Source organism: Ischnura elegans, chromosome 5, assembly GCF_921293095.1.
Source record: "Ischnura elegans chromosome 5, ioIscEleg1.1, whole genome shotgun sequence".
NCBI classification, from domain to species: Eukaryota; Metazoa; Arthropoda; class Insecta; order Odonata; family Coenagrionidae; genus Ischnura; species Ischnura elegans.
The window spans coordinates 5,229,903-5,432,687 of NC_060250.1; the positions used below are offsets into that span (position 1 = coordinate 5,229,903).

The following is a 202,785-nucleotide window of genomic DNA, read 5'->3' on the forward strand; positions in this document are numbered from 1 at the left end:
AAGTTGACGGGTTTCAGTGAAAGCTTGGAAAATGCTAAGTCAGTGTTTTGTAATTAATTTTTATAATAAATCATAAATGCTAATATGTAGTAACAAAATTCCTCTATTTTACATCCGTCATCATCTATTACAAATATCCTGCCGGAAGCCTTCCTCTGACATTCTTGCCTTCCACCTGTCCTCCTCAGGGGTTTCAAAAACTTCTCTCGTAAATTACTATAGCCATCAATCCATTTGATCTTAATCATTCTTGTCTAGCGCCACATTTCAAAAACTTTCAATCTCTGCTAACTATAATCATTCATGCTACACCGTCATAAAGAAACTTGCTCTTGATGTAAATCCTGCTGAAATGTTTCCATATTTCATTTCTATTCCCAGTTTCATCCATGGCTGAGAGATCACTAATGTAATACCATAAGACTGAAGGCCAGGAAACAGAACGTGAAAACATAGTGAGGGCACACAATGGTTCAAAAGTTGGACCATCAGAATGAGCGATGAGAAAAAAATAGAGTACTTCCAGACCAAGAGCTGGAGGAGGATGGATGTTGAAGACGAAATGGACGGATGGGGTGAGAAAGGAGGTGGTTCATATGTATATAGAAGAATAGAGTGGGAAAGGAAGCCACGTATCATAGTATGCCAAAGAGGAACACAGTGGCTTGGTCACTAAATAAGAGAGAGGTGGTGCTTGGGAAACATAATGCACGGTGAAATTCCCATAGGAAGTCCAAAGGACAAGTATTTAGGACAGACGAAGAAGCATATGCTGAGGTAAAAGAACTAGCTTAGAATAGGAGAAATGGGAGGACTGAGGTCTTATACCTATCTTAGGATTGCAATACATACTATGCATGTGTTCCTCACTTTGACCCTTTTAACCAGAACCGTCACACCAACCAATTCCCTTTTTTGTCCATTGCTGGTTACTCGACTATCCAGACAGCAGAACTCCTAACCTCTTCAAGATATTAGTTTCCTAGTTATATGCCGATATTAGCCTCTTCCCTATTTGTAATTGATATTTTAGGTTCTCGTGCATAAAATTGCTATTGTACTCTCCATATTTACAAGTACATATTTATTCACTACATAAATTCACTTCTTGTATTTCTCATTGATTATATTGATAGCTTTTTCAATGAAAACTGAGAATTTAACTGGAGACAAAATACTACTCCCCACAAGTAATTTTCCCCTATCCCATAAAACGGTTACAATTCAGCTGCAATTATAAGGGGAGAAAACAAGAGAAAAATCAACATATTTATTACTTGTAGAAGCCATTTTTACAGAAGAACACCACCAGAACCAGAGCTTTTTCTGCTTTCACAGAGGTTTCTGCGTAGCCACAGAAGAGCTCCCAACTCGACTGGCACTTGCAAATGTCGAAAAGACTTGAAGGAAGAATTTCATTGAGAATGTATGCTCACAATTCTCTCTCAATCCTTAAAATTCTCTGACTTAAAGGCCAGGGATTTTCTCTTAACTTTAGCATGTTTCTGAGGGGACTTTGTGCTATCCACACTCACTGGTGAGGTCATGTTGGATTTGCCGATAGCTTCGTTGCCCACCTTCAGCTGAGGCAATCTGTTGGAAGTTTTGGAAGACACCGACGATGGCACAACATTCGCCCCACCCCAACTGACATCAGGAGAGAGTACCTTCACGGCAGACTCTATGTCCACACGCTCCTTCTTGACGGCCACCAACGGACTGCCCTCTGCCTTTCTCTTCTTGCCCCGAGGCGTTGTCTCTTCGGATACTCCAAGCAGCTCTCTCTTGCTCATCTCCAGCAGACGGTCGATTATACTTCCTGAACTGTCTTCCTCCACTGAATTGTCAGCCTTCTTCCGCTGCCTGGGGGCCTTGGCCAGTTGGGGAGAGGGAGAGTGCTGGGGTCCCACTGAAGCCCTTGCCTTTTGCTTCTTGCTCGGCTGAGGGCCCTCCTCTCCCAGGGACATTTCCACCGTCTTAAGCAGTTGGCTGATGAGAGAATCGCGGCCCCCATCTCCTCCATGCTTCGTTTCCCCATCTCGTTTCTGCCCCCAAGGGCTGCCATCTCCTTGAACCGCCACTGGGGGCCTGCTCACCACTTGAGGCTCCTCCGGGGGCCTGCTCACAACTTGAATCTTGACTGGGGTCTTGCTCACCACTCCACCTCCTTCAACTTCGCCTGGGGACCTTCTCACTACTGTGTCAATGGCCCTGAAAAACATCAAATAATCAGTTGGCAAATAACTCTTTGGCAATTCACTTTCATTACTGCAAGGAAAAGATTGCACTAGGCAAGGTTAAACAAAAATTTTCTCCTCGTTACTCCAATTCAGAAGGGAAAATAAAATGACAAACGACCCTTTCCTTCTTCCATTTGATTAATAGTTGTCAATTCATAGGTAACAAAACAACCAAGTTCGTAACCCTTCTATGCATTGGGGAATCTAGGCTAGGGCCACAACGGCAATAGAGGGAGAAAAACAGCATCAAGTGAAGACCCTTCCCAGAAAATGTTGGATTTTCAACACCCAAAACCAGTAGTTATAGGCTAACCTTTGATATGAAGGCCATGATATGAAAAAAATACCTTACATATGTGGACTGTTTCATTAGCTAAAGGCTTAAGGATACAGTGTTATTGGTATAGAAAGCAATCTTAGTAATATTAATGATAACAAGTTTTGATTTATCTCTGAATAATTAATTCCTTTCCTTATAAATCTCTATTTACTCATCCACCAACTGAATGTAAGAATTAAATTGCAAATTTCAGTAAACAACCGCACAAACCCTCAGCTAGCAAGGGGGACCATGAGTATGCAGTACAAGATATGCCGCAGTTACTTTACATATACAGACAACTAAATAAAATTTTGCTTTCTCCAGGAGTTTTAATGCTTAACATTCGACAATACCCAGTTCTCTTTATCTTTGTGGTCGGGGCTAACTCAAGTGGAAGGAAGGTGCTTTTCATGCGAATGCACATTCTGCCATCTTACATAGCCTCTATCATTAGTATTAATCTCACCACTGGTCAACAATCCTAGGATTGGTTTGACGCAGCTCTCCACTCAGTTCTCCTATCAGCTAATCTTTTCACTCCTACGTATTTCTTCTCTTTCACATCTCTCTTGTTAATCTAATGATGGAAAAGAGGTTGATTATAACTAGAATAAATAATTTCATCACATGAGTTGCATGGGAATGACAATGTATGAAAACTTAAAAAATTCATTCAGAAGTTTGAAACATAAATATTGACTATTCCACATCCTGCGCATCCTTCAACACAAAAACATGATATATGTAATCTACTCAAGTAATACATATCACTACTTCAGGATACGTGGGAAATTTATTTTTCTCCCAAGTAATTGTTCTATTGTGATGGAATATCTCCATGATGAACAAAGTAAATGGGGAGAGAGAAACGATTGGGCTGTCATAAAAAGAGGGAAAAATGTTGTACGTACTACATTTCCTTTGTCCACGATGCAGGGTCAAACAAGTATACACCTTGAATAACATGTACTGCACATGAACTCAGGAATGTGAAGGTGATGGAGTAGACCATTGCATACTTAATTTAGACGTATGGGTGAGTGTCAATGTGTTTTGAGCCCGAGACAAAATGGACAGGAGGAGCCACCACATACCTTTCAGTGCCATCCATGTTCATCTGACCCAGAATGTAAGGTAGGGGACCAGAGGTTAAGTCCAATTTCACGACGGTGAACTTAATATCCTGGCCAATGGAAAAATCCCACCCACAAGCATCATCTTCCAAGGGAATGGAAACGTTGAAGCCTTTGAGAACCAAACAGCCCAGGTGGCGACCGCTCTGCTTGCACACTACTCCTGCAATAGAAATCACATCATTCAAAACACAGAAGTGTAAATTACTACGATTGGAGAACTCATTCGTGGTTACGTGAATAGCTCCAGTTAACATCTCATAAAAATTGCATACTTGCACATACGTGATAGCTCACTCTCAGAACTATCGAAGTTTCGAATAACTCGAGTAAATGGAATTTCATGTAAAATTAAAATATGAACCTACTGTGATATGAAAAGGCAATGATATTCTACTGAAAACCAAACTTATGCTTGATATACCACCAGAAAACTTTACCTTGAAGCATACTTCCGACACTTGGCTTGAAGAGGTAGAAACTGGCTTCGATTCTCAGCGCAATTTTGCTATAGCCGTAACAAATCGAGCCATATTTACTCAATATCTTAATTTTTTCATATCCTATGATGATTGCTTTGGTCCTGCCAAAAAGGAATTTATTTGATAAATAGAAAGGAACGATTATGACTTACGAACGAACATAGTATTGAGGCTCAAAGAATACTCACTCGTAGTCGTACTTCAAGAGATGGGAATCTAGGTTTTCCTTAATGCCAGACTTAATGTCTAGCAATTGCGATGGCAGCAGAAATACTACTCTTGTCTTCTTCTCCAGCGTCACGCATGTCCCTTTTGTTTTTACTAACGTATTCAGTTCACTTTTAGAGAACTTTATGTCCACTATATCCTGCATCGTTGAGTGAGAATCGATAACACTGAACTAGCAAATTGTTTCACGATAGAAACGGTAGCGGTGGCATGCGAGTTTCTCTCACCAACAGCGTGCACTAAATGGGTGGCGTTTCGCTGAGTCGTAATATTAGGCTAAAAAACTGCCATTGTGAGATTAAATATGCCTCTAATGGATTCTAAGCACTTGCAGCTGATATCTAATGTGTCACTTTCAATCAATTTCTACATCCACATCACATTACACCACTCCAAACACCGGGCAAGCCCAAAAACAACACCTACGGTCCCAACACAATTCCAGCGACTCCAGAAACTAAGAACCCGCTTCCCCGCTTCCTCGCGCTTCCTTTTCGGTCCCCGACCCCCCCGAACAGCGCACTCCCCTACCACCCTCCCCGACCCTCCCTCCATCTGTGCTTCTGCACGCTACCTGTGGCAGGAAGTGAAAGTTGTTGATGAAGATGACGAACGCAATGCAAATGTTGTAAATAAAGCTTCGGAAATCTTTGCAAGCGATCGTTCGGTGAAAGTTTTAGTAAACTCTATGGATAATTCACTAGAATAAACTTCAGGAAGTTTGGCTAGTCCTACAGGGACGAGTTAGGATCGCGAATCCTTTGCTTCTCAAATACACTCAATAATATCACGAGAAATCTCCACCAGTATATTCTGTTTGTAAGTGTTGATTGATTTTCAATTTTGCTAACGAACTGTCACCTCATTGGCAGCGTTTTGATTATTGTAGCGTTTTTTAATCCTAAGGATAAACCCCTTCAGTTGCTCTGTTTGTAAATTTGTGATCTGGGTCATTTTGTGGAGACGCAATGACCCGTCATGCAAGAAATTGTACTGCTGGTGCAGTGTACACCTACCATGAAAAGAAGAAGGATGCACAGGCTTCAGGCTACGGAACACAGAGCCAGAGGGTTGGGAAAGATTCGGTGAAAGATTTCGACTGTTGCTGTTTATCCCTCCAGCCATGCCGTAATCCAGTTATTACGTAAGTATTGTTGATTGTGTTAACATATATTAACTGATCACGGTGTAACGTCGGTATTCTTCCTTTTTTCAGTTCTGAGGGATATCTTTTCGATAAGGAATCGATATTGGAGTATATCATTACGAAGAAAAATGAAATAAGCAGGAAACTGAAGGAATACGAAAAGCAAAAGAAAAAAAAGGAGGTAATTTTTCCTGTACGACAGTTCCTTTGATGCCATTTTTAATATTGCAATTTTTATAAAAGCAGATTGTTCAAGGGTATCCAAGGGTGTGACAGCGTGCGGTATGAATTGTGAACTATTTTGTACTATAAATTTCATTAGGATAAGGTGTAAATGGCAGGCAACCTTCATGGTACATGGTTTTTTCACTTTCTTTCTTTTTCACTATAGTTTTTGCATACACAGTTCTAATCTTATTGCAGTGTACTGCAGTAATTTGGTATGCATTTTCTTTTAAAGTTAATACTTAAGTATGTACAGTAGCACATAACTTATTTTATAAACGAAGTCCGTTACAAGTCTGAGGTGTTGTTAAACGGGTGGTCGTTGAGTGAGGACTTACTGTACACATAAAACTCTGGTGTGGAATTGCAGAATTCCATGATAGGTCAAAAGCAACACTTCTGCTGCGTATGATATATCATAGCGTAGATACTGATACAGTGGCCAAGCAAAGATAAAATTTTGTATGAGTAAACAAAGTTCCTTTTCATTCAAGAAGTACCATCGCATAATTTTCTCAGAAAAAGTATTAAAAATTTAGGTGAAAATGAAAAAAGCAAATTTTGACACCTGCCCCACTGTGTTAAGCAGTGTTCAATGAGTAGGTGGAGGAAAAGAAAATATGGCATTGACGTGTGTATATTTGAAAAAGTTATTGGATGTTCATGTTGTGATGGAATGAGAGTTTAAACGTGTCTGTTGAATTGTTGGCAGAATGAGCTTGCTGAAATAGCTGTGGCTGAGAAGCAGTCTCGCGTGAACTCGTTTTGCAAGACGGAGCGGAGCATTGTGAGCAGCAGTCCAGTCAAAGCCTTCCTTTCAGGTTTGTTGAATTATTAGTAAACTGATAAGATATATTTGTCAAATTCAGAAAAGACTCAATGATACAAAACTCGGTGAGGTGTGCTTGTTTAATCTCCTCACAGCTCCTCCTTTGACCATGTCTCTTGCGTTGTTCTGATTCATTTCCCTGTTGAAATGGATGGGCCAAGAATTTGTTACAATGCCAATGCAGCTTGGATATCCTTGTTTCAAATGATGGTATGAGCCCTTTACATTGTAGATATTAGAGGTTGTGTCAAATTTTGTTCTTTGGTTTAGGGCTTTTCTTTGGCTTTCTACTGTATGTTATTTTTAATGCTGCCAACATTTTTAAAGGTGATATGACACAGCAGAGAAAGAATTTCTTTCGAAACGATTGCTGAATTAGACGTAATCACCTGTTAGAGACCCATGAAATACATGTGAGAGATTATACATGGGGAAAAACCTTCATTTTTTGTTATTTTTATTTAGTTGCATGTAATATCAATGGGTTTGGGCATGGTGCCACCAAAGGTATGCATAATGAAAGCACTTTCAGCTTTTCTACTAAGCGCTATGTATTAGTTTCAGCTCAGGGAGCAACACAATTATTTCAGCTTGAGCACTGATGTGTAGAAATCGAGGTCAGGTGAAGGAGGCGAGGAAGATCCAGGGGTTTCCAAACTCGGTTGAGGATCATATCTTTTAAGAAAATGAAAACAGATCATTTGTGAAGGTTTGGGTGTTGTGAAAAGGAATAGTGGAGAAATAGAAGAGTTTCCGTGGCCTGAATTGTTGAACGAGAGAAGAGCTGTTAAGAAGGTGTGAATAGTGAGAGGGAAGAAGGAAGAGGCAGGGTCAGTGAAGGTGGGGCACGGGAGGGGTGAGTGGCTAGCCATGGTGTGGTAGATGCATGTGCATTTGGTGCAGGGGAAGGGCCCTAAGGGTTTATCTCTTGAGTATCTTTAGGAGAGGAAGAGAGATTTATTAAATGCTCTGGGTATGTACCCCAAAAAGCAACAGATGCATGACATACATGATATTTTGAGTAGTTATGAAATAAAGCCAAAATGAAAATGTATTACAAAATTTTTATAGAAACTGATGTTAAATACCTGCTATCTAATAGCTTAAACAATGGATGTAAAATTTGAAGTAAAAAATGGATGATTTTATTACTGGTGATTAACTACATATTACATTTCTACTTGGGTTCCACAGTCCAGCTCCAAGCAGCAAAAGTGTATTAACATGGTATTTAAATTTATATTAAGTAAAAACAAGTATAACATAACAATAATAAGTCATTTTCAATGTGTGAATGTTGTTAGGTTCAAAAATAATTGTTAGCTGCCTGTCATCGTCCTGTTTATTTGTGAGCAGTTATATGGGATCTATAAGAAATACTGAAAAGTGTTCTGATATTTAAGGAGAAAAAGTAATATAAGTTTAGTAACATATGTCCTACATCAGGGGCGCCGACTTATGAAAAATATTGGGGGGGCCCATATCGGAGGTCTTGCCCCGGGAAGAGGTTAAATCCAAAGTGTGTCGCAGCACCGAAACACTACCATGATTCACACCACTTGATTCAGTTAACCCTTTATAGCCCAGAGCTGCTTAAGGTAGAAATCAAATTTCAAGATTTTTTATTCTGAATGGATGAAAATTTTGCACTCGATCATAATTGTCGAGGCAGATAAATATTTCGTCATCAAAATTTACACCCCAAAATAATACGTAGTTTAGATATTTCCTAAATAGAGCTGAAAATTTATACATTTTTGACGTTGCTTTGAAGCAACAGTGGGTTATAATGGGTTAACCTGCTTAACCTTATAATTGTTTGTTTCAGCACACGTTGTTGAATTTATTTTAAAAGGTAACTATTGTCAAACATGGGAAATAAAAATCACCAATGTATTTTTGTGATTTCACAAAGCATTATATTACTTAATTATTTTCTTGAATTATTGAGGGGGCTCCGCCCCCCAAACGAATCTTTGAGGGGGCTCGGGCCCCCTCAGGCCCCATGGAGTCGGCGCCACTGTCCTACATAGTTTGAATGTGGTACAGAGCCAAGTCATTCACATGCCTACGTGATAGTTTTATGATCACAGGCAATGCCTAGTATGTCAGTTATCCAACAGCATTTAGTCCTTTGCCAATCTACATTGCTACGCTTTTATTTCAGATGGGGGTGAGGGTACAAGCAGGTCGGTGTCAAACATGGCAAATGGACGTGACAAGCAGTTGCCTAGCTTCTGGATCCCTTCGATGACTCCAGAAGCAAAGGATGTGCCGCTCAAGAAACCGGTAAGACAACCAGGGAGGTGGTTTGTCTAATAATTGTCTAGTGGTTTCTAAATAATTTATGAAAGGACTATGTGTCCGCTTGCTGGATAGCCATTGAGTTGTGCAGTTGCAGGCAGTTCAATCATGAGGTAACATTCGTTGTAAGTGGTATATCAAGGTGTTGCTTTCTGTGTCTAGTGCATTGCAAAATTAACATCATACACTCATATTTCTGTGTAATCATTAATTTTGACATAATCCATAAATAGTATGACCTCAATAATTTTGAAGTTAATTAGTTGTGCACTATACTGAAGACAAATACTGTGATGCATACAGAAAAAACTCAAGGGGAGGTGCAAAAGATCTCTTGATCTACGTTTAATTTTATCGTAATTAAAAAGTAATCAAACCTCATGCTAAGTTTAAGAAAATTTTATTGAAACTAATTATACACATGTACAAGATAGTGCCATCTTATGATATAAAAAAGTTAACTATTGTGATTCTGCAATCTTCAGCAGTGCAGGTGGCCCCGCAAGGGGTGGGTGCACTCCTGTTCCATCTGTCCGCCTCTGACTAAAGAGATATATGTACCTGGTTAAATGGAGTGTCTACCATGCCAGAGACTTTTTGGCCCCTCTGTTTTCTGTAGATTTGAGTCATAATCAATGAAATGGGACTATGCAGTAGCCTTACTTTATGAAGTCATCCGCAAGTGTACAAAATGTGAGAGACTTCTTAAAGGAAAACTCCTGGCCCAAATTTGCAAGTTCTGATTTTGAATCCCGGTCAATGCTAGTGGAAGGATTATTCTTCAGTAGAATTTTTGCAAATTGTGTGCACTTGCGGAGATGACTCCTCTTAGTCCGCTGGCTCCTTTGTGGTTATTTGCGTGGCTTATGTGCTGTTGTACAACATCTTGGTTGCATTAACGGATAGAGGCAATGTTTCATGGAATTTCTGTTCATTGGCTCATCTCCCTTGAAAATGACACATTGGTGTTGAAATCGACCGGGGCATTTGTAAAGCTGTGTGGAAAATATTAGCTGAGCAACTAAGTTATTGCTGTTTTGTGAATGAAAATACAGCTTTGTTGTAAAAAAATGGTTGTAAATAAATCATACAAAGTATTTTTCGTTGCTAGCTACAACTTTTCCCCATCATTACGGTAGAGCTTGAATAATGTTACGGTAAAAGTGTTCATCTTTTGAGGCTATCCATGAATCAAGCCATTTTTTGATCTGTTCATATGAATGGAACTGCTGATCGGCCAGACCATGTGCCATCGAATGGAGCAAGCAATAATCAAACAGCGCAATATATGGGGAATATAACGGGTGGGTTAGAACTTCCCATTTGAGAGTTTCCAGGTATGATTTAACAGATTTGGCAACCTGAGGTCAAGTGTTGTCATGCTGAATCACTTTGTTGAATCATAAGTATCACAAGTGCTTTGCTTTTGCATCATTCCCAAGCATGCAATCACTTGGTAATGGCGTGGTGGGTAACTCTTTATGCATAAGCAAGCTGCTCTTGTGTTTGGCATGAAAATTCATCGAGCATTGCCTAAAATTCAGTGTCTTTGAAGGTTTTTGGTATTCCTTCATGCGGACGATTGTCATCATTGAAATGACCATCTTTGAAGCAACAGAAACAATCACAGCACGTTGTTTCACTTAGAGCAACATCTCTGTAAACTTTTTGGAGCTCTGGATGCACTTCAGTTGCCGTTTTCTTCAAGTTAAAGAAGAAAATGAACGCTTCCTGCAAATGACGGCTACTTGGCACCAACTTAGACATTTTCACACAACAATGAGGATATGATGCCAAAAGAAACTCTCCATTGTCATAGAGGTGTTTGTTTACTAAATGTCTAAGCTTGGTTAATGACGTTTCCGATGATAAGTCGAAATCAACCTGCAGTCACTGCTAGAGCCATCTATTGACAAACAGCGGGAACTTAGTTGCACACCTAATATGTATAAATTACTTTTGACTCAGCATGTTTTACCTTGTGGTTTATTGGTAGTGTATTAATTGAGGGCCTTATTTTGTGTATTATTTGTATTCATTGATGCCTTCTCATGTTGACAGGACAAGACGGTGTACTGCCCAATGAGTGGGCGCCCTTTACTTGCCAAAGACCTTATCCCGGTGAAGTTCCACGAGGTCACGGACCCAGACGAGAAGGCCAAAGCTGTGATCTCGCGAGAGTGCCGCTATGTGTGCGCTGTCACTCGGGATGTGCTCTCTAATTCTGTGCCATGTGCCGTCTTGCGACCAACGTGAGTAGTTGAACGGGCCTTCACTGAAGCACTCAGTATGTCTCATTTGTGAAGGAAAATGGGTGGATTTGATCCCGGGGCATGTTTGAATTAATGAAGGGTAAGCAGTTGCAAGAATGCTGGGGTGTTGAATAGCTTACGAAGCGGACAGCTTTTCTCTAACACATAAATATGTTGATGCTGTGCATCTAGGGAAGTTTAAATCACAATAAACAGATTTATTTGTCACTTTTTAATTGTCATAGTAAAATGTTTATAGCTCTATCAAATGGAACATCATAATAAGAAGTAATTACAAAATGCTATAAAATTGGTTACTTCTGGAGTAACTTCATGGAAATGTTGAGCATTCATGATGGAATGATCAAACTTTGTACTTTTTACCGAAAAATTATTTTAAAATGGCCTAATGTTTTTCATCACACTGTGGCATATTGTTAAAATTAAAGTGGAAATTACAGAATTTAATTATCTCAGCAGAATGGAATACAGTACAATCTGGCCTTGCAGTAATCTGTCGACTTAGTGTGATAAATCGGATGTGCAGGGCTGCTGAGTGTGGAGAATCGGAAAAATCAATTTTTCCATAATCATAGAACATTAACTTTGGGTGATAAAACAATAATAATAAAGAAGCTCAATACGGGTCGAAAACTAACTAATTTGGCAAAATACTATGGCGTTGGACATGCTACAATGTGTGACATCTGGAAAAAAACAGACAATATTAAGTATTTTGTGAGAAGTACTGACTGTGCTACCAATAACAGTCAGACTCTAAAATCTGGTGAGTACCCTAAATTTGAAGATGCTCTTTACTCATGGTTTCTGCAAGAACGTAACAGACTCGCTCCTATATTCAGTAAAATCTTTAAAGAGAAGGCCAGATATCTATACAACCAAATTATGAAAAAAGATGATTTCAGAGTAAGTGATGAATGACTGGATTAATTCGAATAGCGTCTGTTTTCTACCTGTAGTAGGAGAGATGTTGTCTTGTGATATCTCTGCTGTTGATCCTTTCATGAAAAAATTTCAAGAAAAAATTGAAGAGCTATGTCTTGGAGTAGATTAAGTTTACAACGCAGATGAGAGTGGCTTATTTTAGAGGCCTCTGCCTCAAAAAACATTTGTTCATCGAGATGAAGACGTGTACGAGACAAAGATGTGTGTACGACCACAAAATTTAAATGACAGAATTACGATCATGCCGTGTGGTACTCAAATTCTAGTGGTACCCACAAACTTGATTTATTGGTTCTAGTCACGTACAAAAACCAAACCTGAGGATGGGGTTACTCAAGAAGTGTTTGCTGAATGGTTTCACGAGCACTTCATACAAGTGGCAAAGATATGTGTATGTATCTTAGAAATATTAAATTACCAACAAAGGGTCTGCTAATTTTGGATAATGCCCCTAGCTACCCAAATGAGGAAATATTAAAATCAAGAGATGACTGTGTACAGGTTAGAGAGAGTGGCGCCAACTCCATGGGGCCTGAGCCCCCTCAAAAATTTGTTATAGATGTGAGGAAAAAATGTGTCAGGCTTGTTGATTTTCCCCGGAGTGTCCAGATGTCAAGATTCTAATTATCAGGGTTCTAATGTTGATCATATGACTCTTCTAAAATTCTTAAAAAACTTAAAACTCGCTACTTATAAAATTTCCCGGGGCAAAAACCCAGTTTGGGCCCCCCAATATTTTTTGTAAGTCGGCGTCCCTGGTTACAGATCCAGTGTACAGTAGGGTGGATCGCAAAAATAGATTTTTTTCAAATCCATCTGGCCCAATGAAAAAAAGTTGTGGGAGCAATCAAAAATAAGGCCTGAAAAATTTGAGACCTCTAGGTGAACCCCTGACCCTCGCTCAAATGCAATTTAGGGGGGGAAGGTCGAAATTCAAAAAATATAATATATAATGGTCATTCCGTATAGATTTTTAGAGAAGTGATGAAATATATTTAGATCTGCGAACGCAGGAGAGGAGACTACGCTCTGTGAAGACGCCTCTAAAGTGGCTATGAAGGTGTGGGAACTTAGGATATGCACTTCTATTCCGGTATTGTCCGACAGCTGTGACTAAATGGATTTTGGGTGAAGGCCGCCGGCGTACCCTCCCCGCTCGCCTCTCTAACGCCCCAAATGCACCAAAATTCGACCAAGAGCGTCTTTCTTCGTTAGTCTTACTAATGTTAACTTCGATAGTCTTACTTGATGTTTCAGCATCATCCGGTGAGGAACAATCACGAAAGAATTACTCAATTATCTGCTTTCCAGTCTGTATTTCTTATGTCAGGGTCATTCCTCGTCTTTCGCTGCTGTCAACAAAGTTTTGGTAAATTCTTTCGCGAATCTCTCGTCTGCATGTATAATAAAAGGAATATTTTAATTCAAATTTGAACGTTCATCAATAGATTTTTAATTTCCACAGCGCTAAGCTCAGATATATCCGAAGGAACTGGAGTCTCTCTCCAATATATCATTAGCGGGTAGTCCTTTACGTCGATATTAAAACCCAGCAATTAAAAAAATCTCGGATTGGTCGCCAAACGCATCCTTGCAGCAACGCAAATTGGGTCCCTAGATTACCCTCCCAATGTTTATGTAGCAAATCTAAGTCAACGTAGTGCAATTAGCAAATAGACCACTGTAAGGAATGAAATACGATTTGATGCTTTCCCGACGAATGATGTGGGTAAACTCTTTTCAAGGTTCAACAAAATTTATCCCTTAGTATGAGCCCCGAGTCGGAGCTTGAAATGTTGGCCATTATGGAAAAATGAACCCAGTGGGAATCCTGAGAAGAGTTTACCCACACCGCAAGGGATGTTGGAATTATGCTTATATCAAAGGGATGATGCCTCCTTTTTGGGCGGTATTCACTTGGTACCATCCCATTCAAATCCTTTTTAATTTTGTGTATCTACTTTTCACTTGGAAAGGAATGGAGAACGGGAGATTTTATAACTTTTCCTGATCGTCCGACGGGGGAGGCAAACCTCCAAAAGTGGGACCCTGTTTCTTCAACTAACACCACCCATTCCCCTCTAAACTTGTATTGATAAGTCCTCTTCCCTTTTTTCATCATACAAGATTATAGTCTTTCATTCCAATAAAATGGAGACCTTTGATGACACCTATCTTTTCTTATTCACAGTAATTAGCATCTTTTTCTGTCTACGTAAGTAATGCTGGTACACTAGCTTTGATGTATCTTACGAAGTTATGACTTTTGCGTCAGCTAAAGTTGCGGGAACGATCATTGCTGTTGCTTGGTTCTTGCATATACCTCTATCACAGTTGGCAGACGCATTTTCCCCAAAGAAGTTCCAATTTGAGTTTATAGTCCTTAATGTTTATTTTATGAGGGAAGTAGAGATACAAATCGGCTAATTTCTCGCCAGTTTAATTTTCTTTGGATGGAAGAAAAATTTTGATACTATATTCCCGTACAAGATTTGATGATGTTGACTCAACGCTCTCCGATGATACCCTTTTTTTCCTCAGTTGTCGAGTTTCTTTAGGATTCAATCCAGCAGCCATCATCTTTCTTTTCGTCAGCTTGTCTCTCAAAATACTTCTTCATTGGGGGAAACTTATGCTCCTCCATGCATTTACACGCAAAAATATCGCATAATTTAAAAGGTTTCTTTAAAATTGTTTTGAGTTTTATACTTCAATAAAACCCTACTTTTGGCCTATTCTGATTTTCCCTAAGTTTTAGTACTTCCTGTGGTACCGCTAAATCCATTTAATCACATTCATAATGGAAGAGAAGCACGTCACCATAGTTCGCACACCTTACAGCCACTCGATAGGTGTCTTCACAGAGCATAGTCTCCTTTCCTGCGTTCGCAGATCTAAATATATTTCATCACTTCTCTAAAAGTTGGTAACATCGATTTGTTTAACGCCGACGAGGCGCCAAATAAGGGACAAGTCGTCTCACTACGCATCGTTTTTTACCTTCTACCATCTTCTGATTTATATTATCAAAGATAAACGACCTCCTAGCAGCATGCGCGGAATGAATTTTGCTGTATTAGAGGCGTGGGAGGGGGAGAAGCGAGCGTGGAGGGGAAGGGATCGGCCTGCGGCTCTGGTATCCGCGACGCTGCGTGGGCGTTGGAATATTTTCTTTGCGGGCGCGGACTCAAATTAGGCATTTTGTGGCTAAATGGTGGCAGATACATCAAAATGCACCAACTTTTTGCCCTAATAGGGCAGTAACTCGGCAAAATCTATACGGAATGACCATTAAATATTATATTTTTCGAATTTTGACCCTCCCCCCCTAAATTGCATTTGAGCAAGGGTCAGGGGTTCACCTAGAGGTCTCAAATTTTTCAGGCCTTATTTTTGATCGCTCCCACAACTTTTTTTCATTGAGCCAGATTGATTTGAAAAAAATCGATTTTCGCGATCCGCCCTAGTGTACAGGTCTTGCCACCTAATTGCACTACACTTTTAGAACAAATGGAACAAAATGTGATGCAATGTATAAAATGGCTCAATAGAAAGAAACTTGTATGCAGTGTGATAGTAAAAAAGGGATGATACATATTAAGAAATGTCTGAATCAAATGGACCTCAAAGACGTGATTTTTAATCTTGCTTATGCATGGTAAAATGTGACGACAAAAGTGTTGATTTTACCTTGGAAAAAACTGTGGCCTCTGAACCCTTAAGTTTCCATAGACAATGTAAATAAGGCAATAGAAGAATCTGAAAATGGTGGTAGTGATGCAGTCTTCAATGCTGACCATCAAGAAGCTACAGTAACTTCAGTAATAAGTAGGAAAAATTAACATTCATGACGGATGGTGAGATAATCAGCAATGTGCAAAAAGATTATGTCCAAGAAGAGCTAGAGTTAAATACACTGCTGAGTTTAACCACAGCACAACACCATGGCTGCTATTATGGATGGAATAGCATTATGCTATTCTTCATTATTGCAACCGATGTTGCTATAATATAGCGTATTGCAACGCCTATGCTATTTGGTATTACGAACGGTTGCAATTCGTGTTTTTACTACACCGGAAGACGTAATTCTCAGAATAGCATAGGCCCGTTGCTATTTACTATTATGAACGGCGAATTGCAACCGGTAGGCTTGCAATAATATTACGCGGTCTTCGAGGCCGAGCTATTCGGTATTGCAACCCAGAAAACGTGCGCATTGCGATGTCGAATTGTTTTTCTGAGGTTAAAGTAACCTAATCAAGCATTGAAAAATGGAATAATAGCAAAAAATAAAATGATATCAGCTTTATTTTAATTAAATAATAGTAGCATAAGTGATGAATATTTAACTAGTTAAGTGATTTGGTTAGGAATTAACATTCGAGCTTAATATATGAAGCACAAGCTTGCTTCATCGACAGTACGAAAACAATAACAATTAATGCAAAGAATTACTACCATTAGCCCAAATTTTACGTGTTTTATTCATATTTACAATTCATAATTTTATTTCATCACTTGACTTGCTACTAAAAATATCCTCAATGTAGGCTATCAGGTCGATTCTTGAAAAATTTCAAGCTTGTGTTAACATACTAACTCGCCAAATATATTAATAGTTATAGCTTTCAATGAAAACCATATATTACCATAATAATACCATATACTTTGATCAGCCGTTCATTTCCTCAATTGGACAGTATATACAAATACATGCAACGAGTCGAAATTGTTTTCCCCACTATTCGCTGCCTTCTACAATTAAAACTTAAAATTTACAAACTTATAACACGGGCAGTCGACTTGAATTACTTGCTTGAAAACAAAGGATTTCTCCGAACACCAATAAAGTTTCCGAACAAATATGATTCGCCACAAACGTTTAATGGAATATCCATGTACATCATTAATGCAATATATATCATGTGGAATTCAATACAAATTGTTTCCTCTATAGGCAAGTAAGTTATTCACACAATTAAGTTTCAGTATATCGGCACAGTTCAGGGTCTATCAAAAATTTCAGTGAGCATATTAAAATCAGCTGATACGAAAACAATAATAAGTGACACAAAAGCACTTTCCACACGATTCACTTTTTCACAGTTGTTCCATCCATCCTCAAATTCACCATCACATCCCTCTGCTTTTTCCAAATCTGCAGCTGAAATATTGATACTATTCCATCATATTACATGAAAGCACAGCGGTGACGTTGCCACCTACTTCATTTCCTAAACAGAGAATGAATACTGAAATTAGGGAGTCATATAATATAAAGCTAGTATTAGAAACGAAAGCTTCTAGTTCATACAGTAAAGCTATATCGTCACGATCAAAGCAATAAAAGTTGGTACATATTTATTTTGACATGCAACGAACAGACAGACTTCGAAGCCTACTGACAATTACGAAGAAAATCAAACATATTTAGCTTTCAATGATTATTTCGCATAACATATATCTCACGCTAAAGGACCGATCGGATATAGGTAAATGATTCAATATTTATGCCCGATAAATCATCATTATAACAGTAAAATTATGACCTAACCCACCTGTCTGAAGCCATTGTGATATTATCAAAACAACAACAATCAGCTGATTTCCTAAACGAGATTTTCAAAGCGTATTATATAAATCCACGGTTTAATATAATTTTTAAATGCAAATGAAGCAATTATTTGTAATTGCAAGTCAATATTCCATAAAATACAGAAAAATATATAAAATATCTTCTCCCTCATTGGTTGCGCAAACTGTTCAGAAAGTTTTTCATACGGGAAGGGGCGGAGCTTCCAAATAGCTCGCGCAAGAAATAGCATGCTGCTATTCCGAACAAAATTATTACTACGCTTCATTCTGAATACGGGGTCGTTGCAATAATGACCCGCAGAATAGCATATGCTATTTTTTGCAACGCTTATCCAGAATAGCAGCCCATGATGCCATAACAGCTTTCAATACATTTCTTTATTGGGCAAAGGGAAACAATGTTACAGATGTTTATATTTTAACAATTAAAGGACTACAAGAAAGAGTTTAACATGAGTCATTTGTATCAGAAAGACAAAAAACAATGGACAGTTGTCTTGTAAAATTTTATTCAAATTAAAATGCTCCATTTCTTTTTTCTTTTTATTTCTTGTTCCTCTCAGTTCCTTTCCAATCCCCTTTACTGCCTCTGCTTCCCTGTGATAATTCTAGGGCTTATGTTGGTTGGTATTTTCTGAGAGAATCAAACTCCGTACGCAAATAATCAAGTACCCTTTTTCCTTAAAACTTCCCTGTTATGGATGCAAGTAAGGTGTAATTGTTCTTTGCAGATTCACAGTGGTATCCTGGGTTTATTCTGCTTTTATCGACCACAGTCCTTATTTTTAATTTGGATGTCTACCTTGACCCTCAGCAGTAGGTTTCATGACTGGTGTGTTTTTCAGAGACAATTGTGTGTGTGTACAGTGTGGTAGTTATTAAAGTATGATTATTTTAATTCTGGTTGATATACTCCAGCATCTGGAGCACATCCTTCTTCAAATGAATGTGAATCTGTCATGTTGCTCAGTGTGTGTGTTTCCTTTTTCTGGCAGTGGCGATGTGGTGACCATGGAGTGCGTTGAGAAGGTGATCAAGAAGGACTGGATGCATCCGCTGACAGGCGAGAAGTTGCAGGAGAGTGACATCATCCCACTGCAGAGGGTGAGTTGCATTGCTTCTCATTTGTCTTCTCTCGTCCCCACCGTCCACTATTCCTTTTCAATGCGTTTGCCGTGGAGATGCGCGTAAGGGAGGCATTGGAAGAACTGAAAGTGAGCCTCCCTTCAATCTGAGAGAGTTGATAAGTCAGAGGGCTGAAGGCTCTATTGGATCCGTTTGACAAGCATTGCTAAGAGAATATGTACCTTGAAATTAATAATATAATTTAATTGTCAAGAGATCAAGCTGTTTTACATGTTATTTTTTTATATGTAGATTTAAAGTATCTGAGCTGAAGGCAGTGAATAGCCACCATGTTTTTATGCATCTTAAGCTCCACTTTTATGCAGTTGAAGACCCTTGTAATGTGGATCAGCATCTGTACTTCTTGCGTGAGACCCTGTGATATGGAGATGATCATTTTGCCTGCATATTAGTATATTTGTTCACCTCAATGTTTCTTTATTAAAGTTCTTTTGACTTTTACAAGTACATAGAAATAATATTAGTATGTGCACAGGTGGTACTGGCAATAGGTACATATTTCCAATTTTTCAAAAAGCAGACTGCAAGGTAAAGTATGTTTATTAGTCAAATGACTATTTGTTGGTCTGTGAATGAGGTGTAATAGTGTCCTAGGATATGGACCCCCTTGATGGATATCTTGGGCCAAGTGGAAATGGAGTTCCCCTTGCCATGTAATATTGCACATAGAATGTCAATGGAAACTGTGGATCCAATGGACCTTATGAAGAAGCAAGTCGCGCTCATTTTACCTTAGTATTCATGTGTTCAACCGAAGAGAATGGAAAATTAATTTTGAAACATAATAAGTTAGTATGTTTCTATATATATATAGGATCACCTTCCCATATGATATTTATATCATATGCATGTAACACTGGGGTAGCACAAGTTACACGTTGAAAAGTATTAACCATAATTCATGTGAAAAAGAAATTACACAGGTCTGAGAATCAAGTCTGGAGGAACGTCTTGAGTTGGGACGTCAATAGGGGAGACAAAATGAGTACCATTTACAGAAATAATCATATGCTTTTATCGGTCTAGTTAGTAAGATTTAATCCAGTCATTATGTATGCCATGAATACCCATCCAACTGGTTTCATGAAAAGTATTTGTTAGTCAAATGAATCAAACTCTTTTAAGGAGTCAAGAAACATTGCTGTGACTTCCACTTTTTGTCTAGGGCATATTATGTCTCAGTTGTTTACTCAAAGGTGGCAGAAGATTTAGATTTCTGTTCCCTAAAATTGCAATGGATCTAATCACTTGCTATGAGGCCAAAGATTTACTGTTTTTAAAGCACTGTCAGTGAAGAAGGTGAGGCTCTAGGTGAAATTAGGTGATGCCAAACGTGGTTTGGTGGGGCAGTTCAGCTGTCTGGGCAGCACTCTCTAGGAAAAGGGTTGCAGTAGCAAGGGCATTAGGGAGAGAATTGTGTGTCAGAAAAGGAGGCATTCACGAATAAGAAATAAATGGTGAAAGGATAGTTAATTAATAGTTTTAAGGGAAGATTAGTGAAGAGTTTAATGTGGAGTGTAGTGCTTTGCAGTGCGGGAACATGGACACTCAGTGAGGAGGACGACAAAAGACGGTAGGCGTTTGAGATGTGGGTCTGGAGAAGATTGGAGAAGGTGAAGTGGGCGGAGAGGAGGAGGAGTGCTGAAGTGAGAGGAGACAGAAGGTATGGATGGAGTGATGGGTGGAGCAGGGAGGGATGCTGAAAATATTTGATGCTACAGTCCAGCCACCGAGAGTTGTCCAATAACTGTTAGAAGGGTCTAGTTTGGAGTAGGGTGCAAGGTTGCTAGGTAAGAGAGGGAAAAGCCCCCGTCACATGTAATCAAAAGGGTTCCGTGAAGAATGGAGCCAGAAGGGATGCGTTCCAAGACCTTGGTCATAAGTTGATGAACCTACAAGATGTGAGGGCTCAGGGGAGGCCCTGGGAGTATACAACGCACTGGGATGGGGACCCAGCAATCGTGCTGATTCCCGCGATCACCCGGGGAGGGCGTTGGAAGGGAAGGAAAAAGGAAAGAGGCGCTGCCGCGATAGGAGCCCAACGGCGCCTCTGAGATAGGGATAGGGTTGGAAGGGATGGGACGGGGAAAAACACCTCAAACGCTATAGAAGCGAAAAGGGCCCAACTAATTAGCGAAACCAGGCAAAGCCATTAACGTGCCAGCGATTTTGGAGGATTTTCCTATGTAAGAGAAATATCCATCAATCAAATCATTGGATAAACCTACAAGGCGAAGGCGTGAGGGGCGTTTGCGGGACAATGATTGGCTGCAAACCGTGCTGGCGCAGGGTTTTCTGCCCTTCTTCTTGTGTTGTCATTGGACAACCCTCGCCGGTTAGACTGTATGCAAGGCATCGAGGAGTATGGTTATCCTGAAGAATGCAACACTGCATCACTATTGTGCGCTAACTCACTGTTTTGACGAACTGATCTAGCTGGGCGTGCGATGCAGCTGGAGCCAAAAACATCATTCTCCACGGTAAGGAAGAACGGGTGAAACGCTGGACAGTTCCCAACGTCACACAGGATTCAATCATACTTTGCTCAGATTATGCATAAAGTGTGAGTTCTTCCACGCCGCACCGCGTAGCAATGGCCAAATCGAGAAGTGCCAAATTCGAATTTTGAAATTTTTGAATGCTCATATCTCTGAAAGTTTGTAAATCGATTGTGCATAGGAGGAGGACTAACTGTACGTCCAATTTACGAGCCATTATGAGTGGGTAATCATGATTCCACCGGAATGGAGCTTATTATATGATGTTTCGTGTATATTTAAGAAAGAACTATAATTGATGCTCTTGGGCATAGTACATGAGGAGAACTTAAACGTGGTGCAGTTATTAAAACTTGGCATAGTGTATATTCACCTGAATGCAGTTGCTTATCCATTGAACTTCGTCATAAGTTCATTTTGTAACTGCCGGAACTCGGACTAGAGTTCATAATAATGAAAATTTCGTAATAACGTTTCTTTTACTATAGATTGGATAGGCCTTTTCGTCGGGACTAACGATTTGCTTCGTAATAATGAGAACTTCGTAATAACGATGTTCGTGTTAACGAGTCTACTGGATGTTCATGCCTGTGGCTTAGCCATGGGTGAGCTCTAGCCTCACATCATTTTGGTCTTTAGGGCAAATTGCTCCTTATCCTTTTTGGGATCTCGTCCTGCAGAGTGATCTCCCCTTACCACATGCTCACTTAATTTGCCTGCCATGGAACGTTCTACTTGTGTCCTTCCAGGGTGGCACAGGCTATGCTTTCACCAATGACAACCTTGAAGGTCAACACCAGCGACCTGTGCTCCAGGCATGAATGCTCTTATTGGCCAGCATTATTCCATCTTTCAACCTTTCCTATGGCTGCAGAGAAGCTGATGTGAACAGCTAATCAAAGGACTGTGGAAAATAAATGTATCTTGGTGTTAGCAAAGCAGTGGTCCTCATCTTGTGTTCAACTATTTGTATTTTGCTTTGTGGCAGCCATTATCATGTCTTCTATGTACAGGTACTTTTTTTTTTAGGTGTTCATGTGCTCTTTCATTTCATAGTTGGCAAAGATGACGTCAACTTTGTATCTCTGTTAAGGAAATTTTTATAATTAACGCTTATGTTCTTCTTGAATGCTGGTTGCAGATAAGATTCTTGTCAACTTAACAGATGACCTATGTTATTCATGCTCTTGGTTTTTACGCAGTGGAAGGTATGGAATAAATAATTTTTTGTGCATATTTTTGTCTGTAATGGATGTGTGAGTACAAGAAGAAACAAGAGTTCTTGGAGCAGTAGTGGAGTGGGGTCTGCAGCAAGTTGTCATTATTCATCTCTGAACACGCTGCTGTCTGCAGAGGGAATGTGTGCAGTTTTCATTGCAAATTATACATCAACACCACCTTGCAAATGCCAAATCAGTGATATGTTTACTCAGAGTTTGATGGAAATTTTTGTCATCTCTTTAGTTTTAACAGTTACTCCTTCATAGTTAATCACAAATACAAAGTGGTAATACTTTAAGTGTTACAGTGTTGATAATTTGATCTCAGTGTTTTTTTAGGTGTCATTCCAATATAAAATTAATTTTTCTTCCATCAAGAAAAGTAAAAACATGAGAACTGTTGGCATTGTTAAGATGTCTACCCTTGCTCGAGTCCAGGAATTTTGTTATCTTTTTTGTGAACATTTTTTAAGGATAAATCCAAAACCTCTGAAAGCCTCCCGCCATCCCTATCCCCACTACAATACCTCTCGGTGGCCAAGAGTCGAAAGATGGCAGCACTATTCAGCAGATTCTCGAGGGAAGAATGTCCTCCTTGTTGTAGAAGAAATTCAGTGTTTGTCTTACATGAGATAAAAGAAGGAACTGCTGTTCTTGAATTTGACCCTTGAGGGCTTAAAAATGAATCTTCCATTGATTGATTTGTGAGATGACTATAGGAGACATTATGAAAAAGAAGAAACTTTGTGCTTTCACATGAAATATTTATTCACACATTTACATGACCATGGTTGCAACGTAAGACGTCATCGTCAGGTGAACTCTACAGAGGCCCATCACATCAATTTATATGTTCCAGGCTTGGTATACCAGGATTTATACCAGGCCTTCCTCCCTCCCCCTTCAACCATGAAACCGTGGTCGTGTAAATGTGTGAATAAATATTTCATGTGAAAGCACGAAGTTTCTTCTTTTTCATTTTTCTTTATGTCTCCTATAGTCATCTCATGAATCAATTGCATAAAACATTTGAAACTAGTGTCGCTTTTCTGCTTACAAGTTTTTCACAACATAAGCACCCACCAATGATACTGTACAAATGCTCATTCAAGGATGCAATTTGAAAGCCATTGATGCCATCGCAGCACAACAGAAAGTGTGTTCCCACAAAATGTGTCTTTCATTGTTGCGAAATGGCCAAAATTCACGAGGAGCAGGTCGGGTAAGTATGAGGTGTACAACTCCCAAGTTGTTTCCACGAAGAGTTCACGTCGCCACACTCACCCGCTATGATGGTGTATATTTCGGCCAGGTTTCCTCACAATATTGTGGGAGCTTGTTCCACTATTCATAATGGTCAAAGCCATTATGGCACCATAATGGTTTTGACCCCCGGCCAAAGTGTGGCTGGCCATAATGTGGCGTTACTGTGGATAGCCACACAATGGCCACATTTTGGTTTGCCACAATGCTCCACCGCTAATATATTAATACTTATACATATAATGATTCCTTTTTACTAGTATTATTATACCTCCTTCCATCCTAACTATGCCCATCAATGCAAAAATAATGATTTTTTGGAAAATTAACTGCGAACCAAAAATTTTAATTATACATTAAAAATTTTAATTTACCATCAATTTAAATAATAAATAGGGTAAAATGCCCTCTGGTTGGCACCCCATACCCCTAAGTAGCACTTTGCGATATGGAGTATCAGAAAGGTAAATGCAAAGAAAAGTACCTTTACTTAGTAAATGATGTTTGTAAGTACCTACTTTATTATTGCAGTAAATGCACCATAAATAATGTAATATAACCATTAATGATCGTGTAGGTTAGTTATTCAAAAAAACAAAATAACACTGCAGATAAGCTAGTATTTAGTGGCGCTGACTCCATGGGGTCTGAGGGGGCCCGAACCCCCTCAAAAATTCGTTATGGGTGTGAGGAAAAAATGTGTCAGGCTTGTCGATTTTCCCTAGAGTGTCCAGATATCGAGTTTCGAGTTATCAGGGTTCTTATGTTGGTCATATGACTCTTCTAAAATGCTTAAAAAACTTAAAACTCACTACTAATAAAATTTCCCGGTGCAAGATTCCCAGTTTGGGCCCCCCCAATATTTTTTGTAAGTCGGCATCCCTGCTAGTATTACAATATTGCCTTGGATTTGAGACAGGAACATGTTACACATCCACCTCCAGATATTTTAACTAGGCCTATGGACCAATCTGTAACAGGTAAAATCACATATTTAGTCATTACAACTTTTATGGTAGCCTATCAAATCTTCCCCACATTTCAACATCACAGTAAACTCACGGAAAGACGCCGAAATAGAATAAATCAATAAATAATGTGGAAGCCTTTTCTCTGGAAATAAATACATATTCTTCTTTCTTTAACACACCTTCTTTATATATATGAAATCAACCAACTCTCATTTTGATAACTCATCAACAAGTCTGTATCTATAGCAACTGTAAACAAACTTTATCACCTGTGGCAGCTGTGGCTTTCCAAAGTGTGGCTATAGTTGCATATGTGTTTGGCAAGCCAGACTATGGCTTGCCACATGGCAACCACAGTCAGGCCATAGTATGGCAAGCTGTGGCTAGCCATTGCCATAGTTGCCACAGGTAAACCACAGTTCGGCCACACTGGGTGCTTTCCATTCATCGACACAAGTTGACTTGCGTCGCGGTTTTCGTTTTCCATTCTATGTGTGTCGCCGACTGTTGTGACACAGGTCAGCAAACGATAACGCGCAGGAATTGGAGAGTTATAAACTTACAATGTGTTGTATATATTTTAAACAATATTTTGTTTTTCAAATACCCAAATCAAAGGTATTATGGATTTGAAATACATTAGGTGCATTATTTTGCATTTCAAATACATTTGGTGCATTATTTTGTATTTCAATACTCCTCAGCCTGCAATTTGCCCAACCTTGTATTATCTCTGGACCCAGGCTGTGACCCCTCACCAAAATTTGATGCTGAATCCACCAGTGGATGGGTAAGTAATAAATTGTCTTATTTTGTCAGTTTTACTTACTCGTGCAGTAATTCATTGAATTTACGTTTCTATATTACTCACTTCCATTCTTATCATTGTGGAAAAAAATAAATCCTAATTTTTTTATATTCTGTTTAAGTGGGTACCAGTTACTATTTTGAAATGAAGTAGCCTCTGACGCTGATACCTCCCTGAATCTTGGCAACGCTCTTATGGCTATTCCGCTATCAATCATTTTAATGGGAATCAGTGCAACACCGTCATAACCAGAGACGTCGTGGCAAAATTAGCTGTGCCGGAACGCACTTTCCTTAACTTTTTTTTAGAGGTCAAATATTATTCTGTGTTTCTTCATTGAAAGTCATTATTTACATTTTACCACTATTTTTTGTTTTTGATTACGAATGTATAAATTGGAAATTTTGAGGCATCAAAATCGATGAAAGTGTTATTTGACTATTACGTGACACCTCGACTGGTGATTCCAATAAATTAATAATGAATGAACGTCTCACGGGTTTTTTGCGCGAGTCAGAAAAAATAATATTTTCATGGAAAATCATCATCTTGTTCGCAAACACGAGAAAATTTCATTCATTGTATTTACCGGGAAAGTGCCAAATAACACGTAATTAATTAATAGCGGATTCCCTCCTTATTCCATCTTTCACTACATTCAAACACCGAGCTCCCGGTTGCTCATAACTAATACAGTCCTGTGGTTGGTGGGATGGCCGTGCGCTGTTGGCCAATGGGGCTTCAGAAGGCCAAGATGTCCGTCCTCCACCTCCTTTTCACACTTGTTGCGTTGGTTACGTTTGTATCATGTCACGCTGCGCTCCAGTCTTCCGTCGCGTTCGTCGGTCGACCGTGGTGGATGGTAGTTGAGAAGTTGCATGGGCCTAGGCATGTGCGTGCAAATGGAAAGGACTTCTTGTTGTGATTCATAGTGGTGCAAATCCTTCGTTTGTTGTCTCCTGACGAATGTATGGTGAAGTGGTTGTTGAAGGAGAAGTGTACACTGTGCTATTTTCTCATTCCTTACTCCTCGGATTGTTATGTTTAACAAAGAGGGAATTTGTGCAATACTGAGGATATTCGTGCACGCTGGGCGCTTGTCACCGGAGTCGCTGTCCTGAGCTCCTGCCCGAGGTAAAATATGGTTTCATATATTCGGTATAAGTTGCAAAACACAGTGGTGTGTGGGGAAGCCCTTGTTATACGGTCGATGACTTATGGCTGTGATATCATTTCAGAGAATTCGATCCTTTATTTATGCTTGTCTTCGTTTGTGTTGCAATAATAGCATGAAAACTTTCGCTGACTGATTCAATTACACTTCCCCTCTGCAGTGCAGTGCGTTGTTTTGCCTAGTGTGGTTCCAACTCTCTCTCAACCAACCGTGTCTAGTTACTAGGAGTGAGTTTATGTGGTAAGAAGTGCCCCATGGTACACGGACCAACTTTTAACCTCTTTACGGATGCCATATTTTACGATTGTGCATACATTAACGGACTTCAATATAGAAAATACAAATCCGTTCGTAATCAGTCAATAATTTCAGTGATCATGAGGAATGTCTGCTCTCATATATTTATTTAGCACATGAAAGCATTGACTATTCAAACTGCATCGTCAATAATACCAGATTTGAAAAATGTATACCCATTCTGTTTAAACCAGAGGTTGCCCAGTAAATTGCTCTCGCTCAAGTTAATTCTTGGCCACAAACACATGCTAGATTGTTTATTGTAATCACCTCAGCGTGAGCAAATGTGAGAAAAAAATCCAAGAACCCTACATTTCAAAAACCCTGTAGGGTTCTTACAAAAATCGTAGCATTATCCCCCCTTCTAGATCCGTCCATTTGTTTCTATATTAGCTCATGCGTGCAACTTGCCGAGTGCTTGCGTATCTTTAGCACGGCCGAAGAGTTCTCCTCTCTGGCACGGCTTAGGCCATAGCTAGGCCGTTCGGTTTGGTGCAATCATTTTTTTTCACTCACATTCATTACATTACACACAATAAGTTTTTTTTTTGTACCATCTGGAAGTATCTATGGGAAATTTTCCTCTCATGTGATTTAGATAAAATGTGTTCGCCCTTATTTTTAAGGCTTTCTGCATAGCCATCGCCAAATAAGACGGGATAATTTGGTTACTTGGTATGCTAGAGAAGTGTGCCTCTCTCGAAAGTAAAACCCTTTGCCCTTCGCATTTTGGATGATATATCCGCGGGTTTGATACCCGTGCTAATGGAAATCGACGGCTCTAGGTTCATATGTTCAATTCCGGGTATATCCCAAGTTTTTCTCGGTGTAAGTACATATATATGTGCAAATCGAGAAGATTTTTACACTTCCAGCTCTGCGAGAAAGCAAGGTCTCTTCCTTTCGCTTTCGTTGAACAGAAATTACTTGGCAGGTCACCTGTTCTATTAATCTTAGGATTAAATGTGATGTTTAAAGTTTCGCATTGATTGCTATTTTGTTATAGGTCCGTATTTTTTTATCCATATGGATATCTAATTACAGCGATTTGCGTGCGTATCTTCAATAATCGGTGCCTTGAAAGCAGGGATAAAATCCTTACGGCCTTGAGTTATTACAATGCAAAGCTGTAACGAATGACGTATATATATATATGCGTCATTCGTCGCAGCTTTTTTGTATACTAATTGGTGGAAATTTATGCTGATATTATATAGGCCAGCGATTTGGAAAAATATCGTAATCATGACCCCACAGTTCAAACAACAGACAGGCTACCTCTACTATCAAGTTACTCTTATTTGAGTATTTCCTATACCTTTCCGTCTTCTAATTTTATAATAAAAATTGGTGAGAACGTTTATTGTATTTTAAATATAACATTACAGAGAAAGAGCTTTAAAAAATAAGAATTTCTACTTCTATAAAAATAACAATAACTTAAAAAATAATAGGAATAAAGAATGTTTTCCACAAAATTTACATGTGTATCCAGTTTTTATAGAAAGTCTTCGATCCTTATTCTCAATGTTTAATTTCTAAGCTTCTTCTAACACAAACAAACGAACTTCTTCTCACAGTAGCAGTGACGCGATGGCAAAATTAGCCCTGTCGGATCGCACTTCCCTTAACTTTGTTTTAGAAGTGAAATATTAATCGGTGTATTTTTTATTACAAGTTATTATTTACATTTTATTACAACATTTTTTGTATTGGTTTGGAATGTTTTATTTACGAGAAATTTTGAGGCAACAATATTGTCACAAGTGCTATTTGACTATTATGACTTTTGTCGTATATCCCGACGTTCCGGCACTATGACACCACTGCACATTACACAGATAGTTGCGCACCAAATCATTGCATTGTCAACTGGCTGGTTGGGGTGAACTTACCTTATGAGCGCGGCGCGGTAGATAATGGAAAAGGAGATATCTTCTACTCGCTGGTTCCGCTGCCGGAAAACTGGAAAAGTGGACTGAAATAAAGTCTGTTGGGTTTCTTCTCCAATTCATGCTGCGCCGGATAAAGAGAGTGGGGGGGTCGCCACCCGTAATGCTTGGAAAATTTGTGGAAAGATTTTATTATTGAGCGGGAAAGATTTTGTCATTTTTAAGCTGGCACTTCATAGTAAGTTTTATTTTCACCACCTTAAAGAAAACAGTGTTTAAAAAATGATTGATCAATTTGGCTACTAAAATCAAGGGTTGACCTTTTAGCCTCGCATGTCAGACCTCAGTTGCATTACCACTGGCAGGAGGTGTTGCATACCACCAAGGCGCCGTGGTTTATAATGATTCGCATCCGAAGCGGGGACCTAAGGCCGCCCCTTGACCTCTTGAAGTTGCAGGTTATTCGTGCGCAGGAAAAGTGAAACAGTATAGTGCCATATGGGTCAGCAATAAGTCTGGTGCCTTTCTTTGAAGGATTTTTTTACTTGACGCAAATTAGCAAGAGGAAAATGGGTTAATAAATATTAATCAATCGGGTTGAAATTATTGTTGCGTGCTTGTCTCATGGAAGAATTGAAACATTAGATGTGAGGTTTCCTCCATAAACTCATCCATATTTTCATTTTGTCTTCATTTTCATTCAGAAGATAGCTATTCTTGCTCTGTTTTCAAATTTCATGAGGAACTACTTTGGTTAGATCTGGGAAAGATGCATTTGCTGCTACATGGCAGCCAATGCATCTTTCACATGTCGCGAGTTTAAACTCGTTTAACAGTGATTTGGATTGACGCTTTGATTTGTGGTTTCACTCACTGCTGTCGCAATTGCAAGGCAACGATTCTTTTATTGGCTTTCCCCTCGCTTGTGGTCCATGCAGTTGTGTGGTACGGGTGGGTTATAATGGTATTTAATGTTTCAATAAAGACGAGAGCGATATTTGGCTTACTCTGAGCTTGCCTTCGCATTTGCACGTATAATTCAAAACAGTTACCCTTCATGCACTTCATCGTCGAGGCAGCTTGCCCTCCTGAGCTGGCACACCCAGCACTAACTCACACTGTTTACATCGACCCATCGAGGATTCATTCATAATCTGGTTTAGAGCTACGCTTTTGTCTCGGATTGCGCATGCGACTCTGTGCTTGTTTTGTCACTGCACCTGGAGGGCCAATGTTTGCATTTGGTCGGAGCGAAGGCCTTTGTACTCCTCACCGTGCGGCGGCTGCTGGTGAAATGGCGATTTTTTCGGAGATCCCAGCTCGAGGGATTTGTGGAGGGCATTTTAAGTTCAGCACTCCGTCCGTCGGGTGGGACGTTAAGCCGTGGTCCCCGTGGCGCCTATCTTTAATAGTGGGCGAACGCTGACGCCACACGGTTTCCTTCCACCCTTGCTGGCCTGTTGCACAAATCGCTCAAGATGTTGGTGGTCGCCTGCCTCTTCTGCCTAGGAACGACATTTCGGAAACGAGCGGATGGGTGAGGAAGAAAGAGTCGTGGATAGATAGCATGCTGCTCTCACTTCCTCCGGGCCCGACTCGCCTCTCCTTCCAGCGTGCGATGGCCGGGCCAGCAACCACGGAATCCCTCCCTTTGTGTCCTTGGGGGCGGGGGAGGAAGGGGGGAGGGAAGCAGAACCAAAGTTGAACCCAAGCGGGGCACCGACGAGCCGCCATAACGGTCTCTCCCTCCCTCCTCCCTATGGAAGACGGCTTATCGCAAATGACCACAGGGTCCTCGCTCCTCTTTTGCGATAGAAAGTGGGGTACTTTCTACATGGTGGCCTGCAGTGAGCCACCAGTAGGATGTTCGGCAGGGGGTGACCGATCACCAGTACTTATGCAGCAGCATAACCACATGCATGCTCTCCACATGGTCATTAAAGCACACTCTGTTACAAAAATAATATGTGCGCATCCATGCAGGGGGTCTGAGCTCCCATCGGCCGTGCATTACTCCATGCAACCCTATACCGCAAAACAAATTTGCTCACTTAGAAAGCCAAAACTTGCCGACTGCTATAAATTAATGCATTATTTCCATGCACGGTTGAAACAATGCGAAAGTCCTTCCCGCGATGAAATCCAGGTCGAACAATTCTCGGAAGTGGCCACAGGTGGGTAGGGAAAACTGCAGTAAGAGCAAAACATTTGGAAATGTAAGCAATGAGTGGTGGTTCTTACGTCAGATCCTTAGTAATAATTCATCGAAAGATTTCGGAGAATAGCAATGAAATTAAAGTAAAAGTTATTACGAAAAGAAGACTCGTGGCACCCAAAACACACTCCTCACACACATGTGGAATTGTGATCCATCAATTCCAACAACATACAAACTGCCTCAACAAATAACTCGTCTATGAGTCTTTCCTCTATCTTCCCTTCTTGTAGAATTAGTACATTTTCACTGCATTATTTGTTTAAATTTTGTAAATTATATTTTTAAACGATCATAATAATAATATTTAAAAAATATAAAACTGCTACTTGCAATGCAAAAGATGTATATGTATAAGAAATCAGAGGGTAAAAATGCAGTCTGACTGGTACTCGAACCCAGAACCTCCCGGTTGCTGGCCGGGTGCTCTACCAGTTTCGCTACCAGGACGCTTAGATTTACCATGATTTAGGCGGGGGTTTATACATAGAAAACTCCCTGTACCATTGTACACAAGAATAACCAATATATGGCACTGGGGACAGCTCACCACTCACCAACAAAAGAAATGGACAAAGACACAAGAATGAAAGGAAAGATACACTCAGAGACCAGAGAATAAAAATGTCGTCAATGTATCTAAGCCAAAGAAGAGGTTTTATAAGGTAATTGGTTAGGAAATATTCTTCGAATAGGCCGAGGAAAAGATTGGCATAAGAAGAGCTAAACCTATTTCCCATTGCACAGCCGGACATTTGCGGATAGAAGTTGTTGTTAAAAGAGAAGGCATTGTGGGTGAGAAGAGAAAGATCAAGAAGAAAGACAGTGCTAGGGTATGTAGACCAATGCACCACCCCCTCAACCTTGGAATAAATAATCATCGCGCCTCCTGCTTTCCATCATCCCCCCACGCATCCCTCCCACTCCCCACACATTCTTTCTCTCACGACTCGCTCTTCAACGAATGCTTCAGAATTCTAAGTTTCAGTTATTGCCACCACCCCCCACTGACTCCGCCCTCAATCTCCACACCCTCGAATTGGCGTGCATTCGGCATTTGTGAGCCTATGGCTTCTCTGGGTTGAACACCAATTTCACGACGAATATATCAACGCCTTTACGTCGAATAGACCAAAAATAAATGCCGTACATCTGTATTTCAAGTAGTGGTTTATAAAAACCACTCTGGTATATTAATTCCAAGAAATCTGCAGACACTAACTTCATTACAGATCGGGTATGCAGCATCAACATCAGAGATGGCGCCTTACTTGAAGAGTGTTTGAAAAATCCTTAACATAACATTGTCCATAAAGATTGAAATGACGCGAACATCATGCCTGTTAATTACATGCACATTTCACTTCCATTTCTTGCAAAATTTGAGAGCATTTTATTGTCAGTTCAATAATAGGCCATCGAAATAGCCAAAATATGTGTCCAAAAGAACAGCACGTATTTAGAAAAAAGAGAACGTGAGGTTCCGTAATAAAAGCTGATTCAAAAGCTGGAAGCATACAATATAGATAACGTCGTAATTGGTTGGATCAAGGATTTCTTAAGCGATTGCGACGAAGGTTTTTTTTTTTGATTGAGTTGGCTCGGATACTACACTAGTTATCTCAGGTGTACTCCAAGAAAGTGTTATGGGTCCTCTTTTGTTCCTTCTTTACATTAATGTCCTTACCACCACGGTCACGTGCCAATACCGCCTCTTCGCAGATGATGTAGGTGGCTGTGTGCAGAGAAATCGATGACCATTGCGATGGATTTGGATTAAAAAATACCTACTTAGATGGCATAGAAGAATGGTGCAGTAATTCGGAGTTGGAATTAAATTTTGCAAAGTGCATGGTGATGAATTTTTGGGAAAAGGATAACTTTTCAAGGAGGAGTCACAGCGCTTTTGAATGCAGTGTTCGTAAAATACTTGTCGGTAACATTTGCTTGGAATGTCTCATAGGATATATGAAAAGAGTTCTTGGTAGATAGGAGAAAGAGATAAGTTACGACTCCAGTAAGGCCTCACAGTAAGACAAGGTGTTGTGGGACTCTTATGGAGTTAGACTCACAGTTGAAATCAATGGAGTACAGCGCAGAGTGATGTTACCATAGAAGCGAAGGTTTGAATCGCTGATATAAACTAAATGTTTCTCAGATTTCTTTTAATCCCGTTGACTAGATAGTTATCCAAAAAAGAACGTAATAAAATCAATGTTTGAATAACGGCTCTAGTGAATACCTTATCCAAAAGCTATTAGCCTCGAAAGCGCGCGAAAGGGCACCCCTCTGCCAATCTATTCCCAAAGCACAGCCCAACCATTGGAGCCAATCAGCATCCCTAGGATACTTTCCCTACAGGTTCTGTAATCTCCTTCCGAAAGACTAAGACCTAGGGTTGTCTCCAGAAACCTCACTACTGCTAGATACGTCATCAGATGGTGACGTAGCGGCCGAGCTCTGCTACAATCACCCGTTGCGAAGTCCATGCCGTGCTACTCGCTACTAGTAATATGGCCACCGGATCTCGTCTGCTCATCATCTCGCATTTATAATTAATAATTATTGATGTTTAAAGGGCTATAAGCTCTTGATAAGCATATCTTATTATATAAAAATACGAGCGTGCTGCGCCCGCTCCCAGCGGGCTTCCCCCGCTCTTTTCAATGCAGGTCCACAGAGGGATAGGCGCGTTTCTAATTTAAAAATGTAGAAAAAATGGCAGGGTCTTATGTACACATTTAATTGGAATGTTCATGTATAAAATTGAGGTCAGAGGACCTTTTTAAACATTGGAAGTAATTACACTATCCTCTGTTAAACGCGCACGATAAGTCATACTTACGTATCAACAGGAGACTTGAATGTGCAATCAGCCGCATTTTGATAATAGTTATTTAAAGAATGCGAGATATTGTTGCAAATGAACAAATGCGTAAGTTTGTGCGCCGTTAACGTCAGGAATATTTACAGTTTTTTTTATTATTTAAAAACTAATTTTAGGAAACAATAGCAATATTTAGGAAGTAAAATATGCCGTCGCATGTTCTCTGATAAATTCTGCACATTTTGGTACCTCATTTGTAGAGTTTGGTTGCGTATAAGTTGAGAAAAAGGTATTTATACAGTAGAAATAATATAGAAGATAGTAGAAATGATACCCTCGGGCCGCATCCAGAAACCGCGCTGAGCTTACCGTGAAGCAGAATGCTATCGTCATCGGGGCTAGATTGTTACTAGGACCTCGATGCCCGGATGACGATGGACAACTCGTTCATCGAAACGTCTCACAGTGGACTATCATAAAAAATAGCTGGCCAAAACCTCAAAAAAAAAATTTTGGGCTTGGAAGTTGAAATTTCGCATGCATATTCTCAAATAAATTTTGCATAACTTGTTAGGTTATTTCTTTCCTGTTACGTTAGCAATATATTTGAGGTCAAATTTGAACAAATTCAGCGAAAAACGACCACCCTCGGTTTTTTCTGAAAATTATTTTTTTTTCAAGTTACCTCTTTTCATGGAATGGCCCATTTACCAATTTTTTCTCTTCCACGCCCCAAAAAGCCAAGCCTATGCAATTCGTTTGGGGCTTTCCCTCGCCCTTCTCCCCCTCCACCTGTCCTCCGACGATTGCTTTCATTAGGCCTTTATGCCTCATTACGTAGCCATCGAAGCTGTCACCTTTACGTTTGTATAAGATTCATCCCTCCGGCTCATTGAGGCACTTACCTAAACGCACTCGATTCTTCGCCTCATCATTCTACAGCAGCGCCACATTTCGATCGCTTCCACTCGCGACTCCTCTGCTGCCCTCTATTTCCAAGCCGTGCGCCACATGTAGCATCGCATGAATTGTTTGATCATTTCTACGCTAATATGTTGGCTATAGTGAGTACTGATTTTTTATTATTATTTAGGAATGCTCTCTTCGCCTGTGCTATTAAATTGTGGAAATTTTTCTTTCTCCGTAGTATACCGTTAGTTATTGAGCTTCCCAAGTTACACTTTTTTGTTAGCCTTCCTAGTTAGACCCTGTCTCCTCACTTTCGTTGCTCTCATGTCTTACATTTGATGGTTTTCCGCTCATATCTGCCAATTTTCCTTTCCCAATCCATCACTTTTCTACAATTCATTCGAGTCCTTTATTTCAACTATTTTATTGCGAACACGAGGAGGATTCGTGTACGCCAGGGTCTCTTCCGAGACGCATTTCGCCACCGATACCATTTGTTTGAGCATGGCCAGGCAGGAGAGCGGCTGCTCTTTGTCCGATGCGGCGGCCAGACCGGAAGAAACCCAAGCAGAGTGGGGCGCGCACCTGCCGAAACGGAAAACAAACACCACAGCCATCTGTTGGCGGAGAGGCGCCGCGGCGGAGAGGACGCCCACTGTCTGCAGCGGACAATACTGCCCGCGGATCACGTACTGACGTTTTAAAAAGCATGTAGACACCCAGGAGTGCCAATTAACTGACGGGGGCGGGTCGGTGAAAACTTGTGAGGTTGGCACGTAAAGCGACCTGCATCCCTCAATCGTATGCCACCAAGAGCCAACGAGGACGGAAGCTGACAGGACCGATCTACCGAAGTCGGAGTCAAACTCCGGGAGCATAATACCAATCGGAATTAAGATTAGCGGATGGAATAAACCTAGTAACTCACGTCCACACACGCGTCGGAGTGTTTTCCTTCGGCGTTTCCGTGGCGAAGTCTTTCCTCTCTTTAGTTTCGTATTTGGACTCACCGTTTATCTCTTACCAATACGTGGTTCCGTGGCCGAGTAGGTCTATACTGTGGCCGCCGGTGCGGTTAAGTTCTGGGAGGGTTCGAATCCGAATTTATTTTACTTTTTTCGCTTTTTAAAAGAGACATCCTGAAAATCAACATAAATTATGCACATGACTCAAGGAAATGTTAGTACAGTTTTTTTAACGACTAAAGTTATTATTAAAATGATGACTTTATCTACGTTAACCCATTTCTGAACAAATTCATTCACGGAGGAGAAATAATCAGGGGAAGATAGAGTTGTTGTATCTTCGTGTCTTTTCGACTAATTAATTTCAAATCTCCGTTCAGGGTAATTCCAAACATAATAATTAAAGGTCTCGCAAAATAATCAGATGCACTCATAGTTGAAATCAATTTGATGACCCTAGAGTATTAAAAATAATTGTAATTTGATCGATCATCCTTGTTTTAAAATATATAGTTCTTGTCACAAAAAATGTGGGAAATAACGTGATTAAAATCACAGACGCTTTCCTTTCAGTTCGTGTGCGAACTACAATTGCTATAGTTACCAGGTGGAAATAAATTGATTACTTATCATTTTACCCCTGGCAACTTAAGAAAAACATCATAGTCGGCTCATTCACCGCGCAGATATATCACAGCAAAATCCGGGGTGAGCACGATTTATAAGTTTGAAGATGTGGATGATAACAATTGCGGTCATATGTGTAAAATTATTTGTGGCCCTGGGTCTTAGTCTTTCGGAGGGAGATTACAGAACCTGTAGGGAAAGTATCCTAGGGATGCTGATTGGCTCCAATGGTTGGGCTGTGCTTTGGGAATAGATTGGCAGAGGGGTGCCCTTTCGCGCGCTTTCGAGGCTAATAGCTTTTGGATAAGGTATTCACTAGAGCCGTTATTCAAACATTGATTTTATTACGTTCTTTTTTGGATAACTATCTAGTCAACGGGATTAAAAGAAATCTGAGAAACATTTAGTTTATATCAGCGATTCAAACCTTCGCTTCTATGGTAACATCACTCTGCGCTGTACTCCATTGATTTCAACTGTGAGTCTGACTCCATAAGAGTCCCACAGCACCATACTCTAAGTGAGGCCTTAAGGAAGCATGCTCATTTGAGTCGACTTATTTTTCGAGGTGTCAGACCTCCACAATCATATGAGAACATTGTGATGTGATCCACTATTCATGAGAAGATATTACTTCGGTATCAGTTTTGTTTTCAATGACTCCTCATCCAGAATCATCCTGAGATTATTCGGCAGCTTCCTCCAGAATATCAACCGTCCCTGTGCTTCGTGCATAAATAGTTTGTTTCCTCTGCAGTCACTCCCCTCCGCATGCCATCACTGCTGTCAGTGGTTTAGTTTAGTTGTTATTGGCAGGTATTTTGTCCTTTTCGGCTAATTTCACTTACCTTAACTTTGACCTGAGAGAGAAGTTAAAACAGAATTTTTCTTTTTTTCTTTTAAATAAACCTTTTTCTGTTAGAAGCTAATGGTCTTCATATATTTGCTCCTAGTCAATCATCCCAAAATGAAAAATGGGGGAGAGAACTTGAAGACTATCTTCAAATACCGAGATCCCCTAGTGATGTAAATATATACATATATATGTACATGGAGGAAGGCAAATGAGGGAATTTTTCCAGTGCAATAAAAAATGGCGTGTGACTTCCTCAGTATTCCTCTTACATTTTCTCCAGCGGCAAGTTCCTGTTCTCAAGAGAAGCCTTGACAATAAGGAAGCACAGATACCGCTTGGATCAAGAATCAGAAAGAAATTTACTCTGTGTGAACTTGTGGGTGACGTGCAATTTGCCAGTCAAATAAAAAACTTATGTTTAATTAAACTTTTTTCAAAATTTTTAAAAACAAATTTCAACTACTTTATTAAAGAGAAAATTATCTCTTTTACCTTTCACTTATTTTCTTAAACATTTTGTGAATTTCTCTTTAGTAAATTTGTGCCTCAATACGCTTTTCAGAAATTTTCTGTTTTTTTTTACTAATTTACTCATTTAATATCAGTGAAATCAATCAATTTATTAGCAGTTTTACGTATTTGGTGTCCAGATGAATAAATATTTAACATTCAAAATTATGGCTTTCCTATTTCAGCGATTAAGTACGCAAAGGAAAAAGCTTTTTTGGGTGATGAATTTATTTTGGGGGAACCGAGGGGAGTGTCGTCCGAGACGAGACTCGTGTGGATACCGAGTTCAGAAAACGAAACTGAGACGAGACTGGCTCAAGTCTCATCTCGTCTCGCGACAGCACTAGTTATGAAGGAGATCGACCACACCATGAGACGTGGTTTCCTCATGAAAACAATCGTAGAAGGACGGGTGGAAGGGATCAAGGGCGGCCCCGAATGAGTTACAAGGGACTGCTAATATAGTATGTAATATAGATTAAATACGTCATATAAAATAATTGGACCTAAAAACATTTTTTTACGGTTGAAAACTCAAATAGGCCAACAACGAAATGCATTAAGTTTTTACTTCATTACCTGCTTTGTAACACCGTAATGTATAAAATTTAAAGTTACCACGTAAAAATTAGAAAATTTATTGAAAAAAATACGCGTGTAGTGCCCTACCCTATGTAGATTTAATAGAGAAAATTTCTTTCTATCAAGTCATTGCTATTCGTTATTGTGGTTTTATTGATTTTTTTCTCATTGTATTAAGTCAAAAATCATTCAAATCGGTACAACCGCTCTTGATTTATAAGTTGTGTTACAAAACTGTTCCCTGATTATTAAGCGGTACGAAGTTCACAGGGTCGGCTAGTATATGCATAAAAGATGGTGTATGTTTGTCCGACCGCCAGGGGACAAATACTACTCTAATAACAGATATTTGGGATGACAGTCCATGTATCCCAACTACATATATACTTCCTCATTAAGTTACTCTACCATGAGTCTTTTCTACATTTTTCCCTCCATCTAATCAAAGGCTATTATATAATTATTGTTCAATTCATTATTCATAAAAATAATAAAAAATGGAAAAAGAAAAAAGATTATATATTACAAACTGTAGATAATTCTCATATAACTTGAATACAAAAATTGTTAAGAAAATAAAAAAAAATACTTTTTTTTACCTAACTGGTAATTTAAAAAATAAAAAAAACTTTATGCTTCACGACCCCTTATTATATATATATATATATTTTAAATCACGAGATGTGGGTCAATTGTAAATATTATTTAATTTTTTCCAAACTTTGCCAACGTTTCGGACATTTTATTTGTCCATCCTCAGGGCTATAAAAATGATAATTTATGATACAAAATTAGTTACATACAGGCAATTTTACAGTTGTTATACATTAAAAAACATGGAAATACATATTCAAAATTTACCTTTAAGTCTGATGTTGTTTTTATTTATTTACAATTTGGTTGCTTGGATTTCTTTCTTTGTTGGTTATGTCATTTATTAAATTATGATAAATTTTGCTAAGGTAAGTAATGTCTGTTCTTTTATTGCAGCTTTTTTTATTTCTGGATATGTGGTACATTTCTTTGAATAATCTTTTTGATAAAACTGGTTCTGTATCTAAAATGTTGGCCTCTTCGAAACGAAATGAGTGACTGTTTGTAATTGCATGATCTGCTAATGCACAAATTTGAATTTTGGTCTTAATTGATGTTTTATGTTGTGAGATCCTATTTTTTAAATATTGACATGTTTGGCCTATATAATTTTTATCACAGTCTTTACATGGAATTGAATAAATGATATTGCTTCTAAGCTGCATAGGGGTATTTGACTTAAGTTTAGAATATATGAGTTTATGTTGGGTTTTATAGTTTTTATGTGCTATTTTAAAATTTGTTTTTTTGAATACTTTGGTAATTTGTTCTGATAATCCATTTATATAAATCATTCCTCGATATTGGTCTGTATTTGTGTTTGATATATTTGTTGTAGTTATTGTATTGTGAGTCTGTGAAGATGATTTTTTATTTGAATACAGTATGTTATTGATTAATTTTTTTGGAAAGTGGTTTTTTTCTAAAATATTACCAATTATTTTCAAATTTTTTTTATGGAAAATCTTATCACTTAAACTGAGTGCTCTAAATTTGAGTGCCATGGCCGTATTTATTTTGTGCTTTAATTAGAGGGTGGTGGGAAAGAAAATTTAGATATCTATCTGCTTTATGCGGTTTCCTGTACCAATCTATTATTATGGAACCATCAGAGTTTCTTTTAGTGATCATATCCAGAAAAGGAAGTTCATTATTTTTTTACATTCATTATTTTTTTATTTTTCTTGTATATTATTTAGCAATACCAAATAATATACAAGATAACACTATTTTACAACATTTCAATGATTTCCATCCCAAATTGCAATTTGTAATAGAAAAAGAAAAAAATAATGAACTTCCTTTTCTGGATATGATCACTAAAAGAAACTGTATGTTTTTTAATGTATAACAACTGTAAAATTGCCTGTATGTAACTAATTTTGTATCATAAATTATCATTTTTATAGCCCTGAGGATGGACAAATAAAATGTCCGAAACGTTGGCAAAGTTTGGAAAAAATTAAATAATATTTACAATTGACCCACATCTCGTGATTTAAAAAATATATATTTAAAAAATAAATCATATTGACCAATTAAAAAAATGTCTGTATTTTAATTGTCTACTGATTTTTGAATTTTTACTGTAATGTGTAAAAAATTCTAGTTTTGAGTTTATATTTTACACAGGCAACACTTTGCACCAACAACGATACACATGGGCTATTTTTTTAGTTTATAGTTTATTGGCGCGGTTATTCGGTGGAGGCCTGTCCGCTACGCATTGTCATACGGCTGCACGGATTGCAACATAATTTATTGTGCCGGTGCATCTCATGCTCCTGGAGCCCATCTTACGGTTGCATCCTTAGCGTCGTTTTCTTATTACCGTTCGTTACCTCACATCATGCAACCTCTGTGGTCTGGCATCCTGGCGTATAGGCGCACCTCTTGACACATTCAAAAGGAAAACATTACTCATTAACTAATAATTCTCTTGGTGCTCACCATTTTGCATGGGTACGCGTTCACACACACGACGTTATTGGTCTACGCACTAACTAAATGATCAATGCTGCGGAGAGTTGGAGATCCCGTGTGCGGTGTACGGAAATCGCTTTTCCATTGTTTACTCTTACATATGTATGCCATCTTAATATCTGCTTTATTATTTTATAAAAAAATTCTGGCATTGACCATGAATTGCAAGCTCCAAGTTTCCCACTTCTATCCTTCCCGAACAACACCGGGTGGCCTGAAGCCAGGAATTTTACAAAAATGAAACAGGCTCCCCTATGAATGATGCCTCACATGCAAACGACGAGCTACACAAAAACCGTCATCTTCAAACAAGAAGGCCACAATGTTATACGATTTCGCAAAGCATCAATTAACACGAGGCACAACATGAAGGAAGACGGACTTGAGCAAGTGAAACTTTGTAGAAGAGACAACGTTGAGCAGGTGTACCAGTTTAAATTTAAGATAGAGGAAAACGGTTGGTTCAATTAAGAAGCAGAGAAGGAAGTGCCAGACATGGTGGGTGAGAAGATGATAACAGGAGGAGATAGGTGACGCTGAAGGAAGATGGATGGAAAACAGCGTAGGACCAACCAAATGGATTTTCTTTCTGATATTTCCATTGCTACACCGCACCGCCACGGGGAGCACGTAGAATACCATCCCTTCGGCGGCTGTTATTGAGTAGGATGTTGGGTCTTCAAGCGAGGGTTCATGAATATCTAATGAAAAGTAAAAGACTAATTCCCAACAGAAACGATTAACTCAATGAGAAATATGACTTACTTGTGAAGAACGGGAGAGATGCACACCCAGGATGCAGTGGTAAGCTAATTTTGATCAACTCCGGGAAATATAAGGTTTGAAAGAGTAGATTTGACAAAAAACAGTGTTCAGTGAATAAAAATAAAGTTCTTTTCTTTTGAATTTCTCGGCGCTGAGGCCAACTTCCCCAAATTTTCCTCGCTCCTTCTTATCACCCTGATGACGACGAACGAAATCAAAATCCCACATTCAGTAATGATTTCACTCCCAATCATTCCTAGCGTTTATGCATCATACGCCCAGTTTACCCAGTATTTACCTTACCTTATCTATATTGATCGCCCTTGAATGTCATTTAAAGGGTCACGAATATTCCATTAGAGGATTCCCTAGTCCACCACTGGAATTGTCGCAAGCCGCCGACGCACAGTGGTATGGGGAGCGCTTTTTTCCGGAAAAAAGTCGACTGTCCCATTTTTAGAGGTATGTGTGGATGTTATACAACTTAAATATATCTTCTAATGCATACATAATTACTTCCTTAAAAAATAAACACGCATTCGCTATTTTTTCCGAATAATCATACTACAACGACGTGTGATGCAATGGTGGTCTGAAAAACACTTACGCATTTATAAGTCGCCAGATCCAGTTTTACATGAATGACTGGATGTTTTATCACTTAGAGACATTACATGACCATTATTCTTTGAGGGGAGATATTTTAAATGAAAGTATTTTGAAGAATAATTAATTAATGAATTGATAATTAAGGGAGGAAAATGAATATAAGGAAGTAAAACAATTACTCATCATCCGTAGTTCCTTCACTGTCTATGTACACGGGTGCTGAGTCTACGTTTGGGGATGAAAGCAGTCGTAGCAGCAAAAGGATAGCACCGGGTTTTTACGGAAAGAATTTATTCTTAGGAAGGATAAAGGTTTGCTGCATTATGAGATCTGGCCCCTCTCCTGATGGACATAGTATACTGATGTTTAGTCAACTTTGCCTCAATCCTTAAGCTTAATGCCTCGTCTGCAGTGTAAGTAGGGAAGAAGTAGGGAAGTTGGTGCCATATATATGGATATTCCACGCTTGCCTTATATTTCTGGCTCTACTGGGGCTACCATGAATTGCCTCATCTACCAAATGAGCTGCATCGCTTTGTTTGTTTGCTCGTAGACTTGCGTTCGTCGCATAAACCGGCTCTTCAGTTGTTTTTGTGTCGAGCATTTCCGTGGTTCTCCCCCGCTTTGATCGCTCACACAACGTTTCAAAATTCTTACACGGACGACCAATACCTAAGTAAAATCAATCTTTTTATAGGTAATATTCTCATGTACGTGAATGCAATAATATATTCCATTGATAACATTGAACTTACCCGAGGTCGAGGGTTGAGAAGTTTCCGAGCTCGTTAGCTGGGGCTCGATTCTTTCCGCAAAAAAATCAATGCCTGAATTAAGCCACTGATTGTTGTTCTGCAAAAACACGTTCAATGTTCTACGGCTCTTTTCCCATCTCAGTGTCGCCCGATTAATGAAAGAAAACAGCCAGTTTTGAATTATTAGCTTCCTGTCATCTTTCACGTCCGACCTGCCTGGTGACCTTAGAATAAGACACAAAAATGATATGATACGCAAACTATGGGTTAATGGATCCACTTAGTACGTTGCACCTCGGAAGTAAATCACTTTCACCTACCTTAAAATATACTCATATAGATGCTGGCAACGAACGCTGTCCTTTTCGGCCCACTTCTCTCGTAAAGTGAAAAAATATTCCTTCACGGGTGGCATATCCTAAGACTTGTTCACAGACCTTTAGTATTTAATTTTCACTAAACAATTAGAGGAATCTTTAGTAATAGCTGGAGTAGTCGCACACTGACAGAAGCCTAGCGGCTGGCGAATTGTTAGGTTTAACCCGTGCCAAATAGGCTATATTGTTACTGATATGGTCGCTGAATCATCTACTGTTTAGGCATGGATAGAATTGTTGCTGATAATGCTAAACAATGAACTAATTGCTCCTGATAGAGAGACTCAAAACGGAAGATTTTATCAGCGAAAGCGACTTGCCGAGAGATAGTGCGCCATGGCGTTAGGATAGCCAGGCGTCTCTGTAACACATTTCGGCTTATAAATAAAAAAAGGCTACTAAAGGCAGATAATTCTTTCAAAATTTCTTCAAGGATAGTATTTTCTTTGCATCCTGTCACAGGAGAACACAGTGGTAGAGCGTGGTTTTTTTATATCTCTAACTGTGCATAATTAAAAAAATATTTGCTCATAACATTAAACTGAGCTATCCTGAGACCCCGGACGCTTTAATAACATAAATAATTAGGTTTATGGATCTTAAAAAAGGTGAGTTTTTCTGAAATAAACTCACAAAAGCAAGAAAATGGCGATTGGTTATGGTATTTTTAAAGTTAAAATGCCGTCAAAAATGTGAGAAATTACACCCAAACAACTTCCGCTAAAAACCACTCCTGTAATTCGAAAAATGGGCAGTAAAAGAAGATATAAAGATCTATTTACAATGGAATGATATTTTAGCTTCACATATATAGTATTTTTGGACAGTTTGAACGCAATCGGAAAATCGACTTTTGTCCGCGGCATCTCAGACCACTGTGCGACATCGCCAGATATAACGCTTAACCGCAATGTTCTTGGGCCTCTTTCAATGTAGTCCCATTGTAAATCTATATATATAAAAGAAAGTCGAAAATCGTGTTAGTTAGAACACTTATAACTCGAGAACGGCTGCACCGATTTCAATGAGATTTGGTTCTTTGGATTCGTCTCAGGCGGGGTTAACATATAGGCTATTAAAAAAAGGAGATTTTCACAAAAAAAATTCATCTCTTTCCTATGGACATGCTTTTAGGAGTTATAGTAACACAACAATTGATAAGCCGGTCAAAACTACAAATTAAATAATTTGTTTTGTTTTTACCACTTTAATAACTGAATTTAGTAACAATATAACATTTTAATTACTAAATATATTCAAAATATTAATTAAATTGAAATTACATTTTTTAAATTTAATTCGAGCTGATTGTAAGCCCAGCCGTGGCCCAGCTCGAGTTGACACTTCACTACCGTGTTTGTAAACAAATCTCCAGGCAATTGTTGACAAACGGTAATGTCCGTGTTCCTGTCCAGGAATCGAGTAGTTTTAACTCATATCCTTGGAATGATTGCAAATTAGTTTCAGTGAGCTCATCAACAAAGAGTTCCAGAATATGATTGATCACCAAAAGAATCAAAGATGGTTGATTTAGCGAGCAAGAACGAAGATGTGGATGACTAAAACGAGGTAAATTCAAATAGTTCGTACTCTGCATGGATTCGAATATTTTAAGTGTGTAACAAACGAAGACGAAATCACCAACTATCTATCTGAGTATTTTACGTCTTTGGACGTACCTGGCTCACCAAGGCACGATTTACAGAAAAATGTAGTTTCTGTGCTCATGATCTTTCGAAGCCTAAACCAACCATAACTATCCAACGGAACGAGTTTGATCATTAAAAAAATTGGTGATGAATGTGATTCACGCAACTTTACTCAAAGGAAAATTCCAAGGTGAGGAAGTCCTCATTCCGTAGATTCCATGATCTCAACTCATATGCCCTTTTGAGCTGAAACGTATTAAATTTACAATTCGTGTTGCATTCGTGATAACGATTAAAAAATCGCATGGTCATTCTTTCAGTTTTTGTGTTGTTTGTGCTCATGTGCTAATGAAAACCCATGATTTTCTCATTGTCAATTTAGCGTGCTATGTTCACGAGTCGATAAACCATCCTCTGTATTTCTTCCTTCGCTTCAAGTGCGTAGCTAGGATAGGGGGTTTTGGGCGCAGCTAATACCACGGGTCTGTAGGGTATAGAAAACTCGCTAAGGTAAGCGGGAAGTGTGGGGGCACTTCCCCCAGACATTTTTTAAGATAAATGGTTCAAAATAGTGGGTTTTGTGGCTGTGTGAATAGTTAAATATGTTTTGTTTGTTAGTCATCCGTCCCCCTAATATTAATAACAAAATCTTTCATAAAAAAATTCTCTAAGCTCTTGGGGGGGGTTTATCCCCCAAAACCTCCCCTCGCTGCGTCACTGTTTTGCTTCGCTATATTTATTTAGCTCCATCCGCTTCATCATGCGCCTGATAACAAAACAAAAACTGTTGTTTCTCAGAAGGTGCTTGACGCAAGACATTAAACCCGAATGTGTAGGGCTCACCGTGGTGCGTTTACGCATGCAGTACGTTTACGCAGTGCATTTTTTCCAAACAGAGATACTAAAACTGGCGCGCCTTAAGTCATTTAATGCGAATGCTGCTTCATAGGGGCTTTTCTTGCACGATTTTGAGCATCAGTCAAGCGTCGGTCTGGGGTCGTGTCAACCTGCCCCCTGAATGGGCCAAGTGTATGCAACAGACTTGGACCTAAAAACATTTTTTTACAGCTAATAACGCAAATAGCCAACAACTGAATGCGTATAATTTTTATTTCATGAACTGCTTTATTAAACCACAATGCCCAAAATTTCTTAAGCTAAAACGTAAGAAAATTTGTTGAAAAAAATCCGCGTAAACGTGCTCCGATTCACCCTATGTAGATTCAATAAAGAAAATGTCTTTCTGACAAGCAATTTTGGTACTCATTTACGTAGTTTTATTGAATTTGTATCCTTATTTTATTATAATAAATTAAAGATGATTAAAAACGATACAGCCGCTCTTGATTTATAAATGGTGTAAGTAGACTGTAAGTTCATTGATTGTTAGGCGGTACGAAGTTCGCCGGGTCAGCTAGTGATGTCTAATTAAAGAGGTTCGAGGAGTCATTTGCGTGATATCGCCTGAATTAAAGTGAAAGCCATTGAAGCGCTCTCTAAATCACTAACTAAATAAATTAAATTGATTTCAGAAACATTTCTATGGTGATTCATTTCCCATCGATCCAGAGCCAAATTCTGCGATTCGCTGGCGGGATTCCCATTCGTTTAATGCTTTTGAAATTTTCACACATGCGCCCAAAAATTCGTCAATAGCAGCTTCCCAGCGAATCCGTCAGCATATACGCCCTTCTCTTCCCTTTATCCTCTCCAAGTGGCCTCTTTCCTCCCATCATGCCCACCACTTCCTACTTGAATCGCTTTCTCCCACCTCAATAGTCGAATAATTACACCAGATCAAGTTTGTCCTCACCTTTTTCATGTAGTACCTGGCGTTCATTGCTCTGGTGGCTTCATCAGTAACTATTGGCACCACGATACGCATTTATCTGAACATCCACAGTACCGGATGAAGCAACACAATTGCCATGTTCGGTTCCCAAGGGAAAAAAAACATGACGGCTGCCAAAGACTGTGCACTCATCGGAAGCACCCCCCCCCCCAATCCCCCAACAATGGACCCGACATTCCGCGCACACACCCCTCCCGTCACTTGACCCCTCCATTTGACCCCCCCATTTGACCCCCCTTCTCCAATTGAGCCCCCAATTGACTGCTGCAGCGACGAAAGGAGGGAAGGAACAACAGCGACATGTTTCGGTGAATCCAACGATGCGAGCCTCCATCTGGAACTTCAACAAAGAGTGCATGGCTTGCTATGCATCTACCTCCCAACCTATCGCGTGTTCACGTCTCATTGGCGTGCCCTTTGGTTTTCGCAACATTTTAGTTCGTTAACATCTCGATGGAAACATCCACGAATACTACATTACAGGATTCTCAAAACCGCCGCTAGAATTGTAGTCGTTCCACGCGCTTTCAAAGCAGATTTCAAAATCGCCATTCGCGGCGTTACCAGTAATCTATATCCACTTTTCACGATAAATATACGGCCGTAATATGTAACCGAGCGTATAAATTATTCAAACATATTTAACGCATGCGAGACGACTGTCAACTAAAAAAGATCACTTTCATTACGGTAAATGCCGAAAGTCACAAAGAACGGGATACAGCTGCCTTTGTTGTTGCATATAGTTAAGTGTGCGCGGCCGAATAAAATGTGAACGAATCGGCAATAGATATAACGCATAACCGCCATGTTCTGAGACCTCATTTTATGGAGTCCCCTTGGAAACAGCCATCAGCTATCACCACGGCGATGGTAAGGAAATACAAAAGCAAACTATCTGGAATCGATCATCATCATCAGTCAACAGTCCAACACAGGTTGGTTTGACCAATGCCTTCTTAAGCTAACGAGCCGTGATGCTGGAGATTTGGCTGCACAGGAGGAAGTCCGGCACGTTCCAGACGACGCGACGTTGTATATTGTTGTGATTGTTTGTATGAGTTTCCAGTAGTTGAGAGAGCTTCGTTTGTGAGACGTGTTGGTTATTTTTAATTTACAGCAAAATATCCGACGATAGAGGCTCGGAAGCCCACATATTTTGTATTATTTATAATATTAATATCTGAGTAAAAATGAAAATATGAAATGGGAGCAGTGAAACCAAAAATTTAATAATACCGAAATAACATCGTTGTAGGAGTCCGAGCCACGGCCGTGGGAAGGTGTGTACGTTAATTGTAAGTTAATGTTATCGACGGCATATCATCCATTTAAGTATGTAATTAGAACAATTTTGATGTTTACTAATGTCCGCTAAGCTTTTATATACAACTAGCTGACCCGGCGAACTTCGTACCGCCTAACAATCAATGAACTTACAGTTTACTTACACCATTTATAAATCAAGAGCGGCTGTATCGTTTTTAATCATCTTTAATTTATTATAATAAAATAAGGATACAAATTCAATAAAACTACGTAAATGAGTACCAAAATTGCTTGTCAGAAAGACATTTTCTTTATTGAATCTAAATAGGGTGAATCGGAGCACGTTTACGCGGATTTTTTTCAACAAATTTTCTTACATTTTAGCTGAAGAAATTTTGTGCATTGTGGTTTAATAAAGCAGTTCATGAAATAAAAATTATACGCATTCAGTTGTTGGCTATTTGCGTTATTAGCTGCAAAAAAATGTTTTTAGGTCCAAGTCTTTTGCATACACTTGGCCCATTCAGGGGGCAGGTTGACACAACCCCAGACCGACGCTTGAATGATGCTCAAAATCGTTCAAGAAAAGCCCCTATGAGGCAGCATTCGTATCAAATGACTTTAGGTGCGCCAGTTATAGTATCTCTGTTTGGAAAAAATGCACTGCGTAAACGTACTGCATGCGTAAACGCACCACGGTGAGCCCTACACATTCGGGTTTAATGTCTTTCGTCGAGCACCTTCTGAGAAACAACAGTTTTTGTTTTGTTATCAGGCGCAAGATGAAGCGGATGAAGCTAAATAAATATAGCGAAGCAAAGCAGTGATGCAGCGAGGGGAGGTTTTGGAGGATAAACCCCCCCAAGAGCTTAGAGAATTTTTTAATGAAAGAAATTGTTATTAATATTAGGGGGACGGATGACTAACAAACAAAACATATTTAACTATTCACACAGCCACAAAACCGACTATTTTGAACCATTTATCTTAAAAAATGTCTGGGGGAAGTGCCCCCACACTTCCCGCTTACCTTAGCGAGTTTTCTATACCCTACAGACCCGTGGTATTAGCTGCGCCCAAAACCCCCTATCCTAGCTACGCACTTGAAGCGAAGGAAGAAATACAGAGGATGGTTTATCGACTCGTGAACATAGCACGCTAAATTGACAATGAGAAAATCATGGGTTTTCATTAGCACATGAGCACAAACAACACAAAAACTGAAAGAATGACCATGCGATTTTTTAATCGTTATCACGAATGCAACACGAATTGTAAATTGAATACGTTTAAGCTCAATAGGGCATATGAGTTAAGATCATGGAATCTACGGAATGAGGACTTCCTCACCTTGGAATTTTCCTTTGAGTAAAGTTGCGTGAATCACATTCATCACCAATTTTTTTAATGATCAAACTCGTTCCGTTGGATAGTTATGGTTGGTTTAGGCTTCGAAAGATCATGAGCACAGAAACTACATTTTTCTGTAAATCGTGCCTTGGTGAGCCAGGTACGTCCAAAGACTTAAAATACTCAGATAGATAGTTGGTGATTTCGTCTTCGTTTGTTACACACTTAAAATATTCGAATCCATGCAGAGTACGAACTATTTGAATTTACCTCGTTTTAGTCATCCACATCTTCGTTCTTGCTCGCTAAATCAACCATCTGTGATTCTTTTGGTGATCAATCATATTCTGGAACTCTTTGTTGATGAGATCACTGAAACTAATTTGCAATCATTCCAAGGAAATGAGTTAAAACTACTCGATTCCTCGACAGGAACACGGACATTGCCGTTTGTCAACAATTGCTTGGAGATTTGTTTACAAACACGGTAGTGAAGTGTCAACTCGAGCTGGGCCACGGCTGGGCTTACAATCAGCTCGAATTAAATTTAAAAAATGTAATTTCAATTTAATTAATATTTTGAATATATTTAGTAATTAAAATGTTATATTGTTACTAAATTCAGTTATTAAAGTGGTAAAAACAAAACAAATTATTTAATTTGTAGTTTTGACCGACTTATCAATTGTTGTGTTACTATAACTCCTAAAAGCATGTCCATAGGAAAGAGATGAATTTTTTTTGTGAAATTATCCTTTTTTTAATGGCCTATATGTTAACCCCGCCTGAGACGAATCCAAAGAACCAAATCTCATTGAAATCGGTGCAGCCGTTCTCGAGTTATAAGTGTTCTAACTAACACGATTTTCGACTTTCTTTTATATGTATAGATGACTCATCCATTTATTAGTAGGTACTGGAATATTCGTCGTTTATGACTGCCTGTGCTTGTATTATAAGGTGAATATCAGTGAATGCAACTTTTGCTCGCTGCTTGGAGATTTCTACGAGCATCTTTTGTGTCAAAATAGTGTTATTTTCAACGCGACAACTCCCGTTAATATGCTGCTGATAATTTAAGTGCCAGTGGTTGTAATGCACAAAGTTTGACTAGGTTGAAAAATATCGGTCAAGAGTTTTAATTATCCGTGTTCCATTTTGACTGACTTTTAAACAGTGCTATTACGCTATCAATGAATGTCTTAAAGAAATGTAAAAATTTTCTGTGGCGTGTTCACCACCGTTGTTCACCGTAGATAGTTAATGAATTAAAAACTTAATGCATTTCGTAGTAGGCTTATTTGTGCTTTTAACCGTATGCAAAATTTCTATTGATAATTATCGACCAATCTTCATCCTACCTGTACTCTCTTAAAGAATCATCCATGACCGCCTCCTTTCATTCACTCTTCCCTATTTATCTCCTAACCAGCACGGTTTCCTTCCTGGTGGATCATGCCTCAGCAATGTCACAGTCATCAGCATCCACATCAATGAAGCGTTTGAGCAATCCTCCGAGCTTGATGTCTGCTGTATTGATTTTTCAAAAGCGTTTGATACCGTAGACGGATATACCGTAGATAAATACGGAGTCCTTTAGCTCTGAAATCTGTCTTTTCCGGATGTGTTCTTCCACTTATTGATTATTGTTCGCCCATATGGTCTTCAGCCTGTCCCTCAAATCTCAATATTCTTAATAGACCTGTTAATTTCTTCGTAAACATCGTGAAAAACCGTAACCCTTCCCTCCGTAATCTCACTGCTGATGATCTCCTCTCTCAACTTGACATAGTGCCCTTATGGCGAAGACGTACTCTTAGTGACCTCAGGTTTTTCCATCGAATCATGAATGGCCACTTCAGGTCTAACGACATTCTTTCAATGTTCTCCCTCCGTGTCCCTTCCCGTAAAACACGGAACTCGTCTCTTTTCCATCTACCTCTCCACCGTTTATCTGTGACCCAGAGATCCCTTACCTACTGGCTACCTCTTACCTACAATTCCATCAAAGCACCTTCTGTTGAGATAACATCATCAATTGCATCATTTACGACCGCTATCAGGAAACTTCCTCTTTAAACCCTCATTTCTTTCTCCACCCTTCCCAAAATAACAAATGAGCGGTTGAGGCGTTCATAGAAGTGTAGTATTACGTGATATCTGAGTGTATTTAATTCATTTTGTTGTTGTTGTTGTTTCTTGTTCCACTTTATTATTTAACCATTTGTTTAAAAATCCAGTGTAAAAGGTCTCAAGCACTGTTTTTTTTTGGTTTATTGCAAATAAATAAAAAGTTTTTAGGTCCAAGTCTATTGCGTAAATTTGTAAGCTAGCCTGTTCTTGGGGTAAGATAATGGCCAAATAAATGTCGCACCTAATGTGTTAGATCACGCAGAAGAAAATTCAAACTTTAAAAACTACTGCTACTACTGCTGAGCTTGCTCTCGCGGCATCTGTGAGTTTGAGGGAGAGGGGAGACACTGCAGCAGCTCACCTAATTGCAGAAATAACAACTACGACCCCTACTCGGGCTAAGAGAGTTCTTTCAAAGTGGAGGACGAGTGAAAAGGCCCACCCTGAGATGACAGTGGAATAGGTACTGTCATTGATGATTGCCTCTGATTTGACCAAGCGTCAACATCGGTCTTTTCGTAGGACAGCTTTAAGCCATGGACACGAATTGTATCCCAGTTATGATTGAATAGCGATAGCAAAAAAAGACAGCTTATAACGAAGGAATTAAAATAACTGAGACCATGTGCGAAGTATACCTTCAAGCACCACTGAACCACACCATATTGGGAACAATAGCCTGCTTAGCCACCACTTCCTCCTCTCAAAAATTAAAATGTGTAGTGAACTACAGATTAATCTCTAAGTACGGTTTTGATGGAAGTTCGGGCCACTCTCAATATAAGCAAATGTGGCAACAAGTGGATGCTTCAGATAAATTCCTAGGCATGAGTTCCCTTGTATCTCTTAGTTTGATTAAAAAGCAGCAGGTAACAAAGGCGCTACAGGTAACGACTGAAGTTTCCACTTTCTCTTGGTTAATTACATTTATCTCTAAACTTTTGATAAAGAATTTAAATTGCATCGGAGGCACTTCTCACATATAGGCTTTACAATTTTAGATGACACTATCTGGGAAAATCCACTAGGTACCGACGTCGACACGATTTTGTCATCCCATCCGCTTTAGGTGAAAAAAAGAGACAAAAGAAGTTACAAAATCAGAAAGACATTAAGTACCTATATCGAAAGGCAGGTGAATGGCCTTAATGATTTCAACTCTGAATTTTACACAATCAAGTTCTGTTTACTACTGACCATGATCAACGGAAAAGTAATGCTTACATTGCTTACCTTATTTTCCAAATAATTCTTAATCTTAAAACCCATATAATTTATTATCCTACAGGGAAGTATAGTCATTTCGAAATTAAGAAAAACGATAGTTTTTAGTTTGCAACACACTGAAGGACAGCTGAATCATGGGGTTCTAAATCTGCGGTGCAATAGCGTCGGGTATGAATAACTTAGGAGATGTAAAATATCGTTCACCTGATATCGATAAATATTCTGTTGGTTTGTGTACGCTGCACTGCCACATATGATTTTCTGAATGCATATTGGATATGTCGTATCGATTGGAATTTAAACAGTGGCATTTGATAATTTCAATTTTAATTTATTTTAGTTAGGAAAGGAATGCTAAGAACATTTTCAGCTAAAATTGATAATATAAATTAGAATAACTATTTTGAAAAAGATGTTCGGGGATTTATTCAAAAACGTACTTACAGGCAAGTGGAAGTTTGAAATTTCTACGCTCCACAAGCAAATTAAAATCACTTTCAGAAATTCTGCGCACTCAAGAGATCTTAACTTTCCTTCACCACAGTCAAAGTAGAACTGAGGGTATGATACACGTTTTAAAAAATCTAGAAGTTCCCGTGGAATTGTCTACCTAAACTACCCTGTCTTCATCGTATCTGCTTCAACAACTTTCTAGTGCTTACTGTAGGTGCAGAACATGAGATTGTCACGCGATCCAAAATTTTCGTCCATAAAATTTTGATTATTTAGTTGCCATCAGTAATCTATGTTCATGATTAGTAATGTTAAGTCACTGAACACTGCATTATTAGCCATCTTCTTGAACATTATTCTCTTCATCTCAAGAGTAAAACATTAGATTTAATGACGCTTTTTGCAGTTCGTTATTTGTTCAATTTTCCGACTTGGGTGGCGGCGGGGTAAAATGCTCGCCTGTCAAAGAAGTGTCGGGTTCGAGTCCCGCATGGGTAAGTTTCCTTTATCAAGCGCAACGTTGTCGCAGAATAATTTATTCACGCCATTTATGTCAATATTGATCCGTCGGTACGTATGAATAAAGTATGAATTTTGTAACGTAAAGCTAAATGTGGAATAGTATTTATTCAATAAATTTGAAAGAAATAGATTTTTACAAAAATACCAACTCCCGTAGAAGTATTGAGAAAGTAATGCAAAGCATATTCCGGAAATGTTATGGATTCAGCGAGCCAATTTTTGAAGCGACACAAAAATCGTTCATTTTTTCGTTCCCATGGAAATACCTCCGTTAAGACGGCCAAGGGCTCCGCTCCAGGGTGTAATAAAACAACCGTTTTCGAAATTAGAATCCTGAGGGTCAGGGATCGGTGATCGAAGCAGGTATAAGGGTCTCAGCTGGTATCTTTCTGGTAGGTCTTTTTGTATGAGTCCCAGGAAAACAACCCACTTTGTCGAGGTTTGAACGCTTTTAATAGAAGCATGGTCTTCGATCGTATCCAATGATAACGAAATGAACTTCGATGATACGTGCAAGTACATCGCATGAAAAACCTCTACTGTCTTCACCATAGACCATTTGAGAATCGGTGTCTTGAAGCAAAACATAAAAACGGTGAATGTTGAGCGTTAAAACCCATACAGCTTCAATAACCTTACCGCGGCGCGGCTAATCCAACTCCCGACGCGCGGAGAAGAACCCTGCCGCGCGATCGAAAAATCAATGTAATTTCCGGCGACGCAAACTTATTTCAAAGAAAACTGCATAAAGACCTCAAGAAATCTTCAAACAATGCTCTCATATAAGTTACTCTGCGCGACCTTGCCGAAAACCTATTTGAAACTCTACCTAAATGTAAAACTTCGTCGAAAAACAGTATCCGTCATTTTGTTACTGCACGGTAAGAATTTATGGGCTGTATTCTTTAAGATTACGGAAAATTAAAGAAAAAACACCATGCTAACAGATTATGTGGTTTTTTATTCGGCAAGAATCCACCCATAACTTCAACATCCACTTACTTTGGAAGATTTTCAGAGAAAATTGAAGACGGGCGTTTTTATGGAAATTTGCTCACGTTTGAGCCTCTGTATCTCAGTTACAGGTAGGATCTATGTCAAATGAAGTACGTATCAATAAATTTCAATCATTTTTGAGTATACCTGCGAAGTTTCAAGTTTATAACTCAAAAAAAGCCATTTTGTAATTTTGTCCGGCTTTTTCCGATTTCCGCCCACTGTGCGCTGGACCGATGCTTGAAAGATGCTCAAAATCTCGTGAGAATTTGTTTTGGGAACAGCATTTGTGTGTCATGACTCATGGCGCGCTTGTTATAACTCGGTTTGGAAAATTAATAAACGTGCCCCGATATACGCAACACATTCGGCTTTATTCTCTTGGCTCAAATGCTTGCTGATATACAACAATTTTCGTTTTTGTTATCAGGCGCAAAAAAAGGAATGGTCTACCAACACGTGACCATGCCACATATGTTTGACCATGAATTCAACATTGGTTTTCTAGATTCTGACCACAAAACTCAATTATTTCACTCGCCTTGTGACTTTTTAATCCCATTCGCGAATGCAATACGAAATGAATATTTAACTCGTTTAAACTCAAGGGGCATGTCGATTGAGTTCATAGAAATCGTCGGAATTAAAATGTCCTCATCTTTAAATCTTTCTTTAGGGTATAGTCGCGTGATTTATATTGATTATCAGTTTTTTAAAAACACCGAACTCGTTCCATTGCATAGATATGGTTGCATAGGCGGATCTAGGGGGGGGGGGGCACGTGCCCCCCAGACCCTTAAAAAATATGCAAGATTTTTAATACGGTACCATTATCATTGTGTTCGTTTTGTATTACGAGGAAACCTTGTGCCCCCCCCCCCCCCCAGAACAAAACCCTGGACAAGGCCTTGCGTGTGCCCCCTCCAGAAAGAAATCCTGGATCCGCGGATTGAAAATTCAGATGGATAGTTGGTGACATCGTCTTCGTTTGTTACACAGTCAGTAGATTTAAGTGAATGCATAGTAGCAACGATTTGTTCTGAATTACGGAGTTTATCATCCAAATCTTCGTTCTTGGCCGTCATAATTTCTCGCTCACACACGTATTTGTAATTTTTTTGTTGCCATCAACCATGCTCGGAAACACATTGTTGATGAGATCATCTTTCGATGAAAAAAAATTGCAAAAATACCTATGGCTATGAAATCAATCCGCCCGATTCGTCGACAGGTACACGATCATTACCGACAGTCAACAATTGCTTAGAGATTTGTTTACTCACACGGTAGTGACGTATCTGTTGACGACTCAAATCGAACAGGGCTTACAATTAGTTTGAATTAAATGATTTTAATATTGTTAATATGTCGTGACAACTAATTTAAAAAAATATTTTTACGAAACTCAGCCATTCAATTTGATAAAAATAAAACAATTCATCTAGTTTTGACCTACTTGACAGCTTTTGAAATGTTATCAACTACTAATAATTACCTATCTATATATATGTAGAAAAAAGTCTATAATCATGTAAGTAACACCATTAATAACTCGAGAGCAGCTATACGGATTGTAATGGTGTTATGTTTTTTGGATTTTTCTCAGCCCCGAATAACAGAATAAACATTTAAAGAATAGTGAAAGGGTACGAAAAAATTGATCTTGATCTTAGAGTTATTTTTTTAGGTGTTGGTTACACTGCAAAAGCTATCTAGCTGGTCAAAACTGGGTTATTTGTTTTGTTTTAAGCAATTTTATGACTGAGCTTCTTTACAATATTTAAAGCATTTCATTAGTTATAACCTATTTAAAATATTAGAATTATATTAAAACCATTAAATTCAAGCTATGCCCAGCTTGAATAGGGTTGTTCACCATATTTTTTTTATTTAAGAAATTGAAAGATCGTGCTTCAGAAGGAGCAATGACAATTATATTACGCTATTTTCTTCATTGTACATGTTTAGAGAAGGCTTTAAACAGTGACTAATTTTACGTTACGCCAAAAAGCCCTACTTCCATCTTGAATTGATGTGTGACGTCACAAGCCTGTAGATGCCCTACTGCAGTGTTTGAAGTGGCTCAGCAGGGTTATTCCACTTTTTTTTAGAGATCTCCAGCGTCTGCCGCCAGATCAGTGTTTAAAGAAAATCCAAATTTATCCTTTAATAAGAGTAATAATAAGCAAAATTACCCTTACTTGTACATATTTATTGCTCATCATATCACAAATAGCACTACAACGCACACATTTCACGAGCTGTCTTTTTGATACGTATAATCAGTATATTCCAAATCAACTGATTCAATAAAACACTTGGCTCACAATAAATATAAAACACTATTATGTAACACTAATAAAACATGAAAATCGGTTTTCCAATCACTCTGCACACACAAAAGAATTTGCACTCCTTGAAGTTCGAAAGGATTCTCCACACCTCACTTACCACTCATCACTAACGACTTAGAATCAGTTTACGTTATTTTACGTTGACATTACGAAGACAATGAAATGAATAGGCTGAAACAAATTATTAAACTAGCTAAACCAGTTATTGTAACATCAAAAAACTTCGAATTTCACTTTCACTACTACCGTAACCAAATGGGGGCGCGCGGGAGGGTTACTGGAGATTTCGGGGTATTAGGAAGACACCCTGTAAGTTGTTGAGGGCTTCTAGGGGGCGTTATAAACCCGGAAACCACCCCCGTGGCTACGCCACTGCCTGTGAGCACTACTGCCCCCTAGATACGGCGAAACCATTTGGGAAATAACTCAGTCGTTTCCCCCTGTATTTCCAATAATTGGATAATGCCGCGAAATAATGTTAAAACTGCAATGAAGCAATAATTTAGGCAGATACGCGATTGTTGTACTTATTGGATGCATGAGTACCGGTAGAAATAATTCTTACGCATTAGATTAAAGTATTTAGTATGTACTTCAAAGAGCAATTATTATGGTTAAATGTAAAAAGTTTTATGAAAGATGATTGAATAAAGCCGATCGGACATAAAAATTATATTTGGCATCCGAATGGGTCGTCAATCAGTGAATCAAATCAGTGAAAGAAATCGGTAGAGGGGAGGGGAAGAAGGAGGAGCTGATGCGGCCATTCACTCACAACTTAATAGAGCATTAAATAACCCCAGAGTTAGCGCCCTTTTTTCACGAGTTGGTAACGTCATGAGTGAACGACGTCTCATTCTGAGAGAAGCGCCCATTGGGGGAAGGAATCCGTGACGAGATTGCGAAGCAGCAAAAATAACAAACAAACAAAGCGAGGAGTAAAGAAAGGGGCTTCGTGTGCGTGAGGAAATATTTTTGCAAAAATTTGTCATTTTACGGTTCTTGCACTAAGGTTAAGATTAAGCTTCAAATCAAGCAGTTTTCATTAGATGGGGGAAAATTGTGATTCTTTTGCTGCTTTTTCCTTACCCTGAATGAGGCACGGATTGTGAGCTGACACTCGGCCAACATATTTTAGAAGCAATTCGTGGCTTTTGGGGGGTAGATACATCTTATAAGAACGCCACCTTCTCTGTCTGGAAGCCTCCCCGATGCGCACATTTGTTTGTGCATATGAATTAAGGAGGGCGCCGCTTGTTTGTGCAGAGGGCGTCCAATCACACCCCTCCCCCTCACACCCTCTCTTTGTTTGACAACACGTGTTTACTCCCCACACTAAAAGTGAGCGTGTTCCACCCTTGGCTCACACCAGAGGGCCAATCGAGAAGTGTCGACACTTCTCACGGCAAAGCAAATTTCGCTATGAGGTTCGCCCTCCATCCGTGGTGGATTACGAGCAAATCGTGTCATCGGCGAAAGCCAAAGGATACGGGCACGTTTAGCTCAACCAATCACTTCAACCTGAGGGTTGATCTACATAGGTGAGGGTAGAGTCCACCCTACACTTAGTCACGGGCCTAGTGCGAATACATATCGCAAATTCAGAGTGAGGGTAATTTCCCACGCCCATGGAAACTATGGCGCACGCCGGGGATTTCAACTGTAGGTGTTCGAGGGCTTCATCCGATCCGGGATTTGATGCGGGACCCTTATCTCAGGGACTCTCCACCCACTAATATAAAAATCGAGGGTGGATGGAGCGCTTGGCACGGACTAATTTACCGATTACTTTTTGAGGTAAATTGCAATAGGATTGATAAATGAACACGCCAATATTTTTCCATATTGCTTAGACAAACCTATCGAAGATTGAGTTGATCACGTCACGCAATCCTGCCGAGTGGTTCTATATCTATAACACTTTTCTGAGCGATGACAGGTCCTCTCAGAATAATTGAATGAATTGGAATTCTCATGACGTCACCGACTCTAGATGAGTAGGCGGTAAACTTCTACTTTTTTTTATTTTAAACTTGCGAGATAAAGGCAGAATGAAACTGGTTTACATTTCTCCACAACTTATTCCTCTCATTTCACCGACCGAATTCTTTTAATGAAATGCGAACGAAACCCTAACTGGATTACAACCAATAAATATGGGTGCTTGGAACCATGCATATTTTACGATACCTGTTTTTTTCAACCGCCGACCGCTCAGCAAAATCGCCGTACATGCGAGTTCTGCGCGCAGAGGACAACTGCGCATCCTGCGTACACCACACGCTCCGTCATTTGCGATCGTAAGTCGTCAGTTTAAGGTGAGAAGAAGTAGTATCATCGCCATCGAAGATTGATCTGCCGCCACGTGTGAACTGCCGAGCGACAACCGAAAAACCGAATGGCTTAAGCATTGACATGTACGCCGATAAAAAAGAAAATAATTATAATTAAACAGTGGCTGGAGACAAGACGGATTCAATATGACACACCTCAAACAAATAAACGATCACAATAATGAATGCAACAAAAATCACCCAGGAAACCAAGAAAACTCAGGTATCCTTCAACAATCGAAAGGTTATGCTACCGTGCTTAAGGATCAGCACCCTTATTCCAGAACTCGGGTGGACGCGAGCTACTTAAAGCGCGAAGGGTTTACAGCTAACGGCAGTCACTTTGCCATCGTATTCTGGTGACCGGGTGGTTAAGTGAAAGTCCGTGAATCCGTCTCTCTAATGGCCTAGCCATAGACGTCACTGATGTTGGTGGCGTAGATCGTTGCGACCAATAGGAACATAAGAAGAAAACAAGTGAAGGGTGAAATACGCAAGATCCAGAAAAAATAAGCGCTAAAAAGGCGCTAATGTAACTGTTGTTATAGTTATCATACTTTTATTTTGAAAACTATTACTTGTGCGTACTAACTTTATCTTAAATTAAAATATCGATTTAAATATTCTGAAATGTGAGACGTGCATGTGTCCATCTTTAATGTATATTATAATTATGACTAATGATAACTAGACCATGAAATATATTTACCTAAGGAGTAATAACTTATATCATGTGATGGAAGGTAAAATTTTCCATTACTTTTACAGATACGGAAGAAATAGGTGACTAATTATTTAGTTTATCTGGCATGTATTGGCGACTTCTTTGTTTACGTATGGCTCCGATAGTTATTTTTATTTTGACGTCTTGCTTGTCTTGGATTTTTCACTGGATATGGGTAGCGAAAGGATGAAACAGAAGAAAAGGGGGTGGGTAAATGGAAGGATTAGATGGAAAGGCGCCGAATGTATGAAGCGCGAGAATCGTCCAAGATTGAGATCCAAATGATCGTTAAAAAGAAATAAAAAAGCATTTGATATACAAATGAATAAGTTTCAAATACTATTTACGCTGTATTTACTCGAGTTCCTGTTTTTGAATCGAGACCGACAGTAAAAACGTGTCGAAATTTTTGGTTCTGCTTTGACATGCAGCGAACGCTTTGGGCATCGCAGTAATAAATATTGAATTTACCTTGCCAAAATCCTCATCTTTCTCGTGTATTCCTGTAGCGTGCGCCGATTCACAGGGGAAGGATGGAGAGAAATCACGACACACTCGCTTTCAGGTCTAAAACTCAACTGCCTTTATTATATCCTGTTTATTATGTCACAAGGCTTAAGGGCACGAGAAATTTTGAAAATGTGCTTTTATTATGGAACACTACTACCCTACCAAATTTGAACGATATCAGCGAAAGACACTTCGTGAATGTTCCTTGTTAGGGGCTCCTTGCGACGAGAGGTCGGCCACCCGTTACATTCCTTATTTTTCCTCGTGGTTTAATCATGATCAGTATTTGTTCTCGTAATCAGCCACTTTCCGTATAATTTGATCCTATAATAGACAGAATAACAGGTATATTTATAGGGTTGTTTACAAAGTGAAATAAGTGATTCATCAAAAATTTGGTGGTCATCCGAGAAAAACTGGCGACTCGATAAAGCCCTACGGTAACCCTTATTTTAAAGTGTACTTACGTTGAGAATATCCCATTGACAATATAGATAATGTATTTAACTCCATTCTGTGGATCATCAACCACTTATTCCTCTTGTTTTTGTTATTTGGAACACAAGCAATTCTTCAGCGAGTAAAAAGAGGTACTAGATGACGGGGCACTTTATATGGTTTTCTAGGAAACTTGATATACACGATTTATAAGGTTTTCACACGTTTTCCTATTGAATATCATGCTGTAATACGCTAATCGCATTCAGCAAATGATGTAGGTGTGTAACGTAGATCACAATCTGCAATCAACTTATATCAATGTAATCTTTCCAAATCTCCCAAAACAATCTCCTTTATTTATTTCAACAATGCCTTGGCAACCCAATATATTCACAATCCGAAGTTTGACGTTAAAACAGCAATTATATTCGCTAAATTTGCGTTTGAGCCCCTACATTGACAGTTTTTCTATCCACTACCTCAGTCTGTCATCAGTGTATACCGTGCCGTGATATAACGTGCCCACGTTCCGTCAAGTGTTTTCAAGCAGTCGATGAAGATTATTTTTTATAGACTCAAAACTCAGCTAAAAACATAATTCATCCGCGAAAATTTCGGCGAGCACATTTGAGGTAGGAATCTTCTTATTCTAGTACTTTTAAAAAGCATGCATGTTCCCCATCGGTTTATAGGCCTTAAGAGATAACATGCAAGTCACAGTATATATACAGAGTAAATTCTTAAGTTCCACGTACCTAGAATCAGTTTTTTGGTGATAATAAGTTCCAATAACGCTTACGGTCTTGCACTTGAAGCGAGGAAGATATGCACTTTACGATAACTAGCCCCTTAAAGTTCCCTGCTTTAAGACTATTTTCTAATGCCAGTCCCAGAATGCAATTTTTAGCTTAAAGCGCCAATAACGGTATCGGTAATGGCTTTCCTCACGTTAGTGAGTTTTGGAATATGCCTGTAAAGTGAGTGCCTTTAAGCGCAGTTAACGTGTCCATTAGTAGAAAGTACAAATCGTTAGAGGGTTCCAGAATATGCGTGATGATAACTAGCCCCTTAAAGTTCCCTGCTTTAAGACTATTTGCTAATGTCAGTTCCAGAATGCAATTTTTCGCTTAAAGCGCCAATAACGGTATCGGTAACGGCTTTCCTCACGTTAGTGAATTTTGGAATATGCCTGTAAAGTGAGTGCCTTAAAGCGCAGTTAACGTGTCCATTAGTAGAAAGTACGAATCGTTAGCGGGTTCCAGAATATGCGTGCAGGCCAGCCGTACAGGCTTGTTTCGTCATCACCTCTATTTCAAGATGGCGGACCGTTTTTGGCGGCGTTTAAAATTGTTCGAATTTTGATTGCTAATAATTCCATCATTACTTTTTCAACGCATCTGTCATTCATCCCAATCAAAATGAAATGACATCAGAAGTGATATACATTCGTTTTTTTAGACCGTTCTGATAGGCTTGAACAACCCTATTGAGATGTCAACAAACACCTCTCCACCGTGTGTGTAAGCAAATCTCCAAGCATTTTTTGACTAACAGTAATGGCCGTGTACCTGTTGACGAATCGGGCGGGTTGATCTCATTTCATCGGACGTTTTGCAATTTCGTATCATCGAAAGATGACCTTATCAACAAAGTGTTCAAGAACGTGATTGATAATCACAAAAATCACTAATAGTTGATTCAGCGAGCAACTTTGGGGGCTAAGAACTCAAACTTGGTAAATCAGGATCAAATAGTTTCCAAACAAACAAATCGATGTCACCAACTTTTAGAGAAGTGATGAAATATTTTTAGATTCGAGAATGCAAGAAAGGAGCCTACGGTCTATGAAGAGGCCTCTCGAGTGGCTATAAAAGTGTGCGACCTTTGGATATGTGCTTTTCTTCCATTATGTGTGTGATCAAATGGATTTAATCGTACCACAGGAAATGCTAAAACTTACTGAAAATGCGAATAGATTAAAAGTAGGGTTTTATTGAAATACAAAACTCAAACACTTTTTAAGGAACATTTGAAATTAAGCGACATTGGTGCGTGTAAGTGCAAGAAGGAACAAAAGGTTCCGCCTAATGATGAAGCATTTTGAGAGACCAGCCGACGAAATGAAAGATGATGGCTGCTGGATTTGAATCCTAAAGAAACTCGACAGCTGAGGAAAAAAGGGAATCGTCGGAGAGCGTTGAGTCAACATCGTCAATTCTTGTATGGGAAAATAGTATCAAAAATTTTCTTCATCAATTCATCCGAAGAAAATTAGACTGACGAGAAATAAGCCGATTTGTATCTCTACGTTCCTCATGAAGTAAACATTAAGGGCTAAGATCAAACTGGAACTTCTGCGGGGAAAATGCGTCTGCCAACTGTGATATGGGTCTATGCAAGAACCAAGCAGCAGCAATGATCGTCCCCGCAACTTCAGCTGACGCAAAAATCATAACTTCGTAAGATACACTCACTTACAAAAGTTTTAGGGCAAAGTCAGTGGCGCCACTTCTGCTTCTCGCGAAATTTTAGTTTCCCCTACTATTTTTGTTTTTCTTTTGTCACTAACGAAAATATTTCGTTTGGCTATGAAGATTTATGCACTCTGAGGGAGTAAGTATTTACTTGCAAATTGATCATTCTGTTTCGATATATGTCGGATTTAATGATTTTTTCGTGTGCATTTAATGCGTCCTCGGTTTTCACTGTTGGTTCGTGTTGGTTTTTATAGAGTTTTATTGGTTTTTAATCGATTATAGGGCGTTTTTAAATTAAATAAACAATAATTTTTTGCTAATATATGCATTTAGTGCTCGTTTTTATGTTAGCATGTGCTTGTTACCATGGGTTTCGAACGTGATAGTACGATGACGCTCGCAGCGTGATAAAGAGAGCGATCACGGTTTCATAATCGCTGCTATCACCTTCCGTCGTGGGAATCGCGTTGCCCCTGGCAACGACATAGCTCTCACCCTTCTCACAGTTACATAATCAGGGTGCTGAGCTGGGGCCTGAGGATGACGCAGTGCGTCGATACCGCGCTCGTGATCGAATAAATATTTATGTAGAAAAACAAAGTACAATTTTCATTCATTATTTTGGATATGTTGGATATATAAGGCTGGACATTGTACAAACTCGTTCACTTAATCACGGTAATCTAACGCCCTTACCACTTCATATCAAGATTTACCAGTAGGAGAAAATCGAAGACTGGTATAGTTTCGAAGCGTTCATCGTGGGAAAAGGATCAAGCAAACATGAGAAATGGATTAGCGTATTAAAGGAAAGGATGTGTTTCACAAATAACTTCATCGATAATTCAGAACCAATCTGAGCTCTGGAAGAGCAAAGGAGCACGCGGTTGAGTCCAGCCTTACGCGGTCGCATAATATGCATGATAAAGGACAGCAAAACAGTTTCCGAAATACCTAGGCTACTTAATTTGTCCCGGAATACTTTTTATTACTCGGTAAGGCGTTTCAAGGAATGCGACGAGTCGCTAATAGGCAGGCGAAGGAGCGGCTGACCTCGAGCCACCCAATATTTCGTGGACATCAGGATTCGCCATTGATCGAGGGTAATCCTCTGTGTCGATAGAGTAGTTGCCTCATCAAGGGAGGCGCAATTTGGATGCAGCTACGCAACAGTTAGAAGGCGGGTGATGAAACATATTATTCGATTCCACAAACCCGCCCTCATGCCATTCCTAGCAGACCGACAAAAACATTCGAGGCTGTTGTCCACAGGGATGGCGATCGAAACGAAAGTCAAAAACAGTAAAATTTCAATAGTTTCGTTCCCGGAATCGAAATGTAGAAACGAAATGGATTCAAACCCGGGAGCAGGGTCGAAACGAAATCGGAGTCAAAACTACTTCGGGTCGAAACAAATAGAACTCTGAGACGAAACGAAACGCAGATAATGTTTCGCACCGGAGCGGAGGGACCATGGAGAATACATTATATAGGAGATTAAAGAGACTGCCACTAGGTGTTGCCATGAGCATCCCGAGCTAACGAAGGTTGCAGTGTTGCCCGGTGTTGCCTGATTGCCTTCGACGGGTCGCTGCATGGGGAGACGTGTAGTTTTAAATGGCAATAGGACGGACAGAAAACTGAATTAACTTTTCGACTTGACCATTAAGCGTTAATAAATACATTTCAACGAATCACTGAACAACAAATCGTCCTGTTGTCAATTTCCCGCTAACTCCATGACCAGCAGACAACGTATTCCGTAATATATACGAAGCCTCTCACAGTGCACCTGCCTAACATGTCAGAACATCGCAACTTCTGGATTCCCCTACTCTTATGTATTGCGATGTATATCGGTAATGTTATCGGAGTATGACATTGACTTTAGTTGTCATAAGGCGTTGTCATACCGCGAAGAAAATCACAGAATAATTAAATGTAAATAAAGAAAGACTTTTTGACAGTATTTGCACGAGAGGGATCAGTGAAAGTTTAGAAATCGATCTTAAAAAAATACAAACACATTTCTCTTATCAACGGAAAGAGCGATTGGAACAGATAAAGCTCAAAACCCACTAAGCCCCGAACTCTTTTGATTTCCAAAGGAACGAGAAAAAAAAGGCACCGAACACAACCACAAACAACATTTCGGACGTGATGCATCATAAAGCGTTGAAGATATGGCAATTAATCTAACAATGCTCGTTGCATTTGCAACGGATGTCACAGTGCAAGATTAAGAATGAAGAATGCTATTGACTAAAAAGCGCTACCCTATCTAACAGTTTTCCTTCACAGAATTGAAATTTGGCATTTTATTATGACTATAACACAAAACTCACCTGTGCATGGATTTGCAAATACTTGCCTCTGATGGGGTGGAACTCACATTAACTGTAACAAACATTAGAATCATGCAATTTGCAGCTGTTACGGGGAACATGGACCGGATGTCATGTAGGTTTAAATAATTATATCCCAATTATTGTTCACAATCACATCAAACGGAATTTATTGCCAAATTTGTAACTTACATAGAAATGTAGTCTCAAATGTAAAACAGAAATCTCTTTAGTCCTATATCAAATTATAGCTATTCACTGTGTGAGTCACACACCACGTAAAATAACTTTCCAGTTTAAACTTAAGATGATAAAGCACAGCAAATAAATAAAGAAACAACACTGAGAACAGTTGATACATAAATTCATGCCTTGTATCGTTGAAATCACTTGCACTACACTAACCTAATTGCACTATGATAACACTGACTGCTCCAGAATAGCATTAATTGCACTTCACTATCACTAATTTAACTTCGCTCCCACCTCCAGCGGCCGTATCTGGCCCAGCATCCTTGCAATCGGAACAGCAAAACCACGGCAATACTCCACCTTAAGGTAGAAAACAGATGATGTAAGAAAAATGATTTAAAGGATGAAACACACTCTCGACAATACAACACACTATAAGAAATAGTTTAACACTCATTACAATTTTTAGAACATTTTGTTGTTACCGATCAGTGAAAGTTTAGAACTCGATCATAAAAAAATACAAACATTTCTCTTATCAACGGAAAGAGCGATTTATTTTGTTTAAAACGGAACGAGCATTCTCTTTACAAAACGAAAAGATATAAAATTAATTCGACGATGCCCTATTTTCACAACGCACTCACTGGCGCGGACATAAATTCGTAGGCATTAAGAAGAGGTTCCTATTCCGCCATTGCGTCAGCGCATCAATCCGCGAGATATATGGATAATCTAAATAGAAGCACATGGCAGATTAAATTGATCTCTTCACATATCAACTATTCTGCCTTGAAGTCATTACACTACATCGATTTTCCCTTGATTTAATCCCACTAATTTAGAAGACAAATGGAAAGCTTTAAGTCCAGAGAAGAACATTCATGTATAAATGCCAATAAGGACGCCAAAATGGAGTCGCCCGCGATATCCCGACGAGGTATAAAAAAGGCGATTAATTGCTTACCGGCCGACTTTAAAATATTTTATTCGGATATAAACAGCAAACATGTGTATTCTAAAAACTTTGGATCTAATTTTCATAGGTCTTTAGCCAACTTGCATATAGCTGGCACTTCCCGTCATTGCTGGCGGGAAGTAACAGCAGCACATTTTCCACCCCAGTGCTCACTTTCCTCCCACGGCGAATGATAACCAATTGTTATCTCATCACAAGATATGTAGATTAACGTCTAATAACAGACAATTAAAAAAAAATCGGCGAAAGTTGATCAATCTCTCTTACCAACTAAAATGGTACTCACCGCAGCCACACTGCCATAGCCTTGGACCTGCTTTTCTTCCAGATATCCACCGAAGCGTTCACTTTTTTCGTCTTCTTGTAAGCGGTCGTGCATCCCCACACATAACAAGTTCGAGAGTTGCAAATATTTTCCAAAGAAAATCTCACAAATTGATGAATTCCGGAGCTCTGCACACAAGCGTCCGTTGCCAAGCGTTGGAATGTAATGACTAATCAACCCGGAGAATATTTTTTGCGCCACAAGCGACAGAAGTAAGGAACTAATAGACGCGGGAGTCGGACCACAGCGCTTTAAGATTATAACGGGCGCGCCCGCCCGGGCGGGAAGACAACTATAATATAATATAATTTTATTTCTGTTGGTTACATTATGCAACATAGAAATCGTCAGGTATACATACATACATAAATATATACAAGGCATAAAATAGAGGGTCACATTTTACAACAATCACAGTCAATATCAAAATATTCTGCTAAGGTGTAGTATGCTTTCTTAATTAGGAGCTCCTTTAGACATTTTTTAACATTGGATATGGATGTAATGGATCTAATGTTCGGTGGTAAGCTATTGTAGATGACTGAAGTGGACCGTGCTGAGATGAGGACAGACAATAATGGGGCAGGTGAATGTTATTATGATTACGAGTGTGGTAGGAGTGTACTTTGTGGTGAGCTGGGAAATCTTCTGGGTTTTGCTTTACAAATAGGGCACAGTTTAGAATGTAGAGGGATGGAACAGTAAGAATTGACATTTTTTTGAATAGGGATCTGCCAGGGGTACGTGAGGGAAGGCGAAGCATAGCTTTTAGGGCTTGCTTTTGGAGAGAGAAGATCTTTCTGGAGAGAGAGTCATTTCCCCAGAATAATATCCCATAAGTGATGTGGGATTGGATTTTACCATGAAAAAGTAATTTCAAGGTGTCTAAGGTGACGATTGGAGCTAATCTTCTAATGAGGAAGATGCCAACTGTTATTTTTTTTGTAACATTATTTACATGGTGAAATCAATCCAGGTTTTCATTGATTGTTAACCCAAGAAACTTAATGGCTTGGGAACGAAGGATGGAGTTATCACTTACTCGGAGTAGGAGGCTGGAAGAGGGAGGACTTCTTTTGTGATGGAACTGAAGATGAAAGGATTTCAGGGAATTTATGGTGAGACCATTGGATCTGCACCACTCGTTCATATCAGAGACAGCGGTTCTGCAGAGGTATCCAAGTTCAGTGGAGTTTTTTGATTGTAGCAGAAATGACGTATCATCAGCATATTGGAGGAGTTTCCCAAGAGTAATTGAATTGGGAAGGTCATTTACAAATATTAGGAAGAACAGGGGTCAAAGTATTGAGCCTTGAGGCACACCTTGATGAACTTCTAGTGGCTCTGACAGGGTAATTTTGGGACCTTTCGCAGTTTGATAGTTAAATTTGACCTGCTGCTGCCGGTTAGTAAGGAAGGATTTTATCCAGAGTAAGGCATTACCATTGATACCTAGCTTCGAGAGTTTAAAGTACAAAATTTCATGATCAATACTGTCAAAGGCTTTGCTAAGATCATAAAATATGCCAACAGTGGAATTTCTATTATCTAGAGCCTTGTGGATATAGTTTAGTAGTTGGAATATGGCAGTGATTGCTGATTTTTTGTTTCGGAAGCCATGTTGACTTTCATGAAGCAATTTTTGTTGTTCCAGAAAACTTACAAGACGATTATAGAAGATTTTTTCAAAAATTTTTGAGAAGCATGAGAGAATGGATATAGGCCGATAGTTGTATGGATCTGACCGGGAGCCCTTTTTGTAAATAGGGGTAACGTGGGCTAACTTAAGATAGTTGGGGAAATATCCATTGTCAAAAGTGGAATTAATGATGTCTGCCAAGGGATGGCATATGAATTTGTTAGCTGCTTTGATGATTGGAATGGGAATTTCGTCAAAACCCGAGGACCATTTATTTGGAAAGGATTCTATGACTTTTTGAACCTCTTTGGGACAAGTGGGAAAAAGAAAAATGGACCTAAAGGATGGAGAGCTTTTGGTGAGTAAGGGGTATGGGGGAGGGAAGTCAGTGGTTTTTCTGCTGAAAGTTGAGTTGAAATTGGTAGCAATTATTACAGGATCTGTAGTTAGGGTACCATTGAAATTATCATGCATAGCATTATGTTGACCTGATTTGGTGTTGCACTTAATAACATCCCATGCTGATTTTATGGGATTGGTCGAGGAAGTGATGTACATCTCGTTGTTGATTTTGCGGTGTGTCCTCACTCGCTCTTTGAAGACCTTAAGAGATTGTTTGTAAGAGGCCATTAGGCAATTATCAACATATTTAGCTTCCTGATGAAGCTCTCGTAGGCGTCGACTCTCAACTACTAGGTCATGGGAGTAGAGCTTTCTTTTGGAGTCTTTCGGTCTACATCTGAGGTATTTCTTGGGGAAAGCTGCATTGAAATACATGGTGAAGGTATCAATGAATTTTTTAAATTTGTCTTTTGCATGTCCTGCTTCATAAATGGGCAATTCCATGCGTGACGGAATTACCTTCGGACAGAATTGTGCAATAGGATATTTCAATAAAATTGTAAAATAATAAAATATTGAAACACTTCTCACTGTGCATAGTCAAAATTCTTTTATGAAGATGATGATCATATAGAGAAAAGAAATTAATCATCAAATATCTTCTAAATTTGTGTAAAGTATGCCTTTGACGGAATTACTCCCACGTCCCTGCTAGGTGCAATGACTTCAAACATCTTCAAACTCTGTGAATCTAAGATGAATTTTAAAACTTTTAATATGGCTATGAACAATGATTGAGTCACTGCTTATAATCGCACAGCTTGTCAAAACAAGAAATTATTAATATGTATGTAACAGTCAAAAACAAACACGTGACGGAATTACCGTGACGGAATTACCTTGACGGAATTACTGTGACGGAATTACCATGATGGAATAACCAGTTATTTAGACTTGTTTCATACTCAAAATATAAGACCATTTAACTTTTAACAACTCTGAATTAACAGTTAAAAATTATGAAAAGCTAAAACAAAAAATGTAGCTTCTGCATAATCAAATAACAAGTAATGACATAAAGCAATAGTGAAAGGTGAAAAATATTTTTATTATTTTGCACTATTTTTTATTTTACTGTCCATTCACTGCATTATGAAAAACGTTACTAGTGCGCTTTCCAACCATGTGAAGTTTAGGCTGATGATCAAGGTGAACGACGTCCATTTTGTCAATCCAGCATCCGTCTTCTCCCTCCGGAAATATGTACACCATCTCCTTGCCGTCATTTCGACGTAGGTTCAGTACCTCATAACAATCGGTATCTTTATTTGATACTGAAGCTATTTGTGCTACATACATAAGTTTTTTCTTCTTGCCACTATAGCTTGCCAATATAAAAGTTCCAACTGCCAAGGTCTTCATGGAAGCGATATCACACCTATTATATTTTTTGATGGATTTCTAAAGGCTCAAATGAAATTTCGTGTAGTTTATTGCTTCGGTATAAGGTTTGAGTAAGACATTATGCCTGTCTACTACTACAACATCATGGGTATTTCGGGTACCCAATATGCTAGATGACATACTTTCCCATCGTTCCTGATTTTCTTTTATATTGGCCTGTAGTTCATTACTTGAAATATACTTGATTTTAATTTTCTCATTTTTTGCACAACAGTATTCAAACAAAGTCTTGGCTGATGTAATCTTGGCTTTTCCCGATAATATGGCAAGTCTTGCTTGTCTTTTAATTTCACCTCCAATTCCACTGCACCTTTACCATGACTACTAGCAAAGAAATTCCACTCAAAGTTCTTGTAGAGAAAACAATTCATGTAAAAAAGCAATGTTTTCGAATAAGTACCTCTGCTTGAATTGGCTTGCTGCCCCATCAGAAAAGAATTTTACTTTATTGATGTTTGGATGCATGGTGCGTACTTCTGGAAGTAATGATCTCAAAAACCCATCTATGGCATATTTGACATGAGTCAATTCATCTGAAACGATTACAAACGACTGACAAGCATCCTGGGCCCACCACATACAAGCCGTGAAGAGAGTAACTTGCTGGTGGTTCCAATGAGCCGCTTGAATTTAATTTTGGTCGATTATGGTTAAGTTTTCAGCGAAATCAACTTGAATGACTGCAGTCTCCTTGTTGCAATTTAACTTCGCATCCTTGAAGGCTGAACTTTGCTTTCTTTTGATCAATGTATGCCTTTTGAAAAAAATCAGTTGACTTTCGAGAACATTCAAGCAATTTTCAATTGTACCCTCATCGATATTTTTACATATCTGATTCCTCTTTTCTCCCATTGTTCCCGCCTGATTTCAGTCTGGGGATTTTCAAACAAATCACAGAAGTTTCTTAACTTGACTGCACAACCTCCACATTCCCTTATCATGCAGGATTCTACTTCTTGGTCACATGAAATAGCGTCCAAAAAAGGTCTGAATTCAGTGGGTATAATGAGTTGTGCATCTCCTGACTTTGACAGGGCCTTCAACAAATATCTTAGATTTTCATGATACTTGCAAGTGCAAGTCGTGTGAGGTACATCCGTCAAACATTTTATGTGGGTAGGACGCAAGCTACAGAACTTCGAAAATCCACGTTTGAGATCCGGATGTTGTTGTCTTGAATAATAGTAAGCTTCTTTCAATGTCATAAGCATATACCGTTTCTGATGCTTTATTTTGCTGCCATCTGGCTGCCTTGAAATTACAAAATCTTTTTGTCCTGGACACATCCCACTGATTGAATCTTGCAAAGAGAAGTTCTGAATTATGTTTACAATATCATCATGAGTTACCTTTTGGGTCTTAGGTGGAGAGGGTTCATCATATTGTAAGTTAAGATATTGCAAAACTCTCTTAACTTTACACGGACTCTTAGGGAGACATTTTTTAATTCTGCTAACAGCAATTCCTAGACTTTGCCTACTTTTGTATGGAGATGTTAAAATGGAAGAGGTTTGGGTATCATAATTTGGTTGGGTTGTAGACATTCTATTTGAGTCTTTTGGTTTCTCTGATGCACTGTGTCTCAGTTTTTGTTTGAAGCAGCGTTGAGCTAATCTATTTTTTTCTTTCTGGTCTTTCATTTGCCTCTTATTCATCTGCTGTTTTATAATACTTTTCCTCTCTCTATCCTTTTTTTCATTTCTTCATGTACTCCTGCTTCTTTTCTTCTCTTTCTGCTATCCCGCTGTCTTTCTGCAGGTGTTTTAGCCATATTTATGTATTACACTTCTACCTGGAAATAATTAAATAGATATGATAAAGATTCTATGTACAGTTTCTAGAGGTTAATTTCCATTTCTGTGATTCAATTAGGAAATTAAAACATTGATTCTTATTGTAGGGCCTACTCATGCACATTTACCATATGCGTTGCCCATTTTAAGCTATATTTTCACATGGTAGAGATAAGGAGACTATATTCAACCGCACTTAAAATATTTTTAACAGTTCACCTACAAAAAAAATATCCCTTTACCTAACATAACCTAATGATAAAGTTAAATATATAACATGAAATATCAGCTCAGAGCTTGGAGATTAGGTACTTTATTCAACACAGCTATCTAAAAATAATGCTTATTAAAAACAGACATCACCTAATTTTAGGTATTTCTGTCACAGTAATTCCGTCACAAAGCAGTAATTCCGTCACACTGCCATATGGCCTAGATTAAGCAGTTTTTAGAGAAACTAAAATTAAAACCTTAGAGGGTGTCAGAACCTACCTTTCCAGGAGGAAAATCATCCCTCTTTGATGTAAAATAGTGATAGAATAAAAACAATTTCGAGTTTTTGTGACGGAATTACCATTTAGGCATCTGCACATACATAAATATTTTAAAGTCTTTATACATTGCATATTTAAGGTGATGTTTGTTTTAAAACGTTGCCAAAGCTATACAACATAAAACAAAAAGCTCAATAAAAACACCTTCCCTTCTTTGTTGATATATATATCTCTTTCAACTATGATAAAATAGTTCATTACCAATCCTTGGCGGCCATCTTGAATTCAACAATCAACAAATGAGTAACTAAGTTATATGAACAAATTAAATGCCGATTTAATAAAATTCAATCATTTAACTGTTGATGTATCCAAATAAAATATTTCCCACCTAAATTTTAATTTGAGGGAAAAAGTTGACATTTTCATGGAAATGCCCAAATATCATCCTAAGTTTCAAGAGCTATTGAATTTACAAGGTTAATGATTGATTCATCATCAAGAGTTCTCTTATGGATAAGATGAGGGATTTTGTAAGAGGTTTTGTTCAAGGACTCAAGCGAGAAAAGAAGAGCATGGTGATCTGATAGTAAAGAGGTTAAAGTATTACATACAAATTGGCTAGGTGGTATATCAGAAATGAGTAGATCAATCATAGATGATGAGGATTTAGTCACTCTAGTAGGCACATCGTTAATGATCATGACACCATGGCTCTCAAGCATATTACAAAAAGCGGATCTACAAGATGAGTCACTTAAGATGTCAACATTAAAATCTCCACATAGAATCATATTATCAACACTTTTGGACGAAGTGAACAAGATTACATCATTGAGAGCATCAATGAAATGTTTAAGATTGCCACTTGGAGAGCGGTAAACACAGTAGATTGCACAGATGGAGGAGTTGATGTTTAGCTTAGCAATACAGCATTCAATTTCCATCTCAGAGCATTCACTAATGTTAAGACAAGAGATATCTATACCGGGTCTCGAGTAAATCGCTACACCACCTCCTTTGTGAAGAGAACGACTAAAATAAGATTTCAGGTCATAGCCTGACAGGTTGAATTGGGAAATTTCAGAAGTACTCAGCCAGTGTTCACATATAAGTAGAATATCAACATTCAAAGACTACCTCAAGATCATAACCCTTGTTCCTGAGGGATTGGATATTCAAAAATAGAAAGTTTATAGGATGTTTATGTACACTTTGATAAGATGCACTATCAGAATTAGTGACATTGGAAGTGCACTTTTGCTGACCGGGTCATCTGGTTGGTTTTGGTTTTAAGGACCCGGTGTTACTTCTTGTAGTTATCTGGCTTTTGGAGATGGAAGGTAACAGCTCAGGGGCAACGGGAGGCGTTGTTCTGTCAGACTCAGAGGAGCTTGACTGGAACAATGGGACTCGGCGTGATTGGGATCCGAGCCTTGGGTGACATGGTGATTGGAGACGCATCCGCACTTTTGTTGGGGGATTGCACTTGTGATTGGAGGAATTTTAGGGAACTGGGGCTGGGTGAGATTGGAATCAGAGCTCGGGTTAATGAACACTGCGTTATCACTGGCAGGGTGATTTGGGACACTTTCACTCTTTGGTTGTGGGACTGCACTTGAGTTTGGGGGAACGTAAGGGATCACTGCTGAAGTATCAGAAATATGTGAATTATCTGAGTGGGTGGATGCTGATGTAGCCTTAGGGGGCAGAAATTTGAAATCCCTAATTTTGACCCCATCCGGCCAGTTTTTATAATTTTTTAGCTCATCTATTGAAGAAGAGTTGATACCAACCTTGTAGGCGGAGAATTTTTTATTTTGCGATATTCTTTTGCATACCGCATCGCTGCAGTTGAGTTTACTTTTTATGTACTCCTGAACATCGGAGGGCTCCGTTGCTGTAGTTACGCGACTTACGTAGAGCCACGTTCTCACTGGAACACCCTTGAAGTTGTTGGTAGCCTCGCCGCCGGTGATAACTTTTCTTTGCCGCCTACGCCGTTTAGGTTTCACCGCTACGAATTCTTCTTCATCTCCATGAGGGTTATTGTCTTCGTTTTCAGAGGGGCTTTCCCGCGGTTGGGTGGCTGTCTCGCAGTTGGACAAATTAAACGGCGGAACGGGATCGTTCGCAGCAGTTTCGATTCCATGTGATATATCGTTCTCGGGGACCGATGAAATTCCTTCTCGATTAACAGACGGAACGGAGTGGACTGGTTTTGAGATTGCTTTCTTATTGAAAGTTACTGGGATAAAGTTGGCCTCATTTCAAGCAATAAGCTTCTCCACCTTTTCCAGTCGACGCTGTAAACTCCCAATCATTCTTTCAGGGGTGAAAGAAGATGTTACTACCTGGACACGATCCGGGTCACGAGGCTTGGTAGCACACATTTTACAGAGCCAGACTATGGAAGTACTGCTACAGATAAGTTCGAATTCAGTCGTAGATATTCCCGTACAGCTTAGATGGCTTTTCGAACTACAAGAATGCAATCCAAATGAAATTCGAAATGCAAGAATGCAAAGATTTGGTTTAGAATTGCATTGTTGCAGGAGCAATATTGATAGCTACTGACCTCGGCGGCCATCTTGTCAACCTCCCTGTGTAATGTAACTAACCTGTGTAATGTATTAATCATGGGAGGGACCACGTGCTTCACCTTCGAACGGTTTAGTTTCGACCGTAGACTTCCAACTCCACGCAAAACGTTATTGACAGGGAAGAGTTTCGCCTACTATGAGTTCAGATGGCACTAGCGTCGGCAGCTCAGCATTTGCCGCCAAATTCAAATGACTAGAACACGGCCTCCCTATCCATTCCATTCTATTTGCTTGTCTATTTGCTTCAGCTCAAAATGCCCGCACATTAGTACGCACCAAATAACTGATTCTCAGGAGCGAATGGGCAGTTTCATTTTGTTTTTATTTGGAGGAAAGAGCCACCAATGCCTCAGGGCAGTAAGTTATTGGGTATCTTAGGTTGTTGCACATAAATTAAAATCAAATATAAAAAGACAAAAAATAATATTTATTGTCAACTAGTACATTATTTATGAGAATTACAAAACTTATCCGAACAGGTCAGTGCTATGTGCTTTTTTTCATGATGAAGTTCTGAAGAATGATGAACTCGTGGTTAAAGGAAGAATAGAAAGAAGCACAATTTGAGTACAGCATTTGAAATGTTTCAGAAATTAAAGTAATATTACACCTCCCTATGAAAAACGCAAGAAAGTTCTGAGAAATACTACGATTTAATGACTTTCAAACAAAATTAGCTATGACTGAATTGGCACTATCAAACATAATTTTTAGACGTTATCCTGTGACGTCGCGTCGTGGCATAATTAGCAGTGCCGGAACGCACTTACATTAACTTTCTTTTGAAGTGAAATATTACTCTGTTTTTTTTTTTTTTTAAATTACAAGTCATTATTTCCTTTTATTTATTAAATTTTTTGTTTTGGTTACGAATGTATAAATTCGAAATTTTGCCGCAACAAAATTAATAAAAGTGTTATATGACTATAATGTCTTTTGTTAACCAGTTCCGGAACGACCGGAACGACGTTCCGTCACCATGACACCTATGGCGATATCCACAAAAATCAGTTCTATAAGACATAAATAGCAGCATGGATAGTGCGATAATTGAAAACTTTTTAAGGAACTAGAATACAGCTCTGTAATTTCTTAGAAGAAAATTCTCTGGGACAGTGGAAAAGAGTATTTTAATACCAGGTTAAAATTAAAGAAAGATTCACATGACACCTACACAAAAATGCGTAAAGTTAACTTCAATAACAACACGATTTGGGATAGATGAGTTAAAAATAAAGGTATTAATTAAAAATGATTTAACTTAATTAAAATAATTTAAAAAGTAATTCTAACTTCAAACCACTGAGTATGGATATTTGGTGTAAACCCATAGAAGCATAAAAGTAATGTGACGAGCGAAGAATGGAAGTTAGCTAGGCATAGTAAAAATGATGCATTCCTTTTTCGCAATCCCTAGAATTTAATAATAATCGCTTCAAGCAGATGAACTTCATTTGGATTAATCATTCTTAACAGTCCTATACTTACACCACGGGAGAGGTATGTCATTATCATTTGAGAGGAAATAAACTGACATGACACTTTCTTCTAAAGAGTTGGATTAAGTTATCTAAATTTAAATATCGACCAATCTTGAGAAAAGTATTTCACAACGCATGACAGCAGATGCAATAAAAATGAATGTGACTTACCTGGCTACTGTACGAGGAAAACAGGAAACTAACAACCCTAGGAAGGGCAGTCCTTAACTGCGCAAGAGTCACGCATTTCTTACGATAAGTACTCCAAATTTTGAAGATCTATTAAGTACGATGCGATAAACGCTGGCAGTCGCCGAAATTCTTCGATTTCACTACAGAACTCCGAAACAACAACACCAACACAGTTCACATGAGAGGACACGGATGTCACCTTCATTTGTTTTTCTGATATTCTGACTTCGACCAAAAATTATTAGAAAGAGACTTTAAGTTATCATAAGGAAAGACAATATTGCCTAAATTTGAAAGTTATGAGAGAATTATACATTTTTATAGCTACAAATTTTATATTTAAGAACTACAATAAGAATAGGTGTCGAAAATGCTTGCGGAAAAATTGCCCCTATCCTGTTGAACTGCCATGGTTTCCACCCACACTCCGAGTTCGAAGTATGGTGGAATGAAGTAGAGGTTCGGCCTACCGCCGATAGATGCATGGGGCACTCATATTTTTACCACTTACAGGAGAACGGTGAACGCAAACTGGCCATTCGATTTTTAAGCTCAATGTTTTAACCTCTCTACACGTAGTGTGTCAAACGTAATGGGTCGAAACTATTCCCTCTTATTCCCCTCCACACAACTTCTACGATCGAAACTTAATTATGAGCAGCGGAGTTTTGATTAATTCCTGGCAGTATGTTTTCGTCCCGGGTGGAAACTAAACTCCTCGGTGATTTTAATTTCGTGCAGGAACGAAACTAGATTGCCTAGGCCTCGTACGTATTTTCGTTTCCCTCCCTCGGGTCGAAACGAAACATTTTCGTACTTTTATTCAGATAAAAATTAAGTACAGGAAATACTCTGGAGCTGAATTTAAAAAAAAGTAAATGATTCAACGTAGAAATAAATTCTCTTTCGTATGGTTTTTGTTGCATTGAAATTGATTGCCTCATTCAGACGATAGAGCCCCTAAAACTCCGGCGGCCGTATTCATAGTTTCCTTAGTAAGCTACTAACGCCCAAGTAGCGTTCTAAGTAGTAGCATACTAGCAAAATGGTATTCATAGATCGTTAGTAAAGGCTACTAAGCTTAGTATGCTACTATCTTAGTAGCCGGTTCTTAGTCGCCCTCCGGCCTTGTCTAAGGGAGCTACTAAATATGGCGGACCGTTGTGGATGATCGAACTCCGGTTTTATTTGTATACTGTTATAGAGTTTTGTTTGTGCCAAAATGGAATACGAGAATCCATTCTTCAAGTAAGGCAGGCAACGTATGTAGTGTAATTGTTGACAGGAATTGAAAGTTTTTCGTAGCTGCGAGGAAGCTTCGACTTGCAGTGAACTTGTGCCTCTAGTGTAAGTGAACACAATTTATACATTCAATGCGCCCCTAAGTGAATTGATTGCATATAGACAATGAAGTAAAGAGTGAAGCGACAAGTGAAGTGAATTGTGAGTGTATGAGCTTCGACAAAATTAGTTATTTCTTTCATACTGGTTTAACCATTTCGATCAAAGGTATCTACTAGCTGTTGCGAAGGGGATATGTTTCATATTTGAAGCAGTTGTTCTTTAGGGATACAGCAAACGCTTATAAATTTTCATTCGCTTGTACGCTTATAATTTGTTTGATTTTATTACTTATTCTAGTCACTTTATCGTGAGCAAGAACTCACATAAGGACGGTAATGTCCTATCTGAAATATGTTATCAATGACTGCGCAAGTAATTCAAGTTCCTACTTTGGCCGCTGTGGCGCCACCCACCGCATGCGAGGCTGGTAGCAGACGTTACAATAGGGAAACAATGTTATTTTTCAATTTTGTTCAACCAAATTACGGCCAACAATGATGAGTTTTACCAATTTTTCTGATAGGATGAGTTATATAATAGTCATATCTCTATTTGATGGGATGGAATAAACCCAGATGTCTGTGATAGTACAGCGAAGTGAAATTATATTCGCACCGGTGCCATCCGTAAGAAACTGTTTTAACTGTCTGAAAAAGTCGAAAATCCGCCAATGAACCTCAGGTGCACGATATAATCAAGGAAGGAAATCGATAAATGAATGTATATACAAGGAATTTGCAGCATGCAAGTCTGTTCGCCATGATATCTTGACAGAATATTTCGAGAAAGCTCAGGTGATAGTGCAGCCTACCGACACATTTGAAACATGGCGGATCTTTGTTTACAATTTTTCGGTACAAGCTGATGACTTTAAACCATTATCTCGGACGCTATACAGACATGGAAGCGCTCACATTTTAGGTATGTATAGTAAATGATTGATTTAACCCTCGAAATATAATATTTACGTTGTGGGAGCAGTGATTAACTTTACTAATTTCTAATTTTACACTCACATTACACTACGTCATATGAATACATTACGAATTTATATTTATTCCTTCACTTCACGATTGAAACAAATTGCTTCGATATCACTCATTACAAAAGAGGTATACACGGTCCATAGGTATCCACGATTGAATAAGTAAATGGTTCTGAAATCAAAGTATACTTAAACAACTGCTCCGCTACGCAAGATCGATGCATTGTTATTGAAAAATTTTCATGCATTCAGTTCACTTTCTACGTAACTTCAATAATTGCTGTGACCGGCAGAATATAGAATTAAAACGACAATGCCTTAAACTTTCTTACCGTCATTGTACTAAAAATACCTTAGCGGGCATTCTTTCACGTACACAGACAGCATCGCCCATTGAAAATACAACACTCTCACCCTCACTGATGCCGATATCGGTGCGCACGGATTTTGTATCAAGCAATACTATTTCTTTCACCATAGGTACTAACCGAACACTTAAAACGGCTTTAAAAGATTTTCTTCATTTTAAGATCACCGAATACGTATCTTGCATTCCAACAGAATAAACGGGCAATAAACAGAATGATTGCTCGAGACAAAAAGAAATTTAATGAATTACTCATCTTGAAACAGCATACATTGCACTAGAACAAGGCAAAGTCTTCATACTTGCAGCGATATATCACAATTTTACCCTGATCCAGTCTATTCAGTAATTCAGAGTCTTATCCTCGCAAAGGCAGTTGAAGTAACATACGAATAATATCAAAAGGCAAACATTTACACTTCAACAATCGTTTCTAAAAACAATGAAATTATAATCAGCAGAGAATTGTATCACACGAACTCGCAATCACAACACTCGATCATTTTTTCTCTACGAATGACCTTTCAATCGTTCCACATGTGATTTAAAGCCACAAAAATGTTTTCTTACAACATAAAAACTTCTGCGGAAGTCGTAGATTCGTAGCAAACACTAAAGCAATCGATGTAAACAAGTCACGCTAAAAGATACACACCGACACAATAAAATCAATGCTGTCACTACTAATCACAAATTAAAATAATTATACGCCTAAATAATTAATTATGTGATATCTTCAGGGCGAAAGTGTAGGTCACACACTCAAAAACACATTTGCAAACACGGTAAGTGCTAAAGCGCAATCCTTCCTTGGAATAGCCTTCATCCATTTCTCAAGCTCGGACTCCATCTGAAAAAGTATCGTAATACCCTTTTAAATTTCGATATTTATTAAAATAATGAGAATAGTGAGACTTAACGCACAAAATTAGGAGCAAAATGACTTCAAATTTTCATGCAACCGCAATGGCGGACGACAATGACTCACGTGTACTTACTTTGTCTTTAAACAACCTCCTGATCTTCACACCCTGAAGTTTATTATTCACATTCGCAGATGAATTTCCGCAAAAGAATCCTGGCTACCAAAAATTACGTAAACCCATTTCTTCCTGAGTAATCTTCGATTTTAGAAGAGACGCTCACTTATCTCCCATAAGAGGTACCTAATGGTAAAATGGCGGTGAGGGTGACTACACGCAATGGCCAGCGCTGCCATCGGCGGGATTAGGATCCATATTTACTTGCGACACGAATTTTGGACAAATGACGATCGGAGCGCACGAAGACAAACGGGACTTTCGAAAGAATTCTTCACACCTCACTTCCCACTCACCACTAATGATTTAGAATCAGTTGATGTTATTTCACATTACCATTACGTAGACAATGAAATAAATAGGCTGAAACAAATTTTTAAACCAGAAATTGTAACATCAACAAACTTCCAATCTCACTCTCCACTATCACTCGTACCGTAACCAAAACAAAAACAACAGCAATGTAATGTTTATGCTCTTGGAGTATAGGTCATGATAAATTAAACTCACATTTGGCCAACGTTTCGGAGATTTATTCTCCTTCCTCAGGGCTCTTAATTATAATGAATGTTTACAAAGAAAATAAATTAATTAAGTGGTTACAAAAATTTGAGTACATTTGTGCAGTACAAATTCATTGGTAAATTAAAAATTGTGTACAGAATTAAACAACATACCTGTGATAGAAAAGTTTCGTTACTAGGCTAATCATATAAATATTGATTCATTTGTTAACAAATGGTATCTAAATTATGCTAAACAATTTTAATTTCGATGAATTAAATAATAATAAATTTTGCTTAGGTGTTCGATGTCTGATCTTTTATTGCATTGCATTTTAATTTTGTTTTTTTTTCACCAAAATTTTAGACATAGAAACCAATTTTAAGAAAAGATTATTTAAAGAAATGGTTTACATATCAAAATCAAATAACAGTTGCAATAAAAGATCAGACATCGAACACCTAAGCAAAATTTATTATTATTTAATTCATCGAAATTAAAATTGTTTAGCATAATTTAGATACCATTTGTTAACAAATGAATCAATATTTATATGATTAGCCTAGTAACGAAACTTTTCTATCACAGGTATGTTGTTTAATTCTGTACACAATTTTTAATTTACCAATGAATTTGTACTGCACAATTGTACTCAAATTTTTGTAACCACTTAATTAATTTATTTTCTTTGTAAACATTCATTATAATTAAGAGCCCTGAGGAAGGAGAATAAATCTCCGAAACGTTGGCCAAATGTGAGTTTAATTTATCATGACCTATACTCCAAGAGCATAAACATTACATTGCTGTTGTTTTTGTTTTGGTTACGGTACGAGTGATAGTGGAGAGTGAGATTGGAAGTTTGTTGATGTTACAATTTCTGGTTTAAAAATTTGTTTCAGCCTATTTATTTCATTGTCTACGTAATGGTAATGTGAAATAACATCAACTGATTCTAAATCATTAGTGGTGAGTGGGAAGTGAGGTGTGAAGAATTCTTTCGAAAGTCAACGAGTGCGAATTCTTTTGGCGTGTGCAGAGTGATTGGAAAACTGATTATCATTGTTTACTAGAGTTACGTTATAGTGTTTTAAATTAAATGTGAGTCAAGCTTTTCATTGAACCAGTTGATTCAGAATGTACGGATTATAAGTGTCATAAAGACAGCTCGTGAAATGTGAAGTGAAATGTTGTGTGCGTTGTAGTGCTATTTGTGATATGATTAGCAATAAATAAGTAAAACAAGTTACGTTAATTATGCTTTGTTTTTTACATTAACCACCTCTAGTAAACTATATGCCGTATATATCCGCACGCTGTCAATATTTGAAATATTTAAATGTAGCGAAGCAGATTGTTGTTTCCTTGACTAACATTTTAGTAGTTGCAAACTTATGTTACTAATTGCTCGCACGTAGGTGTTTGTAACGTAATAAATGTGTGTCATTCACGCATTTATCTCAACGTTATTTTCTTAACGTTTCATTTCTGCATTGCAAAAGTTTTCGTTTCTACTCCGACATTGAGGTGTATTTCTGCTTTCCGAATACAGATATGTATAATACTGACGTTGCTACTTATCCGCTACTACGTTCCATACTAATCACGCATACACTAATGCAAACAAATATAGGAAGTGCAAGCAATACGCAATGTATGTGATCAATAAATATACGGCCGTTTGTAAAGCAATAACTGCATCTCAAACATACAAATGCTTCGGTATTACTCATAAATCTACCCTTTCCCAAAGGTATTGCATAATTTTTGTGTACAGCAATCAAAAAATATGTCTGAGATGCGATGTCACATCGAATTATCCATTATGAAGTAAAAATTTCAATGCATTTTGCTGAATCAATTTCTTTTGTTTGATAGTGTTACGAATTTTCCGCGCCGCGGAGGAGTCAGATGCAGTGTTGTCAAGCGTAGCCTAGCGGGTTGAACCCAAACCGATACCGAGTATCGGCTGCCGAGCTGGCTAGTAGCATACTAAGTTAGTAGCTCTTAGTAGCTCACGTAATACAATCCATGAATACCATATCTTAGTAGGCGACTAAAAGGTCTTAGTAGCCGACTAAGTTAGTCGCCCTACTAGCGTGTTTTAGCGGAAATCTATGAATACGGCCGAGGGTGTCTTGCTTTTTTCTACAGACAGCAGGCTCGGAGTCGAAGGTGAACCCTCATTAGATCGACTGGCCATCAGTAGTCCCCACGAGAGCGACATTAACCAAAGGAAGGTTAGAGTCGCTTCCACAGTGTTAGCCTCCACAAATTTACAGCAGAATCTTTAATAAAAACCGAACGAGCGTATAAACATTTTGAATGAAAGTCATTATATTAATAAGTTAATTAATATATATTATCATAATTAATATATATTAATAATTATAATTATAAAATTAATACGTATTTAATTGGCGTTTGGATTTCTGGTGGACACGTTGAACCTCAGCAGCCCATTGGCCGTTGCTAGCCAGCGGGAATTGGCCACCTTTCCCAGAGTGTTTTTTTCTAATTTTAGGAGTGATTTCCTATAATCAACGCATAAAAAATTTCCAAAAGATACTGCTGATCAGTGCTAAGCGTATTTGAGTCAATACCGGGTGACAAATTTGATGGTATAGGTACAAGCCTTACAACATAATGGTTGTGTTATTCTTGAAGTTATAAGCATATATATCCTCAAATTTTGGTCCTTAGATTTCCCTCCCAATTTTTATGTCCCAATGCTAAGTCAACTTAGTGCAATTAGCAAATAGACCACTGCAAGGGATGAATTATGATTTGACACTTTCCCGGCGAATGGTGTGGGTAAACTCTTCCCGGGGTTCAACAAAATTTATCCCTGAGGATGAGCCCCGAGTCGGAGCTTGAAACGTTGGCCATTTGGGAAAAATTAACGCGGTGGGAATCCCGAGAAGAGTTTAACCACACTGCAAGGGATGTTGGAATTATTCTTTTAGCAGAGGGATGATGCCTTCTTTTTGGGCAGTATTCACTTGGTACCATCATATTCAATTCGTTTTTAATTTTGTGTATCTACTTTTCACTTGGAAAGGAATGGAGAACGGGAGATTTTATAACTTTTCCTGATCGTCCGACGGGGGAGGCAAACCTCAAAAAGTGGGACCCTGTTTCTTCAACTAACACCACATATTCCTCTCTAAACTTGGATTGATAAGTCCTCTTGCCTTTATTAATCAGACAAGAGTATGATCTTTCATTCCATCAAAACGGATTCCTTTGAGGACACCCTTTGATTTCTCTCTTTTCGTTTTCACAATAATAAGCATCAATTTCTGTCTACGTAGGTAATTACGCTACTATCTTGGATGTAGAGTCACTTTCAAAAGTTTTAGGACTTAATTTGTGGCGCCACTTCTGCTTCTCGAGAGATTTTAGTTTCCCTTACGAAGGAACATCATAGGTACTCAAGGCTAGCCCAACCGGAAAAGTCTGCAGTGGCGGAGCATAGCATCAGTGAGGACCATGTCATACAATGGAAGGAGACGAAACTGTTATGCCGGGCACGTGGCTACTGGGACCGCCTTGTCAAGGAAGTCATTCAGATCCGCATCAACCGCAACAACATCAACAGGGACACTGGCTTCCAGATGAGCAATGCTTGGAGACCAATAATGAAGTCCCTTACATGCAAAAATATGGCGGGAAAAGCACAACACGCGGGAACCAAACAGGTGACGCCTGGCTATGGAAGGGGTGTGTATATATACTTGTCAAGTTTTGAAGAACGGCATTCAGAAGATCCCCTGAGGATGAACAACAAGTCGCTGCTTGTAACGTCGGGAGACATGGAGAACATCAACCGGTGGGAAACCCGAGAAACCCTTCTGCACCTGATACGCCGGGAAAACCTAAGATCATACATCCTTATGCCTCGATTCAAGGGCCTCCTCCGACAATTATTCAATGGCACTGCTGCTTTTTCAATGGACGCACCATATATAACAATCTTATGTACAGTCGGGGGAATGAAAGACCGTGAATAGTACTCAGCAGCAGTGGGAGAGAAGAAGAATATCAGAAACTCCCTGCATCAATCGGAAGTCCACTAGACTTTAGCTCTCGGGAAGCTCGCCGTGCCACTGGGGCTGCACGGATTCGCCCCATTGCAAATAGCGGCTGTTCGATCGAGAGCCTTCCTCGAGGTCCATCTCTCGATTAAGGGGTCACGCCACCCCGTTTTTCTGAGGTTTGGAGGGTCGTGTCTCGGAGGGACGGTGGTAGAGTCACCCCAAGACGAGGTTTGGGGGATGGTGAGACAAATCTCATTCCCGTCACGAATACCAGATACCAGTTGCTGTCGGAGGGAAACTCTGAGGTATCTGACGTGCCTAATCCTACTCCGAGACTGGTACCCAGGAAGAGGCGTCAGAGTGGGATGGGGGGATTGTAGTGATAGGGAGTAGTTACGTCCGTCGTGTGATGACCCCGTTACGGGAAAGGGCGGACCGCAAGGGTGTTAGCGACCATGTGTGACATCATGGTGCGTCCCGAGTGGCGGCGTTCCTCAGGTGACGCAGGCGGTTGGTACGGGGCACGAAGTGATGCAGACAATGCAGGTCGTGGCACATGTTGATGACGCCATGAACCGTGGATCCGAGGAGATCCTGCATTCCTTCAGGGAATTGGACTCCGAAGAGAAACGACTAATTGTAAGTGGTGCCGATGTTTCGCTGGCGATTTGTAGTGTTGTCCCGAGGATCGATCGTGGTTCTCTGGTTTGGAGCCGAGTGGAAGGCATAAACCAGAGGTTACGTCGTTTCTGCACGGACATCGGAGCCTCCTTTGTGCACCTTAGGCCGGCAATCCGATCGTGTCGGACCCCTCTGAACCGTTCGGGAGTCCATTACACGGCCGATTCGGCTACCTGTGTAGCGAGTAGCATATTTGAGCACTGTAAGTCTTTAGAGTAGAGAGTAGGGCAGAGTGTAGATATAATAGTGGATTGATAAAGAAAGGGGTAAATTCAAAAGTTCTCTCGGGCAAAAGTCCTTCCAGAAATGAGAATAGAGTAATAGAAAGACAAATCAGCGTTTGAGAATCAGCATTGCCAATTTACAATAATACAGGTAATAAATGTAAGCATGAGAAGCGTCAGTTGAGCAATAATTTCGGAATCAGTTAAGGTTCAAGTCATGTTAATGATGCCACAATAAGATCTGCAGTTCCATTTATCACTGGCATAGAGCCTTAAAAAGCGTAATCGACAAGAGCGAATCAGAAATAGTCCCGAATCGCAATAATACTAGTTCCGAAGTAATAACCGTGGCGGTGGTAAATTGCCGTAGTTTAAAAAATAAGATTCCCGAATTCCACCGTTTAATTCATAATATGATGTATAACGTTATTATTGGAACTTAAACTGATGATGATTCAGACAATGAGATCTTCCCAAAATCGTTCACCGTTAATCGGAAAGATAGAATTAATCGAGCCGGAGGCGGAGTAATTTATAGCTGTAAAGTCAGCCAAGCGGTAAACGTAACTGAGACCAGCGTTGAATCTGTGTAATGTTCAATTAAATGTCCAAAATTCACGACCATATTATTATGCTCGTATTACGGACCACCGAACTCTGATATAACATCAATGTTGGATTTCGAAACCCAAATAAACAGCATAGAATCCAAGTACCTGAAAGAAACTTGATTAACTTAACTGGCTAAAGCACTCGACCGGAAATCGGGGGATCCGGGTTCGAATCCCGGTCAAGGCGAATTATTTTTTCTCTGTGGATCTTTCGCACGATTGTGCATTGCGGGTGACTCCCGTAAAAGTTATTACCGCGGCTAGTCCCGGTATACTTTAAACTAGTCTAGAGCGTACACCTCCATGTGTTCTATGTCCGGGCCTGCTCTCCGGCTGTGGCGCTGTGCGCACGATTTGGACTGCTTGTGGCATCATGTGCTCAGCAGTCCAGCAACATCTTGTCCGGTAGTGTCCGAGAATATCCAGAGTGAAGAATGACGCCTCGGTAGCTTGACTGGCTAAAGCACTCGACCGGAAATCGGGGGATCCGGGTTCGAATCCCGGTCAAGGTGAATGATTTTTTCTCTGTGGATCTTTCGCACGAAAAAAATATAGGTTGTTTAAAGCCGCCACGAAGGAAGCGTTAAAGAATGCATTCAAGAATTTTAAAAGAAAAACACTTGTAGAGCAGGTATGGGATTACCCAAAAGCATTTTGGTCACATGTTTGGGAAGTACAAGGTAAACGATCTACCGTATGTTCGCTGAGAAACGATAATGGAGATGTGTTGACAAACAGTTCCGATAAAGCCATTTTATTAAATTCCTACTTCAAGAGCGTGTTCACCGAGCCTTCCGAGTACTCACCCGAGACCGATGACAATCCCTGTATACATAAGATGCCAGCTATTGACATTAGTGCGCACGGAATAGAAAATATATTGAAATCGCCCAGTCTAAATAAATCACCTAGTCCAGACGAAATTCCTTCTCGCATGCATAGAGAACTAGCCTCAGAAATTGCCCCCTACTTGCAGTAAATATTCAGTAAATCCATCAAGCATCACGAAGTACCTGATGACTAGAAAATTGCTAATGTAACGCCAATATTCAAAAGTGGAGACAAGGAACAACTATCTAGTTACAGACCGATATCTTTAACGTCCGTCTCATGAAAAGTCCTTGAACGCATCATAGTCAGCACAGTAATGAAACACCTAGACGCCATAAAATTGTTAATGAGGACTCAACATGGATTCAGGAAAAGTAGATAATGCGAAACCGAGGTAGCGCTTTTCGCCCACGAAATTTTAGTCTCCGGAGAGGACAACATTCTAGTGGACGCGATTTTTGTTGATTTCAAAAAAGCATTTTATAAGGTGCCCCACGGAAAGTTAATGATAAAACTGGCCTAAAATCCTCGGCCTGGATGAAAATGTAATTCTCTGGATAAGAGAACTTTTGAGCGACCGCGTGCAACGAGCAGTATTAAACGGTGCAGTCTCCAGTGAGGTTAGAGTCACTTCTGGTGTCCCTCAGGGTAGTGTCATAGTCCCACTCGTATTCATTCTTCATATAAACGACATTGGTGAAGTAGTACAGAGTAAGCTACGATTATTTGCAGACGACTTTGTAGTTTACAGGGAAATCAGTTCCAGTAAAGATAGGGATGAACTAACGAATGACCTTGCTGCTATCCAAGCGTGGTGCGATGCGTGGCAGTTAGAAATAAATTTGAAAATTTGCGTGGTAATGTATTTCTGAATAAAGAATAACTCCCTACAACATAGCTATATCATTCAGGGCACCCAATTAGAGACAGCTGAATGCGTGAAATATCTAAGAGTTAGACTCAATAATCATCTATCGTGGAATAAACGTATTCGGGAAATAACAGGTCACCCTAATCGTAAAATGGGTTTTGTTAAAAGAATTTTAGGAAAGTGCGTCGACAAAGTGAGACAAATTAGCTACTTCTCCCTCGTTAGACCCCATTTAGACTACGCTGTCAGTGTTTGGGATCCTCATGAAAACGGCTTAATAACTGAGTTTGAACGCGTGCAAAGAAGAGCTTCCAGGTACGTGAAAAGTCGTTACGATAGTCTTGTTAGTGTAACTGTCATCTTAGATAAACTCGGATGGGAATCTCTGTCAGACCGTAGATTGAAAAATAGACTAAGCCTATTAGATAGATTCAAGAGCAGTGTCTTTTCTAACGAAGTTAGCCGTATTTTATGAAAGCAAACATACTACGGGAGATCAGATCATATAAATAAAATAAGAGATATAGACTCTAAAACAGACAGATTCAGAATCTTTTTTTCTTCGATCAATAAGATACTATAACGGCAGCGTTACAACCTACAGATAGATTAGGCCTCTTTTAATGTATTGGATGGATGAGGCAGATACTTTGTGGAGATCCATTATGAGATATGAAGTGAAACACTTTGCACTTGCTGGATATCCCTATCCGCCCAGTGATCTCTGGTATTTCATCCCCGGCGCACATTCTTGCCAGAGTGCTAAAATGTAAATTCATCGAGTATTCCAAGTTCAAAAGCACTCATAGTGTTAAAAATTCAATTGAATTAGCAACTAAATTACAGGCAGTGAAAACTGGGAAAAAAGGTGTGTTAGTGTCATTTGACATAGTAAGTCTGTTTCCCAGTGTCCCGAGGGAGAAAGCAGTTGAGCTTGCAGAAGAAGTGTTAATTCAATCCCAAGCCCCCCAAAATATTGTGAAGGAACTAATGCATCTCATAAAACTCTGTATCAAACAGAATTACTTTGTGTTTAATGGTAACCATTACCAACAGGATAATGGACTGGCTATAGGGTCCCCTCTATCACCCTTACTGGCTGAAATATTTTAGAATAATTTGGAAAAAGAATTATTTCAAAGCAATCACCCGCTCTTGAAGAATGTGCATTATTGGTACCGTTACGTCGATGATATTTTGTGTTTATGGAACGGAACTAAGCGCCAAGTGAGAAATTTCGTGAAAATGTTAAATACGATAAATGAAAGCATTAAGTTTACAGTGGAAATCCAGGACAGTGACAAAATAAATTTTCTTGATTTAACTATATCCATTCAGAATGGTAAACACATGTTTGGTATTTATCGCAAACCAACATGCACTGATCATGTGATCCATGCAAATTCAAAACATCCTCCTAGTCAGAAGCTAGCAGCCTTCCGCAATATGGTCCACAGAGCTATTGTCATTCCCCTAACAAATGAGGAATACTATAAGGAGTTAACCATCATTAAAGCTATAGCTACAGCTAATGGTTTCACGGCTGCTATGATAGACAACATGGTAGCGAAAAAGAAAAAAGAAATTTCCCTTAGGCAGATATATTCGTTGGAACCTAGGGAATCTCAACGCTGGAGAAAAATAAATTGTATTGGTAGTGCTTCCCTAAGAGTAGGTAAATTTCTTAATCACCTTGGCATCAAACCAGCCTTCCACTATAGAAAAAACCTAAAATATTTGCTTCCCAGTGTAAAAGACCGTGTGGATATTAGGGACCAAAGTGGAATTTATAGGCTAAAGTGTGGGGATTGTATGGCGTCATACATTGGACAGACGGGGAGAAGTCTGAAGGTCAGAGCAGAAGAGCATAAGAGGGACTTTGAAAACAGGGAAGGAAAATCCCAGTTCGCGGCTCACCTCCGAGAAGATGGACACCGGGCTGACTTCATCCCAGAAATGCTGCAACGGGTTAATAAGGGGAAAAAAATGGATATTTGGGAACAATTGTACATCGTGTCTGCCATTAGTAGGAAAGATGTTATTACTAATGACCATGTTTTTCCCTTCCATTCTCCGATCCTTGACCTCCCTCAGCTAATCGGGGAAAAAACCCTCCGAGCACCTGAAAACAGTCACCTTCCCCCCCTCCCCTACCTCACCCCAGACCAACGGTCAGTTTAAAATTCCCGACCCTCCTTTCCACCCCACCTTCCACCCCCATTTCTCAAATGTTGCGAGTGTGCAATTTGTGTATATATATTGGTATGGTTAATTTCTTGGGTTAGTCTTGATAATGCTGCAGTGCGGCGAAACATGTCGACTCTAGTGTAATAAATTTTTTATGTGGAAAGTGCAAAGTGTTTCACTTCATATCTCTTTTAATGTAGCCTACTAACTTACGTATAACTAAATGCATGTTTCTGAATTTTAATATTATTTGTAACAGCATGTGGTAGTATAATTTGTTAGTATGCTTAATGTTTTTTTGACCGTGTGGTGTGCATGTGGGAGTCAAAGTGCATGCTGCAATTACCCTGACAAACACCCTAGAGGTGGCTCGTAGGGTATTATATATATGTAGATAAGGCTTTCAAAATGGTGTAAAACCTCTCAATAAGCTCTTCATTCATACCTGGAAAAATATGTCGACCAGGTGTTATTTCTTAGTAATTTTCACTGAGTTTGCTGATATCAATAAAAGATTATGAAACAAAAACTAATACAAGTATTGGTTGCAATTTCCGCTGACAGCTTTGGTTTGGAGAAGAAGCGTCTCGCGGTATTTCCATAATTTGTCGTTCCGCTACCCGGTTTTGGATCCCCTACTAATAATGCCATTCTTCTCCTGACAGGCAGTTGCAATTCTCTCTTCCTCTTTTCAACTTCATCTTGACTGCCAATAGCTTTCTTAGAATAATATGGAAAACGATATTGTCATGCGATGTAAACTTTTAGATACTTTTTATGGCTAATGGATGATGCAATATAAATTGAAAAAAAACGTACATTCATTCCATTTCTTGATGTTTTGCCGGTAAGACATTCGCAATAGACACTAAAAAATAATATAGCAGTGAAGAAGGAATAACCCAAATGAATATTTTGTTCCGTCTGTAAGCATCTCACTCTTCCGTTCCAACTGGTTAATTTCTGATATTTTAGTACCACAAACTTAACATTTCTTGGAGGTTTTGTTCGTTAGAGCACTGCTTATGTTAAAAACAGGAACATGAAACAACAATTATGTTCGAAATGAACGCCACAAACGGTTTGAGATCACGAGGGGTATTACTTACAAGGGGAGACCACGAAACTTGCTCCTCCTTTTTCAATGCCGTATTTTTTATGGCCTTCGGAATGGTGAACACATACCTGAACTAGTAGTGGTTCCGTTGAATGGGCCTTAGTTTGGCTGTAATTAATTAATTTTCATGCGGTACTTTTCGCAAGCCACGTATAGTTCCATAATGTCGCACTACTTTGTAGGCGGGTCAGGTGGGGTAGTGGTTAGCGTTTACGGCTACCACCCAGGGGACCAGAATTCGGGGCTCCGTGATGTCTGTATATTTTGTTGTCTTCATTGTGATCATACGGCGTCAACTTTTTCGTTTATTTTAATTGCGACAAGCATGGACGTGAGATTATATTTTTATCATCATAATGGCGATTAGTTATTTAAGCAGTGTCATTTCAAACACGGATATACGACGACTACACTAGCAAGGGTTGATGTTTGCCAAAATGTTGATTTTTTCATTGCTTATACTGAACAACTTCTACATTAAAAATGAAAACCACTCTTGCGAGAGCACATGCCATTAAAGGCTGGCGGCGATCAACAACATTCGTACAGACATAATTAATAGGAACACAAAACGATTATAAAATGCCATATTTCTCGAACACTTGTAATTCACTTTACTCCAAAGAGAGTTTACTAACATAGTACCTATGTGCTAAAATAACCATCCCGAAATATAATTTCCATTAATAATTAGGATGAAATAAAAGTTGATGACCCTGGACCGGGCGTGCTGGCGTATAAAATATGTCAATCTTCGAAAACCAAGGATTGCAACATCATACGTACATTCTGGGCTATAATGGCCTCGTGTATTCCTACAATGTACTTTGATTGTCTATATTGCAAGTTTTCAAAGTTCGAGGTATTGTAGTTAATTTTTTTAGATCAGCAAGAGGAACCCGTCACACGTGGCGTATAAATTACGCCGCGCGACCGGCCGTGTACCACCTGTATACCTTTATATCTGTATCACCTATAATTGTACAAGATTTTACTAATTTCTACAAATAAAGGTTAATTTTAACAAAAATCGAGTGTTATCATATATGCACATGACATGGGCAAAGTACGCCATTCGCCCGGTTGTGTAGAAATAACAGTCGTGCCTGCTAGAGGGTTAAAAGCAACAATTACACCAAATGTGTCTTGTGCTCGCCGCTTCCCAAAATCTTCCGTAGCCCTTCCAATATAATAACAAGATGCCCACCAACAAATGTCATTTCTTCGAAAAAAAAAGCCACTGTTTTAGCCCCCCGCTAATCTTTCGGTATGTTTTTGAGGAGAGTAGAAAGTGGAGCCTTCACTTCTCCGCGCTGGAAATGACACATCTTAAATACCTAAACGCCATTATGATGATAAAAAAATAGTCTCACGTCCATGCTTGTCGCAATTAAAATAAACGAAAAAGTTGACGCCGTATGATCACAATGAAGACAACAAAATATACAGACATCACGGAGCCCCGAATCCTGGTCCCCTGGGTGGTAGCCCTAAACGCTAACCACCACCCCACCTGACCTTCCTGCCGAAAGGTGCGATATCATGAAACTAAGCGGCTTGTGAAAAGTACCGCATGAAAATTAATTAATTACAGCCAAACTAAGGCCCATTCAACGGAACCACTATTAGTTCAGGGATGTGTTCACCATTCCGAAGGCCATAAAAAATACGGCATCGAAAAAGGAGGAGCAAGTTTCGTGGTCTTCCCTTGTTAGTAAACAACAAGTAGTGGAAGCGGAGCGCGGCACCAACGGATAATTGCGGTAGTACGTCGGTCGTGGGCAATGGCCATTGTGGTAGGGATTTCTGTTCTTTTAAGGAGCACAAGTGCGGAAAATTCCCTGTATCTATGTGAGAATGAGTAGAAATAAGGGAAAAATTACTCATGCAGACATTTGTTCACATGTTCTCTATTAGGATCATGGGTGACCGCCGTTCGCGGGGAATTTTCCACTTTTAATGCGCCGTAAAGAGAGTGTGACTGTACTATTGGACGAATATTAGCCTTTATTTTTTGAAGTTGGTAAATTTCCTTAATAAAAATTGGAGTAAAGATCATAGTGGGGGAAATTTATTTTCTTTAAATTGAAGAAACAACCAAATAAGGAAATTCCGCGGCTTATTATCGGGCCGGGCGGCTGCCTTGTCTTTTTATACATATGCCATCCTTATAAAAGAAAAGGAGCAAGTTGGAGCAAGATTTTTCCTTTGTAACTTATAGTTAAGATTCTGGTCTTTTTGCCATACATATTTTTCCATCGGATCTCGTCGCCTTCGTAAAGATTTTTCCAACTTATGAAAAAATAGTCCAAAAATAGGTAACTTTTGAATATTTAACTATTATACGTATAATTCTGAGGAAATGTATTAGGCATCAGCGAAATGAAGTGGCCCCAGGAAGGATACTTTTGGAGTGGAAGCTACAGAATGATACACACAGGATCGCTAAATGGTAATGCTGGAGTAGGTATAATGCTTAGAAAGAGCGCCGGGATGCGTGTTAAAAGCTACCTGCAGTTTAATGAAAGGATAGTAACGGTGAAGATAGATACTAAACCCGTAGCTACTGTAGTGGTACAGGTTTACATGCCTACGTCAGATTACGAAGATGAAGAAGTAGAAGATGTCTACCAAGATATAGCGGAAGTTATCAAGCAGGTAAGAGGGGAAGAATATCTTATTATTTTAGGTGACTGGAACGCCGTCGTCGGCGAAGGTCAAGACGGAATAATAACTGGGAAATATGGGTTGGGTAACCGAAATGAAAGAGGAGAAAGGCTACTTGAATTCTGCACGGAGCACAGGCTAGTGGTTGCCAACACTTTATTCAAAAACCCTCTGCGAAGAAGATACACGTGGAAGATGCCAGGAGACCTTAGAAGATTCCAAATCGACTACATTCTAGTGAAACAAAGATTCAAGAACCAGGTGAAGGACTGCAAAAGTTATCCAGGGGCAGATATCGATAGTGACCATAATTTAGTTATGATGAAATGCCACCTTAAATTTAAAAAGTTGAAGAAAGCCGTGAAAAAACATATAGCAGGTTGAAAAATTGAGGGAGGTTCAGCATCAACTGGCTTTTAAAGAGGCTGTAGAAAATAAAATAGGGGAGGATACGACCAACAAACCAATGGAAGAGAGTTGGAAAACCATTCGAAGTGGTCTGCAGGCAGCAGCTGAGGAAGTTCTTGGTAAAAGAAGAGTCGTTATGAAAAAACCATGGATCACGCAGGAAGTATTAGATCTCATTGAAGAAAGAAGAAAATACAAGGCTGCAAATACAGAGGAAGGACAGAATCGTTACAAGAGAATAAGGAACGAAATATGTCGTAAAGCGCGGAAGGCTAGAGAAACGTGGATGAAAAGTATTTGTGAAGACGTGCAAAACAATCTTAAGGATGGAAAAGTAGAGGCCGCATATAGGATAGTGAGGAACCACTTTAAGGAAAGGGGCGTAAGATGTAATACTCTTAGGGACAAAAACGGAGAACTAATTATTGAAAACGAAGAAAAAGGGAAGAGATGGAAGGAATATCTGGAAGATTTGTACAAAGGAAGCAGCCTCAGAACGAATGCTATCGAAAACGAGAGGGAAGTGGATGCCGATGACATGGGAGCCCCAATTTTAAGATCGGAATTTGATGCGGCTGTAAGAGACCTCAGGATAAATAAAGCGTCTGGCATTGATGACATTCCTGCAGAACTAATTAAAAATTCAGGAGGGAAGACGTTGAACCAGCTATACAAAATCATTAGTGAAATGTATTCAACAGGTGAGATACCAAAGGACTTCGAGAGGAACATTATAAGCCCTATTCATAAGAAGAAAAGAGCGGAGAACTGCGAAGATTTTAGGACCATTAGCCTGACTACACATGGGTCGAAGATACTGACTAGGATCATCTATAGAAGAATAGAACGAAAAGCAGAAGAGTACTTGGATGAGGGCCAATTTGGATTCAGAAAAAACAAAGGCACAAGGGAATCAATATTGGCCCTAAGACTGCTCATAGAAAAGAGAATGGGAAAGAACATGCCATCATTCGTTGCGTTTGTGGACTTAGAGAAAGCATTTGACAACGTGGATTAGATGCTTGGAATCCTAAAGGAAATTGGGGTTCTTTATAATGACAGAAGAATCATCCACAGTTTATACAAAAACCAAGTCGCGGTGATAAAATCAGGGCCCAGCTGTGAACAAGCAAGAATTAGGAAAGGACTGCGACAGGGCTGTACATTGTCACCCGTAATTTTCAACGTTTACATTGAGAAAGCCATTAATGAAATCAAAGAAAAGGCATTGGGAGTGAATATCCATAGAGAAAAAATTAGCATGCTAAGATTTGCCGATGACATAGCCGTTATAGCAGAAACAGAGACGGATTTGAAAATTATTCTGGTTAATATGGGTAGGGTAATGGGTAGATATCAACTGAAAATAAGCACGAAGAAAACCAAGATCTTAGTATGCAGCAGAAGAGAAGAAGTCAAGACTAATATTAAAATAGGGAAGCAAAAACTGATAGAGGTGGATGAATTCTGTTATTTGGGAAGCAAGATAACTAGTGACGGGAGAAGCAAGAAAGAAATTATCAGCAGAATAGCCCAGGCGAAGAGAGCATTCCACCAAAAGAGAGACCTGCTTACAGCGGGAAACTTAAATATGGAAGTAAAGAAACAATTTATAAGAACCTACATCTGGAGTATGCTTCTATACGGAAGTGAGGCATGGACAATGACCGCAGCGGAGAAAGCAAGGATAGAGGCCTTTGAAATGTGGTGCTACAGAAGAATGATGAAAATCAAATGGATCGACCGAGTTAGTAACGAGGAAGTCCTAAAAAGGGTAGGAGAGAAGAGAAGCCTCATGAAAACCTTAATAAGAAGACGGAACAACCTTATAGGCCACATCTTGAGACATGATGGCCTGATGAAAACAATCGTCGAAGGACAGGTGGAAGGCAAGAATGGAAAAGGAAGACCTCGAACAAAATATATGGAAGAAGTTAAGAGAGATGTGAAAGAGAAGAAATACGTAGGTGCGAAAAGATTAGCTGATGGGAGAATAGAGTGGAGAGCTGCGTCAAACCAATCCTAGGATTGTTGACCAGTGATGATGATGAATTCTGATGAAAGGTTTCTTCTTTTAGAAAATATGCTTTGAAATGTATTGAAAACAAGCTTACCAACTAACGAGCGAAAGTAAAAACTCGAATTTTGCGAAAATTCCCATTTGAATTTTTTTAAATTTTTTTCTTTTTTTTAATAGCTGCTGGTGATTTTATGGACTAACCAAATATTTAAATAGCCATAGTTCCTTAATCCTCAGATATATATATTATCAGACTGTACCATTTTCGCTTTCCAAAAAAAATAGTGATAATTTAGTGTTAAGTTTTTTAGATTTCCGCCGGGTAGTGTTTGGCGTCCGTATATGTACTATTCCGCGGCGTCAATCGGTCTTCGCAGCATAAAGGAGAGTCCGAAATCGGAGTATAGAGAGATCGCCGTCCAACCCGTCCTCCTCACACCTCGGCTTCGAGACCGCCGCACTTGTGCATTTCGTGCATGGTGAATCTTTTCCAGAAATTCGCTCCATTTAATCAACCGGTGGGTGGAACGTATATACTACATAGGTGCAATGAGCAATCTCTTTGTCTTTGTGTGTGTGCAGGTGGTGCCGTTGGGGATGGATGTTTGCTTGGGGGAGGAGGAGGCTCAGCTCCTCCTGCCGTCCGCCACGCCCCCCTTCCACTTCCCTCCCCCTCCCCCCTACCCGCCCCCCCTCTCCTCCAAGCACTCCTTCATCTCCACGTACGGCGTCGAGGAGAACATCTACGAGGAGATCAGCGAGGCCCGAGGGGCCTTCGAGGACCCCTACGAGTTCGCCGAGGACCCTCCGCGCGATGGCCGGGCCCTGCGTTCTGCTACAGAGGCCGAGGTGGCCAAAGTCCGCCGACGGCACCGCCGCGTCCTCGGAGAGCTCAACCTGGCCGTCGAGGCGATGCTCATGCCCACGGACACCGCCGCGGCGCCACCGCAGCAGCCGCCGGCACCGCGACCCACCCACCACCACCACCACGGCGACTCTCCACAAGTCACGTGAGTATCCACTCCTATGAAACGGGCCAATGGCAAGAGGAGGAAAGGTTAAACGATGCGTGAAACTGAAAACGAAATGTAAGCTACAGAATCGATGCCATAAATACTTTATAGAAAACAATTAAAAAGCTAATACCTTTATTTAATGAGTTATTTCATGAGTTAAAATCAATTGATGCATCTTGGATTTGCATGCATATTGATTGTTATAATCTTAATACATGTATATAATTAATTATATATGGAAAGTTTTTAGTTCTATAGTGATGGTTAATCATTTTTTGGATTGCATTGTTTAGCCATTTTAGGTATGTTCTCCTCTTTTTAATGGTTTGTAAATATTGAAATCGCATGCGATGGAGTGGACTGAGTTAAATTAATGGGTGTTATTTGAAAGTAGGCGGATATTAGACTGTAAGGCGGCTCATTCGTATAATTTCTAGTGAAAATCGTCGGCCTAATACGCAAAATTTAGGGGTATAACTAACCAAATCTCACCTTACAATGAGGAACTTGCATGAATTTTTTTTATTTCACAGGCGGACAGAAAATTATTTTCTGAATTCAACAAAGAAAACCGCATGTAAATCTGAGTTTTCCTTCGCAAGATATTCAATGATAAATATAACGAATTTTAAAGCGCGGGAAAAACTCCCTCACCCTCCAAGCCACTGCCGACGAAGCCTCGATGACGTCAAAGGTGCCTAAACATCACACGAAGCTATTGTTGTGATTGTTTGTAATAGTTGCCTGCCGTTGTGAGAGCTCCGTTTGTGAGACGTGTTGATTATTTTCTATTTAAAGATAAATATCCGACAATAGAGGCTAGAAAGCCTAATATTTTGTATTATTTATAATATTAATATCTGAGTAAGGACATAAAATATAAAACTGGAGTAGTGAAACCAAATATTTTATAATATCTAAGTAACATCGTTGTAGCAGTCTGAGCCACGGCCGTTGGAAGGGGGATACGTTAATTGTAAGTTGATGTTATCGACGGAATATCATTCATCATAAGTATTTAATTAGAACAATTTCGATGTTTACTTATGTCTGCTATGCTATTATATACAATAACTTCATCCATTTAATCGTAGGTACAGGAGAAATCGTCGTTTAGGACTGCCTGTGCTTGTATTATGAGGTGAATTCCAGTCAATGCAACTTTTGCTCGCTGATTGGAGACATCTAGGACCATTTTTTGTGCCAAAATAGTATCATTTTCAACGTGGCATCTAATAATCACAGTGCCAGTAGTTGTAATGCACGAAGTTTGACAAGTTTGAAAAATATCGGCCAAGAGTTATCAGTGTTCCATCGTGATTGAATTGTAAAAAGTGCTATTACGCTATCGATAAATGTCTAACAGTAGTGTAAAAATTGTCAGTGGCGTGTTAACCTCAGTTGTTCACCGTAGATATGACATTTCACGATCAAGCTATCAAGATCAAAAGAGTGCGTGAAGTTTGTTATTTTATTATTTCAATGAATAGTAGTGAGAAAAGTCACCTGTGTCACTTGCGCGGGCTAATTTAAGGATTTAAATCAGTGAATAAATTGTTGTTTTCATCATAACGAGCTCTATTATTGTAAGTTGTACGTGATAAATATAAGAATGGTAGTGGCTTCCAGTTTTCTATAATTGTATTTGCCTATTTCCCACTATATTTTTATGTTATATGCTAGTATATTGTCTATGGATTTACCTATATTATTGAAATAGGTTGTAGCTTGTGTGTGTGTGCGTTGGCAGCGGAACCGATTCGCGATCTCACATGTGGATTGTGTGCAGACTGTTTTGCGGTGAATTCGTACCGTAGAAAGGATATCTTCTCCGCTAATACGGCGTTGCCAAAATCAACAGAACAGCTCGTAAGCTTACGATCGTTATCCTCCAGTATTACAAGTTTCTTTTGCATCTCCATTTGCCGCCGACATATAGCAATGATTTGCCATAACAAATTCCATGAGTGTCGTGGAATCAATTTTTGGTGTCCCAAAAAAAAAGGCTGGTGTCCTAACACCCCCTGCCACACCTCTTTTGGGCGGCTTGCGGGGTATTATCTAGATGTAAGTGAATTTCAAGAGTACTATTCGAACAAACGGCAACGTTATCATCCATTTTTCTGATAACTAAAACATACGAAGTGAAACGCTTGTATTTCATCATCCCGAGGTTGCATTATTAATATCCCAAGTGATAATCGTTGCACAATAGCAATAGGAAAACTTGCCCAAGAATAACCGAACAAAATAAAGTGAATATGAGCGGCTAAATACTCCCTCAAAACAAAATTTACAGCATGCGCTCAGCGTATTTACCAACTCCCTACGGTTGTTTAGGCACCTATGACGTCACGTCTAGCCTCGGCAACGCTCGGGTGTCTTCGCGCAGTGGTCGGCTCAGTGAATTTTTTCTCGATTTTAAAGTCAATTTTTTTATTTCTTTTGATGATGAATGGAGAAACTTAAGGTATTTCTGGGAGCTAATGTATCCATTTTACTTATTCAAAATAGTTTTTAGAGCAATCGGCGACCCATGCAAGTTCCCCATTGACGCATTAACTTTGTGTAAGTTCATTGCCATAGCGTAAGAAACGAGCGCGCTGAAATTTGCATATATTAGAGGACGAGGTCGTGGTCATAGGAGCAGAGAGTTGGCTTGCTGAGGACATATTAGCGACAGCGAAGTTTTCCCGCCAGGATATGAATTCCACGCGGTGGGCCTGGTGGTGGAGTTTCACAGCGATTAAATCACATTTACATAGCACTGTTCAGGAAATAACTGGCAATGAAATTGAAAGCTCTTGGTGCACAATTAAACTACGAAACAAAAGGAGTATACACGTTTGCTCTTTTTGTACGCGTACAAGCTGCGAAGTACAATGAGTGCAATAGACAATATTCGGACAGTCCTTGTTTCCTACCACTATCACTATTTTGACTCCGATGCACTAGTTCTTCGGACGCAAAATGAATGTAGTATTATCATTTACTGCTCGGTTAAAGGTTTACAATGTGAAAGAACGAGAATTTGATACTACCTTGCAATAAATTAAGTCCAATTGATGAATGAGCAAAAATATCGCGCGCTAAAAGGACGATGCTCGTCGATGATTTTCGCGTGTCTTTCGGAGCTCAGGGATGTCCAACAGTGGACGCACACGCCTTCTCTCGGCTGTGGCGAAGCGAGACGCATCTTTGACCGAGCGGCAACCCTAAAAAGTGTTGGCAGACATGGGACGAAAGACAACTGAGACGAATAAAGCTGAGCGAAACCTTATTATTAGGATTTATAATCGGTGCAAACCACATAATCAAAGAGCTGGGCTTGTCGGACGACCTATGCCAACCGTGCACCACGGAATAAATAGAGCCGGGAACACAAAGACTGTTCTAGACAAGTCCCGATGCGGACCGAAATTGACTAATATTGACAGCCGATTCATCGTGCGGAAGATCAAGAAGGACCCTAAAACTAGCGCTCCCAAGGTGACTGCTGACCCACAGGAGTGTGGTTTTTACGTATATTTATGTTCCGTCCGGAATGTGATGAAGCAAAACGGTTACCACAGCCCAGAGTCCTCTGGATGGAAGTTCTCTACACTACTCCCTCACAGGGTCGAGTCGTCTCATACACTTCCACTCCGGGAATTCCGCCATCTTTGTTCTTCCGTCTCTACATTCTTAGATAGTCTGTATAGAGTCTTATGGGGAAAGTGAGGTAACCTTAGTTTTTTCATAAATATATGTGATTCCCGTCGCATTTAGGGTAATCATGAATTATAATCAATTTAGTCTGGATGTAGCAGGAACATTTTAAAAACATTGGTAAATTTTAAATCGTGTAAAATAACAATTTAAACGCGCTTCAGTTAAGTTTTGATATTTTTACAGGACGCTGAGTTTTTGCACTGCAAAACTAAACCTGCCTATTAAAAGAGACATTCGCAATTATGAATAAGAGATTTCAACCCCAGAAAACCGTTCAGTGAAGAGTTCAAGTCAATGTTACTGGTACCCTCCAATCAATAAAATGAACACCATTTATATTCTCCATCAGCACCATCATGGAAATTTACATATATATTCCTTCAGTACAACATCCAATATAGTAATATGCCTCGCAGTGTTAAGTAATCCACTCTTCCGGAAAGAAAGTAACTTTAAAAGGGGAATATCAGAATGTCATTGTTTTTGTGCCCAAATTACAAGTCAAAAGAAGCATTCTCAATCATGAATAAGAGATTTGGCACTAGAAAAACTTTGAAAGCAACTGTAGGGGGAAACCAAAAAGGGCATGTATCGAACGAAAATTAAAATATTGGAATGTACTGACTATGTAGCCTTAACATCATATAGTAAAAGTAACCTGAAATCAATAGCCCAAGAATACTTAGAAAAAGTAATAAAAGTAGGATTACAGGTTATTGAAGATAAAACTAAATATATGAAAATGGAAAGGGCCTAACATGTCTATGCTGGTATTTGGAAGTTACCATTAACTGCCAAAATAAAATAGAAGAAGAGATATAAATGAGGTTAAATTCAGCTAATAGATGTTACTTGAGCCTATCAAAATTATTGAAGAGTAAACTCCTATCAAGAAATAACAAAATTAGAATGTATTCTAGTTATCTTGTGAGGGGCAGAGGTATGGACCCTAGCAAAGTCAGAAGAAGTTAATAACTGTTAGAAATAAAATATTGAGAGGGATTTATGGTTCAACATTTGAAGAAGGGGTATTGGAGAATACTGAAAAAAGAGAGATAAGGAAACTAAATTTATCGAATGGCTCCAACTAATAGTTATTATTATCTACGGCGGTCGTTTAATGGAATGATTAATGAGAATGACCGTCGCCTAGATGAAAAACCTATAGTCCTGTGAGATTTTCTCAATAGCAGTCAGTATGACAGGATGGTCGATTCAACCACGCTAAATGGCATATCTTCGAATGTGTTTCAGTTAAAGGAATGAAAAATTTTGTTGATGTTCATACTGCCTTACACCATATTGCACACTATATAATACAGATCTAGGTAGGGAAATTTTCATTATAACTGTAATGAATCTTTTTGTTTTCTTGAAATTAATATGCAATTGCTATTCCTATTTGGAAAAATTTTCCTCGGATACTACGAAATTTTAACTAATAATGACCATTACCATTAAGAGAAACCAATGCAGTCGTGTTTTTTTTTACTTGGAGGGTCCATATGACGTATATATCGATATGTGTTCGATTCGATTATTCTCACTACTAGGAAAATCACCATATCTTAGTACGCTTTACTTTTATGCGAATACATTTTCTGATAACTTTTTTCATACCATTTTTCCATACCGAACGACTGGCATTTTTGGCATTCGCCATACTGTCATTTCTGTCTTGTGAAAGATTAAATACGTGATCAAAATGCTTACCTATCGATACATATCGATTGTAAAGTTTCTTGATAACGTTGAAATATTACTACAGCATCGTTACATCTTTGAACTTTTGATTAATGAAGTTCAATATTGACTCATTGCGCTACTTTACCAATCTCAACAATGTCTCGTTCGTCAAATGGGACCCTTTTGAAGATTTAAAGCGTTTTTGACGGTATAAATTAAAGTTTCATTCCCTTTCGAAACAATGCTGGGGGAAATTCCGAATATTCAAATCGCTAATGGACACGAAAAACGAAAACCAGTGACACGAGAATGTTCCCACCGCCTTCTCGAACCCGCTTGAAGAATTCAAGGGCCAAAATGCTCGTTGAAATATTTAGACTACATGATCGTGCATAAAATGTACGTGTACTTCACAGAGCAAATACGTCTACGTCAGTCGACACAGCAATGTGCTAGGCTAGGTTGAGGTCCGTTAATGATTCAATACCTGTAATATATTTGTCATTTCCGACTTATGACCTATCCCACCTGCGACCAAGTATGCAGAACGTATCTGTTCGTAAGGTACGCAGTAACTGTATTTTTTATACCTTCTTGGAATTAAGCTTAATTCTTTCATAATTGATAATGGTTCTGGAGTCGGTTCCCTATAATTTTGGATTCATTTGGAGAAATGGTTGGCTAGCAATGAGCATCTTTATCGTGATCTCAATTCTCTCTGTTAATACTCCGTTTGTTACCAATCAGCAAATGTCAATTTCCTTGCAATTACGAGAGGTTGAGATTATGGAGGGGCGATGGAATTGGTTTTATTTGTTGCCTTCACACTCCTTTGGGAGGCTGCTTTGGAATTGCAATTGCTAGTCGCGGAGATTGAACTAAGGTTTTTCTCAATTGCGCTGTGGCGGACAATCTGTCCTTCGGAGAATAAGAGTGCAGGGAAGTGCAGTTAGTTACCCCTAACGTGGCATGTATGCATGCATCTGATGCTGATGTATGCATCAAGGCCCATGGTACATTGTTGAGATTGGTAAAGTAGCGAAATGAGTCAATATAGAACTTCATTTTTCAAATATCATGAATCAAGAGTTCAAAAAAGCAACGATATTGTGTTTACATTTAAGGGTCCTTTGCGCCATGGTCTTCAGCTGTTGCGTCTCCTTCTCTTTCAGCCGTCGGGGCGGACGGCGCGCTGCGGACGAGGAAGTGGGGGGCTGGGTCGGGTCCAAGGCCAAGGGCCGCGCCGCTCTCCTCATGGCGGGATGGCGCAGGCTCGCAGCCGCACCCAAAGGTAAGCACCACCAACCAACCACGCCGTGGTGTCCTTTAGTAAACAGTGGCGGCGGATGGTCTTGTGAATTAGTTGTATTGAACAATCCACTTCCTTGCAGTTGTGGTCTCTTTTAGGGATGCAGCAATAGACTGAAGCATTTAAATATAGTTGTTTTTTAAGTTTAAATGGGGAGTTTGGAAATCTCCATGATTAAAGTTAAAAGCCATTTACCCTTTGGGGGATAAACCCCCCAGAGCTTAGAGAAACTTTTAAGTTTAATCCATTTTACTTCATTTGATTAATATACTTGTAGAAGAGTCTAAGAATTAATAAAATATCCCTCAGAAAGCCGTAAAACTAACAATTTTGAACCATTTATCTATAAAAATTTCTGGGGGAGGGCCCCCGCAACTTGCGGTTATCTTGGCGAGTATACCACACGTCCCAGGTCTAGTTGCGCCTAAACCCCCCCCCCCCCCTAGCCTTAATTCTTAGCTGCGCCCCTCTTCAGTTCTACTCGTACACAGACTACTTTAACGTAATACTTTGCAGTGAGCAACCTCTTAAGAGTTTTTGGCTCAGGGTGACTAATACCCGACATGCAGCATGCGGTGGGATCCCCACATGAGCACGACCGGGTCATAAAACACACATAATAGTAATACGTGCACATTCCTGCAGTCGGTGTGAGCTCCCACCAAGCGGCATCGTTTCATTCAACCCGAGACCGCAATTGCCAGACAATAAAGCCCCTTTCAGACGGGACGGCTTTTCGCCGGCCGCCGTCCACGGCTCCGCGCCGTGAAATTTAGGCATCTTTCAGACGAGATGACTTTCCGCCAATCGCCGTTCACGACACGACGCGCCGTGAAATACAGAGAACAGTACGGCGAGCAATCGGCATGATCATCAGCGACATTTATTCATTAGTTCTTGAGTCGTTATCGTGTACAAAATAATAATTTAAATTATTATAAAATGTTTATCTATGCTGCTGATATATTAACTTTAGTTTAGGGAACCTCGATACAAATATGAAATCTGTTAATAGCCAATGAATAACTCATTTGATAGGTTATTATTATTTACTTTCTTTTTAAAAGTATTTATACTAGCATTATTTTTCACAAAATTATTTTTAGACATAGGAAACATAAAATATCATTAATAAAGAAAGAAAATGTAATAGATCTTAACACTTTCATGTGAAATGGAGAGTACATCATTATGATTTTTTCATTCAGTCCGATTTTAGAATTTTTTTTGTTTACTTCTCAAAACATTATTTATCAGAAATTATTCCCAGTCCTTTCAAATATTTGAAGAAATCAAGCAGGAAGAAAAAACAAAATACAAAGAATTTTAACAAAATACACAAAATATTGATAAAGTTGAAACCTTTCGCTGCATTCCAAATCCCAAAACACTACCACATATCTCACAGAATAAGTTGTCTGGTTTGACGGCGTAGAATTAAGTGATGCTGGGGAATGATTTGATCCTTCTAGAGGAGAAGAAACTGCTCCTCTGCAGAATGTTCAATACCTCGATTTGGAAGTTAATTGTTTCCGCATCCTTGAGGTTATGCAGGCTTGGTAGAATTCCTTTAAAAAAGTTTCAATGACTATCCTCAGGCTCCACTTTTATGTTCATGTAGGATTATAAAAAAGGATCACCGAGTTACCTCGAGATATTTACATCACAAATACAACAAAACCTATGGAGAATGATACCAAAAGGAGAATTGCGAACACCCGCGACGTCGATTATTAACTTATACTAGTCTTATTGTTTACTTAATAGAATACACATATTTTAGCCTTTTTTTCTCTATTTCTCCATTTAAATAAATGATTAGCTCTAGATAGGCTGATAGCTATTGGACATATCGCTCACGTAATTGCATGACTTTGATTCGGTAGAAAAACAGTCCCTTCCACTTCCATGCTGCAGAATGTCATACCAATCGTCTAACAACAAGAGTTTATTCATCAGTCCAATCGGCAAGCCTCGGGATTTCTTTGTAATTATCTGTGCGAGTTCGACATTAATGGAATACTTATACTTACCATATATGTCCATTTTTTCGGCCATTTTAAAATATGGCAACGATGAAATATTATTCATGTCTGTATTTCTTCGCTGGTCACGCTACTTTGAATTATATCGGACTACACGGCGGACGGCAGAAGTCGACGCGTCTGAACAGTCCAATACACCGCAGTGTTCATTCCACGCCGTGGACGGCATACGCCGGGCCGGATTGAAATGGGAGCCGTGGATACCACGGCGGCCGTCCACGGTGCCGTGCCGTCCACGGCGCGATTCGACTCGTCTGAAGACACCCATAGGCACTTATGGTTATTTAAAGTCACGGTGCCGTGCCGTGGACGGCGGCCGGCGAAAAGCCGTCCCGTCTGAAAGGGGCCTAAGCCAGTTAGCGACATAGAGACAGGGATGACGACTTACAAAAAATATTGGGCCAAACTGAGGATCTTTCACCGGGAAATTTTATAGGTAGTGAGTTTTTAAGTTTTTTAAGCATTTTAGATAAGTCATAAGATCAACATTATAATCCTGATAACTCGAATCTCGATATCTGAGCACTCCAGGGAAAATCGACAGGCCTGATACATTTTTTCCTCACGCCCATGACGATTTTTTCAGGGGGCTCGGGCGCCCTCAGGCCCCTTGGAGTCGGCGCCACTCCATAGAGAGCCAAAACTTGCCAACAGGAGTGTGCAATGGTTTCAGTAGCGGATCCAGGATAGGGACAAGGGGGGTTAAGTATGGGGTAAACACCCAGAAGTATTGCGGGTCCGAACAAAAATTGCCATTCTATACCTTGTTTAAATTGGATGTCCAAGGGGGGCGGGGCTTAGCCCCCTTAGCCCTCCCCCCCATAGATCCGCCACTTTATGGTTGGGCAGGTGCATATCCTGACTCTTCATTTTCTTCCCCTGCGCTTCGGCAAAATAGGTCTGTGTGGATAGGGAATGGACCAACCATATTTCAGTTATCACAAATGTTCAGTGTCGGTGTACGCAAGTCGCACATCCGTTTTCTTCTTCCATTTACTTGGGGAGTGAAGACAACGCTGGAAAAACATTCCGATTTCTTCAGGCGACCGCACTGTCCTTTGATGTTCTTATCCAATTCAAAACCACCTTCAGTAGTTGATTCCACATGATGGGCTAAAAGATAATAATTATTTGAAGAGGCGAGTGCGTCGTAAACTTCCTTACGTGTCTCTCGTCACTGCCGTGGTTCTTACGAGTGTGTAGTACTATTACACATGCATGCATGTAATCCAGCGTGTTGGTTTTTCCACTATCACCTCCTCACTCGGGACTACACTTTAAGTAAGCAGCTGCCTCTTCCCACAAAGCACCTCGAGGGGACAGTTCGCCGTGGAGGGCAGACTTATTCATTCTCGCGCGCACCTGCATTCGTACGAAAGGGCTCCCGCCGCCGCGCCGATGCGATGCCCACGCTGCTACTCGCCCGACAGGCAAACCGTCCGCATTGTGGTTCGCATCGTGGCCGCTGCGGCGCGCCACCCGCCGACGACAGCTCTCCTCTCGAAGGCGAAGCAAGGAGTGAGCGAGGAAGCATGTTATGGCGGCCGTCACCGCCTCCGACGAAGAGGACGAGGGAGAAGCAGGAGAAGACGCCGTCGCCATGCAACGTGAGTTTGTTTATTTACGCGTTGGTGTATTTTGTTTTTGATGGTCGTGCACCGACCATGTGCGACTGGGATTTGTGTGTCGGAAGGCCTATTTCGTGCACCGTAACGAGTGAAGGAATGATCGTGCATGAGTGTGTTTTTCTTGTGCTTAGCTGCGCACCTCGCTAGTCATCCTGTCCCGCACCACCTCCTCCTTCCCTCATGAACGTCAACCGTCATTCTGGTTCCCTCATTGTCGCTTGTTCTGCATACCGTTTGTAATCCTCGGAAGGAAACAATGGTCGGAAAAGTTTAGCAGGCTCGGAGAACGTGATACTGAGAGAACGAAAGGGACGAACGCTGAGGTAAACTTAGGAATTTTTAACTGAGTAGAGGTCGCTAAGAGCACCGTCGAAGAAGAATATACTATCCGAGGATCTCAAGGGCGCGTGGCAGGGGGGTGGTCACATCGAAAGTAGTCACGATGCGTGATGAACTGACGAATGAGCGACAGTAAGCACCTACGTCTAGGGACTCACCTATGACTACGAGAAACACTGGGATGTGACGGAACCAGCATGCTGCTCAAGGAAAATCGGACTGCTGCTGTGTGTCAATCTTACCTCTGCAACACCATTCGCGTAATTGTGCCAGTTATGAGTGGAGCTTTTGGCTAATTAATGAGTCCTGGGTTCGAATGCTCGCATGCGTACCCTTTGCATCATCGTCAATGAAAAGCGGCTGTACGCGGTGTGAAGAATTAGCCTCTTATCCTTGCGTGTGAAACATTAAACGTATGTCCAGGTGGAGCTTTACATCCTAGTACCGTGAGCAACAACTTGCCGCCCTCGCTTGATCTGCTTCGCCTCTCGCTTCCATTCATCGGCGCCTGTTTGTTTTTTGTTTCCATGAAACCCCCTTCCCCTCACCCCCCTCCACACCCAGTTCATTATTCATTGCCAGCCATTGGCCGAGACCTGTGGATGTCCGGAAGAAGCAGTCGGGACCAGCGATGACAACACTACTTGTTGAAAACAGCGTTGTGAATTCGATTTTGCCGGTACCAATCGTTCCTGGAGTGACTTTGGAATTACTCTGCACGGGAGTGGACTTCGATTGAACCACTTTTGTGTAACTTTTTCGTTTGTAGTTTAAAGCGCAAATAATATCCTAATGTTCTTTATTCTCCAGTTTTTTTTAAAACTTTTATGAATCCAGCATATTATTAATATCACCTTTTTTCTTGTTTTAGTGGGCCGTATCACATAAAAGTTGTTTGAACGTAGCAAAGTTAGGTCAATGAAAGGCGGAAATCGTGTTCAATTCATTCATATTTATTTTAGATATAAAAGAGGACTCATACTTTTATGACGAGGCTAGTTTATTAATTCTGTTCATAGAAAAACAAAAACAATGTGTATCCCCAAAGATTCAATCATCAATGGGCCGCAATCATTGGCGCTGCGGCCAAATATAAAAATTACCAATACGGTTTTAATCTTGATGTCGAACGTTTATGCTGCAGAAGCCATCATGGACGACAAATGACGATGGGGAACAATGCCGGATTATGACGAGGTGCGTTGGGTTTGGCTTGAGTCAGGGCATGGTGTGTTTTGTAAAGGACACTTCTCCTATTCCTCCATCTGAATGTGATAAAATCCGAGCGAATGAATGGCTTATTCGCAGTGTATGGTCCCAGGACCTCGGGGGTGGGTCGGGTAGCGCACGCCGGAAGCCGCTCCGCCGAAGACGAGCTTCCTTCATATTTATGAGTCGATTCATCCCATCAGACAGGCTTATTAGACATTAGCTTTATACAAATACTAGGGCTGTGCCTACGAGTATGGACTCCGAGTTCCTCACCTTCTTATCCACTGCGTTAGTGGAAAATTTCGAGCCATACATTGGTGTATTTCAAATTGTAGATTAGTTCTCGTATAAATGCAGTGTTGCTCTGTTTTCATGCCAAAATCAAGGGCTAACAATAAAGGTATCTGTGTCCACGACGTGGAATATTTATTTTTGGGGCCACAAAACGGAATGAAAAAAACAGGAAACATTTGTTGGAAGTAATTTTCCTAGAGCGCCAATTCTGAAGTGAGCACTGTCTCTCTAATGCGAAACAGAATCTGGCACATTGCCAGGGATGTGCTTCGGGAGAGTGTTGCGCATTGTACCAGCTAATGTCTATGCGTGGTAATTAATATCATGGAAGAGGCTTTAATTTTCGTTTGTACAATGCAGGAATTTTATATCATCGTTGATAATTTAGTCGTTTTGGTTTGGTAACATTAGTCGCTTCTTTCCGAGTTGCGACAGATTTTCGAAAATGTTTAGGGCACTGTAGTGAATATTATGTTGATAACGTTTCGGACCTGAGACGTTGACATCAGTCCACAGCTTTTGATATTGAAGAAGCGTCGTGAGCATGTGTTACGGAATCCGTGCGCACGTTGAAGCTGGACGAGTGTACCTATCGTTGGGTTTCAGTTGAGATGAGTGTTGGCCAGTCCTCCTCTCCTCACTCAGTTTCAAACACGGACGCTACTCAAAACCACGGAATGGAGATCACTCCAACCCTAGCACGTCGTAATTGTCACGTGATAGGTATCTCAGTGATTAATTTTCCAAGTCGATGTCAGATTACAGGTTAAAATACGCAGTGGTTCACAGGAGACCACGAAAATGAGGAAAGTTGACCAAAAATTAAATTTATTTCCGCACAGTTTGAAGGGTAAGGGGTTGTCACGAAAATCTCGGCTACTCCAATTAGTAATTATAACAGTTGCGTGGGAATACGCGTAGGCCAGTCTGAAAGCGAGTGCGCGGCTAAATAAACCTTTGATTCAGAATGCTATATCTTCACTGATATTACTCCAATTTGAGTTTTGCTAACCGGAAACATGAGAAAACGAAATTTTCAATTTCAGTGGTAAAAATATATTTAACAAAACTTGTTCTTAAAAATAGAACGTTTAGTGCCACCGGGGAAATCAGTTGGGAAAAGTGCTGCACTGTGTCACCCACGCCTTCCTTTGCAAAAACAAGACACTTTGGTTATCCTCCAAGGCTAATGCTTTAAAATGAGTGTTCATCATCTTGCAGGAGTACGCCGACGTAAAAGTTGTGCTTGAAAAATGAATGCGACCTCCAAACCTGCTCGTGCTCATGCTGTACGTTGCGTATAGCCATTACCAGTACCTTGGAACAAGGAGTATTGTAGTGTGTAGCTGATATCTTAAGAAAATCATAAATGCCTGGCTTGATAATCGTCCAGCATCATTTGTGGACTCAACAAGAATTTAATGGACAAATTACCAGAACTGGTTAGGCTCTCTGAGTGGAAAGATTCCTCAAAAATAAGTCCAGATTTTTCGCGTTCGCGAAAATGTTATTTTTTTAAGTTCTGAGGTCAAATTCGTAATCAGTGGAAATCACAAAAATATAAATTAGATGAGAACATACTGTGGCAGTTAGTAGAGGTGTAAGAAGTGTATTTGGAATCGCCAACGTACCCATTAACATTTCGTCAAAATTTATTTTAATATTATTTTATGATTAGCATATAATAGTTGTGAAAATTCATTGAAATGTAAAGTGTTGTTTTACAATCCCTATCCTCGTTGTCAAAGGAAACTCGACAAACAGATGCTGTGAAATTCGCTTTGTTCGTCTGTCCTCTATGGATTGTCCTTACTATTATTATTATTATTATTATGTATTGGGAAACTCATCTATTGTGCGTACGCAATGAATTGGATTCCAAATCGTCTCCGTTGACACCAAAATTCTGTGCATATTGAAGTTCGCCACGATTTTCAAGATGGCCTTTAAAGACAGTTCGACAAACCCCATGAGGTCGATCCATTGGGCCATCATCATTCTTATTTAAAACCGCATTTCGATGGATGATGATCTTTATTTCTCTGCTGCTGTCATTGTCCATGCGTCATTACCATTAAAATGCATGTATTATGGATTTCTTCCGCGCATGCATTCCCAGCTATTAAGAGACTCCTCTTTTTAAAGTCATGTGAGAATATTTTGTGCGTCATTGGAAAATGATCCATCTCTCAAATTTGAAATGTATTCCGTATGAATTTTGGCGTAACTATGGTATGGTAACCAACTATGGTATTGGTAACTAACGGTGTAATTAACTATGTGTTAAACTTTGCTGAACGTTTCAATGATATTGCATCATTGAAATCATCGTCCTTTTCGTCTTCGCCCTATTCTTCAATTATTTGCGGTGCAAGGTTATTTTCTTTGTATGTCTCCTCTGGGCACTCCTTCCATCTCTTATCTAAATCAGGAGATCTCTTGCTCTTAATGGATCTGGTGCTCTGATCCTTGAAGTGGTCCCTCACTAACTAATTGGCAGCTTATACTTTCAAAATTAACTAACTTATTACTAACTTTGTGTAATTCCATTTAGGCGCAAATTATGATGAATTATGAAGGTGATGATAATTCATTGAAACCCGAGTCGCGCTATTTAAAAAAGAAGTGGTGAAAGTAAAAGTTTAGTATCCAAGAAAAGCTTATACTTTCCACGTGAGATGTTGTACTCGACATTTTCGCTGATATTCTTCATCCACTTTTCCCTAGCTTTCCTTGCTTTGCGATATACTTCATTCTTGGTTTTCTTGTGGTTAAGTTGTCCGTTTTCGATTTTAGCATTCGTGTACTTTCTATTTTATACAATGAGTTTTATGAATTCATCCGTGATCGATGAATTTTTCTTGACAGCTTTTCCTCGCCCTACAAATTCTTTAGTCTCCTGCACTCCGCTTTTAATGGTTTATTTTCCGCGGATTAGCCGGTAAAAGCCTCGTTCGTCGTACTCTTAACTGCTTCTTTAAATGTTAGCTGATTTCGGGCCTCCTTCGATTCTTCTACCTGCAATATGTTATCCTCCTCCGTTCTCTCCTATTTCTTTTACCTTGGGTTGCATTACATTTTCTTTGAATTATGATCGCAGCCGATATCCACCCCGCGTCACCTTTGACTGTCTCTCTCTCCTGATTTCTTAAACTCTGCTTCGCGAAGATGTCGTCTATTTGAAATACTCTATACCTTATTTTGTAACTGTCAAAGTGCAGCTTTTTCATTTGTGGGTTTTAAATGTTCTGTATGCAAACAGTTGTGTTCAGTGCTTCAGAATTTCAGTAGACTTTCTCTATTTTCATTTTTTTTTATCCCTAATCCATATGTTTTTCCTTCTTGACCTACGCCGACATAGGTCTCCTAGGATTGTAAGATGATCTTCCCCTCTTACCACTTTGATTACTTTCGCAATATCCTCCAATACATCGTCCACCGTCTCTTGATCTCCATAGTCCGTCATTGGAATGTATACCTGTATCTACCACTTAGGTTGCGATCTTAACCATCCTTTCCATCCCAACCTTAAAATCCCTCCTTTGGACTGCACGAAACGTTTCACATGCATTCTGGCGTTTATAAGAACTATGATAAATTATACTCAGTTCCATTACTATCCTCCCAGATGTAGACTCAGACTGTGGATTCGAAATGGTGGCATCCGTTAAATGGGGTATTTTTTGCGGCGATGGTCTCTGCGGCGCGAATAGGGTGATTTCCTATTTTTTTATTGCCTAAATAGTGGAGATGTACGAATAGTATCCGCGAATACTCGAATAGTTCGAATACCATAAAGTATTCCTTATTCGAGATCTCGAATATCGAATACTAGAAAGTAAGGTGAAAAAATTCGAAAATCCCCGGTTTCCCCCGCCAGAAGAACCTCAGTGCCGTTGGATGGTAACTACGAAGCACAATTCCCAAAATCCGCTACCCCCTCCATCCATCAGCCCTCGGCCTCCGATGCTTTCCTTCTCTGCGAAATCAAATAAAAGGCCCCAGCCCGCGCTGGGTTCGTATTACAAAGACCATAAATCAAAAGCTTCAAAAGAAAATATAAAGTTACATGGGAATAATAGAATCGTGTTTCCCCCTTCCCTCTTTCTCCCCCACTGACCTTTTTCTGCCTAACTGCTTGGAAGTTCCCCATTTCTGGAGGTCAACTGCTGCATGAGTCATCTATTAGCCGAAGAGGTGTCTAACAATTACTTTCGGCAATTGATATTACACCTTTATTGGATCGAAATATTAGTAAGGTGCGCGTAATTTAAAAAAGAGTAAGTCCAAACGCGACGTATTTCTGACTTTATTTAAGCATTTTGCGAAAGGAAATAAATGTCAAAATATGACAGTTACTTAGCATTCTGGCGAAACTCGATATCCTCGCAGCTGAGCTTCTCGGAAGTTGATGCGGTATTTTTTCCGAAAACATGTATCAAGTTACAATTTATGAGTTATGCTATAAATCTCTATCGCTACAGACACAGACGAAGGGATATTTTCTCAGGATATTTGGTTTCTCCCTGCTAGAGATTCGAATGCATCTGCTATCTCGTGAGAACTATGGATGGACCTAAGACCATATAAGAACTAGACCCGCCATTCCCCACCCCTACCCATGTCTCGCCGTTTGGCCAACATCTCCCCTCCGCTCCCTTCCTTCCCCACCCACTTTTAAAGCGGCGCACAGTGGGCTAGAATCGAAAAAAGCTGGCCAAAACCTCAAAATCGATTTTTTGAGCTAGGAAGTTGAAACTTCGCATACACATTCTCAAATAAATTGTGCATAACTACCCAGATTATTTTGGTCCTGTGTTTTCACTTTAAAAATATATGTGAGGTCAAAGTTGAGCAAATTTAGCGAAAAACGACCACCCTCGATTTTTTCTGAAAATTGCCGACTTTATCCTCGTGCAGTGGTTTTATAAATAGTTTTATCGACAAAACTGTTATACTATCTTAATTGACACTTCTTATTCTTTCATTTGAAAGGTTTTTAAAGATTTTGTTTCATCAATAACCATAGATACATAAGAAAATGGCGGAGCCTGTTTTCAACCCATTTTTTTTACATAAACGTAGAAAAAAAGTAGACATTGTCACCGGCTTACACTAAGTAACTTATATCATGTCGTTCTTTGAAGCTTCTACATTGTGAATCTAAAGTCAAACCTTGCACCAATTTGCAACCCCGAATTTTAAATCGTTTTTTCGAACGCACGGACGTCTCCGGTTCTGGCCGGCGGCGGCGGAGAGTACGGCGACGCGGCAAGCGGGTGGATGCAATATGGTCTCATTAACTTTTATGTGTGGATAACAGATGTATTAGTGACAGAAAATAATCACCAGAAAGTAAAATTTATAAATATTGCTACGAATGACTCTCATTATGCAATCGCTGGGCACTGCAAGAGGTGCACTGAAAGGTTTCTTTCTTTGAGTGCATTCCATGGAGAATGGACTTAAATCGCGTTCTTAAAGTGGGGAAACGGACTCTTTTACTAACTAATAAACTTTAAAAAAATAACAGTTAATATATTCCTTAAACGTGATGGAAAATGGCTCAATACAGTACTTGATTTAGCCGAATTTTGCCAAATCAAGTACTGCCTTGGTGCTTGAAGAGTTCATTATTCTTATTTAGTTTATATTCTTGATTTAAAGCAATTAATAACTATTCCTTATGCAGCACAATTCACATGTTGCTCTAGTTTAGCCAGTGCAGATGGACGTTAATTCATGTTTTCAGGGTTGTATCGAAAGAACGAATAGGAGGAAAACGAGTGCAAAAGGAAGATACAGTGACCATCCTCGGAGGCAAGAAGAACTCTTGCCAAGTGGATAAAATGCAACCCCGAATATTATGTTATGTCAGATTAAGAGGCCCTCTCAATAAGTAATTGTGTCCATGCAGCTCACCAAATTTCGGTGCAAGAATCTTCGAAAATCTGAAATGCCAGGGATATAATATTAACCCCAGCGATGAGAGAGTGACGCGAGCATATGATTTCATTTACCCGAGTGAAATTATTGTAGCAGAGGTTATATAAGAAGTTTCCAAAAATGGTTCTGTTCTCTTACTGCGACTCGAATCTTAACGTGCATTTCCACAGATCCTAGTCTCGCGTCGCATATAAAGTGCACTTTAATTTGCAAACACGGCTTTGATAGCAGTGAGGACATGCGATTGCACGTGGGAACGAGGGCCTATGTCTCATGAATTATTGCTCGTGAGCACCTTTGTGCCTTCTTGTTTAGGTAAAAAATGCTGTTCGTTAGGCGAAGCATGAAACAGGCACGAGTATTCAAAAGTCATCACAATTATTCTAGATTTCCTCTCCAAATAATTTAATTTTCTCTCTCTCTCTCTCTCTCACTGACGCTTTTAATACAATTATGGTATGCCACCAACCGTGCATAAGGTCTTCATTCAAGGAGCTGACATTGCAACAGAGTCCATTCTTAATTGCGACAAATGACAGGGGAAGCAATATAGGCACGATATAAGGACGTGAGAAAGTTCCGTGAACGGTTGACTAGAAAAATGGCACGAGTGGCCACAAATAGGGATTTATTTCGAAGACAACTCCTTATGTCATAACTGATAATGACAAAAATTATACCAATTAAACTGGAGGAAACGCACAGCTTACCGAACAATGTAATGGATCTGTTTTTGAAAAAGGAAAACAATGCTTTAGCTCAGACAGTGAAAGTGATAAAAACTCGTCAGATAGTGAATGAGAAACAGTAACCTTTTATTGCTGACAGTGCTAATTGCAGAATGTTAGTTGGGAAAAGCGTAAATTGTGTTGCTTTTGTTTATGTTACCTATGTTTGTATGGTAAAATATTCCTGAAAAATAACCATTTTGTCAGCAGCGCAGTTCATTAAGAATAATGACGTTGATATATAGGTAAGAGTTTTAAATCAATACTTTATATTGAGCATAAGACATAGATTAAAATGAACTGTTATTCTTAGAAAGAATACATTATTCGATGTGAGTAATATGCCTTCCGAAGCTTTTGAAGCTAAAAGGAGTTCAAACCAAAAACAAGTTCGAAGGACTCAGCACTACAGCAATACTATAAAACGACCGTTGTCCGAAGGCCTTTAAATATGTATGACAGGTTAGGAAGTGGAGAAAGAAAGAAACCTTTCAGTGCACCTCTTGCAGTGCCCAGCGATTGCATTATGAGAGTCATTCGTAGCAATATTTATAAATTTTACTTTCTGGTGATTATTTTCTGTCACTAATACATCTGTTATTGCATTATGAGAGTCATTCGTAGCAATATTTATAAATTTTACTTTCTGGTGATTATTTTCTGTCACTAATACATCTGTTATCCACACATAAAAGTTAATGAGACCATATTGCATCCACCCGCTTGCCGCGTCGCCGTACTCTCCGCCGCCGCCGGCCAGAACCGGAGTCGTCCGTGCGTTCGAAAAAACGATTTAAAATTCGGGGTTGCAAATTGGTGCAAGGTTTGACTTTAGATTCACAATGTAGAAGCTTCAAAGAACGACATGATATAAGTTACTTAGTGTAAGCCGGTGACAATGTCTACTTTTTTTCTACGTTTATGTAAAAAAAATGGGTTGAAAACAGGCTCCGCCATTTTCTTATGTATCTATGGTTATTGATGAAACAAAATCTTTAAAAACCTTTCAAATGAAAGAATAAGAAGTGTCAATTAAGATAGTATAACAGTTTTGTCGATAAAACTATTTATAAAACCACTGCACGAGGATAAAGTCGGCAATTTTCAGAAAAAATCGAGGGTGGTCGTTTTTCGCTAAATTTGCTCAACTTTGACCTCACATATATTTTTAAAGTGAAAACACAGGACCAAAATAATCTGGGTAGTTATGCACAATTTATTTGAGAATGTGTATGCGAAGTTTCAACTTCCTAGCTCAAAAAAATCGATTTTGAGGTTTTGGCCAGCTTTTTTCGATTCTAGCCCACTGTGCGGCGTGACGTCACGGTTGGGACGCTCATCGTCGTAGCGCATGGCTACGAATGGGGATTCACTGTATCACAGCGGTATTTTGACCATTTTCTTCGCGATTTTTCAATTAAAAGTACTAATATTTATTGCGTTATGTAGGAGAAGTATTCTTTCAGCCATGGTTGGATTGGTGAACTTACAATTAATGAACAGTGGCATTTTTCGGCATTGGCAGCGACGAAAAAATATTGTGGCAGTAAAATGAAGACAAAGCCCTTTGTAAACTTCCGCAGATTTTTTTCTTATCTCGTTAGGGATCTAGCATCATTCGGAACATCGTTATAAAAACATGAAATCTTGCACAAAAGTTGTTAACGGGGAATTTTAGAGAGGAAAAGGGTCATGGTGTAAAGAATTTGCCGGTCGTCCACGAAGTAACGCGGCAACGCCTTCGCATATATTAATTTTTAAACGGTCAATTATGCGATGAAAATTGAACTGCGCGCTAGCGCTACTAAAAAGGGATGCCAACAAATCAGCATTCATATTATTTAGGTAAGTAATTTAGTTATTTCATAAATGCATAATTTTTTACTTAGCGGACAGCTCTCGTGTTATTTATATTTTGCGATGGTGGAAAAAGGTCTAGCGCCGGCTTTGCAAGTGATACCTACGATTTACGTACGCTACGGAAAATTCTGGGAATAAATAATACCTATTAACATATTTATAATTAGAAAGAAAGAGAGGATTGGATTAAAATAATTTTAAAGATAAATTTGCTTTAAAACAATCAACTATATTTAATTCATTGAATAACTTAATAAATATATTCTTGTAATTTTGTACGTATGTACTTACCGAGTTTTCAATGAATTTATAAAAAACTATTTATGACATGATTTTATTTTTTAGATTTTTGTCAAAATGCGTAACAAAAGAGGATGCAAATTTAAAGATCATCTAAGAAGTGAATCTCATTTTATTAAAAAAATCCAGGAGCGATTACTTTGTCCGATGTGTGAAATGTAACGGGTAATTTTCTATTTTTCACGACAGTAGGAATGATATTTCGAAGCACTTGGAGACGCAAGAGCATAAAAGATATTTAAATACTTCTGCATCTTCCTCCAAAATACAGAAATTTATAATAAAAACGAAGAAAAGAACCTAGCATCAGCAGAAGGATGTCTTTCCATGCCATTTTTCATAGTCATTCCTTCATATCTAAGGCCTGTACATCACAAGTTATCAAATCGGTTTTGCAGCGCACATGATACATAACGCCGTTCAAACAGCTGCTGATTTGTTGCCCGCAGATGTGGAAAATATTGTCAAAATATTGTCATATATTTCTATTTCTACATTACACTGTGCGTCTTCAAATGCTGAAAGAATTTTGTGAAACTGCGGAAGTCGCATGTATAAGAAAATACTTGGTTACTGTAAAACGCGCTAGTTACCTCTTTCGTCAGCTGTAGAAAGAATTTTTAAATTATACCACACCATGAATTCCTACTTTCTATATCAGGCTTAATGTCCTAGAATTGTAGAAGAGAGTTTTGAAAAAGAATCCTAAAATTTAGCTAGAGTTTAAAAACAATCAATCACCTTTTTTTAAAATGCTATTGAAGTTATTGAGGGTGATAAAATTTTGGTAATCGAAGTAGCGAATGAAGTTTAACATATCTGAATCAAAAGCGGTCAGAAAGTCAAAGCGGTCGACTAAAATCTCTATGACCTTTGACCCCCATTATGACTTTCGGAGGTCAAAATAAATTGTTGTACGGATGAATGAACTGCGTAACCGACTTTGGCACCCTTCAAAACCTTTAGTTTGACACGTAGGTTGTCATGATGGCCAGACATTCAACTCTATGACCTTGGACCCCCATTGAGACCTCGTTGGTCAAAAAATCAACAATACGGATCTATTAACTGAAAAATCGACTTTGGCAACCTTCAAAACATCTGGTTAGAAACCTGGGTGTCACGATGGCCGGACGTTTACCTCTATGGCCTTTGACCTCCGTATTAACCTTGGAGGTCAATTAGTGAATAATACGGGTATTTGGACAATACCAATGACTTGGGTGCCCTATAAAATCCATGTATCGACACCTTTGTTGGTATGCTATTCTTTTTGCCACCCTTATGACCTTGACGGTGACTTTACTGGGTCAACGGTTGAATTTTCGTAAATGAAATTGTTTTTTTCGGGTTTCTTGTGTCCGAAAACCCAAGAATTGACATTTCGGTCAATGAAATTCAGACATTTTTCAATCTCGATTTTTTACATTAAAACCATCGCATAGGCAAATTAAAATTTTTGGTTTGGACCCAAATTGTGAGGTCAAAAGGTCAAAATTGTAAAATTTTGCTTAAACTCAACAAAACTTAGGACCTTTTCCCATAATTGTGCCAATTTTGATGAATATTGCTCGATGCAGAGTTACTAAAATTACGGGTTAAAAATGACACACGACCGTTGGGACAGTCTTAATATTCATTTTCTAGGAATGTCACCGTTAGGTTAATCTACTAGTAATCAGTAATATTTCTAAAATAATTTTGCTTTTTTATGGACCCCTCCCTTCATCCTTTGTAAGATATCGTGGGATTTTGCTCCACGCCTTCTTTCTCATCGCACGTAAGATTTTTCAAAATGCGTATTTTCAGTTTAAATACGTTAATCTAGGCTTCATTGTGTTGGGTTTATAAATAAAACGATTTGTTTAATTATTTTTATTGAAGATTACCGAGATCGCAATAAACTGGTTTTTGCGGAAAAAATTACGTGAGACTTGCCAGAACCCCTTTTTACCTTGAGGGGGTGAAGCCATGGTCTAGGGGGAGGAAAGCCATGGTCTAGGTGGGATAGCCATGATCTAGGAGGGGAGGGCAAGCCAAGTTGTGACATTATAGCATGGAAAAGATGAATGAAACCAACATTATAAGAACATTATAACAGCGCTTTATTAGTTTATGAGATTATTTCATTGAAAAAATAGTTTTGTTTCAGTTACTTAACTTATACTAATACATATCATTTTTCGTTGGTTTGAAGAAAATTTGTTGAATTCTTTCGTTTCAATTCAGTACTGATTTTGCTTAAAGCCTTTTGCGATTTTTGCTTCTAGGGGGACAGCTGCTCCCCCTGCCCTTCGCTGGGTACGCCCATGTTTACATATGACATTCTTAATCAATTTATTTAATACGATCGCTTCTCGGTTTATCTTCATTTATTTAGCTTTTTGCGCACAGTCAAGGCTATGAAATGCCTTAGTTCATCGTAAAAATATATTTATTAAGTGTACAATCATTTTGCGTGCTCAATATCGTCACTTTTCAGCGACTTTGCAGCGGATGAGCGTTAAAATATCTCAAGCGCGCATACGGAATATCGTCTGCAGTCCCAACCGTGACGTCACGCTCCCTCATCCCACTCACTTCCCCGCCGTGCGATGTTGGCCACAGCGTTACGCTCGAATGGCAGGTCTAGGGATGGACTGAAAATAATTGAAGAAGGAAAAAATCCGGTGGAGAAGCGCGTGTATTTTGCAAAACGCCTCGGATTGTCCGCTAACACTTGAAAGAAGGAGTAAAGCGAGCTACCTGTTGAAAATAAGAAGTTGAATGAAGCCGAGTATCAGATGGGCGTGCCGCTGAAATGGCGTTTGGTAGATAAGAATGTACAGGCGCGCCGACTTACAAAAAATATTGGGGGGGCCCTAACCGGGGATCTTGCCTTGGGAAATTTTATAAGTAGTGAGTTTTAAGTTTTTTAAGCATTTCAGAAGAGTCATATGATCAACATTACAACACTGATAACTCGAATCTCGATATCTGAACACTGCGGGGAAAATCGACAAGCCTGACACATTATTTCCTCACACCCATAACGAATTTTTGAGGGGGCTCGGGCCCCTTCAGGCCCCATGGAGTCGGCGCCACTGCATACTATAACTTAATTAATTTCTTGAATTATTGAGGGGGCTCCGCCCCCCCAAACGAATTATTGAGGGGGCTCGAGCCCCCTCAGGCCCCATGGAGTCGGCGCCTATGAGAATGTATACATCAGACAGAAATCCATCGTAGCAGTGTACATTAGGGCGGATCAGAAAAATCGATTTTTTTCAAATCCATCTGGCCCAATGAAAAAAAGTTGTGGGACCGATCAAAAATAAGGCCTGAAAAATTTGAGACCTCTACGTGAACCCCTGACCCTCGCTCAAATGCAATTAAGGGGGGGAAGGTCAAAATTCGAAAAATGTTATAGTTTATGGTCATTTCTTATAGATTTTGCCGAGTTACTGTTCTTCTAGGGCAAAAATTTCGTGCATTTTGACGTATCTGCCACCGTTTAGCCACAAAATGCCTAATTTGAGTCCGCGCCCGCGAAGAAAATATTCCAACGCCCACGCAGCGTCGCGGATACAAAAGCCGCAGGCCGATCCCTTCCCCTCCCCGCTCGATTCTCCCCCTCCCACGCCTCCAATACAGCAAAACTCATCCCGCGTGTGCTGCTAGGAGGTCGTTTATCCTTGATTATATAAATCGGAAGATGTTAGAAGGTAATAAAGGAAGCGTAGTGAGACGACTTGTCGCTTATTAGGCGCCTCGTCGGAGTTAAACAAATCGATGTTAGCAACTTTTAGAGAAGCGATGAAATACTTTTAGATCCGAGAACGCAGGAAAGGAGCCTACTGTCTATGTAAAGTCTCTTGAGTGGCTATAAAGGAGTGCGAACTTTGCATATGCGCTTCAATTTCGGCATTGTCCGGCAGATGTGGCAAAATGGATTTTGTGCTAAGGTCGCTCGCGTCCCCTCCCCGCACGCCTCTTCCACGCCCCAAATGCACCAAAATTCACTCCAAGTACGTGTTTCTTCGTTACTGTAACTAATATTTAAAGTTTCAGTATCGTCTGTGGAGGAACAATCACGAAAGAATTACTCAATTATCTGCTTTCCAATCTGTATTTCTTATGTCAGTGTCATTCCTCGTCTTTCGCTGTTGTCAACTAAGTTTTGGTGAGTTTCTTCACGAATCTCTCGTCCGTATGTATAATAAAAAGAAATATTTATCTTCAAATTTGAACGTTCATCGATAGATTTTTGAAAATCCACAGCACTAAATTCAGATATAGCCGCAGGCACTGTGGTCTCTCCCAATATGTCATCAGCGGGTAGTCGATATTAAAGGTGTTCTATCCTAATTCAAAAATCCAAATTCAACCGTCGCCGGATTTTAGTTGCGAAGTCGGCCGCAACGGCCAGTGGAATGGGAATCTTCCTTGGGCGGAGGGGAGTAGTCGCTGACCGAAGGAAAAAAAAGGAAAAGACGAGGGGTCGAGCTTCGATCCGACCGAAAAAAACACCCGGCGCTGTATCAAATTTCACTGCGGAGGTGCGATATTGAGAGTGGTCGGGATTCGGAGGTTGATTTTTGCTCTCTGGTGGCATTAGTCCCATCTCACAAGGGGAGTGTCACAAAAGTGGGTCTCAGATTTCAATCAAACTTTGTGGTGTTGTAGTCCATCGGGAGCTGTCCACGAATCACCCCCCTTATGGGGTTATATAGCCAATAGTTTAAACAAAAAACGCAGTTAAACATTTGCAGGTGTAATGTATTCCTTTGAGATCGCGCATCCATCATCGCCTGGCGTAGTCTAGTTGCTACGGTACCGGACTACTACGCCGGAGGTCATAGGATCGAGTCTCCGTAGCGGTTAATTTTTTTCAGTTGTTATTTTTTATTTTTCTTTAACAAAAGTCTGCAATTGAACATTATTTTATCGATTTTCCCCGTAAATTTTATTTTCACGCAAGGAATTTTTTTTATCCACATGCTTTATACCTAAAGTCATGTTATTTCCGTGTCGCAACACAAAGCATTTTTTTACCATTTTCCTCCGGGAAAAAAACCATTCATGACATTAATGGCAATTTATGTTGAAAAGGTTATTAAACTAATGCGCAAAAACGCTTCTATCATTGGAAATACACTTCCTGTTTCCCAAAGTTGCGGTTAAAAAGCGACGAGGTGATAGTTGGAAAAATGCATGCGGACGGATTTAACAGACAACAATAGACATTTTTAAAAAGAACCGTTTGTTCCGGAGAGGGCGAGCCGGGGAGGTAAGGGTTCCTTCGGAGATGGGGTCGGTAAACCATCTTTTCAGCGAGCGGTCACTCGACTGCATGCAAGACATCTGTGACTAGGGGCTCCCGAATATTATAGCGTTGGTTAATTTTGCTTTTACTATCACGGCAAGAGAATGATCGATTCTTATGGATATCACATACGCCTAGCTTCCCGGCTAAATTATTACTTTCCTACCCCACTGTGCTGAAATTTCAGCTAATGAAAGCAATCGAATTCTTGAAATAAACTTGACAATTTTAAAATATGAGTCCTTAATATGATATTTCAACATAAAAGGAAACCAAGTGAATGTGTATCGTAAAAAAATGCTTTGTGTTGCGACACGGAAATAACATGACTTTAGGTATAAAGCATGTGGATAAAAAAAATTCCTTGCGTGAAAATAAAATTTACGGGGAAAATCGATAAAATAATGTTCAATTGCAGACTTTTGTTAAAGAAAAATAAAAAATAACAACTGAAAAAAATTAACCGCTACGGAGACTCGATCCTATGACCTCCGGCGTAGTAGTCCGGTACCGTAGCAACTAGACTACGCCAGGCGATGATGGATGCGCGATCTCAAAGGAATACATTACACCTGCAAATGTTTAACTGCGTTTTTTGTTTAAACTATTGGCTATATAACCCCATAAGGGGGGTGATTCGTGGACAGCTCCCGATGGACTACAACACCACAAAGTTTGATTGAAATCTGAGACCCACTTTTGTGACACTCCCCTTGTCAGCCACTCGGTTGACGTTTCTTGGAAGAATCCAAATACGCACGCTCTCGACGAGGCTGGTAAGTACGGCCGGCTTCTATGAAGAAAGGCTATTACTTGCATTGTTCTCTCCTTATTCGACTCCCCCTCGAACGGGAGAGCTGGTCAACGTTCTCATCTCAAAATTGTTAAGTGTTCATCAAAGCATCGTAAAACTCAATTACGCTAACCGAAATGCGCATACTTCGTGAAACTTTTTTTTAACGTACAACTTTACATTTTTACGTTATTCCTCTGTATGAATGAAATAGTAACCACCCACGTACATTTGAAAACGTGTATTCAATACAGTTACTTTCCGAAACATGTTTATTCAGTAATCGTAGCGCTACAGGGAGAACACTAATGAGAAATATGGCAAATAATGAATGAACAAAAACTGATTTTCAATCATCTTTAATATTTATTGATTTATATGGTAAGAACATCATAAATTGCATATTGCATCAGACATCACATACAGCTTTAATAAAGCCAATAACCCTGAATATATCGCATCGGGTAATATTGACTTTTTCTTGGATGTTTTTTTAACAAAACGATGCCGTTCGAACTAGAGTTTTTCTGGTCTCTAATTTCTTGTAATTCTGACTGAAGTAACGTTTAATATTCAAAGTGTTCCCTAGTTTTGCTGCAACCGACGTTTTGACCCGATGCGACCGAAAGTGCTACAATTTATTCTCGCTACCGATCCATCGTGGAGACGATTAAAATTCATTCGCTCGAATTTGGCTTGATGAAATCGCCGATGACTCATCTTCCTGGAATACACCCATGTGCAAAGTGTGTATAATGAATCATCAGCATTTCGCCTCTTTTTGCGCAGAATTATTAGATATAATTGTGAAAATCACAAATCTCTACTTTAATTCTGTTTCTGGAAGTTATGCAAGAGATCGTGATACAAGCAGTTCAGTGAAGATGAATAACTGGCTCTTATTAGTCTCCTTTTTCTCTCAGATGCGTATAAAATTTCCCATGTTGATATTAGGGAGATTTGGAGCAAAGAAGTCTATCAAATTTTTTCCCGTACACTGAACTATCGGATTTTTTTCTACGGTGCATTAGTTTTTGTGACCTCAGCACTAGACTAGAAAGTAAGAAAAGTGACTAGTATGCTGCAGTTACTGAGTTCATTAATAAAATATCCAACAAATTTGAATTTGCAAATACACCATCAGAGTGCATCACGATCCTTGAGCAACTTATACCATTTCGAGGCCGATGTCCTTGAACGCAGTATCTATCAAAAAGCCAAAGAAGTATGTTATTGAAGTCATTGCTGTGGTGGATGCTAGGAAATTTTACCTAAAAATTGAAATTTATATGGGCAGGTAGCCAGATGCCCTTTCAAAGAATCCAATTCACCTCATGAAATTGTCAAACGCTTAGCAGAGCACATTGACTGCAGAGGAAGAAATATTACCAGTGACAGTTGGTGTACCAGCATGCCTTTAACAGTAGAACTTTATCAAAAAAAGATTGATTATGGTAAGGACGATGAGTAAGAACAAAGCAGACGTTCCTCCTGAATCTCCCCCAAGAAAAAATAGAACCTTACATCATAGGCGAGGGGCAGGGGGGGGGGCAATTGCACCCCCTCCAGAAGCAAAAATCGCAGAAGTCCTTAAGCAAAATCGGTACTGAATTGAAACGAAAGTATTCAACAAATTTCCTTTAAACCCACGAAAAATGATATGCATTAGTAGGTATAAGATATGTACTTAACTAAAATAAAAATATTTTTTCTATGAAATGATATCAGAAACTAATAATGCGCTGTTATAATTTTCTTAAAATATTTTTTTCATTCACCTTTTCCATGCTAAAATGTCACAACTTGGCTTGCTCCCCCATCTAGACTATGGCTTGCCCCCCCTAGTTATGACCCTGGGTATGCCCTTGTCTTACATCCTTCCCTTTTTGCTTTACTCCCGACATTTCCGCGTTGTAATACCTACGTTTCAATAAAATCCATGTAGTATTTATTTCTGCCATTATCCATGACGCAAGTATTACTGCCTCAAGTGGTAACAAAATAAAAAAAAATGTTTTTTGGCAATCAAAATTCCATTTTTTTCCGAAGAAACATTTCCATCGGTGTAAATATATTTATCCAATTAAAAAATTGATAATTAATGAAGAAGAAAGCTTATGGAGCTATCCATAGAGGTGTAGCTATCTATGGAGCTATCTTCATCAGCTTCAACCTACGTAAAGAACTATTTAATGCCAATCAATTAAATGTGGTGGAAACGACAGAGTCGTGTTTTTTTTCGGAAAATTGACAGTTAATTTTTTTTCATTTATTAATTCTTCTATATCGAACAAATATTTCAACAACTTAATATAAAGTCTCCTGAAAGACGTTGAATCCCTAAAAAAAAGGGTTACGAGTGAGTTGATTTCCGTGTTCCTAATGGCGAAATCGTGCCCCCAGCCGGCCTTTTGGGGTTTACCATTGGAAGCCAGGCGTCATAGGTACCCACTCTTTTAACGGGTAAATATTTTCAATTATCTACTCCAGTCAACTACGGGTACAAAAATAATCTCAAACGCCGCGACGACTTAACAACATCTACGCTCGTTTACTCAACTGAACATCGTAATGATTTCCTACGTCTCACTCCCGTGACACGATGACCCGTTCGTGAGTCGTTCCCGAGCTACCATGAAGATTCATACCTAGGTAGTGATCATTCAATCTTAATGGTGGCCAGAAATCGACAATGGAGCGAAAGTGGCGCCGCTCGATTTGTTGCAAGACTTTTGCAAATGATAGTAGGGGAGACCGGGGCACGTTGGCCATAGGGGCAGGATGGCCCAGTCGAGTTAATTCATACAATAGACACTAGTGATGGGTCGATCATGAACGATTCGATCAAAAAGATTGAATCACTAGGTGAATCAAATGACTCATGATTCATTTCGTTAAACAAGTCGATCATCAATCATCAATCACTCTGACTTCCGGTTTCATATCAATCATCTCGGTTTCCGGTTTGATTCAAAATTTGGAACGACCGATGCTTAATCTCTTTTCGTCAGGGCAGAAATAGTTGTGATAAAATTAAATACTATGTTATGAAGAACTGAATACTTGTGTAATCTTTTTCTTAAATGTTTTCCAGCAGTTATCAGTATTAATAACACCAATACACGTAAAAGGAAAATATTAAGATGACTCCTGTAGGAGAACGTTAAGAAGTAGAAGTTAAAGCTGGTTATATTTTATTGTGCCGTTCATAAAATTATCCTGCAGATCAGATTCATGCATAGTGTGTGGTGTATTTTGTGTTATATTTTGATCAACTATAGTTAGAAATTATTTTATTAGTGTTAAGAAACTGTGGTAGTTTCGCCTTCCCAAATATTTTCATGACACTGCTTCCTTCATTTTTGCAATCTAATTTACTCATCTAGGAATTCACAATTAAAATAGAATATGAAATGATAATATGGATAGCAGTCAGCGTTACCAATGCTATTCGCAGATGAGGCAGTATTTATTCGATTATTCAAAGTGATTTATTACATCCATTGATTGAGTCTTTCCGATCATGATTCCTTTTGAGTCTTTTCAATCATGACTCCTTTGAGTCTTTTCGATCATAGTGATTGAATCTTGATTTGAGTCTTTTCGATCATAGTGATTGAATCTTGATTTGAGTCTTTTCGATCATATAGTGATTGAATCTTGATTTGAGTCTTTTCGATCATAGTGATTGAATCAATTGATTGAATCACTTATGTGACTCGAGTCAAAATGATTGAATCACTAAAATGATCGACTTTGCCCATCACTAATAGACACTGAATCGTGCTAGGAATCTATCAGAAGGTTGGTAGCACACTTCCCCTTTCTCCACAACACCATTATGACTGGCGGAGCATTTTTTGACAAGTTGTAGCGGTTAATTGTATTTGCGCGTGTTTCAGTAAAATTCTACTCCCAGGTAAAATGTGTGTTTTTTAAGTTTTGATCAATTTGGGCCCAATAGTTGAGTACTATAATTAAAGCTCATAGTTTAAGGATAACTTCTGTGTGGCATACAATCTAAATTGCTGCAGTGAGTTTTGTAACGAATAGAGTTTATTGTAAACATGGCAATGGGGCAGGTTGGCCCAGCGATGACGGGGCACGTTGGCCACCCGGGCCAACATGCCCCGTCCTATGCATTTTTTCGTCAAAAATGTCACCTCCATCATCAATTGAGCTGTCATTCAGGTGTAAATGACTTAATATTGTTTCAAATCGGTTACAATGTATGCTTGCCAACAAGAATGTGGGGAAGTACCTTTTGTTAAGTTTTGTTACCTTTTTGGACCAACACATACGTTTATTAGGGTATTTATCGTAGCATGTCATATTATCTGACTTTATCATGTCATACGTTCCTCCTTCTCCAAAGCTAGATTTAAATTTTTCTGGTTAGCATATAAGTCACTGTTTATGCAAATGTGCTTAAGCAGTTCATCCGAGAAAAATGAAAAAAAAGTCGAGTGGACTTACGCATTTGATTACCTCATCAGTAGGAAGATTTGGATTACAATTTAAATTGAGCTCGAAAGCTGGATTACCCCTTCCTCTCTTACATGGATTATTTTCTGTTACATTTGAGGGTAAGTTTGCATCAATAGTCAACTCCAGAGGTTCCGCTGGGTCTGCGACTAGTCGTCTTTGGGAGCGTTGGGTTGCGTCTCAACTTATCACACACAAAGAGTCAATTAAATTCACAGAGGCTACTAAAATATAAGCGCAGTGGTGAAGACAGACATCTATTTGAACGTAACATAGTATCGCAATGTAACGCATGTCAACTGGAGCTAAAAAATAAAATACGCTCGTCCGACATAGGAAGATGAAGATTCACTGTGCCTAAAGTGTGCCTTTTTCGACGGTCAGCCTGGAGCACCATGTATTTAGTGCACAAATTGTAAGCGTTGTGCTCGTTAGACATGTGTGAACAATGAAATCCGCGTACTATTTCACAAGAGCAATAATTGTGCTGATCCTTTGTATCTGGACAGTCACAAAAGTCAACCGGTTTGTATTAGCACGCCAGAAATCCTAATAATTTAAAGCTTTCCCGTTGTTTTAGTAAAATGGTTACATATACTTAAATATATTTCTTGATAACTATTAGTTTTATTTTGATTTCCTAAAATCATACTAGTTTAGCTTATCAAAAAACACATGGGCCAACGTGCCCCAGCCGCTGGGCCAACTTGCCCCGATGTAGGGGCAGATTGGCCCGCCTGTCATATGCCCAGTATTTATTTGTTTTTTTAAATTTATAACTCATATATTCATGTTTAATTATTTCCATCCAGATTTAGAAAGACTGTTCTATAATTTAGCAATAATTTAATAAAGTTAACTATGCATAAATAAAAAATATTTAAAAATGTAAAAAAATCGGGCCAACGTGCCCCGGTCTCCCCTACATGCCGAGACGGCATGCGATCATTTTTTTCGCGAGGTGGTGTGTCCCCTTAGAATATTTGAAAGAGATGTTAGTTGAATCAACTATATGCCCAAATTGTTTCCTTAAAATTAAAATATTCTATTAATCAGCTAAATTCCAGTTTGAATCCTTTAAAAGAAATCACAATTACACGCCAAAACTTGGGTTTCCTGCTGCATAGGCAACCAAGTCAAATTTTTCCGCATTCATCGTTTAGTATTCGAGCTATTCGAAATTCGAGGTACTCGAGTATTCGAGCAATTATTTAATATTCGAACTCGAGATCGAGAAATCTGCTATTCGACCCATCCTTACTTAATAGAAATATTATTGCTCCTGTAGTACGTATTTCACGCTTATAGATTTTTAAATGACGATATCTATTGTTCGCGATTGAATGAAAAGTGAGCATTTTCAAGCGCGCGAAAACGCGACGAGTAAGTATGAATGCTGGGAAAAGCCCGTTTGTCGTCATTCTGGTTCCCGCTGTCGCCGTGTGAGGTTACCTTGGGGCGAGTATATGTGCGCCGCTGCGATGCAGGCTACTAGCAGGTAGCAGAGTATCCTGCTTGCAGGTAGCAGGTAAAACTTTCAATTCGAAAAATTTTATATTGTATTTGCTAGTAAATTAATTATGTCAGTTGGCTAGCAGAATTACTAGCGGTGGTGGAAACAAGAAAGAAATCAGCTGTAGAATAGCCCAGGCGAGGAGAGAATTCCGTCAAAAGAAATACCTACTTATAGCGGGATATTTTTATCGTAGAGGAAATTAAACAGTTTATCAGAAGTTACATTTACACGTGCTTCTCTACGGGTGTAAGGAATGGGAAATTACAGCTGCGGAGGAATTTAGGTTAGAGGCTTTCGAAATGGGGTGCTACAGAAGCATGAAATGAAAGAAAAGTTCATATGGATTTACCGAGTTAATAATGAGGAAAATCTAAGAAGTGTTGGAGAGAGAAAAATCCTTATGACAACCTTGACTTGGAGACGGAACAACCTTATAGGACATATCTTGAGACATGAGGGTCTGATAAGTACAGTGGCAAAAATTAACGCAAAGCTCGTTGGCGTCTGAGAGCGGCCAGTTCAGGAATTATTTGTCTTCCAAAATTTTGCCCTCGTAATGCTCTCATACAACCGGGAGTTTTAAAAGCTATATACCCCTTATACCGGGGAAATAATCATACCCGTCGCATTATGACAAGGCGCAAAAGATCCAGCTACGAATTCTTCGCCATATTCTCCGAAGTATGATTCGCCCTCGATTCACCTAGAATGGAATCTACTCTCGTCGGGACATCATTGGACACAGCCGACATATTGGGCATTGAGACTGCCTTAGAACTCAATCGTTCCGGTGGTGTAGTGGGTAAAGTATCATGCTTCGAATCAGAGGTTCCACGGATCAAGTGTCAGTGACGGATAATTTGATGCTGCACACACACACACTGTAAACATTTTTCTGATCTTAAAACTTCGCAATAGCTATCAATAGGTCCATAAAATGTTGTATGACTATTGAATTCTTACGCGCTTATTTATTTGTTGAAATTCAACCACCATATTGCATAGCCATTTGGGCAGTTGACTGTGGAGTGAATTTTGACTACCATTTCCGCGTCATCCAGCACCGCTTCAAGGCCCCTAACCATTAGCTGCATGTGCGATGTGTCATGGCCTACTACTCCTCCCTCATTTCAAGGGAAAATTCCTCGGTAGTTCTGCAGAGCTGAGCGAAGGCAGAACATCAAGCCACCCAAACTCAGTAGTTCTCAATCGGGTAAATTTGGGCGTCTGCGTATGTATTTCATCAGAAACATTGAGCAATTGGTTAAGTTAACAGAGGTTAGACTTACCCTTAAAGTTTCCAACAAAATGAGCACTGTGCATGCAATTTAAAAATATTTCATCATTATTATGGAACTGATGTTATTTCGAAGTCATAGAAATATTGGACTGTTCGCGTTTTCCGCTATTTATTTAATCCCTACTTTTGATTACTTTTAGCACTCAACATAGGTTAAGGAATAGAATAAATCTCACAATCAATTATTCGAGGTGATTTTGCGTCAGAAATTCGGTTTTAAGACATTTATGCTAATTTACAAACTAACTTTTTTAAAAATATCAATGATTTCTCATTACCTTTATCTATCAATGAAGAAATTTTATTCTTGTAATTACATGAATTATCATTCATTGCGACATCCCCATATTATGGCCGAAATTATAGTATTCTCTATTCATCGAAGAGGAGCGATAGTGTTTTTTTTACCATCCCGTGAATTATAGTGTGTGGTCGAATTTTCCCATTGTCTTAGCAAAAAATATATTTCCAGTAAGCCACGTAATGCTTACAAAAAATTTACCTCATATGCAGCAGACATTTTCTTTTCACTTTCTTACGAAGGATTTACTCCCATGACTGTTGCATAATTGAAATGTGCATCAAAGATGGACTTCTGAAGCAGTCTACGTAGCAAAAGAAAAGTAAATGAGTTTAATTGTGGACATTAAATATTTTGCGGAAAACGATTCGGACACAAAAACGGAGTAGACAGGTGACTGCAAGGTACAGCATGTGTGTTTCAGAGAAAAGGAGCACTATGCAGGAATTAATAAAGAAAGCTAGCATCAATTATCGGATTTGAACAAAAGAAATATTCACTAGAATTAGAAGAAATAAATTCGAGAATCAATTGATTGATTATGCCTGAACGAGAAATTCACAAGGAAATGTATATCAGTCCATGAAATGTATCAACTTATAGCAAGGAAATATTAATAATAATTCGATTACCACGGAAACAAATTATAGATAAATTTCATTCCCTTCTATTAATTCTAAAATAAAGTCGAATTCCATGAAGTTCCTTTCCACCCATTCAAATTTCCGTAATCTTTCCAGTTTCCTAAATAACTTTTCAATAAGTGAAACTTATAATACTTCTCTGATTCTCAATTTATGTCAGTTTATAAAATTGAAAAAAAATTTAACGCTTAGTTCAGATACATCTATTTTAATAAAGATCTAATTTTTAATTGATGTTGTTAATCAAATATGCGTTCACATGGATCATCTTTGTGATTAAATATTAAGTTTTAAAGGCATTATGAAGTTCAAAAAACTCTATTTACTTCTCTCATTTCACTATGAAAGAAATCGTTTACTGACCATATTAATCAATTTCTTCGGATAACTACATGAAAGAAATTATTGAACCTTAAAATGGCCATAACATATTCCGTCACCTAAATCGGCTTCGCATTTCTTTTCAATTGCAGTATGTTACAAGTTGTTCCAATATAATCCTCGGGAAACTATTATTGGGCGTAGAATATTGAGCAAAGCATTGCAATACTGAACTGAAAACAAACAACTGATTTCTCGGAGGTGGCTCAAAAAGTGCTTTCATTCTGCTTTGAGGAACTCTACAGGAGTATTCCCTTCAAGGGGAGAAGAAGCGTAAGCCGTGACACATCGCACATGCAGCTAATGGTTAGGGGCCTTGAAGCGGTGCTGGACGACGCGGAAATGGTAGTCAAAATTCACTCCACAGTCAACTCGTCAAAATCGTCGAGGAGCAAGTGGATGGCAGGGACAGAGTGAGGAAGATCTCGAATGATATAAATGGAACAGGTAAAGAAATATGTGAAAGAGAAGAAACACGTGGGTTGAAAAGATTAGCTGATGGAAGAAAACAGTGAGGAGTTACGTCAATCCAATCTTAGGGACATTAATGATGAAACACTTGCTGAGAAGTAACTTAATCGCCTTATCCCATTAAAAAGCGTTCCTTTGGCCCGAATTCACTTGGGGGCCTATGGGTCGAGGGGGCTTTGGAACTCCTTCCCCACCCCCTCAAACTAAAATTCTCAACTATTCCGTGGGCGATGTCCATTCTCACGTCACACTGGTATCGGAAATAGCTACCCGCCTCCCCCCGCCACAGCCTATGCCGCCCCCCTTTCGTTGTCATGACGATGGAGAGAGTGGGTGATAGTTCTTATCTTGGGCCGCCAGGGTGCAGCACCTTTCGAGCCACGAGATTCATTTGCATCATTGCCTCTAGTATGTAGGCGACTCCGCGTCGCGGCGCTGGCGTCCTCACCACCTGATGGGGAGAGGCGCTGCGAGCAACCCTTGTTGTTTGTGTCGTCTGCAGTCTATTCGCTGTTAAGGAGTGAGTGAGTAAGTGTGTTTGAAGTTCTATCATCTCCGCTAAGATCCGTTCGGCTGCATCGATATGTTGTGATTGTTCGGATCGTTATCTTCTTGCTCTCGTGCGCCTTGTTGAGCATCTCTCATCTTCTCCTCATTGTGTCACTTCCCATCCACGGCCCTGACGCAATTGCAGTCGCTCCTCGACATCGCACGCGACACGCCCCCTTCTGGCGTGTGCCGTGCATAGCAATCGATGCGCTTTCGGACGCCGCTCTTCACTTGTTTTCCGGAGTGTGTCCCGCCGCGGTTGTGGATTGCAGCCTTCCTAGCGACCCGATCAAGCGACTGCCGGTGATTTGCGTATGTGAACCTCCATGAGCTGAATGGGATTGCCTTAGTTTTAGTCTGTGTGTGTATGGAGTCACTAGTCTGATTACTTTGAAGCAGCGCGACGTTTATCGCAAGAAGTCTTGACCCTGGCGTTGACCTCTCGTCGATGTGTGTGCCTCGCATTCCTCTCGGCTTTTGTTATCTGAATGCCCTATCGATAATGTAAACAGGCGGTTGGATGGATCGCCGTGGTCAAATGTTGGCCCTAGCGTCTTAACTTTCTCACTATATCGTTGTTTTGGACCGCCTTCGCGACAGCTGTGCTACTGAAAACCGTGTCACGTTTGGGCTGCTCAGGGAATAATATACTCGCGGTGTTCCAGATTGATGGTGAAACATTATAACGAGGGACATAATGTCTGTTTGCTGCGCCCACAGCAGCCATATACGTCGTATCAGAAATGATCGTAATCTCCAACGGGCGCTGAAATAGTCTTGAAAACCCAAACAATTTATTTTTCATATAAATAATCTGCCGGCGAAGGAAGGTGTGGGTGGGGATCGCCGTGGTCGTCTGCACTCCCATCATGGACTGTCCTCTTCAGAGCTCTGTGCAGCCTTTCATCATTTATCCTATCTTTAGGCACCCTTCTCTTTTCTTAGCATCCCCTCCTTTTTCGCTTGCTCATCGCCCACCATGCCCAGCACTTCATCTTCCTACCCGTCCTCGTCACCTTCTACACACCCACATTTCGAACGCTTCTAATCTCTCCTCGTCTTCCTTCCTCAACGTCCACGTTTCCGAACCGCTAAGGTTTACTCTCCTTGGCTACTATTCTGGATGGAATTACACCGGGCTATTTGCCAATATTATGGGAGAAAGCGTAATAATCATGAATATTCCGCCCCTGTTGCTATACGGTATTCTAAACGTTGAAATCAATGTTTCGATTCCACTGGAAGCGTAATTCTCTAACGTTTCTGTAGCGGGGGTGCAACTCAGTATTCTGGACGGCGAATAGCAGGGTCGGAATAAAATTCCACCGTCTCCAAAACCGGGCAATCTGTATTACACTCCGTAATAACGTGCGCATCTCTACGGCCAATTGTTTTTCAAAGGTTATAGCAGTAAAATGATGTACTTTAAAATGAAATAATAGCTAACAATGAAATGAAATCGACTTTATCATAATTAAATAATCGTAGCATACGTACTGAATATTTAAATTGCATTAATTCTTCTTGTTTACGTACTGTCGATGAATCTTCAAGTTTGTGCTTCGTATATAAGCTCGAATGTTAATTTCTACACAATTCGCTTGGCTATTTAAATATTATTACAACGAATTGCAAAAACTATCCGCAATGAATTCATCATGAACATTTATGCATGCATGTTCAATGTTCATGGTATTCATATTATCACTCGTAATTTTATTTTAAGTGCGACGAAAGGAGCCTCAATGTTGGCTCCCAGGTCCATTCTTAAATTTTCCAAGCTTTTGTTAACTCACTGACGTAGGTTCTCACTGACGTAGCTTAGAATGAAAACGGTATTTCATATATATATATTTGAGCCTACTTCGCATCGGGCATATTTTGAGGTTCGGGAAGCATTAGCTCGCAACAGAAATTCCTGATGCAGTTGATGAAAGTTTCATAGAGAAAGGGCACTATCTTTAATATTTCCACGGAGACTTTGATAGTTAAGGTATTAGCATGCGATGGTTATACGACTCTGTTGTGCTCTTATGGTGGTAGGGAAGGGTTGAAAGGTTTATGTGAGTTAATTACGGTAATTAGTCTTTGAAATAATTATAATTAGTCCATCTGAAAATGAAAATGGGAGAAATAAATATCTGTTGCGTAGAAGTTAGCGGGAAATAAACGAGGTTAAACCCATTAATTTTCATTGGTTGCGTGAATGCAACTTTTGGTCGATAATTTTACTATTTGAAATACAGGCGTGACTGTTGTTACTTTTATTTTGCTTCTGTATATTTAACAGTGTTCTTGGGAAACAAAAACGTGTTTCCAAGTTCCCATACATGTGGCTATGAATATTTATTGAACTATTTATGGAATCTTCAAAGCTATCAACTGATGTCCATACATTCAATGAGCATTACTTTAGTACTTATTTGCAACTGCATGCTAGCATGTTAATATTGTTCCTTTGATGGCGGTGTTCGAGGATAAGCAAAAATATCAAGATGAAATTAAGTATTCTGTATTTTACCAATATTTTTTAAATATTACCAGTGTATAAGAATAACAGTCCGATCAACATGATTCGCTTGCGGCATAAGATCGCGTAGGGCGGCAAAGAGGGGAAGCAGTTTACAGACTGATTTTCAAGCTTCATGCTGATTATATTCTTTCCCTCCTGCCACACAATGAATGGAATCGCTTTTCTTGAAAATTTAGTCGAAATTTTGAATATGAATTTACGATTTTGTTATGTACGAAAAATTTGTTTTCAAGTCGTATCTTTTCGTAAAACTACAAATCCATGTTTAGTAGATAATGTACGCATAGAGCGTAAAAATCATCCCTTCAATTTTCTCTCCTGCCTTCCCTTCCATGTTGGAGCAAAATACTTGAGCTGTCGACCGACTACATATCATGTGGTAAAACGTTTCCATTTGCTCAACGCGTTGCAGTAGCCTCGAAAGCCGTCCCTATTCACGTTGCGTAAAGAATGAAATAAATGTGAGAGATGCACAGTGTTAGGAGTAATCCCCCCTTTGCACACGAATATCCAAGGAGCGTGGGGTGTTAGTCATTTATTTATAAATTTTCGGCGCCTCGCTCATACGACGCTTCCGCTTTCCATGATTGTCCGCGAGTGTTCCTTCGGATGTTTACTTCCGCTTCGCATGTAAAGTCTTGTCACTTTCCTAGGAGGTTGGCACCCTCAACGCCCGGGCGTATTGAGTGGTGGTGAGCACAGAGCGTGTGGTCCACCCCCTCCCTCTTTTTCTCTCTCTCTCTCTCTCTCTCCATTGCCTCTAGATACAGCTGAGCTTTATTCAAGGCCGTTTTACACGGGGCACGTACTTGCACAAACTGACGGGTGTACGAAGGCGCAGTCAAAATTGCGTCGTGTAAAGCGGTGAATTGCTAGAACACATGCAAGAATGCTTGGACATGAGATGGCAAAATAGCCCGTTCTGATTTCGCTTATACATTCGCGCAATTCCACGCCATTTTAGAAATTAATGCAGTTCTGACCAGCGCAATTCCGTGCCCCGTGTAAAACGGCCTTTAGACACGCTGCCGCGAGAATCTGCTCGAGTGCCTCAATTCGGGTGCGAAGATCGCTTCCACCAGATTGTTAATTGATTGGCCGCTGTCGTGTTTTTAGTTGAGCGTGGTTGGCTCTGGCCTTCGGAGGGATGTAAGCCTCTGGTGGTTGGTTGCCTCTGCCAGTGGAGATCCCTGCGTAGTCGCCTCCCTTCACTCCCGAAACAAGTGAAAATTATAAAATTACCTTGAGCAAGATATATTTTTAAATTAAAAGATACTTTAAGCTTCAGATATGTTTAATGTGTTTTATAGGTCTCGGACAATATTTTATTGAAATAAGGTGTGTTTAAATTTGATGACATCAGTCGCCTAAAATCCATAGGAAACATTCTTCTATTCAGGAACTAGTTCACTATCTACGTTCGCAACATTAATATAAATTCGTTAATCCCAATGAAGAGGAATTGTTGAAAAATCTATGTCTGCGATATATTTGAAGTACAGACGGAATTAATATATTTTGAGCGTCAACTTACATTAACTAACGATGGATTATATCTCTATAGCTGCCGGCGTGCCTCTTTCCTCTTCAAGAAGACATCCCAGTGCTGTTAATCACTGTGCGGCTCCACACACTCTTACTCTCTCTATCCCTTTCACCTCCGGGTTACACGGTGAATTTTTCATCCCAATGATCTTGCGAATGACCATCATTCACCGTGTAAAAAGGATTTCCTGCATTCGAATGAAATTTCAAGCATGTTCTAATTTGCTTAAATTATTCCGTGAATGATATGGGCGCACTGCGTCCGTCTTGCCATTGGTACCAACTCGTAATTTTAAGATCATATATAAAAACTTTGGAAGCATAGTAACGCAAGCGATAGCTCAAATAATTAATATGTACTTTGAGAGAACATAAATCCACAAATATCAATTGTCTAAACTGGGTAATTCGGAAATAACATTCGGGATATTTAATGAATAAACACGTCGTTTTTCTCCTCGATTGCGTCTTTATTTTGTCTAATTTACAATTATTAAACTGACGATTTTTCATGATTTTAATGCTAAATTTTGGGTTAAGAGTCCCATTCATTAATGACAAAATCTCTGTTTACTCGGTGAATACATTCCAACGAAATCGAGCCGTTATATCATACTGGCCCAACAAGGAAATCACAATCTCATAGTGTTGCCTATTTGACAAGGGGTAAACCCCATAAACTAGCCCATGAATGTCAGAGTCCACTTTCTTCCCCTGCAACGTCATACCCTCTACGTTATACGTATCTACACATAACGTCTACGTCATATCCCACCGAAAGTCAAAGCAATACCAAAATGTATTCAAGCGCACATCTAAACGAAGCATTCCGTCGGTGCGAAGGCTTCCGCGGTGCCCTGCTACTGTAGGCTGCATATTCCGGGTTTCACCGCTTAGTGGTTGCGTTGGGGACAACAGTTTCTCCAGCATTCCAGCAGGAGTCTTCAGGTCGAAGTGATTATGCCGTGTTTTGGCCGCCGTTATATAGGCAGCCCAGTGGTGTATGCTCTCCCTGATTGGTCGCCTTGCGGCCAATAGCATAGTGGTATGGGGCGAAGAGTCTCTTCCACGTACTGTGGAGTTGGTAGCTATCCTCTCGATTGAAATTATGAGGATGTTTAGATATTTCAATCGCCTCTCGGATGATCCTCGGAAAATATCGGGATTCTCTGGCGATGACTTTTGTTTCTTCCCAGTTGATGTCGTGTCCAGGTTCACTCAGAGTATGCTCAGCCACAGCCGACAGATGGAATTGTTTATTTCGTCTGGAGCATTCCGTCGTCTGCGACTTCCTAAACAAGTCATGTTGTCAGAAACGGTCGGAAATATCGTTAGAATCGACATACACTATCGATAGTCGCACCAGTGCGCATTATTACTGCGCAGAAAATTCGCCGAAATCATTCAAGCGGTCACGGCGAATGTATTTAATTCTAATGATCATTCACGGTGTAAAACGGCCTTTTAAGTTGACATGGAATGACGTCGGTTGAATGGTGAAAGTTGCTTCAGGCTCTGGTGGGAGTCTTGTACCACCGGTTTCAATGCACTTTGTATGTAAATCACCTGAAGGTAATAGAATAAAATTTATTGAAACCGGTCGTGAACGGAAAATGAAGTAAGTATTCGTAGAAAATTTTCGCTAATCTTTAATATACTAATTGTGGTAGATTAATTAAATACGAATTTACTCGTGTAAGCCGCCCCCCCGCGCAACCCCAATTTTGGGCTGACTCGTGAGGAAAAAAATTATTTTATCAAAAATTCAATTTTTAGCCCTTAATCCGGTATAATTTTGTCATAAAATGAATTTAAAATCTTTTAATTGAAACGATTCGCCTAAGTTTAGTGATAATGTACATCTTTCACATGAATTTATTGGGCTACATATAATCGATATGGTCACCCTGATATCCAACTAAAAAATCTTGAGAACTACCTACGATTTCAACCCGTTATTATTCAATTACGGAAGTCCTCGGGCGAAATAACAAATGAAAGGAGATTGCCGTCCTTACCTTAGCCTGGCGGCAGTGGTTTCGTCTGCTCTCTGCGCAGAAGGTGTGGGCAAGGAATATACCAGAACGACTTCGTAGCACTCGGAAAAACTGACCTCAATGTGATAGCATCTATTATATTATGAAAATAATGACAATAAACTCGTGGAAATAGAATCACTGATGAATATTTTTATTGTAAGAGTTTTTTTTTTTTAGTTTTGGTCACTGCCGCTAAGGTCGGGGAAAATTACGTCCTCACTTTCACTGTCCCATACCTCACTGTCTTCGTCTCAGTCAAGTTAATTAGGAATGCGACGTTTCTTAAAGATTTTTAGGACTAAATCCTCGGGAATCATTTTCCATGAATGCAAAATCCATTCTCAAATCTGTGTCAACTGTTTTTTTCTTCATTTTTCCCGAGAGAGTTTCTGCATGCATCGCGCTTGCCATCCACTCTCTGTACATGTTCGCTGTGAATGCTCTATTTATGCTAACGTCTGCATCACGCTAGCCATGCCAACTGGAATTATCACCTAGTCGGTATTACCTTCTTGCAGCCTTCGCTTCACAGGTTCTTTAAGATGCCCACGAAATCTGTCGAGAACCAGCATGGTCCCCAGCCGTAGTAAGGACGCGATTCCCACACACATTTAATCCAGTCTAAGACCATGGTATGGTCCACTAGGGTAGCCTTATTGATTGGCTTACGTCAGGTTTAGATAAAACAAATTATTATCTTTCTCACCGTCGCGTCGTCTTTACACCGCCGCAGACGTAATTCCTCTTGTTAGAGTCTCAGGATAGCCTTCCTTTCTCTGTGTCTTAAAGATTCATTCATTCCAAGCATACGTTCTGGTCTGCCCTCCTCTCGTTTACTAAGAAGGACAGTCTATCTTATTCTAGAGGTATCATCTCTTAACCATCAACATGGGCGATGTTGAGCAGATCATTGAGGTCTCGCATGAATTTTAACTTCCAATTATCCTCCTTCCTCTCCCTCGTTTACCCAACATTCTTCCCTCTAACACTTTTTTCAACATCCCCTACCCGCTAAGTACTCCGTTCATACATACCTTCTGTCTCCTCCGTCATCACCATCATCATTGGTCCACAATATCGTGATTGGTTTGACTCACCTCTCCACCCAATTCTCCTATCAGCTTATGTTTTCACACCTACGTATTTCTTCTCTTTCTCACCTTCTTTACCTTTTCCATATGCCTTGTTTGTCCTCCACATCTCATCTAGAATCTGTCTCTCCTCACCCACCATGTCCAGCACTTCATCGTTCCTCCTCCCCATCCGTCCACTTCACTTTCTCCATTCTTCTCCACACCCATATCTCGAACTTTTCCAGTCTTCTCTCGTCTTCCTTCCTAAGTGTCCACGTTTTTGCACGGGGACCCGCCACCGCTCGACCTAATCGCCCGCTGCTTACTTTCAAGCCGCTTCTCGCGAGCTGCACCTCAAAAAGGGGATCTCCTGCCATTCGCAAATGATGGCATCGCACTCGGATAGTACACACTGTGATATACATATATTATACACGGTGGAGAGTTCGGCCAATGATGGAGCGTTGTCAACCACCAATTGAGTGTTGACAGTTGTTTAAATAGGTTTACAAAAGTCGCCACTCGCGTCGCTGACTATCTCGTGGACAGAACTCATAATTAGGGCGATTGATTGAGACCGAATTGGTTTCCATCCATCGGATTCATCGCTTTTCAGTGTTATTCCTATTTCAGTGTTCAGCTAGTTGTCTCTCTATTCAATGCGACCATTCATTCATTTTCTCGCCCCGCGGCGCACATTTTTGTAAAGCGATGAAGAGCGATAGGTAGACTAAATTGGCGCAAATGAAACGGGCTGGCGATGGACGATGAGCGAGGGTCGCGTGCACGCGTCTATTCGCCTTGGCTGGCCAATCCCTTCCCACTCCGTGTTTGCGTTGCTAACCTCGCTGCTGCTGCTGCCGTGAGATTGTTTGCTCTCGCCCGCTCGTCATGTGCCTCCCCGTGCATCGGAAACTTAAAACAAGATTCCAGGAAAAATGAACGAACATTTCCTTTTAAATGCACTGACGCTGGACATTCATTATCATTTCAGCTGACACCAGGTTAGTGTCTGCAGTGAGTCAATTCATGTTTGAAGGAAGACCGGGAATATTCGTCATCCACTGGTGAGAGAGATATTTCCAGTCTTCCAAAATTCAACTTCTCCGTCCTGCAGGGTTTTAGCATATATGCACCACTGCGTATTTTATGGGCGTTGAGTCGCTCTCTCACTCACAATCAGTCATTCAACCCGAAGGTTGGTTTGAGATAACTTGCCAAAATGTGTTTTGTGCAGTAAAATGTTTTTTACGCGCGCATAAGCACTGAATTTCATGTGTCAAATCCAAATTTGTCATTATTCAAAAGATTGTTTTTGTTTATTAGGCCCAGAACTTATCAATTTACCGAGCGACGTCGGGGAATTGAAGGGTATTTTTATTTATTGCATAGAGGTGAGTGACTGACAATTTTATCACCTTGGCGTAGATATTTTATAATGATTTCATGCTTTTTATGATATTGTAAAAAGAAAACCGTAATTTAAATTATTTTTCCACTGTTAAATTTTACGTTCTTAAAACATTGTGAGATAATTTTTGTTTATTGTACTTGTAACTTCCTCGTTTTTTGGTTAATTCATTATTTTTTTTAAATACTTTCACTCGAAGGCTATGGCTATATTTTGAGTGAAATTTTGAAGGCGTAAGTAATTACTGCTGGGTTCTACATTGTGTAAACTATAGAATCTACCTCAAGCCATATAATAAAGTTTTTTATGTATTGTATTTTAATTGGAGCAATAAATTAATCTTATTCAATGTTGATATGGGCTCTCAGAGGCCAGGGATGACCGTTGCATCCACCTTCGGTATCGAGTCGCGTTGATGTGCGCCGGATGACTCACGAAGGGCGATGGTGATTGTGATTGCCGTGACTCGTACATAAAGTGGAATGCTAGGTTGCCAGTTGTTGACGAGTCCCGTGGGTTCACGTGGTGAGTTCGTGGTCGTCAGGTGACACTATTTCGAAAGATTTGGCACGAGTGTTATCAATTGTTATAAAGGATTCTTTCGAGGCGGCCACTAAATGCGCTTTCAGCTCCCGTATCTCTGGACTGTTAACCGAAACTTATATTCGATTTGATATAATTTTTCGAAATCTTAACTTTTCCGTGTTATTCTGTGCAAATTCTCTGCGTCGAAATACCATTCAATCCACCTCGAAAGGCGTGTTGGCGAGGGGGTGGGTATGTTAGGACATACGCCGTTTACTAATTGTAAGCGAAAGAAAGGGCAATTCGCAAGCCAAGTCCCACCCCTGGTATTTATTGTTCGGGGTTAATGCCTCGTTCCGATTGCGATTGTCCCAGCGAATGTCCTAACGATAGTTGGCACAACTAGTTGTGTGAGTGCACGTCCGGACAATAGTTCACGTAGTTTCTAACGTTGCCACTTCACGATGGTTAGGCGCTGCGAAACCGGAAGAGGAAGCGACAAGAGAAGGACGAAAAGTTTGTGAAGCTCCCATCGCTCTATTTTTTCATGGATTTGTCCAAGCAAGGAAAAATATGAGTGGAAGAAAAATTATGCGTTAAATACACGTTGAAAACCGCAATATCTTAGCCCTCCATACCTCAACAGCTTTGCTAACCGTCAGTTTCCCGTTCACTTTAGATGTCAGCACTAGAGGGAAGCACATGTTTTAACCATCGTTGTGTGAATGCACGATAGTTATAACGATCGATGGAATAATCGTAGGCATAAAACGGAATTTCTATACCTACCCGTTGAGCAAAGCGACTCCCAGAAAAATTCCTTAATGGGGTTTCCTATTATTTTTTTTATTGCCTAAATCGAAAGATTCTTACTCCTGGAGTACGAATTTCACGCTTTTAGATTTTTAACTGACGATATCTATTTTTCGCGATTAAATGAAAAGTGAAAAATTTCAAGCGCGCGAAAACGCGACGGCTAAGTAGGAATTACGGGAAAAAGTCCGTGTGACGTCGTTCTGTTTCCCGCTGCCGCAAGTGAGGTGACCTTGGGGTGAGGCTCTGAGCGCTGATACGACGCAGGATGCTAGCAGGTGGCTGAGTACCCTGCTAGGTGGTAGCGCTTGGCTTAAATAAGGATTATTGATACCCCATCAAACGAAGGAAACTTTCCGACCACAGGCAGTTTTAATAGGTGATTATTAAGTGATTCCCCCGCGATTCGCGATGACAGGTGATTCCCCCTGCCAAACACCCTAGAGGTGGCTCGCAGGGTATTATGTAGATAATTAAGAGATGTTTCCCTGAGCTCTGTGCCTCATGCATGCATTGGTAATCTCATACGATGCAAAACTCCTATCCTCTCGTGTAGAAACTAGGTCCCTGTGACGTCACGTGGAGTGGCATCGCATGGGCGCCAATCTGGCCTTTTTCATATGAGGATAAAAATTGACCATGTTGCCATTCGTCTAAACCGGTATTTACAAAACCAAATACTTTGTATATTATGAATACACTAATGGTGGGTAACGAATCGCAATCAATGCCTTTCGTTTTCTTTGATGAAGGAAACTACCCTATTCCTTAACGCTTTTTGTTCACTCACAGCAGCTTTACATCTCTTTTTCATTCGGAAGCCTTCCCTCAACATGCTTGACCAATCCTAGCTTCTCCAAAGCTCTGCCTCAAACGTTTATTATATGTACTGTTCCGATGATTGCAAACACTGGGAATAAGTTGATCTGCGCTCATTGCGCGGACCGGACGGACGAATAAGCGAGCCAAGTGGCTTCAAGTAGTGCCCTAGATGGGCCGTAGTACGGCGTGCCCCCTAAAATCCAAACTCGTTATGAGCTTACCGGATAAACTACCTTCTGAAATCTGTAAAAAATACCCCTACTGTAAATTGTCCAATGGTTTTCAGAAAAAAATCGGAAATGATTATTTACTTGTTCAGAATTATGTCGTGGCACAACTTGGAACCAATATAAGAGTTTGTGTTCAGGTTTCTTAGGTTAACAATTGAGTAAAAACTTAATAGATTTAATAATTAGGCTTTATTGCCAACAAAGAAATACATTACGGCACTTCACACCATGCCCCCCTGGGCCCATGGTAACACACAGGCTCACATACCAACTTACTCGCTCAGAGTGACTGCGAGTGACTGACTCTCCCGCCAACTATCGTATGTACATGCGCTCACCAACGTGCGCATGCGCAGCAACAGCAACAGTTCTGCGCAATATAAATGTACCACATATACCCAACAGTTTGAGTTTCAAATTTCAATCGCGGCCGGATGTATAATGCATAATCAGCAATTGGAAACTTTGGGTGAGTACCGCCTAATTTTTTTCCCAACTACAGCTTCAACCATTTCTAAAGAGATCAAACTTGTACGGGAAGGAGTGGAGCCTCGTAGTGGAGTCCCCTTCTGTGTGAGTGGGACGTTGTTGCAGCTTTGAATGAATGCAGGAAGTGTGTACCACTCATTAGTGAGATGACGTTTGCATCGATGCCTTGACCCATGGTGACGATATTAATTGAAGAACAGGTGTGGTTGGAGAGGGAGAGGTCGATTAGTAACTGTGCCATTTCTACGCCTTGGGGTGATTTGTCGTGGGATTTGGCTCGACCCCGTCACGTTGCCCGTTGGGGGGGGGGGGGGACCTCGGCCCCCCCGAAAGTTTTTCCTTTGTGGCGACTGCCCGCGATTCATATCTGCTGAGGAGACCGCTAACCCACGCCTGCCTCACCTCTCCTTTGCTACTCCATATGCAGATAATACAGTTACACTTCACGTTGAGAGCCGCCGAATGACGTTATAGGAAACAACATAATTGAGAAATACAAGGGGAAACCATTTAGTGATAAATACTTGGAAAATTTCAGAGCATGAAACTGAGCAATGATATCCAGAGAGCAATATCAGCCTTATCTTTAAGGCGTAGAAGAAACGCAGTTAGGCGGCCTGGAATCGAAAAAAGTGACCAAAACCTCAAAAACGATTTTTTTTTGAGCTAGGAAGTGGAAACTTCGCATGCATATACTCAGATTAATTGTGCATAACTCTCCAGATTATTTCTTTCCTGTGTTTTCACGTTAACAGTATATATTTGAGGTAAAAGTTGAACAAATGTAGCGGAAAACGACCACCGTCGATTTTTTTATGAAAATAGCCACATTTATCCTCGTGCAGTGGTTTCATGAATAGTTTTATTGACAAAACTGTTATACCATCTTAATTAACACTTCTTTTTCTTCCATTAGGAGGTTTTTTTTTATAGATTTTGTTTCATCATTTACCATAGATATATAACAAAATAGCGGGCCCTATTTTTAGCCAATTTTTTTTACATAAACGCAGAGAAAAAGTAAATACTTCCGCCAAGTGACTTATACCACGTCGTTCTATGAAGCGTCTACATTGTGAATCTAAAATAAAATCTTGCACCATTTTGCAACCCCGAATTTTAAATCGTTTTTTCGAGCGTGCGGTCGACCCCGGTTCTGGCCGGCGGCGGCTCAGAGTACGGCGACGCGGCAAGCGTGTGGAAGCGATAAGGCCACATTCACTTTTATATCTGGATAATAGGTATAAAAGTGCTGGGAAATAATCATGACAAAGTAAAATTAATAAATATTTCTACGAATGACTCTCATTACGCAATCGCTGAGCACTGCAGGATTACACTGAAAGGCTTCTTTCTTTCAGTGCATTCCATAAACTACTACGGAGAATGGCCTTACATCGTGTGCGTACATCGTAGGGAAACGGACTCTTTTACCAACAAACCAACTCTCTTTCTCCATGCAAGAGCCGCCCATGATCCATGGCCTCCTCTTTCCTGCCTCCCATACTTATTTAAAGGTCTACCGACAAGGTGCACGCGAGTTTTTTTTGCTGATGTTTTCGCAGGCATATTCTCTTTTTCAATTGAAATGCACTTTCAAATTTAAATGTGCTTCTGGTGCGATGTCGACTGGTTCCATTTTTGTGTTCCTGCTGCTTTTCTTGAAAACAGAGTATTCCTATTCTTTTCTGTGTTGGTTAGTTTCATATATCCAACTATGAAAGTATTTATTTTTGTGGAAGTAACGTTGATATTCCATTTCGACTGCATTGCAATTAATGTTTACTTATTTTTTTCCTGAAGGTCTATTTGTCCTTTTTATTGAAATATGTAGTTAACTTTTTTCTCATTTACATTTTGTGACTCGAACACCATCTTTTTCATCTTTCGCACATATTTTTCTAAATTTCTCTCTTTAATTCCATCTAATTTTAGGCTCTGTTTTAAGTTTTGTAAAAAAAACTTGGGTATAAATATCTCTCAATGAAATTTCACGTTTGCAGCTGCATAGTATCCTATTGAAATGTAGTAAGCAAACATGTAATGCTAAAAACATTTATGTGACGAAATATATTGCTGCAGAGAAATATATTGCTACTGAATCTGATAAGAATAGTTGTAAAGCATTTAGTGGATTATTGAATGGAATTTTGTTTTGAAGTACGTGAGGAAGTGGAATGAATGTTCAATAGAGAACAATAGATTTCTTAAACGTGATGAAAAATGGCTCAAGACAGCAATTGATATTTCGGAAAACTTTCTAGAGTTTTTGCAGAGTACATCATTCTTATCCAGTAAGTGTATATCCTTGATTGTAAGTAATCTATAACTATGCCTTGCATAGCATAATGTTACTACATGTTTCTTTAGTTTAGCCAGTGCAGGTGGACGTTCAGTCGTACGTTTTCAGGGTTGTGACGAGAGAACGAAAAGGAGGAAAACGAAAATCCTCCCATTCCACTGAAGTTCTTTCATTTGCAGCTGGAGTGAATTTAAGGGAAGGAGGCAGTGAGGCTGCCTCTTAGCTACCAAAGGAAGTTACAAATACCAGAAAATCGAGAACTCATTCAAAATGCCTGTTTACACAGTTAACACGGACGAGTTAATGTCTAAATGCATCAACGGCTGTGGTGGAGCGGAACGGAAGATGTGCGATTGGATGAATATATCTAATGAGAAAATGAGAGCTCTATTTTCTGTTAATGCATTCACGCTAGTTGGGCGGTTAGACGGTACATTTTTACGTTCAATCTCGAGTTCATATATTTAGGGATTAACTCGCTCGCACCGTGCAACCAGGCCTTCAAAATGTATGGTCTAAAGAGGAGACAGTGTACGTGGTTTTCAGTGTGATCCTTTTGCCTCCCTTTGATTTGGCGACACTAAACCTTTGCCCCTTGAATCTGGACGTGTGACAATCTGTTAGGTTTGCACTTTTTACTCGTTTGTGTACTGCGCACCGTGCAATTTAACATTTTCTCGCAGAAATTATATTACGTGATTTTTGCCGCGACCGAGGTGAGAATTTATGGAAAAGTAACTTATCTGGTTGTCACCTTAATTATCTGACTACCCCCACTTTCTTTACCCCAATGTAGTGGAAATTAGTGAGGTTTCAACTTGTCATAATTTCGATAATCGGCAAATTATCTTATCCATCATATAATTTAACCAGTATTCATCTATCATGAGAGTTATATTCACGTCCATACTTGATTCCTACGTATAAAATATTATCTGCGCCAATTTCATCATCCAACCTATGAATGGCCGCTCCGCTGAAACAAGCGTGCAATGGTCCTCAACCATATAGTGTGATAAAACAATTGCGGGAAGAAGAATGATGTGGAAGAGTAATCTGTATTTAAGTCATATCCAACTGATGCTCAGATAATTTCCCTGATCTTATTATTTTTCTTTTTCTTGACCTTACTTTTTAATGTTGATTAACGTCTCGGAGTATAGGTCTAGTAGTAGAAGGTAGGTCTGTAAATACTCAATTGTAAAGGTCTATAATTTTCATAAAATATAGCGAAACGTTGGCAGATAATTTTGCGTATCATTCTTACAAGACGTATATATAACCCGAGACGTTAATCAACGTTATTATTTGCTAAATTTAGATACGAATTAATCCTTTCGAACCCAGAGCTGCCTCTAGGAGAAATTCAATTTCAAGACTTCTCATTTTAAAAACGTGAAAACTTTCTTCTCAATCATAGTTATTGTGGCAGCCACATATTTCGCCATAAACTTTACAGCACAAAAGAACACGTCAGTTTAAATGTTTTCTGAATAGAGCCGAAAACTTATACATTTTTAATGTTGTTTAGAAGCAACATTGGGTTTTAGTGGGTTAAGAAAGGCATTTGACAATCTCTTTACATTTTTGTAATCGCGAAGTAGTTCCGGTCATTATTTAAAGTAAAATTTATTATTTCGCATTGATGTTAGAAACAACGGTTTAAAGTGTCCCAGGAAAACAAATGCCTGCCGTCAATGCCTTGTAAATGTGGTGACTAATCGTCTTTAGGTGACGCAAACCTTTGTTTGCGGGGCATTAGCGTCATTACGCGAACGCCTCGCGTCGAAGGAAGTTTTCCTCTGTGAACTCCTTCCATATCATCGTCCGAATAGGGTAGTTTCCTTCATCGAAGAAAACGAATGGCATTGATTGCGATTCGATACCCACCATTAGTGTATTCATAATATACAAATTATTTGGTTTTAGAATGCCCAGTTTGGAAGAATGGCAATGGTCAATTTTAACTTCATTTCAAAAGAGCCAGATTGGCACGCATGCGATGCAACTCCACGTGACGTCACAGGGACCTAGTTTCTATACGAGTAGATATGAGTTTTACATCGTCTGAGATTACAAATGCATGCATGAGGCACAGAGCTCAGGGAAGCATGTCTTAATAATCATCTATTAAAACTGCCTGTGGTCGGAAAGTTTCCTTCGTTTGATAGGGTATCAATAATCCTTATTTAAGCCAAGCGCTACCTGCTAGCAGGGTACTCCGCTACCTGCTAGCAGCTTGCATCGTTGATGCGCTGATAGCCTCACACCAAGGTGGCCTCACACGGCGACAGCGGGAACCAGACGGACTTTTCCCAGCATTCATCCTTAGCCGATGCATTTTTGCGGGCTTGAAAATTTTCACTTTTCATTCAATCGCGAAAAATAGATATCGTCATTTAAAAATCAATGGGCGTGAAATCTGTACTCCAGGAGTAATAATATTTCGATTTTGGCAATAAAAATATAATAGGAAACCGCCCTATTGCAATAATAACAATCGATAGCTACAAAATGGCGTAATCCTCAACCTCGATCGAAAAATCCCTTTACCACGCACGTTCTTTCTATTCAATGGGGGCAGTTGGAAATTATCCATTTTGGTATTTATGTATGGCATGCACGGCCCTCATAGCGCGATAGTTACTCGCAAATTGATTGGAGAGTATTTCGTGCAAAAAGGACATCTCCAGCCGGTGGTCCCATCGGTACTCACGTGGAAACTTATCAACGTAGAATTTGTGGAAACGAGCGATATCCATAGAAAGCAATTGGGAAAATGAAAAAGCATGAATAAAAGGCGACCGTCAACAGGATCGAGTAGGCAGAGAGCTACTCTGGGGTGTGCTCGATTGGTATGCGGGTTGCCTGCGTTGGTCATTAGTAGTCTGAACTTAGTATCGTTTATCGTTTGTTTTTACTGAAAGGGTCGTTTTGTTGACTCCGCCTGTGTTTGTCATAAGCTTCTCACCGTACACTTCCACTAACTGATGGTGAATTTCTATTGGAAAAATATTTTTTGCATTGAAAAATGGAATGGCTGAGCGTAGTGGCAGGCGAACTAAGTGGGAGCTCCATTCTAAATTTGTGCCATGCATGTGAATGAGCAGGCTATGGCCACCACGTGGGCGGTTCTACTCTTTGGTGTAGGAGCCAAGGAATGCAGTGCTGATGTCAAATTTTGCCTGGTGACTTAAGCAATTGCATTTGGAAATGGTGTCGTTGGAGACCTCACTTTTCAGTATGCCCTCGTATAATGCTAAATGGAAAAAATAATTTCATCTTGTTGTTTACAAACTAACTTTTATTCAAAATTTCAATTTTGTAGTGCAAAGAACCCATTTATGTAGTGGTTTTAGCCATCCTTTTTCAATATTAGCAGATGAAACAACATATTTACCCTTATTAAAGTGTACCGGGACTAGCCACGGTGATAACTTTTTACGGAGTCACCCGCAATGCACATTTTACCCTTCACAACATATTTATATCGAGTCCTTTCCATGCGAGCTGTTGTTGGGCTTCTCGAGTGACCATATCAGTTTCTGATGGAATTAATACCTCTGATTGAGCCATATAGTTCATAGGTCTCTCTGTGTAATAGTCGATGAGGTAGAGCCATTATTGTTACCCCATGTCAGTACCATATGGCCATGAAATTTAGGTAACTCTGTAGGAGGAGGGAATCTTAATGACTTTTCATCAGTATCTGGTAATTAAGAATGTTGTTTTCCTTAAAAAAATTGATTAGATGGCAGTAAATGTGATTGAAAATGTCAGTGTAATGAAGTATCAATTTTAGTCAACTTTCTCTCCTTTGTTAATCAAGCCATAATTATGATATATTTACAGTGTGTTTCAGGAGGAATCTGCAATACTACTTTAGCAGGTGTTAGGGGAGACAATTTAAAGCACTTTTTCCCCCGTAAAAATTGCATTGCAACTCTTTAATTGCTGAGCTATGACAACACAAACATTTTTGTTGTATGCACTTTAAAATGCTCACGTGGAAACAGTTTCTCTTGGGTATCCAGCCTTTTCCACATTTTCTTTGATATTCTGGATTTTTAAGGACTTCAAATAATTATGGTTGGACATAAATGTGCGATTAATAATATCTGAAACAATTAATCTTTGAGGTTAATTGAACGAGAGCTTTGAGTGAGTATCAGCAATACAATTGCGCAATCTCACCCATTTTGAGATTAATTGTTTCAGACAATTATAATCGCACGTTTTCATCCAACCTCAATTAATTAATTCATGTCCTGAAAAATAGGGAGTATTAATGAAAGTCGTAAGAGGCTGGATAGCTGAGAAAAACCCATCTCCATGGTAACTGCAAAGTGCATCCCAAAAATCTTTGCGTTGCCATAGCTCAGTATCTAAGGAATTGCAACCCCTTATTTATGGGACAAAAAGTGCTTAAAATGGTCTCCCCCACCACCTCCTGTATTAAATAGTACTGATTCCTCCTATAACAACCTGTAAATATATACCTACCTATAAATATTTACTATCTTTCTTTGTGCCAAAGGTGTTGTTGCAAATTTTCAAACTTCTAGCTATATTTCTGAAATCATGCTCTTTTGATGGGACATTTAGTATATACATGTATGGACAACACAATTAAAAGCACCCTTGCCCATGCGGGACTTAAACCCGCCGCAATTGGTTTGGCAGGCAAGGACTCAACCCCACCACCAAATTCTGTACTATTACATACTGATATACAAAACTCCATACTACGGTAATAATACTAATACTGTACAAATACTGTACTACTACTGTCAAATACTGTGAGTATTATATAAAATAGTTTTAATCCATTTTATTACTCAGCGGGATTGTTTAAGCCTTGGTAGAAGCAGGTTTGATAAACCAAATGTGAGCACGTATAGGCTGTGGGAGGTGATGCATGGGTGCCATACCACGATGCCTTGCAGCTACTGACTCCCACAACTACATGCTCCTAATTTATCTCGTGAGCGTTTGTGTTGGTAAAATGGTCACCATTCAATTTGTAAATCTCTTTAAATGGTGTCAGCAATTTGTTTTTGCTAATGAGTATGTAAAAGGGGAGATGGCAAAACTGTTTCATTGATAAGCACACTCATAGCTAACGCTAAACTAAAACTGAACCTCAAGATGTCATCGTAGAAAATTCATTATTTTTATCTCCTCTAAAATGTGAAATCTTCTCTTCTTTAATTGCAGATGAACTGCGGTGGGATAACTCGTCGCAAGGCTCAGGCTGTCGTACTGCATCCACGCCAACGCAGTGCCGTGCTGACGAAGGCAGCCGGCATGGCGGAGGGTGTTATGTGAGGCGCGACCCGTGTCGGCAGCCATGCTCCGAGACAGACTCATGGGGTTCGGCTGCAGAGTCAGATCGGCCGTTATCTTCACTCTCTTATTCCTCATCCACTGAAGGAGATGATGAGGATGAGGAAGAAGGGAGAGGGCAGCGGCGGCAGGACCGATTGGTGTCATTTGATGAGCACTTGTGCGCCTCCTCTGCGCCCACAACCATTGCTGCGAGGTAAGAGCATGCACCTGAGATCAAAAAGTAAACAAAGGTGGCGTTGGTGTGTCACAGACTGCAATTTCCTAATGCACTGGAGTGAGGGACAGAAAAAGGAGAAATGTAGGAGATGGGCTAGCTAGAGACGACTCTCCATTGTACTTACCACAAATTCACAATGAGACACATGTAGTGAAAAAAACCATGAATAGATAGTTGGATAAAGTATGAGAGACTCATCGAGTAAAAGTAATCATGATTTAGATGTTAATGTTGTCAGTGTAGAGACTTCCCCACGCTCCACCCGATTTACCTGTGGCATAATCAGTATCTTGAGCAACCTGCAGACATCTTCTAATCAGAACAAGAGAGCTTGATGGCCATAGAAATTTTTGCTCCATCAAGATGTGCAAATTTGGAGAAAGGCCCGAAAGATGTGCCATTAAGGATGAATGCTAGGGAAACTTGAAGCCTGCAGAGATGTCATTTAGTAGGAGGGTTACAAGAACTAGGTGGACCAACTGTTGAGCTAGTGAACGGGAAGGTGAGCTGGTTGAATCAGTTTACTGTGTGGATTTTGGGAGTTCAAAGCCATGACGAACCATAGCCTCCCAAGTAGAAACTCTTCACAAGCTCACTCTCAACTCGTAAGGATCCTTTAGGAGGGTCGATTGGGGCCCCACTAATGTTGGCTGGGATACAACACACACACCTTCACACCGCCTATTTTAGGCAAAGATTGATAAATGTCACCTAACGTCAAATGTCTAGGGGTCGACCCACCAGCTATATCTTGGAAGCTTGCATATGAACTCTTCATAGCTCTTTGTTGGTTTCCTCTTTCTCAGATGCATCTCTTTGCTGTTTCAGGGCGAGTGGCAACCTCAGGTCAACACTGAACAAGGCACGCACTCTGTGCGACAAGTGGCGTGAGTCAAGGGGTCGAGGCCGTGAAGCGTGCTGTCTCCCCACACCCCCTGATCATGATGCGCCTTCCGAGAGCAGACTCTCACGCTGGTTCTCCATTCGGCGCAACCAGTACGATGTGGACCGAGGGGGAGGGGGGAAGCAGGAGGCTGCCCACCACCCCTTGTGCGATGGGGGCGGGGTGATGCCCCTCTTGGCCGAGGAGGACGTTGCCGACTCAATTGGTGGTTCTGTGCTCTCGGAGAAGAGGCCCCTCGCCATGACAGTGTCTCCGGCCGATGTCTCGGCTGCCTTTCCTCCCTTCGCCACATTCCAGCAGCGCCGGCACCTGCCGCCTGCCTTGCCCCCCCCTCCCCCTAGCCTCACACCTGAGCAGATCAAGCGGCGGCACATCGTTGCGGCCATCGTGCACTCGGAGAACTCGTATGTGGCGAGCCTTCAGCGCTTGGCTAATGTAAGTGTGCTCTGCAATACTGAGGATCCTGGGCTTGGAGTTGGCAATGGGAAGAGTTCTTTGGTTTCCCACTGTGGGCTAGGGAAGAAATCTGCCCTAGGAACTATGTAGTGGGGAGCCCTGTCTACCAAGTGTGCAGCACTATATGTGAACTCCAAGTTACTTGGAAAGTATAGCTCTCTGGAAAATTTCTTACAATCCCCTTGAGCTTTTCCTTTGGATACTGTTATAACTGGGTTTTCCATTTTATTTATACACGGAATCGAATTTGAAAATTGTAAAGTGTCTAAGTCACTGATGGAAGTGCTTACCTAAGTAAAGGGGCAGTGTTGATCAGACCTCTAGTGTTAATGTCTATTTGCCGTAATATTGGTAAGAAGTTGGTGCATGGTGTCATGTATAATAGTCATTGTACTAATTGAACTTGGGTTCATCACCATCACAAGTTTGAAGATGTAAGCAAATTTATGCAGTGGAAGCTCGATTTAATGGGATATAATAAAAATTGTTCGTAATACTTGGTGATCGTTATATTCAAAGGTATAGATGAAGCTTCTCAATTCTCATATTTACCTTAACTTACAGATTTTATTTCGTATTGGTGCTATTTCACAGATATTAGATTTGTGTTTGCCTTAACTTGCAATGTTATACATAATTTTGCTAATAAAATATTATTGTCCTTGTTTCTGTGGCTGAGTGTTTTGATGTGTTGTGACGTGACCTCGGTTCTGGGATTGTCCGGGATTGGTGAGAGCATCAAATTACTTTGCGACAAAAGGCATTTATTGCGATTCGTTACCCACCATTAGTGTATTAATAATATACAAATTATTTGGTTTTAGAAATCCCAGTTTAGACGAATGTTAATGGTCAATTTGATCCTCATTTGAAAAAGGCCAGATTGGCACCCATGCGATGCCACTCCATGTGACGTCACAGGGACCTAGTTTCTATACGAGTAGATATGAGTTTTACATCGTCTGAGATTACCAATGCATGCATGAGGCACAGAGCTCAGGGAAACATCTCTCAATAATCACCCATTAAAATTGCCTTTAGGTCGGAAAGTTTCCTTCGTTTGATAGGGTATTATGAATCCTTATTTAAGCCAAGCGCTACCTGCTAGCAGGGTACTCTGCTACCTGCTAGCAGCCTGCATCGTAGCTGCGCTCATAGCCTCACACCAAGGTGGCCTCACACGGCGGCAGCCAGAACCAGAATGACGTCATAAGGGCTTTTCCCAGCATTTATTCTTAGCCATCGCATTTTTATGGGCTTGAAATTTTTCAATAAAAAAGTAATAGGATACCACCCTATTCATTAAAATGAGCTACCACTGTATTTTATGATTGCTCAGCGGTTATCAGCCCTCAAGAGATATCTGTCGTCATTTGACATTAACACGTTGCGTACCGGGGTATTTAGATTCCTAGGAACGCCGATTCTGCGTGGAGGTGTTGAGATTGGAAATATGCCTTTGGTTTAAACATGGTTAAAAAGCTAATGTTTAGAATATAACTTGACCCATTCAAATGCTATGATGCATCTGTTCGTTATGAATAACGAACAACAACTGAAAACATACTAACAAATGCGTATTGTACGCTTTAAAAGTGTTTACGTTGACGTGCCTAAATGTCGAGAATCTTCGTCATCCGTCCGAAACGTTCGGGAAAAAAATGACGAGAATTCTCGCCATCCGTAAGCATCGTGTTAATAATACTGCATATCACAAGGCAATGATGTGATTCTCACAGTATGCCGCAGTTGCTACACCATGGTTCCACTGAACTACATTTGAAGTCAAATTACTGTCATGGAATAAAAATTGTTCAATGTCAGCTTAACTGATTGATGAAGCATTCACTAATATAGAAATTATTGGCATTGAATTGTCTACATAGTTTTCCCTATTACTTTGTCTTATGGCCATAAGCGATATCAAGAATGACAGCATTTTTTACTTAGAATGCGAGCCTCTTATAGGGGGCATGATGTGTTGCAAGAGTCTTGTTGCAACTACATATTTACTATCAATGTACATATGCACTGTTGAAGAAACCATGTCTGAGAGACCTAAAACCAAGATTATGATAATCTACTGAGTACTGCATAAGTGACTGATATTAAGGAATTGAAATCATTGATTTGATGGTTTGTCGTATACATATTAAAATACCAGCCACTTGAGAATTGTAAATACAACCTCCATTAATATATTTGCATCATAAACAATTGTATATACCTAAGCTGAAAGGGTTCCCTGCACACAGTTTGTAAGCATTTCTCTCTTTGAAATGTGTTTTCATGAAGACATGCCTGGTATGAAGTGTTGACTCTCTTTGCTTTTCCTTTCTCCAGGATTACAAGAAGCCATTGGAGGAGAGCAGCCCGCCCATCCTGAGTGCGTCCAAGATAGCGACGCTGTTCCATCGTGTGCCTGAGATCCTGCAGTGCCACACGCACTTCCGAATCGCTCTCACCGAGTCCGTGAGGAACTGGGACCGGGAGGAATCTTTGGGGGATGTGTTTTTCGCCTCATTCTCCAAGGCCTTTGTACTTGAAATATATAGTGACTTTATCAACAACTTCTCTGTGGCAATGGATCTGGCAAAGCAAGAGTCGAAAAGAAAGTCTGCCCTGGCAGACTTCCTCAAAGTAAGTGCTGAGTGGCATTAGCATTTGCTCACTAGTCTCCTCATTCAAAACGTATTATTTCTTATTGTCCTTGGTTTTCATGGAGAAAGTGTCCGCTGCTTCTGTGTTTCCATTACTTATTCTCCGAATAGTTTGTGGCATGGTGCTCAGGGGCCTTATTCAGGAACAAATCGGAAATGTCGCCTCGACAATGATAAGCCGTCGAGGCGACAATGTCGAGGATCAGGAAATCGCGTTCCGTGCTATTCAGGAAGCGAAAATCGAGGACTCGATGACTTTAGAAGGTGGGCGAAATTCACGCTTGTGACGTCATGGATTATCGAGGGATTGATATTCGATGCTCTTCTTTTTCCCAAGACTTCTCGCTCGAACTTTAATTGGATTCCGAATAGAGAAGTAAGTTTGAATGTTTTTCCGCTGATATTCAATGATTAGGGAAACCAATTGAAACACATTTTCATAGATTTTGGGTAATTGGTTAATTATTTCAAATATTGGGGTAGTTATTATAAACTAGTATCGACGTACAATGTTTCAAATATAAGAAAATGATGCGTGTTATTTAACATTCTCAACCCAATGCTTGATAATTATTGCGAACTTTACCGTAACATTGTATATTGCAAGCATCAACGATTTTCCTAAAATGCAAAGTAATAGAATAAGTTCTTCCACAAGGTTTTAGGTAAATATGTGGACCTAATTACCAATATATATTATACAGAATAAGACGTAGCGATATCATATGATAGTTGCTAACTAGCTCATTAGAACTAAAATTAGCTAAACATGTATTAAATGCACATTAATTAATGCATTTCACACGGTGAGAGTCGAGTGACAATAGTATGAGTCTCCTAAAGGCACATCTAGCATAAGCAGAGGGAGATACTTCATATGGGAGCACCCAGTGGGAGTTCCAATTAACTCCTTTGAAATATTTGTGGTATCAACTGAATCCCACCAACTTCCATTCCAAATCCCTGTAAATTTTGAATTCATCCAAAGCCATGTATGTATTAGCAGTTGCAAATACAATTACCAAGCACATTGAAATATAACCATTGGCTTCAACCTTAAAAACGTTCCCAGCAGTAGAGAATCATTCCCCTGCAGCCCTTCCTTACCCAAATCCTCCAAGTGTCATATAAGGGCCAGAGAAAGGAAGCAGCTATCTAAAGCTTGTAGGAAATATTAATTACAGAGATAGTAGGTAAATAGGGGACAAAAATATCCCTAATTACTCGGCTGCTATTGCAATAGAAATAATGTCATGTTGCCTTACAACTCATGAACAACCATTAGTTAATATTATTATGTATTCTGGTATCAATGCATAATCCAGGAACAATCCATGATTGAGATATTAGAAAATACATGGCGTTATAACAATTTTTCAAGGTACTGGGGGTAATAATTACATGAAAGACTTCAGATTATTATAGAACAAGGCTTTTATTTTTGCAGATGATTTTCCCAATTATAATAGGTATGACATCAAGGGAAAGGGCAGACCAGGGGTGCCGACTTGCAAAAAAAATTGGGGGGGCCCAAACCGGGGACCTTGCCCCAGTAAATTTTATAAGTAGTGAATTTTAAGTTTTTCAAACATTGTATAAGAGTCATATATTCAACATTAGCACCCTGATCACTCGAATGTCGATATCTGGACACTCCGGGGAAAGTTGACTAGCCTGACACATTTTTCCTCACATCTGTAACGAATTTTTGGGGGGGCTCGGGCCCCCTCAGACCCCATGGAGTCGGCGCCACTGGGCAGAGCACAGCAAGGCATAGGTTACAGCTGTAACTAGTTTGGCAGACACTATGAAAGAAATATCAGTATATTTTATGATGGCCTGCCGCATAGAATAGGATGCCAGTGACAAGTGTAGGATTATAATTCAATATTGAATGTAATGCATCCAACTTAATGAAATGAAATCCCTCCACCACATTTTGTTCCCATTAAAATCACTATTTTAAAGTATTCCAAGGTAAAAGATTATGCCGGGAGCAGGGTTGAATGTAGAATATCAATAAAATCACCAACAGGGAAGAGAGATTCTGAGGGCAGTGAAATATTTAACTGAGGCCTTTAACTGAGGTGTGGAAGGTTGTATATGATACCCATAGTCCACGATATTTCCACCTCAAGTGGGGAGGTGGGAAGGGACCATCTTTCTTCACTTGTGCTGGGACAGGTACTTCTCTACAAACACAGATAGTCAAGCCCAGATGAAGTAATAAGTAGGCATCAAATATGATTCTTCATCACAAATTGCTCCTAGCTTTGGTGAGTGAAGAAGTATGCTATTCTTCTGAGTGACCCTTAGAGTTTTCAACTTTAATTGATGAGAGTAACTGAGTGGCCCATAAATAATGAATCTACCTGCATGTGGAAATAAGATAAATGAGTATAGAAGATTGTTAAAATATATGTCATTATAAATTCATGTCTCATAACATTGAAATTTACATTCATCTTTTAATCATGCAAGGCTAAATATTGATTTTTTTGTCACATACATAGCCAGAGGAGGGCCAACATTGATTTCATTTGTAAATATATATTATTTGCTTCATTAAAATATTCTATATGCAAATGGTGTATTGTTGACAATATCAATCCCAATTTCTGCGAAAAGATAGTGCCTTAATGATCTAATAATAATGATAGCACCTTACCCTGGTATGACTATTCTGTAAGTTTTATGACTTCATCAGCATACCTGTATATCACATGCATTTCTCAAAAGTGTTTTTTAAACCCTTTGGTAAGTTTTCATTATCACATAATGACATATTTTAATGGCTATAGAGGCATCAGGCTCAAGATTTCACGAAATAAACTTTATGGTTATTTTCTTATATGCGTCCATTGTCCAAAAGAAAACGATGTAAATGCAATGCATGAACAACTAATAAATATCCCTTGTAAAATATTCTTAAGTATGGTTTAACTAACAATCCATAATATTATTCTCTCTCACCCATTGTGCCTCATGAATTAACTCTCTTTCTTGGATAATAGGGGGATTAGGAGTAGGGAGGGGTTTATCTTCTTCCTTTATATGCTGAGGGAGAGATATACTTCCTCTCACACATGTGTTATGTGGTATGCTGTTATTATTCTGCCAACCTTAGAGTAGAGCTATAGTGCAAAAGATGGTGTTTTAAAAGATATCTAAAGCGATTTTGAATTGCTCCAATACACCTCTCAACAGTGGATCGAGCTTTGCAGTGTAGAGCTTTGTGTTCGTGACACAAAATTAACTTAAACCTTTACAAAAGGCAGTACTAAAAGCAGCAATTTAATATTGTCTGTCCATAGTACTGTTAGAACTATATCATTCTATTATTTTTATGTAAGAATTGGTTGAAATAATCATCTATAATCAAGACTTACTCAATTACACGTTCTGACCTAACACCGCTCTCCAATACCCTTCTCATTTCATCGTGAGCTTCACTATGGCCCCAGACATATGAATCATGAGAGCTTCAAGAGAATCTTGAGACACAATTTAGTATCATGAGGTCACTATCGCATAGATATAGAAAGGTGAACACTCATTTTATTCAAGTTGGTGAAAAAAATTATCTATATAATGAATTAATCCAGTACATAATGATCTGGGCATACAAAGATTAACTAACTGTTTTCAATCGGGTTACTTATTGAATGGGCGTACCCTTCTCTTCTATTTACATTTATGTGTTAGTATGTAGAAGGAGCCCTTATAGAAATATGAGTTCCATCAACAAAGCCAACTACCCCAGGGAACCTAGATTCTCTGTAATTCCTGTAAAATAATTGTGGTACATAAAATTTATCATGGTGTTACATTAAAAAAAAAATCTAGATAGAGGAAGGAGTTAACATAATTTTCAAAGTATGAATTGTTACAGGCAAATTTTATGAGACTATATTAATCTACTCCATATAAATTACATAAACATGCTTTAACAGCAGTTTCTACCTCCTTACACTTTGAAAACATGTATCTCATATGACTTTACACTGGCACAAAGATCCCGGTAAATTTGCTCATTAAATAATTTTTACAAGATCATCAAAGTATTTTAACCAACTCTCGACTCATCTCCCTTCTTTCCTCTGCTCTCACGATAGGAAAGGTAGCCAATTGGCAACCATATTTAAGAAGTTAATAGCTTCAGTCAACTCATCCATAAAGCATCTTATTGAACTTTGGCTCAAACCTAAATACCTGTCACTGCCAGCTGACTTTTGATATGACCCTTGGCCATGAAAGTGGAGAGTGCAAAGTACCTACTTCATAAAGAAAATTGATTTGCTTACATTAAAAAATGTAGTCGCATCAGATACTAAAAAGAAGCTTAAAATTTCTTTGATAGTATATTCATCCCCATAAAAGCTTCATCAGGCATTTCAAAAGGTACATATCCCCCTCTATTCCTTAAATTTCTTCTCTTCCTTAGCCAAATTAGGGCGATATCATCATCCATTAATTGCTACAGAGGTTCATGAAGGGTGGTTATAAATGTTTAATCAACTTTGAATGTATCATCATTACTTTCAGCCTTCTCATAAGTTTGCAATAGATAGGAGCATGAAAAAATTATCAATATGCATGTCATGCAAGAACACTTATCATTTAGAACAAAAACTTATTATTCATAATTGAGTATCAATTTATCATCTAAGCATTCAAAAGTAAATAAAACCATCACTTATATTACATGATGACACCCAAACAATATTCTTACTTGCCTATTGATGCATCCTGTAACCTATCCCTCTTACAATTACATAGTGCTTCAATATCTTTGTTTTTCTCATGCTAAATCTAAGTTCTGATTCTAATGATAAGTCAGATCATATATCATTCAAAATAAAGCTCATATTTATATGTTACATGCATCGAGTGCATTGATTACATTCTTATCAAATAAAATATTCATCTTTCATCGTTAAAAACCTGTGCTAACGTTTATACTGTGATAACGTTTATTATGATTTCTGTTTCATCATTCAAAAGAGTGGTACTTACTCTCAAATCTTGCGAATCTTAATCTTTAGTAAAAACCACTTAGTATGTAAGGGTATTCTTATCAATAACACTCCAGCTATTTTATATAAAGCCTTAGCAATACCTACGGGTGACGCAAAAACATCTCACAATTATCGTCCCTTAATAGCTTAGGAAAGTGTTAGTGAAACGTAAACACTATAGGATTTATGATAAGGTACATGGTCATAAAAAATACAACACCAGGAAATTGATACACAATGAAAACAATAATTTATAGTCCACACGAAATCACAAGATAGTACCAATGAAATGAAAGGCTATGCACAATATCATGAACGAATATTATGAACACAATTTGTAAAATTGTGATATCATACTACCCATATATCGGTATAACGTACTTGGTACTCTATAAATGATGAAGTTCGAAGAGAATAACCACACACTGTTAAATACAAACACATTCACAAACGTCATTTACATCTAAAAGTTGTCCGATGTTGGCGAGCAAGCGTATAGGTAAAAATTAAGCCTCAATTAAGTAATGTTTGGAAAGGAAATTGCTTAGCTTTTCTACAAAACACACACTTTATTGCCGACTAGTTTCGGTTACACTGTACCATTATCAAGACTAGTGATACACATCAGAATTTGCCGGTATATATACTCTGTGGTCGGGTGATTGGAGGGGAAGGGGAGGGGGGAGAGGTAAGTGACGGGGAAGGTGAAGGAGGGAAGAGATAGGGAGAAAAACCAGAGGTAGTTACAAAGTAGAGCGTGGGTTGGCGTCACAAGGATTTTTTGGGGTGTAATAGTGGAATGTCTAGAAGGGGGGAGTGGAAAGGGAAAAGGTGGTCATTAGCAATGGGTTCTTTCCTCTTTACAATTTTTAAAATTTCCAACTGTTCTCTGATGTCCAGCTGTGTTCCTTTTTTGACTCGGTGAAGCAATTCCGGGGTAAAATCCGCTTGGTGGCCTTCCTCCCGAAGATGGGTAGCGAATTGGGACATCCCAGTGTTGTTGTAGTAATCGCGCCGGTGTTCCTCCGCTCGTACGGTCAGACTTCTTCCTGTTTGTCCTATGTATTTGGAGTCACAATCACCACACCTTAATTGGTAGACCCCGCTCTTGAGGGCTGAATCAGCCAAGGACCCCACTGATTCAGCCCTCAAGAGCGGGGTCTACCAATTAAGGTGTGGTGATTGTGACTCCAAATACATAGGACAAACAGGAAGAAGTCTGACCGTACGAGCGGAGGAACACCGGCGCGATTACTACAACAACACTGGGATGTCCCAATTCGCTACCCATCTTCGGGAGGAAGGCCACCAAGCGGATTTTACCCCGGAATTGCTTCACCGAGTCAAAAAAGGAACACAGCTGGACATCAGAGAACAGTTGGAAATTTTAAAAATTGTAAAGAGGAAAGAACCCATTGCTAATGACCACCTTTTCCCTTTCCACTCCCCCCTTCTAGACATTCCACTATTACACCCCAAAAAATCCTTGTGACGCCAACCCACGCTCTACTTTGTAACTACCTCTGGTTTTTCTCCCTATCTCTTCCCTCCTTCACCTTCCCCGTCACTTACCTCTCCCCCCTCCCCATCCCCTCCAATCACCCGACCACAGAGTATATATACCGGCAAATTCTGATGTGTATCACTAGTCTTGATAATGGTACAGTGTAACCGAAACTAGTCGGCAATAAAGTGTGTGTTTTGTAGAAAAGCTAAGCAATTTCCTTTCCAAACATTAAATATGGAATTCTACAAAGTGAAGGCCTCAACAATTGAATTCCTCAATTAAGTAGTTCATTTTCTCAATTATACAACAGAGATTTTCCAATATAGCTACAGCGATCACCGACTGCAGAAAACAGAGCTAACATACAACAGAATTAAGAACACGACCCCTAATAATAATCACTAAATCAACACGAGCGAACACAACCCAAAATCAGTTACCGGGAATTCATGAGTATTGCCTATCCCCAAAAATTTAGGGGCTGTGAAATCCGCTATAAAAATATAGTTCTATTGTGACTCGTGGTGGCGAATATTTAATCACGATTCTTCACAGAAAATAACTGAAAGGCTAGTTCACAGGTGATAGCTCACGAAACAACCGTATGAAACTTCGGTTTTTGAAATAATCATATTATAAAATTATACAACTATACGTATCATTATACCTATTTTGCCTTCTTAAATGTATGAAATAAGACCGTGATCACCGTCGTACGTACGTCAACTATTGAACTATGAACTTCTAAATATGCCAGCTGCAGTTGCACTCCTTGTAAATCGAGGATCAACAAGACTCGAAATAATTGTCGAGGCCTACGTCGCCTCGATATTTTTTCCGTCTGGCACGGCCTCGAAACGGCGACAATAAGCTTCGTGAATTGCAACTTACGGAAACGTCGAGGCTTGAACGTCACCGCCTCGACACTTTCGAGGATTCAACAAAATCGAGGCCTTCGTGAATAAGGCCCCAGGTTGTGTTAATGGATATGAGGTTGAGCCTCAATTATTTTTTCAAAAGTTTGTGTTTACTCTCAAGTGCATGCAACAGCACCTGCAAACATTTGCTAATACTAATGCTCTATTAATACTTACTCTAATACTGAAGTTTCAATTCTATTTGATTATTTGAGAAAGAAATTTGTTTTTGCTGGTTTAATATTTAGACAAGTGCAGCCCTCACTGAAAGGAGAATGACAGGGGAGCAATCAAAGTGTGGGAAAGCTTATCTACTCCGCTGTGAAAATATGTGGTGTCACAATCAAAACTAAGATATTTATGTCTATTTTTCTCTAACATTCAGAGTAGGTTGGATAAATTTCTCTTAATTTTATATGTTGGAATACGTTTGATCACCTCCTCTGCAATGAATGGCATAGAGGAAAGTGAATGCCGGCTCAGAAATGCTCTCAACTAAGGGTAGAATGGGCTGGGTGGGATCTCTTGATTGAGATTTTAAGTGTGCCAGGTGTACCACTAGATTCAACATCATATATTTCATTCAAAATTAGTAACTATATAGAAAAAAAAACTTAAAAAAGGCAAAATTTTAATTACTGCTCGTTGTTTGTTGAAAAGTAATTCAGACAGATGAACTGGAAACACTTCTCCTTATTAGAATACATAACACTTAGAGGCGGAAACTCATTGGTGGATCACAGTGCGGCTTCTTTCTTCACCCCTCCTCCCCCTGTAGAAGTACCCATTTGAATCCCTCTCATTACTTTGTTAAGTCATGCCCCTCCAAATTGTTCAAAGCAATATAAATTAGATCCTAGCTCACATGTAAACAAAGTATTCTGTCATCTGTGTCTTACAAAACAAATGCATTTTATTGGAAATATTGTTAGAATCGATATGCTCTATCAATATTCTCACCACAGAGCATTGTGTTTTTGCTGGAAATTTGCCGAATTCATTCACTGTGTAAAGCAGTCATTTCAAGAAATCATCTTCAAGAATTTAATTCGAATGACCATTCGTATGATGAGTCATGGTGTGTGAAACGGGTGGTCTATGTCCTCTCTTTGCAGGTGAAGCAGATAAGCGCTCACGACCGATTGTCATTCTTTGGCCTGATGGTGAAGCCAGTGCAGAGATTTCCCCAATTCATCTTGTTCCTACAGGTGAGAGAGTGCATTTTGGCTTGATTCCTGCCAGACGTAGCGAGAGATGGCATTTTGCTATTCCAGGGAGAATTATAATGAGTGCCCCAGTATTATTTGGATTAATTAGGTCTACTCATGCAGTAACATGAAGCAGCTATTCCAATTTTTATCTGTTTTGCATTCACTTCTCTTTTGGATTAACTTGCAGGCTTCTGGGTTTCATTCCAAATTGACATTATTATGACTATACATTTGTAAAGTATTAATGTAATTTATATGGTCTCTTAAATTACTATCATGACATGATACAATGAGAATACATTTATGCGTACGTCTTGTCAATATTTCAAATAAAACAAGTGATTTTCTTATTTTCATTATAAAATGAAGTGTTGTTATCTTTGATGAATGTAATAATCAAATAGGTATTAAGTTTACACTGAAACTAAGAAAATATGGAGTAGAATCCGAGTTTGAGGTTTCTATGGGGGGACAAAATTTAAAACACCAAATGTTACATTCGATGGTTGTGAAAATTGATGATTCCATTTTTACAAATTTCTCACTGGTTTCGATGTATTTTTTAAAACAATATTCTTTGAAAGTAAAGTGTAGGTGGGTGTGTACTAAAAAATTATCAGCATTTCATCATTCAGTATGAGAGAAATAAAATTATAGGAGAACATCACTAATCCAGAATTCTAAACCAAGGAATATGTATTTAAGGGTAGGTTTTCTAGGATATTTCCGATCTTTTCTGTCACCCTGGCTAAATGATGGCCAAATGAGCCGTTTAAAAGTCTCATGTACTCACATTTTGGCTTTCAAGGCAATCCAAATAGGGAATCTTATCTTGAGAAGTGCTAAGTAAGTTAGTACAAACCATTGATTAACTCCCATGTGCATATTCTGATATGCAAACCATTTTCTGTTTGCCAATGCATACTCCTCTTTCTTTGCCTGCAGGATCTGCTGAAGCACACGCCGCAAGGGCACCACGATCGCATGTCTCTGCAGCTGGCACTCACGCAACTGGAGTCGCTGGCAGAGATGCTGAATGAGCGCAAGAGGGAGGCAGAGCAGTACCAAGCGTTCCGGGAGATGCTGCGCCATGTAGGGGGCAAGTTTGCGGCGCGGCCCCTTGTCTCGGATGGCACGGGTCGCTACCTTCTCAGGGAGGACAATGTGACCCAGCTGGTGAGTGCCATTCATGCGTGGAACGTGCAAGGCCGCTGCTGGTCAGCATATGCGTGGATTGCTCTCTAAATGTGATGAAAGGAAATGGTGGTACAAAGTACCAACGGCTGGCAATATTCTAATATTAGCAAGGCTTTGTTGGGGTCGCACCGACCTACATTTTTGTTTTGCTTCAGTTAAGTTTCATTAGACTCTGTGCTAGCATCTTAGGAAAGGGATTGCTGGAAACCAATATACAACTGCAGCTGGAAGCCCAAGAAAGCCTTGCCAACTACTCCCAATGTTTACTCCCTGAGGTCTGAGAGAGGAATAGCACTCTTCTAATGTTTATGCAATAAGCAGAACTGAACAACTCAGTCCTTTTGGCTGCTCCTGAAATTTGACAACTGCATTAGACACTTGCGAAGGTTCGTACCCGGCATGCACTGAGACCAGAACCGGTTTATTGGATTGGTCGTCGGTAGCCAATCGGAGTGCCTCTATCATGGGCAACTAGGCTTGGGGATACTCTCTAGTGCACAGAAACTCTGTGAGCAAGCACTATAGTGTTTGCAGCATCAGTGAATGTCTGCCTTAAGGCATCACGTCGTACTGAATTGCTAGGTGTCCCCTCCATTCCTAGGATTTGTTAAGTGGTTTGATCCTCACTTGAATTTGTGATCTTTTTTTTAAAAGGCCCTGATTTGATTTGCACCGCTTTCAATTATGATGTGTGGTTGGGTTGATTTTAATGTAGTTGAACAAAGTTTTTCACTATCCTGAATTCTCTGGATTCTTGAAATGTGTATGCAACGAGCAAAAGATGACTCCTTTGTTAATGGTGACTTCTTGTTCAGTGTTTTAGCATTTGAATGTTGTCTCACTCTTGTGGCATAGAGTTTTTGTGGAAATAACTTCCTTGGCAATATGTGCAATGTAAGAAATATCAGTGTAAAATTGGGACACGTTGTCTTTGGTACCTTTGATATTGCAAGAAGTGATAAATAAAGTGTCCCGATTGAAGTTGTATCTTGTTACAGGCTTTCAACCAGTCTGGTATGATCACCAAAACCAAACCGAGACGCCTTCTCCTGCTCAATGACCTGCTCGTGTGTGTGTCTGTCACTACGAGGTCATCTGATGACTTTGGAGGAGGGAGTGAGAGATTAGCCCTCAAGTGGACTCATCCCGTCACTGACATTGAGGTAAACCAATGCCAAAGCCACTGGAAAATTTATGTTTTGTGATTCTTCAAAATTTAACAAATTAGCTCAGGTTATAACTACCGCACCAATACTTAGTGACGTGCTAGATCAGCAATGCAACAAAATTCTCCCAAGAAGTTAGAAAATGTAAATATGCACTTAAGAATTAAATCTTTTAGTTTTATAAACTTTAAAAGTAAATAAATTAGAAAAATTTCATCTCCAGGATATCTTTTTTTGAACTGTAGTGAACCTTTTTTGTGCTGATAAATTATTCTTATCTAACCATGGGTTCTGAAATTTCATTTATAATGTAAAATAGGACAATAGGGGAATGTATGATTTGTTTATATTTCTAAATTATTAGGGAATTTGGATACACTATTTCTGTATTTCCCTAGAAATTCATGAACACTGGCCACTGACAGTCATGAGCTGGTCAGGCAGGTCATTTGGAGAGAAATTTTTTGAGAACAATGAGTGACAATGAATGCACTGGGATTCCAAGAAAAATATCTTGGTTTGTTGACTCAGGAATGGCTCAAAGAGAGAGCTGGAACACTGGGTGTTATGGTTTACAGAAGGGGCAGTGCTATTTTTCATCTGCTTTTACTATATCTGTGATTTTCTGTTGTACAATTGTTCCCTCCAAATGACCTGACATTTGCAGTCTAAGTTGCTCACTATCGCCAGTGATCAGAGTGCATGAAATTCTCAGAAAATATTGCAATAGTGTGATATTTCTTTCATTCTGATGTTAAGTGGCTATCACGCCTTACCTAAAAAATATTCCTGCAGTAAGGATACTGATAAAGGCGTTCTGATTGTACGTCAAGCGATGTCCCGGAAGCATTTTGTTAAAACTAAAATTTTAAGAAAGCTAATTCGGCCTCTAGCACTCACAGACATAAAAGGGAGTGGGTGGGAAACTACTGATACTTTTCGGCGGACACCCAATACGAAAACAAAAGGAGATAATATCACAGAAGGATGACTAAACTAACACTTTGTCAAAGATTCCAAATTGTAGCTTCGTTTCACAAATAATGTTACCAATAGTATACTGATGAAAAATTACTTTTTAAATTTTGTGTGTTAATATAGCAAAATAGCCTTTGAATTAATGATATGCGTGGAAGAAGAAACAATTTACTTCATTGGAATCGGGGCAGTTGTTCCTGAGAAAGTGCTATTTCAAATCTGCTGCCCAAAAGGGTGAGGACTTAAAAAAGTTAACGAACAAACTGTCTTCCCGCAAGAACACAGGTTACGCTAATCATATAAAATCATTTTATTCCTTCCAATGCATCATATTTAATGAAGTACGAGTTCTTTATTTTCATTATGGTTGTTTTAACATGGTAAAACTTTCAAAATATTCCCCAAAATATGTAGTGCTGAAATTATGTATGAAAATCTGATGATGAGCTACACTCGTAATTGTGCGATTGGTGTTGGAAGTTCATGACGAAGGAGACTCGTCCTTTTGGTGCAAGGGGTTAAATCTACTGCAAAGGCATTTATTGAAGAATGCTCTCTCAGATAGCATCCAATAACTTTAAAAACCTTTCTGTAATGCGAAATGATGATTGAGAAACTCAGGTAAATGTTTTGTGAGCCAAAAATAATACTTGAAATTACATAATGCTCCATAAAAAAGTGCCAATTTTTTGATCTTGATGACTTTGTATTATGAAGGGATAACTGTAGTGACACCTTTGAAAAACTAAATGCTTCCATCTCTGGGCACTAAATAGTGTAACTAATATACAAAGGCAATGTAAAAGAAGCTCACAGTGGCTAGCAGTGATTGCCAGCACAGTTTACTTATGAAATGAGGAAGATGTTGGCTGTTTTTTTGAGTTTAAGATCTGAGTTACAACCTTGAAACTGTTATTACCACACTATGATGAAATTTATATGTGTAAAATATTAATTACGGAGATTTTAGGCCTTAAAAAAATTTCCTGCTACAGTAAACTCTTGATTTTACGAAGTCAGTGGGACCGGAAAATTGGCACTTCGTAAAATCGAGTTTCGTAAATTCAAACCTTTTTCATAAGTCACGAAAAAAATATTAGCTTTTGTTTCTTCCGCCATTTTTTGTCTTTAGTGGTCTTATTTAAATGTTTTCGGTAAATATTCTCGGTATAATCATAGAAAAGGCTTTTTGTTATCGATTTATGAATAAATTCCCGACCAGTTTAGAAAACGTAATCAAATAATGAAGTGCAATCTTTATTATAAGAATTTCATGTTATAAATTTGTGGTTAGGAGCGAATAGCAACTATTAAGTATGCTAAAGATAGATATTTGTTTCTGACACCCACGGAATTTTAGCGGCAGCCGGCCTAACCGCCATTTATGTCGCCCTCTATCGCTCAGTGATGAGAAAAAAAGAAAACAAGGGTCTTAGCCCGTTTCTAAAATAACCTTCGTAAATTAATATTTCGAGTTACTTCGTATTTTCAGCAGAATGTGCTCTATTTTCACTGAGATTCCTTTACGATCATAAATAACATAGGATGTGATTATCTTCTGGTGAATATTTGAAGTAAATTCTGTTTGAGTTCTCCGTCCGACTACTGTGTTCCATCATCTTCGCAGACGTTGCCATAAAAGACTTAATTCTTCATCAGGACCATATTCTTCATACCGGGTGTGAGGTGACCTGTTCATATAGTATGTTTCTCTCCTTTTATGCCGACAGGAGCAAGGTTCCAACCGGAAAACGACAGGAGAAACATCTTACAGTATCGCAGAAATAGAGAGAGAAACGTGATCCACATTGATTGTTTTCGTACAAGAGACGTTTTATCATTTCTCAACGTGGTTAAGTATTGGTTCGCTAGCGTGAATTCCCAAAAAATGACACGCAAAAACCTGTACCTTCACCTCATTTAGTTTTCGTGTTTCTTTTTCCGCCGTATTGAAATTTATGCAAAGGATCACTGACATAGAGCAAAGATTTTCTTAGTTTTAGCCCTAAAAATAAGCATGCCATAATCGTAAATAAATATAGAGTGGAAAGCGCAAAGAAAATAATTAAATTTCAATTTTAAAGTCAGCAGAGAAGAAGAGAGACAATTTTATAAGCACGGCACCATTTCCCTGACAATGGAAGATACTTCTCTAGCCTCTCTCCGGTTAAAAACTTACCCCTGTTGCCGGTAAATATGAACCATGCCCTTCTCCACAGTCGGAGAACATTCCCAGTGGGTGGGGTGAATAAGAGTGGGATGGGGATTGCCTGAGGAAAGAAGTGTGGTCAGCATAAGGATTGGTGAAGGGGGCAGGAGAAAGAAGGGTGGGGAAAGGGCCTTCAGCTCTGCCTCAGACTACGTTTGGGGGCCGTATTTTGTTACGACGCACGACGCACGCAAGCTCCATGACCTTAGGAAGGGAGTGAATGGGAAATGCTGGGGAAGGAGGGGTTTGGGATGCGTAAGGTGGGTGTCAGCAAGATCAGCCAAAGGTGGCAGGAGGGAGTAAACAAAGGCTTTGGAAAGAAAGAAATCTCAGCATGGGAGAATGGGGAAGCACGTGAGAAGAAAGTTTATGGTTAGACTTGGAAGTGCATCTTCATTACGAGAAGCCTGAAATATAAATTGGCGGTAAATAGAGCCCAATACTTAAGATATTTAAGTTATTTATTCACAAAGGCCAATATATACACGAAAAGATTTTACCCAAAAAAATCTGTTATTTATTTTTGCTTTTTTCCCTTCTCCATCACCGCTTCCACCATGGTTTCTAACTTGCATAAGTGGTAATTAAATTGGGGGTCCAAATCGTTAGCCAGATCAAAATGTCTTAATGTTTGGAAGGTAGCGTATACTTCTTTTTTATTAGGTGGAATTACATCCTCACTTTCATCATCGTCGTCACTGCTATTCTGACTAGTCCCGGCCACTGCTTCTTCCGACACAGGCACCGGCGTCGAATCGTCGCAAGCCTGGAGATCATCATCTAGCGCAATATAATCGCTTGATGTTGCGTGCTGTGCTCCTCCTGCTTTTTCCAAATATTTTTTTAAATCTTCTTTTAAGCCACTAATCTCCTCCGCGATTTCATCTGCCGCAGCTTCCTGAAGGTATAACGTAACGATTCAACCAGAGCCGTGATATTAAAGCAGTAAAATTGCTATTAGGTTGGTTGTATCAAATACCAACCTCGGGAACATCCTCATGATGCGCAATCGGAGGGAATCCGGCCGTTTTCCAGCAATTTGCGATGGTAGTGGAGGAAATCTCTCTCCAGGACTCAGCTATGGCGCGGATTGCATGTATCAACGTCCATTTCGGGATGTTATTCATTTCTGTTCCCATTTCTAAAAGTAGCAAATAGATTTGAAAGAATGATAATCATGAATAAAAATATCTAAATCGATATCCAAACGCACATGAGCAAAATAGATGAATGTATACTTACCGATCCATCGCAAGTAATACCGCACAAGCTTCTTCCGGTACAGGACTTTAAAATTCTGGATAATGCCTTGGTCCAAGGGCTGGGACTTGCTAGTCGAGTTCGGGGGTAAAAAGATGACTCGAACATTAGCCAATTTTAGATCTTCCACGTATTTATGGACGGTGGCATTATCCATTGTTAAAACAATTTTGCGGTTCTCTCCAGCAATTTTTCTCTGTAGACGTATTACCGTTTGCTGGAAAATTTCTCGGGTCATCCAGCTGTTTTTATTTGCATGGTAAAAAACTGGGAGGGCTTCCAATTTTACATGTTTTAAGCACCGTGGCCTTTCAAATTTCCCAATGACAACGGGCTTGATTTTGTCCGTGCCCGTTTGGTTGACGCACTGCCCCACAGTAACACGCACTTTACTCTTTTTCCCCCATGGCACCTTTGCCCTTTGAAACCCAGGGTTGCGTCAGGTAATGCATTAAAAAATAGCCCAGTTTCATCAAAATTGTAGCGATCTCTGGGACTATATTCTTGAAGAATATCATCGTTATCGATGTGCCATTTATCAATAATTTCAGTGTTAACAGAGCCTTCTTCCCCACTTATCTTCAGAGATACAATGTTGAATCTTGATTTAAAATTAGTCAACCACCCACTAGAACATTTAAAATCGTCAATTTTCTTTTCAAGGCTATGTATTCGGCCTTTTCTTGTAATATTGGTCTACTAATTGGAAGATTTTGCTCACGGCACTTACAAAAGAAAGTGTATAGCTCCTCTTCAACCTCCGCGAACTTGGCGCAGCTCAGATATTTCCTTTTCAGCGAAACACCCAACCCGACTTTTTCTTGTAGTTTGCCACTGTTTGCTAAAATTGTCGACAAAGTCGACAGTGGGATTCCAAACTTTTCCGCTATCTCACTTTTAGTTAATCTCTTCGCCTCCACCTCTTCAATAATTTTCATTTTTATTTCTAAAGGTAATACTCTTCTTTTTCGTTTTAGCTGTGAAGGCTCCATATTCCCAAATTTCAAACACACTCGCAAAGAAAACGTTACTATTGTAGATCCAGAGAAGCACTGATTGTTGCTTACGCACTCGCAAGGCACAGACTGAAGCCCTTCGCACCCTCGTGAATTTAGCACAAGCCCATCCCGTACGATTCAGCGCTTTCAGGAAGAAAGACAGCCAGACGCCCCCTTGTGGATAGATACCAATGTGCTTGGGCGAAAACTTAATGCACAGAATCATCAAATTCCCATTCGAATTAGCAATAGAGGAGCCATTTCTCCCTCAATATAGGCTCATGTATAAAAATGATATCATCAGCGATATCCTTACTACTTCTCCCCATCTCTCGTCGCTGACAACCACAGTACAGGCACTTGGAGATCTATACGTCACAATTACCCCTAGACTGAGTTTATATGCTCTTAAGATTACTGATGCACATTCATGGACTTTTTCAATGTTATGTTTCGTCTTCTTGCATGGAAAAGACAAGGAAGGTTTGCAATAAATTGCAACACCTCCCCCTCTGTTATCCTGTCTACAAAACGAAGCTGCAAGTTTCATGTCATTGATAGCATAGCATTGTATTTCGTCACTTAACAGCCAATGTTCTGTTACCAATAAAACATCACTCTTCTTTTCTTGAAGAAGGACCTCTAAATCAGTAGTCTTATTTCTGAAAGATCGAATGTTTAAATAAAGAAACTTGAGCAAGTTTCCATCTTCTCCTAGTCACTTAGATTTCGATCTTGTATTATACGACACAGTGTTCACTGGAATTTCCCGAGGCCCAGTTCCCGAGTGATCCTGCGACAACCCAGATGGGTCCACCAAGGGTAGATCTGTATGATTTTCCCCGACACTTTCATCATTTACCATCGATACATTTACCCTATCACTGCGGGCGAAGGGCTTGCGAAAAATAAATCGCTTTATACATGCATCCAGGGGCCAGAGTTCACGACTGAGTAATTTATCAAGAAGAGTTAAATCGGCCTCAATCTTAAATGAAACACTCTTTTTACTTCTTTTAACTTCTTCACACTCAAACTCCCTATCAATAAATTTGCGTCGCAGGAAACCTAATAACTAACTATAACTAACTAACTAACTATAGACCCATAGCACTACTTTCTGTTTTCTCGAAAATCTTTGAAAAACTCTTTTACAACCGTATCATTGTCTATCTGTGTAAATTTAATTTATTGAATCTCTCCCAACATGGCTTTATTAAAGGCAAGTCAACTATGTCTGCTGTTTTTCAGCTTGTTAATGACATTATCTTAGGTCTTGCCAACCAGAAAGCAATTATTGGGATTTTTTATGATTTAACAAAGGCATTTGATACTGTCAATCATTGCATATTGTACAGTAAACTTGTCCAAATCGGAATTAATGGCAATGCTTTAGCTTGGATAAAATCCTATTTAACTAATCGTAAGCAGGTAGTGCAATTAAACACTAATTGTAATGGTGATGTTAATCAGAACTACTCAGATGTCCTTATTTCAAATTGTGGAGTGCCCCAAGGATCTATTCTAGGGCCACTATTATTCATCATTTTTATTAACGACCTACCATCTCATTTGCATCAGAGTAAAGTCATTTTATATGCTGATGATGCTACTACTCTGAGTTTTGGTAATAAGACAGGGGAGGTGATTGATATGGCACGCTCATCAGTAGCACAGATGATTGACTGGTGTAAAAGTAATAACTTAAAATTGAATGGAAATAAAACATGTTTTTTAAATTTCCATCACAAAATTAGTCCTCCAGAAACGAGTCCTCTACTTAAGACTAATTCATCAACAGCCATTCAGCAGTCTAGCTCTACAAAATTTTTAGGGTTGAAATTAACTGAAAACCTTGATTGGCAATATCATATTGAGGATTTAGTTAGCAAAATGGCAACGGGAATATATATGATTCGCAAATTGGCTCCAACTACTTCATTAGAAATACTGAAATTGATATATTATGCCAAAATTCATTCTCACTTGGCTTATTGTGTAGTTTTATGGGGAAACACAAGTGCTGCTGCTAGAGCATTCTCTATGCAAAAAAGAGCCTTGAAAGTTATGGCAAATGTGTCCATCAGGTCTCCTGGAAAGCCATTATTTCTAAAATATAATATAATGACACTACCAAGTATGTACATTTTTTACTGTTCATTATTTGTAAAAAAGAACCCTACCTTATTTTTACCAAACTCCTCGGTTCATGCCTATCTGACCCGTGGGAGTGAAAATATACATATCTTACAACAATAGGGAAATTGCATACATTTTATAAACAGTATGCTGATATACTACAGTAAATACTTAGTACCGCAATATACTTTTTTCCGCTTAAAATTCAGTTTATACCCTAGAAAATGACTCCCAAAAGTCGCCCGAGTTTCGCGGGCTAAAAAATACCGCCCCCACTAATCTTTGGCTGTGACGTCATAGTTCAGTACGAGTCCAAGATCCAAGCCCAGTAACTGCAGGTTTGGAAGAGCCACGTTGCGTTTAAAGGAGAACATGGGTGAAATAAGGAAAAATTACAAGTGGTACATTGTTCCTCTGTGCAATAACACCCCAGAAAAAATTTTCGTCTGCATTCCCACGGAGGAAATTAGAAGAAAAGCCTCGACGCATGCCGTCTGTCGGGATGAGCGTTACGGAAAAATAAGAGTATAATAAACGGAATGATAAACCCGTGTGATATGTGAGCGAAGATAACTTTAATATAAATAATATTTCCATATGTCATTGACTGAATAACTTGAAACTGAGATTTTTCGATAATTCGGCAGCCGTAGAATAAAAACTCAACTTCCGAACAAAAATCGAGGTAGGTGTTTCTCGATGGTTACGATGGACTCAAATTATTTATGGCACTTGTTCAATTTCAGTTACGGAAGGACATAGAAAATTCCATGATGTTTAAAATCAAGGGAGGAAATATGAAAATATAGAGCAACGTTGATCCTCATGCATTCGAGTGCCAGCCAAGAAGACAGCGTTTTCTTCTATTTTCGGCGTCAAAATGATGTGTACTTTGCAAATTTATATCCTGGCTTCACTACATGCTATAATAATGAACTATACGTCATTTTAAAGGAAATTTTATCCTAAATTCTGATTTATTTTATTACAAAAAAATTGAAAAATGTGGACACGGTCAGTGCAATAAATGACTCCGCGCACCGAAAAATTAGCCGTTTTGTCAACTTCATGAACTTTGCAACTCAACCTAAGTAAAACTACTACGTCTACAGCATTCATCTTCCACATTAATTTACACTCATCAGTGCGGATTAATAAAATGGCTTTTGGGTATTTTTAGAACTTATATTTTGTTATAAATTAATGAAAATATTTAAACATTATCTTGTCCCATAGTTTACCCCGAAAGATAAAGGAAGTTGTAGATGGAAAAAGAATGGAATCCAGAGGTGGTCACAAAAAATGAATCGCAGCATTCTTTGATTTTATTCTACGCCGTTCTTGCTTTTCAAAAAAAAGTTGAGTCACAAGAGGAATGTTCCGCGGCCTTTGATTTGGAAACTATGGAGATAAGGATGGACATGTGTGGATCAGCAATTTCCATTTAGTTGGTTGTCAGGATAAACCAAGGATCCATTTAAAGGTTGTCAGGCCATCGTATAAAGATAGGACTGATGTGCACCACAGGGGAAATGGGGTGTTTGAGGGAAAAGTCAAACCCAAAGTTGCCCAAAGAATGTGCAGTTCTATGTTGCTCTTTCCCCAGTTAAAACCAAATAGAAATTGGATTGGGATGATATTTTCACCACGGGTTCCAGTGATAGTGAGAGTGCAGGTGATCACGGTCACCGTCGAAAGTCATCCCTCTAGGATTTCCGATACGGAATTTTTAAGTGACAACCGATCGCAATGACGATGAGCTTGCCTTTAGAGTAGGTTTCAGATATATCGTGAGAAAAGCTCCCAAAATGTATTAAAGACTCCGTTTGGAAAACATGCTCATTTTAATGCTAATTTAGGAAGTATTTCATTTCAAAAGTAACTTATTAACACCTGAAGACGTTGTGTTTATTATATTGATCGAAGTGCGATTGACCGATTCTTTCTGCAGAATAGGAAGTGGCTTCGGGGTTTTTAGTCACAAGATGGTAGATTGTGTTGGAAGTTCGTCTATATTATCGCTACTTAATTGAAACATTGATAGTCTGGCTTCCTCAGAGCTTCCTGTCGCCCTCCAGGCAAGGTATTTTTAAGTTGAAAGTATCATCGACAGCTTCGAGGTGGAAATAAGTTCACCATAAGACTCTACCGGACTGCCAAAAGAATACACATTTCTCATGAGTATACGCTTTCGCCAATATTATACGCAAGTCTCACTTTGTTATGAACTATAAAACATTACAGATGCACATCAGCTACCTTTCCATTTCTCGGCATCGACTTTCCGAGCCGACGAAGTCTACAGTTTCACTAAAATACCCTGTTATCATGATGGAATCAGTAACAGGAAGCTTGCTAGGATCAGCCTAAGAATAACCATATGCCTTCATCTTTACGCAATCTATCGCTTTCAATGGAGGAGAAATAGATCAAATAATAGCCCTGAAGTCACAATGAACAACTCCGATAAGTCTGCACTTCAATAAATGAATCATAACCACGCCGTCGCATGTATTCAAGTATGCAACCTATACTATGGCCGTGCCGCCGTCTCTCCTCGTACTGAACTATGACGTCACTTTTCTACCAGCCAATCATCGGGCGTTTTCGCTTCTCACTTGCATTTGAAAATTCTCGTGAACTTTGATGCATTAAATATCGCAAACCACGTCATAAAATAATAAAAAAACTTTCACCGAGGTATGCAAACATATATTTTTATATAATTTTGGGGCTATTGATTATATCTGAAATATATGCAAGTTCCCTATTATGTGCCAAAAGAGGTCCACATCACTCTGCCTCGCTTATTTTTAACAAATTGCCTACGAGTATAATACATATTTCAAATATTAATGTTTTTAAGACAGAATTAAAAAAATTTCTACAGCCTAAGGGTTATTATAATGTAAATGAATTTTTGTCTGATAGTTTATGACAACATGTATGTTTTGATGTTCTCCCTGACAATGTTCTATGTCACATGTTTGACCCATAGAACAATAAAGATATTATTATTATTATTTTCCCCGACCTCCCCCCCTCCGAAATATAACGTTAGCGTCTAAAATGAAATATATTTCCTCTATCATCGAGTGCATTAATTCTCTTCCTTCCTCATATTTCCAACTGTTGATGAGAAAAGTGTTGTCACGAGGTTATTATTATAGATTATTAACCCGCAAGAACGTTGAAATTTGAGTATTTTTATGGACTCGTGACATATTCGTGGTATGATTCAATTACGTAGGGTTTAATTAGGAGTGTAAGAAATACCCTGAGTGACCTTCCTGACATGTTAAACTACGAATCAATGTCGATGCTATGTTTACGAACAGGCACGTAAATAGGGGCATAATGTCAGCCGCGATATTTTTACTGAACTCCTACTTCCCCTAAATTCCCACAGTGAGGTTTTTGGCGACCTATTCCTCTCCAAAGTTGCATTATCATTTACGATTTCGCACTTTTGATGGACCACAGTCGGAAGTGCTGATTTTTTAGCTACTTACGCCGGCGTAACTAGTTTTGTTGACAAATTTTTCGCCCTAGTTCGTATAAACGAATGCCATTTGCTCCTAGGGACCGAGCCGAGGTTCGTAAATTCAAAAAATTTCGTATAATCGAAACTTCGTAAAATCGAATAGCGCCATGTATTTAGCATAGGCTTTTCGCCGGGACCGCAATATCACTTCGTATAATCGAAAACTTCGTAAAATCCTGCTTCGTAAAATCAAGAGTTTACTGTATGTATTTTCAAAAATTGTGTGAGCACTCCATTGAAATTGTGGGCTGGTGCTGGTCTTGAAATGCAGGTGCTGGACTCGAGTGCGTCACCAACGCTGAGCCGGCTGCTGATGGGTGGGGGCAGCCGTGGGGGGAGCCTCAAGTCAGAGCGCAGTGTAGACGGCATTGTGTCCTCGTCCTCATCGACCATGTCTTCCCTGTCAAATGTGTTTGGGGTCGACGATTTGTGCCAAGAGATGAATGCGCTCATGCACGACTACGAGGTGGTGAGCCGCATTGCTGACCTGCTCTCCTCGCTTAAGGGATCCTACGAGGTGAGAAACCTACCCTTATCGGATTTACTGTGTTTTTTTCCAAGTGTGAGTGATGTTGATGCTGAAGAATTGTCTGCTTGCAATGTAGATTAAATCATGAGGTAGCATTTTGAATTAGTTAACATTAATTTTTATCCTTTTCTAGATGGTATGATCTATTCAATCAAATCTTTGTAATTGTTCAGAATTGATTTTGGCCTTGACTCTAAATGGTCATATTTTGAATGTACACATACATACTCTAATGGACGTATTTTGATGTGCATAAACGCTTGACTACCTTCTTACCTTAATATCTTCCAAATTCAAAATTTTTCTTTGTGTATAGTTTGTAAGTCTCTCAGTCAAGGATAAAGATGCTTTGGCTGCTTTTGTATAAATATACTATCTTCAATAACATCCTTGACAAAGCCATGCATAATGCAAATGCTTACGGTGACTTAATAAATCAATCAATAAAGTGAGACAGTATTAATAATTTTTTAAATGGGATGAGCATAATTAATTATTAATGATGGACAGCGTGCTTCATTGAACCACTGTGAAACCTCTCACTTACGGAGTGTAACGGTGCAATGAAACCATGTCCTCAAGTGAGAAGTGCCATGTGAGTTTCACACATTGATGGAAGGGAGTTTGTTTCCCTTGCAATTTGAGCATATTGATTGGCCCATAGTCCTTTGGCTTCACCCAGGCCCCCTAGGTCAGGTGCTAGCATGCATCCTCGTAGTCTACGAAGCTCGTGAAGTCTACTTTTGTAAAAATAAGGACAAGTTGACTTATTCTAAAAATGAGTATTTCAATTCTTATTTACGGGTCAGAAAACCTGTAGTGTCTCTATGAAATGAAAAAAGAGGCGTAGTAGGATGTGTCCGCTAGCAGACCCTTACACTGTGTATGCTCATATTCTATAATTGGTGCAGTGTGGTTGTTGGCATGAACGTAATTGGGCGATTGTTGCATTGAAGGTGTTTATTTATGGTAGGGAATGAGCTTGGAAGGTGCCAGGCAGGTGCTTTCATCCATCCAGTCTTCAATTCAGCGCAAAGATGAAGAGATTGCATGGGTAGACTCGTGCTGTTTGCAGATTGCATTGCGTGGGAAGTCTGGCAAGGAGGATCAGCTCACCTTCCAAACGGACAATCCTTTGGTGAAGAAGGAATGGGCTACTGGTGAGTTGCTTGTGATTGGCCAGAGCCCGGCTGCTGTTGAGGCGTGTTGAAAAAAATATACATTCTTACGTAGAAAACGTAGGTAGTAGTCTTGTTGATATGAAGATGTTGACTACCTTGGTGTTTCCAAAGAAACTTCCTCTGTTGATTGCGCTTATTTATCAGTGGAGTATCATTGGTTTATGACACTCACAAATATCATTGCTAATAAATTTTTGTCTGTTTCGAATTAATGTGATCATAATAACCAGCTTGGAGCCAGGTGAAGATCCTTTAGCAAGGCGCAAGTCATAAAAATGAGATGAGCATATTTTGGCCCTTTGAGTTGTAAACCTTGGTGAATGATTAGGAGTGCCTTGCCCACATAAGGGGAGAGAGAATAGCGAGGCATGAAAAACAAATCAAATGTTTGTTATGGAGCCTTCCGCAGTGATTCAAATGATAATTGCTTTTTGGCCTAATCCCACGTCGTCTCATTTTTGGAGGAAGACAGTTTTGGGTGCATTTTTAGCTCCCGTCGTTGTGTCCAAATGATCTGCAGAGCTCCTGTTCTTTAAACGTAAGGCTGGTCAGCTGCATGCTGATTTTCTCAGGTTTGAATGCCATTGTTGGAAGATCCGTTTGAAAGACAAAGCGAGAAGGTAGCCGTCCTCCCCATTGAACTGCTTCTCATGATTCACTATTTCCATTGCCTCCTTTATCAGCTGAGGGAAATATTTATTTTCTCTGGTGCGGATTTTTGAATTTTGGAATAGTATGACATGCCCAGGTTCTGATTATGCATGCTCTGCAACCTCAGAAAGATGAAAATTGTTCTTTTCGGTTGCCTTACGATGTTCATTTATTCTGCATTTGAGGGATCTTTATGTTCGCCCGATGTAAGATTGACCTCAGATACATGATACATCATGCACTCCTTCATAAATGTCGGATGAATTATGACCTTTTTCTCTCTGAAGGAGGTCAGAGGTGTTCTTTAAGCTCATCAAAACGTCGTGTTTGGCGAGAACTCTTGCAATCCTATCAGAAGTTCCAGTAACGTATGGCAAGAGAGCATGTGCCTTTGTGCATGTGCTCAGGGATGCCGACTTACAAAAAATATTGGGGGGGCCCAAACCGGGGATCTTGCCTCGGGAAATTTCACAAGTAGTCAGTTTTAAGTTTTTTAAGCATTGAAAGAGTAATATTATCAACATTAGAACCCTGTTAGAACGTAGGTTTCCGCAGCGATGATTTGATCTCTGCATTTCTTCCGGGTTGCCCTGAAGAAATGCAGAGATTAGAACCCTGATAACTTGAATCTCGATAACAGGACACCCCTGGGAAAATTGACAAGCCTGACTCATTTTTTCCTCACACCCACAACGAATTTTTGACTGGGCTCGGGCCCCCTCAGGCCCCATGGAGTCGGCGCCACTGCTTCAGCTGGTCTTCTCTTGCAGTATCCAAAGCCACATCACGTTTCTCTTCTTCCTTGTGTGAAATTTTCATAATCAGTTCCTGGTCATAGCCAATCCCTTGGATTGTGGTAAGGAGGTGTTTTTCTATGGTCACCGGCACGACAGTGCACCGTCTACGGCAAGAAATGCAGGCAGTGCTACATTGAGTCCGCTTTCTGACAATATGGCTAAAAGCCAGCCGCTGTTCACAGCACGATGGAGTGAAATTCAGGCTGCTTTCAGAAGAGACGACTTGCTCTCCACGCCGTGTTCCATGCCGGAAAGTTGTCTCGTCTGAAAGCAGCCTTCCGTTCCCAGTCAGCTGCCGTATTTAAGTCTACAAAATTGTTAAGTTAGACCCACACTTAAGTTTTTCCTGCAATAACGCTGTTTGCTGTGTCACAGTGAGTCACCGGAATTATTGTTTGGCATTGATGCGTGCCGGGCACGTGAGCTTATATTTACGCTCTTTGGCGGCCGCGTTAAATTTCTTTCAGGGTTTTATTGATTCAGAATTTCTAATTCTTCAGGAGAGGAAGCGCGCCATTCTAGACATTTCCGATAATTTCATGAGTGATAAATGTGAAGCAAAGAGAGAGGCCATTATTAATTTAACGGCAAATTCCAGCGGAAACCTCATTACAGTGTGCGATATTACGCGAATTCAATATGCGCGAGACAAAACAATTCAATTGACCTTGGAATCGTAATAAGGTATGTCAGCAGCGTTACACAATCAAGGCTTAGGCTTAAATCGATTATGACTCATTAGATGTGATTTTTTTCGCTAATTCACTTAACATCGCAAAAAACGCAACATTTCAATTTTATTTACTAATTTTGCTATATTTCGTGTTATTTCACAATATCTGGTCTTGCAAATTTCATGGATCTCTACCTATAACTGATATGGCGTGGTGGGAATTGACATTTGCTGGTCACTCTGACCGACATTGCAGTTAAAACTTGTTAAAAAAGGGAAATGTTTATCTTGGCCCAACCAAATTATATAATGATTATTTTGCCTAAGTTATGATTATTTTTATGTTCTGTTCTTATTTCTATGTGGAATAATCAAAGCCTGCATTAATATGAGATGCTTTTTTTCCTTTCTTTGGATAATGTGAGAAAATAGTTGGTGATGTTTTCATTTTCATTGGGGTCTTTCCTACAGCTCTCAAATATTCAAGAAGGATCCCCATTCACAAGAAAGGGGCAAAGGATAACCCTCAGAATTATCGTCCAATCTCTATGATACCTGTCTTAGGCAAAGTTTTTGAAGCTCTGATCAAATCCCAATTACAGGCATCCCCTGAGTTACGTATGTCTCACCTTATGTAAATCTGTACTTACGCAAGTGATAACCGTATTTAAAATGATTACGTTAATTTTTGAATGAGAGCGCGAAGAAGTAGATATTCGCTCGTACAACCTGTGGTAGAAAAAATATCGAATAGTTATCGAGTTTTTTACGCGCTAAAAATAACAAAGTGACCCTTTTTGTCATTCCTCGAAGGAATTTTCATTAATTTCTGTAGGAAAATCGCTTATAAATCCCAAGTCAGCAATCAATGTGAAAATTTGCAGTTCTAGCGATGGAAGTGGTTGCGCTCACTCCTATACCATACAGCTTGTTACACAGCTTACACACCCAAACTCCGACTTTCAACTATTTAAAAATTGTATCCTTAAGTTTGGACATTTCCATCTGTGGAATTGAAAAAAAATAAAGTTCAAGCAGAAATTTTTATTGCGGAAAAGAATTGTTTAGTACCCGCGTAACGGCATTCAAATTTTGAGTGTTGGCAATGAAGGCCGCGAAAAAGTTAAGAAAAAGTTGACACACGATATTAATTGCGTAATTGTTTACATGTTTCTGGCGGAAGATTTTATTAAGCTGCATTTTCTCGTTCTCTCATATTGTGTGCAACTGTAAATGAATATTGCGTCATTGAAAGCTTTTCCCCACTAACTTTGTTGCACGTTAATGGCGGAGTTGGCTGAATAAAAGCTCACTTTTAATTAGCTTCGTGCATTGGAAATACGCTTCGATGTTTCCAGCAAAGTAAATATTCAAATGATGATATTTTCACGTTATTTTATTGAGATATGAGAGAATGAAAGTATGTTTCCGTGCGTGAAAGATTGAGGATATGTGCGTGTGAATGTATCTAAGAATATAGTAATTTACTGGTATTTTTGTGTGTGTTATTTGCTCGTAATCCTAGACACTCCTACATGTATTAACTGTGACAGTGAAACCACCAGATTCATCGATCAACGTAATATATAAAAGGCAGAAGATATAATGATTAAAGGTAGGTAGACCATGCATTCTTTGGGCCCTTAGATCGCAGTATAACATAATGAATCAATTTAAGTATTCAGTTTAGTAATGTAGCGTTGAGATACCGTACTTTCCTGAATCCACGCAATCAGTCAACTCAGGGAATAATATTACGAATTTGATTGGCAATGCTCGAGATGCAACTCTCAGGCTATATTAATGTTTATCGATTTTGTATCTAATAACGTAAGAATACGCGGTAGAGTTCATGAATATTGATGCACTGAATTGTTGAGGCCTTTACTTTGTAGAATTCCATATTTAATGTTTGGAAGGAAATTTCTTAGCTTTTCTACAAAAACACACTTTATTTCCGATTAGTTTCGGTTACACTGTACCATTTTCAAGACTAGTCTTGAAAATGGTACAGTGTAAACTGTCTAAAGACTAGTCTTGAAAATGGTACAGTGTAACCGAAACTAGTCGGCAATAAAGTGTGTGTTTTTGCAGAAAAGCTAAGAAATTTCCTTCCAAACATTTCATGAATATTGCAGTGAATTGAGTGAAACTTCACCGAGAATTTTCCGCGCATTTCTCCGCTGAGAATTTCACGGCCCCGATTGAAATCTCTGAAGCACTAACGCAAAGGTTCAACTTACGTAAATTTCGACTTAAGCAGAGTCTGCCGGAATGCATCTCTTGCGTAACTCGGGGGATGCCTGTATATCTTTACCTAGAAAACAATAGTTTGCTCTCCCCTTCTCAATATGGTTTTCGTTCAGGAAAAACTACCACTCACGCTTTGGAAATGGTTGTTAACGAAATCATAAGCTCTCTTGAAGAACAATCAAACCTTCTGCTAACTCTCTGTGACCTTTCCAAGGCTTTTGATTGTGTCCATCACCCTTTACTTCTAAAGAAACTGGAATTCTACGGAATCTCTGGTTTAGAACTTACCCTTTTCCAGTCATATCTCTCTGGTAGAACTCAATGTATCGATCTGGATGGGCAAAAATCTTCTTCAATTAAAATTCAATATGGAGTTCCCCAGGGTTCTGTCCTGGGACCTTTACTTTTTTTAATATTGATAAACGGTCTCCCCAACAACCTCCCATCAGACTCGATCCTGTATGCTGATGATGCAACAATATTGCACAACTGCAAAAATTTATCGGATGCCAATAGCCTTCTTGACAGCAATCTAAGTACAGCCACAACATGGTTTAAAACTAATGGTTTTACACTAAATAAAGACAAAACGCAAAATCTCATCTGTAGCCTAAAATCCCTAATGCGCAATGTGCACACAGTAAAACTTTTAGGATTTCACCTAGACTCAAATCTAAATTGGACTGCACACATTTCAGAGATCACAAAAAAACTCTCAAAATCACTGTACGTATTGAGGAAGCTAAGCTTTCTAATCCCCTCAGAACATCTCAAGTCCATTTACTCTTATACTCTTTTCAACAGTCACTTGAGTTATGGGCTAGAGATCTGGGGTAATGCCCCAGCTACAAAATCTGTTTTTCAGTTACAGAAAAAAGCCATTAGAATAATAACTCATTCTCCCTCTACTGAACATTGTAGGCCATTATTCAGGAAACTGAACATACTCACAGTCTACAGTCTGTATGAATATAGAGTACTTGTACATACAAAAGACAATCTCGAGTCTTTCACAATTGGATCCGACATACATGACCACGACACTAGAAGAAAGAATCACCTATTTGGAGGTCAAATGAGACTAAATATAACCCAAAATTCCTTCTCAAACATGGGTATTAAGCTCTTCAATCACTTACCTGCATCTGCAAGACGAAGCAACAGTACATACTAAATTTAAATCTGTTGTACACTCCTGGCTATAGCATCTAAAGCACTGTACTCCGTAAATGAGTTTTTTACTCAGGAAGCAGATATGGTTTTCTGAATAATTCCTGTTCTTTATTTAAGTATGCAAACTGTAATTATATGTATGTAACACTGAACTGACGAGGTCAAGTGTAAATTATTTACTTAACGACCAATAAATCTATTATTATTATTATTTATGATTTTTGAAAACATGAGCTGAACGGAATCTGAGTTAAAAAATTCTGAAGTCTTTAACCACTGTTGTTGTTGTTGTGTGAGCTTGAGATGCTTGTGGATTAAAGTTTGGCTGAATGTGTGATTCGCAGAGCTGCGCCTCGCCCAGCTGGCACTCGACCCCAACAACTCGCCGGCGTGGGACGTCCCTGAGCAAGAACGTCGCCCCTCAACCAAAATGCCACTCTTTGTCCGAGCGATGCCCATCTTCAGAAGTCTTCAGCAAACAGAGGTGAGCGTGCTTGAATGCTGCTGCTCCACAACTCAATGCTTTTGCGTATACACTCATTTCAAACACCTGCACAGTAATAGCAATGGTGATACCACAAAACGTGTACCTTAATCTCATTAAGTTTTTGCGTTTCTTTCTCCCACATATTGAAAATCATGCAAATTATCGTTAATGCAGAGAAAATATTTTCTTAGTTTTATCTCTAGAAATTAGTTGAGCCATAATCATAAATAAATAGGTGTGTGGATAGGGCAAAGCAAATAACTACTTTCAATTGAAAGTTAGCAGAGAAGAAGAGAGACAATTTGATGATTGCAGCACCTCACACACGGTAGGTATCTACGGCATTGATGACGGTGGAAAAGTGTACGATTGAATCGTTAGCAGAGAGGTAGATGGAGCACCTTGCCCTGACAGACACCTGAGAAGAATTTAATTCGATCATTATTTAGTTTTTTTCTTTCTCCCTTCCGCGTTAATATTTCATTCCGCTTATGTTGCACCTATTTCTAGTGCTATAACTAAAATCTTTTTCTTATATCAGCATTACATAGCATCATTTTAAGTACGGTGAAGAATGAAACCCAAAAACTAAAAAAGGCAACATATTGAGTTACAATTTTCAAGATATCATGAAAGTAAACCAACATCATAAATCATAAATGCACACATTGCAAAATCATAAATGCACACGATATTTAGAAAATAATGAAGTCAAACATGACATATTTCTGGCATCATTTAAGTTTGTTAATCATGTTTATAGTAATAAACGATTTAAGTTTTTCCTGATGAATACTTCTGACAAATATTTCTCGGGTATGCATCCAGGTTAAAGCTTTTATGTAAGCCGACGTTTCGGAAGACGAATTGTCTTCCGTCCTCAAGGCTGTGTTACTTTATCGAAGTTCAATTTCACACTAAACTGGATCGACCGTTTACCGAGGACAACAATACGGCTCAGGTGTCGTCCGATTGGCTGTAGGTCTTTTGAAATTCTTCACGTTTAACCCTTATGTTTTTCATGCAGCTGATTACAGGTCTCCAAGTAGTGCTTAGATGAAAGCCGGTGTCCGGATTGAAATTTTTGGGATTGAGGCGGATCTCTATTGCTTCCTTAACTACGTGGTCCCAGTAACGTTGAGCATGGCAAAGGATTTTGGTGTCGTCCCATTTAATAGCATGGTCTTCATTAATGCTGTGTTCCGCCACGGCCGACTTTTCTGGTTGCGCTGATCTGAAAAATCTCCGGTGGGGTAAGCAAGAGTGGGATGGGTATTGGCTGGTTGAGGTGGTGGGGGGATAAAGGATAAAGAGAGGGGGTGCAGAGGAAGAGGGGTGGGGGGCTAAAGGATAAAGAGAGGGGGTGCAGAGCAAGAGGGGTGGGGGGCTAAAGGATAAAGAGAGGGGGTGCAGAGGAAGAGGGGTGGGGGGATAAAGGATAAAGGGAGGGGGTGCAGAGGAAGAGGGGTGGGGGGATAAAGGATAAAGAGAGGGGGTGCAGAGGAAGAGGGGTGGGGGGATAAAGGATAAAGAGAGGGGGTGCAGAGCAGGAGGGGTGGGGGGATAAAGGATAAAGAGAGGGGGTGCAGATGAAGAGGGGTGGGGGGATAAAGGATAAAGAGAGGGGGTGCAGAGGAAGAGGGGTGGGGGGATAAAGGATAAAGAGAGGGGGTGCAGAGGAAGAGGGGTGGGGGGGTAAAGGATAAAGAGAGGGGGTGCAGAGGAAGAGGGGTGGGGGGGTAAAGGATAAAGAGAGGGGGTGCAGAGGAAGAGGGGTGGGGGGATAAAGGATAAAGAGAGGGGGTGCAGAGGAAGAGGGGTGGGGGGGTAAAGGATAAAGAGAGGGGGTGCAGAGCAGGAGGGGTGGGGGGATAAAGGATAAAGAGAGGGGGTGCAGAGCAAGAGGGGTGGGGGGCTAAAGGATAAAGAGAGGGGGTGCAGAGGAAGAGGGGTGGGGGGATAAAGGATAAAGAGAGGGGGTGCAGAGGAAGAGGGGTGGGGGGATAAAGGATAAAGAGAGGGGGTGCAGAGGAAGAGGGGTGGGGGGATAAAGGATAAAGAGAGGGGGTGCAGAGGAAGAGGGGTGGGGGGATAAAGGATAAAGAGAGGGGGTGCAGAGGAAGAGGGGTGGGGGGGTAAAGGATAAAGAGAGGGGGTGCAGAGCAGGAGGGGTGGGGGGATAAAGGATAAAGAGAGGGGGTGCAGAGCAAGAGGGGTGGGGGGATAAAGGATAAAGAGAGGGGGTGCAGAGCAGGAGGGGTGGGGGGATAAAGGATAAAGAGAGGGGGTGCAGAGCAGGAGGGGTGGGGGGATAAAGGATAAAGAGAGGGGGTGCAGAGGAAGAGGGGTGGGGGGATAAAGGATAAAGAGAGGGGGTGCAGAGGAAGAGGGGTGGGGGGTAAAGGATAAAGAGAGGGGGTGCAGAGCAGGAGGGGTGGGGGGATAAAGGATAAAGAGAGGGGGTGCAGAGGAAGAGGGGTGGGGGGGTAAAGGGCTTTCAGCCTTTGCTGAGATTATGTTTGGGGGGAGGTTTTTTTACCAAGCACTCAAGCTAAGTCACTGTAGGGAGGGGGAAAATGCTAGTGGAGGGGGGTGTTGGATTCGGAGGTTGGGAATCATTGAGTGACTTAATTCTCTTCCTTCCCCATATTTGCAACTGTCGATTTGAAAAGTGTTGATACAAGCTCACGTATTTACCAGCAAGAACATTGAAATTTGAGCAATTTTATGGACTTGAAACATTTTCTTGGTGTGATTCAATTACATAGGGTTTAAGTAGGAGTTATAAGAAATACCCCATGTGACCTTCCACACATGTGAAACTACGAAGTATTGTCAACGTGATGTTCACGAGTAGGCACGTAAATAGGGAAATTGTATCATCCGTGATATTTTTACAGAACTCCTACTTCCCCAATATTCCCACCTTTAGTTTTTAGGCAAACCCTCCAAAGTTACACTATAATTTATGATTTCACACTTTGATGCACTACAGTCAGAGGCATTTATTTTTTTGCTGCTTTCGCCGAAATAACTAGTTTTGTTGACAAATCTTTTGCTGTTTTCCGTATAAACGAATCCCATTTGCACCTTGGGACTGAGCCCGATGTTCATAATTCAAAACATTTTGTATTTTCGTATGATGCCATGTATTTGCCATAGGCTTTTAACCGGGACCACAATTTCACTGCGTAATATCGAAAATTTCGTTCTGTCCTGCTTCGTATAGTCGAGAGTTTACTGTGTTGATTTAGAGTTTACATTTTTGATTTTGTGGCAGTATAGTTATTTTAGTATGATTGCAGTTACCATTATACTTTTTTTATTATTTTGACTATGTGCTCTGGTGTTGTTAATTTTTCCTGCGTTGGTTGTTATCTTGATGTATCTTTTTAGTGATTTCTGTGGTAATCGCCACAAATTATCATTATTTGTTTGTCACAATATTTGCCTTCAGGTGATCTGTGGTTGCTTCTACACTATTATGGCACCATTGGCAGCGCATGGCAGCAGGAGGCGCAGGTCTCCCAAGGCAGTGAGCTACTTGTGGGTGTGCTCTGCATCGGATGGTGCTGGCAGCCACGTGTCCATCTCGAGTGTGGTGCTGGGTGCAGGGGCGTCTGGGCTGCTGCTCAAGCCCATCGACTCGTTTGATGTGGGCGCACATGTGGCATGTGTGGAGCATGTGGGGGCCCTGCGAGGCACCGACACCGTCTGGGTGGCGCTCACCGACTCCAGGTGAGCATTGTCTTCCTTCCAAATCTTCCAGTGTTGGCTCATCTGAGAAGTATCAAGCATAAAATCAATGTATTTCCAGTTGCAGTATATTTCAACACTGATGCGTGAACAGCAGTGAAATTAACATTGCACCCATGCCTCGCTTAGTGCAGTTTAGATTAGTGCAAATACCTTAATTGGGGATACATCCCAATGCTGCTAAGCCTAATCAAATAACCTTAACACTCTCTGGTTAAAACAAGAAGTTGCCTTGAGTACACATGGAATTACTCATTACTTATTTAATGCAGATTGATAGTATTTCTTGCCTCAAATCTTCTTCTTTGTAGGTATGTTCGTTGAAATACATACAATGCTGTGCAATGGCCAAAAACATTACCGTCTCGTCTCAACCCACGGAAGTAACTTATCTCGTCTCCTTAACTGAATGACCCTAGTTAATTTAGTTCATTAATATTATAGTGCCATTGGGCGAGATGGATCGGTCCGCTGGCACTATGAGGGTTGTATGCAATGTTACCTGGGTGCAGGACAAATTTAACAGTAAAGTTGACCATTTGTCAGCAAAGCTGTTATTGCTGTTGCCATTTCCAAGTGAGCATTGTGTTTTTAGGATGATGTGCTGGTAATTAATGGATAATTTTAATTAGATATGGGTCGAATGGCAGATTTCTCGAACTCGAATATCGAATTCGAGTATTAAATCATGGCTCGAGTATTCAAATATCTCAAATTTCGAATTCCTCAAATACCAGAATTGCACGAAGCACAGTAAATGTTATTCTTCTATTTCACTGGATAATTGTATAAATAAAAGGGAATGCATACATGAAATACATTTTAAAAAGCAACTTTTTCGTTTTGAATAAATTCCTCACACTGGTTGTTGTTGCGTTAGCTATTTTCGATTGCACTTTTGCTAAGGTATCTGTTTTTTTTGGGTGGCATTGCTTCAACAGACTTGTCATCTCCAAAAGCCAATGAATTTTTTATCATCTCGACTTTATTTGAATCTTGAAACACACTAATTTTGAATTGTGGATCAAGAATTGTAGCAAAAGTGAATAATCGTTCTTTTTCCAGAAATTCACACCGACTTTTAATGGAAAACAGCAAATCATTGACGAAACCTTGTAGATGACTATGCGAAAACTTCATAGTTTTTAGGAAATTAATACTGCTATTTACAAGGGAGAAAACTTAAGAAACTGTGACTGCACTTCCACTTGCAATAAATATTTCTCCTTCAAAAACATCCAGAACATCAATTGCTTGATAGCATCCCATTGTGGTGGAGTTATGTCTACGTTAAAACTCAGGTTAGAGGCAGCTAATGTTATGCTTGCTTCTGTTCCAGAAGACGCCTCATCATTTTCTAAAGCGAGTTCCATCTTGTTGGTTCACCCGAGCTCATGAGATTAGATTGCAGAGGGGTGAAAATAATATTTTCAAAGGTTGGTGTATTGATGGTATGCGTACATCCAGGGGCCTGGTTATGCGGTCGTTGAAGTCACCGACGAGACTCACGGTTTTTTCACTATTATGATAACGAAAATTTCGATGCTTTTCCAACTTTGACGTGTCCTTGCGGAGATGTCGTTCTGTATAGAGAAACAAAACTGACGTCAGGGGAAGCCCGCATCCTTGTAGTATTCGAATCCGTGATGATCTTTCCGATGAGTGGAATAGTTCAGGAGCAGTAGCTGAATGCGTGACGTAAGGTACCCCAAAAGTGGATTTTTTTTTCCCGCAATTTTCAATTTTTTTTAGGGATTTCAAGGGGGAAATCGGGGGTTTTCACAGTTTTCCCCCAATCATTTTCGGTCCCTAACGTCGAACGATATCTGTCTATTCACCATTCTTGGCCTGTTTTGTATGGACGTGTACGGTCCGCCCCATACACCTACATAAGGTTCCACTGACATTAATGGAAGCTTACTCATGAGTGCGAAGCATCCGCATGTGGAGTGAGGAGCCATCCATCCACTTTGCCCCTCCACCCCATCCCCATCATCACAGGGCGTATGGGGCAAAGACGCAGGTACTTTGTGTGGACGGCTGATGCGGACCAAGTGGATTTGTCAGTAGAATTATAGCGAGCTTGGAGATAACAGTGCGTCTATTCATTATGGATAGTGTAAGTGACACTGGGAAAATAACTGAAAAAATTATATACATCACCGCATACTTCAGTAAATATGGTCACTAAAGCGGCTTTTAATGTTCTCCATGCCACAGTAGGGTGCATCCAAAACCTCCTATGACGGGCACTTTTCTTTCGTTTTTTTTTGTTTTTCTAACCTGGTAAACAGCAATAGCTTGAATTGCACTTGGCTGAGTGACGTTCTTCTACATCGGCAAGCTACACACAGCTGACATTGTGCCTATGTGAACAACGTCCGCATCTGTTTGTCCATGTCTGTGTGAACAAAGGCGACCGCTCTCTGTCGTGCGCATGTGCACGTAGCATGGACCGTCCCAGTCCATGTGAAACAGGCCTCATCCGCGACTTTGATGTAGTTCGTCAACTTGCCTAAAATGGCGCTGCTTGCACTAAACAACTAGAGTCCTCTACGTCATATCTAGTCAACTACAAATGATGTGCACGACAACGGCAGTGTATGGCACGAAATTCAAAGTCTTCTAGGTATTTGAGATCTTACTATAATATATAATTATTCAAGATCTCAAATATCGAATACTTTCTAGTATTCAAGGTATTCAAGTTTTCGCGGATACTACTTGCACATCTCTAATTTTAAGATTGAAGGAGAAAGCCTGCTAGAGCTAAAACTTAATTACATTTGAACTCTTCTTCCAGCTTATACTGGATGTAGAAGATTGACTGCTTATCACCTGCATTAAGCATTTTAGTTCGCTCATGCTTCTAATGTTGAGCATTATATATGACCAGATTTTACCGAGAATGATTGCCTTTTTAAACCCTTCTGGATATACGATCTTACTTTAATGCTTGGTTTATGTGGAAAAGTGAGAATGGTGCCATATTCAATATGAATTGTCATTTAGGCTGCATGAGTGGATTTTGCCAAGGCTGCAGTTTTGTAGGGGCTTGCACAGTGGAAAGTGGTGTCGAGATCACTGAATGAAAGACTCATCTTCACCGAACTTGGTTGCTTTTTAAAGGAGGCTGCACATGAAATCCTAAGGAATGATTCTATTGCCTTTTAGTGAGAAGGTGGACTAGGCTTTAGGTATTGGCGGTATTTAAATCATATTGAATCATTGCTCTGTGTCTTCCCTCTGAAACCTACTCCGGTATGATTTTTTAGCATTATCTACCCACTAATTTTAGGTGTCTTAATGAGCTGATGGATGTGGTTGTCTGCCTCTTAAATCATCATGCATTAATCATCCTCTGAACCTATTTCTCTCCTTAATTGTTGCCACAATAGGCTAATTGTTTACAACGCCCACGAGCCTGAGAAGCAGGAGGAGATAGTGAGCACCATGCTCCCAGCCGTGGCGACGCAAATGAAGCACCATTGCAACCAGGTTTTTGTGGCGCTTGCCAATGGCTCCCTGCTGCTCTTTGTGCGTGGCGTGGATGAGTGGTGCTTGCAAGAGCCCCAGGTGCTTTCCTTGTCTCCCTTTGGCCCTATCAACTGTCTCCTGCCCATCGACCTCTGCGTGTACGCTGCGTCTGGCAAAGTGGTATGGGCGTTGAGTGCTCTCACCGGGGAGGTGCAGGTGAGTGTGGTGTGGAGCGAGCAACACATCACTCTTTGGTGCGGAAGTGGAGTGCTGCTCTCTCTCTCTCTCTCCCGTCAAACCAGTCATCCGAGGTACAATGTGGGAGTTCTCATTTTGTTTTGAGTTGGACTTTCTTGGCTTTTGATCGTGGACTTGTAATTCTGCATTGTGTGGCTTAGCACCTCAACATATGAGGGTCACTCCAACTCTTACTTCCCTGACTTCCACAGAAAGTTAAGGCCACCAAAATTGTTGCTCATTGTTGTGCAAAATTCCTTGTTGGGAAGAGCAAGTGTAAATATCACGCATGTACATATCTCTCTCACTCTCATGCGTGCTCAATATGGTTGTCGTGTGACAACCCCTTGATGAATATTTTTAGTCTGCTTAAGTTAATATGCCGAGGTGGCCATTTCTATTTTGAATTTGCCTTTTGGAGCAAGCCGCCTCGAGCTTTGGGTATACTGTATTCACCCACATTTGTCGGTAGGATTCAATTTTCAAAGGGTTAGCATAGCATGCATGGTCTTATTGTGTACTCTCTACAGCGTACCTATTGAGAAAACTTGATGGGTGGCATGTAGGTGTGAGACCAGGGAATAAAGCATACAAACTGGGGATAGAATTGAGGGAATTTTGCCATGTTGGTTTTAACTGAGTGAGCCTCCCTCTTTTGACAGCGTGACTTTCGAGTGCAACACGAGCACCTTGGAGACGTGTCCCTCATGGCCCACTCTGGCATTGGCCTTTGGCTCTCCTTCCGCTCCTCATCCACCATCTGCCTCTACCACACGGAGACCTTCAAGCACCTGCAGGACATCAGTGTGGCCGCAAGCGTTGCACGGGTTGCCTCGCAGGGCGGGGCCCCCACGCCCCCTGCTGCGGTGCGTGTCACGGCCCTCGTGGCCTGCCGGGGCCTCCTCTGGGTGGGCTCCAACGTGGGACTCGTGCTCACCATCCCACTGCCACGCCTCGAGGGCGTCCCCATCATCTCGGGCCGCGTCAACATCTCGCTACATGCGCACTGTGGGCCTATAACCTTCCTGCTGCCGCTGATCCCAAGGCCCTCACATGGCCTCTCGGGCCCCCTGATGGGCCTCCCACACATTGTGGAAGAGGGTGTGGGGAGGGGAAATGTGGCTCTCTCATCCCCTGATAGCAGCATCATCGAGAGCAGCAAGGGGAGTCCCGTGGCCGTGTTGCGGAGGAGGTCCTCTCCGAGGAGGGAGGCCCAAGGGGGATTTAGGAGAGCTTCAAAGACCCTTCCTCGGGGACTCGGGGGCTGCACATGGTCTGCAGGCGGATGCCAAGACTACGACGTGTACGGCCTGTATGGAGAGCTAATGAACATTCGTGACTATGAGGGGGAGAGTGGGGGAATGGGGAAGATGGGGGTTGGGGGTGGCTTACAGGGGGTGGCTGGTGAAGTGAGCAACGGCACATCAACTGCATCTACTTACGAGAAACTGCGCCGTTCGGATCCTGAGCTGGCTGCGATCCCAGCCAAAGTGAGCACACTGGATCGCAGGGTGAAAATGAAGGTGTGCCGTCCTCGCTCGCTGGACCTCTCTGACTGGTCCGTGGATTCCCGCTCTTCATCAGCATACACGTCATCCGGTTCGGAGGAGAGCATGCCGGTAGTGCCACGACCTCAAGATGAAGAGGGCAAAGTGGTGTCGTCGTCGTCTTGTGGGGAGGGGGGGAGTGGGGGGGGTCAGGTGCAGCTGCAGAGGCCGAGTGGGGGAAAAGTGGCCGAGGCACCCAGGACGATAGTGATGCTGATGGGAGGGCGTGGCTATGTGGACTGCAGGCATGTGGCGAGTTCCCAAACGGAGGAGCCCAACACGAGCGACGCTCACATTGTCGTGTGGGAAATGAAGCTGTGATCCGTGTGTCTGTGTGGTGAGCCCCTCGCACTTGTGAGCGGCGCTCTCTGCCAAACACGGTTTCTAATGTGAGGAAGATATGCTTCTTCTATCGAAGGGGTTGGCACTTTCTTTTGCCTGAATCTCTTGCATCGATGTTCTCAGTGCCTATGGAAATAATATTGATGCGTTGCTCTTCGTGGGTCTTCACTGAAATTGAGAAATGCATTCATCAGGAAATGAAGTGTTGTCTCCACGGAAGTGTCTTGCTCTCTCACTGTCTTGCGTGGCACAAGACCCTTGTGTTTCTTAACTGTTGTGTCTTGTTGCAGTCTTTGAGACTGACTCCAATGTTCACACTGCTCAGAACATTGAGTGCATCGACGTGCGTTATTGGTTGATTCAATTTTTCCTAGCTAAGCCTTGCAGAATGGTAAGGATTTCATGTTGGGAGAAATTAAGTGCAAGTTATGTCCTACTTAGTTAATTGATTGAGCAAATAGGGTTTGTACTCTAAGGCTTTGTACACTCAGTCAGTAATCCAAGTGGAAAATTGATGGTGCTTTTCTTCTCCCAGCATGATGATACATGATTAAAATGGGAAAAATCTTAGTCACTCAACTTCCTGTATTGCTCACCCAATGTGCAGCTTTTAGAGTTATTTTGTTGAATTGGAAAGGGGAAAAGGCCTCAAGGAGGTGAAACTTGTGCTCTTGCAGTTGAGAATTACTGGTAATGCATTTCCTCATCTTCCAGTGCAGTTACTATTATGCATTTACCACTTCCTCCTTTCAATTATTTGCATTGTTCATCAGTGTGATTGCATTTATTTCATCTTCAAAGCATGTACAAATTTATGTTTCAATCCTCTTTAATATTTAATCAGTCAATGACTCTTCCTCTGGCAATGTGTGCTATTACTCCTCACCCTTGATCCAAATGCTGATGGATGGATATTTGGTGTCCAGTCATCCATTCTTTTGTCCAGAAGTGATAGTGATATAGTGTGATAATCATTATAGTGGAGCAGAGTGGCTTCGTTGATTGAGCATTTTGAAAGAGAAGGAATTTCATGGCTGTATAAATCCAAGCACTTGTGAGTCCATCAAAGACTTGTTACCACTATGATTGGGAGTTGAGGGAAACCCCTTAATTGTAGGGTTGGTTTTGCACCCCTTTTGGGATGCATGCTCTCCTTTCAATTGCCTCTGTGTGCTGCCCTCATGCTGTATGTCACTTATGAATCTCGAACAGCTTTGAACCTACTCGAATTCCCTTCTTTCAGTGTGCGTTGAATAAATTTCACCATGCTATACAATAGGTGCCAATCCTCTTGGCACACCTGGAGTTAATTATTGATGACTATTGTTGCTGTTATTCCTTATTATTTATATACCGACCATGCCTTTTTCTTTTAGTTGAAGAAGAGATTGAGTTTTATGTTTTCAAAGAGCAGACATTGAGCTAAGCATTTTGTCAAACTTTGTTGGAGTATATTTTGTGCTGGAATTAATAAGAGATCTGTGTTGCATATTTTATCATACTCAGATTATATAATGAAATAATTGCATCGATTTTTAGGATGCAGACGCCAAAGTTCAATTATATTTTGGAAAATATTTACTTGTGTATGAATTTTTATGAAGGGAAAGAAAACAGGAAATTGTACAGAATAAGTTATATTTGATTTGAACTATCGTCAAATGTGGAAGAACTGAGCAAGTATTCATGTTTCTCTTCTCTCACTTCTTTATCATCCTGTCAGTTATATACTTCAATATATTTGTGAAAATAAACATATTTCCATGTTGAATTTTTGTTGTAGCACCAGCTTTGAACTAATTGAACTACCTAAAATTTTTACTTAAATATTTTACCTCTGTATCACAGTCATCAATGAACCAGTTTTGTGGAAGTGTTTGCTCAGTTATTGGTTGATTGCAATTTCACTGAATGAAATACTATTTTCGGATAAACTTGCACCTGTGTGAGTAAATACATACTACTTCTGAGACTCTCCATGATGCAGTCCCAGCCTGGGGACTTGACCAAAACATGTATGTACTGAACTAAGCTCGTACAATTTAAATGCTTCTCTCTCCAATAGCCAAAGACTACATTCAGCAAAACTGTAATTGGTGGAGTTAATAATCTGAGCAAACCATCCTTGTGAAACTATCTTTTCCAAGCTTAACTGTCTTTCTGACTTGAAGTGCTGCATGATGGCAGCAGAGGAATCATCGATACAAGCTGTACATGGCAGTAAAGTTCCAGCTCGGCAATCCATGTGCTGATCTAGCTGCTATGTATGTGCATAGTTTCCTAGAATTGAATAATTGGAGCATGGTAGAGTGCTTGGCTGGTGATCCAGGGTTCAAATCCCTTGTGAAGCACCTTTTCTCAAAATAGGAAAAATCTTTTGAATCCAAGGTGGCCTAGGGAAAGGAAGTGGCCTCCTTACCCTGGGGTGAGGTCTGCCCTTTGCTATTTGAGCCAACCCCAGGGTTGAGTGAGGCTCAACGCCCAATCAACCCCCGTCATGTCTTCATCCTGTCATTTCATTAAACTATTTTTTGAGGCCTCAGTTATCTCCCAAAACCACCCAGCCTGTGAGAGGTACAAATATGTTAGGGAGGGTCTGATGAAGTGCCCACTCCTATTGCCTGAATGTAGTCGGCTTTCTTCATTGCTAATCTGACCTCTTTTTCCTCTTCTCAACTGTAGTTGCAACCAACCCTACCCGTTGCCTGTATTGTAAATTAATACAAATGGGTTGAAGGGTTTGAGCCAGATGAAAGGTTGTCTATGTGATGGTGTCTTGTAAAAAATGCTTTTGGAATGGATGTGGGAAACGTTCTCTTCCCTGAATACATGGAGTGCAGTCGCATGAGCCCAAAAAACTTATCGAGTGGGACCTGGACTGTAAAGACTGCTGTTGTCTTCGAGGCATTGAGGTTGGCAATGTCCATGAGGTGTCTACTGTATAAAGTGATTTCAATTATTTATCAATGTAATCCAAGAATGAAGAAGTGGAGATGTAGAGGAAGAAGGCAGGGACAACTTAATTGGGAAATGTTAAGGGCTGGTAAGCTGAAAATATCATAGGGAAATGCTGAAGGGCGGATTAGATATGTTAGTACCGTGTGAGGTGAGGTGGAGATTACCTATGTGCCGAAGTGCAGAGTGGTGTGCATTATGGAAAGATGGTGAGGAGGGAAGGTGATTCAGTTGAGGGGTAACTTTGGAATGAAGTGGGTTGAGGGTGGGTAGACACATGGGTAGTTTCTGGTGATTGGTCAGTGGTGGTGGAATTTGAGGCTCAACCTACCAATGCGGTGTTGCTTCAGGTGTTCAGCCAACTATAAAAAGAGGTGTGGGAGAAAAGGCAATGTGAAGAGATCATAAGTTTTGAGAAGGAACAAAGGTAGGTTCACCCTTCACCGAGGTAAAGTTTTTATTGGGCAGTAAAAGTGAAAAAAATGAAATGTCATGAAAAAAATTAAAGCTGTGGATGGAAGGATGGTGGAAGAGCAAAGAAAGATGTTTGGAATAAGAGGAAGGATTATGTGTACGATGTGTTGCCTGTGTGGATGAGAACTGGCCGAAGAGATTGAATGCAGATGAGAAAAGTGAGGTGGAGGAGGATATGTATTGTTGGACTGGGTAATTTGGACATCCAGAGAGCACATCTGAATATGAAGGCTCATGGATTGATGGGTGTCTATGATATCCTTTGTGAGCTTCTGAAGTATTTAGAAAAGGTTGGGAGGAGTAAGTTTTTCAAACTGGTATGAATGAGGGAGGTTCTGGACCAGAGGATTTTCTCATGACTACCAAATAAGAAGAAAGCTATGGAATGCAGGGACTTTATGGCTACTAGCCTCATATTAGATGTAGCTGAAGTGATACCAAGGATTATGAATAGGGAATTGAAAGGTGGGAGGCAAATAAGTACTTGGGAGATGATTAGTTTGCTCTCAGGAGTGGAGACTCAACCAGTGATGTGACTTCGGTAATGAGGACCTTGGTAGAGGAGCAATATGAACTGGATGAGTATCCTCACTCAGTGGTTTCCTGCTATTAGCAGGTCTCCTTTTTGGTGGAATGTTCTCTTCTCTTGGACTATTCTGCTGATAATTTCTTTCTTGCTTTTCCCATCGCTAGTTATCCTGCTTCCCAAATAGGAGAATTCATCCACTTCTTCCAGCAATTTACTTTAGTAATCCCGGTAAGGCCAACGATTTTTTTGTGTATTTTTTGCCCCTCCCTATTTTAATATTAGTCTTCACTTCTTCTCTCCTGCTGCATCCATATATCTTGGTTGTCTTTGTGCTTATTTTCAGCTGATATACATATACCCATTACCCTACCCATATTAACCAGAATATTTTTCAAATCCTTCTCTGTTTCTGTTATGATGGCTATGTCATCGGCAAATCTTAGAATGCTATTTTTTTCCCCATGGATATTCACTTCCAATGCCTTTTCTTTGATTTCATTAATGGGTTTCTCAATGTAAATGTTGAAAATTACGGGTGACAATGCACAGCCTTGTCTCACTCCTTTCTTAATTGTTGCTTCTTCACAGCTGGGCCCTGATTTTATCACCGCTACTTGGTTTTTGTGTTCACCATGGATGATTTTTCTGTCATTGTAAAGAACTCTAATTTCTTTTAGGATTCCAAGCATTATGTTCCAATCAACGTTGTCAAATGCCTTCTTTAAGTCCACGAATGCAATGAACATTGGTTGTTTTTTCTCCATTCTCTTCTCTATAAGCAGCCAATA

At 39.8% G+C, this 202,785-nt stretch overlaps 3 protein-coding genes across 7 annotated transcripts; 2 read left to right on the forward strand and 1 right to left on the reverse strand.

The window, feature by feature from the left end:
* Positions 1-1,256: 1,256 nt before the first annotated feature.
* LOC124158455 (DNA-directed RNA polymerase I subunit RPA43) lies at positions 1,257-4,873 on the reverse strand. Its single transcript, XM_046533545.1, has 4 exons — positions 4,366-4,873; positions 4,136-4,278; positions 3,657-3,858; positions 1,257-2,211 (listed from the first exon to the last, which is right to left on the reverse strand). The coding sequence occupies exons 1-4, from the start codon at positions 4,548-4,550 to the stop codon at positions 1,446-1,448; spliced, it is 1,296 nt and encodes a 431-aa protein (XP_046389501.1). The 5' UTR covers positions 4,551-4,873; the 3' UTR covers positions 1,257-1,445.
* Positions 4,874-5,007: 134 nt separating this feature from the next.
* On the forward strand, positions 5,008-22,606 carry LOC124158456 (nitric oxide synthase-interacting protein homolog). 2 transcript variants are annotated; one of them, XM_046533546.1, is made up of 8 exons: positions 5,008-5,224; positions 5,312-5,549; positions 5,622-5,733; positions 6,490-6,598; positions 8,774-8,895; positions 10,972-11,162; positions 18,722-18,830; positions 22,120-22,606. In XM_046533546.1, the coding sequence occupies exons 2-8, from the start codon at positions 5,374-5,376 to the stop codon at positions 22,189-22,191; spliced, it is 891 nt and encodes a 296-aa protein (XP_046389502.1). In that variant the 5' UTR covers positions 5,008-5,224; positions 5,312-5,373; the 3' UTR covers positions 22,192-22,606. The 2 variants fall into 2 exon arrangements, with proteins under 2 accessions (XP_046389502.1, XP_046389503.1); XM_046533547.1 differs by having other exon boundaries at positions 5,024-5,224; positions 5,295-5,549.
* A 3,808-nt stretch (positions 22,607-26,414) lies between these two features.
* LOC124158457 (rho guanine nucleotide exchange factor 10-like protein) lies at positions 26,415-199,810 on the forward strand. Of its 4 annotated transcripts, XM_046533548.1 has the most exons (15): positions 26,415-26,766; positions 98,188-98,615; positions 105,191-105,309; positions 154,424-154,748; positions 155,601-156,111; positions 158,476-158,772; positions 167,350-167,442; positions 168,391-168,621; positions 169,641-169,805; positions 181,208-181,453; positions 182,439-182,625; positions 188,538-188,677; positions 192,138-192,418; positions 195,835-196,129; positions 196,813-199,810. In XM_046533548.1, exons 2-15 carry the CDS (start codon positions 98,203-98,205, stop codon positions 198,016-198,018), a joined length of 4,509 nt encoding a protein of 1,502 aa, XP_046389504.1. In that variant the 5' UTR covers positions 26,415-26,766; positions 98,188-98,202; the 3' UTR covers positions 198,019-199,810. The 4 variants fall into 4 exon arrangements, with proteins under 4 accessions (XP_046389504.1, XP_046389507.1, XP_046389506.1 ...); XM_046533551.1 differs by lacking the exon at positions 98,188-98,615 and having other exon boundaries at positions 26,416-26,766; XM_046533550.1 differs by lacking the exons at positions 26,415-26,766; positions 98,188-98,615; positions 105,191-105,309 and adding an exon at positions 108,858-108,979.
* The last annotated feature ends 2,975 nt before the right edge of the window (positions 199,811-202,785 follow it).

Coding starts and splice junctions, on each gene's coding strand:
- LOC124158455 (XM_046533545.1), bottom strand. CDS start 4,550: ATGCAGGATATAGTGGACATAAAGTTCTCTAAAAGTGAACTGAATACG. Junction 4,279..4,365: donor CTCTTGAAGTACGACTACGA/GTGAGTATTCTT, acceptor CCTTTTTGGCAG/GACCAAAGCAATCATCATAG. Junction 2,212..3,656: donor AACATGGATGGCACTGAAAG/GTATGTGGTGGC, acceptor GATGTTTTTCAG/GGCCATTGACACAGTAGTGA.
- LOC124158456 (XM_046533546.1), top strand. CDS start 5,374: ATGACCCGTCATGCAAGAAATTGTACTGCTGGTGCAGTGTACACCTAC. Junction 5,550..5,621: donor TGCCGTAATCCAGTTATTAC/GTAAGTATTGTT, acceptor TCCTTTTTTCAG/TTCTGAGGGATATCTTTTCG. Junction 11,163..18,721: donor TGTGCCGTCTTGCGACCAAC/GTGAGTAGTTGA, acceptor TTTTTCTGGCAG/TGGCGATGTGGTGACCATGG.
- LOC124158457 (XM_046533548.1), top strand. CDS start 98,203: ATGGATGTTTGCTTGGGGGAGGAGGAGGCTCAGCTCCTCCTGCCGTCC. Junction 105,310..154,423: donor GCTCGCAGCCGCACCCAAAG/GTAAGCACCACC, acceptor CTTTAATTGCAG/ATGAACTGCGGTGGGATAAC. Junction 158,773..167,349: donor CCCTGGCAGACTTCCTCAAA/GTAAGTGCTGAG, acceptor CTCTCTTTGCAG/GTGAAGCAGATAAGCGCTCA.